The sequence below is a fragment of the Moschus berezovskii genome, chromosome 20 (assembly GCF_049115385.1).
Source record: "Moschus berezovskii isolate FMDL1 chromosome 20, NW_MosBer_1.0, whole genome shotgun sequence".
NCBI lineage: Eukaryota > Metazoa > Chordata > Mammalia > Artiodactyla > Moschidae > Moschus > Moschus berezovskii.
The window spans coordinates 74,138,598-74,375,861 of NC_142479.1; the positions used below are offsets into that span (position 1 = coordinate 74,138,598).

General features: G+C 43.1%; 3 protein-coding genes across 7 annotated transcripts; 1 reads left to right on the top strand and 2 right to left on the bottom strand.

Moving 5' to 3' along the window:
• The first annotated feature begins 1,627 nt into the window (after positions 1–1,627).
• Positions 1,628–9,614, top strand: CACNG1 (calcium voltage-gated channel auxiliary subunit gamma 1). 2 transcript variants are annotated; one of them, XM_088829419.1, is made up of 6 exons: positions 1,628–1,993; position 2,506; positions 2,685–2,750; positions 6,845–6,919; positions 8,828–8,965; positions 9,048–9,614. In XM_088829419.1, the coding sequence occupies exons 1-6, from the start codon at positions 1,757–1,759 to the stop codon at positions 9,272–9,274; spliced, it is 744 nt and encodes a 247-aa protein (XP_088685545.1). In that variant the 5' UTR covers positions 1,628–1,756; the 3' UTR covers positions 9,275–9,614. The 2 variants fall into 2 exon arrangements, with proteins under 2 accessions (XP_088685545.1, XP_055264755.2); XM_055408780.2 differs by lacking the exons at position 2,506; positions 2,685–2,750 and having other exon boundaries at positions 1,640–1,988; positions 9,048–9,607.
• A 14,001-nt stretch (positions 9,615–23,615) lies between these two features.
• Positions 23,616–183,900, bottom strand: HELZ (helicase with zinc finger). 4 transcript variants are annotated; one of them, XM_088829420.1, is made up of 33 exons: positions 183,880–183,900; positions 169,721–169,776; positions 165,816–165,872; positions 148,215–148,442; positions 145,036–145,072; positions 129,048–129,172; positions 127,059–127,115; positions 123,037–123,088; positions 121,595–121,670; positions 119,393–119,591; positions 118,827–118,934; positions 117,500–117,797; positions 112,123–112,390; positions 102,323–102,656; positions 101,211–101,341; positions 94,901–95,080; positions 94,269–94,373; positions 87,476–87,654; positions 84,124–84,242; positions 82,853–82,998; positions 80,533–80,680; positions 76,143–76,326; positions 74,756–74,984; positions 66,548–66,752; positions 60,846–60,897; positions 59,694–59,884; positions 57,817–58,024; positions 49,429–49,508; positions 46,858–47,407; positions 46,244–46,481; positions 44,946–45,459; positions 30,659–30,911; positions 23,616–24,304 (listed from the first exon to the last, which is right to left on the bottom strand). In XM_088829420.1, the coding sequence occupies exons 4-33, from the start codon at positions 148,422–148,424 to the stop codon at positions 23,970–23,972; spliced, it is 5,811 nt and encodes a 1,936-aa protein (XP_088685546.1). In that variant the 5' UTR covers positions 148,425–148,442; positions 165,816–165,872; positions 169,721–169,776; positions 183,880–183,900; the 3' UTR covers positions 23,616–23,969. The 4 variants fall into 4 exon arrangements, with proteins under 4 accessions (XP_088685546.1, XP_055264761.2, XP_055264760.2 ...); XM_055408786.2 differs by lacking the exon at positions 183,880–183,900 and adding an exon at positions 171,058–171,148 and having other exon boundaries at positions 94,269–94,370; XM_055408785.2 differs by lacking the exon at positions 183,880–183,900 and adding an exon at positions 171,058–171,143.
• Positions 183,901–204,985: 21,085 nt separating this feature from the next.
• LOC129538184 (uncharacterized) lies at positions 204,986–206,232 on the bottom strand. Its single transcript, XM_055398241.2, has 2 exons — positions 205,313–206,232; positions 204,986–205,173 (listed from the first exon to the last, which is right to left on the bottom strand). Exon 1 carries the CDS (start codon positions 206,152–206,154, stop codon positions 205,747–205,749), a length of 408 nt encoding a protein of 135 aa, XP_055254216.1. The 5' UTR covers positions 206,155–206,232; the 3' UTR covers positions 204,986–205,173; positions 205,313–205,746.
• Positions 206,233–237,264: the final 31,032 nt, after the last annotated feature.

Here is a 237,264-nt window from a genome sequence, read left to right on the forward strand (position 1 = left end):
TTCCCTTCTCTGGGGGATCATCCCAACCCAGGAATCGAGCCCAGGTCTCCTGCATTGCAGGTGGATTCTTTACCACCTGAGCCACCAGGGAAGCCCAAGAATACTGGGGTGGTTAGCCAATCCCTTCTCCAGCGGATCTTCCTGACCCAGGAGCCAAACCGGGGTCTCGAGTTGCAGGAGGTTCCCTGACCAGCTGAGCCACCAGGGAAGCCAGAGAACTTCCAAGGTAGAGGACAAATACCTGTTTGCTCCTCTAAAGTCACAGTGACCTTGAGAGCTCCTCCCAGCTCCAACCGTCCCCACGTGCTGTGTGACCGTGGATGAGTTACTTCATGTCTCTGAGCCTGTAGTCCTTTATCTGCAATGGTACACAGAGGCTTAGCACAGTGCCTGGTAGACAGCAAGCGCTCACTGAGGCTGAGCTATTACTACGATCAGCGTCATAATTAACTGTCTGAACTCCACGGCTAGACCCCCAAATGGTTCTCCTCACGCAGAGAGTCTCTTTGTAAGCCGTGTCAGCCTGAGGCCAGGACTTCAGAAGTCAAACCCCTACCCGGCTCAGGGGTCTCCTCCTGGCCATGCATCAGCCCCTTGACTACACCCCAAAAGAGGCTCCTGGTGACGAGAAAGGAGGCACAGGCCCGGGAGGGTGTAGGGGTTCCAGCTTGGAGCACCCGCCTGCGGCCGGGGGGTGGGGTGGGTGGACACGAGGGGGAGTCAGGACCCTCGCTTGGTGGTCCCAAACCCCACATGTCCTCTGCTGAATCCATACACCCAGTAGCCACTTAATAGTCACCTGTAAACCAATCTACTTTGGTTCTTCTTCACTGAAGTATAGTTACTTTGGAAAGGACAATATAACCTGAAAATCCTTATTACCTGCCATTAACAGAAGGTAACCCTAAAACTAAAAGCCTGGCGTGCTACAGTCCATGGGGTTGCAAAGAGTTGGACAAGACTTGGCAACGAACAACAACAAAACTAAAACAACAGTGACAACAGCGCTACAGTCAGATTCAGTGGGTTTTGTTCTCCCTTCACTATTCTTTGATTTGCAAGTGTCAGAAACGTGTGAAAGACTTACTAACCCCCAAAACAGCTTTTCTTCTGGACCCAGTTGGAGGAAGGAAAGAGAACTGACAAGGAAACAGTGCAGGAGCGCCCTGGGGTGGCCTGGGGTGTGGGGGTTCTAAAGCGCGCTCCCTTGGGCCATGGGCTCCAGAGGCCCTGGGCGGGGCCCCCCAGGTCCCAGGACAGAGCCCCATTCACCTGGTCCCAGCCGAGGACAGAGGCCTGTGTCCCTGGGTCTGCGCCCTCCCCCAGCAGCTCACTCCTCCTTCAGCCCCAGCAGAAAGAGGCTGGCACGAGTGGCACCAGGCCTGTGCCCCTCTCCCCTCCCAGCTCAGGCTCCCTGAGCCAGGCTCGGGGTGGCCAGGCTGCAGCCCGTCTGAGCCTTCTCTCCTGCCCCACCCTGGTGTGCTCCTGGCCCCGGGGAGGGGAGCCAGCCCTGAAACCCAAGGAGCAGCCTTCCTCGGAGAGGCGCCGGGATGCGCATTAATAGAAGCTTTCTCAGCCCTCTGACACGCCTGGGCAGCTGCTGAGCCCGTCCAGTGGCCTCGCCCACGGCCAGCCCACCCTGGCTCAGCCCGGCACACTAAACTTAGCTTCCACCCCCGGCTGGAGCCACTGCCACCGCCCCAGCCCGGAAGGACACGGCCGAGGGACCTCAGGCGCCCACTGCCCCGGGACCACCATGTCCCTGACCAAAGCCCTGAAGGTCCGCGCGGCCCTCCTCTGCATCCTGGTGGGCGTCGTGCTGGCCCTGGTGGCCGTGGTGACGGACCACTGGGCCGTGCTGAGCCCCCACGTGGAGCGCCACCACAGCACCTGCGAGGCGGCCCACTTCGGCCTCTGGCGGATCTGCACGAAGCGGATCTTCGTGGGCGACGAGGAGAGGAGCTGCGGCCCCATCACCCTGCCCGGGGGTAACGTACCCGCCGCGCACGCCCCTGGGGGAGGACGGGGCTCCCCAGGCCCGAGCAGAGCTGCGCGGGGCGCGGGCTGGGCAGGGGGCAGGGGTCTGGATGGCGGACAGACAGCGGCTCAGGAAAGAGAACGCGAGTCTGCAGACTCAGCCTGGACTCCCGCCCCAAACGCAGGCCTCAGGGGGAAGGGCCGCCTGGGGGGAGTTCTTTCCGGGCTGGGGTGCCGACACACTCCGCTAAAGGAGAATGCAGGACTCCTCCTCCCGATTGTCACGAGTCTGAAGCCCAGTGGGCGTCCCTCCTGGGTGCCGGCCCTGAGCGCCCACACAGGTGACTCGCCTGTGAGGCGGGACCTGCTTTGTGCCAGGACTGTGCTTCCTGCGCCTCCTCCTGAGCCGGGTCCCCTTCAGGCTTAGAAAACGCTTCCTCTCGCTGTGATTTAAATGCCTGCCTCCCTCTCCTAGTGGTGAGCGCACCACACTTGAAGGAGCTCTTTGTGGAGAACACCCGGTGTGAGGGTGGCCAGTCTGCTCTGTAGCTGAGGAGCCTCCACGTTCTCAGTGGACCTGCTCGGAAAGAGCCGCGTGGCGGCATCAGAGTCTGGGCTCTGCGCGGGCCTGCCCACCACCCGCGGAGGACTGGGTGCTGACAAAGCCCATCGCAGGCTTCACGTTTTCCTTTAACACAGGGGCTCAGGCCCAGCAACCCAAAGTCCCCTCCAGCGTTCCTTCCAATGTCACCCCAAGGTGGCTGGCGACCAGGGTGAGTGCAGGGTCCCACCTGGTTTTCAGAATTAGTCTGTTATCAGACTGGGTGTTCCTTGAACCCAGCCCTTCAAGAAAGGCACTGCTAAGTCCCCGAAGACCCTGCGGTCTCTGTGGGGGACAAAGGAGCTCAAACCCCACCCCTCCACCTCTCGCCTTCCTCGCCCTCCCTCCCCCCCCACCAACCCCAGGAAAGCCCTGCCCTGCTCACTCCCACCGGACACCTGGAAGACACAGTGAGTCCCAAGCCTGAGGGCTCTCACAGGCACAGACATGTGCTCGAAGGGTATCAAGTAGCCCAGATGCCCACGCCCTGAGGCCACTGCCGAGCACACCCATAAACGGATGCGCCATCCCGTCAGCCCTCCTAGGCAGGGCAGATTCTCCAGGGACCGTGCATGGGAATGCACTGTTACGGTCCCCCTGTCCTTGGCCTTTTAAAGCCCGGTGAGTTTACAGACCAGATGAGCAGGGTGGTGAGGGCAGTCTATACAAGGAGAGACGGCTGGCGAGATGTGACCGGCCCAGCCACAGGGAACGTGCCAACTCGGCCTGGCCGTGAGCCTGAGTCGAGTCTACCTCCAGGCCGCCTTCTCCTGGTCCAAAGTGAGTTGCACCTTCCGAGCCTGTGAGCACTGCCTTGGCCCGACGAGCTGTCCAAGTGCACTCCTGCCTTCTCCCCTCTCTTTTCTCTGCAAGGGGACGTCATTTTCCTTCCCCACCCATCCTGCCTGTGCTCTACTGGATCACTGTTTCTTGGAGGAATAGAGTTCATATGCCTTCTCTCAGTTAACAACATCTACAAATACAAGTGTAGCACTGTCTGCCAAACATATATATGTTAACTTTGGATGACATCAGAAAAAATGACAGAGTAAGAACCTCCAAAAATTCTTTTCTCCATAAAAATAATGAGAACATTGGCTAACATAGTCAGAATAAACTTTTTCAGGACTCCAGAAGTTAACCAGTCTTGCAGCAATAAGCAAGTGCTTATTCAAGAAAGAGGGGTGAATCTCAGTAGGAACAATGGGGTCTGTGGTGTCTTAAGCTGCTATTCCAGTTCTTTCCTCCCTGACTCTGTCACAACCTCAAAAACCAACAGCCTGCCATCAGGGTGAAGCCAGCTGCCTGGAAGTCACCAGAAGGGACAGACTAGGGCTGGATCCTTTCAAGGCCTCATTCCCAGTGTGCTGTCATTATCTGATCTGTCTGGTGGTTCCCTCGAAGTCCCCACTTGCAAGGCTGTCTTTATTTGACCTGACTCTGAGCTCATCCAGTGGAAACAGTCTTTTACCCAGGAGGCATTTGTCAAAAACAATTAGAGACAGTTGTTTCATACCGTAACTGCCTAAGGGATGGGATAACAGAGCAAACAACAGGCTAACCAGAAAACTGGAGAATAAGGTGGCTTTGAAAAGTGTAACATATTCTTGGGAATTGAGGCGGCCATGTGGGTCCAGTGCAACAAGTGTGCACAGGGAGGATCTGAGAAGGCCAGAAGCGCTCACCTCTGGCGTATGTAGAGCTGTGTGAAGGAGGAAGAGAAGGAGTAGGAAAGGGAGGCGGCAGGGGAGGAAGGGAGGAAAAGGCGAAGGCAGAAGCGCAGGCCGCTTTGCTGAGTGCCTGGCTGTCTGCCGGCACGGAGCTCCTCAACAAAGGCTGGGAGAGGCGTGGCTTCCAAGCGTTCTAGGAAATGTCTGTGAGCTGACCACCAGACTAACTGAGCAGAGATTTCAGTGGCCATACCTGAACACAGACTTCACATATTTAATTCAGAAATGAAATTTAACAAGCAACAATAACAAACAGCCACAGAAACAAACCCTGGGGAAGAGTGGACATCTAATTTCCAAAGTTATATTGTTTAAAATGTCAAGTTTTCAATTTTAAATTAAAAAAGATTACAAGACGCGAAGGGGCTGCGGTCTCTGATGGGCATCCACAGGGCCCTGAAGCGGTGCTTCTTCTGGTTCAGCACAGGGGACACCAGTCATCCACAAGTACTGAGTCAGGAGAGGGGACGGCGGGCGGGCCCATCCGCTGGCCAGAAGACCTGCCATGGGGAAGGGAGCGGGGACCTCCAGACTCCCGGAGCGGGAAAGTGCTTAGTGGGGGGTGCCTGGACCTGTCCCCGCACAGTCTGCAGACTGGCTTCCCCAGAGCCTGGTGCCTGGTCTGGGGGTGCCGACACCCCAACCGCCACCTGAGCAAGAGGACCTCCGGCAACGTGGACGTGCCTGCCTTGGCCGAGTCCCCCACGGGCCTTATGTCCAGGCCACTCGTGCCGAAGGCTTCTAACTCAGGGTCTGCAAATTGTCAGGGAGGCAGCCAATCATAAACCATGCTTGAATTCAATCAATTCCCTTCAGAGGGTTTTCAAAGGCAACCAAAGTTGGCCCTTAAAGAATGAGACAGAAATTATTCCTCTGTCCAGAGGGAGACTCTGGGGGACCCATCACCTCACACGAGCCATTAGAGCAGGGCTGCTACAGCTGATAACCTAACACATACAAGAGAGCTCCGTTATGCTTGAAAATAGCACCAGAAGTGCCTGACATCACCAGCGGCAGCCACACACCCCAGGTAACTCTGCTTAAAAGGAGAGTGATTTAAATATAGAAGCTCAAAGAAAAGGCTGTTTACTTCATGGAACATTTGCTGCTGCTAAACCAGGCTCCATCTCCTGAGCTCATTCTCTTCCTCTGCTGCGGAGCAGCAGTAACCCTGACGTTGGGGGATCGGGGGCCAGAGGTTTCAGTGCGAGATGATGCATCTCAGGCAGACGGAAGCCTGAACCCAGTGAAAGCTATGACTTTGCCAGCAGGTTTTCTTCCAAAAGAAACGAGGAACCAAACACCTGGTGATCATTAAACTGTGGCCTGAAGATAAAAGAAAAAATGAAGGCACAAAGTAGATGCATCTAAACCAGGGGCAGAGAGTTTCCTGTTGATGCTCAAGGACACACAGGAAAAACAACTCAGTGCAGCGCCTCACACAAAAAGCAGCGTAATTTAGTTTTTTAAGAAACAAAATAGTATAAAATAACCCATTCATCTACTTCCTAAATCAGCAGTAAAGAACATTAAATTATGCAATAAGCAATAGTCCTTTAATTTTACAGTATATCCAGTTGTAAGAGAGATTAAAAGAGAAAAACAGAGGAGAAATTATATTGAAAATCAGTGTGAATTTCTTTGTTCTGAGTTCCTCCTCTGCCCCCCTACCAAATTCAGATTTTTGGCCCTGCGGCCAACACATGTCTTCCATGGCTTTCCCGGCGCTGATCAAGTGGGCCAAGCAGCTCATCCAGGAGGTCTCAGCTGCGCTGCCTCTATGCTTACAGGCATGATGAGATGATGGTGGCCCTTCATCCAAGTCCACACAATAGCCCACTCAGCAAAGCCCTTCAGGTGGCATTTTAAGGGGCTTGGAGCCAGGTTTCTAAACCTGACTGAACATCAGAATCTCTTGGAAAGTTCTTGAAAAAGACTTTGTTTCCCAGGTTACACCCAGTGCCTCAGGATGGGCCTGGATGCTGATTGGAAACCAGCCCTGGGTTGTATGTGATCCCGGGTCTGGCAACCCCAGCGCCTCTGGCATCTGAGGGTTGGTAGTTCTGTGCACTGCAGAGTGTTTGGCACATCCCAGGCCACCACCCACCAGGTGCCAGTAGCCGTCTGCCCAGCTGGGACACAGAAACGTCTCCAGATACTGCCCAGGGTCCCCTGGGGACAGAATCAGCCCCAGTTGAGGACCACTGTCTGGCCCTGATTGACCATGTGTCCTGCAGTCCCGAACAGACTTGAACTGTAGGCTTCAGTTACCCCATCTGCCAAATGGGATCAGTACCCAGTGCTCTGTGCCCAGACTGAGTCAGCCTCAGCTCCCTGAAGATCCTCAGGCTCTTATGCAGCCCCTTTCCCACCAAACTTTTGGTCTAAGGGTGGAAGAAAGATGCTTGTTTCAGCAGAGTCAGGGTTTAGAGAGCGGAGAGTAAGCCAGAAGCCCCGGGGGGACTAGCCCGCCCCCTCCTTGCCAGCTCCCGCCCCAGCTGCAGCCCTTTCTCTCAACTGTCTCCCTCCTTTGCAGAGAAAAACTGTTCCTACTTCAGGCATTTTAACCCAGGCGAGAGCTCGGAGATCTTCGAAGTCACCACTCAGAAAGGTGAGCCTGGGCGGAGGGTAGGGAGGGGGCGGAAGGGTGGATTCTACCACTCCCTGCTGAGCCGGGAAATCCCTGGCATGAAAGCCCCAGCCTCCTGCTTGATGACAAGCAGCCCCTCCTGAAGATTGTCAGCGGCAGCCGGCCAACCTCTGCGCCCAGAGACGGCCGCGCCCACCTCCAGCTGTCTCAGGTCTCGCATCAGGGCTCCCACGCACACACATGCATGCCCAGGGACACAAGTGCACACACACGCACGCTCAGACACACATGCACAGATGCACACATGCACGCCTAGACACTGACACACACATGCACATACACTGACACACATGCACATCCAGACACATGTACACACATGCACGCCCAGACACACATGCGCACACATGCACACCCAGACACACATGCACACCCAGACACACATGCATATCCAGACACATGTACACACATGCACGCCCACACATGCACACAGATGCACACAGGCACACCCAGACACAGGCACACACGCACACCCAGACACACATGCATATCCAGACACATGTACACACATGCACGCCCACAGATGCACACAGATGCACACACGCACACCCAGACACAGGCACACACGCACACCCAGGTGCACATGCATGCTGACACACATGCACACCCAGACAAACATGCACATCCAGACACATGTACACACATGCACGCCCAGACACACATGCGCACACATGCACACCCAGACACACATGCACACCCAGACACACATGCATATCCAGACACATGTACACACATGCACGCCCACACATGCACACAGATGCACACAGGCACACCCAGACACACATGCATATCCAGACACATGTACACACATGCACGCCCACAGATGCACACACGCACACCCAGACACAGGCACACACGCACACCCAGACACACATGCATATCCAGACACATGTACACACATGCACGCCCACACATGCACACAGATGCACACAGGCACACCCAGACACAGGCACACACGCACACCCAGACACACATGCATATCCAGACACATGTACACACATACACGCCCACACATGCACACAGATGCACACAGGCACACCCAGACACAGGCACACACGCACACCCAGACACACATGCATATCCAGACACATGTACACACATGCACACAGATGCACACACGCACACCCAGACACAGGCACACACGCACACCCAGGTGCACATGCATGCTGACACACATGCACATCCAGACACATGTACACACATGCACGCCCACAGATGCACACACGCACACCCAGACACAGGCACACACGCACACCCAGGTGCACATGCACCCCCAGACACACATGCACACACACCAACACACACATGCACACCCAGACACACATGCACGCCCAGACACACATGCACATCCACATGTACACACATGCATGCCCAGACACACATGCACACACACCGACACACACATGCAGACCCAGGCGCACACTGGCATACAGATACACCGGCTCTGAGCTCTGTAACAAGTCACACTCTGTCATCCTTCCAGAGGCTGCTTGTCAGTCCCAGGACAGACCACCCTGAGCCTGGGTGTCACCTTCAGCCCTGACTCTGGGAGGGAGGTTTCTGCGCCAGGCAGGTCTCCAGCCACAAATCTCCCACCACCTTCTGAGGCCTCTGCCCCTGGAAGGAGGACCTTCATTTTGGTGCCTGGACGATGACCCGGAGAAGGAATTAGGTCGCGTGGACATCCTGGCCCCATCCCTCACTCATGTGCCACTCGGAAGGAATGATTTCACCTCTGGCTGTCGGTGCCCTCACTTGGGAAATGGGGACGACAGAATGCGGAGCAGCCGCTAACCTGGGGGCAGGCACAGCGGGTGCGGGGACGCTGAGCCCCTCCTGAGGCCCCAGCGTCCCCGCACACTTCTGCCGCAGAGTACAGCATCTCGGCCGCAGCCATCGCCATCTTCAGCCTGGGCTTCATCATCGTGGGCACCCTCTGCGCGCTCCTGTCCTTCTGGAAGAAACGGGACTACCTGCTGAGGCCGGCCTCCATGTTCTACGTCTTCGCGGGTAGGATGGGGCCCCCGCCCTCAGCTCCCCCGGCCCGGGTCTGCCCCTCGAGGCCCGCGGCCTGACCCCGCTGTGCCCGCAGGCCTGTGCCTGGCGGTGTCGGCGGAGGTCACGCGGCAGTCCGTGCAGCGCATGGTCCACAGCGAGCACACGGCCTGGACCGCGCACTCGCTCGCCTGGTCCTTCGTCTGCGCCTGCGTCGCCGCAGCTCTGCTCCTGGTCGGCGGCGGCGCGCTGCTGCTCCTGGCGCTGCCGCGGATGCCCCGCGACCCCTGGGAGTCCTGCATGGACGCCGAGCCCGAGCACTAGCCCTGGGCCCGCCTCGGGAGGCCGAGCCCGGGACGGGCCGGAGGCGGTGGCGTGACTTCTCCGCGTCCCCACTGCGCACACGCGGCGCGCCGCTTCTCCGGGGCCGGCCAGTGGACGCGGCGCGGCCGCTGCGGGGGTCCTCGGGGTCCCGGCCGGCCTCCCCGAGGTTCCTCCGTGGCTCGCCCGCCGCCCCGGGTGCTCAGCTGTGCGAGCCGCCAGCGCCTCTCTGCTTCCTGGTCACCCGACACCCGCTCCTTAGCTTCTGGGAGACCCAACAACCCCTTTTTAACTGGTCTGACTGCGATTTGAAATAAAAACTCTTTGAAACTTGCCTTTCCTTGGCCTTGCCTAGAGATCGCTTGGGTTCCTGATCACACAGCCCAACGGCCCCCTTGACCCAGAGGAGAAATGAAGGCTTAGGCCCCAGGGATGGTGAGGACTTCTGTGGGGACACGGGGACAGAGGGTCTGTTTACCGGCGAGACTTAGAGGCTCTGAATTCCAATTTCTAACTCTGGGCCCTGGATTGTTTTCAGAAGAAACCAGAGGCCATCTGAATTGGCAAGAGCCTGAAAAACAAGGAGTGTTATTTCCAGAGCTCCCGGGGCCAGAGGCATCCCAGTGCTGACACAGGCTCCAGCCGCCTGGCCACGAGGGTCTGGTTTCAGACGCTGGATATTTGTGGCAGAGAACATTAGGTAGCTGGGCTTAGCAGCTAGACACCTTAGTAGGGCCACCTGGAGTGTCACAATTTACACTCTTCTGCCTTTGAATCCCCTGCATTCAGCCAGCCCTTGGGGATGGAAAGCCAGACTCGTGAGCAGAAAGGACCCCGTGCCCCTTACCTTGATCTGTTCCAGAGGCTGAGGCCAGCCCCTCTTGCAGGGACCAGTCAGCAAACTACCAACTGAGGGTCAATCTGGGGCCCGTCTCTTGCTAAGAATGGTTTTTATTGTTTTAAATAGTTAAGAAACTTCAAAGAGGAAAAAGATTTCATGATGTGAAAATCTCATGAAATTCAGATTTCATTGTCCATAAATAAAGTTTTATCAGAACTGCCAGAGATAAGCAAAACCACAGGAATCGTGGTCAGAACAGATTTTAATCAGTAATGCACTATTGCAGCAGGAGCAGAACTCAACTATATGCCCAGAGATGATCTGGAGTTTTCTAGGATGGGTAGGCTCTGTAGAGCTAGAGAAGCAAAGGGCTGCCCAGGGGTGGAAGGGGGTGGACCTGGGAACCCATCTGGGTTGGCTAACAGGAGGTGATCCAGTTAGGTGCTGACTCTCACACAGAGGCTGGGAGACCAGGGACTGTGGCAGGTTTTGGCTGGACAAACAGCAGAGTCTTTAGGCAGCCTTGAATTTTCTCAGGCAAACAGTTTAAGGAGGGCTGGGGTCATCCTAAGGATGTGGCCTTGAGCGGTTAGAAACTATGTCAGTGTTTGTTTGCATCTTCAAGGGTGAGTGCAGAGAGGGCTGGGGGCGCTGGGCTGGAGTCTGGTTCCTGCGACTCTAGTTCCCACTGGACCGGTGTGAACTGAATGGTTGTCAAACCCTGAGCTTCCATAATGTGTTCACTTTCTTAACTTTTAAAATTCATCAGATTCCACGAGGTAAGGGAGGTGGCAGAGCCAGGACTAGCAACTCAGTCAGATAAATAACATTTAAGTGTGAGATCTTTTTTAAAATGTGGTAAAATATACACAGCATGAAATTTACCACCATAATTATTTATGTGTCCAGCTCCGCCATGTTACCCACTGGCCACGGCTCTTTCCATCTTGCCAAACAGAAGCCCTGCCCCCTTTAAACGACCCCCCATCCCCGCCCTCCAACCACACCGCTGCCTCGGTGAGGTTGACTGTTCAGGTACCTCGTGCGAGGGCGAGCGAACAGCACTTGCTCCTCTGTGTCGGCCTCACTTCACGCAGCGCCAGTTTGTCTTCTTGGGGCTTTGCTTCTGACAAGCTTCTGGCCTGCATGTGAAAGCCCAGCCTCCTGGAGATGCTTGCTGATTTGGCTTTAAGCCTGCCTCTGTCTTCGCCCACAGAGCAGTCCTGGTAGAACCAGGGAGAAACAGAGGTGGGGGTGGGGGTGTTTGCAGCCACAACCTGAGGTCTTCAGCTCTGAGCTTGAGGAGCTCAGAACAACACCCAAGTCACTGATGTAAACAGCTGTCCCCGCTGCGTCACGCCCTCGCCCCGTCCCACCCCGAGACAGTCAGAAGCCCATCCATGCTGCGTGTGCATCACGGGCCGAACAACGTCTGGAAAGACAGGGATACAGTCCGGATACGTCCCAGAGGCAGGGAGGTGGCAACGCACAACCTGCTTCACCTAATGGGAAGGAAAAGGAGAAAAGGAGCCGACGCCAAGGCCGCCCCCACCTCAGCAAGAGGCGACCCCCAGTCACTGAGACCAGGAGGTCCTACCTGCCAGCTCCAGAGTCCAGGTGTGAGCCCTTAGCAGAGAGACCGATTCCCGGAACACAGAGCCGCGCTCCGTGGGTGTCGCAGAAGTGAAGTGACGTCTGCAGAGGGCCAGGCCGCCTGGCTGGAAGAAGTGTCGTTTTCCTCCCACCTTCTCCAAGGAGTTGGACAGTGTCTCAAGCCCAAAGTGGCAGCCTTCGGGGTGCGGACAAGCTCGCTCTGGCCCGTGGCCCCAGGACGGCATGAGCTCGGGGGGACACAGTTCGGTCTGGTCCTTTCTTCATCCTGGGCCCATTTCCAGCCCCGGGCGGAACCCCTTAAAATGACATTCCGTTGCTTTTCTTAGGGATGGTCGGGGAAGGTATGAGAGAGGAAGCGGCGTGTGACGAGGGTAAACAGACGAGCTGCAGAGGTGAGGAGGTGCTGCGCGCCCTCACCCATCTCTGCATCCCGCCTCACGGCCCCCTCTTGGAAGGACCTCTGCGCACTCTGCATCCATCCGGACCACCCAATTAAGCCCCCCCCGCCCCCCCCAGTCCCATGTGCAGCGTCCCTTTTCCACACAAAGCATGACTCCCCAGTCAGGATGCGGATGTCTTCGGGGACCGTTGTCCTGTCTCATCCCCTGGCTACAGCATGTGTGCTGAACCAGGACAGGACCTGCTTCTGGACAACAACAGGGAAGGGTTATGGACCTGCCCCTCACGACCTAGAGTTCGATAGTCAGTGACTTTAGAATAAAGCTAAGTGCTATGCGGTTTAGGTTCTCTGGCCGCAGGCGCTCTGCCCCCTTTCAGAAGTTGCTGGAGGCCTCCTTTCTCCCGAGGGCCCAGCGAGGACGTGCCTCTAACCCCTCTGTGCTCTGTGCAAAATCCATGCTTTCTTCCTGGTGTGCCCTTGACACTGGGCTCATATTCCCGGTTCCTGCCCCTTTCTGCATGGTTCCCTGCGCCTGCCTTGCTGGGTGATATTTTCCTGAGTCACCCTGGCAGCTAGAACCTTCCCCACCCAGTCAAACGCTCCTCGCAGTGCCCTGGGCTGCACCGGCTCATCAGACTGGTGTGTGAGCTCGAAGAGGGCAGGGAGGAGAGCGTAGGGTGCTCCAGAGAAGCAGCAGGATGTGCAGGGAGAGGACCCCCAGAGCTCACTGGGGACCCGGGCCAGGCCCTCTGGGGCCCACAGCCCTGTGGCTTGCCCTGTGCTGGGCCTGGGCCCCTGCATCTGCCACAGCAGAGCTCGCGGCTGCGGGCCCGGATGAGATGGGTTTTCTCAGCTGGAACACGTCAGCTGGCAGCCAAGAACAGACAGGTTTCTGCTGAACACCTGAAACTGAAACAGCTTCAATTAAAAGAAAAAAAGGAACAGATAGGTTTCTACAAGGTCTTTGCTGGATGATTCAAAACTACCTTTGATGACACTAGAGCACAATTTTTTTCAAAATGCTGTCTCGTCCACTCTTTAGCACAAGCAGCAGGAACGATCTTGGTCTTCGAAGGCCTATAGCAGGGTCCCCAACCTCCGGGACCTACTGCCTGATGATCTGAGATGGATTTGACGTAATAACAATAAAGTGCGCAATAAATGTGGTGCTCTTGAATCATCCAGGAGCCACCCCCTCCACCCGGTGCTTGGAGGCCAGGAAGGTCCGTGGTGCCCAAAGGTTGGGAGCCGCTGGCCTGCAGGGTCACAGGGAGGAGAGTTGATCTGCCGGTAAAGCCTGATCGCTTACGCAGCTGCCAGCAGTTCCGTTACTTTGGTCCCAGGTCACACCAGTCGCTTTATGCCCAATCACCAAGTTAAAAGAGGACTAACTCCTCAAAACTTTGAAGAGGAGACTCAGCCAAGAGCGCCCACCTCTGCTCAGTTTGTAGAAATACACGCCTGTCCGGATGCCAAGCTGACAGAAGACCTAACAGCAGGTGCATTTGAAGAGCAGGCCCAGGGACAAGCCGCCTACCACCAGACCTCAGGCCCTTCCCTTTTGGCTTTTGCTCATGTCTAGAGGGCTTGTCAGAGATGCCTCAGATTACATTTCTGTCCAACTAGTGGGCAAAACAGCATCAAACCCATTCTCCTCTGGTTTGTTTGCAGGGGAGCCCAGAGGGCAAGCCACATGAGCAGCCAGCCGAGCCCACCGTCCAGAGCCATGGCTGGTTCACCCATTGTCACACTAGTGTCCTCTCTTCTCAGGAGTTAGCCCCATGGTCTCCCAAAACAATGGTTCAAATCAATTTGCAGAGCATCGGCTTTAATGAGCTAAGAGTGGGCTAACACCACAGACTCTGCAAGCTGCAGCTCCCATTCTATTTAATCACCTCCCTCTGTGGATTTAAAATCCACCAGAGCTTCAGACCAAGGGGAATTTCATCACTTTCCCAAAAGTCTGTATGGTAGGTTTATGCCTACAGACCGGGAGATGCTCAAGGTAGGCAGCATCCATCAAAGTTGACGTAACCATGGTGAAGCTGTCAAATCAAGTGTTCCAACAGTGACACCTGGGAAGACAGAAAGCACCGGTGACTGTTAAAGCTGTCATTGCTGGGGGAGTGGAGCGGAGTGGGCGGGGGGTGGCTGCGCCCCGGGCCATTGCTGCCAGTAGCAGCTGGCATCTGGCCGCACTGCACTGGCAAAGGACATCATCGGTGGGGAGGGGAGAGGGTCCTTAAGCTCTTCTCTGAATCCACCCCTCTGAGCTGCTTCCGCTGGCATTTCAGGGTGGGCTCTGCAGAAGGTGCAGAGCCTACGCTGTAGGTCTGGGGCCTCGGGACCCGATCCCTGTCACCCAGAAGCTCACCAGCTCCCAACTCTAACACAAAAGTTGCAGTAACATGAGCATGTAACGCGAGTATAAGGCCCTTAGAGGAGAGGGGAGCTGATTTCAACTGGGAAGTGTGGGAGGTGAGTTCACAGAGGCCTGAGCAATCAGCAGCATTCCCCAGAGCTGGCTGGGTGACTTGGTGCTGAAGGGTGTGCTCCACACTGAGCTGAGAAGCAAGGAAGGACGCGGGTTCATCTAGGGAGGAAGGGGAAGCGGTCTGACTTCGGGGACTGTGTGCAGTGCTCCAGAGTCCAGCTCAGTTGAAGGTGCAACAGGAAACCGCAGAGTGCTTCCCGGTAAGAGTGGCGCCATCAGATCCACTTCAGAAAGGCAAGTCAGCTGCAGTAGTAGGTGAAGTGGAACTGAGTCCATGCGATCAAGATGGGCCCTCACATCTGAAGCGAGGGTCTCCATCCTTGTGGGAAGTGGTTTGGTAGGACAACACCGCTCTGTGCATTGGGCGTCAGAGCCCATTACAGACCCTGCCTCAGCTCCAAGGCACAGGCGCGTCGGCGGGTTCCAGTTTAACCAAGCTCCATTTCAGCACCACCACCCGCCCAGGCCAACTCTCCATTCTCCAGCTCAATCCACACTGCACACAGAATGATCCCGCCTTGCAGTTTTGATGAAATCACATTCTTCTGCTTTCATTCTCAGAAAAGTGCTTCAAAGAGCACCAGTAATGCACAGGAATTAACACCTGAGAGAGTCTTATTTGCATGTTTCCCAATGAAAATTGGTCTTGGTTACTTCCTCTAGAGCAGATAGCAGCCCAAGGGCTTCTTCACAGCCGTTTGATTTATATGTAAAGTGTGTTTCTTTGCAAAACCCAGAGATGATTTATGTTGGATCAGATCAACTCAAAGAAAGCAGGATACCCATCTTGAATATGAGTCACTGCGCTAAGAATTGTAACTTGTCCTTAAGAAAGGCCGACTGTCCCATCTCCCCACATTTGCAAACCTGAAGCACAGTATACTCAAGTTCGATTCATGGTGCCACATTAATGGGAGGTTAAAATAAGACCGCCAGGCATACAAAGCCTCTGTGACCGGCTAATGCTTCTTGAAGTCAAATCATGGCACATGAGAATTATTTCCCCAACGAAAACGAGACCCTAACTCAGGCCAATTTTGTGCCCAGCCAGCATTTGGAGGGGAGGGGAGGGAGTGCGATTAGTGCTTGGCACACCCCCTGTGTTGATGTTGACGTGAACTAGGTTTGCAATGTCTGCAGCAAATCCTGGGCTGCACAAGCCCGGCGTTAACAAGGGACTTGTTAAGAGCGACTTGCGACTGCCTCCTCTCAGCTCAGTCATGTCTCTTTTCAACCCTGTGGACGGCGGCCCTCCAGGCCCCTCTGTCCACGGGACTCTCCAGGCAAGAACACTGGAGTGGGCTGCTGTTTCCTCCTCCAGGGGATCTTCCTGAGCCAGGGATCAAACTTACGTCTCCTGCATTGGCAGGAGGATTCTTTACCACTGAGCCATCTGGGTTACTTTTTTAATTTGAAAAGGGCTGATGATCTTTAAACTTTCAGGTAACTAACAACTGGGCTTCCCTGGTGGCTCAGAGGTTAAAGCGTCTGCCTCCAATGCGGGAGACCCGGGTTTGATCCCTGGGTCGGGAAGATCCCCTGGAGAAGGAAATGGTAACCCACTCAGTATTCTTGCCTGGAGAATCCCATGGACGGAGAAGCCTGGTAGGCTACAGTCCACGGGGTTGCAAAGAGTCGGACACGACTGAGCAACTGAACTGACTGAACTGAACTAACAACTGAAGCCTTCAGGCCTTTACTACCGCTGAAGTTTAGAGATTTAAGTTGCAAATTTCTGAAAACTAGAGTCACAATTATACAAATTAATATTTAGTTCTGTTACTTTAGCTGGTTTTACTGATTAAGATCATGAATAAAATCAAATCTTGAAAGGAAGAAGAGGATAGTGTTTCACAGATAATAAACAGATCTCCAAATTATTAAAAAGGCATTTTATTATAAATACATTTTAGTTGTAGCAGTAAAATACATTTTGTGTTACCACGAATCTTTTAAAACAAAAGAATTTCACTGAGACAGTGATCACAATGTAGGCATTGTACAACTCCGAACTGAAACCTTGTTCTAAGGAACCAATGTGGCCAAAGTAGTTCCAAAACCAAGTTTTAAAAGAAAATGACAAAAAAGAGAAGGAAATAAAAACCCTAGAGAGTGGCTTTGGGGTTATTTTATGGTACAAAGTCATTTTTACTTTTAAGGATAAACTCTTTAGGCATTAGAATTCTCAGATGAGGTATCATTAACCACAAAGAAAAAAATAACAACTTTGCCATAAATTATGATTAGATAGATGGCTGTACAGCTGGTACTTTTTGAATAGATGGAAACGGATCAAATCAGTTTTATGTAACCTGCCTTTGGAAGGCTTGCCAAACTAAGACCCTGTATGAATTTGCTAAATGACTGTATGAAGTTAGCTGAACAAGTTTAGATAAGAACTGTATTCTTGAAGCATTTAAAAAAAAACAGTGTCACTAATGAAGCCTTCAATAAAATGAAAAACCCATTACCTTTATAATTTAGAGGAGAGGTATTTTATTCACCCTATTTACCTAGGATACAACTACCACATTTAACCAGTACCTTCATGGGTTTCAAAGAATCAGACTGGATGACTGGCACGGAAAGCGGATACAGTACTTGTCATGCACACGGCTATGAGAAGCTGGCATGGGCTGGATACATGAAAACCTGACTCGTCCTCTGGTTGGGGGGTGGGGGCTGAGAAACATTCTCAGGTGTAGCTGACCTGTCAGGACTTCAACCTGGACAGAGCCCCCCGACCAACTGAACGACAGAGAAAGGTCTCTGCATCCAAGGCATTGTGCAAAGCAAAGGATAAACTGAAGCTCCCTATGAGCTGCAACTAAATACAGTAACCTGTGCTGAATATATAAACAATCCCACCAAAGATTATCAAGCCTTTCAAGGAGGAAGTACTGTGTTTTAAGAATTCCAAAGCTGTGTGTTCTAGGTTGCTTATCATATGGTCTACATCTAAGTCATTCTATACTCTATTACCTTAAAAATAATTTTTTCTCTCTTTCTAGTCTCAGTAAATTCAAAGCCAAACAAAAAACCAGAGGCAGAGACCAATACCTCCCAAGCTGCACTCCAGGGGGGAGTATTAACGACAATAACACACAAATTTTAAAATATCCATAGACCTGTAGGTTTACTATATCGTAGGCAGTTTCTCTCAAAAATAACTTGCTCATACATGTGCACCTATAGTTTATAAATAACTCATGCTGTGTAGATGGTAGATTCCTCTAGACTGTTTCTTGCAAACATATATAAAATTTTTTTTAAGATAGCAAAGAAATCAGAGACAATTGTCAATTTTCTTCCCTAAACAATACTGCAGGCTCCCCTAACACCTATTGGCAAAGAATCCAAAATAAGTTAACCTGAGAAACACATAATTTGAAAAGCAAATCCTTTGCCCTCACCCCTCTCATCCCCCAAAACATGAAAACCACAAAGACATCATTTGGGGATTATCTATCATTTTCCACGTTCAATGTCACTGCCGTCTTAGTCTGGGGCCTCTGATACTTAGGGCCTTCATAAACGCAAAGGGCATTTCCGTGCCAGTCTGATGGCTTCCTACCACAATGCTCATCTCTGTGTGCGGAACATCAAGACTGAATCTAAGCTCTCCAAACAAATGCTCAGCTTCTAGACAAAAGCCCAGGCTGCAGTGTACAGGAAACCAGACTCACCCTAGAAATGGCAGCATTGCTACCCTGACTTGGAAGAGCAGCACAGACCTCAGCGGGTGAATGCTGGTAGGAAGAAGCGGCGGCCCCCACCCAGAGGGCTCTTGGCTCGAGGTCTTTCTCCATGAACGTCCTGAATTATAAAAATGTCTCAAGAGATCAGTTTTGCGCGCTGAATAAATACATGCCTGATTAAAAAGACACTTGGACTTTCTCTAGACCAGTGGTTCTCAATGTGTGTTGCCTGGACAGCAGCCTGAGCCTTGTCTGAATCTTTTTGGAAATGCAGACGACCAGGCTCCAGCCTGGAGTCAGAGGTGGCGGGAGGGGGTCCAGCAACCTGTACTTGACAAGGCTTCTGGACAATTCTGAGACAATTCAGGCGCTCAACTCTGAGATCCACTGCTCTGTCCTACTCAGTCAGACAGGACAGACGTGTAAACAGATAATCCTTCTATTCTGGGTGGAAACCTATGGAATTCACCCCTTCCCCTCCACTGCTCAGACGTAAAAAAAAAAAAAAATAGAAGCTAATGACAAAATTTATTTCAAAAAATCAAAAAAATTTAATATTGGTTTCCCCTCCTATACATAGTTCTAAGGCAGGCAGTCACATGCTAGTATGTAAAATAAAATACAAAAGACACCTCATATGAGGTGTAGAAAGAGCTAAAAGACTCCCAAAGAATATAATGAAAAATCCATAATATTGTTTAATGAACTTATAGAATTATATAAAACTTACTATGCATTATGCTTAATATTCGTATCAAAATAAAATCTCTCTGTTGAACAAATTGCAAATAAAGTCTGGTCTAATACATTACTGGAACTACAAGTATATGAATGTCTCTGGGTTTTCTCAACACTCCAGTTTTAGAAGCTTTAGACTAACACTGTAAAACCGAGTTTAGGATTTAACCACAGTTCATGTTACTAAGTCTAGACTCTTCTGTTAGCTACCTCCTTTCAAAGAAATTTAGAAACCCCTGTGACTATTTCCTTAACATTTATTCCAAAGTAGATTATTTTCAAACATTTCAAAAAATTTAAATACATTAAAATTTTTGTAATTGTTTAATCTGATATTCTAATTTAAAGGAATAACAATGCCATTTCCTGAATGTGTCTTATAAAAATGTTAGTAAGATTCATTCTTTGTAACAATGGTCATGAAATTGCTTATTAAACAGGTATGAAAGTAGTTAAGTGTGAACTTAGCAGCTTGACAGTGAAATCTCAGCACATAAATATCCAACCTCAAGTAGAGGGAGAATTTGAGAAACCTAATACAAGGAGTACTTGGAAGATTGAAATGCCGCTTTACTATCTCCTGATGTCTTTATAATATGTGACGGACATCACTAAGTGATATTCTGAACAAGAAATCATAGAACATTATCTGTTATTTCTAAGTGCTAAACAGTTGTGGATCAGGTGGCAAAGAGTGGAGCAAACCACCAGATCCACTCAAACATGTACTTTGAGATTTAGCAACACATAGGGTTGTGCTAGAAATTGAGGGTTTAAAGGGATGGTTAGCAAGAAAACAGGTCTGGTAAATTGTGGAGCCAGAAGAAAAACCAGATAGCCTAAGTAAAATTTAAGGTAGCAATTTGTATCTTTCAATATATTTAAAGTTTTAATCTTGTATTTTTATAGGCTTTTTCTGGGTTCTCTTTTTAAAAACAACTCCAGTTTGAAAAAATGCTATCTAAGGATAACAGGTGTCTCTTCTTAAAATGGTGATTTCAGTAAATCGAATCTTCTTTCATAACAGTAGTTGAAATCTAAACTTTATCTTGAAACTGGTTTTCACACCCTGACTCTTAGGCAAAGTGGCTCTCTGTAGTCAACGTGGCCAGAGATAAATTCTTACATGTTTTATAGCTTTGTTCTCAGATGTGTACACATGGAAAATATGAAACATGTAAAATCGACTACATGAGAGCAAGATAACACTATGTATTATTTCAAGTTAGGAAATTCAGTTAACTTTCTCAGCAATTTCAATGCCTCCATAAACACGGAAACTATTTTCACAAATAGGTCTTGGAGACTGCTATGTTTAATTAGGTAATGCTTATTCAGTGGGAATTCTGCTTATTTTACTTATTCTGAAATTCTTTGAATTGAAAAGACCAATTGATGTTTACATCAAACCCAAACTTATTCTAGAATCTTTGACGAATAAAGCCACACAAGGCAGTTTTTTATTTCATACATACAAAATGACCTGGATAGAAAGAAAGCCTACATGTCTGAGGAAAGGAAAATGAAGGTTATGTTGTTTAAATGGTCAATAATTAACTGCTGGTTAATCAAAAACAAAGCTCGGCTACAATAATTTGGCAAAGCACAAGCCAAAATGCCAAAATAGCAACCAAAACCCCCTTTAAAACACACCAGAAATATCCATGTTACGTTCAATGAAGCTCTTCAAATCTTAATAGAAATTCATTTTTAGATCAGGAAAAAAAAATCAGCATGAAAACTCTACAAATTCTATCATCCAAAAGAACTTTAATGTAAAAAAAAAAAAAATCTCAGCACTCAAATTAAAAAGTAAAATGAATAAAAAATAGTTCTGGCAAAAAAAAGGCGACTTCACAGTGATACAGAGAACAAAGCAGCAGAAAGACACCATGTGAACAAGTAACCTCACTTGGAAGAAATGTGTGTTGCAAGAAAAGGAAGTTGGTAACACTTGGTATTATCCCAGAGGTAACATCAAGCTTTAAAAATAAGGAAGTTCCATCTGAACTAAGGTGAACCTTTATATGAAATAAGGTCATCCCTTGGTATCTGCAGGGGCTAGAGTTCAAGTCCCTTCTATATAATGACACAGTATTTGCTTGTAACTCACACACCCTCCCATATACTTTAAATCATTCTCTAGGTTACTTATAATACCTGATACAATATAAATGCTATGTAAATGGTTGCCAGTGCATGGCAAATTCAAGTTCTCCTTTCTGGAACATTCTGGAATCTTTTTTAGAATCTCTCCTCTGCACTTGGTTGACTGTGACTATGGCCCCTGCAGACAAGGGGGCTGACCATCAACTGCTGCATCAGTCTGATCCGTGGGTGCCTGCTCATGCTGCCCAAGTCAGATCCAGGAGCAGGAATGGTACTCAGAAGCCACGCCTCACTGCAAAGGAAACTTGCAAAGATTCTTGCAGTTAAACCTCCTCAAAACTGTCACCAGATACTACGCATACATAATACTCAAAGCACAGCTGGGAACGTGGCGTTAAGGGAAGCTGAGGACTAATCCTGTCAGAGGCTGGAGTGTGCGTGTAAAGCCGAGCCTAAGCGCGCACTGGATGGGAACAGCGCTATGGTTCCTGACTGGCTACAGGAATGACAGAAATGAGGGTCACTCAGACACGCTCAGCATAGCAGTGGACTAGGAAGTAGCTAACATTTTCAGTTTTTCAGAAATAACTGCTTAGCACACTGAAGTCACGACCCAAGCCTCCTTACGCAAAGCTTCCGTCATCAACATACTTATGTAAGGTGGTGGGGTGGGCACATTTAAATAATTTAAAACTCGTATTTTTTTAAAGGCTCAGGTATGGAAAACAGGTCAGTAGGCAATTACTTCATGACACAGGCTTAACTGACAGCCAACACACTTTCGACCACTCACCTAGCTGTGTCGTAGTCCTGGATATTTGTAGGGGAGGAGGGTCCTCACTGACGAGAATGCTGTTTTTCACAGACAACCTCACGTCAGGGGGATCTCATTTTCATTTGGGCTCTATCTTGAGTTTTGTCATCAAGTTGGAAATATGCAGCTATATAGCAAAATTTTTTCTTCTTTTTTCATGACTAAAGTTATGTTGAGTAAAATCCAACACTGCTGAATATGGTGATCTGACATCGTACAGAGAAACCAAGGTGCTGTTCAATTGCTGGCTTCGTTTTCCAACTGTGACTTGGACTAACCGTGACCACCCGTGCAGTCTACACCTGCCACTGCACACAGCACCGTGGCCTCTGCGGTGCAGCCACGCACAAGCCAGCTGTACTCCGGACAGAAGAGGCTCTCCCCGTCGGTCCTGCAGCTCGGCCCTCTCCTCTCCTCTCTCCTCCCAAGCTCCTATGGCTACAGGGGACTGCTGCTGTGGCCGAACTCCTGCTGTACAAGTTTTCCTTTATCCCTCTGCTTTTCAACTGTTTTACAAATGGACTGCGAATATATGATGGCCTACTCAAAAGAAGTCTTCCAAAAAACTATTTCTGAATGGATCATCAGGATCCATTCAGGATTTGCAATGTTTCCCAACCTTATTCTATTATTTTATATTGTAGATTCAAGACACCGCTGAAACATAAAAACAGTACTACCAGGTCAGGAAAACAATACAGACACGTTTCGTTTCAGAAGTGTCACAAGACCACACGCTTGAAGAGGGCCAACGCTTTGCTTTGGATTTTACCAAAGTTCACTCAAAACAATGTCTAGACTGTAGAATATTTAGGAGAGCTGTTTAAATTTTATATTTTTGTACAAGTTCAGTGGGGTTCTTTCAGAAGAATCTAAAGACGAAAGACAAGGGTAGCTTTTGCCCCAGATTTTGATGAATTTTGATACATCTTTGATAAACATTATATTTCTTCTTTAATGATATTCCTCAAACAAAACAGTTAGCAAAATATTTGAATTTGCCATGTATAATGTCACATTTTAATGTAAACATCAAATAAGGTACCAAAATTTTTACTGGAGGGAAAAGAAACCTTAAAGCGGCACAGTTCTTTATACCACTGGAGAGGGGGGAAGCCAGATTACAAACATTTACACATGCACAGTGGGGAAAAAAAGATTTTACTAAATTCACGCATTTTTAAAATAGTTATCAAGTCTACTAAGCACCAACAATCCTAAAAATTTTCAGCTTCATGATTTGTTTAAAAAAAACCACACTATCAAATTAACATTAAAAACAAGCTTGAAGAGTAGCTTGTCCAAAAAATAACTAAGTATGCCCATGTTTTTTTCAGGTTACAAAAAACAGTGGCATAGGAAATACACCTGCAAAGAATGCCTTTAACTCTGTCCTACAGTGGATGGAGAGGACAATAGCGCATCACAGTCTAAAACTATAAAAGTTTTAGAGTGCAGCATCTGGCCACCAAAAAAAGCTGATGAAACTTAAAAGTATTCAGAAGATGCTGCCCCTTTATTTTAAAAAATTTTCAATGAATTTAAGCAAAAATAACATACATTTGTACATCAACTGGCCATTTCTGGTACAGAAACCCAGCATATGGTAATATTATTGAATAAATGTAAATGCTACTTACAATTTTTTTTCTCTTTAAATACATTTTAGACAAACTTTTTTTCTTTTTTTTTAATAGTTGCACAATTAACTTCTTAGCTGCTAGCTTGATGCAAACATATATAACAATACACAAATTTAAAAATATTTTTTTATTCCACATAAAAGCTGTCAAAATTCTGACTCACGTCAAAAATGCAAATAATGGAATATACTTTTAAAAAATTAGTTGCAAGTCTAGCAGCAAAGCAATTAAGTGAGAACATATTTAACATGAAAACAAAGGAAACTGTGCAGCTATAGGTGAAGGCTGGCTACCTTAGTTCTATTGATACAGAAATTAGAACATTCTCCCTGGAGGAAAAAAAGTGATTATTTAAAATAGGAGTAAAAGCCATTGCTGCCAGCTGAGCTCCCCAGGCTGAGTTCTTGAAACAGAGACAGAGGGTCGCTGCTCTTCTTGGCCTGCTCGGGTGGGGGCCTGGGCTTGGGAGGGGCCCGCAGCGCACTGGCGTAGGACATGGCAGGCTTGCCGCCCCCCGAGCTCTGCGGGCTACTGCTGCTGGCCGACTCAGCGATCTGCTTGTTGGGCATGAGCGGGGGGAACTGGCCGAGATGCTGCAGCACGCTGTAATTGAAGGAACTGGACCCCTCAAGACTCTCAGGCTTCAGATGTTCCTCCGGGGCTTTGACCGTCTTGGGCGGAGCTAGAAGCAGAGAACAATAACACCGATTTAGGGGCAAGCCCAGCAACGCCCAGGCACCTCATAAACTCTGTGTTTCTACTGGTTCTCATCTTCAGGAACTCAGGGAAAGACGGCTTCTGCCACAGAACCCTGAAATCACAACATATCTAACCAAACTTCTCCATCTCAGAAACACTTGAAAAAAAATTAACTGTGAGCTGCAATAACTAGACATATTAAAAACTGAAGGTCAAGTCTGAAGGTCTGCTTCAAAAAACTGTTTAATTGTACACTTTGATATTTATTAACTACTCATAGTCTGAAAATGGGAGCAAATATGTTCTTTCTTAAATAAAAATGAGCTCTTCAACCAGTTGTCTGGTTAAGATAGCTTCAATTATTAACCAAAGAACAGTAGCATCAGATTCTGTTTCTTAAAAATGCTACTTTTTCTTGTAATATGTAAGTAAAAATCAAATAAAGTGAGAGAAGAACGGTAAGCTTCACTTCACACTTCCTATAATCTGCTTGATTTTAATATTGACTCCACTCTTCCTCACTCATTTCATGGTCCACTACATCATAACTTGCTTTAAACACTGATTTTGTTTCCAATGTTTTAAAAATTTAACCATTATACTGAGTGATAATCATAATACATATTCATTGAGGATAACCTGAAACTACACAAAAGCCAAAGAAGAAAATAAGCCATTCAGATTTCCAAAAAAAAGGCAGAGGAACCAGAGAACAAATTGCCAACATCCGCTGGATCACAGAAAAAGCAAGAGAGTTCCAAAAAAACATCTATTTCTGCTTCATTGACTATGCCAAAGCCTTCGACTGTGTGGATCACAATAAACTGCAAAATTCTGAAAGAGATGGGAATACCAGACCACCTGACCTGCCTCTTGAGAAACCTGTATGCAGGTCAGGAAGCAACAGTTAGAACTGGACATGGAACAACAGACTGGTTCCAAATAGGAAAAGGTGTATGTCAAGGCTGTATATTGTCACCTTGCTTATTTAACTTCTATGCAGAGTACATCATGAGGAACGCTGGGCTGGACGAAGCACAAGCTGGAATCAAGATTGCTGGGAGAAATATCAATAACCTCAGATATGCAGATGACACCACCCTTATGGCAGAAAGTGAAGAGGAACTAAAATGCCTCTTGATGAAAGTGAAAGAGGAGAGTGAAAAGATTGGCTTGAAGCTCAACATTTAGAAAACAAAGATCATGGCATCTGATCCCATCACTTCATGGGAAATAGATGGGGAAAGAGTGGAAACAGTGTCAGACTTTATTTTTTGGGGGCTCCAAAATCACTGCAGATGCTGACTGCAGCCATGAAATTAAAAGACGCTTACTCCTTGGAAGGAAAGTTATGACCAACCTAGATAGCATATTAAAAAGCAGAGACATTACTTTGCCAACCAAGGTCTGTCTGGTCAAGGCTATGGTTTTTCCCGTGGTCATGTATGGATGTGAGAGTTGGACTGTGAAGAAAGCTGATCGCTGAAGAATTGATGCTTTTGAACTGTGGTGCTGGAGAAGACTCTTGAGAGTCCCTTGGACTGCAAGGAGATCCAACCAGTCCATTCTAAAGGAGATCAGTCCTGGGTGTTCACTGGAAGGACTGATGCTAAAGCTGAAGCTCCAATACTTTGGCCACCTCATGCCAAGAGTTGACTCACTGGAAAGGACTCTGATGCTGGGAGGGATTGGGGGCAGGAGGAGAAGGGGAAGACAGAGAATGAGATGGCTGGATGGCATCACCGACTCGATGGACATGAGTTTGAGTGAACTCCGGGAGTTGGTGATGGACAGGGAGGCCTGGTGTGCTGTGATTCATGGGGTCGCAAAGAGTCAGACACGACTGAGGGACTGAACTGAACTGAACTAAACTGAAGCCTTAACCTATTGGTGCATTTTCCCTAAGGGTGTCAAACAATGCAGACATTTCTTAACTGTTTAAAGAAAGCTCTCATTTTTAGAAATCTGGATAGCAGTCAATTTTTCACTTTTCAAATGTTATGCTGCTGCCTGCTGCTGCTGCCAAGTCACTTCAGTCGTGTCCGACTCTGTGTGACCCCATAGACGGAAGCCCACCAGGCTGCCCCATCCCTGGGATTCTCCAGGCAAGAACACTGGAGTGGGTTGCCATTTCCTTCTCCAATGTGTGAAAGTGAAAAGTGAAAGTGAAGTCGCTCAGTCGTGTCCGACCCCTAGCGACCCCACGGACTGCAGCCCACCAGGCTCCTCCATCCATGGGATTTTCCAGGCAAGAGTACTGGAGTGGCTTGCCATTGCCTTCTCCGTCAAATGTTATAAAAGATAAAATTTCCTAAATATTCATGACTGTTTCCTTGAGATAAATTCCTAAAAGTACCATACAGTGCATGTGTGTGTGAGCGTTGCTCAGTCGTGTCCGACTCTTCATGACAGTCCATGGGATTCTCCGAGCCAGAATACTGGAGTGGACTGCCATTCCCTTCTCCAGGGGATCTTCCCAACCCTTGGATCGAACCCGGATCTCCCGCATTGTAGGCAGACGCTTTACCAGCTGAGCCACCAGGGAAGTCCCATCTAATGAGACCCCACTGAGCAGTTATCAGAACGGCCCACATCGGGACACTGACATCGCCAAATGCTGGTGAAACGTGGAGCAACAGGAACTCTTTTTTCACTGCCGGTGGGAAGGCAGAACGGCGCAGAAGTTTGCTGGTTTCTTACAAAGCTAAACATACCCTAATCATCAGAGTGAAAGTCCAAGTCACTCACTCAGTCGTGTCTGACTCTTTGCGACCCCAGGGACTGTATATTCCATGGAATTCTCTAGGCCAGAATACTGGAGTGGGTAGCTGTTCCCATCCAGGGAATCTTTCCAAACCAGGGATCAAACTCAGGTCTCCCACATTGCAGGTGGATTCTCTACCTACCACCAGGGATACACAGTGCTAACTATGATAACTGTGGCCAAATCACCCTGTGGGAAAACACTGCCCAATTATACTCAGTCAACAAATTTGCCCGTTTCTCTATTACATCACAACACTAGGGTTACTATTTAACTTTAGCTGAGTTTATAAGTAAATAATTATCTTACAGTTCTACTTTGCACGTCTTTGATTACTGATATTTATGGACATTTCCCCCTATGTTTATTACCTATTTGTGGATTGGAAAGTTTAGTTTTAGTATTTCATTGACTCAGTATGCTAACTTCATGTTACTATTTTAAAACTTTAAAAAATTCACAAATTGTTCAAAATTATTTTAAGCAATTTAATAGCTTTCTGGAACATTTATCACCCTTCCTGTCTAAATGTCATTTTGTGAATGAAAACAATTGCTTTTAAGAGCATTAGTTTAACAAACATTTCAATATAAAAGGGTCTTGGCACTGCCTAACACACAAAATAAGTATTTTATTGGTTGTTCAAAACTACTTTTATTTACCAAGTCTTCGGGGCTTCCCTGGTGGCTCAGAGGATAAAGCGTCTGCCTACAATGCAGGAGACCTGGGTTCGATCCCTGGGTTGGGAAGATCCCCTGAAGAAGGAGATGGCAACCCACCCCAGTATTCTTGTCTGGAGAATCCCTTGGACAGAGGAGCCTGGTGGGCTACAGTCCATGGGGTCGCAAAGAGTTGGACACAACTGAGCGACTTCACTTTCACTTCTTACTTAACCACGATCTCATTTTCATGACAATTAGAGTTTAGAATGTTTTTAATTAAATAATACATACAAAATAATATTTTAGAGGCAGTTTAACCTAATGCCTACATGCTTATCTACCATGAAAGTAAAGATCTCTGTCAATCTGATTTACCACATATACTCCAGATAAGGCAAACCATTCTTTAAAACTATGAATTTTACTAATCTGGCAACCAGTACTTTTTTTCAGAATACATTTTTCAACCTAATCTTTAATTTTCATCTGTTTATGAAAAGAAAATGCTTGATAAAGTATGCTCTGTCACCAGGCCAAGAGAACAGAACTGGAACACCCAGTGTCGGGGGATGAACCCCACGCTCACTGCGGGCGCCGTCAGGCACCAGGCCCCACACTGAGACTGATCACTCCCTCGACTGCACAGGATCTGTTTTCACGCTCTCCTTATTCAGCAGTCAGGCGTTCACCAAGAGCCAGAAGTGTGATCAGTGCCAAAATGGGAATCCAAAGTTCAAAAAGCTCAGAAACATGACCTTTGCTCTCAGACTTGCAAATGTGGAGAAATATAGCCATGTCATGACCTCCTTTAAATTCCAAACCAATATAATACCGTTTCCTTCAACTCAAGAAATAAGTCTCAAACTTTAGAAAGAACTTTTCCAAGTGGTGATAATTTTCCTTCTGATTTACTACTGGCAATCGCTACATTCCTCTACGAGTAAAATAAGACAAAATAAAATAAATACATATACACATACATACATACACATACACAGGTGCTGTGAGACTAGAAGGTGTGCTTCAGGATATTAGTGATTTCTGAATTAGTTTTTAAACATTTAGCTGAGTGGGGTGTGTGTGTGTGCTCTGTCACGTCTGACTCTGTGTGGCCCCATGGACTGTAGCCCACCAGGCTCCTCTGTCTATGGGATTCTCCAGGCGGGAATACTGGAGTGTGTAGCCACGTTCTTCTCCAGGGGATTTTCCTGACCCAGGTTTGAATCTCCATCTCTTGCGTCTCCTGCATTGGCAGGCAGATTCTTCACCACTAGTGCCACCTGGGAATCCCTTAGTTAAGTGTTACTTTCAACTAAAGGATACTACTATTTGTCTTCTAGCAATGAAGAAAACAGGCTTCCCCAGTGGCTCAGTGGTAAAGAATCCTCCTGTCAATGCAGGAGACCCAGGTTTGATCCCCGGGTCAGGAAGATCCCCTGGAGAAGGACATGGCAACTCACTCCAGTATTCTCTGCCTAGGAAATCTCATGGACAGAGGAGCCTGGTGGGTTATAGTCCCTGGGGTCACAAAGAGTAAGACACGACTTACTGACCAAACAACAACACATGACTTAGTGACTAAACAACACAATGAAAAGAATAATAATTTTATATTTGTGGAAAAGACACCATAAATGACATATGCTTTGGGCACTTGTTCAGGAAATTTCTACATTATCAACTTTTTATTGATTTTGGCCAAAAGCTATCTTAAAGTTTAGGTTGGGAAAAAAAAGGAGAAATGATGTTGTCTTTAAAATAAATTATAATAAACTAAACAACTAAAAAGGAACAAATTTTCACCACTTATTTGTAATTTAGATGTTTCTCAGGAAACCCAAATATGACGAGTGAGTCTCTGCTAGACCTCGAAAATGACAAAGCAGCCCCAGGTGAGATACAGCGGCTTACACACTGAAGGCACGAATGAGTGTTTGAAGATTGAAGTGACAGTGTCTCTTGCTGGGAATGAAACTAACACCTATTTAATGCTTTCTGATCTTCCATGTCTCCTGTTCCAAAAATATGCTTGTATGCACATTCTCCAAAATGGGTCAGTTACAGAAACAATAGATTCACATTCTAACAAGGAATAAAGTTAACAAAATACAAAGGTTGATGCTACCAAGGCAGAAATTTACCAGCGATTACAGACTTGTTCACAAAGGTTAACATCTACAGCCTACAAAGAAAAGGCTATAGATCAGAGAATCAAATAATATCATTCTTTACATTTAACGTTTCTTTACAGTCAACATAAAAAAAAAAGGAGACAAAGGAAAAACAATGGTCTTCAGACTTCCCACCACACAAGTTCACAGCCACGTCCGTTCCAACGCCTTCCTATGTCTACTTTTTCTCTTTCTTTTCTTTGGGCTTGGATTTCTTACTTCATCAGAATACAAGAAATAAACTCTGGATTTCTAAATCTCAACATATTAGACCCTACTGGTTTTTCTTATGGCCAAACTCTACTCTGTAGGTGACTGTCACAACTTGATTGACAATAAAACTACTGAAAACTGAAACTGACCTAACCAACTCCCACCCTTAACTGGAAAAAAAAAAAAAAAGACAAAAATCCCAAAAGCAAGTTTTTCCCAAGCAAAGGTGATTCTATTTAGAAATGTATTTTAGTTTCCCTTACTTCTTTCACCCATTCACAGGTTACAATCATCAAAATAATCAGTTCCCAAATACTGATAGATTACTTACCTTCCAGATCATATATATGGAACCTATATAGTCCTAAATTAATATGAATCCTGAGGCACAGCTGTAAGCAATGACCATTAACTACTGTTCAAAGACAATCATGCACATGGAAGAAATGGGAGAAGAAAAAACCCCATAAATAGCGGAAGTTGACCAGTTAGCACTGCAGCTGTGGCCACTACCAGTCCTGTCTTACCTGCCAACTCTCTGGGCTGGGCTGGCCTGCTGGATCCATTGCACGGAATGTTCTGATAGGGGGTGGATGAGGTGGCGTTCACCCAGGACTCCGGGGGGGAAAAGGTGAAAGAAGCCTGGTTATTATGGTCCTGAAGCTCTTTACACTGAGCAAGGCTGTCTTGAGGAGTGCGTGCTTCTTCAGAACAAGGCTGCGCTGAGCTAGATGAGATTCTTCTTTGGTACAAGGGCCGACCAGGTCCTCTGGGTTCATACTACACAAAGAACAAGGACATTTCATAAGCCTGTGAAATTCATACCCTACTCTCTTATGTACACAGCAATCTCACTGACTAAGTGGAAAGTCTCAAAACCACTCTCCTCTGTGATATGAAACACCCCAAAGCAGCCTGAGCTGTGGACATGGTGTCTGGAGACCTGCATTCAAACGCAGTGCTGGCCCTTCGCAGGCAGTCCTATCACACGATGCCTCTGATTTCTGACTCCGCTTGATGGCGCTCAAGCACCCGTCTTCAGCTCCGAAGTTCCATCAACATTTTAGGTAACATTAAATTAAGCGTGAAGAAACCTATATGCTCAAGATTAAAAGGGGATATTACAGTCACAATCAACTGAACTACAACGTCTTGAACATACTCATCAATCTGAGACTCATCTTGTGGGCCCTTCACAACCTCCCGGTTTATTGTTCCTTAGACCTGACGGCAAGACAGGGTTCCCCGCCCCGCACGGAGGCGCACCCGATTGGCCCCACTGCAGTCTGCCTTTAGATTGTCTTCAACTAAAACGGAACATGCATTATTCTTCAACCAATCCTTTGTATGTCTGAAACTCAATTAACATTTTCCTCCTCCCTACATTGCACGAAAATTTCTTTAGCCCTCTGTCTGGACGTATTTGCCAGAAATTCCTTAAGTGCCCTCCAAGTTTCCTGGCCTGACTTTTGTGACTACGGTTCAATCTCAGTCCTAACAGCAAGGCAGGATGTAGCAGAGTGAGTTGTCCAGCCTCGGTCTATAGCCAGACTCTCTGGGTAGACTTCAGGCTGCTTTTACTGGGAACATCACACTGGGCAACTGACTTCACCTCTTGGGAACTCCAACTGTACACGTATCTTCACAACCCACAGTATGCAGCTCTTAGGGCTGTGAGAATCGAATGAGTTCAGCACACACAGCCTTTAGAACATTGGAAGGGTCTGTTGTTAACCTAACATAAAAGATAAACTTCCATGCTAGATCTTAAATGACAGGATGGGACTAGCTTTTTATTTCCCCCTCTCCCTCTCCCAATAATAACAGATTTGCTATTCAGTTTCTAGTCATTATTGTTAGGGGAAGCACACTGATTGAAACCACCCACTCTGGCCAGGCACCATAGCAACTATTTGCATGAGTTGTTTTATGACAGGAGGGCCTGGTAAGGAACAAGGAACTAATAAGCTACCATTAACCGGAAGAGTTTGGGAAAGGTCAAAAAGAGACACCACATGTCCAACCACCTCCCAGAATCCTCCTCACAGGCATCCATCTTGGCTGAACAAGGCGTGCACCACCAGGAAGGACTCTTGAGTCAGAATGACTGGCTAAAGACAACCCGGAAACTAATCCCATCACCATAAAAGCCAAGACTGCGAGCCACGTGGCAGAGCTGTTCTCCTGGGTTCTCTTACCCTGCTGCTCTCCCTGGGGCGCCCTTCCCAATAATATCTCTTGCTTTGTCAGCACATGTGTCCTCTCAGACAATTCATTTCTGAGCGTTAGACAAGAGCCCCGTTTTGGGCCCTGGAAGGGATTCCCCCTTCCTGCAACAATTATGACTGGGAGGGAACTTCCTTTTACCTTTGTTGTTACAAATAATTGGAAATCAGGAACTGGAGGTTAGATTACAAAGAAGAGAGAGAGATAAATGGGCACAGAAACAGCAGGATTTGGGGGGGATAAAATATAAGACAGCACAAGCAGATACTGTCAGGTCAATTAAATGGGGAAAATTGCAGGGTGAGCATGTGAGAGTGATCACCACAGATGGAACCACAAGGCTGTCAGCTGGGGGAGGGAAGGGCCTGGACAGGACGCCCTGAGGCAGAAAGGAAGGGAGGGGAGGGAGGAAGGCTCTCACTGTCAAATGAGGGCTGTGCGGCCACTTCTGCATTTCCAAAGTCTTAGCTGCTGGATGAGAAAGGCAAGTGACAACACTTCCGTCTCATCAATTCCTTTCTCGTATATTTTTACTGTTCTTCTGTCTTTATGTATAGTATCTAAATTCAACTTTAGTTTGACTCTGCTTTAAAGGTATTTTTTCTCCGAATGGTTAAGATCATTCTGAATTTCCTATTTTCTAGAATATTAACCATTCTAAGTACTGTCAACTGTGACTTTAATCAGTACATTTGAAATTTCTTTGCTGAAGTTATTGCTTTATGGTATTGGGTAGAACAACCCACCTTCTAAACTACTTTGCTCTCTTTGGCCAGGCGGCGCATGAATGAATGGTCGCAGCAGCTTGTGCAGTGTGCCTTTGTTACCGAGGTTCGTTATGAAGATTAGCTCTCAGAGTCAAAACAGAGTGCTTCTTTTCATTACCACGCCCACAATCAAAAACTGCAGGGGATCACATTCTAAAGGATTTATGTGTGAACGCTGGTTGTTGTTCTACTCAAGTACAAAACTAATGTCTGTTACAGCCTTAGAAGGAAGGGGTAGAAGGAATGATCTTCAAGGCCTCGGCTAATTCCAGTGTTCGAAGTTTTAAAGTCTTCAATAAATCAAAGTCCTAATCAATGACAATGTATTTAAACTTTTCATTATTAAACTATCCAAACATAATCCATCAACTTTAACAATCATCACTTTGATGTATCTGCTAAAGTAAAGCGTTCTGCCCTATGAAGCCTATGTCAGTTCCTTAAATTAAAAACAAACAAACCACCGAGAGCATGCTACCTGACTGCAAGTGTTAGGGTCAGAATAGGAACAAGGAGCTCAAAAGGGCAGTGGCTAAGACAAAGGGAAAGTCCGCGAGATGGGAACAGAGGAAAAATCCACGGACCTGAGTGAGAACCTCAAGTGAAACAAACATGCCCCCTTCCAGGCTAGCCCTAATTTGCATAGGGCAGGCCCTGGAGAAGAGACAAAATCTATAAAAAGAGAACGCCAGGCCCTCAGGCCTCGAGGGTGTACTATCCTCTGCCAAATAAAACTCTGAGGGAGAACTGCACTGGTCTCCCTGGTACCCTGTCGCGAGACAGAACTGAGGAAATGACACTCTCCCAACACAATGAAATCCATTATGTGCAATGAGTTCAAAATTTCAGATACCCCCCACCAATGGAAATTCCTATGAAGTACACTGAAAAAGAAGGACCTGCTAACAAAAATTTGAGAAAAAGATCCCTTGCCTATAAAAAATTTATGTATTTTTGACAGACAATGTCCTTTTACTTCTACCTACACTTAGGACCCTTAGGCTCCTTAAATATATAAGCTGTACTTTTCATCGTTTATTCTGTTTCTTCTTTTCTTGTTTCCCGACCATTTTTGTTTCCTGTTGTTTTTCCCCAGTTCTCACTTTTTCCCTAAAGAGACTACTCTTTCTGCCTACATCTCCTGCCAAGCCGAATACTCTGTTACTTTTAGATGGCAACTCTACCAATGACTGGCATGCAGATTTAAGTTTAGAATCCTCAGGTCTGAAATAATTTCACTGTTTACTCCTTAAAGTCTTATTTTCCACTGTCAGAGATCCTTACACCTGGGTTCAGTGTCAGCTTCACACATATTGTGTGTTTACAAACATTCTTCGTGTTTAAACTGTGAATTCATTATGTTGCTAAACATATGATCATTATTTTCTAAGTCTACTGCTAGTATTTCCTTCTAAAAATCAAAGTATAATGCTAAAGTTCCAAAAGCCGTTTAAGAAGAAAAAGCTAAATGACTAATTTCGTGTATGAATTTCTATTTTTAAAGACTGCTGTCAGTTTAAGTAAAAATTCATAGTCTGCTCCCAACTGTCTTAAAAGGTCCATCTCTAATATATAAGGTTAGCTGGCCATTCATTTCACGTGTATATGTATAAATAAAAACTGGGGGAGACGTTAGCAACTTAATGAATCAGGGCTCTACTTATAATTATACTACCAAAGCTGATCACTAAGGAAGAGCTAAATGCTCTGGTGGAAATTCCAAGTCTCATTAACTACGGTGCCAGAAACCTTAATTAAAATAGAACATCTCATTTAAATGATTAGCTTTGATAATTTAAGCGTGAAGACAGGCCTAATTTATTAATTTGCCCATCACTGTCTCTGTTATATGCATTAGATGTTTGAGAGACGTGCAGTGATGCTCTCTCTGAGAAGATAGCACCACCTGGTTATGCGACATCAATCATGAGCTATCGTCATCCACCTTGAAAGTCAGGACAGGCAGAATACATCAATCAGCCAAGAATATAACCTTCCAGCTTCATTTGTACAGTAATACTGTGTTCCACAGATGGAAACCTGGCTGGAGAGCTGGGGTGGAGGGATGGGAGGATGACCAGACAACAGTACTGAAATCGAGTACTGAAGGACAAGTACTTCCTGAAAACAGCACTGAAAACTAAGCTCAAAACTAGAGCTGATTCAAAGAAAAAATGAAAATAAATAGATAGGTCAAAAGGTGTCTTTGTTCAAAAGCCTACATATACGACAGTATTATTTCAAAGCAGATAACATCATACAGACTTACATGTCATCTCTAAGATGGTGTAAGTAAATGTTGATTTATAGGAAGCTGATCAAAACTGGCGACTTACAAGAATTCTGCTTTCTTTAGCAGGCCACCTACAATACCACCACTGCAGCACAAACATGTGCAGCTTCATAAACATTGGGAGACTTTTACAATGACATTTTAAAAAGAATTTTCCATTTATTACTTAATTGAGCACTATCTCATGGTAAAGTACATCTTAAATGACAAGAACTTGGCTCTGCACCAGTATCAGCAGTGCTGGCTCTATGTTAAACAAAAGTTTTTTTACAGGATAAAACTATTTCCACCTAAGAAGAATGAGGATTTTTCTCTCAAGATAAAATGACTAGAAAGTATAATGGGGGAAAAAAGGTCCTAATCATAACAAACAGCAAGGAAAAACCAATCTAAGGATAAATTCAACCAGAAATGAAAATATTACAGAATTTTACAGAGGAACATTCAGAAAACAAAGAAAAAAGGAAGGGAGGGAGGGAAGAAGCAAAAAAGAATTAAAATATTGAAGACTGTACTAGTTCCTAAATCAGAGGTTTAAAATATTTTTAAAGACAAAATTCCTCCAATGTAAGCTACTCACTCAATGTAACTAAAATTAAAACCTCAGAAAGGTTTTTGTTTCTGTCTCAGGGGGAGGCGTTCATACAGGTATTCTAAGTTTGTAGTACAAAAACCAGAGAATAACCTCCTCTGTCCCGTACTCTTGAATAGTGACTGGAAGAAAAAAAAAGAGGCAATAAGGGAGACACTTCACACCATCCAATCGGAAGACCAGAAAGCCTCAAAAATTAAAACAGTGTAATTCAGGTACAGAAACACATAGACAGATGAGGCAAAAAGCTGAAGTTCAGAAACACTGTGGTATATACTGAAGAACCGCATCTCAGAGATTAGATTCTAAAGTTATCATGCAAAGTGAAAACCTCACTCAGATCAAAATCACCCCTGAAAAAATTCTGAGTCATGCCGAAATACTAGAAACTGAATCCTTGGAAGCTCAGAAGTCAGAGTTAACTTCTATTGTTTCTCTTTGCATTTCAGTGCTGTTATAAATAATTTAACATTTGACAAGAAAGCTACTACCCCATTCAGTGAAAATGCAATAGTTTAATAAAGAGCATGAAGACCACTGGCTAAACATTTGGAGAAAATGGAATCTAACCTCAAGCTCACACTGAAATTTGGAGTCAAACTGGAGCTCACCAGGAACGGTCGGTCTGTGGCCTGGGCAGGCAAGGAAGGCCCTCTGCCCTTGTTCTCCTCACTCTGCCACAGTGGCAAAGAATTAGACGTGGGAGAGGGTGCAGACGCCTCTGCCAGACCCAGAGCCCCAGCCTCATCCAGGCAGCTGAGGGCCCAGTGAAGCAGGGAAGGGAAACCCACGGAGTGACGCTCTGCTGCTGATCAGTCACGTCAGTCGCGTCCGACTCTGTGTGACCCCACAGACGGAAGCCCACCAGGCTCCCCCTTCCCTGGGATTCTCCAGGCAAGAACACTGGAGTGGGCTGCCACTTCCTTAAGCACCTAAAAATACTAAATGTTCTATCAGTTTTAAGTTGCAAAGAGTGTCACAGAATAGGATGAAGGTCACCTTTCGGGATCTTGACCTGGTGGGGAGAAAGGTCTGATGGGGTGACATAACTGAGCACAGCAACTAGGGAAAAAGTTGTTTCATGTCTCCAACAAGCAATCCCCCTCCACTAGTCAGTCGCGTGCTCTCTCCTGTGAGTGCTATGAAGTGCTACCCGTCACTGTAGCAGAACAAAACTGGCCACCCCAAAACCGTCTCTATGGCATGAGGATTCATTTAGGCTGATTGTCTGTAAGGCCTGAAAGACTCAGGAAGAACCTCCCTTCCCCTTAACCGTCTAAAGGAATGCAGCCAGAGGGCCTGAGACAAATACAGTGCAAACGAGGGGTCCAGCCAGGGAGGAAGCAAAGTCTGTCTGTTAAGATTCCTCTCTAGTCCCCTTGCCTCTGCACTGTGGGCAAACACCACCTACACCTCTGCTTTTTCCCTCTCCACGTCAGCTGCCAACACCCAGCTACTACCCCACATCCTTGAGTCTTCAGTGGAAGATGGTACTTAAGCTAAGGGCTTCATCCATTTTGGTGAGTTACTCAGTTTTCTTGGATCTCACCCATGTACAGACAGTTATTAAAGCTAGTTTGATGTTTCTCCTATTCATCTGTTTCATCATGTCAATTTAATTCTTAGGCCAGCCGGAAGAACCGAAAAGGGCAGAGGAAATTTCCTCCTTCTTGGCATTACAGTGGCTATCTTAGCATAACAAAATTATGAATAATGGCTCTAGCTTCCACACTTTCCATGCTGAACAGGTACATCTTTTGTTAAAACAAAACCAAAATTATTATAAAAAAGAAAAAACAAACGAAACACAGTATGAAAAACTGTCTGCTCAAGTTAACTGTTCACATCTAGATATTGTCATCCTGCTGCTGCTGCTGCCGCCAAGTCGCTTCAGTCGTGTCCGACTCTGGGCGACCCCACAGACGGCAGCCCACCAGGCTCCCCTGTCCCTGGGACTCTCCAGGCAAGAACGTGGGAGTGGGCTGCCATTTCCTTCTCCAACGCATGAAAGTGAAAAGTGAAAGTGAAGGCACTCAGTGGTGTCCGACTCTGTGCGACCCCATGGACTGCAGCCCCAGGCTCCTCCATCCATGGGATTTTCCAGGCAAGAGTCCTGGAGTGGCTTGCCACTGCCTTCTCCGTCATCCTGCTTGAGCTTAATCTATCAAGCTTCTAGCAATAAAGGAATTCACAGTAGGTAAGGAAATGAAACATTTTTCTGTTGTTAACGTTCAAGAAATTATTTAAAAAGGTTAGAAATAAACAACAAACACACAAACCATTCATTCTGTGAGATGATTCATGCAAAATCACCTCTACAACATAACACACACAAGTTATCCTAGTGTACTGAAAACATCAAAACCTGCAAATGTGGTAAAAATAATATTTTTCTTTGTCAAGTTATTTTCTTCAGTGTTGCAAGTTAGTCATCATTTGTGAATCGCATGCATCAAAATAAAGATGACCAAACGTTTTTGCAAAAGTAATTTCACTCTGAGAACCCAATGACAATTGAAAGTGCTTTTTCATACCCTCACAGCTAAACAGTAATAACAAATGTTAAGAGCTTGAAGGTATAAAGAACTAAATTCCAAAACTAGGAAACATTTAAATAGATCAATGATTCTAAGTACGTTATTCAGTATTCAGCATTATTTACCAAAGTATGAAACTTCATAGAACCGTATAAGCACTTTGGCATGTTGGTTCCCCCACATTATGAACTCACTTGACTAAAGTGTGACACGTGTCGTCAGTAAAAATGGTGGAATAAGGAACGCCATAAAAGCAATGAAGAAAACTGACGAAAACTGTCACCATCCGCTTTCTTAGAATTCAGAAAACTAAAGCTTGCAGCAACCCAGGGAGCACTTACTCAAGAAAAACCCAGAAAACAGTAATAACAGCAAGATTTGTGGTACTTCAAAACTTACCCTAGTCCCATTCCTCTGGTAACCTTAAAAATAAGACCCTCCATTTTCCAGCACCAGTATCAGAGCAGAAGGGCCTCACTGTCACAGAGCTGTAATTATTTATTTCGGCCTTTCTGGTACAAAACAACACCTTATCTGATCTACCCCAGAACTCAGCCAGTGCCGAAGGGGCCATATTGAAAATACTGACAAGGCAAATGCTGTAGCTGCTGCAGCCTGAAGCAATGGGCAGCAACTGGACTGAGCAACAGACCAGCCAGAAGGGCCGAGGCATAAGATACTTCAGGGAAGAAAGACCTTGACCAACTCTGACCTATTCCTTCCTGGGACTCCAGAAGACCACAAGCATGCTGTGCACGCACTCAGGACAGGCCCTCTGGCTGAGCTAGAGCCTGGAGAGGCAGGAAGTGAAAGCTAAAGCGGACATGTGAACTGACCAGCTCAGTGTGGAAAGTGCACGTGCGTACACACACACACACCCCCTACCTGTGCAAAACTGGACAATGTCTTTGGTCCTGACACACACACACACACACACACACACACACACACCCACCCTACCTGTGCAAAACTGGACAATGTCTTTGGTCCTGACACACACACACACACCCTACCTGTGCAAAACTGGACAATGTCTTTGGTCCTGGTCCTGACACACACACACACACACACACACACAACTGGACAATGTCTTTGGTCCTGACACACACACACACACCCACCCTACCTGTGCAAAACTGGACAATGTCTTTGGTCCTGAGCCTTTAAGGAGATCTCTTGGCGATGACTAACATCAAGAGGCCACACATAACAATTACAGACTTTAAAAAATTACTTCAAAATTTAAAATTAGTTCAGAAATGTCACTAGACAAACAAATGACAACAAAATAAAAAAGCAAAAAGATGAGAAAGACATTCAATGCAAACAATAACCAAAAGTGAGCTGGAGTGGCTATACAAATGTCAACAAAACACACACTCGAAGACAAAAATTGTTAACAGACACAAAGGACATCATATAATGATGAAAGGTTAATCTATCAAGATGATATAACAACTATAAATATATGAACCCTAAGGACAGAACTCCAAAATAACATGATGAAGTATAAACTGACAGAATTAAAAGGAGAAATAGACAATTCAGCAACAACAGCTGGAGACTCCAACATTCTCCTTTCAATAACGGACATAAGACCTGAACAACAGACCCAAGGGAAAGAGAAACCGTGAACAACAGTTTAAACCAAAGAGACCTAACAGGTCCACAGAGCCCTCCCTCCAACCTCAGCACAGCACACACTCTTCTCCAGCACACCAAACAAGTCTCAACATGTTTAAATAATAGAATTATACAAAGTATATTCTCCAACCACACGGGATGTAGTCAGAAGAAAGCAATAACAGCAGGAAATTTGGGAAACAGACCCCAGCAATACCTGTTTTCTCTAACTTTGCCAAATATATACCTTAGACGTTAAACTAGAAGTTCTGGCCAGGGCAATTAAGCAAGAAAAAAGACATAAAAGACATCTACATTAGAAAGAAAGAACAAAATTACATTATCTTCTATATAAAAAATCCAAGTTACCCACAAAAAAATCTATTAGACCTAACGAAGAGTTTTGCAAGTCTGAAGATATACAATCAATACATAGTCAACTGTATTTCTAAACACTAGTAGTGAACAATAAAAAAAAATGAAATTAAGAAAACATTTACAATAGCACAAAAAATGTACTTGGAATAAATTTAACAAAAGAAGTGTAAGAAATAATTGGAAAACTAAAAAACACTACTGAAAGAAATTTTCAAAGACATCTCATGTTCAGGTACCAGAAGACTTTATATTGTTAAGATGTGAATACTTCCCAAGTTAATCTACAAATTTAAAGCAATCCCTTTTAAAATCCCAGCTTGCTCTTTTTTGCAGAAACTGACAAACTAACCCTAAGTTCCATATCGTAATTCAAAGAACCCAGAACAGCCAAAACTATCTTGAAACAGAAGAACAAAGTACAAAGACTCATACTTCCAAACAGGAAACTCTGGACAAAGCTACAGTATACAAGCCAGTGTGGTCAGCATAAGGACATATAGATCAGTGAATAAAAGAACTTAAGAGTCGAGATGTAAACCCAAAGGTCTATGGTCAATTCATTTTTGACAAGGTTGCTAAGACCATAAACTGGAAAAAGAACAGTCTTTTCAACAAACGGTGCAAAGAAAACTAAACAACCACACGCAAAATAAAGAATTAAGACACTTACCTCACAAAATGCACAAAAATTATTTCAGAATGGATCAGAGAATTAAACGTAAGAACTAAAACTAGAAAACTAGGAAAGGTAGATGTAAATCTCTGTGGCCTTGGACTAGGCAACAGTTTCTTAAATATGACACTAAGCATGATGACCAAAGAAAAAACAGATGAATTGGACCTTATCTAAATTAAAGCCTTTGCTGCATCAAAGGTTACTCTCAAGAGGGTGAAAAGACAGTCCACAAAATGGGAGAAAATATTGCAAATTATATGTGATAAGAACCTAGTATCTAAGATATACACAAAAGCTCTTATGGCTCCACAAGACAAAGACAATTGTTTTTCAAAGCAAAGGATCTGAATAGACATTTCTCCAAAGAAGATGTACAAATGGCCAATACGCATATTAGATGACGCTTAGCATCATTAGTTGTTAGGGAAATACAAACCAAAATGAAATACTATTTCACACCCACTAGGATGGCTAGATTTTTTTTAAGAAAGGACAAATTAGAATATAAAATGATGGAAGACACTGTGGAGAGCAGTCTGGCTGCCCCTCGAAAACAGTTACCATATGACCCAAGAATTTCAGGTACAAGAGAAGTGAAAATATACTTTCACACAAAATTTGTTCATGAATGCACATAGATATATTATTCATAATAGCAAAAGAAAAAAAAAGAAACAATCCCAATGTCCATCAAATGATGAACGATAAACAAATGGCAGTATACCCACACAACAGAGCATCACTCAGCCAAGAGACACCATGAGGCGCTGACACGCGCTACAAACTGGATGAGCTTCAAAAGCGTGTTGCTACGCGAAGGAAGACCCAGAAGGCCACACGTGTGACCCCACTGACACCAGAAGTCTCCACAGGGACAGAAATCACATCGTTAGTTGTTGGGGACCGGAGGCAGGGAGGGTTGGGGAGTACCTGCATGATGGTTACGGCATTTCTCTTAGAGTGACAAAAATGTTCTAAAATTAGACGGTGGTGGTTGCTGCATGATATTGTGCATATACGAAAATCTATTAAATTTTACTCTAAAATGGATACTTTCAAATGGATAAAATAGTGAATTGGAACAGATTACCTCCAAAACAGACAAATATATATAGAAATGTCCCTATGAGATGTAACTTTTTAGTCAGCAACTGTAGCAGAAAAAGTGCAAAATATGAATAAATTATTTCTAAAGCCTTTAGAAATCACTAAGGAACCACCAAAATGAAGTCAAAAAAATATTTTTCATATCTCAAAATTCTAAATGTTTACCCTGTTTTAAGACATCTGTGATTGATAATGATCACACGAACTTTACACATTCTTATTTCTAATAACTGAGCTTAAAAGGAATAGCTAGACAACATTTTATAGTCCAAATAGTACCATTTTTGAAGTTTTATAATCCAGAATTACTACGATTTTTATATCAGTGAAGATCCATAAAGATGCTCTTTGGTAACACCAATATATTTTAAGAAAAATTCCATTTACCTTAAAATGCTTAGTTTACCATTGCCAATTTTATGTTAAGCACTGTACATTCTGACATCTGGGAATCAGATGTTAACTGCCCCAGGCTAAGAAAGCACTGGCATGGGCGACAGGAGAAAGCACTGCTGGCTGAGAAAGCCAGCACTGGTCACGGACTCTAATAAGCAAACTGGTAATTAACAAAAATAAAGTATTAAGGTGAGACACTAAAATCCATTTCTCCAGATTAGACAGGACAAAGTTTCTTGAATGAATAGACTCCTCAAGTCAGTCAGATGTTAAATATTCTAAAACAGTTGCAATAAAATGCTCTGACGGGCTTCGTGTTTTAACAATGACCCTTCTACAAGGTCTGAAATAGCACAGTAACAGGGGAAAAATGAAAACAAATTCCAAGAAAATGCAGGTAAATCAATGAAATTAGAACACTCCCTCATCTCACATACAAAAATATATTTACGATAAAGACCTAAATATAAGACACGACAACAAAAAACTTCTAGAAGAGAACACAGCCAACATGTTTGGATGAAGCACAGCAGTATTTTCTTACATCAATCTCTCAAGGCAAAAGAAATAAAAGCAAAAATAAACAAATGGGACCTAATCAAACTTAAAAGCTTTTGCACAGCAAAGGAAACCATCAACAAAATGAAAAGACAACCTAAGGAATGGAAAAAACTATTTGTAAATGATCTCACCATCAAAGGGTTAATTTCTAAAGTACACAAATAACTCATACAACTCAGTATCAAGAAAGCAAACAAACCAATCAAAAAATGGGCAGGAGACCTAAACAGACATTTCTCCAAAGACATACAGACGGCCAAAAAGCACATGAAATGATGCTTAGCATCGCTAAGTATTAGAGAAATACAAATTAAAACCACAATAAGGTAGCACCTCACACTGGTCAGACTGGCTATCATTAAAAAGTCTACAAATAAACGAGGGTGTGGAGAAAAGGGCACCCTCCTACACTGTTTGTGAAATGCAAGGTGGTGCAGCAGTCACCGTGGAAAACAGTACGGAGGTTCCTTAACAACTAAAACTAGAGCTACCCCATGATTTAGCAATTTCACTCCCGGGCATACATCTGGAAAAGACAAAACTTCTAATTTGAAAAGATACATGTACCCCAGTGTTCATAGCAGCACTGTTTAGAATAGCCCCAGACATGGAAACAAACTCAATGTCCATCAACAGATAAATGGATGAAGAAAATGTGTGTGTGTGTATATATGGGCTTTCCTGATGGCTCAGATAGTAAAGAATCTGCCCACAATGAGGAAGACCCAGGCTCGATTCCTGGGTTGGGAAGATCCCCTGGAGAAGGAAATGGCAAAACACTCCAGTACTCTTACCTGGGAAATCCCATGAACAGAGGAGTCTGGTGGGCTACAGTCCGTGGGGTCATAAAGAGTCGGACACGACTGAGCAACTAACACACACACACACACACAGTGGAATGTGTGTGTGTGTGTGTGTAACAGAATACTACTCAGCTACAAAAAAAATGAATTTTTGCCATTTGCAGTGTGTGTGTGTGTAATAGAATACTACTCAGCTACAAAAAAAATGAATTTTTGCCATTTGCAGTGTGTGTATGTGTAATAGACTACTACTCAGCTACAAAAAAAACGAATTTTTGCCATTTGCAGCAACATGGATGTCATCCTAAGTGAAGGCAGACAAACTATTATACGATATCATTTATATGTAGAATCTATAAAATAACACAAATGAATCTATATACAAAACAGAAACAGGCACACAGACGTGGGAAACACGGCTATTAACTTACGGCTATCCAAAGCGGGGGAAGGGGGATAAACTGGGAGTACGGGGTTAACTAATACAAACTGCTGTAAATTAGACAGATAAGCAACACAGATTTGCTGTGTAATACAGGGAATAGTATTCAATATCTCATAATAACCCACAATCAAAAACAGATTAACTAAATCGCTTTGCTGGACACCTGAAACTAACACAATATTGTAAAGCAGCTATGCTTCAATAAAAAACAAACAAATCTTTAAAATGATGCTGAAAAATAAGTTGCAAGAAAAGATTATATTTACACCAGATAATCTTTTAAGTTGCAAGAATTTAAGACTATTAAATTCAATAAGATCTGTCCACTATCATTATCAAACCAATAAATACTGATTTTTTTCCACAACCAACTCATGCTGAAGGGAGACGCGGAGGAGACAGAAACGCACCTCTCCTAAGCTGGGGAGCGAAGAGGGCGACACTGCCCGCGAGCGCAGCGGGTGCAGCGGCTCCTGACCGACAGCAGGGGGGTGGTTCTGCGTCTGCACAAAAGGGTTCTGCGGGGGCCTGTGAGGCAGTGGGGGCAGGCCGTAGGGAAAACCCGGCCCCACCAGGTGATTCTGCTGTAAGTTAGCAAAAGTCCAAGCTCCATCAGGTGCCAGATATTTCAGAGGCGGGGTGAGGTGCTCAGATGGCAACGAGAAAGGAGAGCTAAACGCCGGGGGCGGCAGGCGCTGCGGGAACGCCGGGCTGCTGGCCATGTCGAGGTCTCTGCTGCTGTCAGTGAAGTCTGGAAAGCGGGCGCCGAGGTCTGCGCCGGACGGGGGCGAGGGGGCTGCTGGCGGGCTCCGAGTCTGAGTCTGTCTGTACTGCAGAAGTCTCGACTGAGGCGGCGGCATCTCAGCTAGCTCCCGTGTTTCACTTTGCTCGCGATGAGACAGTTCTCTGAGTAAGTCCTGAAACCTATGTAAGGATGACGAAATATGAGAGCTGAGTCAACTACATGTGTAATTTTTACAAACAAAAGCATAATAACTAGAACTAGCATTAATTCATCTCAAAAGTAAGCATTAATGCTCACAGATGTTGAACTGAAGACACTAAATATACCCAAGTATCTGATTTCTTTCTTCCCCTTGGCTTTAAAAGCAACTGTCCTTGTCTTTCCATGCGTTTGGTAGCTGGCAGTTACAGAAGGTCACCGTAACAGTGGATCTTACTCAGAAGGGATTAGCAAACGCTTCACTGCAGTCAAATGACACACCATAAAAACAAATTTAGAATGAGCACCGAATACTCAAACATCTGACTTAAAAGAGGGTAGAATTTTGTGCAAAAAATATAGTGATAGTAAATTTATAATTTTTAACTTTTAACCTCTAATTTAATTCTGTTCTCTTTGCATTCCTTGCATTTTGACTGAATACGGAAAAAACACCCACAGTGATGGTACATGTCTCTTTCACAGCACACTGCAAAGCTAGAGGCCACATAAATGCATGGTCCACAGCAGACCTTCCATGCCTAGGTTTTCACAAAAGTTACTTCTAAAATGATGTTCTGTATTTTAGAGTCAATCGACAGAATTGTGTAGCAGTTGCCTAGAAGGCTGGCATCCAATTTCTTTGGGACAGTATTCCGGTACGAGGCTAAAAGGACAACATTCAAGAAAGAAAACAGTAAGGAGGTCACATTTCAGGGGCCCTTTTCAGTCTGCTGGAATGACTGTGAGTCAGTTGTTTCTGACCGTGAGTCAGCTGTCTCTGCTTCGTCTTCAGCACTGCTGGGGAGTTTCCAGTCTGCTCTCACTGGGGGCTGAGGCACTCCGACGGGCGGCTGGGGAAGGTGCTGGAGGAGCGGGTGAGGGTGGTGGTGCGGGTGCGGGAGGCCGCCCTGACTGAGATAGGTGTGGTGCTCACTCCAGTGCTGGAGCCGCACGTGCTGCTGCCTCAGGGCTTCCAGAGCCACACTCCCGTGCATACGATCTGCAAACACATTTGTAACACGTTTAAGTTTCCAGCATCTAGGGTATCAAGTTAATTTCTTCAAGAATTTTTACAATCAGATATTCTCCACAAAGACACGGCTACCATGTGAGCCTGGAGAAAGCAGGACTTCTAATTTCGCCAGTAACTAAATCGCAGTAATGATGGGGATTCCTCCTCACCTACAGCATGACGTAACCTGACACCAACTGCATGCTTAGTTCTATAAAGCATTTGGAACTAGCTTCTGATTATTTGGCCAGCGTTATGTGAAGAAATGAATCAATCCTGATTCAAAGGAATACTGTACAGCACATGTCACTGAAGTAAACACTCTCAGACGCTGTCCTGTCCTGCAAGTGACAGGAGAACTCACCCAAAGCCTCCCCGATCGGCAGGCCTGGGGGGCTCTCATCCGGGAAGCTGTTCAGAGGTGAAGGCAGGATGGGGCCGGGCTGCGTGAGGGCCCGCAGGGGACTGTGGCCCTCCTGCAGCACGGGTGGGGGCTGCTGCTCGGGAACCACAGCCTCTGAGGGCGGGGACTGTGGCCGGTGGGGAACCGCGTTATTGAAAAAAGCGCTGCCAGGGCCGGCCGGGTAGGCAGGGGAGAGCTGAGGCGGCGGCGGGCCCAGCTGAGGGGCCACCTGACTGGGCTGGGCTGGCACTGGGCTCGGCTGTTCAGGCAAGTTACTCTGCTGCTGACTCAGCAAGGCGTGCTGCTGCGGAATTGGGAAGGGTGGTCTCGGGAGCTGGGGAAGGGGATGAAAATGACGACCGGGGATGGCGTACTGTGCATGGGGGGCAGGGAGAGGAAGGTTTATGTGTCTTGGGGTGAGATTATCTTTGCGATGAAATTTGGGATTGGGATAAACAATGCCAGGACGTGATTCAGGACTTCTGTTCTGTGGGTTTGGTTCCAAATCAATCTAAAAAAAAGGAGAAATATGTTTTAGCTGCAGAAGATCTAAGTCCTGTGGCTTCCCACCTTTCCTCCCCTCAGCACTTCTAAAGGATATGATCCATTCTTATCAGTAGGAGCAGGAGCACTGTGTGCCTAGTAAATCACTTTCTGACAATCAAATAAGAGAATATTCTTTAAATCAGGAAAGACGAAACAGAAAAAACAGCATATTAAATCTGAGTCATAAGGAGAGATACTACTATTTTATTAGCATATTGATTTTAAAAACATTATTTTTTTTACACTTCCTTCCTTGGAAAGATAACCAATTATTTCCTTCTGATATAAATCATTGAAATGTGTTCTTTCTTTCTGATTTTATTGCTTTTATACATCTCTTCCCTCAAACATATCTACATTAAAATAAAAAACTTGTCTCAACTTAAATAACTTTGAAATGAACAAAAAAATAAGTACTATATCATCTTCGAATAATCAGTTTGGCTGTCAATTTTTGCCATCATTCCTTCAACAAACACTTATTGAGGGCGTACCAAGGACACTGTGCCTGGTGTGAGAGATTAAAGACACAATACGACTGCACCTGTGCCATCAAGACTGTAGAGCGAGGGCCGGCAGACCACGGCCCCCAGGCCACTTCCGGTCCACTATACCTCTGCACACGAAGCTTTACTGGCCACGGCCACACTCATGTGTTCACATGTAGTCTGCGTCTGCTGTCTCACAGTGACGGCAGAGCTGAGGAGCTGCAACAGAAGCCACATGGCCCACAAAGTCTGAAAATTTACTATCTGGCCTCTCACAGAAAGTTTGCTAAAATCTGGCTCAGAGTTCAGTAGAGGACATCAATACGTAAACGGAAAATTAGAGGTATTGTAAGAGGATGTGACATGAGATCCCACAGCCTGAGAAAATCAAAGGTGACTTCACAGACATGACGACACTCGAGTGGAATCTTTACAAGAGACTGGAGTTTCGCAGTGAGGGAAAGACATACTAGATAAAGGTAACAGCTTACACGCTGAGAAGAGGGAAGAGAAAAAGTATGGTGGATCTGAGGGGATAAGTTTTGTGTACAAAGAGCTACAACTAGGCTTGCATGCTAATTTCCTTCTCCTGGACATCAAATAAAACTTCAACAGCCCAATTACACAAGACCCTGAATGATTCAATACTGAATATAAACATTTTTCTTTTAATCTCAAAGACTGTGGTAAGCTACTGAAGGTTTTTAAGCTACGGAGGGCTGTCTTCCTTCTGAAACACAAGAAGGGAAGTGACTGGAAGAGGAGAGATTAGTTTTCACGGAAACTCCCTCTGAGGCTGATGATGAAGAAGTAAGGGTGGCTGAGGACAAAAAGTGTCAAGTCCAAAGTTCTCAGCTAACAGGGTGAAATTCTGAGGGTTTAATCTCTAAGGCGAGGTCATCTTCTGATCATGAGAATAATGGCAGAAGGTACCCCAGTCATCAAAAGAGCTGCAGAGTGAACTGGGCAAAGGGAGCCTGGTACACGTACGAGACACGTGGAGGGCCCCACGGGTGCCCTGAGGTTAGAAAACATGAGTCTCCAGTAGCACCAATTCAACCAGTGCTTTGATTCTTCCCTAACTGGTTCATGAGTACAGACGCAGATGAACAACTGGGTTAAGAGTTAAGGATAGATACAGGAGACATGATGAGAGAGGGACTTGAGAATGTTAAATCTTCCTTCTCCACTATAACAGCTCTTCCCAACCTGAGATCATTTTTAATGACACAACTATAGCTATGTCTTCACTTACTACTTTATCATCAGAAGTCTCTAAATTTGAGTCCATCACTGAGTAACACAATTTGAGAAAAGTACTCTGATAAATAAAGTAGCAAAGAAACAGCAGAGGGAGAGTGCAACGTGCCCACAAGATCCTCATCAAACAACAAAATGTAAAAGGGGAGATAATTTTCTATAAAACACCAGGATTCTAAGATGCTCAATTAAACCAAATCCATGAGAACAATGCATTCACTAAAGGTAAATCACATACCTGTTTCGCTTCTGTAGGTTTTTTCTCTGGTGTTCGAATCCTATTAATTTCAGGGCCAGGATTATTTGTATCACTTTTACCTAAGGAAATATTTTAAAGTTGTTATACACTGTCTCCAGTAGATGTCACAAATTCCAATGACTATTCAATATTAGACGAAAAGTAGGATATTTTAAACATTTTTCACCTATTATTGATTATTACTACTTTGGTTTTGTGCTTAAAATTTTGGAGTTGCAATTTCTCTGCAAGAAAGAAAATTTATAAATGAAGCAAATTTCTTTATGACAAAGCAAAAATTCAGTAAGGAATAACCTTAAAACATCAAATAATCCGAAAGATGACTGCCCATTCTCCAGGGGTTTACAGCCTCATTTTTGTAGACTAGACACAGAAAAGGCCTTGGTCTTCCCGCCTATGTATGGCTTAATACTTTGGCCACTTACAAATGGAATTAAGCAAAAATCCAAATAATCTGTCAATTTTAACTAGTAAAGGAATCTAAGATCCTCTGGAGGAAGGCATGCCAACCCACTCCAGGATTCCTGCCTGAGGAATCCCACGCACAGAGGAGGCTGGTGGGGTACAGTACATGGGGTCACAGAGTTGGAAATGACTGAAGCAAGTCAGCACACGTACACGCAAAGGAATCTAAACTAAATAAAGATATTCTGAAAAAAGTGCAGTTATATTTTCAAAAGTAACAGATATCAAACTAAATATAAGTGGATGATAATAAAGGAAGCAATATTCGGGTTAAAAATCACAATTATAATAGACAAATAACGGTAGTTCATGCATGTGAAAGGCTTTTAATCTATAAGAACTAACTACTGGATACTCTAAATCTCTTGAAAGAATCCTTAATTTGAGTTCTTCCTTGAAAACATTCTTTTAAGAATGCCACTGGAACTCTGTGCCAAAACAGCCTTACTACTACACCTCAGAAATGAAAACTACAATGCCCAAGATGAAAAATACACCAGATGGAGTTAGCAGATTAGACACTGCAGAAGAAAACCAGTGAACCCGAAGGTACTGGCAGCAGAAACAATGCTTGATGAAACACAAAAAGAAAAAAAAGAATTTCTTTTTAAAATGAAAAGGGCGTGCATGAACTGTGGGAAAATTTTAGTTCAATTCAGACGCTCAGTCGTGTCCGACTCTTTGCAACCCCATGAACCGCTGCACGCCAGGCCTCCCTGTCCATCACCAACTCCCGGAGTTTACCCAAACTCATGTCCATCGAGTTGGTGATGCCATCCAGCCATCTCATCCTCTGTCGTCCCCTTCTCCTCCCGCCTTCAATCTTTCTCAGCATCAGGGTCTTTTCAAATGAGTCAGCTCTTCGCATCAGGTGGCCAAATTATTGGAGTTTCAGCTTCAACATCAGTCCCTCAAGAAGCTAATAAATCTATGCCCCAACCAGTAATGCTGAAGAAGCTGAAGTTGAAAGGTTCTATGAAGACCTATAAGACCTTCTAGAACTAAAACCCAAAAAAGATTTCCTTTTCATTATAGTGGACTGGAATGCAAAAGTAGGAAGTCAAGAAATACCTGGAGTAACAGGCAAATTTGGCCTTGGAGTACAGAATGAAGCAGGGCAAAGGTTAATAGAGTTTTGCCAAGAGAACGCACTGGTCATAGCAACCACCCTCTTCCAACAACACAAGAGAAGACTCTACACATGGACATCACCATATGGTCAACACCGAAATCAGATTGATTATATTCTTTGCAGCCAAAGATGGAGAAGCTCTATACAGTCAGCAAAAACAGGACCAGGAGCTAACTGTGGCTCAGATCATGAACTCCTTACTGCCAAATTCAGGCTTAAATTGAAGAAAGTAGGGAAAACCACTAGACCATTCCAAATCAAATCCCTTATGATTATACGGTGGAAGTGACAAACAGATTCAAGGGATTAGATTTGACAGAGTGCTTGAAGAACTATGGACGGAGGTTCATGACATTGTACAGGTGGCAGGGATCAAGACCGTCCCCAAGAAAAAGAAATGTAAAAAGGCAAAATGGCTGTCTGAGGAGGCCTTACAAATAGCTGTGAAAAGAAGAGACGAGAAAGGCAAAGAAGAAAAGGAAAGATATACCCATTTGAATGTAGAGTTTCAAAGAATAGCGAGGAGAGATAAGAAAGCCTTCCTCAGTGATCAATGCAAACAAATAGAGGAAAACAACAGAATGGGAAAGACTAGAGATCTCTTCAAGAAAATCAGGGATACCAAGGGAACATTTCATGCAAAGATGGGCTCAATAAAGGACAAAAATGGTATGGACCTAACAGAAGCAGAAGATATTGAGACGAGGTGGCAAGAATACACAGAAGAACTAAACAAAAAACCCAGATAATCACGATGGTGTGATCACTCACTTAGAGCCAGACACCCTGGAATGCGAAGTCAAGTGGGCCTTAGGAAGCATCACTATGAACAAAGCTAGTGGAGGTGATGGAATTCCAGTTGAGCTATTTCAAATCCTAAAAGATGATGCTGTTAAAGTGCTGTACTCAATATGCCAGCAAATTTGGAAAACTCAGCAGTGGCCACTGGACTGGAAAAGGTCAGTTTTCATTCCAATCCCAAAGGAAGAAATTGCCAAAGAATGCTAAAATTACCTCACAATTGCACTCATCTCATACACTAGCAAAGTAATGCTCAAAATTCTCCAAGCCAGGCTTCAACAGTACGTGAACCGTGAATTTCCAGATGTTCAAGCTGGATTTAGAAAAGGCAGAGGAACCAGAGATCAAATTGCCAACATCCGTCGGATCATCAAAATACCAAGAGAGTTCCAGAAAAACATCTACTTCTGCTTCATTGACTACGCCAAAGCCTTTAACTGTGTGGATCACAACACACTGTAGAAAATTCTTTAAGAGATGTGAACACCAGACCACCTGACTTGCCCCCTAAGAAGTGTGTATGCAGGTCGAGAAGCAACAGAACTGGGCATGGAACAACAGACTGGTTCTAAATCGGGAAAGGAGCGCGTCAAGGCTGTGTATGGTCACCCTGCTTATTTAACTTCTATGCAGAGTACATCATGAGGAACGCTGGACTGGAGGAAGCACAAGTAGGAATCAAGATTGCCGGGAGAAATATCAATAACCTCAGATATGCAGATGACACCACGCTTATGGCAGAAGGCAAAGAACTAAACAGCCTCTTGATGAAAGTGAAAGAGGAGAGTCAAAAGTTGGCTTAAAACTCAACATTCAGAAAACTAAGATCATGGCATCTGGTCCCATCACTTCATCGCAAATAGATGGGGAAACAGTGACAGACTGTATTTTGCGGGGGTGGGGTGGGGGGGCTCCAAAATCACTGCAGATGGTGACTGCAGCCATGAAATTAAAAGACACTTGCTCCTTGGAAGAAAAGTTATGACCAACTTAGACAGCATAATAAAAAGCAGAGATATTATTTGCCGACGAAGTTCTGTCTAGTCAAAGCTATGGTTTTTCTCGTAGTCATGTATGGATGTAAGACTTGGACTATAAAGAAAGCTGAGCGTCAAAGAATTGATGCTTTTGAACTGTGGTGTTGGAGAAGACTCCTGAGAGTCCCTTGGGCTGCAAGGAGCTCCAACCAGTCAATCCTAAAGGAGATCAGTCCTGGGTGTTCATTGGAAGGACTGATGCTGAAGCTGAAACTCCAATACTTTGGCCACCTGATGCGAAGAGCTGACTTATTTGAAAAGACCCTGATACTGGGATCGATTGAAGGAGGGAGAAGAAGGGGACGACAGAGGATGAGATGGTTGGATGGCATCACCGACTCAATCGACATGAGTTGGAGTGAACTCCGGGAGTTGGTGATGGACAGGGAGGCCTGGCGTGCTGCAGTCTATGGGGTCGCAAAGATTCGGACATGACTGATTGGCTGAACTGAACTTAACTAAATAAATGTGTAGCTGAAGTTCCAGAAGAGAAAAAGAGGTGAGACAGAAACAAATTCTAATGAAACAGAAGTCAAAGCTTTCCAAATTTGATGAAAACTGTAAACCCACATATCCAAAAAGCTCAACAAACCCCAATCCCAAGAAGCATGAATAAAACTACTCCAAGGAATATCATCATAATCAAACTACTATACAGAAAAACAAAGATAAAGATGACATCAGATTTCTCACTCGAAACAATGTAAGCAAGAAAACTAAAAGATAAAACCTATCAACCAAGATTCTCTGCCCTGGAAAAAATCTTTCAAAAATGATAGTGAAATAAAACATTTTCAGACATATAAATGCTGAAAGAATTCATCACCAACAGGCTTGAAGTACAAGGAGTGTTAAAAGAAGTCCTTCAGGCAGAAGGAAACTTATTCAAATAGAAACATGAATATCAAGATTATCAGAAATACTAACTACATGGAGATACAAAAGATTATCTCTTATTATTTAAAACACTTTTAAAAGATACTTGGCTATTTCAATGAAAATAATAACAATGTATGGGGCTTATATAACATATGTAAGAGTAAAATGCATGAAAACAACATTTAAAGGCCAGAAAAGGAAAAACTGAAATATTTTAATGTTCTTTTGCTATACCTGAAGTGATAAAACATAAAATGGAAAGTAAACTGTGATAAATTAAAGATGAATGCTATTAACCTAAAGCAAATATTAAAATAATAAAAAGAGCTACAGCTAATAATCCAACAAAGGAGATAAAATGGAAACGTAAAAAATAGGCAACTAATTCAAAAGAAGGCAGAATCAAAGGAAAAAGGGAACAAAACCAGATTGGACAAATTTAAAATGGAAGATGATAAAATAACTTTATCAATAATCACATCAAGTATAAATGTTCTAGATCTCCCAATTAAACAGCAGAGATTGTCACATTAGATTTTCTGTAAACTAAAATAAATACACTTTAAGTATAAAGACACAAACAGATTAAAAATAGAAGTTAGAACAAATACTGTGCTATCACTTGCCAAAAAAAAGCACTGATGTTCAGCAAAGTAGAGCATAGAGCAAAGAATATTATCAGAGATAATAAAGAAGTTCAATCCATAATGAAAAATGAGTTAATTAATCAAGAGTTGTTGTTGTTCAGTTGCTAAGTCGTATCTGACTCTTTGTGACCCCATGAACTGTAGCACGCCAGGCTTTCCTGTCCTTCACTATCTCCCTGAGTTTGCTCAAACTCATGTCCAAGAGTATATAATCCTAAATGTTTATGTACCTAACATCAGAAACTTCAAAAATCATCAAGCAAAAGTCAAAGGAAAAATAGATAAACACCAATGATATTTGGAGAATTCAATATTCCTCTCTCAATATTCGTTTTTTAAAAGGTAGACAGAAAATCGGCCAAGACAAAGCAGACTTGCACAGTCCTATCGAGCGACCTGACCTGCAGCACTCGGATGCTCCACTCTTGTCCAGTGCGCACGGGGCACTGGAATGACAGACCGCATCCCGAGCCGTAAAACAAATCCCAATATGTTCAAAAGGATTCAAGGCATGCAAAGTGTGTTCCCTTATCACAACTGAAGTAAAACTAGAAAGCAGTAAGAGAAAAATACTTAGAAAATCTCTAATAATTCACCTAAATTCACCTTTGTAAATAATCCATGTATCTAATTTTAAGAGAAATCAGAAAGTGTACTGGACTGAATGAAATAAAAGTATAATGCTGGGATTCTGTAGGATGCACTGCTGGGGAGACAACTGTATCAGTCTAGGCCCTCACCTTAACAGAACACGTGCAAGACTTGCAGTTTGAAAAAAAAATTTTTTAAGGCAGAAAGTGAAGACCTTAAAGAAGAGAGAGACACTCTGTTCATATACCAGAAAATTAAATATTAAGATGTCAGTTTTCCCCCAAAACTGACCCACAGATCCAACACAATTCTAATCAAAATCCCAGCAGGCTTTTTAGTAGGAACTGACAAACTGATTCTAAAATGCAGGTGAAAATGCAAAGGACCTGGAATAGATTCTTCCGAAAAAGGAGAATAAAGTTGGAGGACTCATACTACCTGATTTCAAGACTTTCATAAAGCTATAGCACTCAAGACAGCATATTTGGCAAAAACAAGCACATGCACCAGCAGAAGACAACACAGCCTTCACACATGTGGTAAACTGATTTTAACAAAGGCACCAGGTGATTTTAACGGAGGAAAGGAGGCTGTTTTCAAAAAAATGGTGTTAGCTGTTTACAATAGCCAGGACATAGAAGCAACCTAGATGTCCACTGTCAGATGAATGGAGAAGAAAGCTGTGGTACATATACACAATGGAGTTTTACTCAGTTATTAAAAAGAATGCATTTGAATCAGTTCTAATGAGGTGGATGAAATGGGACCCTATTTCCCATTGTGAAGAGTGAAGTAAGTCAGAAAGAACACCAATACAGTACATTAAGGCATATATACAGAATTTAGAAAGATGGTAACGATGACCCTATATGTGAGACAACAAAAGAGACACGGATGAAAAGAACAGACTTTTGGACTCTGTGGGAGAGGGCGAGGGTGGGATGATCTGAGAGAACAGCATCGAAACGTGTATATTATCACATGTGAAACAGATAGCCAGTCCAGGTTCGATGCATGAGACAGGGTGCTCAGGGCTGGTGCTCTGGGATGACCCTGAGGGATGGGATGGGGAGGGAGGTGGGAGGGGGGTTCAGGATGGGGGACACATGTACACCCATGGCTGATTCATGTTAACGTATGGCAAAAACCACTACAATACTGTAAAGTAATTAGCCCCCAATTAAAATAATTAATTTAAAATAAATAAATAAAAACAAAAAACGGTGTTAGAACGACTGAGCATACAATATGCAAAACAAAATGATCATGAAGAAAATTTTCAATTCTTACCTCATAACATATACATAAAAATTAACTCAAAGTAGACCCTAATATAAAAGCTGAAACTATTAAACGTCTAGAACAAAACACAGAAGGCAAAAAAATCTCAGACATAATGCCAAAAACATGATACTTCTATTCTTCGAAGATACTGTTAAGAAAATTAAAAGGCAAGAGACAACCTAGAAGAAAATATTTTCAAAATACACATCTAATTAAAGACTTTTATGCAGAATGTATAAAGAACTCTTCTAACTTAGTAAGACAAGCCAATAAAAAAGTGGACAAAAGACATGAATAGCCACTGCATCAAAGACGCATACATAACAAATAAACCCAACGAAAAAGATACTCAACATCACTGGTCACCAGGAACATGCAAAACAATACAGTAATTGGATACTATCAGATATCCATGAGCAAGGGTAAAATTTAAAAAGCTGATGGCACGAAGAGCTAAGGAGAACTAAGGAGCAACTAGAAATCTCACACATAGTAGAAATTAAAAATGGTTTTGGTCACTTTGGAAAACAGTATGGCAGTTTCTTACAAAGTTAACAAAAGTGCCAACATAACAGTTCAATCCTGGGTATTTACCCAAGAGAAATGAAAATATGTTCGACACATGTTCATAGCAACTTTACTCATGACAGCCAAAAATCAGAAATAATTAAGGACAGATAAAAACAATTAATGGATAGATAAAACCGTGTAGTTCATCCATACAAGGGACTACTAATCAACAGCAGAAAGGAACAAACAACTGATACTGACAACACAAATTAATCTCAAACGTTTAAATTAAGCTAAGTGAATGAGTCCAGACACTATGATTTAATTCACACAACAGACTAGAGACAAAAGTACAGGGACACAAGTCAGAGGAGCAGTCGCCCCGGGCTGGGGCTGGAGGAGGAGACTGACTGCAAAGGGATAAGAGGGTGTCTCTAAGGCAATGTAAAAACCCTGGATCTCAATACTGGTGGTGGTGAACACCTCTATATATGCGTCAAAAAACATTAAACTACATTTTAAAAGGCTGAATTTTACCATGTATAAATTATACCCCAATAAACTAGACTTTAAAAAATATAGAGGGTAATTTTTCCTTATTTATAAATTCTAGTAGACCAGAGACTAGGATTTGCACAAGAAATAACTGCTTTAAATCAATTATTGCCAGAGTAGCCATTCATGTTTTGTATGCTACAAAAATATTTTGCATTAACAAAAATGTTTAACAGGAGAGGGCTTGCTGTCTCAGTTTTAAATGACTATCATTTGAAATAACCTAAATGCTGACATTTTTCAGGAAATGGGTAATTACTTCAATCATAAGTGACAGGCTGCAAATTATGCATATCTGTGCACGCATCTGTCTCCTGGAGAGAGGACCCAGGGTTTCCACATCAGATTCCTTCTCAAAGAGGTCATCTGTGAACGAGGTAACAGTCATCCTGCTAGAGGAACTTGACGCGTGATGCCATGTGGCACGTCATCAACTTATGAGCACGAGAGCAACAAAACAGCTCACCGTTTCGACTTTGCTCATGTTGATCCTTCTCCTGATGCTGGTTCTGTGGCTGCCCTACGCTGACAGGTGGGTGGTGCCCAAGGCCATAAGGAATAGGAGACCCACGTCCATGTGTCTGTAAGAGGTTCATGTTGTAGGCCATTGCTGCCTGGTGTGTAATGATTCGAGGATCAACCGCAAACCTGCCCTGGTATCCTGTCCATGGCACCTAGGTTATTACAAGAAATAAAATAATTGCTTTAAAGACATTTTGGCAGTCAAACTGCTATAGTGCTATTAATTAGGAAAGAGCAAACACACAGAGATGTTAATTCTACCGAACTGAATAACTACAAAACAGATGCTGATAGTAACAATTGGCAGAATGATGGTTGTACTGTCACTGGGGCTCTGTGAATCTTTAGTGTGTGAGGGAAAACTGATCACTTCCTGTACACACTAGGTTAGGAAGAAATCAAGGACTTAAAATAGGTATTAACAATTATTTTTTGAGGCATCAAATCATTTTATAGACCTGAATCATTTTCCTTCAATATGAATGAACATATGTAACTGATTATCACGAAAATGGCCTTTTAAAGTCATATAAATAGACATATGGTTTAATAAACTTGAATAAAAGAACAGGGAAAAAATTTAAGAAAGAATTCAGTCTAAAGAGTCTCAACTCAAAAAAATATGTATGATTACTCTTTTATATGAATAACCAAATCATTTAAGGTTCATTTACTGTCAGCAAAATTCAAACAGGTCACTAATTTAACTAATGCTTCTGATTAATTAAACTACAGAAACAAAATTTCTTTAGATGTGTCTAAATATATAATTGCTGCATATTAAGGTAAAAGGAATAAATACAATGACATCTGAGCTACCATCGCTATTATTTTAATATATCTGTTAAATGGAGACTCTTAGACATCTTATATAACAAAAGCCTCTGTGACCTAGTGAAATGAAATCTAGATCCTAAGCAACTTACTATTTAAAGCAGATGATGTATAATGTTGCCAGGCTGTCTGGGAAGAAATAGCTCAGCTAAAATTGAAAGTCTATGGGGAGTCGACATAAATGAGATACTTCTTATTGACAGTTATCCTCACTGGCTGCCATGATTGTGAACTATCATGACCAATACGGCTGAAAAACGTCAGCAGCTATGCATTTTTGCATTTTGGGCGTGTGGAGAGGGGTGTCCAAGATACTTGACAATGATCACCTCTATCTGAAATTATAGTACTTACCTTAAATGAAATATTTTCTAGGCTAAAAATTCCTGAATTTGGAAATATTTGTATAACAGTAAATTTTTCACTTACCAAAATATTCAAAAATCTTAAAGAAAATAAAAATGAGTTTTACATAAGATGGAAGCCCTCTAAAAGTCTAGGCAGTCTTAGAAATGATTTAATAATGTTTTTAAATACAGGCAGGATTTCACAAGGAAGGCGTGGAATTCCTCAGATATGTTTAGATCCAAGGGAGCTAGACTACTCTATGCCTTTCTGTTTCCTCCTTAGGAAGCATTAGTAAATTATATAAGAATGAAAAAGCAAAAGACAAAATAAAAACATCACTTTACAAAACAAGAGTCCAATTTACTAGCTCTGTTAACTTTTAGCCCAGTTTTTCCCAGTAAAACTATTTAAAACAATACAAAGGCTTCTCAGTCACAACATCCAATCTACAGACTTCGTGACAAGCACTGACAATCCAGTAACAAACTGGAAGCCACACTCGCATTTCTGGGCCACACGAGCGACTTTTAAAGCAGCTCACAGGCACTGAAAAGCCGAAAACAGAGCACTACTTGGGCAATGATTTAGTGAAGCCCACTTTATCTCATTCAATAGAGAGTATCTTAAACAGCTACTCACAGGTAAAGGCACGGACATAACGACATTCCCTCCATAGACAGCAGGTACATAAAGAATACTCGTCCCAGTGTGAGGATCGATTCTCTGAACAGGGCTTGGAGATTTCCCCAAATTTGGATGCGGTCCAAGAGGAGGTGGAGGAGTATATGCTCTGATAGGATTGCCAATAAGCACAGAGGGATTGGGCTGAACTGAAAAACAAATAGAAAAAGGACATAATAGCTCTACATATTCACATAAACAAAAATAATTAAAGTCATCCCACAGCAAAATACATTTCCCAGGTTTGCCATAAAGTATCTTACAAACAAAGAGTTATCAGTGTGGAAGAGTAAAGTATATCAAAAAAACATAGTCATTTTACCACATTCACTGAAATTATTCGACTTGAGAGGTACAATGTATTCCTTTTATAAACTTTCCCACAAGGGAAGTCCAAGAATACTGGAGTGGATAGCCTATCCCTTCTCCAGCGGATCTTCCAGACCCAGGAATCCAACCGGAGTCTCCTGCATTGCAGGTGGATTCTTTACCAACTGATCATCAGGGAAGCCCTTTTATAAACTAGCATAATTTTAAATGTCTTACAAGAAGCTGAAGACATGTCTTTCAAGAGAGACAACCATACATACAACACATAAACATGCACATATAGTAAACATTCTTCGAAGAGTAGAAAACACACAAAATTCTTCAGAATAAAGTTCTGACCTGGAAATGTTACACAGTCATGTACAAAATGGTTAAGCGATTATTGTTTTAAAAGCATAATTCTGAAATTTTTTTTAATTTTTTATGCTTTTTCTTTTATAATTATGCAACATTTTGAATCAAATAAACTTTACCTTAAAATGTATAAACAAACATTTGTAAGATATCAATGATATATCAATATTATATCCAAAACCTTATACTGCACAGGAGGCTTAAATGTTCATCCTCACAACTTCTATATTATGTGCCTTGGTGCCCATAAAACCACCCCTTGACAGATATGACATATGAAAGCATTCACAAGAACAGTTGTGCTAAATAAAAGTTGGCTGAGTTCCAAAGTGTCTTTGTGTGTGTGTGTCCCTCTCCCCTTGAAATTTGGGATAAATGTCTTACATCACAATAACAAGTTTTCATGGGACTAATTCTTCTACTTACCAATTCCATCATTCTGGAAATGATCATTCTGGGTATGATGGAGGCTTTTCCCCTTTACAGAAAAACACAAATGTATAATAATTTAAACATACCTAATATGAAAGAACAATAACCATTTTCCTAGTCCCATGCAAAGTAAATGTATACAACAACAATTCAAATGTAAAGACTGTGAGTCCGTAATTAATAACCATTAGACGCCTCTGAGCTGAGTTTCTGTTTTAAACACCACGTCATGGTGCTAGGCCTCAAGTTTCCTCAACTTCAAATTAAGGGAACTTAAAATTCTTTTTCCTTTTTAAATGAATTTTTATGTTAAAAGAAATATGCACCAATATGACTGATACCTAAATTCTATTCCTTCGCAGCTTCTCTATCAATTCTCTACGAATTAGATGAGGATGTAAAAGCTCTTTTCAAGGGAAACGTATCAGTCTTCAACTCTTGAGGATAAGAACCTTTAAAATACTGATATGGACGTAAACACGCTTTGAGTGTATGCTATTTTGAGTGTGATTCATGGTGGTCTGACACTGTAAAATTTACTGAGTGAACAGGAAAATAAATAGTGTCATAATCTGCCTAAGATAATGTACAAATTTTCTAGAATGTAATGTGGCAGTGCATGTCAAAAGCATCAGAAACATACACTTTAACACAGTAATCGCACTTATAGGAACCTAAATGTCCATCAACAGAAAATTTATTAAAATAAGCAATGGCAGATTCATATAGTGGCATTAAAAATGATGACTCTGGGGCAGAAATAACATTCGAAGAAACAATGTGTGTGTCTAGACTTTAAAACATTTTTTTTTCTCTTTTCATGGGCTGAATTGAACACACCAAGCCACTGTATAGCACAAGTAAGCACACCTGAAAACTCAAGTAGGGGTAATGTCTACAGTAAGAAGGAAAGTTCATTCTTGACCAGAGCAAAGGTCAGTGATGCCTCATTCATCTCCCTATCAGTCAGCACTTTAAATACCAAGATCATCCAGCTGGTTAGAGATGGGTATGCAAGGGCAGTTAAGTTCTAACTCTTAAAAAGTTAAAAAAAAAAAAAAAAAAAAAAAACAACTACCAAAAACAGTCCAGGAAGAATCATAGTTAGCTCATTAACCAGAGAAGGTTCACAGGGACTGTTATTAGCTATAAAAAAACAACCACCAAACACTAGCTTCTGAGGAAGACAGAAGTGAAGAGAAAAGCAGACAGAAGAAAGGAGAGGACGTGAGAAGGAGCGCACGGCAGGGACGGCAGCGCGGTAGGAAGCTGAGAAGCACAAGCAGCTACAAGTGACAACAGGAGCGGCCGCAGGCAGACGCTCGGCAGAAGAAAGCAGAGCCAGCGGCACAGAGACGAGATCGGTCCAAGAGGTTAACGAACTGTTCCAGTTTCTTAACCGGTAAACCCATCAACCGGGGCAACTGTGTAGCACGTGGAGAAAACACAGCGGTGTAGTCAGTGTGCGAGGCAGAACAGCCCCCCGGAGACACGTCCTCCCCAGTCCCTGGCCCCATGATATGTGGCAAAGGGGACGCTGCAGACTTAACTAAAGACAATACAGGAAGATTATCCTGGATTATCTGGGTGGATCCAATCTAATCACATGAGCCCTAAAACCTGAGAAATCTCTCCAGCTGGAGTCAGAGATGCGGTAGAAAAGGCAGTAAGGGATGTGGCAGAAGGGGAAGTCAGAGATTCCAAAAGACAGAAGGCTGCATGCACTGCTGACAGCTCTGAGGTGTGGGGCCACACGGGGGAACTGGAGAGAAGTCAGCAGAGGCTAAAAACGGCTCCCAGGTGACAGCCAGCAAGGAGACAGGGACCCCAGTCCTCACAGCCACAACACCTGGATTCTGCCAACAGCCTGCATGACCTTAGATAAGAGCCCAGCTGACCAACACCTTGATCCTGGCCTCCTGAGACGCAGAGCCAAGAAACCAACCAACACAGCCTGGACATCTGACTCAAAGAACCGTGAGACAGTAACCGTGTGTTGCTTCAAGTCACTCAGTGTGTGCTCACTTGTTACAGCAGCAACAGGGAACTGACACAGACTAACTGTAAAAGTCATTCTATGATGAAAATTCCAAACTTTTGCAAATAAATCTCAGAAAGTACGCATACCTTTGGTAGAAAGCTCATAAGTAAATGCAGTTCGTATCATCTGTTTTTTGAGGATTTTTTTTTAACTCAACCGTTTATCCAGTCAGTTAATTCTTTTTCATTCAGTCATTCTTTCCATTTATTCATCCAACCCACGTCTGTGAGGGCCCACGACACGCCCACCCTGGCGAGGCAGAGGCTAATGTAACACTAAGACACAACACAAGTAGTTGGAGACAGTGAGGGATGACCCACAGACTGCTGCTGCTGCTAAGTCACTTCAGTCGTGTCCGACTCTGTGTGACCCCATAGACGGAAGCCCACCAGGCTCCCCCGTCCCTGGGATTCTCCAGGCAAGAACACTGGAGTGGGTTGCCATTTCCTTCTCCAATGTGTGAAAGTGAAAAGTGAAAGTTAAGTCGCTCAGTCGTGTCTGACCCTTAGCGGCCCCACGGACTGCAGCCCACGAGGCTCCTCCATCCATGGGATTTTCTAGGCAAGAGAACTGGAGTGGCTTGCCATTGCCTTCTCCGGACCCACAGACTACAATCCAGAAAACAATGCCACAGTCTTCTCAAAAGACCCATTTCTGAATACTGTCTACCCTCTGAATCCCTTTCAGAGAGGTGCAAGTGAGCCCTTTCCATTTAGCAGCTTCGCCACACTCACTGCTCCAGCATGGAGCCTGGGACTGAGCACACGAAGACAGGCAAAGCGTGCCCTCACACGCACTCCGTAGGCACCCATGAGACAGATGCTTTCCAATAAATACTTGATGCCTGGAGACAGCGAGGCCACGAAAGCTTAGCTAGGACCACCTGCTGCTCCTCACGTCTGTAATACTTTGCACCTTCACTAAACCACAGGACCGACATCTCAGTGAGGAGAAAAAAGCTACTTGATTGATTAACACCTGGGGGCATGCTTTGCTGCCAACGACAGTCCTGAGGAAGCAGGTCCCAGAGCATGTTCAAGCATCACCCAGCCCTGGATGACTTTATCTACATTAAATCTTGCTGTGATTTTAAGTCTTAGCCCAACATTAACAACACTAAGCTTTAACATTTCTTACGCACAGAATTGTATTAAAAGTTAAACATTAAGGGAACTTGGCGGGGGGAATGACATGGCTTAATGACATTATATGTTTTCAGAGATAGCATTTTTATTGCAGTGAAGTAAATTCCCCTTCATCAAAAGATTCTAGCATATGAAATAAATTATCCAAAATTTGTTTCAAAAGTCCCCAATGTGTATATGTGGTGGTGGTAGAGTGAGAGAAGTGGCCTCTAGGTGAAACAAAATTAAAGATAAATTGACAGTTAAATGAAGCCAAATGATAGGGACTTCCTTATACTATTCTATTTATGTATATATTTGAAATTTTCTACAATAGAAAGCTAGATGTAAAAAAATGATTCCAATACAAATTCAATCCTCAAAACAATAGAAATAAAATAAATTACTGGGGAGTGAAGGGAGAGATGATGACAAAAATAACCTTTGACTCACTATACCTTAGTTATCTAAAGTCACTATTATTATATATGAACAAATAATAACTTTAACAACCAGGTATATAAACAGTGAACCACTGTGTTAATGACAGTAAAATAACAGATGATATCCATTGGATCAATGAAGAAAATTTCCTAAAAACTTAAAAAGAAAAAACTTGGAAAACAGCTACTTATGGCCTTTAACTACACAATCTTCCTGTTGAAAGAAGAAAGCCACATGGCACTCTCCTGGATGCATCACAATCTTTATCTACTTATCAGATCCTCACTGAGCACCCACTCTGGGCAGAGAGGGGACAGGCGCCAGGGGCCATAAAGAGAACACAGACTCGGATTTTGGCTTCAGGGAGCTTATAGTTTTAGAAAAGCAAGTGGATTCAATACATATTTTCTTTACCTTTAAGATAAAAACAAAGGCAAACTTCAGGATCTTGCTTAGGGTCAGTACACATCTAGTATCATGGCTTAAATATAGCTACATCTGTCATACATTGATTAATGCTAACACTGGTCAATTAAAAGAGTTTACTGTAGTTATGGTATTTTAAGAATGTGCAAAAGGTATAATGTCTTTGGAACATTTTGAATAAAAAACAAAAAAGTGTAAGAGTTTCTAACTGGGTTCCCACTCCTCACACACTTTGAGCTACTTGCTGCTCCCTGAGAGCTTGCTCTCTCTCATGCCTCTCACTTTTTGTCTGAGCTCCTTCGTGGACATCACTCACTCATCTTCTAAGCACTGATGATAAGCCAGACGCTGTTCTGGGCAAAGAGGCTGGAGCAGGAACTAATACAGGCAAGCACTTCTGCCCCAAGGGCGCGTCCACTCTAAGCTTCTGACACATCTCCTCACTCCACTCACTTGGAGTCCTCCTAAGCGGTATCTGCACAGTGGAGACTGCCTTGAACTTCCACAGTTGTGGGATGTACTTCCTCGGACCATCATCCCTCCAACATCCACCACAACAAGACTGGAGCTAGTCTGCTTCTCTAGCACACACTGCAATGGCTGTCACACAGAATAAACTTAGCTATTTGATAAATAAGTTGATTATTAGTTTGTTCATAGTTTAAACTTTAGAAATCTAGAGGATTCAGCTGTGCAAAATGCTTAATCTCCTAGCAATCCCAAATCACTGAAGCATTACTGCACATCAGGCCCATTTCTATGAAACTCAGACAACAGTATATTAACACAGGAAAATCAGTTCTCGTCTGTTTAATACCTACGCAGTTAAAAGGTTCAAGATATAAACCAATAATTACTTCTTACACCTTATGTTTTACATTTTTAACATGAAGCCCCAAACTGGCATACTCTCTCAATTCATGTCAGTAAGTTTAATATCATGCTGATGACTATAAATACACCCCAAAAACCAGAATAAATACTAAACAGGTCACTCTCACAGCTTTCTTTTCTAGATGGTAAGTGCAAGCATTTCTTTTTTTTCAGGCAATCTAGCAAATAAACAGCTGTTTCTGCCCAAAATAACTATAGTTCAAAAGTAGAAATGGCCTTGATTCCCATACATCCAATCCCAATACCTGGACTGTTTCTTATAACAAATACTTAACAATAAACAATTCAAGTTATCTTCAGGAAGTTGGACAATTTTCTCACTGTGTCAAATACCACTTGAAACTAGCCGGTCATCAACAAGAGATGAGAACTATTTTCTTTATACAAATATTGTTATAATAATATTATTCCTTGTTAAAAAAAAATGCTGTAAGAGCACGGTTTTAATATGTGTGACAGCCTTTTAAGTTGCTTTGCTTTATTCATGTCTTGCTAAAGTATGTCTGTCAGTAGAGAGGACTGGGAGATTATATTAAACAAAGGACCCAGTCAGGTCCTTGAAAACGTTCTGAGGATGATAATGCCATCAAGTAGCATGGCTGAACAACACACCTTATTTTCACTGACACGCCCACACTGGACAAGCTCCTTGCAGAAACTGCTGGTCGTCACCCCCAATACTTAAAGTAACCTGAGGCCCAAAACAGCTCTGACACCTCAGCACTTTCTCTCCCTTTAACCTCTCCAATTTTACTAACGGGCTTTACCTTGGGGGGTGATTGCTGCAGTTTGTTGGTGTTTCCTGCGTGCTGTACTCTTAGAGCCCGGGGTATAAATTCAGGTGCCAGTGGATTCAATACGTATGTCTTCTTTAGTTCTAAAGCCTCTAGCTGAGCTTTGATCTGTTCAAAAGTGATTCCATGCAGGCTATTGTTTTCATGACATAGGGCAATAAACCGCTCCCAAAATTTCCTACAGAAAAGATTTAGAAGGTCAGCTTGCAATTAAAGTGGACAAGATCACAGAAATGACTGTAAGCAACTAAAGATAATTTAGGATCCCCTCTCCCATTCCAACCCCAAACCTTTAGGTCCAATATGCATCTATGATTCAGGTATAATCTTCCCACCAGATCACAGGACTTTGGAAGTGTGGTTCTGAAGCTCAGTCACGTCTAGTACTGTGGGATATACAAGTTCTCAATTCATCCTGATTGACCACACAGTCAGTGCTCGACTATGCATACAAAAAGGTTTGTTATCCACACAATAAGCAAAGATTTCAGAACTGATAAGAAATAACTAGTTACTACCATACCGTTCTTTTAATTAACTGATGCCTGTCACAGCACAGCTTATTAAATTATGAAAAATACAGGAAGTTGGAATGCTAATTTTAATGATGATCTGCTAATCAAATCAAAAATTAAAAACTACTAACGGAGAAAAATGCATTCAAAACTGTCCCAGTCGTACACTGCTGTTCCTCAGGTTTTGAAAACTGATCTCCAAATAGTAAAAATATTACATACATATTACAAAAGACAACATACAAAAAGTTTAACGATTTTAAATGATTATTATAAATATGCATCAGTTCAGTCGCTCAGTCGTGTTTGACTCCTTGCGACCCCATGGACTGCAGCACGCCAGGCCTCCCTGTCCGTCACTAACTCCCAGAATTTACTCAAATTCATGTCCATTGAGTCAGTGATGCCATCCAACCATCTAGTCCTCTGTCGTCCCCTTCTCCTCCTTCCTTCAATCTTTCCCAGCATCAGGGTCTTTTCAAATGTGTCAGTTCTTTGCATTAGGTGGCCAAAGTACTGGAGTTTCAGCTTCAACATCAGTCCTGCCAATGAATATTCAGGACTGATTTCCTTTAGGATGGACTGGTTGGATCTCCTTGCAGTCCAGGAGACTCTCGAGTCTTCTCCAACACCTCAGTTCAAAAGCATGAATTCTTCAGTGCTCAGCTTTCTTTAAATATGCATACCTATCTTTAATATGAGGTTCAAATAATGTTTTATTATGTTATAAAAGCTATGTGACATGATTTCTTTCCAAGTTGGTATCCTTGTGTCCAGGTGGAAAGCAGGTAATCAAAATGGCTTCAAGAAGCATAAATACAAACCTGTATATTACAAAAGTCAGTATATGAATGGCAGTGGAGTTAAAGTATTTATAAAACTGCAGATATTAATTTCAAACTATGTTTCTCTTACATATGCTTTCTACCATCTTTTCTAATTTTTTAAAGGTGAGTTTAAGAAATAACTACAGAAAAAACCTCAGGCCTCCACATCAACAGGAAAAGTAAAAATGCAACAAGATAATAAATACGTTGAAGAAAACTCTTGAGAACCCTTGGCCTGCAAGGAGGTCAAACCAGTCAGTCCTAAAGGAAAGCAGTCCTGAAGAGTCATTGGAAGGACTGATGCTGAAGTTCCGATCCTTTGGCCACCTGATGTGAAGAGCTGACTCACTGGAAAAGACCCTGATGCTGGGAAAGATGGAGGGCAGGAGCAGAGGGGGACGACACAGGACGAGGTGGTTGGATGGCATCACCATCCAACCATCGATGGACATGAGTTTGAGCAAACTCCGGGATCTGGTGATAGACAGGGAAGCCTGGTGTGCTGCTGTCTACCGGGTCACAAAGAGTTGGACACGACTGAGCAACTGAACTGAACTGAGCTGAGTAAATACGCATTTCTGACAATAAGACATAAAGGCTAACAAGATGGTCACTGAGCCACTTAGTGTGTGTCACTAAGAAATGCTCTTTATTTTTATTCTTAAGGCCCTTTCCACAGGAATCAATTTTTTATTCTCAGAGTCTGACAGCTAAGGAAAGACGGTTGTCAACATAGCACTCAGGATCTAAAAATCCACGAACTCTCTACCCTTTTGATAACACCCCACAATGTTCATACCAACGCATTCCACTACAACAATTTCATAGAGCGACATTTCATATTCCTGTGAACTTAAAGACACAGCAAAACAAGGAGAGAGTAGACTGACTTCACTATAGCCCAGTCTTTGATATTAAATGCTTGTAATGTATTTCATTCCCAGCTTACATGGCCAAAATGCTAGAACTTGCTCTATTTCAAGCTCCTTTTTAAACTCCATACCCTGCCCCTATGCTCCTCTCACCAACCTCAATGCACTGAGTAACGTCAGGTGAAGCAGAATGTGAACCAGCCTCACGCGTCTCAAGAAGCTGGTAGCTTACCGACAAGGCTCTGTCACAGAGGTTCCCAACCTTTTGGGCACCAGGGGCCGGTTTCATGGAAGACAAATTTTCCACAGACAGAGACGGGGGAAGGGGATGGTTTAGGGATGATTCAAACACAGGGCTGAGCTACTTTGAGAATCCAAAGCTGCTGCTGATCTGACAGGATACGGAGCTCAGGGGGTAACGTGAGCACAGGGAAAGGCTGTCCACAGGCACGAAGCTTGCCCGCCTTGCTCTCCTGGGGTGCAGCCCGCTCTGTGGCCCAGGGGCTGAGAAACCCTGGTCTATGCGATCCCAGGGATCTCAAGGAACAGACTTCAAGTTAAAGGACACCATTTCAGAAGTAGCACTGACCACTGGCTATAAGCTCATCAAGCTAAAACAGCTCCAAAAGCATCCTGGAATCTCCCTCTTAAACCTCGCTGTCTCCTGATTGCCCCGGGGAGGTCAAGTACAAGGGTTCCAGATCTAGGCTACCTGGGCCTCAGTCAAGGCTCAGTCAGCTGGGCAAGCTATTTAACCTCTCCTTCTACCTCAGTCCCCTCGTGTGTAAAACAGGGCACCAACAGTATTATACTTTATCACTTAATAAAAATGCTTTATTCCTCCACTTTTAAACCTTGAGAGAAACTTATTTTTTCCTTCAAAAATCCTTACAGCTGGAAAGATTCCTTTCTCTCTCTGTGAAGGCTCTTTCACGGACTATTTCACACTGTTCTTGAACTCAGAACTTTAATGAAATACTACACATGGTATTATGAGGCATTTCAGAACACCTAACTCGAAGATCACTTGAGAATTTCAACACTCAGACTGAAAAATTTACCACTAAGGTTATTTAAACGCTTCATCAATTCTCAGCCGCTCCATTGAATGTTAACATGTTATGTAATGTTGGTTAGAGAACACAAGTGTGTCTCTATGTGGTAATGGAAGTATTACTTTGAGAAAACAAAACCTTACTTTCACTCAGTACATGAACACAAAGTCTGGTTTTACTTTCGTGTCAACCTTGCTTCTAGGATCACGGATAAAACACTGAAAATTCATTTGGTGTCCTTACTTCACACAGAGGCAGGGTGTGTGCACACACACACATGCACACATCTCCACATCTGTGAGACATGTTTGTATCTGACAGAGTAGATGGGATTCACTAATACAGTCACTTCAAAAGAAGATCTTTTCCAAACATGCTTGTTTGGAGAAAATGTATGATTGCCCCCACTGCAACCCCGCCCACTCCCTCCCCCTACCGGCCTCCTCTGCCTCTCCCCTATCAGGGCTTATTTATCCACACACCACTTCCTGGGAGAGGCAAGGTAACTCAGCAAGAAAAGTGTGGGTTTTGAAGTCAATGTGACATCTGTTTGAATGAGTCTCTTAATCGCTATGTGGCCCTGGGCAGAAATTGAAGCTCTACTTCAGGCTGCCCATTTAAAATGCAAATAAAATACCCACATTGCAGGGTTATTGCGATGACTGAAGAGGCTGAGTGTGCAAAGCACTGGACCCAGCACCTGGCACTGAGAAAGCTGTCAATAAACAGCAGTTACTATATTAATACTCGCTGGTTTGGCGAGTAGGAGAAGGGAAAGTTCCCCACGTTCATTTAGGAGTTAACAGGAAAATTCTGTTTAAAAATACAACAAAAAAAGATTATATAACTGGCTGCCTTCTAAACCAATATACTATACACAGTAATTATTCCTAAAAACTTGATCAGTATTTGGAAGTATCATATTAGTTTTGTATAAATATCACATGAGGGACAAGTGAGACAGCCTGACCACCTCAAACCACAAAGAACCCACACCCTCATCACTGCAGCACCCAAGAACCACGATACATCCTCCAGGGTCACTTGTATTTCGAGATTAATTTAATTCCTAATGAAACTGGAAACAGTGAAGCATAAATATCCATATGCCTCAACTATCAGCACTTGGGTTATACAGTTCATTAAATGTTCAAATGACACAGACAATCAGCATTCCCATTCAGCTACAGGGCATGTCATTTTCTCTCCCTACACAGTGTACTGACTTCTTTGAAAATATTTTACCCAGTGTATAAATTAATGTGAGGTCCTTGACACACTCCAACTGAGTATTAAGAAATAAATAACCAGTAGACCTGACTTCAAGTTAAAAATTAGCCTGACAAACATGGCCTCAGGAAGAATTCCTCCACCTCTGGGCTCAGAGAAGGGGTGAACAATGCTAACCCCACATAATTCACAGTATAGTGTGACTCTATGGGAGGCGTAATGGTTTTTAAAAAAATGCATGTTGATAAATATCTGGGGTTATTTATAAAGAACATCCAAAGGTAATGTCACGCAAGACCACTGTTATACCTATTTGTTCCCCCAAAAGTTTTCAGTTGATTTTTAATGAATGTCAACAGTTTTTATTTGTTTTAATCTATTAAATTCTAATCCAATTGTATGTGTTCTCTTATTTATCAAATGATAAATATAAACAAAAATGGTAAACTATCACAGCAATATTCTAACCAAATATATTTTCAATGAACAGTAAAGTAACCAAAGCAAACTTCTCAGAGGGAAGCCAAGTTAATACACTTAACTTTATTCAGTTGTATCTTGTAATTAACATATTACTTTCCCCACTTTTGGTCATTAGTGGCTAAAAATTAATGGATGGAAATTATTTTTCAAATGCGAAATCTAAGATATTTTACAACAGAATCGTTTAGCTATATAAAACAAACCGTGGACCATTCAAATTTTATTTCCTTATACAGCCGAGTTCCTTAAACTCTACCTGACTCCACTGTTAATGGCTTTCCCCTATAAAGTATATTAACTTCTTTTGGAGTCTAATACACACAGCTTACTCTTAAAGGTTCCAAACTGTCTCCCTTCCCAAAGAAAACTTTTCCTGCTGAGACAGGAAAACGGATAATAAACTGCTGCTCTATCTGTCCTCCAACAAAAGACTTGGTCTAGAAAGGCTACTTGCTAACAGCTTTGTCTACTCCAACATATCAAGAAGTAAGTACCCAAGGTGTATCTGAGGTCATTCTACTTTTCTGAACTCACTTTGACAGGTACTAGAATACTTTAAAAAATTTAAGTAATCTCTAGTACATTTTGTTCTTTTTCACTAAGAATTGTCTAAATTTCTGTTCAATTTTTTTTGCTAACACAGTCTTTCAACACTGCATAGGCCAAATCTCACATTACTGGCTTCATACAGTTAAAATTCCTATTAACTAGTATAAAACATAAGTGTACAAAGAGAAACTTTTTATCAGTTCAGTTTAGTCGCTCAGTCCTGTCCAACTCTTTGCAACCCTGTGACTGCAGCACGCCAGGCCTCCCTGTCCATCACTAACTCCCGGAGTTTACCCAAACTCATGTCCATTGAGTCGGTGATGCCATCCAACCATCTCATCCTCCGTCGTCCCCTTCTCCTCCCACCTTCAATCTTTCCCTGCATCAGGGTCTTTTCAAATGAGTCAGCTCTTTGCATCAGGTGGCCAAAGTACTGGAGTTTCCGCTTCAACATCAATCCTTACAAATGAACATTCAGGACTGATTTCCTTTAGGATGGACTGGCTGGATCTCCTTGCAGTCCAAGGGACTCTCAAGAGTCTTCTCCAACAGCACAGTTCAAAAGCATCAGTTCTTCAGCGCTCAGCTTTCTTTATAGTCCAGCTCTCGCATCCATACATGACAACTAGAAAAACCATAGCCTTGACTTAGACGGACCTTTGTTGGCAAAGTAATGTGCTGTCTAGGTTGGTCATAAATTTTCTTCCAAGGCGTAACTGTCTTTTTATTTCATGGCTGCAATCACCATCTGCAGTGATTTTGGAGCCCCCCAAATTTAAGTCTGTTACTGTTTCCACTGTTCCCCTATCTATTTTCCATGAAGTGATGGGACCAGATGCCATGATCTTAGTTTTCTGAATGTTGAGCTTTAAGCCAACCTTTTCACTCTCCTCTTTCACTTTCCTCAAGAGGCTCTTTAGTTCTTCACTTTTTGCCATAAGGGTGGTGTCACCTGCATATCTGAGGTTATTGATAGTTCTCCCCACCAATCTTGATTCCAGCTGGTGCTTCTTCCAGCCCAGCGTTCCTCATGATGTACTCTGCATGTAAGTTAAATAAGCAAGGTGATAATATACAGTCTTGACGCACTCCTTTCCCTATTTGGAACCAATCTGTTGTTCCATGTCCAGTTCTAACTGTTGTTTCCTGACCTTCAAACAGATTTCTCAAGAGGCAGGTCAGGAGGTTTGGTATTCTCTTTCAGAATTTTGCAGTTTATTGTGATCCACACAGTCAAAGGCTTTGGCATAGTCAATGAAGCAGAAATAAGTGTTTTTCTGGAACTCTCTTGCTTTTTCAATGATCCAGCGATGTTGGCAATTAAATCCAGCTTGAACATATGGAAGTTCACGGTTCACGTATTGTTGAAGTCTGGCTTGGAGAATTTTGAGCATTACTTTGCTAGCGTGTGAGATGAGTTCAATTGTGTGGTAGCTTCAGCATTCTTTGGCATTGCCTTTCTTAAGGACTGGAATGAAAACTGACCTTTTCCAGTCATGTGGCCACTGCTGAGTTTTCCAAATTTGCTGGCATATTGAATGTAGCACTTTCACAGCATCATCTTTTAGGATTTGAAATAGCTCAACTGGGATTCCATCACCTCCACTAGCTTTGTTCATAGTGATGCTTCCTAAGGCCCACTCGACTTCACATTCCAGGACGTCTGGCTCTAGGTGAGTGATCACACCATCGTGATTATCTGGGTCATGAAGATCTTTTTTGTACAGTTCTTCTGTGTATTCTTGCCACCTCTTCTTAGTATCTTCTGCTTCTGTTAGGTCCATACCATTTCTGTCCTTTATTGAGCCCATCTTTGTATATATGCTGATATTTTAACACTCCTTATGACTACAATCTAAGGAATATTATCAGTTTTTTCTAAAGCCAAGTATCAACCCCTCTTAACCCCGTAATTTTAAGGTTCTCTGAATTAACCAGACACAAAGAATTATTTGCACTGTGAAGCCTTGAGAAGAAATGAGAAGGAAATTCATCAAAAACAAGCTAAAGCACTACTAGAGGAGAACAAAGGGAAGTAAGTGCATAAAATTCAGTCTCCATCAGAGATAGCGCACGTCCTCAGAGCGACCTTCAGAGCCCCACTAGCTGCCTCCTTGTTCTGCAGCACTTTCACCCCAGACGCCTGCAGAGCACACACCCCACCTCCAAGGTCAGCGTCTCCAAGAGGCCGACTCTAACCACACAGAACAATCACAAGCTGGTCCACCTAACCCCGTCACTTTTAATCCCCCTTCACATTCTATTTCTCTTCCACTGAACTCACCACATAAAATATTACAAAGTGTTTTTATTTTCTTTATTGTCGGTCTTCCTTTCCTCCCCAATAAAATGTTAAGCCCCCAAAAGGCAGACAGTTTTGTCTGTTTTGTTCACTGATGCACCCTTAGTGGCTAGACGAGTGCTTAGAGCACAGCAGGCACTCAGGAAACATCCAGTGAGTGGGATGAACAATGAGTACACAGGTGTATACATACAATGAACACATTCAAAGCAATGTATTTTTGTGCTCCCACTTATCAGGGAAGACTAAACTTGAATTAGCAAAGAGGCCACGTAAATAAACACGGACACAGGGATACAGATCACTACATTTCTCCATTCAATGCCTCCAACACTAACACATAATTACCTGCATCTTCCAATGGAGCACAGAGCAATGGGATCGCCCACCACGGCAACCAGAGATTGTGCTCTTGTGATGGCAGTGTTGAGAAGCTTGTAGTTAGATAAAAAACCATAATCCAAGTCCTCTGTGGAATCTTCTAGCAGCTGCTCTTTCTTTTTAATTGGTGTCTGTTTATGTTTACAAGTATGCCTTGTACGTACTGTGCTAAGAAACAAAACTCTGAATTGCTTTCCTACAACAAAATAAAAGAGGACTGTTATTCTGAACCAGCGATCTAATAAGAGAATTTCATTTTTAAAATGTTACTGATAAATAACAGGTGTAGTTAAGGATGTGGAGAAATTGGAACTCTTATTCACTGTAGGTAGAAATGTAAAATGGTATGTAAAGAGGTACAGAAAATAGTATGGCAGTTTCTGAAAAATTAAACACAGAATTAACATATGATGCAGAAATTCCACTTCTGGAAATAATTTCCAGAATGGCTGAAAGAACTGAGACCAGGAGGGAGCCTTGAGAGCCCAGTTTACACCCTTCACCCCAGACTCTCTCTCACGGTAACACAGCCACCCTTCATTCTGCGACAAGCCTCCACAAATCTGAGTACAGCTTTCGTGTCGATTCTTAGTCCTTTCTTCTCCAGGTCAAACAATCGTAGTTCTTTCAAGCATTTCTGACTCCACATGCAGGTTCTAGACCACTAACTATGCTAGGTCTTCTCTGGATGCTTCCTGGTTTACTAGCAGTATTCTTCCTAAAATGAACACCCAAATTCTGTGTGATCTGAATGCACGGTACAGTGGAGTTATTCCCCCCATCCCCACCATAATTTAGAAAGTATTATTGGATATTCCCATGGAACCTAACACTGTACTTGGCTTCTCTGGCACTCACATTATAATGTTGCTTTACTTACTTAAATGCACAAATTTCATAGCAACTAATCACATGAAAAGTTTTAGAGTTGCTTTACTCACTTAGGAAAATTAGATAAAGGACAAACTATGTCTTTAATAAGCTCTGCCTATTCCTTACTTGACAGGTGCAAGTTTTAAAAAATCTTTATGAACAGATAAAACCTTTAGTTCTTGGATACATTATAATGACAATAAGTGCTGGAGGCCACTATGACCGTAATTACAGCACACATATCCACACAGTTACAGTCACAGAAGAGGTCAATGTGTTCACACTTCTTTTATTTGGATACAGAAAATTAATAAGCATGTAAATGAGCTCAACATATAATTGCTAATGCTGGCATTAAAGAACTTGATGTGAAATGAATACACAAATGTTTGTCCAGAAATCTTGAAACCTAAATATCAGAAGTACACACACTTTGAAATTAAAGCATTTGAATAACCAATTCATTTCAATTCATAGTTACCTTGAACATTGAGCACCCTTTCTACATTAACATCAGATAATCTCTTTTTTCGAAGTTCGGCACGTATCCTGAACACCTGGTCTGCATATGGAGTCACCACACCAATACTGCCCTCATCCAACTTGCCCCACGCTACTGGCCACTTCCTTCTCAGCTCTTCCACACGCTCCACCACTTCAAATACCTTTAAATAAGCACACAAATAGACATATTAAAGGTATCAGAAAAACTTATGGTAACTGAAATAGATGTACAAATGATCCCGTAGCAGCAAATGTCAGTTTAAAACAACCTTGAAATAGGAGTACTGCTGTGCTGATATGAACACAGGGAGAATAAAAAATTTTTATTTACATTTCGAGCAGTAAAGTTCTACAATAGTGCACCCAGTGAAAACATGGAAATCAGAGAAAATGTAACTGGCAGTTGGCCCCCACCCTTTGCCTCACCTCCATTCCTACATGAGGACAGGTTTGAGTTCCTACCTGGAGAGCAGGGCATGAAGCTGGCAACCCCACTGGGGAAACAGGGAAGCATGTTCCCACATCACCAGCATTTCTCAGTCCATCTCTGCAGGTCAAGCCAATGAAACCACCAGACTCCCAGAGTCAGGGCCTCCCATCAGGTCTTGGTAGTACAAGGGCTAACACCACTTCCATCCCCACTGACAACTCAACAGAGCAGCTGAGAGCTGGGGGTGCCAAACCGCAGTTGGGATGAGCACACACCTGGACGAAGCGACTGATGTTCAGCAGTCACTGCCTTCCAGCAGCTCAACTTCACCCAGGCCACTTCAGGACCCGTGCAACCAAGCCATACCACATTTCACCCATTTGAATTCTTCAGACCCCACTAACTGAAACATAACATGGTTTTTAGTGTAGTTCAATCTACTTTAACTCAATGAATTGATCAGTTTCAATGCTTGGCACAACAGGTGATAAAATGATTGGGCTTCCCCAGTGGCTCAGAAGTTAAAGCGTCTGCCTCCAATGTGGGAGACCCGGGTTTGATCCCTGGGTTGGGAAGATCCCCTGGAGAAGGAAATGGTAACCCAGTCCAGTATTCTTGCCTGGAGAATCCCATGGATGGAGAAGCTGGTAAGCTATAGTCCATGGGGTCGCAAAGCATTGAAATTGATCAGTTTCAATGCTTGCCACAATAGGTGATAAAATGATTAATAAAAACAGGTTCCTTGTCTGCTAAAAGATTACCGGATATTTAGAAAATAGTGTCCTAATTTAAAATGGATATATAAGGAAAGCTCAATAGAGGGTCAGGCAAGAGTCTAAGGGCAGAGGAAGGAGACAATTTTTAATATATTTTAAATACATAATTTATTCACTATTTGTCAGTAATATCTATTCAAATTTATAACAGTAACTATACAAAAATCTGATAGTTTTATTCCTTCTAAGAACTTGAGGATTATTAGCCAGGATACAGCTCCCACTTGCAGATGTCAATTCAAATGAATGACAGAGGAATAGACTCCAGTCGTCCTATGGTTACAATGAAACAGCAGCAAGTGAAACAAAGGCTGTCGAAGGGCTCTAGTGAGCCCACTGGACTGAAAACTGTGCGCTCTCACCATAAGCACGAGAAAGGTGGGTCTGAGTCTCCACCACAAGGAACAAGGGCAAGCCACCTTGCCCACTGCGTGAGGTGTGGCGGTGTGTGAGTGGTAGGGCCACATCTTTGCGGACGACCTCTACACACTGCCCCCCACTAAGCAACACAATAATTTCATCTCTCCCCCGCCCTTTACATCATAAACTGCAGAAAACTGTAGTCAAAATACACAGACTTGGAAGCTCTGAGGAGTTCGGGGAGCCTCTCTCCTAGACAGACTCTACCAAGCTCGTCAAGGTTAACAGATAATCATCCAAAGTCTCTGGAGATTAATCAAAGAGTTTAAAAGAAAACTGAGAAGCACTGTTTCAACAAAAGCTACAAGTCAGGGCACAGAGCGGAAGGCTGGGCACTCAGGCCCGGGACTGTACCCACTCTCCACAGCAGAGTCTCAAGAACCACGTCAGCGGCCGAGGGGCAGCCCCATCTGCTCGTGCTCCCTGGGGTGAAAGAGCTACTCCAGGTGTTTGGGCAGCAGCTAAACATCAGAGATCTCCTTTTCCCAGCAACATGCGTCAGAAGGCCTGTGAGCAACTAGCAGCACTTGGGCAGCACCTCCTTCTTCCCTTCCCAAGTCCTGGTCTGCAGCAAGGACCTGAGTGGACAGTGGGTGAGGCCGGTGGCCTTCTCTGCTCAGACAGGATTGTCACAGGAGAGCTGATCGCGTGAGCCTGGCAGCCACCTCCTGCAGCTTCCGAGGACAGAAGACCCACTCTGTAGATTCAGCAGCCAATGGACAACAGCAGACCTCGCCTCCCAGCTCTGGGCTGCAGAGGGTCCACTCTCCAGGGTACAGCATCTTCTGGACAGCAGCACAGATTCTACACACTTGACAGTCAGAGCTCCTTCTGCAGGACAATGCAGTGAGATGGTCGGTGAAGAGCAAGTCCACACCTTCCTGCAGCAACTGTGCCCTGAGTTCTGCCCCAGAGATCAGAGCAAACTTCACAAGGCGGCACTCCTCTTTCCCTACCAAGGGCCCAACTTCAGCTGGACTGCACTGTGGAGTGATTGATGCCTCGGGGGATGAAAAGTGAAATAATGGAGATGAAAAGTTCACCAGAGGGCCCCAGTAACAGATCTGAGCTGGTGGAAAAACAAACTAGCAAACAGAAATATTCAGACAGAGATCATGTGAATTGAAGACAGAGCGGGGATGGAAAGAAAGACAAAGCCTCAGAGAAACGTGGACACCATTAAGCTCACTAACATCCCGGGAGACCCAGAAGAGACAGAAAAGAGCAGAGAACAAATTCAAAGAAATAATGGCTAAATTTTTTTCCAAATTTAATGAAAAACTATAATCAACACATCAAGTTCAATGAACTTCAAGTAAGATAAATGCAAAGAGAGCCACACCCAGATATACCATCGTCAACATGGTGGAAGTCACAGACAAAAACAAGTCCTTGAAAACAGCAACAAAAAAACAACTCGTCATCTACAAAGAACACCAACAAGATTAACAGATGATTTCTCATCAGAAACAATGATGGCAATAAAGCAGCAGGAAAGCATATTTCAGTGTGCTGAAAGAACTCAAACTATAATCCAATATCCAGCAAAACTACTTTCCAAAAATGAAGGCAAAATAAAGACATTCCCAGAAAAACAAAAAATGAAAGATTTCCTTACTAGTAGATTGTGCCCTAAAAGAAACACTAAAATTCTTCAGGCTGAAAGCAAGTGACTCTAGACAGTAATTCGAATCAACACAAACAAAGCATACTACTAAACACAAATACATGGTTAATTATAAAAGATGGTAAAACAGTGTATTTATTCTCCTTTCTCATCTTAACTGACTTTCCAGCCAGCATTTTCCAACCTGAGTGCAAAAGTAATAAAGGAAACCCTTAGAGTTATCTGTCAATATTTCAAACGTAAAGAAAAGTTTACCTTTGCCTAAAATTAATTGTCACAGACTAATTAAAATGCCGAGTTGCTTTGCTTCTGGCTAGGATTTTATCAAATGGGTACTGTCAATTTTCTTGTACTGACTTCTAACTCCAGGCCTCTGATCAATTTTAAAAGGGAAAGATGAATTACTATTACATAATAAAAGCCGTTTCTCTGTAAATAAAATGAGTAAAGCATGGGACTAAAGGGAGGAGAGGAGACAGACATCACAGATCAAGAATCGTTCCCCTAATGACCAACCATGCACACTGCCTCCCCTGGGCTTCCTGAAGTTCAGAACTCCACTCCCATGTGACAGCCAGAAATAAACCTCAGGGTCTCTGGTCTGAGACCCTGAAGACACAAAGATTTTTGTCTGCTGCCTGATCTGACCCCTCATACTATCCACATTTTCTCTAAACTTAAAAAGTCAGAAACTGTAAGACAACCATACAAGTTGTAGCACACAATGGGTCAGCGATGTCGTCATCCGTGTGACCTCTTAGAGCGCAGGACTTTTGTCAAGTCTTACACGTTTCCAGTTGACACCTGATTCAAGCATGCACTGGAAAATGTGATCCAGTCCTTTTTAGATGGCTAACAGTAACAACCTATATGAAAACACCGACTTTTAAATTAAGCTCTGTACTTCGGCATAAGACAGAATGTAAACCAAAATTTTTGTTTCCCACGCGTGATTTATCTTAACAAATCAATGTTACACAAAAAAGAATAAACTTTCATACCATTTTTATGTAAATCAACACATGATAAACTATCAAATTTTAAATAAATGCTTAGTAAGACCAGACTTTCTGATTGCAAAAATGTTGACAATTTGTAAGAAGAACTAAGGTACCTCTGCATTATTATAAAAAGCTGTGCTATTTTTCTCCTGTACATCTTCCCCTCGTGCTGTAAAGAAGGTTAGTGGGTAGAACTCCTTGTGTGCTGGTTGCTTTCCACTGGCCATCAGCTTGCCCTCATAGAAGAGCTCAGAGGTGTAACTGCAGAAAAAGACCAAAATAATAAATATGTAAAAAGTAATTGAGCTCCAAAATTAATTTTACCCATAAGAAACAAAAATTACCAGTCAAATCTAATGCTACTGTATGCCCATGATTAATTTTAATCCAAACATCTAATATCCATGATGCCAAGATTTCCTCCAAAATTAACCACAGTGACACAAATACTGTAGGCTCCTGGTATACCACTGCTATATGAACTGACCTGGGGAAGGCATGAAGTCAGAATATAGAAAGAAAATGAAGAAATAATGATGGTTCAATTCTAAATAAGAATCTTGCTCTATAAGGCAATTTGCTAGCTGTTATGGTTCGAAAAGCAGAGACATTACTTTGCCAACAAAGGTCCGTCTAGTCAAGGCTATGGTTTTTCCCGTGGTCATGTATGGATGTGAGAGGTGGACTGTGAAGAAAGCTGATCGCCGAAGGATTGATGCTTTTGAACTGTGGTGTTGGAGAAGACTCTTGAGAGTCCCTTGGACTGCAAGGAGATCCAACCAGTCCATTCTAAAGGAGATCAATCCTGGGTGCTCATTGGAAAGACTGATGCTAAAACTTGAGAATCTTTTTTAAAGAAAATTCTTCTACTTTCAAGTACCGTGTATAAATTAAACTATAAGGAGATCCAACCAGTCCATTCTAAGGGAGATCGATCCTGGGTGTTCATTGGAAGGACTGATGCGAAAGCCGAAACTGCAATACTCTGGCCACCTCATGCGACAAGTTGACTCACTGGAAAAGACTCTGATGCTGAGAAAGGTTGGGGGCGGGAGGAGAAGGGGACGACAGAGAAAGAGATGGCTGGATGGCATCACCGACTCTGTGGACATGAGTTTGAGTGAACTCCGGGAATTGGTGATGGACAGGGAGGCCTGGCGTGCTGTGATTCATGGGGTCGCAGAGAGTTGGAAACGACTGAGCGACTGAACTGAACTGAACTGATGGTTCTCTACACTAAAATTATTTTAAATGCGTATTTTGATTTATGTGGATCATATACTTTTGTAAACAAAGATCTACAGACACTGAAACAACACACGTAACTGAGGGTCACCCCAGTCTCCAGCTGTAAAATGAACGCTCTTCACTGGGGAAGACACTCCCTAGTACTCAATTCCTCATTGACGGCAGCAAACGACCGGCAACCATAAAAGGAACCGCATGCTGAGATAATGATAAAAGCCATAGTGAAATCTATTTTTCTCTCTCCTGTTGCTTTCACAGAAACCTAAAAATGATTTTCCCACGACCGCCATAATCAATGTTATTAAATTACACTAAATTTGAGAAAGTCCTAAGTTTTGGTGGTGACAATGACTGGGCGCAGCACAAAGGGCTCCCCAGGGCTGGTCTGGATGCGGCTGGAGGGTGCTCTGGCCTGTGGCTATTCAGTGAGCCACCGCTCAAGATACTCCCACTGTCAATGATGCGCACTCCATTTAACAGAGACCTGTTAAAAATTTTATTACTAAATTTCACGGTTTTCCTTCCTTCCTTCCTTCCTCCCATCCTTCCTTTCTTCAAAACAGATTCCTTGCATAACACAACCAAACACATATTCATAAACCATTATGCAGTCTGTCAATATATTTGCTTATTATATCATGTAGTTTTACATACACATTATGTATTCAGTCACAGAAAAAGACGTTATAGCTAGCGGAAACTGAAGATTGGTCTCCAGAACTGCCCGGCTATAGAAAATTACAGCTAATTCTTGCTGCTGCTGCTGCTAAGTCACTTCAGTCGTGTCCCCATAGACGGCAGCCCACCAGGCTCCCCCGTCCCTGGGATTCTCCAGGCAAGAACACTAGAGAGGGTTGCCATTTCCTTCTCCAATGCGTGAAAGCGAAAAGTGAAAGTGAAGTCGCTCAGTCGGGTCCGACTCTGTGCGACCCCACAGATGGAAGCCTACCAGGCTCCTCCGTCCACGGGATTTTCCAGGCAAGAGTATTGCAGTGGGTTGCCACTGCCTTCTCAGAGCTAACCCTTGAGGTGTAACTTTTACAGAAATAAAATTAAACATAATTTGCAACACTAGGGACACCATGTAACTCTGCTGGGAATAATCTGTCCCTGGGAACATTGCTGTGCTCAGTCCCCTCCCACCAGACCACAGACAGCAGGACAGAGCGGGCAGCTCACACCTACTTGATGATAGCTTCATGGGAGCGGTAGTTCTCGCACAGGAGGATCCTACAGGGAAACTCGGCAGGGTAGTGCTCATAGAGCCGATCAAGTAACGACACGTGAAGGTTCCTCTCCCTGGCAAACTCGCTGTAAACAAAAGGACTGAGCTGTAACAGATAAACACACAGGAGAAAATTTAATTAAATGTACAAATAGTATTCTTATTAACACACTTATAAAAAAATCCACCATGCTGGAACTTCTGATGTACTAAATCTCAGCATGCTGAATGTTGCAACAAGCAGAGTCAGACATATATTCTATGAAAAACTTTACTGCTATAAATAATGAGGCTAAGTTTTCCAACTTTTTCTTCCAGTATGTCAACACTAAACTAGAGTTTCTGTATCCAGGTTAATAAAGGACTTCTCTGACCTAATAATAAATAGCTACTACCTTAGTAATTTTAGGAATGTGACCCACTGTATCACTGATGGAGTCAATCGACTGTTTCACTAAAATTAATCAACTATTTCAGATGGTAAGCTGGCAACATATACAGCCTATGGCTTTTTAATAATTAGCAGAAAGCCGTATTTATCTCGTAAAGTGTAATGAACCATTCTTGACTATAACTTAGATGCTAAGAACAAAAACTAAATTATTTCTGGCAAAGCAATAAAAATAGAATTTGTTCCTCTACATTCAACCCTTTCCTAAAGGTCTGGACAACTACAATACTCTATATGTTCGATCATCTGTGACAAAACAGAAAGAACCTTAATTTGCAGCTCTGTAAAACTGATATTTTATTAGAAAAACTGTAATTCTTTTTCATACATAGCTATTAATAAGATCAGACAAGTTCCTTGAGATTTTGACTCATTTTTTATTTTAATTTCCCATGTACTGAAAAATTTAATGCTTCAGGAAAACAAATGTTTGGGGACAGGAACTGGGGAATCATAGGCAGGATAATTTCAATTTATTCAGTAAAGAAAAGAATCAAATATTCCTACTATAGAGAACTGAACTTCAAATTAACAAACATGAAAATGGTAACACTGATAACTTTATTCATTCTACTCTCTATCCAAAGGAAATAAAGTGGTAGGGTAGCAGTTTTCCTTCAGAAATACCACCATTTTTCACTATTAGTACAGAAACATTTAAAGTACTTGAACTGAAGTGCATGGCACAATTTCATAGGATGCTTTAGAAAACAAACAAGATACTAAACATCAAAACATAATACAAGTTCCTTTAGATACGCTGACTCGGAGGGCACCTACCTGCATGTGGTCACCAGCCAGGACAACCCGAGTGTGTTTAGTTGCTAGTGCCAGAGGCATGATGGTTTCACACTCCATGGCCTGGGCAGCCTCGTCTAACAAAATGTGAGTAAAAAACCCTACAAGGCACAGGGCAAACACAGGACAGCACATTACAGCAGTGATAAAGGGAGGAAGTCCTTTGTTCTCTGTTAAGGAAAGAATTCAGAGGCCTAATTTAAGAGTTCTGAATGATTTAATGCCAATCCTCAATTTAGAAGACTGTATGTACATTTCAGTCATTATTTAGAAAATAGAAGTTGAAAAGAGTAACTATTTTACTCAATAATACACAAAAAATGGCACCTGGACCTCCTGGCCTCCAAACTAACAAGTTCCATCAATGCATGTGAAAGAGACTTTAAAGTTCAAGTTAGCACATGCTGCTGCTGCTGAGTCACTTCAGTCGTGTCTGACTCTGTGCAACCCCATAGACAGCAGCCCACCAGGCTCCCCCGTCCCTGGGATTCTCCAGGCAAGAACACTATAGTGGGTTGCCATTTCCTTCTCCAATGCATGAAAGTGAAAAGTGAAAGTGAAGTCGCTCAGTCGTGTCCAATTCTGCGTGACCCCACGGACTGCAGCCCACCAGGCTCCTCCGTCCATGGGATTTTCCAGGCAAGAGTACTGAAGTGGGGTGCCACTGCCTTCTCCGCAAGATAGCAGCTGTCACCAAGAAGAAAAGCTAGCAATGCAACAATGACAGGCCCAAGGTCCTTTCACTGTTTATTTGCTGCTGCTGCTGCTGCTAAGTCATGTCAGTCGTGTCCGACTCTGTGCAACCCCATAGATGGCAGGATTCTCCAGGCAAGAATACTGGAGTGGATTGCCATGTTTATTTGCTAAAACACCAAAAATAAAACAGTGGTAGTTCATGAGTAACTTTAGCTTAAATAATATCATACTCAAAATCTAATATAAAAGTTATAATCTATCTTTGACCAAAAACAAAGGTTATCTATTAGCAAATTCATATTTTGATTATTTAGGTTTATTTTGCATGTGTGTGTGTGTGTGTGTGTGTGTGTGTGTATAGACAGATTATATACAATTTTTTACGCTAAGAACCTATCCTGGTTGGGAAAATAAAAATCACCAGTCTGAAAAAAAAATGATACAACAAGCGTCAAAAATGTACATTATCAAATATTCCCCAGATGCAAACACCCCACATCTGGCTCACTGCTGTCGCTCACACTGCACACAGGAATCTGTGGGCAGGATGAAGAACCTGTGCCCTTTCTTGAGGGGGAACAGAGCGGGACTCTCCCTGCTGTCTCAACGGGCAGGAGTAAATGCTGCCCCAGCTGACAGCTCCCTGAGCTGGGTGGGGGGTGGGGTCTGCTTTCACTCCACAGCAGAGAACACAGTTTCTCAACAGAACGGCTAGCTATAAACTCTATAGGTTATTTAGCTTCCTAGGAGTTGACCCAAGAATCTAACCTCTATTTCTCTGAATAGCAATGAGTTCCAAACAGTCTGTTTATACAGCTTTCTAATGTAACTTGTTTCTAGGTTGGAAACTTTCTAAATCTTACTGACTGACAGTAAGAATAACCATCTGGAATAACCATCACCACTACCTTCATCGTGGTCCACTCAAATAAATGGCTGTGCTGACAGTACAAGTATCAGTAACTGCTGTCTGTTTAATGATAGCGCCCCAAGCATGATGTGGACACATGCAATTTTCTCCCTGTTTGGGAGAACTTGTGCTTTTTGTTCCATAAGAATAATTAGAAGATGACTATATAATTACAGAATCAAATTGGAAAAACTGAAACTAGTGAAAAAAAATCTCCTGTTTCTCTTAGATAATGCTTTAATTAAATACAGTTAGGCTTAAATCAGGAATTGAATAAATCCTGATATTGTTATACTACAGCTTAAGCTAGTAAAAGAAACCTAAATTAGTCAAACTGATTTAGCCTGGGCCTTGGTTGTCTAGACTCTAAAATAACCCTCCATGAGTTGACATGAGAATTAAAGTATATACAATGCCAAAAACAAAGCACGTAGCTGACTTCCAATAAAGGTACTACACTCTTTCTCTTCAAAGCCATTCTTTACTCTTCCTCACAAAACTATACTGTTTAGGAGGTTTGGGTATTTAATTTATGTGGCAAATATGCAGAGTATAATCATAAAGTAATGAGACTGATTGTTAAATAAACATACCAAAATTTACATTGCAAATAAGTGTTGTTCCATCAAAGAAGTCAGTTGAGAGGAAATATAACTCATTCCAATGGATGCAGCCACTGTTCAAAACATTTTTGAAACTCTGCTTTTGTAACTGCCCTCACCAGCCAGCTATGAGCTGCGTGCACAAGAAAAATAAGTCCCATTACATGAGAGGCACGTCTCTCTCTTTTTTTATACCCTTAATGGTATTGCTCAGTTTGATAACCTACCTTATTACCAGACATGTCTCTGAAAGATTCTGAAGCTTTTCTAAAATTAAATCTACCTTCAAAAACAAAAGTTTGGCCATTGTTCATTTTTTAAGATAAACAGAGGTTTATCAAGGGCCTCCAGGTGTCTATGCCCTGGGCCAGGTGCCAGGAATACAAGGTGAAGGGAACTGTCTCTACCTTCCTGAAATGGAAAAGAACTTGGTACTGGCTCTGAAAGCAATTCCAAAAGGAGAGAGCAAAAGTGCGTTGAGCAATGTCAACAATTGTAATATAAGAACAATAAATGAATGTCCTTCCAAACCAACTATCTTAAAGTGACCACATTTTGATGGTTAAGCCTTGCCATATTTTTCAGAACTTTTTGTTACCTTATATCTGTACTTTCTATATTTGACTTTACATAGTTCCTAAAATTAAATATAACAATCGTATGTCAAAAAAACTATCATAATTGTTGTCTCTACACTGTATTAATACACAAGTATTTTAGAATTACATACTTGAAAAAACTGTAAAAAAAAACAACAACTGTCCAACTTTGAATTTCTCACATGATCAATATTAAATACCATCTGATCAATCAGAGAACAAGACAGAGTAACAGTCACTAAAATGTCTAAACTACGGATCGATCATTTTTTCTGTGTGAAGGGCCAAACAGTGACATTTTAGGTTTTTTCTAGCTACACAATCTGTTGCAACTACTCAACTCAGCTGCTGTAGCACAAAAGCATCCATAGAAAATATAGGGAGTAAATGGGCATGATTGTGTTCCATCCAATACAACTTTATTTACAAAGACAGGAGGCCAGATATGGCCCACAGGCCAACGCCTGGTCTAAACTGAACGTAGAAGCCCTGTGCATTCACTTTTTCTGTGCCTTGAGTCAGCATACCAGGTTCAAGGTCCAACTGACAGAGGTACTGGGAAGTGTTCAGTGTAACCACCAGCACTCGGTGCTTAAGAACATCCTCCTTCTGTGGCATCTGAAAGGTGGAATGCGCGCTTGAGATCAGACAGTACTGATGCACAGCTGGGTGGACGGTCTTCACCCAGCGGTTTCTGAAATACACCCTACGAAAGAAGACAGCATGTCCTGTTTATACTTACTAGCGTCTTATTGTATCTGATCAGCAAAACACTGACAGTGTAATTGTAAGACTACAATACCTGGAATTCAACAAATAAATCTGATAACTGTTAGCAGTCTACTGGATTAGAATTTAACATACAATGGTGACTTCCCCCAGAATCAAGCAGAAAGTACATACACTATGATAAGAAAAATATCAAATTATTTTAAGTGTTCATATTAATTTTACAACAGAATGACACAAAAGGTTTTCTTTTTAATTGAAAACATTTCCAATTACTTTTTTCCCTGGAATATCTTACAAAAATAACATTTTAATTATCTATGCTAATAAAAAACAATGAATTGCATACTTACAAGAGATTTCAAAAGTTACTTGCATTTTCACTTTAGAATACAGTCTTACACCTATATTTAAGCAGATCTTTATCTAAAGTTCTGGAGATTTAAAAATAAATTTAAATTCTAGACAACCAGAAAATCTTAAAATCATCTCTTCTATTAATTGCAAAAGAAAAATATAAATAGGACTCATGCAACAGATTACTAAGATGGTATACAAACATTTCATCCACCTTCCTCCCATCTCTAACTCACCCGTCACAAAGATCCACTGGGTACCTATCCACTACAGCTCAGTACAGAGGCAAATCACATGGCTTGTAAGCTTTCATAAAGACTTTGGGTTTACTGTGATTTTAACAGAAAGCCATCGGAGAGTTGTAACAGGGCACGCGTCACGTGACATGACTTATGTTGTTAAAGGACCGGTGTGTTTCTGTACACAGAATACATAGTTCCGGAGGCAGGGAAGACAGCTGGACAGTGGGGTGCTGGTAAATACTGAACAATCAGCTTTCAGGAGCAGAGGGCATGGCCTGATCTGTAGTATTTGCTGGTCTCTGTGCTATAAAACTTGCTATCGTGGCCTGCTTCAAGCTACCAACATGATGTTGCTAAACATGAACCTGGGAAGACATGCACATGATTGGCTCGCACAAACCAGCACAAGCCGCTCCATCACACCACAGGCTATGAGAGGCAGGGGCAGGGACAACAGCAGGGAGACCAGTCAGGAGACCACTGTAAGGATCTGGATAAGAGGAACCGAATGTGTGAAGTGGGCTGGTAACAGCAGAGACGTGAAAGTGGTCAGGTGCACTGTACACTTAGAGAGGAGCACTAACAGGATTTACTGATACACCAGACGTGGGATTTAAGAGAAAGGATGATCCCATGGCTTTGAAACCAGATGAATGGCAGTGGTGGTGACAGGGAAGAACAAGTCTGGGGTGGGAATTGAGAATGCAGTCTTGAATATATTTAGCAGCAGACACCCCAGTAGAGATACCCAGTAAGCAAAGGCATTTGCAAGCGTGGAGAATGACCAAGACGAGAAAATACAATAGAGTTAAACCTGAAGACTAGAAGAGCTCACCTGGAGGACAGTTAGAAAGGAAACTTGCTGGAAGAGTGGTCAAGGGACCACCTCGACACGCAGAGACCAGGCAACGGACAGGCACGGGGCGGGGACCGGGAAACAGCAGTCAATGCAACAGGAGAGAACTCAGGAGAAGGTGGGTCTGGTCAGGGAACGTAAACTGCCACGGCAGTAAAGAGCCCCTCAAGTCACGAGCAGCAGCACCTCACTCTCTGGCTGCGTCCTTCCTGAAATGCCCTCCTCTCCCGGCCACCAGGACTCAGCCTCACCTGTTCTCCTTCCTCCCGCTCCTTGCCAGGGGTTTCTCAAGGCTGAGTCATTAGCGCTCTCCCCTCTCATCCCAGGCCCAAGCCTTCAATGACTACCAATGACCACCCTGACGACTCCTCTCTTCCGCCAAGACCTCACCTCACCTCCAGGATGCATATCCAACTATTTGACAACTCTCTCTTCTAGAATGTTTCAAAGGTAGTTCAAATGTAATATGCATGAATACTAATCTCATGATCTTCTAAAATGTGTTCTAACCTTCCTTGAAACAATTAAAACTGGTTGTCCTTTTTTTTTTAAGCAAAGCAAAAAAGAAAAAAGCATTTAATAAATGTCTCTATAATTATAATAGAGGAAAGTAATATAATGTACTTTAAAAACATTACTATGATAGGAAGGACCGTGAATGTAACCAATACCATTCCTAAAAGATGTAAAAATTTTAAACATACTTCAGGCTTTAATAAAAAATATTTAAGCAGATCAACAAGTCAGAATTTACTTTTAAATATACGAAAAACCTAATTTTACAAATTATCTGAAAAAAAAAAACACTTACAAATTATGATTCCATTAATATTAACTTCAGTGTGTGTATTTAAGCATATAAATTACCAGAAATTAAATTCAAAAATGTTAGTATTTATCTCTGACTGGTAAGATTACAGATAATCTTTATCTTCTTCTTTATGTTTTTCTATACCTTCTTAAATGAACATTTCATTATAAAATTGAAAAAGTAGTTTTCAAATTATTCATCCAATCTAACTCCAGGCACTGCTTCTTCCTCAAAGATAGAACAAAAATAGAAGCTCTGAGCCTCAACACTGATTTCTATAGTTACCCCGGAAAGCTTCCTCAAGCTGAAGCTAGCGAGAATACAAAGTTTGATCATTAGGCCTCTTTCCTGAAAAATACAAGTTAGTCTAGGGCTAACTTCAAAAAGACTTAAATCTTTTCTCAGTACTTTCATTTTGTGAAACATCTAAGGTAGATACCACCTAGAAAATCATTTAAAATACACCCAACAACATTTTTCACCCATTCCAGTATTCTTGCCTGGAGAATCCCAGGGACGGGGGAGCCTGGTGGGCTGCCGTCTATGGGGTCACACAGAGTCAGACACAACTGAAGCGATTTAGCAGCAGCAGCAACATTTTTCAAAACTGGAGAACTGACACTTTCAAGTTCATAGTATAAAATGTAAAAGTGACACCAACTAAGTAATTTACTTATTTCTAGAAACAAACTGTCCGTATATCCCACAAGAATTATAATGAAATTTAAAACAAAAGACTGTCTGATAATATTTCAATTCACTGAAATTTTATTTATGTATTGAATCCATATGTAATGAATACCCCAAAAATATTATTACTTAAGATACTACAGAATCAGAAAGAACTGATCTATTTATTTAAAAATCTTTATAAAATGATATTTTATATCTGTCCAGGAAACACGACACTTTCTCTACAGATAGCCTTTATCTAAATAGGTAAGAACTCGGCCAGAATCAGATACTGACCTTCAGAACCATACGTAGAAAGAAGCTATGTTTTCCTCTCTATTCCATTTTAAAATCTTCTAACAAAGTAGTATGTAAAAACTGAAACTAAATGTCATTAAAGTGGATTCTAAAACCTCCATTCCTAAATAATTTAAGGTCATGCTGCTGCTGCTGCTGCTAAGTCGCTTCAGTCGTGTCCGACTCTGTGCGACCCCATAGAGGCAGCCCACCAGGCTCCCCCGTCCCTGGGATTCTCCAGGCAAGAACACTGGAATGGGCTGCCATTTCCTTCTCCAATGCATGAAAGTGAACAGTGAAAGTTAAGTTGCTCAGTCGTGTCCGACTCTTAGCAACCCCATGGACTGCAGCCTACCAGGCTCCTCTGTCCATGGGATTTTCCAGACGAGAGTACTGAAGTGGGTTGCCATTGCCTTCTCCAATTTAAGGTCGTGAGTGCGTGCTAAGTCATTTCAGTTGTGTCTGACACTGTGACATCATAAACTGTAGTCTGCCAGGCTTCTCTGTCCAGTGGGATTCTCCAGGCAAGAATACTGGAGTAGGTCGCCTTGCCCTCCTCTCGGGCATCTTCCTGACCAAGGGAGCGAACCCGCATGGCTCCTGCATTGACAGGCGGGGTTTTTTACCACTAGCGCCACCTGGGAAGCCCAATCTAAGCTCAACTCCTGATAACTATAGAATTTTATATGTTTTCCCAAGCGTGCATATTGAACTGTAGTGCTAGAGAAGACTCTTGAGAGTCCCTTGGACTGCAAGGAGATCCAACCAGTCCATTCTAAAGGAGATCAATCCTGGGTGTTCATTGGAAGGACTGATGCTAAAGCTGAAACTCCAATACTTTGGCCACCTCATGCGACGAGTTGACTCACTGGAAAAGACTCTGATGTTGGGAGGGATTGGGGGCGGGAGGAGAAGAGGACGACAGAGGATGAGATGGCTGGATGGCATCACCAACTCGATGGACATGAGTCTGAGTGGACTCCGGGAGTTGGTGATGGACAGGGAGGCCTGGCGTGCTGTGATTCATGGGGTCGCGGAGAGTCGGACACGACTGAGCGACTGAACTGAACTGAACTGAACTGTTTTCACTGTTTCTTCTTTATGGCTGTTCTCCTCCTCTATCACATTTGCGAGGGCCCACTCTAAACCGCAGGGTGAGAAGGTAAGTTTGTCACTGTCACTTTTACTCCACGGACAGCAAATCTTCAAGGTCAGATGCGGACAATTAGTGCCCCTGGTGTCCTCCCCCCTGAATCCTGGGACAACTCCGATAAAGCTGATTTCCCCAGAGTGCTCAGCCATTCTAATTCCCTCTATTCCAGCTTCCACACCTCTCATATTTGTTGTCCATTAATATAATCATTGGGCTTCCCAGGAGGCTCAGACAGTAAAGAATCTGCCTGCAACACAGGAGATTGGGTTCGATCCCTGGATCAGGAAGATCCGGAAACAGCAACCAACTCCAATATTCTTGCCTGGAGAATTCCATGGCGGGAACTGAGAATTTCTGGTGGGCTACATTCCACGGAGTAGCAAAGGGTTGGACGTGACTGAGCAACTAACACTCACTATAATAGATGATACTAATAAACTCTAACATTTCAATGCACTAACTTTTCTAGGAAATACATTCACAAGTCAACATCTTTCCTCAACATAAAACTATGGTGAAAATATAGGGCCACATAAAGAAAATAAATGGGGAAGTCAAGCCTTTTCTTATTTTATTCCACTTACTAAATGAAATAACATGAAATTTTTATTTAAATAAATTTAAGTATCTTTTGCCAGAGGGAAAGTGTCTGTACTTGGGCCACCCTACTGGAATATGTCGGATTATAACTCCTCAAACATAATTTTACACAGGAGAAGCCAAACACAATGCTAGTCAATTAATGGATTCCAGTGCTTATCAACAACAGCTGTCATGCCCCCAATGTCAAATGACCTATGGTGGGTCAGCCAAGAGTTGAGGAACCTTCACCCCACTGATTCCAAGCCAAGTATAATAACAAACGAGACTGTCACAGTTCCTACATGACACACACATACAAACACACAAACACAAGCACACACACACACAAACACAAGCACACACACACATACAGACACACAAACACAAGCACACACACATACAGACACACAAACACAAGCACACACACAAGCTCTACCAACAATAAAACATCTTATCTCCACTGAAGTAAGAACATGGATAGCAAAAATGCTATTGCTAACTCAGTTTCACTTATGAGCTAAAAAGGATTAGAATATGAAGCAAACTAGTTATTGATGAATCTATCTACTGGTAAATACCACACTTTCATTTATAGTGATTGTATCCATGTGATATTTTCTTATCAAATAAAACTGGATTCTGCTTAAAATAATCATCTCTTCTCTCATCTGTCTTGAGAGTAGAAACAGTAGCATAAAAACCTGTGCTAACAGGCCATGCCACTTTCTTCTCTTTTGTTCTTTTTCATGGAACTGTTACATCATTCAAATGGCTTTGTTTATGGTCATTAAAGAATTAAATAGTGTAACCTCATTTTTCCACACCTAGGCTCAGCTAGAAATAAAAAGTGAATTATGATTCAAAACTGTGGTTAGAAATTAATTTTTAAACAATAATTGTATTTGAACAACACAGGGCATGACATATTAGTTTGTAAAATGGCAAAACTAAATATTAATTCATATAACAATGAAAGCAAATGGTATAATAAATAACCATTTAATGACTCTTTATTGTTTTCTGAAGAAAAGGATTTTATTCACCCACAATCCTATATTTAAGAACATTTCAAATCCATATACACTTAGAGGACCTACATTAACCTAGAATTTTCTTTGACACTTTATCTCTTAAATGATAGCAAAGAGTTGTAAATACCAGTCAATTACATTTTGTTGTAGAAATCACTTCAATTTCACACTTCGCTAATGTATAGTGCCTATTAAATTACCTGCATGATCACAGTCAAAATTTTATTCCCATCATGACTATTCTGCCATGCAAAATAAACTACAAATTTAATTAAAATTGGTATAATCATAAATTTATTATTTTGTCATAGTAGTTTGTAGAGGAACACATCAAAACTGGCTTAGATTGTAATAACATTTTTTTACATACAAAACTTAAAAAAGGATGTCTTTCTTTTAATGTTTAAGAAATGAATGGTCAAAGATTTTTAAATTTTTCCTTAAATAGTTTCTTCAAAAGGTATAACCTCCAAATGCCAATGCACAGTTAAAGATTTTGGTTTTCTCAATGTTACTGAAATCTTGATAGACACCTTTTCTTAAGAATAATAAAGTATGATACAGATACATAATAAGCCTTAAAAAAATACCTGAGAGGTCTTGCCTGGGGATTGCCTGCTTCTACATATGGATGTAAATAATCCTTTATGTAGAGATCAGCAGCACTATTAGAATGGGTGCAAATGAGAATCCTGCTGAAATAAATGGTGCAAATAAAAAGAATGATACAACACAAAACTATTCAAGCAGTATAACACCAAAAAAAAAGCAGTGGCCATTTTAATACATTTCCCTCAACCTACTCAGTAACCTCTAAGATTCAATTATGTTTTTAGGCAATTATTCTTAAAGCTTAATTACTCTCTAAGCTGTAAAGGAGACAACTTCCCCCAAATTATTTTTTAAATCATATAAAATTATTTTTAAAAAACCCAACCCTTTTGACTCTAATATTTATCACAACTCTTAGCAGACTCAGTGTTTTGATGACAAGTTAAAAGCTACCATTCTCTATGTTACCAATTTTTAAAAACAGTATGTTTTCAGAAAATTCAAATTTTAGTGCTTTGGCGTCTGAGTGTGGGCTCTTTTTACAATTTTATTTTAAAAATTTTCACAAGCAAGATGAAAATTGTCTTGCTAGCCCTTGCTCTGTTTTCAGAACAAGGACACAAGCTGTGCCCTACAGATGAGATCAGAGCACACGCAACCACCATCTCACCTGGTCTCCTGTTGCTGGAGAATGTGCTTGACGGCCTGAGCTAGAGTGAAAGTTTTGCCTGTCCCATATGGGCCGATGATGAGGACAGGAGGCAACTGTATTGAAAGTGGGGTTGTAATGGCCAGAACAGCCTCTTTCTGTTTTGCATTTAGCCGAGGATCCAACTGTTCGTCCCATTGCCTAAAGAAAATTAAAATGTAAGTTATTTTAAACATAACATGACATCATATAGGTATCCTAAATTTCAATGAACCATTAAAAATACTGAAATAATATAGCACCTATAACAACAAATGCTTATTCTAAAACTACATGCTGCTGCTGCTGCTGCTGCTAAGTCACGTCAGTCGTGTCCGACTCTGTGTGACCCCATAGACGGCAGCCCAACAGGCTCCTCTGTCCCTGGGATTCTCCAGGCAAGAACATTGGAGTGGGTTGCCCTTTCCTTCTCCAAGGCATGAAAGTGAAAAGTGAAAGTGAAGTCGGTCAGTCGTGTCCGACTCCTAGTGACCCCATGGACTGTAGCCTACCAGGCTCCTCTGTCCATGGGATTCTAAAAATTCCCAAAATAGAGTCAGTGTAGGGTGTTTTACTATGATGATCAGAATTCACTGTAGTTATCTTGTCCTTTCCAAGTACACAAGACTCTGATAACTAACCTAAAGACATCACAACACACTTCGAGTCGAGCTGCTGCCATGTCTATAAACAGTAATAGCAATGTCTCAAAAATGTAATTTCCCTCTTACATAAAAGCACCAGAAAACTTTTTTTCTGGTAATAATGTATTAGCAGTTTCTTTGCATAGCAAATTAAATGCCAAAGGGAAACTAATTTTCAAATTCTAAACCACTGAAAGATTTCTCAGTAAAATCTAAAACAAAAGAAAAATCAAAACTTCTGTGTGTCACTGATTAAGAGATATCCAACTTTTAAAAAGATCTTAATTTAGAAAATAAGAGGTTTTGTTCATGGTGTTTTTCAGGTCTACCATATCCTTTAACTTTTCTATTCATTTTATTAATTTTTGAGAGTTTGATACTGAAACTCCAACTAAAAATCTTAATTCATCTACCCAAAAAATAATTTAATATATAGTAGACCTTTATGTAACTCTGTTCTGTATTCTCCAAGTTTCCTATAAATGTACTATCATACTTTCATAATTTAAAAAAGAACTCAGTTTAAGGCCAAACAAGATTAACTGTTTTCTAACATTTCCACACACAAGTAAGATAGGTGTGTCATATTCTTCAGGGCAGAGACATCTGTCATGGCAGCACAGATGATTCTGTAAGGAGGTCTATCTTATTAGTGTCACTTCTCGGATTCGGCTAATTTTGAAGATTTAAATGGACAGCAGATGCTGAAAGGGATCAAGCTAAGTGGAGAATCAACAGCATTCTCTCTCACAACTACAATCACAGTACTAAAGATCGCAACAACTACGGTAAAAATGATAGAGGTGTGAGCCAAAATAGGAAGGGCGTGAGCAAAGAGACTCTTAGGAATTTTGCAAAACGCCTACAAAACAACCCTGAAACAGGAGAACACGGTTTAGACAGAACAATTCCCACTCTATGAGGCTACACTGTACTTAAAATAGAAGCTAGTTATTTATGGAAAATTTTCTTAACTCTTTCAGTTTTAAAAAAGTATAACAAATACTATGTATTATGATAGAAAATTTCAAACAAATTCTACTAATGTAAAACCTTAGAAAACAAATTTTAACCATATAAGCATGTCATTACTTATTTTTCTGATATTTACATTTTTTTAAAGTAAAAACCAAAAGGACTCTGATCAGTGCACTAGATTTCCTAGAAGCAATTCACTAAAAATTCAAGGACTCCCTTATCCAGTTTATTTACTCACAATTCTGCCAGTACCCAGCAATACTCCATCTTCTGTAAGTAAGGCAATTGCTTTAGCTGAGTACTGAGTCCAGATCTAATCTATGTGGCAGACACTGTGGAATGGGTCCCCCTCAAACCATCCACAGCACCCTTCTCTACCTCCTCGATTAGTGAACCTAGCCAGTAATAATACTCCTTTTTCCAGTCTCTGGAGACCCAACTCTGGTCTAAGTGGAGAGTAAAGGGAGATCTTGTCCTCACTGGCACTGCTGAGCCCCTGCATCAGCTCTGGACCACTGAGCTCTGGGTCTCAGTTACTACTTGCTTAAGGCACAGTTAGTTCAGCAAACTACTACCTGCATCCATACTGACCACTGTGATTCTATGATGCCTCACCCCAAGAGCTCCCTTATCTGTACGCGGAGACAATCACATTCCATCAGATAGATATTTTAAAAATCAAATAAGATAATGCATGCAAGCTGTTAAGAAATACAGTTGAGCAACAAGTGCAAAATTAACGTTGACTTCTATTACTATAATATTTTCTAAAGATTTCAGAAAAATAAGATATTATTATATTATTTGACCAGGGCACACTTTTGAAAATAAAAGAATGTTCTTAAAATACCCTCTAATCTCTCAAATTTGGGAACTTTAATGAGACAGATATTAGATCATCGATATATACCTAAGTAAAATCTAAGAGATCAATGATAGATTTATAGGTATAATTCTAAAATATGTTTGTATCTCTTTGTTTTATTTATATTTGCCATTCTATTTGTCAACAGTTTCAGTGTAAATAAATGCTTCAGAGTAGATCAGAAACTTTATCATAGTGTTGTCTCTCTAGTTTCTGGTTATGAATAATGAACACTTATAGAAAGCCAGTAAGTAAAATAAACTGTCTTTATTTATTGTGCCACCTGCTTAACAAAGAAGATTTACAGTAAACATGCTGGTAAAACTTCTCTCTGATTTTCACAATTTAAAAAATGTAAAGTCTCTCCATTTACTCTTCATTTAAAGGTTATTTTATTTCCTGAACCAATTTAATATCAAGTTCTTTTTTTTCCTGGTCTAATGCATTGTTGTCATTAATTTATAGTCTACATCTGCAAGAATAATTTCTCAATTTCATTTATCTTTCCATATTTCACCTTATTCCAGAAAAGATTTTTTTTAATATATATTAAAATATATTTATTGGTTAATTTGAATTCCAGCATTTTGTACCTCATTTCCAGCACTCCTGTTATATCTGAAAAGCTTTGAGCTTTAGCATTAAAAACTTACAAATTAAGATACATACAGTACATCTTACAATTATCAGATCAAAACAACTTTCATTGGAGTATAGAATGGCAAATTTAACTTTCTGATAAAATAGAAAATGAAGGTTGTCTGTGTGAAAGAGTTAACTGGATTTCAAAGAATGTTGTCTAGCTGATGGGGGGAGGTCTTTATTGGTCAATGAATACTTGACCTCTTGGTTTTAAGGACAGGTGAGAAGTTTTTATTTTCAGAGGGTTTTGAAGTCCAAAGTTCTTAATAATGTGAGTCTAATTTCTGTGAATATTACTTTGTTCAATTATGATCACAAATTTCTTATAATACTGGTGACCATGTCTTTGAAGCCTGCATAAGTACTGATGAAGCTCTGCTAGTCTGGATTCAGAGTAAGGATGAAGAAAAAGAGAGGTATGTGTCTCCTTTCCCCGTTCCACCACTCTTTCCTGAGACTGCTCTACTTTCACCCTAGACTACACCACAAATACTCATTTGAATTTTATTTGCATTAATAACTTGTACTGTCAAGATATTATTTTAAAAACTCCATTTAGTTATGTGCAAAACTTGTATCAAAACACTATGAATATCTTAACAACAGAAACTAATGAGCATGTTTAATTTTTTCAGAAATAGGTTAAATGACATTTGAGTATGGTAACCATCCTCCCCAACACAGAATGCAATTCTCTTTTTAAAAAATCTGTTTATATTGAAATTTTATGAAACAGCTTGGGAGTGTTCCTTATTTCATCTTTTATAATATGATCTGGAGTTGAAGTTGCTTTTCAAAATAGTGCTTTGAAAACTTTTTTAACACCATGGTGTTGCAAGGCCAGAAAAGAGTTTAAATAGCTAACGGTTTCTTAGAACTCCTAGACTCAGATACATTTTAATTGCTATTTAAATTATAGTGGTATGAAATCTCTTTCTGCTCGAAAGTTTCCTGCTACTTGACATTTCCTTACTGTTGCAGTTAACACCATCAGTGGTATCTGAATATACTGCTATATACAAAATATTTTTCACAAGTGAAAAGGAAACACCTAAAAGTTTACTGGTATGACTTCACATTTAAAACCCTAATTTTCTTCTTTAAACATGATATTCTTATTAACTTACATGTGTCATATATTAATAATGTGCAAGGCCATGCTGGAGATTCAAAGAGAAATAAGATATAGTCTCTTCTAAAAAGCTCAGAGTCTAATGAGAACAGAAATGAATACAACTGAGAAAAATTAACTTTGGAGAAATTATGCTTCAAAGTACAAAACTGACTGAAACAAGCACGCAGTAGGCATCAGGGAGTATCTGCCGAAATAATGACATGGAAAGGTCAGGTTCATTTTCTTTAGGAGAGAGCACTTAAGCTGAACTAAATCTTAAAGGACAGACCGACTCTCCAATAGATCAATACTGGGCAAAGATGGTTTCAGGGAGAAAAAAAACAGAGCTGGAACACAGGGCTGGGGAGGGGGAAATATAGAGTTTAATGGGTATGAAGTTTCAGTTTTACAAGATGAGACAAGTTCTGGAGATTATACAACACTGTGAATATAGTTAGCACTCTTCAACTATACACTTAAAAATGGTTAAGATGGTAAGTCTTACGTAGATTTTACCAGTTTTTTTTTTTTTTTTTAAAGATAAGGAAGCAAGTAAGTGCAGGGCAAATTGAATAAACATGAAGGTAATTCAATATGGCTAGTACATGAGGATTTAGAGGAAGAAAGGAAGAGTAAAGCAGGAAAAACTAAAAGAAATCTGAAAAGATACTGTTGAAAGCACTGTCAATGAGACAAATAGTGACAGTTTTGTATTAGGATGTTCAGATTTTATCTACATATGAAGGAGACATCCTTCAGAGGTTTGTATGCAATGAAATGAAATGATTATTTTAGCAAAACAACTTTGGAAGAAATATGTGGGTTAGCCCACAGAACTAGCGGGACTGACGACCAGCTCTAAGGCTACCAAAACAGTGTAGCCCTAAATATGCACTGGTCCACGGACAGACAGGAGGAAGAACACAGAGAAGCTAGTCAAGTGGGAGCTAGAAAGATAAGCCGTCAGGGGCTTTTACAACTGGAAGATCTCTGACTACTCTCAGGAGAGTGAGAAAGTAGAGAACAGAGATTACAGGACGGGTAAATAAGAATGCCAGAACCAGGCTGATTGTTTCCACTCCAGATATGTTGGCAGTAAAAAGAAAAACAGGGAAGGGGTAGTAGGAGTAAGTGGCAACAGGGAGAAATGACGTGGACTGTTTGCTGTCAGGCACGTTCTGCTTCGTTCTGTTTCTAGGACCAGAAGAGACGAGTGTGAGGGGAAATGGTGTAAGTCACTTCTAGGCCTGGCCCACAGAAACTTCCCCCGTGATCCTCTTTGCTTGTGCTTCCCTGTCTGCCAGCTCCTGTCAACACCGAGGGTTGACCTTGGAAATCACTTATTAAAGATATCAGAGCCTCTGTCAGAGACGGAGCAGGGCTCCCTACCATGGCTGGATTGACACAAGTGATTAAAAAAATAACCCATTTTGTACAGCCACTGAGATTTTAAAGAAAGGTGGAGTGAGCTGAGCCTGGGTGGGGGCTAAGAGAATAAGCCAGTGAGAGAGTGAAAAGAAGGTGCAGGCATAGGGCATCCACTGCAGCCAGTCTGGAGACAAACAGAAGGGTCATATTCAATTACATGTAACGATGTGTAAAGGGAGTTAAGCAGAAAAATACTTATACAATGACTAATTTTATAGCATCTTCTATAATACATCCTCCATTTTTTCTTAAATTACAAAAATGTGTTTCATATTCAAAAATCATTTTAAATTAACTCTTTGAACCACTTTTAAAAAGGCCCTGGATTTTCTATTCAACTTCTACTCAGAAATATTCCTAAACTGCGTGGCATCAATCGATCAAATTACATCTGTTGAGAAAAGCAAAAGAACTCATTCAGACTCTGAGGGGAAGGGAAGAGAACAGATGAGGACCTTCAAACGCTTTATTCTAAGCGTTCCTGCACTCTCTTTTCTCAACTGAGAACATGTCTCTTGAAGAATATATGGCAATTCTCTTACAAACACGCTTGAGTTACCTGATACAGATATTCAGCTTAATATTAACATAACCTCCTGAACGAGGTGTAGCTGTCTGTACCTGTTGGGGCTCCAAGGTATAGTTGGAGCCATAGTGATGTCTGGAAACAAAACCCCATTGTCCTTGACCCTGTCTAGTGCATAATGCATTTCACAGAGGGGTAATCGATTTAACTGAAACTGGAGTTCAACCTGAAAAAAAAAAAAAAAAAAGTTCTTTAAAAAGCATTAAGGTAAACACCGATATTTTTCAGTTTGCTAGAATGCTCTGTGGAGATAGCCTTTTATAGGAGCCAAGTTTAGAGATGCCTTTAAAGTGTAATCATAGTCTAATCATAATTATTTATGTGTAATATTTGCTTTATTTAGTACCAGACACTGTTCTATTCACTTTACATAGCACCAACGACATGTACACTCATGACAAATGATTAACCTCATTTGTCAACTAAAGAAACTGAGGCACTTAATTACTTAATCATTAAATAAAGGTTATCTGATTCCACCATTCCTATGAAGAATATATTTGGTAAAATTAGTAGAACATCTCTGAAATACCATGTCTCAAGGATTAAAACCAAGCCTATGACACTGTATTGATTTACTATGAATGAATGCTGCTGTCACTTCAGTCGTGTCCGACTCTTCGCGACCCCATGGACTGCAGCCTACCAGGCTCCCCCGTCCATGGGATTCTCCAGGCAAGAGCACTGGAGTGGGCTGCCATTGCCTTCTCCACTACGAATGAATAATATTCACCAAATGCTATATTTAGATATTAAAAAAGAGCAGCTTTCCACTTAAATATGGCAGACAGACTGAGCAGAGTGCACCTAAAAATCCATAAAGACACAAAGCACAAGAGCAAATACGATTTCAGATAAGAACAGCCCCAGGACCTAGCTCAGTTTCTTTTTAAGCTGCTTTTCCATTGCTGATTTAAAACAGAAATCAGAAAGCTTGACCATGTATATAAATGGAACATTTTAGATTTTACTTAAAGAGAATCGATTTTCTCTGAAAGTCACCAAAGGTCTGATTCTCCACCCACCAGAATTAATACTCCAAGTCAACTGCACTTCTCGCTGCAGTAGAGAAATGTAAATCAAGCCAGAAGAAGAGCATCAGCTAAGGAGACCAACCACAGCGAAGTCGCCACCCTTTGAAACATACCTGTGTGTCATAATCAGGCCGAAGATTAAGTTCTTCACAGCATTCCCTGGATATCCTTAAAAATATATATTCTTTTGTTTTTTCTTCAATAGTAGCTTCATAAACCTTCTCTTTGGTTCCCTGGGTCTGTACTAACTTCTCTTTAGGGACTGGTAATAAATAAACAGCATTGACTTTGGTCATCACCAGCCGTCCAGCCAAAGTATCTTCAGAAAGTGTTTCAGTAAGCTTAAAGCGACCAAAAAGTTGTCCATTCTGAGCATACTTTGCACCTCCAGAAACTCCAGTGAGCATGAAGCTTGCTAGAATCTGCAACTGCACTTTAAGATTGAACCTAAATCAGAAGTAGAAAAATGAGTTTGAACTTTTTACATTCAAACATTTTTACATTCAAAACATTAAAATTAAATAAAAGAATAACACAAAATAAAAATAAACAGAGAAAAATTAAAACTTAATTATCCATTCCACTTTGCTGAGCTACAAATTATATTCTGTCTTTAATCCAAGCTGGAAACAGCAAAACTTTAAGTGAATGAAGAAACTCGGCATCTTTACAAAAATGCATGCTTAGTTGTATTGAAGAATACATGCGTTTTTAAGTCTGAGCATTTAAAATGAAGCTAAGAATGATTTTTTTTAATAAAATGAAATGTCATGTCCTATTTAATGTGAAAGCCTGTTTGAATACACCAATAAGCCAATCAAGACTTTAAAATCGCCTAAGCCAGAATGAAATGTATGAGTTGAAACTACAACAGACTTTGATTAAACTGATGTTTTCTAAGTAGTTTTTACCAAGAGTCTAACCATCAAATTTCACTTCCAGTACTGTTAGTGAATAATATCCAGAAGACATTTCTGTTCACACCCACACCGAGCCAGACCTCAGGCCCAAATTGCAGAAGGAGTTGTTAAGGGCTGTCTCATCAGACAGTGGCTGTGCCCTCACGCCCACGCCATGCGCAAGCGTGAGCATGGAAGAGAACACGTGTGTGCAGGAAGCACACTGCGTCACAGTAACCCACAGGCAAGAAAGAGGAAGGGGGAGAAAGGCCTGAACTCACTAACAGCTCCTCTCCTTCGCCATTCTGAAGCGATGCTGTGAGAGAAGACAAAGCGGTAACAACAGGAGCATTTTCTCCTTTTTCTTAATAAGGTTTAAAAAGTTCCAAGAAAAAAATCTACTCGTTTTACAATCTATACACCCATTTGCGGAAAGGCTACTTTTTAGTGGTAGTATGGAACTGTTTTCTGTTCAGGTCTTCTTTAGGATACATGATATCCAGAATGTCTTATAAATTCTTAAAGAAAAAGAAAGAAATATCCTTTTCCAAAACATTATACATTTCACTATACAAAAACATCTGTATTGTTTATAATATTAGGAAATCAATTCTAATTAAAATATATTAAAATTCTGAATTTTCATTTATATACTTTAAAGTTAGAAAACTGTAAGGTTAGAGAAGTATTAAACAGCAATAATGAAATATTTAAGAAAAATAACACAGCTATTTATGCACGGAGTAAGTCACAGTATTTATAAGCTCCATTATAAGTTATTTTAAAACACACCTACAATATACTCAAAGCCACAAAAAATACATACAAATGTTTTATTATAAATATAAATTTAATATTTAATAACATGGCTTTCTTGAGGATCAGATGAATTCCAGGAGTACTTGCTGAGTGTGTGTATCATATATACGTAATACATGGAATTACTGAAAGCCATATTCTATTTCTCTCATTCTCCAGGCACCATTCCACTAGATCCAAACTAGAAAAGTAGGATATAATTTAAAGAAACAGACTGCATGTTATCTAGTTACACTTGATTCTTTGAAGACCGGAATGTGCCCTGAAGATTCATATAAAAATAAGTCATATGTACTACCCTGCCCAGTTTACATACAATCTCCGTTCACCTTCCTTTAAAAAACAACAAACAGACAGAACACAAACTTTATAAAAGAACAGGAACCCTTAGGTTATTCAGGTTTTTTCATATAAAGTTAAATTTTTACTTTGCTTTTATCATCCATATAACTGATATGTGTGGTCATTAGAACTTTCTCAGGGAAGAGATTCCTTACAGCCCATTCTTCACTCACAAATGACCTCTATGTTGCCAAAATTGATGAACAGATTTCTGACCTTGTTTTTCATTATTATTACTTTGCAACCACTTTCCATTTCTTTTAAACTCCTTCTCCCACTGGCTTCTGTCCAGTCACACTTTCCAGAGTTCCCTTCCTGCCCTTCCGCCTGATCCTCGATCTCTCAACTAGGCACCACCTACCCTGCCCTCTTCTTGTGTCGGCTGAGGTCACCCTCTCACCAACCCAGGTCACCCTCTCCAAGATGTCTCAGCTTAGGGCTGTAAACCCAACTGCCAAATACGCACCCTGGATTACGTGCTCTGCAAACTCAGTGCAAACAAAAGAGACTCTGCATCCAATCTCCCTGCACGCTCCCATACACCAACCCTCCTGTGTGTCACACAGCCCAGATAAGGGCACTGTTTACCTAGCTGCTGCTGCTAAGTCACTTCAGTCATGTCCAACTCTGTGCGACCCCACAGATGGCAGCCCACCAGGCTCCCCCGTCCCTGGGATTCTCCAGGCAAGAATACTGGAGTGGGTTGCCATTTCCTTTTGCAGTGCATGAAACTGAAAAGTGAAAGTGAAGTTGCTCAGTCGTGTCCGACTCCTAGTGATCCCATGGACTGCAGCCTACCAGGTTCCTCTGTCCACGGGATTCTCCAGGCAAGAGTACTGGAGTGGGTTGCCATTGCCCTCTCCACTTACCTAGGGGTACCAGTCAAAAGTTGTCTCTGACTTTTGTCTCTTTCACCAGCCTTCTTTCCCCACCACATAATCACCAGGCCCTGTTAGTTCCTCTTCTTCCTAATCATCTGCATCTCAGCATTCCTAACCTGGATGACTGTAACAAACTCCTTCCATAACTTCTGGCTTCAAATCTATTCTCTAAACCACCACTGGAGAATCTCTGTAAAATGCAAGTCTGATGACACACAGCACTCTGGGTAAAGTTTAAACAGCTTTCTATCTCACCAACCCCACTCCACCACATAGCACCCTCCATTAAAATTACGATGACCAACTTGCTGTTTCCCCCAAGACTCCATGCTCTAATTCTCATATCCTGTTTCTTCAAACTAAGTACCTTCGTCCTATTTTGCCACCTGACAATTCTGCTTTTCAAAATTCAGCTTAAATGCCAGCTAGTCCAGAAAGCAGACTTGAAAGGCCAGTCAAGCTTTGGGGAGACAAGGAAACATAACCTGTTTACATTAGAATCAGCAAAGACCAGCCTAGAACCTGACAGTTTGAATACTCAGTAATTCTGTTCACTGAATTAATTGTACATGTTTGTAATAATCTGACTTATTCCAAGGCGCCATATTCCCATTTCAACTACTTTATATTATTCCCTAACAAATTCTTACAACCCTATGATATTTTCTCAACTAACTTGGGTAATGGTTAAAGTCTTACTGCTATACCTGTTTTAGAATCTGCCATCCCAAAACACTTGGTCACAACTTAGGCATGAAAAATTAATCTCACAGTTTTAAAGCAGTAAGAGGATACTTTTATGACACTCAGCTGTGTCCTGCAACAAAACTCTTAAGGCAGTAGCACTGGAAAATAAAAGTACTAAGAAATACAGCTTCTCCCACAAAAGATTCACAGTTATGTTCAAGAAGCAAACATCAGAGACCTTCTCGAAGTAACAGTTACCAATATTTAATTTTTCTAAAAGATTAATAGGCTGAAACTAAAAAGACATTAGTAAGTTTTAAGTATTTTAAATAATATGCATTTTTGAGATTTAATAACTCAAATACCTAGAGTATAAAATACATCTTACAATTAGCAAAGATATTTCCATTGTGACATGCCACACTTTGAAATCAACTTTAAAGCTTACAGAATTTCTAACACTTTTGGAAGTGTCAGAATAGCCCATGGAAGTAAATCAACCCAGAATATTCACTGGAAGGACTGATGGTAAAGCTGAAGCTCCAATACTCTGGCCACCTGATAAGAAAAGCCGACTCATTAGAAAAGACCCTAAGGATGGGAAAAACTGAAGGCAAAAGGAGAAGGGGGTGACAGAGGATGAGATGGATGGATGGGATCACTGACTCAATGGACATGAGTTTGAGCAAACTCCAGGAGACAGTGAAGGACAGGGAAGCCTGGTGTGCTGGGGTAGCAAAGAGCTGTCAGACACAATTTAGCGACCAAACAAGAAGATAAAAGATATATGGTTCCATCAGTGTTAAAAATAGTTAAACCTCTTGAAAAAGTCATGTCTGACTCTTTGCGAACCCATGGACTATACAGTCCATGGAATTCTCCAGGCCAGAATACTAGAGTGTGTAGCTGTTCCCTTCTCCAAGGGATCTTCCCAACCCAGGGACTGAATCCAGGTCTACCGCATTTCAGGTGGATTCTTTACTGTCTGAACCATCAGGGAAGCCCTCTTGAGTATAACTTTGAAAAAACTTCAAAGCTATAGTAAATTTCCTTTTGTGCAATTTCTGACTAAATAAATGACAACAAAAGTCAACCAAGGTCATATGCCAAAAAACACCTGGGTCTCCTGAGGCCAACTAGGTTGAACCAGTAGAGGCCTGAGCCGCTGCAACGCAATGCCGCAACGAGCAACCACGCAGCAGGCCTGCTGTGCCAGCTGTCAGCGCCCCGCCCCGATCCTGCAGACCATGACACACTCTGATGTACATGCACACAGCAGACCCATCCAAAACCAATTTCTTCTGAAAGCGTTTATCTTAGAGTGAAACCGACTGCACTTCAAGGTGGAGTCATTATTGAATGCACAGCAATATGTAGCTGAGGACAAGAGAAGTTGAAAAAAAAATCTTGAAAGAACTCAGAAGCATATTTTAAAACTTAAATGAAATTCAGCATTATTCTTATCAACTCCAAACGTCTCACACTAAAACTTAACAGAAAAGGAAATCTTAATATCTGGACTGCTTTGAAAAAAATCATCTCTTAAAAAAATTAAATAAAAAAAAATATATACCTATCAAATTCAGCCTCAAGTCAAAATACATTTTGTCTAATCTTGAGAGGCTTCAATCTATTTTCAAAAAGGGAATTCTAAGGCGATCATGTAGAAGCACAGGCATAGCTCGTTTTATTGCACTTTATGCTCCTTTGCAGATTCTGCTTTTGTTTAGTTTATTTTTAACAAATTGAACATCTATGGCAACCCTAAGTCAAGCAAGGCTATAGGCACCATTTTTTCCAGCAACTATTACACATTTCTGTGTAATATTTTGGTAGCTGTCACAGTATTTCAAGCTTTTCCACTATAACTACATGTGTGGTGGTGATCTTTGATGTTATTACTTTAACTGTTTTGGGATGCCACGAAATGCACCCATTCAAGACAGCAAACAGTCGACAAAGGCATACGTTCCGACCGCTCCACACCTGGCCATTCCCCCATCTCTCTTGCTCTCCTCAGGCCCCCTATTCCCTGACACACAACAATAATGAAATTAGGCCAATTAATAACCCTATAATCAGTCTCAAGTGAAAGGAAGAGTCACGTGTCTCACTTTAAATCAAAAGCTAGAAATGATTCATAAGCTTAATGAAGAAAGTCTGTTGAAGCTAAGACAGGCCAAAAGTTAGGCCTTTTACACCAGTTAGCCAAAGCTGTGAAAGTGGAAGAAAAGTTCTTGAAGGAAATTAGAAGTTATATTTCAGTGAACACACAAATGATAAGAATGAAAAACAGCTTTATTGCTGATGTGGAGAAAATTTTAGTTTTTTGGATACGTGATACCAGCCACAACACTCCCTTCAACCAAAGCCTCATCCAGAATAAGCCCTGGCAATTCTATACAGGATGAGAAAGGGAGTCCCATGGACAGCAAGGAGATCCAACCAGTCCATCCTAAAGGAAATGAGTCCGGAATATTCAGAGGAAGGACTGATGCTGAAGCTGAAACCCCAATACTTTGGCCACCTGATGCAAAGAACTGACTCATTTGAAAAGACCCTGATGCTGGGAAAGACTGAAGGTGGGAGGAGAAGGGGACGACCGAGGATGAGATGGTTGGATGGTATCACCAACTCAATGGACATGAGTTTGAGTAAACTCTGGGAGTTGGTGATGGACAGGGAGGCCTGGCATGCTGCAGTCCGTGGGATAGCAAATAATTAGGCACGACTGAGTAACTGAACTGAATTGAATTGAGAGAGGGAGGAAGCCACAGAAGAAAAAATAAAAGCTACCAGAGTTTGGTTCATGAGGTTTAAGAAAGAAACCATCTCCATAACGTAAAAGTGCAAGGTGAAGCAGCAAACACTGATATAAAGGCTGTGACAAGTCGCCCAGAAGATGGAGCTCAGATAATTAATGAAGGTGGCTGCACTAACCAGCAGACTCTCAGTGTAGACAAAACAGCCTTCTGTCAGAAGAAGACTCTGCCTGGGACTTTAGAGTCAGAGAGAAGTCAATGCCTGGCTTCAAAGAACAGGCTGAATCTCATTATGGGCTAACACATTTGACGGCTTTAAGTGGAAGCCAATGTTCACGTATCATTCCAAAAACCCTAAGGCCCTTAAGAACTATGCTAAATCTACTCCATCTATGCTCTATAAATGGTACAACAAAGCCTGAATGATGGCACATGTGTTTACGATATAGTTTATTAAATATTTTAAGCCCACTGTTGAGATCTGCTCAGCAAACAGGATTCCTTTCAAAACATACTGCTCACTGACAATGCACCTGGTCACCCAAGAGGTCTGATGGAGATGAACAACACGACTAATGCTGATCCATTCTGCCAACACAGATCCATTCTAAAGCTCATGGATCAAGAAGTAATTTCGACTTCCAAGTCTTATTATTTAAGAAATACATTCTGGGAGGTTAAGGCTGCCATCCAACATCCACTGGATCATGGAAAAATCAAGAGTTCCAGAAAAACATCTATTTCTGCTTCATTGACTATGCCAAAGCCTTCGACTGTGTGGATCACAATAAACTGTGGAAAATTCTGAAAGAGATGGGAATACCAGACCACCTGACCTGCCTCTTGAGAAACCTGTATGCAGGTCAGGAAGCAACAGTTAGAACTAGACACGGAACAACAGACTGGTTCCAAATAGGAAAAGGAGCACATCAAGGTTGTATATTGTCACCCTGCCTATTTAACTTATATGCATAGTACATCATGAGGAACGCTGGGCTGGAAGAAGCACAAGCTGGAATCAAGATTGGGGGAGAAATATCAATAACCTCAGATATGCAGATGACACCACCCTTATGGCAGAAAGTGAAGAGGAACTCAAAAGCCTCTTGATGAAAGTGAAAGAGGAGAGTGAAAAGGTTGGCTTGAAGCTCAACATTCAGAAAACTAAGATCATGGCATCTGGTCCCATCACTTCATGGGAAATAGATGGAAAAACAGTGTCAGACTTTATTTTTTTGGGCTCCAAAATCAATGCAGATGGTGACTGCAGCCATGAAATTAAAAGACGCTTATTCCTTGGAAGGAAAGTTATGACCAATCTAGACAGCATATTAAAAAGCAGAGACATCACTTTGCCAGCGAAGGTCCGTCTAAGTCAAGGCTATGGTTTTTCCAGTGGTCATGTATGGATGTGAGAGTTGGACTGTGAAGAAAGCTGATCGCCGAAGAATTGATGCTTTTGAACTGTGGTGTTGGAGAAGACTCTTGAGAGTCCCTTGGACTGCAAGGAGATCCAACCAGTCCATTCTAAAGGAGATCAGTCCTGGGTGTTCATTGGAAGGACTGATGCTAAAGCTGAAACTCCAATACTTTGGCCACCTCATGCGACGAGTTGACTCTCTGGAAAAGACTCTGATGCTGGGAAGGATTGGGGGCGGGAGGAGAAGGGGACGACAGAGAATGAGATGGCTGGATGGCATCACCGACTCGATGGACATGAGTTTGAGTGAACTCCGGGAGCTGGTGATGGACAGGGAGGCCTGGTGTGCTGTGATTCATGGGGTCGCGGAGAGTCGGACACGACTAAGCAACTGAACTGAACTGAAGGCTGCCACAGACAGTGATTCCTCTGACAGATCTCAGCAAAATAAACTGGAAACCTTCTGTCAAGGATTCACCATCCTGGATGCCATTAAGAACATTCATGATTCATGGGAAGAGGTCAAAATATCAACATCAATCACAGTCTTGTTGGAATGATGACTTGGAGGGGTTCAAGACTTCAGTGGAGGGAGGAGCTGCAGATGTGGTAGTGGGAAGTAGAAGTGGAGCCTGAAGACACGACTGAACTGCTGCAAACTGTGATAAAACTTTAACAGCTAGAAGTTGCTTTCTATGGACGAGCAAAGAAAGTGGTTTAAGATGGAATCTACACCTGGTGAAGAGGCTGTGAAGACCTCTGTTGAAATGACAACAGAGGATTCAGAATATGACAAACTCAGCTGTTAAAGCAGAGGCAGGGTTTGAGAGGACTGACTCCAATTTTGAAAGAAGTTCTAACTGTGGATAAAATGCTGTCAAAAAGCACTGCATGCTCCAGAGAAATTGTTCATGAAAGGAAGAGTTGACTGATGCAGCAAACTTCATTGCTGCCTTTTAAGAAATTGCCACAGACATCTCAACGTTCAGCAACTCCCACCCTGATCAGTCAGCAGCCATCAACACTTGACGCAAGACCCTCCAGCAGCAAAAAGATGACGACCTGCCAGATGATGGTCAGCATTTTTTAGCAACAAAGTATTTTTACTTACAATATGTACATTTTTTTAGACATAATGCTATTTCACGTAATAGCCTACAGAATAGTGTAACCCTAAGAATTGATGCTTTTGAACTGTGGTGCTGGAGAAGACTCTTGAGAGTCCCTTGGACTGCGAGGAGAGCCAACCAGTCCATTGTAAAGGAGAGTGATCCTGGGTGTTCATTGGAAGGACTGATGCTAAAGCTGAAACTCCAATGCTTTGGCCACCTCATGCGACGAGTTGACTCACTGGAAAAGAGTCCGATGCTAGGAGGGATTGGGGGTGGGAGGAGACGGGGACGACCGAGAATGAGGTGGCTGGATGGCATCACCGACTCGATGGACATGAGTTTGAGTGAACTCCGGGAGTTGGTGATGGACAGGGAGGCCTGGTGTGCTGTGATTCATGGGGTCGCAAAGAGTCAGACACGACTGAGCGACTGAACTGAACTGAACTCTTATGTGCACTGGGAAACCAACAAATTCACGTGACTTGCATTACTGCAATATTCAGTTTACTGCGGAGGCCTGGAACTGAATCTACACTGTCTCTGAAGTGCTCCTATACAGTCCAATCCTTATCGTTAAAATTTAAGAAACCTGTCCGAATTCCCTCAATACGACTCTCATGACTACTTTTGAAAATATGTGGTCTCTTTCAGCTTTTGTACATTTTTTCAAAAAACAAATCATTGACTGCCTGCTCTACCGCTGAGAGACGTCCTGAAGAGCAAGGAGCGCGTGCATGCTCACACCCCCAGAGCGCGGCAGAGCCCCGGGGGCTGCAGGAGGCACTGAACGGGAGCAACGCCTGGGTGGGCGCCGCGGCGCGTCCCTGCCTGGACGGGCCCACGCACCACGCTGAGGAGCAGCTACCGAGTAGCAACCAGTTCACGACCTGGCTCCACTGAGGCACCCCTCCTTAGTTTAAATATGCCCAATACCATCCAAAGGGGAGGTTTTTAAAAAGAGAGAAAGAAAAGTGCTTCTAAGGTAACTTACTTGCTGACTTCCTTATACTGGGCTATCTCCTCAATATAAAGAAGGTCATGCAACCGTGACTGATAGTTGGTCTTGGTCAGTGACTTGTCTAAAACGGACTGGGTAAACAGCTGGTCAGCAGAGAGAGGAATTTGGTATCTGATGAGAAGGCTCTTCTCCAAATCAGTAGTTTCATTAGGTTCAAAATCTATAATAGTCTTAGAAGAAGAATCCCAACGTTTAGCTGCAGTTACTAGCTGTTGTTTTGCATGCATCAGGTACTCAAGATCTAAATGGAAACAAAAAACACATTTATAAAGGAACACAACATTAAAATTCTCAAGTAATACATTATGCATTTTGGTATGAGAATTTTGTATGCTAGAGCTAAAGTTCTTAAAAATGAAATAGTACAAAACCCCATTTGACAGAGTATTTTTCCAACAGAAATCTTTTTTTTTGTCCAGATTAACAAAATAACATAAATAGGAATACATGTAAAAAATATTCCTCTCTACCTCATGCTGGGACACACCAGAAATAGTTATTAACATTTTAAAAATACAGAACAGAATTTAGAATTTAACTCTTCAGTCAAGAGAAATCTGATCTGCAGAAAGAAAGTATGGTAAATCTTTCATAAGACAAAATTTTATTAGGTGATAATCACTTTTCTCCTCCTACCAGCAATACCTGCCCCATTATAGAAAAAGATTAGAAAACTGTGAGAGGTTAAATCTTGTGGGGTAAAGCACAGTGAAACCCTCTGAAAATCAACCTACAATAAACAAAAACCTTTTGTGTCTTTTTCCCACATTAAACTGCACATTAAAACATGGTACAATGTACTATTCAAATGCCATTTCAGATAAATCCAGTTTAGCCTCAGTTAAATTGCATGGTGAGTAGGGCACAATGGCAAAATGAAAAGCTATTTGAGTCCGCCAGCTCTAGGGAAAATGTGGCACAGGGAAAACTACGTCGCAACATAAACTCGGAGCCTAACAGGATCCCTATGTGTGTGCGTCTCAGCCTTCTGCTGGGTGGAACACAGACACCCTCAATGTGAAACCTGACCAACTCACTGGGCTAAGACCCAGTTTTTATATAAAATAATTGGAAAGATAGTCTTATAACTTATTAAAATTTCAGGAAGAAATAGTAACAAATTTAAACAAAGATTAGTCTCCAAAGTACAAAATTAACCTGTGCTATCTATGAAATGAGAGCGGATGGTATAATTGTCTTGTCTTGCTTAGTGAGAGCTTTTACTATGTTAAAATGCTATGTATAAATTATAAAAATATAAGTATAGTCATCCTCCAAGAGAAATTTCTCAATATTAGACAATAGTTCATCCTAATTATCTTTAAAGATTAAAATAGAAAAGTCCTAATTTAGTCTTTGTTCCTTGAAAAGGAACCAAGTTTTATTACTCATCAAACAGCTATATAAACACTAGTATAACCATCAAGGTACAAAGATGGTTTTCTCATCGAAGTTTTGCATTTTAAAAATACTCTGGAAGAGACAATGATGGTTGGTTTTTGCAATAGCTTCAAAAGCAGAGGTTTCATAAAGTAAACTAACTGCATTTTCATCCTAAATCACTCTAATATTGGACCTTTCCTACTCATTCATTAGAGCACAGCTATAAAAGATATTTAAATTATACAAATGCCAACATTCCTAAAACAAGACTATACCATCACTAAGGATCAGATACTATTAACAAAATAGCAAGAATGTACTTACTTTTCTTCCTTAATGCAAAAGTCAAAAGGAGAAATACAAATGGTACAGTGACAACCCAAATAACTAGCCCTTGAAAAAAAAAAACTAAACTCTGCGTAGTACTGAACAATTTAATATATAATAAAAGGATGTGTATTCTTTGGGCATAGGGAAATTATACTTCATAAATTTATTTTAAATAAGGAATGGATTCAGGCTATGCCTACATCAATATTATATTCCCATTCTTTAAAAAGTCACTAGTTATTCTTGACATTTAAGTAACTGGGATAAAAACAAAACTAAAATGGCACAACTTTCCTCTTAAGAAAACTTTTTGTATTACCTATTTTACATATAAAGCAAATTATACAGAAAATCATTCCACCCTGGGCTAAAAGTATTCAGGCTTTTTGGTAAAAGTGCCATGAGAAATAGTATTTGTTTTTCTCATTTTATCTATTTAGTGCCACGATTTTATGAAATTTTTAAAATGAGTATCTTCAGCAGGAAGCATAAGAATTTCAAAACAAATACAAAACAATGTTAACTTTTATTCCCTCTTTTTACTAACTGTAAATACAATACAGAAGAGAGGAGAGCTAGGGGAGCAGAAAGAACAATCTTGAGAAAATCCTTGCGTGTCGGCATCAGAAAGTCTACAAGCTACAGATCTCAGCCATTAACTCAGGTGTCCAGTATGAGGGGGGCAGCGACTACTGACGAATCTCCTGCAAGAGCCACTTCTGTCTCCCTAGTCATGTTGGTCTTGAAGCAAAATTCTGCCTCCAGTCCTGTCAGCACTAAAAAGCTTCTTTAAATTAAAGCTGTTTAATTCTCATTTAATGACCTTTAAAGGTCATTAGGTCCTAAGAGCTCCTTTTCAAACAGAGGAGGAAGCTGAGGCTCCCCTTGGGGACACTGGACATAAGGACTCTTGGGGCTCATTTCATCATTTCTTCCCCTGTGCACACACATGCACACCTGCCAACCTCTAACCCAGATGTGTGCACCACCCAGGGCGGCCTGAACCAGTTCATTCTCGGTAATTAAGTACCTTTCTTCAATCTAGATTGGGCTAAAAAAAAAAAAAGAAATTCTGGGAAGATGAAGCGTGAACAGGTTAGAATCAGTATTCATAAAATCATTTAGGAAGAGTTTAACGCTGCCTTATTAACCAACTTCTATAATAATAAATCTGAAATCCTGACAAATTATAAACCTATGGAATTTGTTACCCTGAGATATGATGGGTAGAAGCTACACAAGTATTTTAAGAGAAATTCATAAGAAAAACTTAAAGATAGTTAGAACATACCTAATTTCCTGAAGATAACATAAGGGAAGAGCTGCTACTATCAAAAATAGAATTCAAGGCTGGGGTCAACCAGTGGGACACAAGATTTGCTACCCAACTTCCCTCACCCCTCTGATTACTGTGAACAGCAAATGCTCTCATTTCAGCCGTATAGTTACTATTCTAATAAAGTATCCAAAGGGTTGGTCCATTTTCTCTTGAAGTATGTAGTACAGCAGACTTGAAAATTATCCTTAACAAAACCTGGACAGTGGGTAACATAAGGAAGGAGGAAAAAATCCAGTGCTCTTTGCACTCAGCACAAGGGGTGAAGAGGTATGCCATAAATGCATGTTAAACGTGGCATTTATTAAAAACAGGTATATTTATCTCTTTAAGAACGAGATGAAATGATTCCTAATTCCAAAACTGGACACAACACTCTTCCTTAGAAAACATTTGGGTCTGTGGCTTTAATAAAACAAAATCAAAAAGGAAACCCACACTGGGATTTCAGCATCCTTTCAGCATCATTCCTCTCACTAAGACAGCTACACAGAGGGAACACAAGCACCTCTCAGCTTATGCGTGTTGTCTGTTCCCTCAACGAGGCTAATAAAAACGTAAACCAGCAGAGTAACAGCACAGGAGTACCTCACACTGTTTACATGCTTCTACTCAGTTACATTTAGTATTGATTGACAGACTATTTTTTTATTCTAAAATTTTTGTTTAATAAATGGTACAAAGCACAATGCCAAAAACATTAACAGTTAAAATTTCACCAAAAGAAAAAATACTATAGAATACACAGTTGTAAAAAGCTACCTTAAGTTATTTTACAACTGCCTCAGGCTGCAAAAAGAAAAAAAACCCAATGCCATACCTAAGTTATCCCTCTCTCAAAATAATGCCATTTATGTTATAAACCATGAGCACCCCATCAAAAGACGGGAACTGCTTTTGTTAATTCATACATATATATATGACTCTATCATTTTGCTATACACCTGAAACAAACACAACACTGTAAATGAAATATAGTATAATATAAGATAAAAATAAGTAACAGACCGTTGGCAAACTATTTTAAAATCTATTTTTCTATTAATTTTCAGATCATATAATAATAAATATTATATATATATAATTATGTGTGTGTGTCTATATATATAAACATGTCCTTAATTTACCAACAACTTTGACAGCTGGAGATAATTTTTAAGACATACTAACTTTTAATGCTAATGTTAACATATATTGCTAGACCAAAAGTAATGAACAATATCAAGTTTTCAAATATAAGAATTAATTTCCAACATATAGCTTCCAGATGTTCAAAGCAGAATTCCAAATCAATTTTGTCAAGCAAAAATCTTCCATTACTCAAAGTTGAGGTATAAAGTGTACAAAACAGTTTGTGTTCTAAGGGGAAACGTCACTTTCTTTTTCTGTAAATGTCCTTTGCCCCACAAATTTGTGACAGGCACAACTTTAACAGCTCTCCCCCAATTTTTTAAATTCATATGGGGCTTCCCTGGTGGCTCAGCAGTAAAGAATCCACCTGCAATACCAAAGATGTGGGTCCAATCCCTGGGTTAGGAAGATCCCCTGGAGTAGGAAATGGCCACTCACTCCAGTATTCACTCCTGGGAAAACCCCAGACAGAGGAGCCTGGGGGGGCTACAGTCCACAAGATCTCAAAGGGTCGGACACGACTTAGTGACTAAACCACCACCAAGTCCAACCGAGAGCCAAAGAAATGTAGACTAACATGCCCTTCCCTTATCCAGCTGGAGCTTGGCATAAAATTTAAGTTGAGGCAGAAACAGACAATTTACACAGTAATTCATCGTCTCCACAGGTGCCTACATGTTGAAACCACCTCTTCCCAAGACCACGAAGCAGATCCTAGTAAAGGCGCCTTGGTCTCCTTCATACTAGTGAAATCAACATATGAAAGCTGGTCTTTAGGACTTTTCATTCAGAGGTGATGTACTAATATGAACAAAGGTAACTGGACTGTCAGTAGAACATGGAAACAGACACTGTAGGTATACTGAAAGGTTTTACTGTGCTGAGTAAAACCAACCAATAAAGTTGGCAGACCAAAAAGAGACCTGATCACCTACTCATACCAGTCTGGGGAACCTCAAAGCGAGCTTTGCCTGATGACTGTATAAAGTGGCCAGGGTATAATGCAAACATTCTAATTCCATCACACAGTAAATGAGTCAAAAAACTTGGCATCTTTTTCCTTACTATTGCCTCCCTATCCGTGGAATATTTAGGGGCCAATACATATATTTTAATACTGTTATAGTGCCTTTTAATACATTGTATCAGGGGAAAAAGTCTAAATATTACCTTCTGTAGAAGCTGCATCAATCATTACTCTTTGCATGAGTACTGGTTCCAATCCAAAGTCGAAAACTATGGTTTGGCGAAAAGTTCCAAATATTTCTGTGTTAAATGCTATCCCGACTTTATACACGTAATGATCTAATCCATTTGGGGCCATCTTCCCTCCTATCCATTCTTGACAGTTTTCTGGGACTTCTTGTGATACCTGGGTAGTACTATCTCCGGCAGATATTGCAATGATACTAAAATGAGGACGATGAGCATCATAAAGCAATGCTACACGACACAGCATTCTTGCAGGCTACAAGGAAGTTAAAATAATTCATTGAGTACAAGGGGTTGAAAAATCCAGTTGTAATTGGGCTCTTCAATGAAAATATTTCCATAAGGGACTTTTACTTTCCCATGCTTCTAAGACACTATATTAAAAATACAAATTGTACTCATAAGCCATAAGAAAAAAAATCAGAATGGTTAAAAAAAATCATTTGTTAAAATGATATATTTATGATGTCAATTATATCTCAATAAGGTTGCCATTTCCAAAAACGATATATTTACACTGCATTTCTAGCCTCCCTGCTCTTTCTGCAATACGCTCACCTTTCCCTGTGGCAAACGCTTTCACCCTGTACCACCATCACCTCCAACTTCCCTTCCCTTGGCCTCAAGTAGGAAGTCTTCACAGGAGAGCAGTTACTTCTGAAAGCACTGGATTGGGTTCAAGGCTGAAGCCAAATGTTCCCAGATTTTTCATCCCAAGATGCAGATGGTACAGTGGAGGAAACATTACAAAAAAGTACACAAAACTTTTCCACTGCACATATTAACCGAAATTGTTTACTCTGCTTCATTCTTAAAACTTTAAACATTATAATTCAAGATAGGAAGCACTGCAGAAAATGCCTCAAATAAAAAAAATCTGTTATCACAGAATTTATGTTTTCACAAAATCAAAAATAAAAACAAGTTGTTGTTTCAATAGTTTAGAACTGCCAGATTAAACAATTTAACTTTTAAATAGTTAACTATAAGCCATGAACCCCATCCTATGTTTCAAGTTTGGAAGACAACATGTCAAATAAGTCAAATATATCTTCACCAAATAAATAAATAAATAAGCAAGTATCTCAGTATCTACAAAGATTTTATCTCAAAAATCTAAAAAAAAAAAAAAAAACTATACCCTTGATGATCAAAATACAGAAATACACTTTATTATAAAATAGAACCTACATAATTTTCAATGAACCTTTAGATTTAAAGGTCCAATAAAACTCTAAGAAAATGGAAAGAAATTCACATTGTTTAAGTATCACAAAACTCCTACCTTACAGGTGAGAGCGAAGGTCCAGGTCTGGTGGGACTTTTTGGTGTTGACGGTGACGGACAGACCGGGGTCATGCTCCACCTCCACTCCTTCCACACACTCACTGAGCTGAAAACAGACAGCAGGCCACGTTACGCTCTCATTCCTAAGAACACAGACGCTTTGGCACGGTAAATAAAATCAACGGTAAAGATGCTGATGGAACTGTTTACAAAGCAAGGTACTTTATACATTAAATCTCAGTGATTTTTATAAGTACAGAATATAATAAAGCTAAACTAAGAGACATAAGAAAACTAACAATAACAACAACAAAATGGCAGTAAAAACTCCCTGAATGAAGACAAGTTAATATAATTCCTGCAAGTCTCCAAACAAATGGCTTAGTTCTGCTCTTTATTTTAGTAAATGGGTCTACTTTTGCTACCAAAACACTTTATCAAGAATCAAGTGTTTCAGAGAGGATAGGGATATAAACCAAATACAGCACGAAATAAAGTCAAGATTCAAACAAGGTCACTGTTTAAAACAAACAAACAAAAAAAAATGCAGTTTATTTTCCTCACCACTTTCTCAGGAGATAATGAATTCATCCACTTTTCTATCAAGGTTTCCATGTAACTGCCTGAGAGCTGTTTATTCTCATTTTGCTGTTTCAATTTTATCAACCGGGAAGCATATCTTTTCTGCCATTCTGCTAGTTCTTCCTGGGAGTGTGCTGAAGTACACTGTGCACCATACCTACAGACTCCTTGCTCTAAAAATCTAAGTGGAATAGGAAAGACTGTTTATCATACGCTTTGTTGGACCATTTAAAAGATAAACTTCCAGCATTTGCCCTCCATCTCTTCAATAACAAAAACAAAACTTCATCTCCTGAAAGGGTACGTTTATCACAGAGGAGGAAGAAGAGGTTAGAGAACATTCACAACAGTTAATAAAGCAGCAACCCCTCCCCCCACATGCACTGACCTCCTTCTCTGGAATAAGGGGTGACAAAGCAGAACATATTCATAACCATCCCCACCCACAAAAAAGGGCATTGCAAAGGTAGTCTCCTTCATGATAAAACAACTCTCTTAGACAATTCCTCCTAGAGCAGTTTTTCTAAAGCAACACTGACATCAAGTGGATTAGTCCATCAAGCACAGGTATGCCCTACTTCCCAAACTGAAAGGACCTACAGAAAATTTTCCACATCCTAGGAATTTTGTTCTGAAAAAAAATATAATATGTCACTGAATTAACATTTCAAGACTTCTACTTTTCACCTTCAAATGAATGCGTTCACTCTTCTCTACATTACTATTACCTATATTTCATTGAAAATACTGGACTATATTAATTTGCTTTAAGTTTTAAATAAGTTAAGAATAAAAGTTTTATATAAGAATCTTAATTATTTCAATAGATTAAGTCCTTAAATGGGTAAATTCACAAATGTTCATTTTAAAGGATATATAGTTAATGATTTCTTAACATTTATGACTCAGATAATTCAACTGACAATTTGATGGTCAAAACATAAAAATGCAAGACTGATCAGTAACTTTAAGTTTTAAAAACTCTATGAAATAAGAGATCCAGCCAGTTTTTAAACAATTGAAACATTAAACAATTAATGAAAGATCTTCTGAGAGAAAAAAAATGGAAATCAGTTATAAACAGCAAATGGATTAAAAAGGATGCTATGTTTTAAATAATTTTTCAATTGGAAAAATATGGACAATAAGAAATACAAAATGAACCATCAAGTGGTTCATCCTACTTGAAAACACAGTGTGTTTAAAGCTTTTTTTTGATGATACACAAAGTATTTGAACTTAAATTATGCTATTAAGTTCTCATATGCTTCATATAAGACATTTAAAATCATGCATTTTTTTTCTCTTTAGCATATCTTAATGATCCAAATATTTGTTTTCCTATTGCTTTAAATTATTTCCCTAAAAATGGAAGGCTTGATATTCTATCTGGACTACAAACTTTCTTATATGTCCTTTGCATAAAATCGCATCCTACCTCTCCGCCACCAGAATCTTCAAATTTACCTCTCAGTTTCTTTATTTCTACTATAAAATCAAAACTGACCTCTTGACAATTCAATCAAAACTACATATCAAATTTCCTTCATTATCAAAAGCAATCTAGAGTAATTAGAACTTGTATCTAAAAAAACACTAGTTACTAGTTCTTATAAAAAGAACCTTCTGATGTGACTTTAATAATTCTTTCTACCTTAACATATAATCACTAAATTTTGAAAGGTTAGCCCTTCAAATATAAACTACTCATAAATTCTATATAAGATTATGTGAAGGTAATAGATTTTCTTTTTTCTTAGAAAAGTTATCAAAATAATTCAACATTTTTTTTAATCTATTTTATGCTCTATTTCAGTTTATATAAGGTAACTTCAGTTTAAATAATCGTAATTTAGGTTAGGCAAATTTCACATAAACAAGAGATCAGTAATTAAGTCATGTTATTCCAACTGGTATGACAAAAGTCTTAACAATTTCCATTTAGATCATTGTTCTTTATAATTAAAAGGATCATCAATATGGTTTTGATTTTTATTATTTAATGATAATGACCACTATGGTTTCTGTTTCAAACTGAAAATAAACCATTTTACTCAATCATTATACTTCTTCCTTCACTTCCTTTATCTTCTTTAAATTTGAATTATTTTCAAAAAGTGAAGGAAAATTAACTATCCTTTGAATAAAGATATGTCATTGGTTTAAAAAAAAAATCCACGTTACCTTTTACACAAAGTATATTCCTCGCTGCTTGTGACTCCCCTAGGTGGCGGGCGGAAATGCCAACCATTACAAGATCCTAGAGAGTAATCAGGATATAATCTTATCATTTGAGGCTTGCTGATAATTCTGATACTTAATGTGTAAGAAATACTATTAACCCTCCATACACATCATCTCAGATGATGTAAAATGAGCATGACATGCTTGTCTCTACCAAAAAAAGTAATTCACCAATCAAATGGATTAAATCAGTTAGCCACATGAAACTTAGAAATCACTGAAGGAACAGTTACGCAACCGCTAAAACAAGCCAACGACCTTTACTCTATCCCAGCAACTGGTGGACATACTCCAAGTGCAGTCTCTCCCCTGGCACCTAAAGGGGGACATGTTGGCATGCTTGTCACGTCTTAGGTATGAACTGCATCTCTATTAGGAACTATTTCCAGAATCAGAAAATTATGGTCTCCTGGGAAGAGGAAATTTTGTAAAACAAATTCCAGTCCTGTATATGCAGCAAGTTCCACATTACCATCTATGTTCCTTAGGGGGTGTCTGACACATGTCCCTGCATAAAGTAATCCTTTTTTCTTTAACAATTAAAGTTCATAAAGGTGAATTCTGAGATAGGAGCTAAAAATAACATGTGTTTACTTCTGAATACAGTGAATTTTGATGCAGTCAGATAAAAGGTTCCAAATAATCCAAGGGAAACAAAGTGTCCAAGAAAAAAGGCTGGAGCCATCAAGGCTCAACAGCAGCAAGCCTCCAGGACCTTGAGGCCATTTCCTGCCTCCTCACAAGTCACTGTGCCCAGCCCACACCTCCTGACAAAATCCACTGAACCAGATTGAGTTTAAAGCTATGATTCATCCCTTTACTGTACGTGTGACTGGGAAATTACTGAACCTTAACAAACATCAGTTTCATCACCTATCAAAAAGATGGAGAAGGGCTCCAAGAACTCAGTACTTATTTTGTGAAAGCCACTGAACGGCAGACGTCACTGAGCAAACACTCAGTGAGTGCTGGTCTCTCCACCTTCCTCTGGGAAGCGAACAGGAGCTCACAGACCTCAATACTGGCAGGACGATTTCCAAAAAGTAGTAACTGCACCAGCGTGTGACAGAGCGTGAGAAAGGAGAAAAGATCTCCCTCCATGGATTGCTAAGAATGAGGTTTAAATTCAGAACTACATATATGGAGGTCTGATGAAACAGATGACTTCTGCAATTACCTCCCACCTCCATTCCTCTATTATTCTATGAATAGGGGCTAGGGAAAAAATTGCTTTCCTCCACACTTCTTAAATGAAATTTTTATATTCTCTTCTATGCTTCCACTAACCTGTTTTATAACTCAGAAATTCCCTCCCATTAATCAACAAAAAGCAATGCCCAAATGTAATTACAGCTACAGAAGTTGCACAGTTTAGTACTTACCCTCCTCTAAGTCTTCCACATGATATCCAGAGAGGACGTTACTAGTTGCTGTCTGCAATTTTTCAAATGAAAGAAATTTTTATATAAGAAATAACTAGCTGATATGAATTAAACTTGGAAAATTTCAACTTTTAAAAAGCTTGAGATGGAATATTTAAAAACGTAATAAACACTAATATTGCAAGTGGTACTTTTTGCTCTTTGCTCTACGGTTCCATATTTAAATATGGAAAAGAAGTAATTGTGTGGCCTCACTAAAGAAACTGATAACAATTCCCTACATAAAAATTCCCTATAGGCAAAAACAGTCTCAGTCCCCAGCCCTGAGCCCCAGGAAGCAGCACCCTCCCCCGTTGTGTGTATGGCTCTCTCTTCTAACATCTGGAGCAGGGCCAGCTGGGGCGGCATCACCCCCACCCCCACCCCCCCTCCGCTGAGTGCAGCACCACCGCTCACTGCCTGGGATCAGTCGTTCTCCCACAGCGGAGGCTGTGGCTGAGGACCCACTCACTCTGACTTCCTCTAATGCAGACAAGTCCTCCATCTGCCCCTTTGACTTTTACTTTACTCTAAGTAAGCTCCACATCCCCAGTTTCAACTGAGTGCCAGCTAGAGCATTTTCACTTAATGACTCTATAGCATTTTACCTGCTGGATCCCTGTCAGCCACACACAGATCCCCTGTTAACAGCCTACAACTAACTGCCTCTCTGTGTTGCTGTGCCTCAGAGGATCTGGCACATAATGAACGCCTAGTAAATCTGGATGGATGGGTGGGTGGGTGGGGAGGTGGGTGGATGGGTGGATGGGTGAATGGATGGCTGGCTGGCTGGCTGGATGTGTGTATGGTGGGTGGGTGGGTGGATAAATACCCAAGTACTTCAAACTGTAGTATGTCTAAAATAAAATTCATCAACTTTAGTTCCAAATCTCATCATCCTTCAGTGCCCCTGCTCTCAAGTTAATGGATTCACCTTCCCCAAAAAGAGCCGGACTGAAATCCTGAAAGACATCCTGAGCCTTCCCTTTTCTGTTCTGCTCTGAGTAGTCTCCAAATCTTGCCCAGCGAGGTCCAGAGTGTCTCTCATGTCTACCTCATCCTCAACCCCACTGCCACTACCCTGAAAGCACCTCATTCTACTTGTCTCATCTGCCCCAGAGCCAACTGACTGCCAGCTTACTGTACCAAGTCACTTCTGGGTCTGCCCTCAGCTGCGTCCATCCTTTAACCGCAACTGTCACGCTCTAGGCTCCCTGGTTTCCTACAGCTGTCTATCTCCCCTCTCCCTGCTTCTCTACTGCTACAGCACTTATGGCCACAGGCAGCCCTGTGGGTACATTAGCTGTGCACATCTCGGGTTGGCCCTTCAGCCTGTTTTCCATGGTTCTCTCAGCTTTCCAAAACCCACAGACCCGTGAACAGCACAGCACTCAGTAAATGCTGAGCTGAATCACAGGGAGGAAACAGTACCCCAAGACGAAATTTGGAATGTTCTGTACCATAGAAAGAACGTTGTAAATGCTAATTGGATACAACTGAAACAATATCACCATAATTTACATGTCACTGATTAAATTGGACCCTTTTGAGGTTGGGCTGGAACTAAACCAGGAAAAGGCTTTCTGATTCTCAAACCACTTACTAAATAGTTTTTGAAGACAACTCAATTTTTTTTTGTAAAACGAGGACCAAGTTTAAGACTATGTAGAAGCAAATAAATCAGGACCTAACTATTCACATTATGAAGACTCTATACCCACCAAAAAGATGTATGAAACGATCTTGTAAAATTCTATAAGCAAGATCTAAATGGTATAGTCCCACACTAGACCTTAAAATGTGATTCCAATTACACAGAATTTATAAGTATAAGAGCTAAAAATTCACTTCAAGTATGAATTGAAAGTATCTCCTCTAAAAAAATTTATCAAAATAAATTTACCATATATGCAAGAAAAAATGGGGGAAGATGTTTTAGTGATGAAATAAAGCTTAGAGCATTTGTAACTGCTAAAAGGGAAAGACACATGGTGTATTTTTGAGTCTGCATCTACAACAATCTGCAGTGGCAGGGTATGTCTGTGCTGACACTGCAGTTCTCAGCTTGGAGCGGGTAGCAGGGGGTGGCGCTGGTGAACTGCACACCCTCATCAGAAGAGCTGGTAAGAAAAAGAAAATTGGCCACTGTGGCTTTTAGGTTCCAACGTATTGTATTTTTTAAAACACCCTTTTTGACAGAAAGGCAACATCAATAAGCTTCTGGCCTTTACTGGGACCTTCAGGGAAGGCAGACACATTTCACATTGCTAGAATTCTTATAAACTTATAATCAAATATTGATTTGGTATTGAAATTTCTCTGAAGAATATGTATTGTCTCTCTGTTTTCATTAGTCAATCTTTAGTTTCATGTCTTTATTCTAATCTACTAGCATTTACAGGTTAAACATCAGCTTAGCCCAATCTTTAAAAAACAAATTGTTGCTATTTTTAAGTACATCAAGTATAATTGTCTGTTAGCTTTTTATAGATGGATTTTTTTATTAGTACCAGTTCACTAACCAAAAATACTACTACTCTGGTTACACAGAAATTATAAACGAAACTTAAGTCACTTATTCCAAAAGTATGGTAACAAAATCAGAGTCAAGTGATATTTGTAACCTCATACAGAACAGGATTTAAATATCAAAAATAAAACTTTACATATATTTGTGTATGATTCTCAGACGTAAAGCTGCTAATTCAACTAAGGTAACAGGAGAGAAGAACACGGCCAAGAACTTTAAAACGAAAATCATCTTATTTTATGTTTTCATTTTAAAAGTCTAAAACATTTATAACTGTCTTCTCTTACTTCTTAGAAATTAAAAAGACTACATATATACCAGAAGGAAATGGCTCTGAAGCTAGAGCTTACTGATTTTCAGTTAATTCATAGTAAGACTAAGAAAATAATATATTTTAAAAGCCTATTGAATTGTAGCAAAACAGTACCTTTATCCAGCTTATGTAACTCATGCTAACTGTCTTCTCTGCATGCTTGTTTGTTGCTATGCACTGTAACGCATCATGAGATCTGAAGTGTGAATGTAGCCTACAGGAGGCCAAGATTTGCCCCTGGGTGCTCTTCTCACCCTCCTGGCCTGACGGGAACACCTTCACCTCACTCTCCATGACACAGCACCGTCTCATCCCCTCACCACCATTCCAGGCATTTTTCCATCACAGAGAGTTCATCCCATGGACCGCAATGTGAACTACACCCGTACCTGTGTTTAATTAATTAATTTACTGTCTATTTCCTCCCCAAGACTAACCTCCCCAAGGACAAGGGCCATGAGTATCTTGTTCAGGGTTGTATCCACAGCACCAAGCATAATACCTGGCATATAGTAGGCGCCAGTGTTTAAATAAATAAGCCAGTCAGTCAGTCAGTTCACATGGATTTCCATTTATGATAAAAGCTGACAAAAACAGCTATTTCTAAAATAAGACAAAAAATAAAATGAGACAGCTAAGTAAAAATACATTTGCATGAGTGTATGAGGAACAGGAATTTGAGACTTACAAATCCATGGGCCTTTTACATGCCCTGCTGTCCCTGGCCTTCAACTCATCACCAGAGCATATTTTTGTTCACCATTTACCCTGTTACACATTATTTCCATCACCTAAACTCATTCCATAAAAACACCACAGACTTTTATTAGTTACTTAGAAAATATCTTCTAATAGCCAGATGGAGTTAAAAACCGAAATTCCCCAATCACCCTTCCATTTATTGGACAGAGACAGCTAAAAAGAATTGGGGACAAAACAGAAGGCCTGGGATGCACAGGCACCTCGAGAGGAAGCAAAGCTCTTAGGATGGGAGCAAGCCTGGCGACAGAAAGTCTAGCAGCTTCCCTACCCACTGTTAAAGCCTCTGATGCCCAGTGACCATCTGCATCTTAATACTGAACACGTGCCACTCAGAATAAGTCAAACTCTGCCCAAGGAGATTGGTTTAAATAGTCTTACCTCTGTTTCCGTGAGAAGTGTTTTTAGCCTTGTCAAATCTTTTGTTACCATCCCATTCTGAAAGGGCAAATGAAAAAGGGGGAAACCAAGCGGCATATTAGTTTTTTACTCTGAACTTGACTCTATGGCTACTTCTAAGGTTTACCCATAAAAAGAAAACTAATGCTATGCTCCTCTCCTAGCCTCATTACCATTAAAAGTGATAACAAAGCCAACCTTCTATGTGGGAACTTAAGAAGATGAACCGGACAAAATATACAGTATGCCCTAAAACACTGTATTCATCTTGTAAGAATTTAAGATTAATTCAATGACATAGTCACAATGAGTATCACTCAAAGTAGGATAAATAAAAAGGAAAATAAAATTCAACTTTTTAAAACCCCTTCTCTGAAAACAAATAGGTGAACTCAGTGACTTATGATTGAGATTCACATACAATGGTCACACTACCTAAAGACGGTTCATTAAAGCTGTTGAAGGAAAACACAAAAATTAGCTCTTGAGAAATTCAAATTTTACTTGAGATTTTAAAGCAAATTGCTTCTTAATTTTAATTTAAAAATCCAACAGGTAAAACTGTGTAATATGCTCAATTTAAGTAGAAAAGATCCTTAAAGATAGAATTATCTAAATAATAAAGGAGAGAAATATTCTTTATCACCTATTTAGAACTAAATACCCATACAAGACTCTTGAGAGTCCCTTGGACTGCAAGGAGATCCAACCAGTCCATCCTAGAGATCAGTCCTGGGTGTTCATTGGAAGGACTGATGCTAAAGCTGAAACTCCAATACTTCATGGAGTTTTGCCACCTCATGCAAAGAGTTGACTCATTGGAAAAGACCCTGATGCTGGGAGGGATTGGGGGCAGGAGGAGAAGGGGACGACAGGGGATGAGATGGCCGGATGGCATCACCAACTTGATGGACATGAGTTTGAGTGAACTCCGGGAGTTGGTGATGGACAGGGAGGCCTGGTGTGCTGCGATTCATGGGGTCGCAAAGAGGTGGACACGACTGAGCGACTGAACTGAACTAACCCATACAATTTTGGTATATTAATAAGATACCTTAGCTTTTATATTCATTTGTTAAGATGGTGAAATAAAAAGACACTATTAAACCAACTAAACAATTAGCTGCACAATAATTCCTTAGAAAATAACTAAATTACCCTCTGAGATGGGTCATTATATTACACTCAACAATATACAAAGTACTTTCCTAATTTCCTTCTTTTTCACCAGATATATACTTATTTGCAGTGAAAACACAACTTTGCTCCAGCTTTCCACAGTTTATGATAACTCAGAAATATAGAGAACTGAGGTTGTATAACAAAGATGTATAACATCTTCCATTATGACTCAAAAAGTATCAGTTCTGTAACAGTTACCAACTGGTGAAAAAACGTTGTATTATCTCTTTCTTCCAATTTCCATAGATTGCCAACTCTAAAGTTCAAAAAAGGAAGTCTTTCCATTAAGTCATCCAGAAACAAACAGACAAAAACTCTAGAAAACTAAATAGTGTATACAAAAATTTATTCTTGGTCTGAATAGAACGAGATAACTTCATCAGAGCAATAACGAATATTAACATCGTCAGAAAGAAAAGTATTTATTACTTAGTTTAGATAAATTTAAGCATTTTACACAATAAATGACTAAATTTAAGAAACCTATAAGATCATATATCCACAGAAGCATTTAAAAACTCAAAAATACCTTCAGGTTCTGTTAAATTATACCTTTAAAGAAAATCACTTAGTTATTCTATACATTCAAAGTTTTAAAAATTATCTCTTAATCATAAACTACATTAATACAAGAATCCAATGCTTAAATATGAGTATGTTGAAAAGAAGTAAGTAGCTACTCATAAACTTTGATTTCTGACAGAACCTACAGGACGCAGGTAATACACCTAAGAAGTCCAATGGGCGAATCCATTTTCGGATATTCAAATTTAGAACCAGTCAACATACCAGGGACTCTCCTGTCAGTGACTTGGCAAGAATGTGGGATACAGGCTGGAGCTTTCCTTTAAGCTGCATGCAGCAAAGCACTGCCTGAAAGGCACCATCTCCCTTGGCCAGTCCTTCTCCCAGCACTGTCATGAAAGAATAGCCATCATTAACCATGTGACATTCAAAACACATTTTGCTTCATTTTATTATTAGCACACTATCCTAGTGCTAAAAGACTTCTTTTTTTTTTTTTTTTTAATTTACTCTGCTGTGTCAGTTTCTGCTCTACAGTGAAGTAAACCAGCCATACACCAATATATACCCACTTTTTTGGACTCCCCCTCATTTAGGTCACCACAGAGTAGCCAGTAGTCTCCTGTGCTGTGGAGCAGGCTCTCATCAGTCACCTGTTTTATGCACAGCGATGCACACGTCAAATTCCACTCTCCCAGTTCCCCCCTCCGTTTCCCTCCTGGGATCCATTACATTTGTTCTCTACATCTGTGCCTTCATTTCTGTTTTGCAATAATATCATTTTTACTATTTTTCTAGATTCCACAAATATGTGTTAACACGTATTTTTCTCTGACTCACTTCACTCTGAATTGACAGACACTAGGTCCATCCACATCTCTACAAATGACACAGTTTTGTTCCTTTTTATGACTGAGTAACATTTTTATTTGTGGGCTTCCTTCATAGCTCAGTGGTAAAGAACTTGCCTGCCAATACAGGAGATACAGATTTGATCCCTGGGTTGGGAAGATCTCCTGGAGAAGGAAACGGCAACCCACTCCAGGATGCTTGCCTGGGAAATCCCATGGACAGAGAAGCCTGGCAAGCTATACTCTATGGGACCGCAAAGAGTCGGGACACAACCTGGCAATTAAACAACAAATATCCCACTGCAATATGTACCACACATCCATTCCTGTGTTGGTTTACGTTGCTTCCATGTCCCGGCTACTGTAAATAGAGCTGAAATAAACACTGGGGTTCGTGTAACTTTTCAATTATGCTTTTCACTGGGCACACGCTCAGTCATATGGCCATTCTGTTCTTAGCTTTTTAAGGAACCTCCGTACTGTTCTTCTCAGTGGCAGCACCAACCTACATTCCCACCAACAGTGGAAGAGGGCTCCCTTTCCTCCATGCTCTCTCCAGCATTTACTGTTTGTAAATTTTTGACGGTGGCCGTTCAGACCTGTGTGAGGTGATACCTCACTGCAGTTTTTATTTGCATTTCTCTAAAAATTAGTGGTGTTGAGCATCTTTTCATGTTTGTTGGCAGTCTGTATGTCTTCTCTGAGAAATGTGTGTTTAGGTCTTATAGTCATTTTTTTATTGCGTTGCTTGCTTTCTAAGAATCTGTCCATTTCTTCCAGGTTTTCCATTTTATTGGCATATAGTTGCTTGTAGTAGTCTTTATGATCCTTTGTATTTCTGCGGTGTCAGTTGTAAGTTCTTGTTTTTCATTTCTAACTTTATTGAGTGCTCCTCCCTTTTTTCATGAGTTTGGCTAAAGGTTTATGCATTGTTAATCTTTCTCAAAAAAATCAGCTTTTAGTTTCACTGATCTTTTCTATTGTTTTTTTTTTGGTTTCTATTTCTTTTATTTCTGCTCTGATTTTAATGATTTCTTTTCTTCCACTAAACTTGGAGGTGTTTTTTGTTGACTCTAGTTGCTTTAGGTGTAGGTTAGGTTGTTTATCTGAAATTGCTTGTTTCTTGGGGTGGATTGTACTGCCATAAACTTCCCTCTTAGAACTGCTTTTGCTGCATCCCATAGATTCTGGGTCATCGTATTTTCGTTGTCTTCTGTTTCTGGATATTTTTTTTATTTCTTCTTGGATTTCTTCAGTGATCTCTTGGTTATGAAGTAGCATACTGTGTAGCGTCCATGTGTTTGCATTTTTTACAACTTTTCTTCCCATAACTGATTTCTAATCTCATAGTATTGTGGTCAGAGAAGATACCTGATATGATTTCAAGTTTCTTAAATTTACCAAGGTTTCATTTGTGACCCAAGATGTGCTCTATCCTGGAGAATGTTCCATGTGCACTTGAGAAGAAAGTATATTCTGGTGTTTTAGGATGGATGTTTTAATATCTTTATACTATAAATATAAATATCAATTAAATCTATTTGATCCAATGGGTCATTTAAGGCCTGTGTTTCTTTATTTTCAGTGTGGATGATCTGTCCATTGGTGTAAGTGGAGTGTTGAAGTCCTCCACTATTACTGTGTTACTTTCAATTTCCTCTTTTATGACTTAGCGTTTAACTTTTGTATTGAGATGCTCCTATGCTGGGTCCATAAATATGTACAATTGTTGTATTTTCTTCAATTGATCCCTTGATTGTTATGTAATGCCCTTCCTTATCCCATGTTGTTGTTTTTGTCCAGTCGCTCAGTCATGTCCAACTCTTTGCAACCCAATGGACAGCAGCACACCAGCCTTGCCTGTCCTTTACTGTCTCCCAGAGTTTGCTCAAACTCACATCTATTGAGTCAGAGATGCCACCATCTCTCACCTCCTTCTCCTCCTGCCCTCAATCTTTCCCAGCATCAGGGTCTTTTCCAATGAGTCAGCTCTTCACATCAGGTGACCAAAGTATGGAAACTTCAGCTTCAGCATCAGTCCTTCCAATGAACATTCAGGGTTGATTTTCTTTAGGATTGACTGATTCGATTGCCTTGCTGTCCAAGAGACTCTCAAGAGTCTTCTCCAGCACCACAGTTTGAAAGCATCAATTCTTCAGCAATCAGCCTTCTTTACGGAGCAACATTCAGGCATGACTACTGGAAAAACCATAGCTTTGACTATACAGACCTTTGTTGGCAAAGTGATGTCTGCTTTTTAATACAGTCTAGGTTTGTCATAGCTTTTCTTCCAAGGAGCAAGCATCTTATAATTGCATGGCTGCAGTCATAATCCATAATGATTTTGCAGCCCACAAAAATAAAGTCTACCCGTTTCCATTTTCTCCCCATCTATTTGCCATGAAGTGATGGGACAAGATGCCATGATCTTATTTTTTTGAATGCTGAGTTTCACTTTATTGAATCAGTTTTACTAAAAACTGATTTTTCCAACTGCAACTGATTTGAAAGTTGTAGTCTCTACATTCCGGAGAAGGCAATGGCAAGCCACTCCAGTTCTCTTGCCTAGAAAATTCCATGGATGGAAGAGCCTGGTAGGCTGCAGTCCGTGGGGTCGCTAAGGGTCGGACACAACTGAGCGACTTCACTTTCACTTTTCACTTTCACACACTGGAGAAGGAAATGGCAACCCACTCCAGTGTTCTTGCCTGGAGAATCCCAGGGACGGAGGAGCCTGGTGGGCTTCCGTCTATGGGGTCACACAGAGTCGGACACGACTGAAGTGACTTAGCAGCAGCAGCAGCAGCAGCAGTCTCTACATTCAAGGTTTTGTTCAACTATTTAGACCAACCTGCTCTCACTCCATCCATGTTACAGATCACTCATGTCCTCAACTGACAATTCCAATACATGAGTAACATACCCTCGGGAATGTCCTGAGCACCTTAGAAAATTCCACAGCAAGCCCACATCTCCGTCAGATCTTACTATTCCTGAAACTATTCAAATATGACCTTTGGCAAGTCACTTTATCTCTCTGGCCCTCAGCATGGTCCTTTGTAGAACTGAAACATGAAAACTGTGTTGCAAGAATCAAACAACAGAATGCCAGCAGAATGTTTTAAAGAAAAACAGTAGTTCTGCCAAGGTCTGGATCATTCACATTCTCTAAGCCTGCTTCCTTCCCTGTAATATGGAGGTGACAACAGCTACCTAATAAGGCTGTGGTAAAGATTAACTATATGAAATATCTAGCACAATCTCCTCATAAGAGTTCCCGAGATGTTACCCAACCCTCTAAAAATTATAAAATAGTATTGAAAACTTCCCTGGTGGCTCAGACGGTAAAGCATCTGTCTACAATGCGGGAGACCCAGGTTCGATCCCTGGGTCGGGAAGATCCTCTGGAGAAGGAAATGGCAATCCACTCCAGTACTACTGCCTGGAAAATATCATGGACAGAGGAGCCTGGTAGGCTACAGTCCATGGGGTCGCAAAGAGTTGGACACGACTGAGCGACTTCACTTAGTGAAAACTTGAGGAAACATCTGAGCTCCTTTTGAGTAACTGGGATATTAAGAAACTAGTTATCAAGAGCTGAGGAATGTTTCAGGGAAATGAAAAAAAAAAGCAAGAATATTTCAGTCTCAGATGATTATGTCACTTTGTTTAAAAAGTATTAAACAACATATTTTACAAACACTTTTCAAAGGTCTTCGATTTTGTACAAAGTACTAGCTGAATTTTATTTTACATAAGTTCTGCCATTCTATTGGCGTTTGCATGTCTCCATATTAGTCTTTTCCTTTTCCTCTCTCTAAACATTTCAGACAAGAAACACTACTGATGTACTTTCTTCTAATTGTTGTCTTAAAGTGCAATTCAGTTTATGTCTTGTAGGATCCCACATGAAGAACTGTGGCAAAGAAACTGTCAACTATTATAGCTAAAAAGCTATCCTGTTATTGTGTCATATGATAAAATCAAATTGCAATGCTGCCACTCTGGTACTGTATTATCTTTAACATTTTGAAAAAGCCTGAAAGTATGGCCTAGTGTGTAATAAAATTTGCCTCAGTTATTGAACCTGCCAAAAGAGATGCCATTAAAACATAATCTAATCTTGGGCAACTGTAAAAGAGTTATGTTTCCTTACAAATAAATTCTCTCCCCACCAGCTATCTGTGGAACTTTGTGAGCACAGAACTCCTTCCTGCCCCCTGAGTTACAAAGGAGAAATCTGAGCACCTTAGCTGTGATGTGAAATTCACGGTTCTATCCCTTTTCATTCTTAAGTTTTTGTAAGATTTGCTAAGACCTAAAATATCTCTTACTTGGAATGTTCTGGACCAGAAAATGAGTAATATTAAAGTATTCATTCAACTGGGCTTCCCTGGTAGCTCAGCTGGTAAAGAATCCACCTGCAATACAGGAGAACCTGGTTTGATTCCTGGGTTGGGAAGATCCTCTGCAGAAGGAATAGTCTACCCACTCCAGTATTCTTGGGCTTCCCTCACGGCTCAGATAGTAAAGAATCCGCCTGCAATGCAGGAGACCTGGGTTCAATCCCTGATGGGAAGATCCCCTGGAGGAGGGCATGGCAACCCACTCTAGTATTTTTGCCTGGAGAATCCCATGGACAGAGGAGCCTGGCAGGCTGCAGTCTATGAGGGCATGGCAACCCACTCCAGTATTCTTGCCTGGAGAATCCCCATGGACAGAGAAGCCTGGCAGGCTGCAGTCCATGGGGTGGCAAAGAGCTGGACACAACTGAATAACTAAGCACACACGCATGCATTCATTCAACTGCTTCGACCAAAACAGTCTCTGTAAGGTAGCCCTTGGCTACAAAAAAGAGAGGATGAAAAATTAAAATATAATTCCCCTTGCCTGTAAAGTATTGCCTGCCATGAGTAAGATCACTTAAAACAAGTTTCAAGTCCAGTAAATGCTGAGTATTAGTCCGCTTTTTCAGTAACATGACCATTTTACATTATTTCTCTTATCAAGTCCTTAGTTATTTCTAAAATCTTGTACTGAAGACCATAGCCTAATCAAGGTGATATTTTTCCAATATTCTCAAAAGAAATTTTTAAATTACCACTAACTAAATCTTTGAGCCATTAACAAAATGAACTTACCCACCACTTGGATATGATCACATTCTCTGAACCAACACATCAGGAACTGAATCAAAAATAAAAACGATGGGGTAGTGGGGAGAGTGGTGGGAGGGAGGCTCAAGAGGAAGGGGATATATATATATATATATATATATATACTTAAGGCTGATTCACGCTGTTGTAAGGCAGAAATGAACACAACACTGTAAAGCAATTATCCTCCAATTTAAAATAAATTTTAAAAAATAAAAATAGATCCATTTAATAAATACATTAAACATTTGTAATTTATAAATAAATTCCTTCCTAAATATCAGCCATTTAATCTCTGGCCATAAACTTGTAGCTGAATATATCCTAGGGATGGGGGAGGAGTATACAAACAGACTCCAAATGGTGGAAGACTTAAGTCACCTCAAAATGTCCATTTATAGCAAGTATCAGAAAACATGACATAAATCAAAATCACAGTTCTGTGGCAGATCTCTCCCCAGTGTCCATATTACCATTTTTTATTTTTTTCCACTACCCTACTCCTGTCTCCACCTTTCTTACCCTTGCTCTTTCTCTTCTTCCGATTGTAATACATAATACTTTAAGGCAAGTGGGCTGCAGCTTTAGTGGCACTTTATGTCCTTCCTACCAAAGTCTTTTGCAGACAAAATACTTCCTTAATAAAATGCTTTTGGTAAATGAAAAGCCCTAACAAAATTCAATGCATGGGATCATCAGATCTCTTCTAAATATTTCACCTCTAGGTTTAAATTCTATAATATACTTTCTCTTATTCTCTTGCTTTCTCGTTTTGCTCCACATCCCTGCTACCTTGTTCTTACTGCTTTCAGTATTTGGTCCTTCAACTCAATCACAACAATCTTTGTTATCTCTTTCACAACCCCTTGTGTATACAGTAAACTTTAAAGCTGAGATCTTATTGTATATTCTTGAAAGTACACTCTCCTTCAACTGCAGTTTAGTGTAAAGGCTCCTGGACTACTTTCCTCTGGATGTTTTCATACTATAGAAAAACAGGTTATTTTTCCTGGCTTATTTTCAGTGTTCCAGCTTAAATTTTAGAGCTAATTCAATAACATGGGGCTTCCCAGGTGGCACGAGTGGTTAAGAACCCGCCTGCCAAAGCAGAAGCAAGGGGGTTCGATCCCTGGGTTGAGAAGATCCTCTGGAGCAGAGCATGGCTATACACCGCAGTATTCTTGCCTAAAGAATCCCATGGACAGAGGAGCCTGGTGGGCTACAGTCCATGGGGTTGCGAAGAGTTGGACATTACTGAGGCAACTTCAGTTCAGTTCAGTTGCTCAGTCATGTCCAACTCTTTGTGACCCCACGAACTGCAGCAAGCCAGGTGTCCCTGTCCATCACCAACTCCTGGAGCTTGCTCAAACTCATGTCCATCGAGTCAGTGATGCCATCCATCCATCTCATCCTCTGTCATCCCCTTCTCCTCCCTCCTTCAATCTTTCCCAGCATCAGGGTCTTTTCCAATGAGTCAGTTCTTCCCATCAAGTGGCCAAAGAATTGGAGTTTCAGCTTCAGCATCAGTCCTTCCAATGAATATTCAGGACTGATTTCCTTTAGGATGGACTGGTTGGATCTCCTCACAGTCCAAGGAACTCTTAAGTCTCAAGAGTCTTCTCCAACACCACAGTTCAAAAGCATCAATTCTTCGGGGCTCAGCTTTCTTTATAGTCCAAGCCTCACATCTGTACATGACTATTGGTAAAACCATAGCTTTGACTAGATGGAACTTTGTTGGCAAAGTAATGTCTCTGCTTTTTAATATGCTGTCTAGGTTGGTCATAACTTTTCTTCCAAGGAGCAAGCGACACACAATGAATATACCTCAACTTCCTCATCACTATACAAATATAAAATTATACACAGTAAAAACTGACAACACACATAAGCATAAAAACAAACCTGAAACTTCGTTCCCCAGCATATCATAAAAGGTTTTTATTTCATCTACATGCTTGAATGAACTTTTCACATAAGGCACTGTTAAAACAGTATTTGCAAAAGTACTTGTCATACTCTGCGTGCATTCAGTTCAGTTCAGTTCAGTCGCTCAGTCGTGTCTGACTCTCTGCGACCCCATGAATCACAGCACGCCAGGCCTCCCTATCCATCACCAACTCCCGGAGTTCACTCAAACTCATGTCCACAGAGTCGGTGATGCCATCCAGCCATCTCATTCTCGGTCATCCCCTTCTCCTCCCGCCCCCAACCTTTCCCAGCATCAGAGTCTTTTCCAGTGAGTCAACTCGTCGCATGAGGTGGTCAAAGTATTGCAGTTTCAGCCTCAGCATCAGTCCTTCCAATGAACACCCAGGATCGATCTCCCTTAGAATGGACTGGTTGGATCTCCTTGCGGTACAAGGGACTCTCAAGAGTCTTCTCCAGCACCACAGTTCAAAAGCATCAATTCTTCGGCGATCAGCTTTCTTCACAGTCCAACTCTCACATCCATACATGACCACAGGAAAGACCATAGCCTTGACTAGACGGACCTTTGTTGGCAAAGTAATGTCTCTGCTTTTTAATATATTATCAAGGTTGGTCATAACTTTCCTTCCAAGGAGTAAGCGTCTTTTAATTTCATGGCTGCAATCAGCATCTGCAGTGATTTTGGAGCCCCAGAAAATAAAGTCTGACACTGTTTCCACTGTTTTTCCATCTATTTCCCATGAAGTGATGGGACTAGATGCCATGATCTTTGTTTTCTGAATGTTGAGCTTCAAGCCAACCTTTTCACTCTCCTCTTTCACTTTCATCAAGAGGCTTTTGAGTTCCTCTTCACTTTCTGCCATAAGGGTGGTGTCATCTGCATATCTGAGGTTATTGATATTTCTCCCGGCAATCTTGATTCCAGCTTGTGCTTCTTCCAGCCCAGCGTTCCTCATGATGTACTCTGCATATAAGTTAAATAAGCAAGGTGACAATATACAGCCTTGACGCACTCCTTTTCCTATTTGGAACCAGTCGGTTGTTCCATGTACAGTTCCGACTGTTGCTTCCTGACCTGCATACAGGTTTCTCAAGAGGCAGGACAGGTGGTCTGGTATTCCCATCTCTTTAAGAATTTTCCACAGTTTATTGTGATCCACACAGTCAAAGGCTGTGCATTAGAGAGAGAGAATATGATGCTTGCAGAGACTTCAACCTCTTCTTCATAAAGAATTCTAATTTCCACGATGCATTTGCTATAAAGTTACTGGAAAGTTCATCTGCGTTAACTGTCAAAAAACTGGAAGAAGCTTTTTCTACTTAAAAGGATCAATTTCACTGCGTTTTTGTTAAATCTAACCTCTTTCACGGCCTTCATTTCAATGTCAAAAGCCAACATCTGGCCGTCTCCACTGTTAAGCACTCTGAGGAAATCCTGACTGTGGCAAGTTCTGTGCTAAGACCCTCCCTTACTTACTGTTTCCATGGCTTATTTGCTTGCTTAAGGAGAAACACTGGCGTTTTGCTGCTCTTTTGCCTTCCTTGCCCTGGGGGAGAGCGCGGTGTTCAGGTGTTCACAGCCATCTTGACTTCAGCGCCCTCTTCTGGTATAGTTTTAACTGAGATTTTTAAAGGGCAAGCTACCACCCATTTTAAATCTTTTGAAGTATAAATATAATTTCAACTAATATAAAATTAATGCCAGTGGTTATCCCATGAGTGAAAAACAACATGAAATAAATTTATATTGTCACTTCTGACTATAACTGACACCCTGCATAAATAAGAAAAGGCACAGAACAGTCATACGACCATGATGAGCCTCTTCCAACTGAGTTCAGAGGACCTAAGTTCAGAGACTATTGCTTTCTCAAACATCTACACATAGAAAAAAGGGAGTCTGCACACTTGAAAGATAACAGTCCTCAAACTTAACTCAAATACTAAATAGTCACTCACTTTCCTGATTTTCATTCTATTCCAAAATTAGCATTTTATAATTTAACTTTCTAATCCCCATCAACTTAAACATAAGAAGTTTACTTAAAACAGTTGACAGGCATTAAGGGCAATGAAAAGTGAGAGTGGAGATCCTATTCCACAAAGCCTTAGGCTCCTGCTGGAGAACCAACTGTGGTTCAGCCATGCTGTGGGACACTTTGTTACCGTTTTCAGTCACTAAGTCTTGTCTGACTCTTCGTGACCCCATAAACTGCAACACACCAGGCTCCTCTGTCCTCCACTACCTCCCAGAGTTTGCTCAAATTCATGTCCGTTGAGTCAGTGATGAACTATCTCATCCTCTGCTGTCCCCTTCTCCTTTTGCCTTCAAGTTTTCCAAGCATCGGGGTCATTCCAAAGAGTCAACTCTTCGCAGTAGGTGGCCAAAGTATTGGAGCTTTAGCTTCACCATCACTCTATCCAATGAATATTTGGAATTGATTTCCTTTTGATCTCCTTGCTGTCCAAGTGACTCTCACCACAATTTGAAAGAACGTAATCTGATTTTGGTATTGACCATCTGGTGATGCCCACGTGTAGGGTCGTCTCTTGGGTTGTTGGAAAAGGGTGTTTGGTGTGACCAGTGTGTTCTCTTGACAAAACTCTGTTGGCTCTGCTTTATTTTGTACTCCAAGGGCAAATGTGCCTGTTATTCTGGGTATCTCCTAACTTTCCACTTTTGCATTCCAATTCCCTGTGACGAAAAGAACATCTTTTGGTGTCAGTTCTCAAAGGTGCTGTAGGTCTTCACAGAACTGGTCAACTTCAGCTTCTTCAGCATCAGTGGCTGGGGCATAGATTTATTTGGATCACTGTAATGTGGAATAGTTTGCCTTGGAAAAGAATCAAGATCATTCTGTCATTTTCATTTCAGACTCTCTTGTTGACTACAAGGGCTATTCCATTTCTTCTATGGGATTCTTGCCCACAGTAGATATAATGGTCCTCGGAATTAAATTCACTCATTCCCATCCATTCTAGTTCACTGATTCCTAACATGTCAATATTCACTGTTGCCATTTCCAGATTGGCCATGTCCAATGATTTATGGACCTAATATTCAAAGTTCTTATATAATACTGTTCTTTACAGCATCTAGCTTTACTTTCACCACCAGACACATCCACAACTGAGCATCATTTCCACTTTCGCTCAACTGCTTTGTTCTTTCTAGAGCTATTGCCCTCCACTCTTCCCCAGTAGCAGAATGGACAACTTATCGACCTAGGGGGCTTACCTTCCAGTGTCATATCTTTTTGCCTTTTCATACTGTTCATGGGATTCTCATGGGAAGAATACTGGAGTGGGTTGCCATTTCCTCCTCCGTAGACCACATTTTGTAACAACTCTTCACCATGACCCGTCTGTCTTGGGTGGCTCATAGACTCACTGGGTTACACAAGCCCCTTCACCACAACAAGGCTATGATCAATGAAGGGGCTGTGGAATACTACTTAGCCATAAAAATGGATGGACTATTCATACACTCAAAAACTTGGATGGATCTCAAATACATGGTGAGAGGGAAAAAGCTATCTTAAAAAGGTCACAAACAATATGGTTCTATTGTGTGTTATTTTCAAAAGGACAAATTACAGAGCTGGAGAACAGACTAGTGGTTTCCAGGGTTACACAGGGAGGCACGACCATAAGTGTAACTATACAGGGCAGCACAAAAAAAGGTCTTCACGCAATGGAACAGCTCTGTATCTCGACTGTGCTGGTGGTTCCATGAATCCACACATAGTAAAATGACACAGAATTACACATAGTCATTGAACCAAAGTCAACTTCCTAGTTTTGATATTGTACTATGGTTACGTAAGATGTAACCAGTGGGGGAAACAGTACATGGGATGGACCACTATGCACTATCTTTGCAACTTCCAATGACTCTGCAGCGACTGGATCTAAAGAACAAGAAATATTACTGGAACTGCTCCACTATTTAAAAGTCTGGGCAATAGGAAAACCTGGCTTAAAGATCCAAATTCTTGTCCAACTCTACTAATGATTATCAATGTCACCCTGAGCCTCAGTTTGTTTGTTTTTAATCCTTTCTAGAATATAAAATACCCATATACCTTTCCTCCCCCAAATTTATTACACTAAACAGAATAATGTCTATGAAACTCCAAAGAACACAGAGATTATAGCCTAGGACAGACAAAAGAGAAGCAGCACGGCCTTCCAGATCAAAAAGACTTCACTTCAAACAAACCACAGTCCAGTTCTGGACAGTCTCTGTGCACCTAAGAAGTTACTTAATCTCACTCAGCACCGGTAAAACTGGAATGGCGTTACAATGCGATTAAACAGACCATTTCAGAGGGTCTGGCACAGAGAACATTCTGAATAAATATTATTACCCTTATTAACTATTTTTCCAGAAAACTGTTTAATTACCATAAAATCTATTTAATGAAAACTCTTCAGAGAAAAAGGAAAGTGTAGAAGGTTCAATCAATCATGTATCAATTTGCCTTTTTTAGGACAGTTTTAGGACAGTGAGCACCTATTCAACAGGGCTTTTTGGTTACTGAATCACTTCACAGGGGAAGTATTAATATAATAAATATCAATAGATGCCCCAAACTCCTGTTTGTATTAATTTCTTAAATTAATGACACTCTCGGCGAGGGCTTAAGAATCTTGCAGCTGTAAGCAAAGCACCCGCCGTTATAAGGACTGAGTCTGACCCACGCGTCGCACGCAGCGCAGGCCTCTTTCAGTCGCTAAGACGGCCGTGTGAGCTCACCCTCTCCATCTACCTCACTCCACTGTGTTGGTGTAAAAAACGTGAGTCTCCTATATGATGAGTATCTCAAAAGCACAAGAAAAACCTTTATTTTATGGAAGTTCTCCTTATGTTCAAGTAATGAAACAGACTTATCAGACGTACTCACTGCCACTGGCTTGACAATCCTCACTATCCAGAACACAACACCAAACTCAGAACTAAACTCTCTGAACTTAAAGTCTGTGTAGCTTATTTTCAAGATGCCCTTGAGTCCTCACTCAGAATCTATTTATTTGAACAGAACTCCAACTTTCAAATCTTATGACTCTGATTAGTTCCTGGCTTAAACAAATCAGACATTAAAAAAAACACACATTTTGGGGACAACCAGGTAAATCTGACTATGCATTGGGTTTTGGATATTAGGGAATTACGGTCACCTTTGTTAGGCTAATAATAATGCTGTGGTTACACAGGTATGATCTTATTTATTACAGACGCATCCTGAAGTGTTTAGGAATAAATATCATGGCATCTACAATTATTTCTAAATAGTTCAGGAAACAATTAATGAGGCGAGCGTGGCCAAAGGTGGCGGCCTGAGCTCCAAGGGTGTGAGCACTTGTCCTATTTCCCCTAGTTTCTCCCTGTAGCTTTTTCATAATGAAAAAGAACTTAAAGTTTGTAACTCCATGACAAAGACTTCCTGTCTGGCTTCCCATCCCCGTGTGAGAAAGTGAAATCAGGGACAGAAGCAGTAAGTGGAGGGAGAAGCGGGGAGGGGAGCTGCAATGAGGCCTGCTGAGAGCTGCAAGGAACGCAAGCTGACACTGAGAGCAAGGGACCCTGCAGTGTATCAGATGCAAACAAGGTCTGGGGCCTGCAGAGGGCGCTGCTCCGGTACCCAGCATACAAACCAGTATAATAATTAACAAAGACCGAGACTCTGGTCTTGTTTTTTATTACTAACTGACTGCCTAACCATGGTATTTTATCTTATATAAAAATAACCTTGCTGTACACCTGAAATTAAAGCAACACTGTAAATCAACCATACTTCAAAAAAAAAAGTTACCAAAAGGGAAGAGGAAAAAATTATATATAAAAGCAGAACTCCACGACAAGCAATATAAACACATAAACTTTTGACAATATTTCCAAATGTCTACTTCAAATGAACAACTTTACATTAAATAAGCATTTCCATGTTCTTACTTATCACATAAATGGTAACAAGGAATGCATGGAATGTAATCATTGAACCATCATTGCAAGCTAACCAATTTCCCCCTTTTCACACAGCACTGCAATGAACACCATTCCACAATTTTTTCCTTCTTTTGAAATATTTACTTGGGACAGTCTCCCAGAACTGAGATTAGTGGGTCAAAGGTATGAACAGATTACCAAGCTGTATTCTGCTTCGTACTACCCCCTCCACCACCACAAGCATACACTCATTTCACTACAACTTTATCTGAGACAGTGGTTTTCTCCCCACATTATAGAAGCAGAATCAGTACACAAAAACTGCCCATAACTAATGTATACAATCTGGTGAGTTTGGACATACATATACTTTCATGTTACTATGATCACAATCCAGGTAACAGACCTCGCCTTCATCTTCAAGGTTTCCAGGTTAAATTTTTATATTGTTAATTCAGCAGTCGTAAAATAATACCTAACTTGACAACGCCAAGTAAAACAATGAACAAAAACCCAACACTCTCCCATGTGCTCCTGCACCAACAACATTTACTCTTTCACAACATTTTACAAGTCATTTAATCTACTGGGACTTTGTATGTCTCCAAAAAACGAAAAGTATCAACCTCATTAGTACTCAAGGAAGCGAAAATTAAAGAAAGAGGTCATTTCTCACACATGAGATTGTCACAATGTCAAGACTGAGAGGTTCCAGTTAGTGAGATCACAGGAAACAGGCATTCTCACACATTGCTGATATGTGAGACTGTGAAATGAGATATGAGAATTTTTCATAATTTTCTAAATTATGAAAAATTTAGAATGAGAAACTAAGGGAAATAGTATAAACATTCATATCCTTGAAACTTAGGTCGTCACCTTCTGCCACGTTTACTTCATTAATTTTTCTCTGAACTATTTAAAAATGCATGCATTTGAAACTAATCTGAAAGTGTCTATTAAAATTATATGTATATTTTAACCAAGACATTCAACTTTTAAAACTCCTTCATGCAGGCATCTAACTTTTAAGACTACCACACAGAAACAAAGGCATCAGTGAGAAACAATGCATGGTTATTACATGGTGAATTGTAACAAACTAGAAAACTGGAACCATGCGGATGCCCACCCCTGTGGGAACAGCTGAATAAATGATGACTATCTGCATCGTGGACTATGGTGCAGGAGCTGGAGCGTTACTAACTCAGTAAGATATCCGTGATCTATATTGCTACGGAAGAAAGCAAGCAATTTTGTTATGATCACATAATTCTTTTTTAATTTTTGAAGAAAAAACCCTATGTATGTATGCATGTTATTACACGCCTTTGTGCTCACTATGGAGAGAGGTGAAGCAGACGCAGCAAACCAACGGCATGGCCTCTTCACAAGGGGAGAAGGGGCAGTGGGCCTCCACGTTACTTGACTTGTTTTCTGGCTTGTTAGTAACTTTTAAACGTCTATAGGTAGCAAAGATTATACTCAGTATCTCTCAAACGCCAGTCATCTCCCAAAGTGCACAACTCTATGAAGCAAGGTTTACAGAGAGGTCACTGAATGGTTCAATGTGTCCAATATGTCACAGGAGTAGGTAAGATTTACATTCTGTAAGGTTTACAACAAAAATAGCTAGGACTTTGAAAAAGTTTTGACACAAAAGAGCAAACAGGAAAAGAACTTTAATTTATGTTAAACACCTCAGCCCTCCTCCCCATTTAGATAACTGAAGCATTCCATTATCCAAATCACTGAGCTGTGCAAAACTCTCACCAAGAGTGTGTGAGAGCGCACAGAACCCTTCTCCCGCTCACTCCTAGACTCACTCGAGAGCACGGCAGCAATCTCGGAGAGAAGGATTTCCAGTCTACGAGCACCCAGAGAGCAAGAATCTTATTAATCAATTTCCTGACCAAAAGAAAACAGGAAAAAGCACCAAAGAGCATTCTAGTCAGTCTCTTCTAAAGAAAATCTTCGAATGAAGGGGAAAAAAACATTGTAGGAGACAGAGGTCCAGCGTTCCAATTTATCCAAGCTTAACATTTTAATCAATGTGTGTTATGTGTTATAGTTCTTAAAAGATAGCTGTTTGTTGACTGAAGATACTCACAAACTTTCAAAGGGCATTATCAGTGTTCCCAAGGGAGTGACAGCAATGCCACCACTCGTGAGTGGGAACCATGTTCACGTGCACACCCATCACACCAGGAAAGCCACCCTGATCAGTCATCGCCACAAAGTGGGGTTTTATCATGTTAAAATCACCACTGAAATCAGTATATGAAAAAATCAAATTTTAGACATTGCTCAATGAAAGAAACCAAAATCTTCAAAGCAGAAGAGAATCTTGTTTTTAAACATACCATGCCTACAATCTTCATCAGCTTGCCCATAGTTTTTCTGCAAAATAAAAGATACAAGATAAAGTTAAGTAGTTCAAGGCCTCTTAAAACAGAGATTTTATCAAAAGGCTGCAGCTTTGTTTCAAAGTTTAATCATTAATGTTGCAAATTTACTACTCACAGACCAAGGCTAACTCATGTACTGAGGATCACACAATCCTCTCCAAGGAAACCTCACCGCATACTTCCCTAGCCATTTACTCCCTCCTTCTCACCTCCTCTAACCTCAAGTCAGCAGAGCCCCCTACCCCATCCTCATTCTCAGCTACTCACTTTGCTGAGACAACAGCTATCCTGCAAAGAGATTGTCCATGAGGGTCACCACCCTGACTGCCTACTCCCTGCCCACCTCCTGCCTCCCACCTGTCCCAGGCAGAGCCAAGTCCTACCACCTGTGCAGATATGCCCCATGGCCTACTCAAGAACATCACTCTGGCAAGCCTCTTCTATTTCTCATACATCATTAATTTTTTTGTTTTCTTTCAGTTTAGTCCTATAAACAAACAAGTTCTTATTTCTCTCATCTGGAAAAATCCTTTTCTTGACTTCACTTCTCCCACTAGTTTCCATTCCTTTGTGTGTATGTGTGTGTGCGCGCGCTTCAATGGGGCAAAGTTCCTCAAGAATTGTATCACGTATTCAAATTCCTTCCATCTGACTTTCTTTTTTCAAACTTTCTCTTACCAGGCTTTCACTCCCCACTCCATGTTAATCACCAGTGGCTGCCACCAGTCAGATATATTTACATGCACCCATTTAGATACACTGTCATTTTTTGTCGATTTTCAATTCTCCACGTTTATTCCAGCAATGGACATGCTGAACATCTGCTCATTTGGACAGGTTCTCCTCCTTTGGCTCCCAGGACACCCTGCTCTCATGGTTTTCCTTAGCTTCATGGGTTGCTCTTCAGGATGCTTTGCTTCTTCTCCCCAAATCTTAAACCAGTGCCGTAAGACCAAGTCCTCAGTCATCTCCTCCTCTCTGCCTACACTCACTCCCTAGTGATCTAACCCAGGCCTGAGGCTCTTATCATCCACAGACCACAGACTCTGAAAGTAACACCTGCAGCCCAGACTTCACACAGGCACACCCAGCTGCTTACTCTGCATCTCTGGCTGGGTATCTAAGTGTCATCTCAAACTCAGTGCGTCCAAAATGAACTCTTTCCCATAAAACCTGCTCCCCATCCACAGATCCTCATCTCAGTGGAAGGCAACTCCACTCTTCCAACCACTCAGACATAAAAAGTCAAAGTCAGTGAACTACGACTGCTCTAGATCTCTCACTCTCTGCCTTCCATACACGAGGAAATCTGCTTCATCCTACCTCCAAATTATAGCCAGAACCAAACCACTTCTCACCACCTCCATGGTTACCATTTTGAATAAGCCACTTCATCTCTGGCCTCAGTTCAGTTCAGTTCAGTCGCTCAGTCATGTCTGACTCTTTGCGACTCCATGAACCGCAGCACGCCAGGCCTCCCTGTCCATCACCAACTCCCAGAGTTCACTCAAACCCATGTCCATTGAGTTGGTGATGCCATCCAGCCATCTCACCCTCTGCCATCCCCTTCTCCTCCTGCCCTCAATCTTTCCCAGCATCAGGGTCTTTCAAATGAATCAGCTCTTCGCAGCAGGTAGCCAAAATGTTGGAGTTCCAGCCTCAACATCAGTCCTTCCAATGAACACCCAGGATTGATCTCCTTTAGGATGGACTGATTGGATCTCCTTGCAGTCCAAGGGACTCTCAAGAGTCTTCTCCAACACCACAGTTCAAAAGCATCAATTCTTCGGCAATCAGCTTTCTTTATAGTCTAACTCTCACATCCATAAATGACCACTGGAAAAACCATAGCCTTGACTAGATGGACCTTTGTTGACAAAGTAATGTCTCTGCTTTTTAATATACTATCTAGGTTAGTCATAACTTTCCTTCTAAGGAGTAAGCGTCTTTTAGTCTCTGGCCTGTGGTGTTGGAGAAGACTCTTGAGAGTTCCTTGGACTGCAAGGAGATCCAACCAGTCCATTCTAAAGGAGATCAATCCTGGGTGTTCATTGGAAGGACTGATGCTAAAGCTGAAGCTCCAATACTTTGGCCACCTCATGCGAAGAGTTGACTCACTGGAAAAGACTCTGATGCTGGGAAAGGTTGGGGGCGGGAGGAGAAGGGGACGACCGAGAATGAGATGGCTGGATGGCATCACCGACTCTGTGGACATGAGTTTGAGTGAACTCTGGGAGTTGGTGATGGACAGGGAGGCCTGGAGTGCTGTGATTCATGGGGTCGCGGAGAGTCGGACACGACTGAGCGACTGAACTGAACTGAACTGAACTGAATCTCTGGCCTAGATTATTCTAATAGCTTCCAAACTAGTCTCTTTGCGTCTACTCTTAACCCTTATACTTTAAACTCTATTCTCAACACAGAGACCAAATAATTGCTATTATATTAGATCACGCCACTGCCCCGCTCAAAATCCCACAAGAGTGCTCTGCCTCAAGCAGAACAGAAACCAGACCTCACAGGGGCCTGGAGACCCCACAGGATGTAGTCACGCTGCATTGCCTCATCGTGTGCTTTACTCCCACACAGCGGACTCCAGAGCTGTCCCTCCAATGAGGTAGGCATGCCCCTGCCTGAGGAAGTCGGCACTGACAGCTCCCTCTGCCTGGAACTTAAAAATTGCAGCCCTATCATAGCCTAACCCTAACCCTCTACTTTATGTCTTTTTTCATGCAAACTGTTACCTTCTAACCATCCCAAGTGTTTACTTACAATGCGCATTCTTTCTTGCCTGCCCCTCCACAGTACTAGGAAAAGTACTATGAAGGAGGGATCTTTCTTTTTCACCAACGTAAAACGAATACCTAGAACAGTGTCCACCACATAGTCTGCACTCAATAAATACTTGCTGAATTGAGTAGATAGCCAAAAACGCTATACAGCACTAAAACTTCGAGGTCTTAAAAACACAGCTGCTTGCCGTCAAAGATATTCGGCGATCCCCAGCCCCTTCACATAACCGCCCAGCCCAGAATTTGGCGGTCTGCAGAGGGGAGGGCCAGCAGCAGTGCCCAACCAAAGAGAAAGGCCACTTAACACAGTGCTCCATTGGCTCAGTGACGCTGTCCACTCACCAGCTGCAAAAAGGAGGCAATTCTATACAGGAGACTCTCGATCTTGATGCTCTCCATCTCCAGCGGACACGGCCCTGTGCAGTCCGCCACGGAGCACTGGCCGAGACAGAGCAGGGCCTCTGTGCAGTGCTGCAGGGCCATCTCATAGTCCTGCTGCTTCAGGGACTCACATGCTCGTTCACATGACTGCTCAGCTCTTCTGTCTTCCATGACTCAGGGACAAAAATCCTAAGGACATGGAGAAAGAACAAGAGAAGGTCTCAAACACCTATTAATTATAAATTCTAGCCCCATTCCTATCTCAGCTGGCCTCATTATTTATCTGAATAGTTACTCTCAACCAGCTTTTTGATCAAGGTCACAGCTGAGCAGCAGCTACTGATGCTACAAAATCTATACTTTTCAAGTCAGGATCACACCACCAACAATACATCAAATTTATAAATGAGACAAATTTATAAATGAAACATGAGGCTGAGTATTACAAAACATAGCAAGCCATGAGGCTTCTCTTTTCTTTTATAACCAGAAGGTGAAGAAATGCTTCCCATACAACCTCCAACTTTCAGTCTAATAACTCTGCAACCAAGGCTACAGAGAATCAAAGTCCGTATCGCGTGGGATTTTTTTCCCACCAATACCAAAAACTTCACAAACAAAAAAGCTGGAATCAGAAACCAAAATTCTAATCCAAATCCACTGACTCCTGTGATCTGCTTCATATCTAAAAAAGAGCCTAATGTCACATTAAGCTGTTTGACCACCCAGTATCCATCCATCCCCTTTCCTGGTAATAAAAGCCCATGATTCCACTCTGAGTCATTACCTCTCCCCCACTCTGAGGAAATGTGGCCCCTGAAGAGAGGGCTCCACCAAAAAAGAAAAGAAAAGAAAATCAAGGGGTGTCATGTGACCAGAACTGGCCAATCTGAGTCTCATAGCCCCAACCTCAGGGACTGATTGGCTCAAGGTCAGATATGTGACCCCATAAGAACCAATGAGATATCATGAGACTTTTGCTGAGGCTTCTGGGAAAGAGGCTGGTGCTCTGTCCCTCTGAATCTAAACTCTGAGAGGCTACAGGGGGTGGATATGCTGCAGTCATTTTTCTATAAGCAAGGCCAACAACAGAAGTCCATCCAGGAAAAGGCAGAGCTGAGTCATGGGGAGAACCTGAGCCCCGACAACTTCACCTGAGTCCTGAGTCCAGCTTGCTGTGCCTGGACTTTGTAGTTAGGTGAGCCGAATTCAAATTTCTTTCTGGCCTAAGCCAGTTTTGGTGCTATTTCAGGCAGCGGGAAGCTAATTGATGTGTATGTACCTATCTGATTAGTACCTCACAGGATGTGAAAAACAACTGATAGTTCTCTTACAAAACAGTGTATATATACATGATAATTAGGCCACAATTACTGATTAATAATAAACAGTATAAAGAGAAAAATGTGGACATTTTAATAATAACAAGTATAAAGAGAAAAAAATGGAAGAAAAATGATTTAGTGTGATAAGTGGTTATCTTGACTATTGAAAATATTCCAAAACATTTGTTTAAATAATTTGATCATAAAGCTATTTCAGCAATAATAATAAAAGCAATAGCAAGAGCCATTTGCTGAATGTATACTGTGCCAGACGCCGCTGATATAATGTATACTGTGTCATCTCATTTCCTCATAATGACCTTACAAGGTGGGTGTCATTATCATTTCCACTTACAGATAAGGAAACTGAAGCACAGAGAAGTTGCTCACCCACAGTTATAATGGCAGGATTCAAATCCAGACATTCTGATGTAGCTCACACTTTTAGCTGGGACACTGACTGTGAGTTCTAATGATGTTCCAGTGGAGCAGAAACTGAAGACACTCCCAAAAGCATCAATTGTGAATATAATGTATCACTACTTTAACCCTGGAATAGTCTTAAGGACTAATTCCTACATAGTTCTGCATTATGAAAGTATACCTACCTGCTGCTGCTGCTGCTAAGTCGCTTCAGTCGTGTCCGACTCAGTGCGACCCCATAGACGGCAGCCCACCAGGCTCCCCCATCGCTGGGATTCTCCAGGCAAGAATACTGGAGTGGTTGCCATTTCCTTCTCCTGACCAGCTAGTAATTACCATTTTTTATAAAAAAAGTGTGAAGACCCCACCAACCTAAACCAATCGCATCCTTTTGTTAAGCAAACGTTCTAGATGGTCCCAAAACTAAGAAGTATATTAATTAGCACCACTTTCCCAGAAAATGATAAAATTCACACCTTCCCCAAAAGTCAACTTTATGAGAACATTCCCATCACTAAGTTGCGTTTTACCACTTTTATAGAATAGAAATTTATTTAAAAAATTTTCCATCTCAGTATAATACAAAAAAAGAAAAAAGCATGGAATCGACTTTATCAAAATTAAACATTTTTGCTCTCTGAAAAATGCTATTAGAAGAATGAAAAACAAAGGTAAAGACTGAGAGAAAACCAACTGCAAATACCTGAAAAGGGCGTGCACCCAGACACACGAAGTGCCCCAAAACTCAAGAGTGAGAAAACAACCCAGTGAAAAGCTGAGCAAAAGACTTCAGAAGATACTCCACTAAGAAGATATAATGATGGCAAGTAAGCACATGAAAAGATGCTCAATGGCGTCAGCCATCAGAGAAACACAAATTAAAACCATGATTAGATATTACTATATGCCTATTAGAATGCTGCTGCTGCTAAGTTGCTTCAGTCGTGTCCGACTCTGTGCGACCCCATAGACGGCAGCCCACCAGGCTCCCCCGTCCCTGGGATTCTCCAGGCAAGAACACTGGAGTGGGTTGCCGTTTCCTTCTCCAATGCAGGAAAGTGAAAAGTGAAAGTGAAGTCGCTCAGTCGTGTTGGACTCTTAGCAACCCCACGGACTGCAGCCTACATGCAGGCTCCTCCGTCCATGGGATTTTCCAGACGAGAGTACTGGAGTGGGTTGCCATTGCCTTCTCCAACCTATTAGAATGGCTAAATGAAAAATAATGGTAATGTCAGTGATGCAGAATAGCTGGAATTCTCATACACTGCTAGTAGGAATATAAAATGGTACAGCCACTCTGGGAAGAGGGTTGACAGTTTCTTATAAAATTAAAAATACACTCAGTATATCATCCAGCAATCCCCTCTCCCCACAGGCAGCTACCTTAAAGAAATGAAATCTATGTCTGCACAAAAATCTGTACACAAATGTTTACAGCAGCTCTATTCAAAAACGTTAAAAAAAACTGGAAGCCCAAATGTCCTTTAATTAGTGACAATAGAAAACTACTCAGTAATAAAAAGGAGCAAGCTTTCAACACATGCCATAACTTAGATGGAGCACAAAGAGGAAAAGAACCCGGTCTAGAAGTTTACATACTGCCCAATTCTATTTATATGACACCCTCAGAAAGACAAAACTAAAGGGGTGGAGAAAACATCAGTGGTTGCCGAGATTACAGGATGGGGACAGTTAACTAAAAGGACAGCATTAGGGAATTTTAGGGGGTGATAATATTCTGTATTCTGATTATACTGATGGCTGCACAATTACACATGTTACATTAATAGAACTGTATTACTAAAGGAAAAACTCCATTTTACTGTTTGATTATTTTAAGAAAAAAATGTTAATCATTTTAAAAATATGAGTATCAATGTCACAATGGACGTGGATTTTAAAAACTGCAAAGAGATAAAGAAGGGTAAGTTCGTTAATAAATGGAAAACCTGTACTTTTCCCTTCCAGTGAATGTACATTTCAGAGGCAAGAGTGTGGCCTCAGAAAGAATTTCTCCAAACAGATCAATGAGTAGTTCACTACATAAAAAACTTATGATACTTTTGAAGAATTCCATCAGAGCTAGAAAACTGGTCCAGGACCAAAAGTAAATACTGGAAGAAAACTGAAATCAACTGAGGTGGCAGGCAGACTGGCCTGGACTACGACACGTTCGGTGACAGCTGATAAGAAGGGCAGTGGTTTATAAGCGTCATTCTCATACCAACGTGGACTTCCTTCTGTGACAGTACAAGGAAAACCAACAGGTCACCTTGAAATCAAGTCACGAAATGTATTGATACCGTTATATTTTTAAAAATATTCTATTATTATCCTTAAACTGACTTTTCTTATTGTCATCGTCCTCTTTCATTTCTAAAAAATTAAATCTTACTTGATTAGAGACAGACTTCAAAAAACAAAAATGAACTATGATCAAACAGCAGGAACCAAAAGCAGTAACTAAAATTTCTTCAACCTAAATTGAAGATTATTTCTGTATCTCTGTCTTTTACATTTGTCTCCATTAGGGGAAAATAATTATCTACCTCATAATTAACTTGGCTGGAATGAATCAGACTGCATTTGTAAAAGTTTTAGAAGACCGATGAGTTGTACTAAAAGTTACCATTGTTTCCACCTGAACAGAAATGACTAACATCCATGGTGCTGGAGAAGACTCTTGAGAGTCCCTTGGACTGTAAGGAGATCCAACCAGTCCATTCTAAAGGAGATCAATCCTGGGTGTTCACTGGAAGGGCTGATGCTAAAGCTGAAACTCCAATACTTTGGCCACCTCATGCGACAAGTTGACTCACTGGAAAAGACTCTGATGCTGGGAGGGGTTGGAGGCAGGAGGAGAAGGGGACGACAGAGAATGAGATGGCTGGATGGCATCACCCACTCGATGGACATGAGTTTGAGTGAACTCTGGGAGTTGGTGATGGACAGGGAGGCCTGGCGTGCTGTGATTCATGGGGTCGCAAAGAGTTGGACACGACTAAGCAACTGAACTGAACTGAACTGACTGATGATCAGTCCTTCTTTAGAACCCACCTTCTCTTTAATTATTAAACTATATAAATAATAAAAACCATATGAAACCTGAAGAAAAATACAATAAAATACATAAGTTTTTTACATAACAAAACAAAGTTTAAACAAAAGAAATACTATAAAAAAAGTAGAGATTCATTTTTTTAAGTCAGTAATTTGCGTCTTGTCTGCCTCACACATTATTATTTTCCTTGTGGAAACCCAATTATTATTCTGAAAACAAGACGATTTTAGAAAGTACTGTACTGTGATGAAAGAAAAGCCAGACTGATACGGTATTAAGGAACCCACTGCAGAACGAGACTCCTCCTCCCTGCTGGACAGCACAGCTGTGGGAGACCCTGCAGCCAGTAAAGTGTGTACTGCTTCCTCAGGGATGAGACAGTCAGGACTCACGCTAGAGATAGCATCCTATAAAATAATACCCAAGCTTATCACCAAATAACCAGGCCACCCACAGTCTGACTACAACAGAACCTTCCCACCGTTCTCCACACAGGCCCCAAGCACAGTCCGGCCTGAGTCTCTGCCAATGCCTTTGGTCTACACAAACACCCTTCCCTCCTCTCTGTGGACCTAAATCCTGCCCAGCTTTAAATGCACACTTCAAGGTCTATTTCCCTACGGATGCTCCTCCCAAAACCAAAATTACTTCCTATAGGATAGTCTTCCTAAAAGGAGTACATCAAGGCTGTATATTGTCACCCTGCTTATTTAACTTATATGCAGAGTACATCATGAGAAACGCTGGGCTGGATGAAGCACAAGCTGGAATGAAGATTGCTGGGAGAAATATCAATAACCTCAGACATGCAGATGACATCACCCTTATGGCAGAAAGTGAAGAACTAAAGAGCCTCTTGATGAAAGTGAAAGAGGAGAGTCAAAAAGTTGGCTTAAAGCTCAACATTCAGAAAACAAAGATCATGGCATCCGGTCCCATTACCATGGCAAATTGATGGGGAAACAGTGACAGACTTTATTTTTTTTGGCTCCAGATGGTGACTGCAGCCATGAAATTAAAAGACGCTTACTCCTTGGGAGAAAAGTTATGACCAACCTAGACAGCATATTAAAAAGCAGAGACATTGTTTTGCCAACAAAGTTCTGTCTAGTAGAGGCTATGGTTTTTCCAGTAGTCATTCCTATATGGATGTGAGAGTTGGACTATAAAGAAAGTTGAGTGCCGAAGAATTGATGCTTTTGAACTGTGGTGTTGGAGAAGACTCTTGAGAGTCTCTTGGACTGCGAGGAGATCCAACCAGTCAATCCTAAAGGAAATCAATCCTGAATATTCATTGGAAGGACCGATGTTGAAGCTGAAACTCCAATTCTTTGGCCACCTAATGCGAAGAGTTGACTCACTTGAAAAGACACTGATGCTGGGAAAGATTGAAGGTGGGAGGAGAAGGGGATGACAGAGGATGAGATGGCTGGATGGCATCACCGACTCAATGGACACGAGTTTGAGCAAACTCCGAGAGTTGGTGATGGACAGGGAGGCCTGGCAAGATGCAGTCCATGGAGTTGCAAAGAGTCAGACATGACTGAGCGACTGAACTGAGCTGACAGGGTGGTCTACCTCTTACTCATCATTATCTTGGATGCCTTATGTGACCAACACAACTATCTTAGAAATAGGAGTCCTGTTTTATATCATCTATATTCCCATGACAACCATCCCATTCACTAAAACTATTCAATAAATAATTGAATTTCCTAAAGAGTTGACCTGCTGCTGCTAAGCTGTCATGTCTTCAGTCGTGTCTGACTCTGTGCGACCCCATAGACGGAAGCCCACCAGGCTCCGCCATCCCTGGGATTCTCCAGGCAAGAACACTGGAGTGGGTTGCCATTTCCTTTTCCAATGCATGAAAGTGAACAGTGAAAGTGAAGGCGCTCAGTCGTGTCTGACTCTTAGCAACCCCATGGACTGCAGCCCACCAGGCTCCTCTGTCCATGGGATTTTCCAGGCAAGAGTACTGGAGTGGGGTGCCATTGACTTCTCCAAAGAGTTGACCTAAGGTAACCTAAATGCCAAGCATTCCAAGAACTGTCCTGAACCAACTCAATTCTCATTCAAATGGCAATGTCATAGAGAGGGATGTTGTATTCTCTTTAAGTGCATTTGCTTTTATCCAAAACTAGAATCTGTGATGAATCTATGGGATACACAGAATATTCTGTGAAGTGAAAAAGCTTTATTTATTGTACTGTCCTTAATATTCGGCCAGACTTGCAATTTTTCTCTAAAACTCATAAAATCACTGAGTAAAGTATTAGAAGACAGAGTACACCTACTGAGAAGAAAACTAAAAGCTAAGATCATCAATCATATTCTACTTTGAATAATCTCTTTCATAAAGAGGTAAATTCTCCTAATTTCGAGAATGAATGAAATTCAATATAGCAAAGCAAAATGCTTTAAATACATAAAATAATATCCTGATGGACCGTCTACTATCTGTTTTAGTAACTTAAATTATGAAAAAAGAAACTCTAAATTTAAGAAGTTACATCATGAGCTAAAATGAAGACTTTTTTCCATCCATCACTTCAACTTTTCCTAACCCATTTGTGAGGACGGTCAGCAGTTCTGCATCAGTAATTCCAAATTATTTCTTGAAGACTCTGAGCCTCCTCCCAAATCATTTAACATGCTTACTAATCAATAAAGATATGAAAAAACAAAAACTCATATTTATAAAGCAAGCAAATTATATTAAAAGGCTGACTTTGCGAAAAGGTTGCTGCTTGCCAAGAGAATTTTATTATAAAACATTTTCTGTCATTTGTATTTCTTCATTTTCCCTTCCAGATTATCTGTGTAGCCTTGCAAACACATAATGATCCAAAACAGCTGAGCTTTAGTAATAAGACACAAACCAAGAGAGCCAACTGCACAATTAAAACAAAAGGGTACCACAACAATGGCCACCATCATCCCTCTTAAAGGCTGTCTTCAAATTACCAACAGTCTGTGTTCCACTATATTTTCAAATCAGATGTTTGAAATTCAGAACAGTGTTTTACAGAAACTAAGACCAGGGAGGGGTTACTTGAAAGACGTGAAATAACAAAAGCAGGTTATAAAATAATATCTACAGTGCAATTCCACTTTATAAGTAAAAAACAAATAGATTATAAAGTAATAGTCTATATTCCGGGCCTGGATACCTGTATATCTATATATAGAGAGATAAAATATATATAGAGAATATATATCTCTATATATAGAGAGATATCTATCTATCTATATCATTTTATCCATATATAGAGAGAATATTTTATATAAAAAGTCCAGAGAGAGATTAAACAAAATATTAAAAGTAAATATCTCCTTCCTCAAAGTCTTAACTCCAGCCTAATCATGGGGAGAACATCAGATAAATCCAAATTGAGGGACATTTTATGAAATACCTGAACCAGGACTCTTCAAAATTGTCATTAAAAAAAAAGAAAAATTTGAGAAACTGTCAGAGCCCAGAGGACATGACAACAACATCCAATGTGGATCCTAAGCAGGAAACGGACTGTTTGGAAAAATGAGAAATTCAAATAAAATCTGGAAATTAGCTAATACTAATTTTCCAATGATGATTTCTTAGATTTGACAAATGTATCTTAAAAACATAAGATATTAACAATGGCAGATTAAGAAAATATGAGAACTCTGACCTACATTAACAACTTTCTCTAAGTCTACAATTATTCCAGTATTAAAAGTAGGTATCTCTGAGTGGTAAATGACAGAGTTTTAAAAATTCTTTTGCATTTTCTAATTTTTTAACAAGCAACATGCTTAACTCCCTGATAGCTCAGTTGGTAAATCCACCTGCAATGCAGGAGATCCTGGTTCAATTCCTGGGTCAGGAAGATCCACTGGAGAAGGGATAGGCTACCCACTTCAGTATTCTTAGGCTTCCCTTGTGGCTCAGCTGGTAAAGAATCCACCCACAATGCAGGAGACCTGGGTTCGATCCCTAGGTTGGGAAGATCCCCTGGAGAAGGGAATGGCTACCCACTCCAGTATTCTGGCCTGGAGAATTCCATGGACTATACAGTCCATGGGGTCACAAAGACTCTGACACAACTAAACGACTTTCACCTTCAATGCTTAATTATGTGAAAAACAAAAAGGGGAGAAGATAACTATTCTAGGTCAAAAGAAATTAAAGAGGTAAAAATTTAAAAATAAAATATATTTGGGGAAAATGGGAAAAATTATGTATGGACTTGATATCTGGCAGTATAACTATTAGTATTACTGAATTATTTTCTTAGGTGTGATAATGGTATTATATCTATAAAGAAAAATGTCCTCCTTCTTAGGAGCCACGTGTTGAAGTATGAATGAAATGCCATCTAAGATGTCTGCCACTTATCTCAGCTGGCTCAGAAAAAAAAAATTCTATTCGACAAAGAAAGAGAGAAGGCAAATCTTGATATAAGGCAAAGAATTGAGTATTGATTATACTATTCTTACAACTTTGCTCTAGGCCTAAAGATTGTCATAATATAAATTAAGCTAAATTTTCTTTAACTTAAAAAAATGATCCAAAACCCAAACTATGCCAGAAGTTATAATTTTCTCATAAATATAAAATACACTGTATTTTATGCTGTTTAATTCATCTTTTCCAAATTAAAAAAAAAGATTGAAAAGGGATGGCTTATTTTACATATTAAGAAATTATAGCTAACATCCAGGAATAATATTTACGTTTCCTTCCAATTAATACTGAATATAGTCTTTTTGTCATAGGAGCAGTTTATATTAATCTTGGGCTCATTAATTTCTAACTTACCTAGTTTTTTTTTAAATAAATCTGTTTATTTGTTACCTCATCCCTTAAAGAAGCTGGAAAGATGATGAAATACCTCAGAAGACACAGTTGGAAACTATAAAGAAGCCTAAGAAATAGGCACTGGCTGAACAGAAGACCAGATCTCTCACAAAGCTGTATTCCATGAACCTTGGGTCACACATAGTTCATTTTGGCCCTAAGATCCAGTATAGACCCATCTGCCCAAAATGCCTTTCTCAAATGGTAAAGAGGTGGGAATGCTAAGACGCAGGAGAACATTCTTTCCTGTCCACAGCTAGCTGGATTAGAGATCTTTAACACCACTTCTAGTCCTGAAATTCTGCAATTCTACGTGTTGCTGTTGTTCAGTTGCTCAGTCTAAACTCTTGTGTTCAACTCTTTGCGACCCCAGGGACTGCAGCCTGCCAGGCTCCTCTGGCCATGGGATTTCTCAGGCAAGAATACTGGAGTGGGGTGCCATTTTCTACTCCAGGGGACCCTCAGGGACCCAACCCATGTCTCTTGTGTCTACTGCATTGGCACACGGATTCTTTTACCACTGAGCCACGAGGGAAGCCCATAATTCTACATAAAACACCTTTAAAACAAGAATATGTTATCATTGCACATCCATTAGGAAGGCTACTATCAAAAAAACAGAAAGCAAGTACTGACAAGCAAGTGGAGAAATTACAACGCTTGCACACTGCTGGTGGACATAAAATGGTGTTGCTGCTGCTGCTAAGTTGCTTCAGTCGTGTCTGACTCTGTGCAACCCCATAGATGGCAGCCCACCAGGCTCCCCCGTCCCTGGGATTCTCCAGGCAAAAACACTGGAGTGGGTAAATGGTGTTACTGCTATAGAAAACAGTAAGGGGGGGGGGGTTCCCTCAAAACATTAAACACAGAATTACCAACTCCACTTCTGGGTATTTCCCAAAGAACTGAAAGCAGGGATTTGAACAGATATGCATATAACCCAAGTTCACAGCAGCATTATTCACAATAAGCCAAAAGATGGAAGCAACCCAAGTGTCTATCAAAAGTTGGATGGATTTTTAAAAATGTATTTACATACAATAGCCACTCTAGTACTATTGCCTAGAAAATCCCATGGATGGAGGAGCCTGGTGGGCTGCAGTCTGTGGGGTCGCTAAGGGTCGGACACGACTGAGCGACTTCACTTTCACTTTTCACTTTCACACATTGGAGAAGGAAATGGCAACCCACTCCAGTGTTCTTGCCTGGAGAATCCCAGGGACGTGGAGCCTGGTGGGCTTCTATCTGTGGGGTCACACAGAGTCGGACACGACTGAAGTGACTCAGCAGCAGCAGCAGCAGTATTGCATGTGTGCATGCTAAGTCACTTCAGTCATGTCTGACTCTATGCAACCCTATGGACCATAGCCCACAAGGCTCCCCTGTCCCTGGGATTCTCCAGGCAAGAATACCAGAGCGTAGGTTGCTATGTCTTCTTCCAGGGGATCTTTCCAACCCAAGGATTGAACCCACATCTCTTAGGTCTCCTGCATTGGCAGGTGGGTTCTTTACCACCAGCGCCACCTGGGAAGCAAGTAATACAATAGTATTCAGTTCAGTTCAGTTCAGTTCAGTCGCTCAGTCGTGTCCGACTCTCCGCGACCCCATGAATCACAGCACGCCAGGCCTCCCTGTCCATCACCAACTCCCGGAGTACACTCAAACTCATGTCCACAGAGTCGGTGATGCCATCCAGCCATCTCATTCTCCGTCGTCCCCTTCTCCTCCCGCCCCCAACCTTTCCCAGCATCAGAGTCTTTTCCAGTGAGTCAACTCGTCTCATGAGGTGGCCAAAGTATTGGAGTTTCAGCTTTAGCATCAGTCCCTTCAATGAACATCCAGGATTGATCTCCTTTAGAATGGACTGGTTGGATCTCCTTGCAGTATAAGGGACTCTCAAGAGTCTTCTCCAACACCACAGTTCAAAAGCATCGATTCTTCGGCGATCAGCCTTCTTCACAGTCCAACTCTCACATCCATACATGACCACGGGAAAAACCATTGCCTTGACTAGACGGACCTTGGTCGGCAAAGTAATGTCTCTGCTTTTTAATATACTATCAAGGTTGGTCATAACTTTCCTTCCAAGGAGCAAGCGTCTTTTAATTTCATGGCTGCAATCAGCATCTGCAGTGATTTTGGAGCCCAAAAAAACAAAGTCTGACACTGTTTCCACTGTTTTTCCATCTATTTCCCATGAAGTGATGGGACCAGATGCCATGATCTTTGTTTTCTGAATGTTGAGCTTCAAGCCAACCTTTTCACTCTCCTCTTTCACTTTCATCAAGAGGCTTTTGAGTTCCTCTTCACTTTCTGCCATAAGGGTAGTGTCATCTGCATATCTGAGGTTATTGATATTTCTCCCAGCAATCTTGATTCCAGCTTGTGCTTCTTCCAGCCCAGCGTTCCTCATGATGTACTCTGCATATAAGTTAAATAAGCAAGGTGACAATATACAACCTTGACGCACTCCTTTTCCTATTTGGAACCAGTCTGTTGTTCCATGACCGGTTCTAACTGTTGCTTCCTGACCTGCATACAGGTTTCTCAAGAGGCAGGTCAGGTGGTCTGGGATTCCCATCTCTTTCAGAATGTTCCACAGTTTATTGTGATCCACACAGTCAAAGGCTTTGGCATAGTCAATGAAGCAGAAATAGATGTTTTTCTGAAACTCTCTTGCTTTCTCCATGATCCAGCGGATGTTGGCAATTTGATCTCTGGTGCCTCTGCCTTTTCTAAAACCTGCTTGAACATCTGGGAGTTCACGGTTTACATACTGCTGAAGCCTGGCTTGGAGAATTTTGAGCATGACTTTACTAGCGTGTGAGATGAGTGCAATTGTGCGGTAGTTTGAGCATTCTTTGGCATTGCCTTTCTTTGGGTTACTTAGTCTTAAAAAGTAAGGAAGTCCTGCCACATGCTACAACATGGATGAACCCTGAAGATGTGCTAAGTGAAATAAGCCAGTCACAAGAAGACAGACACTATATGAGTGCACTTACAGGAAATACCTATGGTATGAATGGACCTTGCCTAAATTCATCACAGAGACAGAAAGTAGGATGATGTCTGCCAGGAGGCAGCGAGGAATGGAGAGTCAGCGTTCAATGAGTCCAGAACTTCAAGCCAGGACGACGACAAAGTTCTGAGATGGAATGGATGGTGGTGATGGTTGCACAACAAGGTGAAAGCACTTAATGCCACTGAATTGCATGCTAAAATGGTCTAAAATAAATGTTATGTTTTGTATATTTTACCAGAATTAAAAAAAAAAACACCCTCAAGTATACAAGTCATAATGCCCTCCTACCCTCCTTAAAAGCAGTGAGGCCCATGTCCTAATCCTGGTGCAAACGGAAGGAACGTGCACTGCCCATTTCCCAACCTCCCTTGCCCACAGAGGAGAACTGAGAGCTGGCAGAGCCATGGCCAGAGACGGGAAACAGGTCCTGATATTAGTCCCACTGAACAAACTCAGGAAAGTCAAAGCACTGCAAGGCCCAGGATGGCTGATAGAGGCAGACTAGCGAGAGAAGGCAAAGGCAGAAGGCAGGAAATCCTTCAGAATGTGGGCAGCTGACAAGACTGGGAAGGGAGACGGTGAGGAAAAGGAGGGTCAGAGAACAGGGCAAGTCAGAGAAGGGAATCTCCTCAAGATAAGCAAAGAGAGAGGAGTGAGAGAAAAAAGGAAGAAGAACCATAAACAAGGGGATTCATTCAAGAAGAGAGCCTCCCCGAGCACCAGCAGAAAAACGACTTCCTTCCACTGACCTGGCCATCTGTATCTAAAGAGTCCAAGAAAGCTGGTGAAGCCTATAAAAAGTTAGGGAGAAAACAACTTCCCTATGTAAGAGTACTAATATACCCCCATCCACAGAGAACTAGGTACTGCCATTTTTTTCACCTGTGTTTGTGTTTTCATTTCAATTTCAATCTGGGCCTACCTTTTTTATTTGCATCAAACAATAGTATGCTGTGAATGAGCTGAAGAGTTCTAAAGCACCGGGGTAAGAGTAAAGGCTTGAGGCCAGGATCTGCCAGCATTTGAATCATGGCACTGTGACCTGAGGCTATCTGCCTAAAAATCTGCTTCCATCTCCAAATCTGCAAAATGGGAATAATAACAGCGTACACCTCACAGTTGCTGCAAGAATAAAATTGGGTGAAATATGAAAGACCTTAGAACAGTGTCGAGCCCACACTAAGCACTATTAAGGTATGAGCTTCCTATCATCCTCCAGACCGAGGACATGAGCTCCAGGAGAGCTGCAATTTTGTCTGTTTTGGTCACTGCTGAAGCCTCAGGTGCTTCACACAAGTGTTTGCTGAACACAAACGTATTGAATAATATAAATTTCATGTCAGCAACATAGAAACCCAAAGGAATAGCACTACCTTTTTGTTACTATGGACAACTAAATCTGTATCACACTTGAGCCTCAAAGTTCACAGATGGTTTTTATATATCTCAAGTGATTCTGTGAGCTGGCAGTATTATTTCCATCTCACAGAGAAAGTAAAACTCAGAAGATGTAAGTGATTTACCCAAGGAATTCTGGCAATTAATCCCACTTCTGTTGACTACAGACCCCCACCCAGAAAGCTCAGCACATACCCTACTAAACTGTAGATAAAAAATGCTCTTTACTCCCAACATAAACTCTGCCACTTCTAACTTTCTATTGAGCATCCCACAGCAAAGAACCTTCTCTGTATGAGGCAATGGAGAGAAAGCCAGACTGGGCGTCAGGACACTTCATTCTCCACTCTGCTTTCTTTCACTATGAGGCCTCACTGAGTCCTCTAACTCCTCTGGGCCCTAAACTTATCTGTTCCTTCCAGGGTTAAAATACTCATTTCGGCTTCCTGCTGCTGCCAAGTCACTTCAGTCGTGTCCGACTCTGTGTGACCCCATAGGCGGAAGCCCACCAGGCTCCCCCGTCCCTGGGATTCTCCAGGCAAGAACACTGGAGTGGGTTGCCATTTCCTTTCGGCTTCCTACTAGTTCCTTAAACTCAACACACAAAATGAAACTTGTCCTTTCTCTATTCTGAACCCCTAAGATCCATTCTTCCATATACCTGACGTCTTCCAGCTATCCAGCCATAAAAAACCTCAGCCTCATCTCTGACTTGAGACACAGAACTGATGGTTCCCTTCCCTCCTACCTAACCAGCACCACACCTCTCTGCTTAACCTCCAAGATCTGTCTCGACTCCATCACCCCTTTTCATTCTCAGGGCCACCAACTCAGGCAGTCACCACGTGGGCTATCACCACGGACCCAACTAAAAGCCCCATGTCGCGTCTCTCCTCACTGCCAATCGCTCACGTTCATTCTGCTAAACGCAGTCACGACCTCTCAACAGCCTCCCCTTCCACATACTCCTTCAGGTACCCAGAGTCCAGGACACCGGGATAGCGCGGTTTCCGGGCACGGCCGGCTCCCCCGGGCTCAGGCTGTCCGTCCTCCGGCATGCGCTCCCCTCTCCGCTGCATCTCGTGGTCACGCGGGCGCAGTTTACAGGCCCCTCTGCAGCGGACGTGCTCCCCGACAGCCCCAGCGGGCAGTGTCAGCCCTCCACTGAGCCCCGCTTACGGCAGCCTACAAACTCCTATTAGTCCTTTCCGGTGCCCCCAACTCTCTCCACTAGGGGATTCGTTCCTTGTCAGGGGCAATGATGCTTGGTTCATGTTTGCGACCCTCTGAACGGAGCTGCCGAGGCACAGCGGCATGCCGCCACGAGCGCTGCCCTCAGCCCTGCAGAGCGACTTCGGCAGCCAGCGCCCCCAGCCGCCTCTCCACCGGGATGTGCCCTGATAGCCTGAGCCGGCCGTGCGGCCCTTGCGTGGTCACAGCGGACGCCTAAGGGTAACTGAGGAGCTGAACCTTGAAATAATAACTCAACTGTTCCCCTTCACCACTCCTCTCAAGAAAACTCACCATCCAGACCGAGCCCTCTCTGAATATTCTCACTGAACTTGTTCCGATCATGTTTTTAACGACTACCTATTTATTAGCTGGTTATATTTGCCTTACCGACCAAAGCCCCACATCAATAGTGTATTGATTAAAACTGCAAAGGATATGAACAAACAATTCGCCATGAAGAGACTCAAAGAGAAAAATTCAACATTCTAGAACTAAGAAGTGCAAGTGCCACTTTACACTATGAAACAAGGAAAGACTTATAAAGAAAAAATGTATTTCTAACCAGTTTTGGTGAAAGACATAAATCTGTGTATCTGTTAATAGTACAAACTGGTATAACACTCTTGAAAAACAGTACCACGATATATACTGGGTTGGCCAAAACGTTTGCTTGGGTTTTTCCGTAGCATCCAAAACGAACTTTATTGCCAACCCAATATCAAAAGCCATAAAATCATTCATATCATTTAACACAACAATACATTCTGAAATTTATCCTAGAGATATAATTAGCTAGAAAAAAATACAATATCTACAACAATGTAGATTGAAGTATTAATTGAAAACCAGTGAGCAAAACAAATATCAGAAAAAGATTAACGTAAATTATTGAAAGCATGACTTGATAAAATGTTTTGCAGCCTCTCAAAGTGTAATCATGTAAATTAAAATTGTGACACCTATAATATGGAAATGTTTTATCATCTAGGATATGGGAAAAATACAAGTTATGTGCATCATAATTAAAAACGAGTCCAGTAAATATATACATTTTAATGGAATGCCAAAAGGAAAATCAACTGTTTGAGGGTGGTAACTCAAATATTTAACAATTTACTTAATATCAATTTTTAAATTACTTCATAATATAAGACAAAATTTTACCATACTGAGGAAACAAGGGGTTCCAGGATACAAATTTGACACGGTCTCAAGAAGAGGTCCACGCCTGTCTTCCACTACTCATTTTGGCCTTAACTGAGAGCCCTCATGTACTTGTTTTATCACAACAACAACCCAGACTCCAGCTTTCCAAGGACTAACAAACTAGCTCAACTAGTCTTCTGATCATCCCCAGGAACCTGTGGACGATGAATTGTGCAAAACTACCGCAATTCAGGAAACAAAGAATCCTACAACTATGTTTCACTTTAGCCATCAACGAGCAGCCAAGCCAGAGTTTAATTACAAACCTTAAAAATATATAGCACTGTCACATTAAAGTCTCTGCAGCTAGCATTGAAAATATATCAAAAACTAATTTTAGCACTGATGTTCCAGAAGGACAATATTAAAGCAGTCTTCTAATTGTTTTTCTGTAGTACAAACATTTTCTAAGTTTACTACTGAATGGCCAAAATACTATAACAGACTAAGAATACTAATTACTGTGAAATAATACTCGACTAAATTGTCTTTCTTAGGGCATTTCAGCAAAAAATAAATAATCTGAAAGACTAAAACCACCATTGTATGGAGGGAACACAACCATTAGAAAAAAAGTTGAATCTCCGTTCCACTGATCTGTTCTCAGTACCTAGATCCTCAAAAATGCAGACATGTACAGTCATTCATGACAACACGCACATAGCAGATAACAGGAAAAACAAACAATTTAATACTTAACCAGTTCATCAGAGCACAGGGTGATCACCGCTCAAGAATGTTGACACGAAATCTGAAGCACCTCTTAAGATCCAATCTTATGCAGATATGTTGAACTCCTGTGCGGTTACTCATTTAAAACAGAAGTGGAAGATTAACCTACCCTCACTTCTCTTCAAACACACTGATGAAGTGTCAGGCGGTCTGTTCATCAGGACCCGAAGCTCCAGGTCCAACTGCTGCGCCAGAGTCCTGCTCACTCCACCCAGTCCCACCTCACTCCTCCTGAGCAGACACTCCTCTAGGTTAAGATTCTTCTCACGCACCACCAAGTTCTTTCTTTCTAAACAAGGTTCTCCCAAGCCTTACTCACCTGCAGTTCACTGCACTGGGTATTACCCAAATAGCCCATCAGAGCTCTTTATAATTTCTGAAAGAGAGAGAAGGAATCTTTTAATACAGAGTAGAAAACAGGATTGCGGACGTATCAGTTCTGAAGCATTTGTATCCAGTAGTCACAGAAGATGGTCTTTTGGTCCATAGTATTTCAGTAAAATGTAGCATAACCAGCCAGGACCAAAAGTCCTGAGATAAAGGTCCAGAGATAAAAGCTTGGTTGAATGTTGCTACTGATTCGCTGTGTGACCTTGGGCAAGTCACTTGCCTCCTCCAGGCCTAAATTTCCTCAGGTGGAAAACCAGAGAGACCAGACACAAACAGCAGAGCACATCACACGGAAAGAGCACGCCCCTGCAAGGCACAACGCCAGCTCCACTACTTACTAGTCTTGTGACATTACGTGAGTAAATTCACATTTAGCCTAAATTTCCTCTGCAAAGCGGAAATAACAACTATCTTGAAATTGTTCTGAAAACTAAAGGAAAGATAATGAGTTATAACAAGTCTATAGTAAATATACTGTGCGTCTCACCATAAAATTCCACAGATGGTAATTACCAACATTACTCCCAGCCCTAAGGTTACATGAATTCAATTTCCAAATATTTATTTTCTTAGAAGATCAACAAATCAAAACTGTACCAACCTGACAATGCAATTAACAGTTTCAGTGTTTGACTAACAATCCAATGACGCTTACAGTGATGGAAGCTTAAGATGATCAATATTACTTAACATCACAGGAAATAAGGGCGGGATCGTCCCTGCACGACACGTAAGGGGGCTCAGTGGCCGTGCCCCCCTCACCCTCTCCCTCTGTCTCACTGCTGCCAGGGCACCTCAGCAAAGAGCTCCTCCAGAAGCCCAGTGACACCAGCTATTTCTGCATCAGATCAGGGGAGCAGGACTGCAGGTGGAGGAAAGAGAAGCAGCTTTTTTCTTCATCTTTTTTACTTTATACACTTAAGCATGGCTCAGATTCGTTTACCATGGCATGCATCAGTTTTACACAAAAATAAGTAATTTTTTAAACCTATATTATTTACACATATTGCTCACTGATAGGAAGCTTGCCTCACAGGAATATTTTCATACAAGGAGAATATCCAGAGAAGAAAGCAAAAAGGCAAATTCAGATGTGCAGAGAAAACGTAAAATATGGCATAGAAATGACAAAAATCACAAACATTCACACTTCAGAATGGTTCAAAAAATATGCCATGCATTCTTTGAAGAACCTAATGATGAATCAGGGGTTTCTGGGGTCAAAACAAGCTGAACACACCAACTCTGGTTTTACCAGACAACTTCCTCCTCTTGGGAAACTGACCCAGTACCACTTACATGAGCAAACCAGTTAGTGTGATTGTTTAGTAGTATGTTGAAAAGCTTTCAGTGTGCTTTAGACAACTGGTAGCTTAAAAAAAAAAAAAAAGATATATGCACACATATGTATACATATATAGATATATAGAAATTAAAAATCTTCATGTTACATCTCCTATTTATTACTGAAAGAGGAATATTAACTCTGTTAAATTCAGGTTAACTCAGAGGTATTATCCTAGCCACCTCAGAGGTGACAGACCACTAAGTTTTATGCTGCTCCTAGCCAGCGTTATAGAAATCACCCTGACTACACCCAGTAACTTAAATGAATGTAAGCTGGTGGAGCCACACTCTCCACACATATCATAGTTCCCTCCTAGAAAACATTTCAAAATACTACTCAGAAATCAAATATTTGCATGTACTCTTATCTAAGTTGATGGAAATAAACAACCATAACTATCTGTTTATAATTTTTAAGTAGCTCCTCCACCTCTCTTGTTTGCCAAGTTGATAAACTTGGCCCCAAATTTTCTATGCATTTAAAACAATAGGCAAAGGACCTTATTTCTTGTGCTGGGCGTGTATTTGGAGCCTTAAAAATAGAGTCTGACAGATAATGAGAGGCTTATTTGCGTTTGATATCAATGCCATGCCTGCTTCTTAACCAGAGAACAAAACTGCATGTGTAAGGTCTGGTCTATCTATTTGTAGGGCCCTCCTCAACATTCTTAGCCTTTCATGAGTATGCTCTATATTCTTAAACTCCACAAGGCACTTTGCAAGTAGGAATGATTTCTCCTGTTATTTTGGCGTCACTCCCTTTTCCAGTAAAACACTGGACTGTCCATAAATTGTATACAGACTTTAAAACAATCCAGACTGAGTATTTATGGTATCAGAAATGAAACTTCTTGGTAACAATCGCAAAATCCAAGCGTACCAGCTGATAGAGAGGTACTTACTGACTCCCAAAAACTACAGCCTTCCCTGAAATAGTGTCCTACTCCCCAGCCAAAAGGACAGACTAAAAACGGTGTGTCTTTATTCATGTCAAAGACACAGACTCTCACTTCACCCAAACTTCTACACTATGGCACTTCCCATTTGAGAATGCTTTGTGTAAAAACCTGCTTGGTGGCCAAACACCAGCTTCACTTTGAAGTGAATACTAACACTTCACAGGATCTACAGGTGTGAAAATTGTGGAAAATGTCTTAACACAGTTCAGGCCAAACAACAGTAGCCATATAAGATTACCTATTTCTAAATATTCCCTTTTGGATTATAAACAAACATCTCCATAGGTCAAAAAGTAGTGATTCTTTCCAAAAAGTAATATGTAAATTTAAAAAAAGGTACAGATTGGGAGATCTAAGCCATGAATATGCCTCCATCAGTAATCTGAAAATAAATTTTTAAACCCATATTTGCTCTAAGAATAAAAATAAAAAATATACGTGATACACACAAGCACTACTGAGTGGTGTGCGCCCTTACAAAAGGGTCTCAGTTTATGTCCACCTTCCGTGCCCAAGCTTTTCTTTTTTTAAGGCAAAAATGTCAATTCTATGTCTCAATCTGGAAAAAAATAAAGCACAGCTTATTCTTCTAGATATGTGACAGAGAGGATTTCAAAATACAAAGGCTATCCAGATGTATTAAAGGAAAAAAAAAAAACTGCAGTAACCAATCTACCAAAACTTACATGTTCTCAATAAACCATAGTAAAGTATTTTTATAGACATACACATTTACACACACTGTATAGTACATTTATAATGCCTAAAATTTTTTAAAAAAAGACAGATTTTTCAAGTTGAGGAAACTGCTTGTGAAGAATGTAAAATTGGCAAACCACTCTCCTTCTCCCTAGTACTGCTCATTGACACTGTATCAGTGCTGTTCTATAAATCCAAAGGCTTACAAGTTGGCTTAAATAAAGCAACACTTTGACTTCACGTATTACCTGTGACCGAAAATAATGAAAAGCCAGTCTTCTCCATAATAAGTTAACCAAAACTCAACACTATCATAATTCAAAATAATTATGAAAGAGACCAGCATTATTCCATTTTTCAGAAAATAAAAGCAGAATTTGCCTAAAATAATTCTTTCCAATGGAAAGGGTGTACTTGACACAAAACACACAAAATCCACACACACAATCACTGACCCTCAATGTACAGTGAGTGATAAACACCAAGACACAGATAAAATTAAGACATTCAATTAAGGTTACACAAGGAAATTTAAATAGGCAAACTATAATTACCCCTGGAAAAGACACTCATCAAGGATGGCTGCAAATAACATTTGGCTCTGGATAAGCTCCACTACCGTTGTGTGTGCTGGAGTCCCTGAAAAGTCTGAAAAGACTTCACACAGTCTTCTTTTCCAAATCCAGCCCAGCCTCTACACCCATCTGACAGAGGGACTCATTTGGAAATAAAGATAGTCCCAGCCAATTACTTAGCTTCAGTCTCACCCTTATGACTTGATTAAAACAAAGAAGGAAAAAAGGTAAATCATTTTTAACTGCAGTCTCACCTTACACATCTCACCAGCAGTGTAGTTCTTTAGTGATCAATTACTTCATCCAATCCCTGAAGCAAACAGAAAAGCAAAATGTGTCTATACAACACCAGTAAGAAACAAGATCAGTAGTAGCAAACGTTCTATCAGCATGAAGTGAAAGGGCACCTAAATTTCAGATGGAAAAAGCTACCAAAATGGTACAGTATGCAGCTTTGTAAATCAGTCTGTTTGTTTTACTTTAAAATAAAAACATTTCCTCTCTGTGTGATAAAAGAATAGATTATAAAACGCTCTTAAAATCCAAAACATAAAAAAAGTCATCTCTTACATACTGGACTTTTCAAAAAGAATTAAAAAGAAGAGATGAAGGGGACGAAATCCTTTCATATGAGTTTAAGGGAGTGCATAATTCACAACAAGCGAGCCAGGAGAACTCTTTACTCCCCAACCCCCTCCCCCACACCCAACTCTAGGAATCCACTGTGTCTGGAGTTATATATTATTATATTAATGATTTGCCTGAAAAGTGTAAGTGGCGAGGGAGAAGGAACAACAATTTTGAATTTCAAACAAAACCTGAGGATCTCAATCCAAGAAGAATCCTAAAACCCTGATTTCCAACCCGGGCTGGCGGATCCTCAGCAAAGGAGAGGGTGCAGAAAGCTCAAATAATTTGGGAAGAGAGGAATCAAAGTTCTTTAGGTGAAACCGCAGTCCACTAGCTCTAGACAAGGGGAGTCTTAGAGGAATCTCCGGAAGGGACGGTCTTTTTATTTTTGTTGATGTGGTCGTGGCCAATGAGAATTCCCGAGGAGGGGGCGGAGAAGCGGGGGGAAGAACGTGAAGCTCAGGAGACAGCCCCCGGCCGGGCAGGGGGGCCCCGGCCCACTTTTCCCGGCCGCGCCCCCGGCCCCGGGCCCCGCGGGCAGAGGTCCGGGCCCCGCGGGGCCGTCGAGCGGGGCGCCCGAGGCCCGCGCGCTCCCCGCCCCCAGCGGCGACCCCGCCGAGGGGCGCGGGCCTCCCGGGCGCCCGGCGCGGACGAGGCTGCCGCGGGCGCGCGGCGGGGTCCGCGAGGCCGGCGCCGAGGCCTGGGCGGAGGGCGGCGCGGCCCCCGGCGGCGGGGAAGGGGATCGGGAGGGAGGCGGCGGTAAACAGCCCCAGCGTCCGGGCCTCGCCTCGACGAGCCCCGCTGCCCAGGCCCCGCCGCGGGCCGCGCGGGTCCCCGGCCCGCGCCGGGGCCGCCGCTGCCGGGGCCCGAGGGCCCGGAGAGGAGCCCAGCGCCGCCGCGGAGGGCGCCGGCGGCCGGCGGAGCGGCCCCGGCGGCGGCGAAAGGGGAAGTCAGGACTTACCTGTCATTACTTTCTACGCCATCTTGGATCCACTTGTCAACGTCCCCACAAAGCATTGTGGGTAGGAAAGCGCCTTTAAAGTGAGTCCCGCGGCCCCCGACTCCCGCCTCCGCCGGCGCCGCCCCGCGGCCGCACCTCCGGCGCCCGAGGCCGCCCGCCGCCCGCCCCTCCCCGCCGCCGGCGCCTGCGTTCAGCGTCCGCCCCATCTGCCTGCGGGCTCCGGGGCTCCGCGGCCGCCGTCGCTGCCGGCCTCCCTCCCCGCGCCTGGCGTCCGCGCGGGCCCGGCGCCCCCGGGGCGGGCGGACACCCCGGTCCGCGTCTGCTGGGCCGGCCGCTCGGAGTCGTCCGCGCGCCGCCGCGTCGCTCTCGGCCCGGACCCTCGGCGCCCGCCGGCGGGCTTCTGCTCCCCGGGCCGGGGCCCGAGCGCCGGCGCTGGGCCGCCGCGTCCGCGGACGGGAGGTGTGTCCGGCCACCCCGCGGCCCGGGGCGCTGCAGAGGCCGGCTTCGCGGCAGGGGCGGGGGGCACGAGGCGAAAAGCAACTTTTACCCGCTCGCCGCTTCCCTCCGCGGGCTCCTCCCGGGCCGGCACCGCGATCGGCGCCCCTCAGACGGAGACCCCTCCCCTAGGAATGCGGCCTCGCTCGGCCGAGCCCGCCCTTCTGCAGCCCGCGCCGCGCGCGAGCCGGGACTTCCCCGGGCAGGTAACGGGGGCGCCGCCTGCGCGCTCGGGCCGGGCCGCAGGGGCGCGAAGGGCTCGGGGGAGGGTCCCGGCGCCGGGCCGGGGCGAGAGGGGGAGCGCGCCGCCGTCCACCTGCCGGGCCCCGGGGGCGCGGGGGGCGCTCTGAGTCGTCCGGGCGAGACCCGGGCGAGGACCCCGCCGCCCACGCCCGCACCCCGTTGCTGCCCGAGGGCCCCCCGCAGGGCGGCGGGGCTGTCCCCCGCGCCCTCCGCCCGCGTTCCGTGGCGCGGGTGGGCCAAGCCCCGGCCGGCGCCCTCGCGCAGCGGGCCCCTTGCCCCGGGGAGTGTAGGTCAGTCTGCGGAGCTCTCACCCGGTGCCTCTAGGCTGTGCTTTGCAGACTTTGGGGACTCAGATTTCTCCTCCCCACCCCCAAGCAGATTTTTACAAAGAGGTGTCCAAGGGAAAATCCTCCAGGACATCGAGACTTGCGAAATTGTATTCTGTGTGAATGCTGTTGAAAGGCTCTGAAATTAGAAGAATGCAAAGGCATTAAACGCCCTGTCCGGTGCACGGGGTGGGCCTGGGGCCTTGGGGTCCACCCAACTTTTCCTCTCCTCCAGACCCTAGGAGAAGCCGCTCTCGAGGAACCTGGACGGTTGCTGACGTAAGCCCTGCCCCCAGGGAGTTAAAAACTCCACTAGGCAATCGTCCCGGCCAAAAGAGAAGAGTGGGGTGTAGACTCATAAAGAGATTGGCCCGGGGTCAGCAGTGAGGGAGGGAGCGAGGTAATGAGTCACTCCAGGCCGGCCTCCCCTGAGTCACCGCTTCTCTGAGCTCCGAAAGAGTTGGGAAACTGGAGCCTGGAGCCAGGTTCTTAGACAATCCAACCCCCACCGTCCCTGCTACCGCGCTGCTCGAGACCCTCTAGCCCCATGCCGCTGGGAAATGGACCATCTCTGGGCTAGAGAAGGCTCCAAAGACTCCTCTCCACAGGGTAGCCAGTCACTCTGTTTCCCGTCCCACTTCTGCACCTGGCTACCCACTCCTATGCACTGATTTATTGCTTGCCCTGTGTTTACCCGGGACGTTTATATGTGTGGTCTGAGTTTCCTATAATTCAACACTCAGTAAGCCAAGGGCAACAACTATGCCTGGACCAACATCTCTTTAGTAGGTACTTTTCTTGGCCCTGTGGGCCTGGACCCAGAGAAGAGCTTGATGTTGGCGACTATTGCACCCATTCATCCAATCCAAGGTGCATCCGGCCGGTCCTCCTCCAAGACTGTGACCTGAACTAGAAAACCCTACAAACTCCTCTCCCTGCCTCTACTTTGCCCTGACAGTCTCCTCTCCATCTGACCAACCAACCCACTGACGTCTGTGCAATGTTAATTGTATCACCTGACTCCGCAGCTGCAGGGAAGATGTCCCCAACACCTTGGAATAAAATCAGATTTCTAACAGTAGCCTGCGAGCTCCTGGGACTGCCCCCTCACCATGATGGGAGGCTGTCCTTCTGTGTCCCCCGCAAGCCGCCCTCCAGCCGGATCCTCGTCCCCCAGACGGGACAACCATCATCTGTTCAGCCCTCAGGGCACAGCTCAGTTGGCACCTCCTAGAAGAGACTTTTCATGACCCTCTTACCCAGAGCAGGGTTAGAAATGTTCTTGTCTGTCTGTCTGTTGATTGATTGTTAATCTGCCTCACGGCCTTGGAGGATGAGCTGCACAGGGGCCTGGAGCATACCAAAACATTTCAGCAAACGTTTGTTGAGTGAATGACCAAGCCTTCATGAGAGTGAGGGGTGGTGGTGAGAGCGCAGAAGCATGGCATGAGCAGCTGAAGGTGGGGCACACCAGAACACTGAGATTATACACAGCTGGAGGCAGGCAGGCAGGATTGGAGTTGAAGAACACAGACTCCTTGACCATCATTAATGGGACTCCATTCTTATTCTAATCTGATGAACTACAGCTTCAAATAATTCCCCAGTCACCCCCTCTTTGCTTCCTACGTGTTTTTAGCCACACCCCTGCAAAATCCTGCAGCTCAGCCCTTGGGTCTCTCTTAGCTACACTGCCTCCCCTTTTCTTCCAGCCTGTGCTGTGCTAAGTTGCTTCAGTCGTGTCTGACTCTTTGCGGACTATACCCTTGAGGCTTCTCTGCCCATGGAATTCTCCAGGCAAGAATACTGGAGTGGGTCGCCATGCCCTCCTCCAGAGGATATTCCTGACCCAGGGATCAAACCCATGTCTTTTAGGTCTACCTGCATTGGCAGATGGGTTCTTTACTGTTAGCTCCACCTGGGAAGCCCTTCTTCCAGGCTTGAGGCTTTAAATACCATCTTTACCCTGAGAAAGAACTCTCAACCTGTAGCTCAAGTCCACAGCTTTCTCCTGAGCTTCAGACTCTTAGCCAACAACTTCTTAGCATCCCCACTTGAATCTCTGATAGACTGACACTCAACGTCCAGAGGGGGATTCTTGACCTCCCCCCACAAATGTGCTCCACCATGGTCTTCCCCAGCTCCACTATTGTAACTCCATCCTTTAGTTGTTCAGGCCACAATCACTCCTGTCTTTCAAACTCCATCTTTAATCAGCCTTCTTTATGGTCCAACTTTCACATCCATACATGACTACTGGAGAAACCATGCATTTGAGTAGACAGACCTTTGTTGGTAAAGTGATGTCTCAGCTTTTTAATACACTGTCTAGATTTGCCATACCCTTGGAGGAGGGCATGGCAACCCACTCCAGTATTCTTTCCAGGAGAATCCCCATGGACCGAGAAATCTGGCAAGCTACAGTCCATGGGGTTGCAAAGAGTTGGACATGACTAAACGACTAAAGCACAGAACAGATTTGCCATAGCTTTTTTTCCAAGGAGCAAGGGTCTTTTAATTTATTATCACTTAGAAATAATTTTTATTTTAAATTCTGTTTTGTCTGATGTGAGTACTGCTTCTCCAGCTTTCTTTTGATTTCCATTCGCATAGAATATTTTTTCCAGCCCCTCACTTTCAGTCTGTATGTGCGCTGGGAAAGATTGAAGGCAGGAGGAGAAGGGGATGACACAGGATGAGCTGGTCGGATGGCATGAGTTTGAGCAAACTCCAGGAGATAGTGAAGGACAGAGAAGCCTAATGTGCTGCAGTCTGCTGCTGCTGCTGCTGCTAAGTCACTTCAATCATGTCCGACTCTGTGTGACCCCATGACGGAAGCCCACCAGGCTCCCCCGTCCCTGGGATTCTCCAGGCAAGAACACTGGAGTGGGTTGCCATTCTAGGAGGTCACAAAGAGTTGGACACACTTAGTGTCTGAACAGCAACAACCTGTCAGATTCTTAAACAAAGCAGAAGGGTGATTGCCAAGGGGTAAGGGGAAGGAAGAATGGGGATTTGTTAACTGGATATACAGTAGAGTTTTCAGTTTGGTGAGACGAAAAGACATCTGGAGATTACAGAACAATGTAAATTTACTTAACATTCCTGAACTGTACAACTGGAAAATGGTAAATTTGTTATGTAGTGTTTAGCACAACTTATAAAATTTTGGATGGTTAAGATGGTAAATTCTCTGGGCATTTTACCACAATTTTTAAAAGAAAAACAAAAATGTAAAAAGACAAACCATGCAACAACTACCAAAAGAAAGTAGGCTTTATGGCAAAAAAAAAACACAACAAAACATTGCTAGAAGTGAGGAGGGACATTCCACGATAAAGGTATTCATTCACCAAGAAGACCTAGCAGTTTCGTATTTGTGTGTGCCAATGGCAAGCCACTCCAGTACTCTTGCCTAGATAATCCCATGGATGGAGGAGCCTGGTAGGCTGCAGTCTGTGGGGTCGCTAAGAGTCGGACACGACTGAGCAACTTCACTTTCACTTTTCACTTTCACACATTGGAAAAGGAAATTGCAACCCACTCCAGTGTTCTTGCCTGGAGAATCCCAGGGACGGGGGAGCCTGGTGGGCTTCCGTCTATGGGGTCACACAGAGTCGGACACGACTGAATTGACTTAGCAGCAGCAGCACACATAGCCTCACCACATATGAGACAAAGGAAAAAGCATGGGCAGAGTTACAAGGAGGTAGAGACAAACCTACAAATATGTGCAAGATGTGAATATCAGTAACTGTTCAAAGGAGCAGATGGAGAATGGCAAGAAGCAGATTTGAACAATTGGATAAGCAGACTTGACCGAAATGATACATATTATAGGTAGACACAGAATACTACAGCCGTAACCACAGATCAGAGTTTTCCTGAATATTCATAGAATGTTTATGAATACGCTGGGCCACATAGCGAGTCTCGACGAATTTCAGATGCTCTGAGTCACAGAGTCCATTCTCAGTGATGCAATGAAGCCAGAAAGCAAGAGAAGTAAGTAGAAAATATCTACATATTTGACGTCTATATATACTCCTGAATAACTGATGGATTAGGTAAATCACAGTGGGAACTAGAAAATATGCTGAAGGTTTTGAAATTTACATCCTGTAATTAAGATGTGGTGGAGGAGTCTGTGGGGTCGCTAAGACGCCACGACTGAGCGACTTCACTTTCCCTGTTTACTTTCACGCATTGGAGAAGGAAATGGCAACCCACTCCAGTGTTCTTGCCTGGAGAATCCCAGGGACGGGGGAGCCTGGTGGGCTGCTGTCTCTGGGGTTGCAGAGTCAGACACAACTGAAGCGACTTAGCAGCAGCAGCAGGGCCATGCTAACCTGGAAAGTTTTTTAAAGCACATATTAAAAAATAAGCTTGAAATACAAATAAAGTATTTTTCATGAGAAGTTAGAAAAACTGATAATTAAGCACAAAGAAGGTGCAAATAAATGGAAATAGTCAAAAGTTAATTGAAAAGTGATAAAATGAATAAACCCCTCATGGGGGACTAATTAAAGCACAAATAACAGCAAAAAAATGAAAACATTTCTACAGATTTTTCAATCATTAAAAAGATAATGATAATATTATGAACAGCTTTATGACAATAAATATGAAAATTTGATTGAAATAAATTTCTTGAAAATACAGTTTTTCGAAACCAGCACAATCAGTCCTATATCTGACTGGTCTTAAATCCTCTATTTTAAGTCTATAATTTAAAATCTTCCTACAAAGAGAACTCCAGGCCCAGACAGCTTCATCAGTGAGTTCAGTGAGTTATGTTTAAAGAAAATATAGCACCAATCTTGTTTTCAAAGAATAGAAAAAGGAAATAATCCCTAACCACTCTATGACAGCCACACTGCCTTGATACTGCTGCTGCTGCTGCTAAGTCACTTCAGTCGTGTCCGACTCTGTGTGACCCCATAGACGGAAGCCCACCAGGCTCCCCCGTCCCTGGGATTCTGGAGTGGGTTGCCATTTCCTTCTCCAGTGTGTGAAAGTGAAAAGTGAAAGTGAAGTCGCTCAGTCGTGTCCGACCCTTGATACTAAAACCTTGCAAAGATATTACAAGAATATAACAAGTTAATCTCACTCATAAACTTTAAGCAAATGATCAGCAGAATGAATCCAGCAATGTGTAAAGCTGATGTACATCACAACCAAGGTGGAGTTTTCGATGAATGTTAGTTTAGTTTGACATTGAAGAATCAGAAAAAGATGTTGAATAAAGTTCAGCACTACTTATGATTTTTTTGATGTAAGTACTAGCAAAGTAGGAATAAAGAGGAATTTTCTGAACTTGATAAACAGCGCACACACTCTTCAACAAACACACTAAGTAGTGTACAGACGCATAAGTATCTTACCAAGTAGTGAAATGCTAAACGCTGTCCCTTTGGCTTGACAGCAAGGATGCCTGCCCTGACCACTTCCATTCACTATCACAATGGAGCACCAAGCCTGTGCAATAAATAATCCCCCCCCCGCAAAAAAAAAAAAAAACCTGAAAGGTGTAGGTCTGAAAAGAAAGAAATGCTGTTTACAAGATAACCTGATATATGTGTTTAAAAATCCACAAATGCACAATTAGAATTAACAAGTGAGGTTAGCAAGGTTGTTAATATCCATATTAAAATGTATTTCTACATACTAGTAAATCATATATAAAGCAATAATCAGGTAGAATATAAAAAGTTTAAAAAGAAATCTCATACATGTACAGCAATGTTTGTAGCAGCACTGTTTGCAATAACTAAGGCATGGAAGATTACTCAGTCATTAAAAACAATGAAATGTTGCCATTTGCAGCAACACGGATGGACCTAGAGCTGATCATGTGAGGTAAGTCAGATAAAATTAGTATGTGATACAACTTACATGTGGAGTCTAAAAAAAAATAACACAAATGAACTTATTTACAAAACAAATAGATTCACAGTCATAGAAAACAAACTTGCGCTTACCAAAGGGAAAAGTGGGGAGGGATAAATTAGGGGTGTGGGATTAATAGATACACACCTCTGTATGTAAAACTTAAATAGGTATTTACTGTATAGTGCAGGGAATTGTATTTAATACCTTCTAATAACCTGTAGTGGAAAAGAGTCTGAAAAAGTGTGTGTGTGTGTGTATATATATATATATATATGCATGCATATATACTTTGATGTATATATACTTTGATGTACCCCTAAAATGATACTGTAAATCATCTATAGTTCAATTTTTTTAATTTAAAGGTGATCACACACAAAAAGATAGCCTACAACAGTGGCAAAATATTGGCTACGTAAGAATGTATCTGTTGAAACATATACCAGAATTCTATGCAAAACTAACCATTCTGTAAGGGAATGAAGGAAAGCCTAAATAAATGAGAGGGCACCATGTGTGTCAGACAGGGAACTGTCCTCTAGCTGCCCTTCAGGAAGGAAATTTCTGTTCAGCTGTGCAGGTGTGGCCTGCATGAAACCTCCAGCTGCAAAGAGCTCCCTTCCCTGAGGTGACAGAGGTCCCAGAGCTGCAAACAACCAGTGAGAAGTGAGACAGGGACATACTTGGGGCCATTTCTACCAAATGCAGGACATCCCAAAATCCTGGCCAACTCCCTGCTGCCTTGACTGGAGTTCTGTGGGGCCAGCATTGCTGTCTGGCCCCTTCCTAAGCCTGATCTTGCTGCCTTCACTTCCTCCCATGAGTGTCGATCCCTCATAAACATCGTGCACCTCAATGCAGCCTCTGAAGACTAACCTATGACAGCTGACTCAGGAGAGGTCTCAGAGGAGGCCCTCACCATGGTGGAGGCAGGTAGGTCTCAGGCAGCTCTGCACAGGGGCTGGTTCAGTTCACACTCTGTTGGTACCTAAGGGGGGTGTGCTGGTCAAAGTGAAAGCACTGGCAGATGTAGTGGAGGAAGTAGTTGCTATAGAAATGATTGGTTTGGATGGTCGTGATGTGCATCGTCAGTGTTCTACGGAAAGATGCCAAAGAGCTGAGAGCAATGAGCAACTGAAAGCCAGGTGTGAAAGCTCGAGGCCTTCCTGGTCACACGAAGGTCTCACCTCCAGCGACGAGGCAGAGGAAGCGGGGGACCTAGACCTCGAGGGTTAGAAACCCAGCAAAGCGGGTCTCTCGCCATGGCCAGGCCCTGGTGGGACGGAGGCAGATGGGCGACGATGGAGATTGTGACTCCCCAGCTTCCTGTGGGCCTTCCGAGCCTGGAGAAGTGGCCCATCCCCAAACCCACTGGAAAAGCCAACACTCCCAACCTTCTGGAACACCATGCAGAAGCCTGCCCCTGAGAAGAGCATGGGTTCCCTCCTGGGTCGCTAGGCCTATCACTGGCTGAACTCTCAGTACATAGGGTTAGCAACAGTAAGAGATTACATCCCACAGAAGACCTGTAGGCCCTCGCCAGCATTCAGGAACTCAGCTCTAAGCGTGCTTGATCAAGGGGCCAGAATATAAAACTGGGTGAAGAAGAGTCTGTTGGCTTGGGAGGGCTCTCTTGAAATGCAGGATCTAACATCTTGGGGATCCCAGGTCAAACTCACTATTAGAAGTGGAAGTTCGAGGATCACCAGGATAGGAGGTGGGGAAGCAAAAGGCTTTAGGATGAACTGTGCAGGCCTGGAAATAGCAGATACATCCCACCTCTTTTGGGGAGAGATACTTCCCAGCCGTGGGGAGTGACAGCTTCGAGTTGGCAGCGCCTTGGGGCCTGGCTGGGCTGCCGGGTGCTGCTTTGCCTGGGGTCATTCTCTGCCTGCCCTGCCTAGGGAAACCTGTGCTGTGACTCAGCATGGACAAGCAGCCCAGCACAGGACACTGACAACAGTAAATGCCCCAAAGCAACACACTGGGGCAGCCAGCGCTCTGTCGGGTCTGGGCCAGACTGCTTCCTCTGCTCAGTGCTGGTGCTTGCCTTGTCCCTCGTAAACTCTTGCCATCCAAATTCCACTCAGCATCTCTTTCTGCACTGTGACCTGCATACCACACTCCCGGTTTATAAAGACTTGGAATGTTCAAGAGGTCAGTTCATTGCTCAGTGCTCTCTAGATTGTATGCAACCATATCAAAATCTCCAAATATTGATCTTTATGCGATATTTTTTGCACATATGACACATTTATTTCCAAAGAGTATTTCCCACAGCAAGTTTTTGAAAGTAAGAAGTTAACAAATGTTCTGTGGGGCTGTATTCAAAAATTGACACATTTGGAGGAGAAACGCTTTATATACTATGCAGTATGTGTGTGTGTATATATATATATTTTTTTTTCAGGCCAAATGCAATCATTATTTGAAAAAGAATAAAATAGACAAAAAGATACAACACCATAGAATAGTAAAGCAAGTCTGAATTTATTAGGAAATGCAGAGGGTGAGGGATTATCAAGACACTCTTGAAGAAACAGGAGGTAGGTGCGCTTGCTCTACCAGATATGAAAACTTAGTGTAAAGCTACAGAAATGAAGACAATTGTGGCTTGGATACAAATACATAGAATAGAGAACACAGACACAGTTCCTCTGCTTGATTTCCATGAGAAGTGAAACTTCAGATCTGTGGAGGACGTCTTTGTCATTACATGGTGCTATGACAGTTGGATATCCCACTCCAGTACTCTTGCCTGGAAAATCCCATGGACGGAGGAGCCTGGTGGGCTACAGTCCATGGAGTCGCTAAGGGTCGGACACGATTGAGCGACTTCACTTTCACTTTTCACTTTCATGCATTGGAGAAGGAAATGGCAACCCACTCCAGTGTTCTTGCCTGGAGAATCCCAGGGACGGGGGAGCCTGGTGGGCTGCTGTCCATGGGGTTGCACAGAGTTGGACACGACTGAAGAGACTTAGCAGCAGCAGCAGGACAGTTGGATATCCTTACAGAAAATGGAACCTGTCCACCCCCCACAATAAACAAATTAGCATCAGGTGATTTTAGATCTAACTGTGAAAGACAAAATCTAAAAGCTTCTAGAACAGTGCAGATGAAGAGAAAATGGAGATATTCTATGACCTGTACTGTCCAGTACAGCCAACTGAAGGACTGAATTTTATTTCATTTTAATTAATTTTCATTTAAATAGCCCCAAGTGGCTGCCAACAGTTCAGAATTAGAAGATAATATTGAAGACTGTCTTCATGACCTGAGGATATGAAAGACTTCTTCAACGGGATACAAAGACCACTAACCAAAAAGAAAAAACAATTGCATTAAAATTAAGAATTTCTATGCATTTAAAGATACCATGATATACTTCCAATAGAAAGAGGCACAAAGGCACATTACAGTAGAAAGAGAGATTTGCAACACAAAGGGCTCATCTCCAGAGTATATAAACAACTCTCAGATCAAAAAAAAAACCCCGAAGAAAACTAGGTAAAAGACTTCAACAGGCATAGAGAATATCCAAATGACCAAATATCCAACACCAAAGAGGATATCCAAATGACCAATTAACACGTTTAAAAGTGTTCAACCTCACCAATAATCAGGGATAGACAAACTGAAATTGTAGTGAATTATTAGAACACACCCAGCAGAATGGCTAAAATCCAATAAAAACTGACAAGACTAGTGATAAGACTGGAATAAGAGAATCTCTCAAATGGAGTTAGAGTTTAAATTGATAGGACCACTTTGAAAATCTGGAATGGAGTTAGGGTTTAAATTGATAGGACCACTTTGAAAATCTGGAATGGAGTTAGAGTTTAAATTGATAGGACCACTTTGAAAATCTGGCAGCATCTGCTAAATGAACCTGCACTATAATCCACCATCTCACATTAGGAATATGCTTAACAGAAATATGCGAACTTGTACTCAAAAGACATGTACAAGAGTGCTCATAGTAGCATTATTTGTAACAACCAGCAGTTGGGTAAAACCTGTTAGCCACAGCAGGAAAATAATCAAATCATAGTATTGTACAACTTAAATATACAGTTTTATCTGTCAATTATAACTATAAAAGCTGGGGAAAAGAAGCTCCGTGAAAGTGTATCTGTACGAAAATGAGCAAATAAATTACTGTAACATTCAACAGCATGAACAAATCTCACAAAGGATGCCAAGCCTAGCACACTTCGTTACAAAGAGTCCGTGCCTTGTAAATCCACTCATACAAAGTTCAAAATGCAAGTAAAGTTAAGCTATAGTGTTGAAAGACACACATTTAGCAAGGCGATGATTGCCATAAAATTCAGGCTTGAGATCACCTTCGCAAGGAGGCAGAAAGCACATGTGAACGTTCTGAGTTGCCTGAGGTGACGATTTATAACATGGATCTATAATATGGACTGTTGTCTTCGTTTTTTTAAGCCTCCGTGATGGTGGCGCTAGTGGTAAAGAACCTGCCTGCCAAAGGAGGAGACGTAAAAGATGCGTGCTTGATCCCTGGGTCAGGAAGATTTCCTTGGAGGAGGAAGTAACAGCCCACTCCAGTACTCTTGCCTGGAGAATCCCATGGACAGAGGAGCCTGGCAGGCTACAGTTCAAGGGGTTGCAAAGAGTCAGACACAACTGAGGCCACTTAGCACACGCACAGGATGCTCTGTGAAGGGCCCTAACATTTACCTGCTGGTCCCTGGCCAGACTATTTGGTATCAAGGACAATAATCTGGGGTGAGTAGTGTCTGGGGGACGAGAGACAGAGTGGGCACAGAGCGCCAGTCTGCCCAGGGGCAGCAGAAGCATCCGTGTAACACAAGCAGCTCTGGGCTTTTCCTTCCAGCCCCTGTGAAGGCAGATGGAAGGCGCGGTCCTTTACTCTAGTTTCATGGTCCGGTTAGGGGAAGCACAATGATTGAAACCACCCACCCTGGCCAGGCACCATAATAACCATTTGCATAAGTGGTTTTATGACAGGGGGTCCTGGTAAAGAACACGGAACTAATAAGCCTCCACCAACCAGAAGAGTTCGGGAAAGGTCAAAAGGAGACACCACATGTCCAACCACCTCCCAGAATCCTCCGCGCTGGCATCCATCTTGGCTGAACAAGGCGTGCACCACCAGGAAGGACTCTGAGTCAGAATGATTGGCTAAAGACGACCCGGAAACTAATCCCATCACCTTAAAACCGGAGACTGCAAGCCAGGTGACACAGCTGTTCTCCTGGGTTCCCCTACCCTGCTGCTCTCCCCGGGGCGCCCTTCCCAATAGAATCTCTTGCTTTGTCAGCTCATGTGTCTCCTCGGACAATTTATTTCCGACTATTAGACAAGAGCCCCATTTCAGGCCCTGGAAGGGGTCCCCCTTCCTGCAACAGTCCTGTCACTCTTCCCAGCCTTTTGTGGGTGCAGCCCCTCAGCTCATGAAGCAGCTGTGTAAGTAGGGGCTGGGGCAGGAAGGAGGGGAGTGACTGGTGGGTATGGAGTTTTCTTTTGGAGTGCCGGGAATGTTTGAAACCAGACTTGGGGGCTGCACATCACAAAGGCATACTAAATTTGAACAATTTTATGTGAGTTTCATCCCAATTTAAAAACAAATAATTTAACACTCATTGGATAGATTTAACAAAAGACTATATTTTTCTCCTTCCTAACAAAGGCATATATTTCTTTCTGAAAAGAAATAGATTTTTAAAGAATTTCTGGCATCCTCAAACTTGCCTATTGGCTTTTCTCAGTTGTTTTTTTAGGTTGTACAAAGCAGGTTTTTTAAGGTGTACCACATGATGACTTAACATGCATACACATTGTGAAATGATTACAGTTAATAAGTTCATCACCTTACCTTTTGGGGGAGGAGTGAGTAGTGAGAACGCTGAAGATCCACTCTTTTAGCCGATTTCGAGTGCTCAATGCAGTGTTGTTAACTGGAGTTAACATGCTGTAGTTAGATCTTTACAACTTCATCATCTTATAACTGAAAGTTTGTGCCCTTTGACCAACCTCTCCCCATTTCCCCCACTCCCCAGCCCCTGACAACCACCATTCCACTCTCTGGTTCAAGGAGTTTGACTTCTTTAGATTCCACATGTAAGTGAGATCACAGCGTGCTTGTCTTTCCGTGTCCAGCTAGTTTCTCTTCGTGTCGTGTCCTCTGGGTGCATCCGTGTCGTCTTGCCTTTCAGCCCTTTCTCACATCTGCCCTTCCCATCTCCCCGTCTGATTATGCATATGAGCTGTGCACAGGCACTCTGAGGGTCTGCCTTTGCCTCTGGCTTTCTGACCTCCTGCAGCCTCTCCCGGAGGGCAAGCGCTGCTTTGCTGAGTCTGCATCTCTGCTGGCGGTCCTCACACTGATCTTAACAGGAAGCTAGGCTTCCTGGGTCCTGAGTCAGCAGAGTGGAAAGGAAATGAAGGCCACAGAGCAGTCAGGGAGGAAGCTGCCAACCTACAGGCAGAATCGACACTTCTCTGTAGGTCTGGAGGAGAGTCCAGTCCTCTGATTCCAGAACACGGCTCCCGAAACACTGGCTCCTGGGTCAGCCAATCCTAAGCGAGTCTTCTGCCTCTCTCTGCAGTCATTCTCCCAGATACAAAGTGGGAATGGCTGTGTGAGGATCACAGGCGTCAACGGCCATGGCCTGGATAGGAAAAGTCTGCACAAGGGCTAGCGCCAACTCCTTTCAAAGATTTCTAAGTGGGGAGTTTAAAAAATACCCATCTATTTTCTTCCTGCCTTTCCTCTCCCATGTTCCAGTTAAGAACTGATAACAAAAGAGCAAACAAAACAAACCTGAAATACCCTGCTGCTGCTGCTGCTAAGTCACTTCAGTCGTGTCTGACTCTGTGTGACCCCATAGACAGAAGCCCACCAGGCTCCCCCATCCCTGGGATTCTCCAGGCAAGAACACTGGAGTGGGTTGCCATTTCCTTCTCCAACGTGTGAAAGTGAAGTCGCTCAGTCGTGTCCGACCCTTAGCGACCCCACGGACTGCAGCCTACCAGGCTCCTCCATCCATGGGATTTTCTAGGCAAGAGTACTGGAGTGACTTGCCATTGCCTGCTCCATAGTAACCTATATTTTGGCATTTTGCAGTTGAACCCAGATTTCTTTCACGGGAAAGTGGCACTTAAATAGGATAAAGTGTTTAAGGACATTTTCTTCCTAGACCTGATTGTAACTGGCAATTGTATTTAGGGCCCACAAGTCTAACTCCCCTATTTCTAGTCATTGAAGGTTTAAAGTGGAGCTTTTTCATATGCACAGATAGCAGGAAGTACCCAGTTCAGTGATGAATTTCATGTGGCAACCTGGTCTTTAGAAGCATTGGGATGTACTGGGAAAAGCTTGAACTCAAAGGTGGGTGACCCAGGGTTCAGTTTGGATGAGACCCTGGGCTGATTACTTCACTTTCCTGGGCTTTCCTGCCTGTTAGATAGGGGCATCAGATTAAATGGTGTTTAAAGTTCCTTCAGTTCAATAATTAAGGATTCCTAATGTCAGCCCCCCGCCGAAGAATTGATGCTTTTGAGCTGTGGTGCTGGAGAAGACTCTTGAGAGTCCCTTGGACTGCAAGAAGATCCAACCAGTCCATACTAAAGGAGATTATCCTGGGTGCTCATTGGAAGGACTGATGCTAAAGCTGAAACACCAATACTTTGGCCACCTCATGCGACGAGTTGACTCACTGGAAAAGACTCTGATGCTGGGAAGGATTGGGGGCGGGAGAAGAAGGGGACACGACAAAGAATGAGATGGCTGGATGGTATCACCGACTCGATGGGCATGAGTTTGAGTGAACTCCAGGAGTTGGTGATGGACAGGGATGCCTGGCGTGCTGTGATTCATGGGGTCGTAAAGAGTCGGACACGACTGAGCGACTGAACTGAACTGAATGTCAGCCCCCCAAAATAAAAAGGAGTCATGAGGGTTTGGGCTAAGAACCAGCTGAGGGAAAAAATAGGCCCCTAAGTTCCTTTTTTTTTTTTTTTTAAAGTGTGTTTTAATTACACGTCAAATTTCACTTTCAGGGGGAAAAAACAACCCTTAGGCATTTTCTGGTCTGTTTAGTTTAATCTTTCTCCCCAGCAGATAGCTCTTCAGTCGAAGGGCTTGGGGGAGGTTTCTCACACTTTCCACCTACAGGCCAGTTTACCTACCAAAGGGACTCCCTGAATTTTACCGAAGGTTGCTGCCGAGAGAGAAGGCATCACTTTAAAGGGACTTGTGTGGATCCCTGGCGCCACTTCTGACACCGCGGGGCTGGTCCAGCATGACGATGGTGACAGGCGCAGGGCTGAAATGGGTTCCACACTCATGACCAAGGACTTGGCCTCCTGCCCTGTCATATGTTACGAAACAAGCATGTGTTGCTTTCAGTGTGTTTGTATTAGTCCAGGCTGTCTGCAGTGCTTGGGTCTTGACTCAGAGACCCTGGGACCCTCCCGCTGCCTTGTCACTTCTCTGATTGGTATCTTGCCCACATCCCACCCCCCACTGTGTTTCTAGATAACAGATGAGGCCACACGGGTGTGATGTTCTGGGAGCAGGCGAGGCCCTCGACTGTGGCCTAAACTCTTCAAAGGGCTTCGAGTTTGGATCTAACTGGTGTTGTGCCAAACCTGCACACATGCGCCGGTTTTAGATTTGGGGATTATCGGCACAGGCAAGGCCCTCCATCGTGAACTTCTCCGGACTAGGGTGGAGCAGACTTCCAGAAAGCAAACTCCAGTCTCCCCAGCCTTCTGTGAAAACATTTGTACCCAAAGAGGAGTCCCTTCCAGCTCTTGGATGTGGTAATAGAACCATTTTTCTCTAAATGAAGTGCTTTGTCAACCAGCTTGCTTATACCGTTGGAAACTTCAAGTGCGTAATTTGACCTCAGTTCATCTTTTTGCACCATAGGCTTGGTCGAAAGGTCAATATCCCCGCTGATTCTCCTCACAAGGAAGAAGCCTTCTAGTTCATTGTGGTGTCCCTGGAGATGGTGGCACAGCCATGGATCAAGTTATCAGGAGCTGTTAAAATTCCTACTTGCACAGAGTTGGATTTCTTTTCAGTGCAGCCTGTTTTATTTTTCTGGCCCTTGTGCTGTGTTCGCTCACACAATTTAGTTGTATAAAGGCTTCTTTGAAGTCAGGCGTGCCTCCAGCACTACCGATGACCCCTGGAGGTGGATGATGGCTCCTGACCCCAGACCCAGCTCTGCTTCCCGGAACTCTGCTCACAGATGAGGAAGAGGCCTCGGCCCCAGGGACTGTGGAGCCAGTGGCTCCACAGTTGGACATCACCCTCCTGCTTTCCCTGCCTCCCCCGCCCTTGTCTGGTCTGTTTAGTTTAATCTTTCTCCCCAGCAGATAGCTCTTCAGTCGAAGGGCTTGGGGGAGGTTTCCCACACTTGTCCTTTCCGCCCCGTCTTTCCCTTCCCTTCTCCCTATTCAGATGCAGTTGTACTCAATTAAGCAGAGGCCGTGGCCGTATTTCCTCTCGTGTCCTGGCGCCCATGTGGTCATTTTCATTTTCTTCTCTTTGCCAGCAGCACTTGTCTCCACTTCTACGTCCTCGACCACCTACCCAAACGGACTGCCCTTTATGCCACCGGGCGGCACCAGCACTGTCATTGGAGTTATGGTTGCAGGACTTTCCTTACAGAGGACATATCTCACCTGAGAACAGGCTTGTTACATGTCCCGATTACCATTCTCTTCCTCCCTAATTTTTGGATGAAACTTGACGGCCCAGACTGCAATGCACAGCCTCTCCTGAACCTAGAAGTTGCCTTGGAACAAAGGATGTCACTGAAACTGTTGTGCAGTGTACAGAAAGTGTCCTTAAAAGGGGGGTCATGGATGCCCTTCTTTGTCCCTTCCCAGTTTCTGCTGATTAGAATGGAGATGTGCTGTGTGGAGCTTGAGTTCCCAGCTTGGATCTTGAGACCCCAGGCTTCACACATGGGAGGGGTGTAGCAAGACTCGTTCAGAACCTCCCTGCAGACCAGCCCTGGACTGACCGCCTGCCCAGTTCTGTTACTCGAGGGAGAAACTAAACTATCACATTTGAGCCACTATTTTTTTTTTAAAGACACATATCCAGAGGTACATTCTAACATACGGAATTTATAAATTCATATTGCACATGTCACATTTATCTGTACACAGCAGAGGATGGGCCTTGCCAAGAGAACAAGTAGAAAGGTAAGAAATTCTAATGACTCCAAGTCATTTTGACAAGTTTTCATCTTTACTCCTTTGGAGCCACAAATGACATTCAATAATGGCTTTAATGATGAAAGACAGAAGATATTTTAACTTTCCTAATCTTTTTTGGGGGGCTGGGGGGCGGCTGGTAATTACAGACTCAGCAGCAAATTGCAAGCATAGTACAAGGACTTCCATCTAACCTTTATCCACATTCCCCAGATGTTAACACCAGCACATCCATGCTGTCGGTGTTTGTATATCAATTCTTGTCTGAAACGTTTAAGAGTGAGTTGCAGAGACACTGCCCCTCTACCCATGAACGCTTTAAGTGGGTATTTCCTAAAAACAAGGGCTTATGTGCAAAGAAACCACAGGAAGATAAGCAAAATCAGAAAATTCACCCTCATACAATACTATTAGCTAACCTATAGGCTTTCTTCAGATTTTACCAATTGGCCCAATAATGTCCTTTAATACCCCAAAAGACAGACAAGAGAAAACCCCAAATTATATGTTGCAGTCAGTTCTAGTGTCTTCCTAGTCCTTTTCAACCTGCAGAAATTTCTGCCTTGCCCTGTTTTGCCTAGCCTTGACATTTTTGAGGAGTCGGTTATTTTATGAAACGTCCCTCCATTTGGGTACTTCTGATGAGAGTCCCTTGTACTGCAAGGAGATCCAACCAGTCCTTTCTAAAGGAGATCAATCCTGGGTGTTCATTGGAAGGACTGATCCTAAAGCTGAAACTCCAGTACTTTGGCCACCCCATGCAACGAGTTGACTCACTGGAAAAGACTCTGATGCTGGGAAAGGTTGGGGGCGGGAGGAGAAGGGGACGACAGAGAATGAGATGGCTGGATGGCATCACCGAGTCTGTGGACATGAGTTTGAGTGAACTCCGGGAGTTGGTGATGGACAGGGAGGCCTGGCGTGCTGTGATTCATGGGGTCGCAGAGAGTCAGACACGACTGAGCGACTGAACTGAACTGAACTGATGCTTTTCTCACAATTAGATTCGTTTTTTGTATTTTTGCGCCAGAATCTTCCAGAAGTACTGCTGTGTGTCTCAGCGCGTCGTCTCAGGTATATATGGAGACCATCCATTATTGGGGATGCTGACGGTGATTGTGGGTTGGAACGGTGTCTGCTCTGAAAAGTTATTCTCTTTGTAAAATTAATAAGTACCTTTGAAAAAGGGCCCTTGGACCCAATTCCAGTATGTGTGTGTGTGTTTAGGTTTCCCACACCAACAGGCAATTCTTAGACACCAGTGTCCAAGAATTCAACTCAACTCTGACACTTACTTGGGAATAGAATCTGGCTCATCCCACAAGACAGGCCTCCACTTCAGATGCCAGTCACAAGCCCAGGTTATTTTTACCTGTGCTTCTGACCAACTGACGACAAATCAGAGGCTCCCACAACCCCTCCTTGGGTTTGATTAAGTTTTTAGAATGGCTTACAGAACTCAGGAAAACTTGTTTGCTCACCAGACTACAAAAAGGGTATTAAAGGATATGAACTGGCCACTAGATGAGATACACAGCATGAAGTATAGGAAGGGGTCCCTCCATTCTCACACATCTCCCTGTGTTCACCAGCCCAGAAGCTCCCCAAACCCTCTTCTGTGGGGGTTTTTGGAGGCTTCTTTAGACATGATTGATTAAATTGTTGGCCATTGGTGATTCATTCCACCTGCAGCCCCCTACCACTGAGACAGACAGGGGTGATACTGAAGTTCCAACCCTCTAATATCATGGTTGGTTTTCCTGGCAACTGATGCCCACTCTTGGATGGGATCCAAGAATCACTTTCCCCAAAGTGTTCTCAGGAGCTGAGGAAAGACCAGACATCATTCCACTGCTCTTATAGCTCAAGAAATCCCAAGTATTTGGGGAGTGGGGAGCCAGAACTGTAGATGAAGTCCAGATATATGAGAAATAAATATTTTAGCCATCTGAATGATCACATACCTATCTCTTTTAAATCATGATGTCACAGTCTTGTGGAAAGACACTTTGAGACTGTGTAGCTGTTGTGACCCCGTGGACTGTAGCGTGCCAAGCTCCTCTGTCTGTGGAATTCTCCAGACTAGAATACTGGAGTGGGTTGCCATTCCTTTCACCAGGGGATCTTCCTGGCCCAGGGTTAAACCTGTGTCTCCTGCACTGCAGGTGGATTCCTTACCATTGAGCCACCTGGGAAACCCGAGATTGGGTAGATATCCTGCTAATTCTTCAACTTTCACCCACTAATTTGAGCTTCCAAGCTTCCATTCCTTGCGTGAAGAAAACATTAATGACTGCCCAATAGTGATATGATAACACTTTTTCTCTCATATTCTTTCCCAAAGAGGATTGAAATTATTTATTTTAAACAAATTTAGTTTATTTAACATGGGTTTGATTCCTGGGTCAGAAGGACCCCCTGAAGAAGGGCATGGCAACCCAGTCCTGTATTCTTGCCTGGAGAATCCCATGGACAGAGGAACATGGCGGGCTATAGTCCACCTGATCGCAAAGAGTTGGACACGACTGAAACAACTTAGCAGGAGCTTCTTTATTGGCATGTGAGGGTTGAAATTTATAAGATGAAAGCAAGAACCCAGGTCACTGCCACAGTGAACACTATAGATAAAAATAACTTAAGTCTCTTTGGGGGCCTAGAGCACGTGTGTGGCGCCATGCCGGGCCATGGATTCAAAAGTGAATGAGGGGCACCCGGATCCTCAGGGAGCACGCTGTTTTCGGCGTAGGGGCAGAAATGTGAGCATGTATTTTCTGTAGCGCAGCGAGGGCCGTTGCAGCTGTAGAAGCAGGTACCCTATGCTATGTGGCAGGGCTGGGTTCCTCCTGAGGAACTTGGAGTGGAATGAGAGCACTTGATTTGCTGTCAGAAAGCCACGTTGCACACACTGATTTTTCTGTAGGATAACAAACTCCCTGGAAGGCAAAACGTGAGCCCTCTCTACCACTGTTCTGACTGAGGAGCGAAGACAGGGCGAGACTGCCGCTGACGATTATGGGAGCCGCAGGGAAGGAAGAACCAGCTCCCTGAAGCGGCCTCCCTGTCCTAAGACCCTCGTAGTCCTAACCCCCTCCCTGCTCGTGGGCGTCTCAAGCCTTTGCATGTCAAACGTGAATACACCCACATTCCCATAGTCCATGAGTTGGTGTGTATGCATGTTAGTTTCAGGTGAGTTGGTTTTCATTGTCTCGTTGACATAATAGTGTATTTTGTCAGCTTTTGATTTCAAATCTTTACAGTTTAAAGCCAATACATTTTTTTTTAGGTCTCAAAAAAACTTTTTGTAGATTCTCACAAAGCTCCTAGGCCCTAGGAACTGCATATGAAGTAACTGGTGAATTATTTTTAAGTTGCAAGTTTTATTTGTCTCAGAGACAGATATCTCTGAATTAATCAAACTTCTTTTCAAAAAAACTTTATCAAGATATAGTTTACATACATAAGATTCATCCATTTAAAGTATACGATTCAGTGGTCTTCCGAACATTCAGAGAGTTGTGTAACCAACAGCACTATCTAATTTTAGAGCCTTTCATCACTGCAGAAAGAAACCTTGTAGCCACTTAAAGTCACTCCCCACCCTTCCCCTGGTCCCTGGACTTTGTGTCTGCAGCTTTGCCCCTTGTGGACACTCCGTGTCGATGGCAAACGTGTCACGCATGGTCTTCCCTGGCCGCCTTCTTTCCGCTTCGCCCAGTGCTCTTCGGGCTCCTCCGTGCTGCAGCCCGTGTCAGAGCTCCATCCCTTTCCACTGTGATCCGTGCCTCAGACTGTGTGGAAATAGCCCCGCTTGTTTATCCATTCACAGTTGACAGGCAGTTGGGTTGTGCCCAGTTTTTGGTTACTGTGAACAACACTGCTATGAACATTTTGTGCAAGTCTTTGTATGGACATTTATTTTTGTTTCCTTAAGAGTGAAATCACTGGGTCATGTGGGAACATGATGAGAAGTTGCCAAACTGTCCCGTGGTTGCACCATTTTACATTCCAGTAATGAATGAGGGACTCCATTTCTCTACATCCTCACCAACACTTGCTATTGTCTTTTCTATTCTAGCCCTCCTGGTAGATATAAACTGGTATTTCATTTTGGCTTTATTTGCATTTCCCTAATGACTGATGATGTTGAACATCTTTTCATGTGATTACTGACCATTTGTATGTCTTCATTGAGAACTGTTTCTTCAAATCCTTTGCCCATTTTTAAAAATGGAAATAGTTTTCTTCTTAGGCTGTAAGAGTTCTTTCTTTATATATTCTGGATAAAAGTCCCTTATCAGTTATATAATATGCTAGCTTTTTCCGTTCTGTGAGTTATCTTTTCACTTTCTGGATGATGTCACTTGAAGTGTAAAATTTTTAATTTTGATAAAGTCCAATTTGTGAATTTTTGCTTATATCATTTGTGCATTTGATGTCATATCTAAGAAATTGTTGTGTAACCCTAGGTCATGTTTATTCCCCTTTTCCTCTAAGACTTTATAACTTTAGCTCTCACATTTAACTTTATTGCCATTTTGAGTTAATGTTTGTGTATGGTATAAGATACGAATTCAACTTAATTCTTTTTAAATAAATTTTTAAAAATATTTGTTTATTTGACTACACCAAATCTTAGTTGCAGCACATGGAGTCTTTGCTGCAGCATATGGGGTCCAGTACTCCCACCAGGGATGGGAACTGGGCCCACTGCATGGGGAGCACAGAGTCCAGCTGCTGAGCCACCAAGGAAGTCCCTCAGCTTAACTCTTTTAAATGTGGATGTTCAGTTGTCCCAGCAACGTTTGTTGGAAAGACTACGTTTTCCCCCATTGACTTCTCTTAGCACCTTAACTTTACAATAGTCCTGAGACCTTGCTGTTGTCCAATTGCTAGGTCCTGTCCAACTCTTTGCAACCCCATGAACTACAGCACGGCAGGCTTCCCTGTCCTTCACCATCTCCTGGATCTTGCTCAAACTCACGTCCATTGAGTCGGTGATGCCATCCAATCCTTTGTACATCTCATCCTTTGTCACCATTTTATCCTGTGTCACCCCCTTCTCCTCCTGCCCTCAATCTCTCCCAGCATCAGGGTCTTTTCCAATGGGTTGCCTCTTTGCATCAGGTGGCCAGACTATTGGAGCTTCAGCTTCAGCATCAGTTCTTCCAATCAAGATGCAGAGTTGATTTCCTTAGGATTGACTTGTTGGATCTCCTTGTAGTCCAAGGGACTCTCAAGAGTCTTCTCCAACACCACAGTTCAAAAGCATCAATTATTTGGTACTCAACCTTCTTTATGGTTGAACTCTCACATCCATGCATGATACTGGAAAAGCCATAGCTTTGACTATAGGGACCTTTGTTGACAAAGTAACGTCTCTGCTTTTTAATATGCTGTCTAGGTTGGTCACAGCTTTTCTCCCAATGAGCAAGCATCTTAATTTCGTGGCTGCAGTCACCATCTGCAGTGATTTTGGAGCCCAAGAAAATAAAGTCTGTCACTGTTTCCATTGTTTCCCCATCTATTTGCCATGAAGTGATGGGACCGGATGCCATGATCTTTTTTTAAAAAACATTGAGTTTTAAGCCAGATTTTTCACTCTGCTCTTTCACCTTCATCAAGAGGCTCTTTAGTTCCTCTTTGCTTTCTGTTATAAGGGTGGTATCATCTGTATATCTGAAGTTATTGATATTTCTCCTGGCAGTTTTGATTCCAGCTTGTGCTCCATCCAACTGGACATTTCACACAATGTACTCTGCGTATAAGTTAAATAAGCAGGGTGACAATATACAGCCTTGATGTACTCCTTTCCCACTTTGGAACCAGTCCATTGTTCCATTTTTGGTCCTAACAGTTGCTTTTTGACCTGCATACAGGTTTCTCAGGAGGCAGATAAGGTGGTCTGGGATTCCCATCTCTTGAAGAATTTTCCACAATTTGTTGTGATCCAAACAGTCAAAAGCTTTAGTGTAGCCAATGAAGCAGAAGTAGATGTTTTTGTGGAATTCTCTCACTTTTTCTGTCATCCAGGGGATGTTGGCAATTTGATCTCTGTTTCCTCTGCTTTTTCTAAATCCAGCTTGAACATCTGGAAGTTCTCGATTCACATACTGTTGAAACCTGGCTTGGAGAATTTTGAGTATTACTTTCCTAGTGTGTGAAATGAGGCAGTGATCAAAATCATTCCCAAGAAAAAGAAAACAGGCAAAATGGTTGTCTGAGGAGGGCTTACAAATAGCTGAGAAAAGAAGAGAAGCAAAAGGCAAAGGAGAAAAGGAAAGTTATATCCTTCTTAATGCAAAGTTCCAAAGAATAGCAAGGAGAGATAAGAAAACCTTCCTAATTGATCAATGCAGAGAAATAGAGGAAAACAATAGAATGGGAAAGACTAGAGATCTCTTCAAGAAAACTAGAGATACCAAGGGGATATTTTGTACAAAGATGGGCACAATAAAGGACAGAAATGGTATGGACTTAACAGAAGCAGAAGATATTAAGAAGAGGTGGCAAGAATACATAGAAGAACTATACAAAAAAGATCTTAACGACCTAGATAACCATGATTGTGTGATCACTCACCTAGAGTCAGACATCCTGGAGTGCTAAGTCAAGTGGGCCTTAGGAAGCATCACTAAGAACAAAACTAGTGGAGGTGATGGAATTCCAGCTGAGTTATTTCAAATCCTAAAAGATGATGCTGTTAAAGTGCTGCACTCAATATGCCAGCAAATTTGGAAAACTCAGCAGTGGCCACAGGACTGGAAAATTCTGTTTTAATTCTAATCCTGAAAAAAGGCAATGCCAAAGAATGTTCAAACTACCACACAATTGCACTCATTTCACACGCTAGCAAAAGTAGGAAAGGCTACTATAAAAGATTGGAAAGGTGACAGCTCAGAGCAAGTAAGATTTGGGCATTCACTCAGATGAGGCTTCATCTGTACTCATTGACTTGTAAAACTATGCACAATGCACAGTGGGAGCCCCTGCACTCTCCCTGGTGATGCAGTTTGTCAGGATCCAGCAGGGGCCTAGGAATGGGGGGAATTATCTGTGGATTCCCAGGCAAGGAGTTTGGAGCAGGGACTTCAGGCCAAAGAGATAGGTGGGCCAAAACCGCACTGAAATAGAGAGACACCCTGTGTAGTTGCTAAGTCGTGTCCAACTCTTTGTGGGCCCACGGACCATAGCCTACCAGGATCCTCTTGTCCATGGGATTCTCCAGGGAAGAATACCGGATGGAGAGATGCATCAGGAACCCAAAGTCAGGACTTAGAAAGGCAGGATAAAACAGAGACATTAAAACCAGGAGGGTAATAGCACATGAGAGAAACCGGAGACGACATGATTGGGAGCCTGGGAAACCTTATAGTTGGATTTAGAGACAAATGGGTGTTTTCCCCACTGTCCACTGTCCAGCCTTTTAGAAAGTCCAGGCATTCTCCTTAAAACACTCGTTTCTGTGTCTCACAGGTGGGTTCAAGGCACAGCTCGTCTCAAACTTGGTGCTTACAGGACTGTGCTCCTGACACAAGGCATTCATACACTGAACGCCTAGGCTGTGTCCCTCACATCTGTGGAGTTGAAGGGAGCATCACAGCACGAGACAAGAGTCTGTTCTCAGGAGGCTGAGGGGACAGCTGGCTGAGAGCACGTCCAGGGTTGACATGGGTCCTGGCATGGTGAGGTCTCTGCTCAGCTTAACCACAGCGGTGATCAACATCCAGCCCCAATTCATAGGCACGTGTCCAGTCAACATAGCTAATAGATGAAAAAGCCAGGATTAAAAATCTGGTGCCTTTACTCACATCTGCAACTTTTCCTTCTACACCAGCTTCAGAGGCACAGCTGAAAGAGAATAAATAGGACTGAAGCTTCATTATTTCTGTGAGAAAGAATGATTCAGTTCAGTTCATTTGCTCAGTTGTGTCTGACTCTTTGCGACCCCATGGACTGCAGCACACCAGGCCTCCCTGTCCATCACCAACTCCCAGAGCTTACTCCCATTCATGTCCCTCGAGTCGGTGATGCCACCCAACCATCTCATCCTCTGTCGTCCCCTTCTCCTCCCACCTTCAATCTTTCCCAGCATCAGGGTCTTTTCCATTGAGTCAGTTCTTCACATCAGGTGGCCAAAGTATTGGAGTCTCAGCTTCAGCATCAGTCCTACTAATGAATGTTCAGGACTGATTTCCTTTAGGATTGACTGGTTTAATCTCCTTGCAGTCCAAGGGACTCTGAAGAGTCTTCTCCAACACCACACTTCAAAAGAATCAATTGTTTGGCGTTCAGCTTTCTTTATAGTCCAACTTTCACATCCATGACTACTGGAAAAACCATAGCTTCGACTAGATGGACCTTTGTTGGTATAAGGAAGAAGAAAGAGCAGGGGAGGGGAGGGACACTGGAAGGAAAATCGGTCACACAGGAGAAGCAGTAAGAACAAAGGGGAGGGACTTGCCTGGTGGTCAAATGTTAAGAATCCACTGGCCAATGCAGGAGGCACGGGTTCGATCCCTGGTCCATGTGGAAGATCCCATGTGCCTTGCAACAACTCAGCCTGTCCACCCCAGCTACTAAAGACTGCATGCTCTAGAGCCTGTGCTCTGTAACATGAGAAGCCACGGCAATGAGGAGCCTGCACACCGCAGCTTGAAAGAAGCCCCCACTCACTGCAACTAGAGAAATCTTGCCCAGAACAGTGAAGACCCAGGTCAGCCATAAATAAATAAATAAAAATGTTTTAAATATTAAAAAGAACAAAGGTAGAGAGGGTATCAGTGAGGGTTCTGTAGGGAAACAGGACCAGGAAGATATAGATACACAGAATATACAGATTCCCGTATCTCCTCTGTGTGTGTGTATGCAGGAGAGAGACAGTCTAAGGAAGTGGCTCATACAACGCTGGAGGATGAGAAGACTCAAGATCTGCAGAGCAGGCAAAGGGGACCTCTTTTGCCCAAGATCCCCTGCAGGCATCAGTAACTCCCTCTTCATGGATCACTGGCAGCAAAGAACACTTACCTGCGTGACTGCACATCAGAGAAACCTGTCCAATTACTGGCTCCACAAAGAAGAGCTAGAGACACCGTGTAGATCAAAAAGGTCGGGGCCTGGGGAGGAATGCTGGGAGAGAAGGCTTCCTGGACGCAAACAGACTCTGCCCTCCCCTGGGAAGAATCCCATACGATTTGCCCTTTCTTTTTGGCAGCCATTCTGGTTTTCCAAGGGCCTGAGCAAGTTCTAATTTCCACAGCCCTCATGCTGCTTCCCAACAGTTCTGTCCATTCCACTCCATATTTCTTGCCTACATAGATATTCTTCGGGGATTTTTCAGAGGTCATTCTCCCAGCCTCACCTTGTTCCCAGTTCAGGGCTAGCAATCTACTCCTTCAAATCCTGGTTTCAAATTTATTCCCTTGTTGGCCCCTTCCCAAGATGCAACACCAGTTTCCACATTACGCTGTGACCCAGAACCCAGGTGTGACCCACTCTTGCTTGGGACCCAGTTTCACTTTTGTTCCATTGCCATATAACTGCTGACCAAGCACATGCTCCCTCAAGCCAGGCATTAACGGTGCTCCTGGCCTGGGCTGGAATCCAAGGCCAGGTTTGCCAGGGAGAAGAAGTTGGATAGAGTCTTCCAGTGTGCCTTTGTAGAAACTAGAGCCACCTACCCTGACCTCATCTGCCTCAGAGTTGCCACTACTCTTCTCTTGGACATGAGGATGGGCTCTGTTACCACCGGTGTTACATCTCTGTTTCATCTTCAAAAAATAAATTAAGGGCAACTAGTGTCCAGCATTTACACCCAAGAGGAGCAGGCCTGATGCAGAAGCCAAAATCGTTCATGGAGGCAGGTTCAGTTTCTCATCCTTCAAAGTTCTCTTTGCCATTTCTCTTAGGGAATGTCTTGAGTTTGTATTGAATCTCCAAACCCTAGTCACAAACACCTAGCCATTTGCTACACGTTGTTGGTCTTGTTTTACCAAGTCATGTCTGACTCTTTGTGACCCCATGGACTGAGGCCCACCAGCCTCCTATCTTCCCAAGCAAGAATACTGGAGTGGACTGCCATTTCCTTTTCCAGGGGATCTTCCCGACTCAGGAACTGAACCCATGTCTCCTGCATTGCAAGCAGATTCTTTACCACACAGCCACCACAGGTAGATTTATTACACTTTACTTTGCTACTTGTAAAGTATACTAAATCTATCGAATCCAGAATACAATTCAACCTTTTTCTTTTGCTAATTTAGAAATAGCATATTTTGCGTTGTATTAGATAATATTTTTTGAAATCTCCCCATTCCCTGTCTGCAGGCAGCTCTTGCTGGTAAACACCCTCCTTTTCCCAGACTCCCTACTCTGTCCCCCATCCATCACCCTCCTTTACAGGAAGGATGAAGCCTCAATTCCCTCTTTCTCCTTCTCTTATCTTGTAAATTTCAGAAGCCTCCGGTGTCAAAAGGAGGTTGCCGCCTTTCTCCTCTGCCAGGTTATTGGTGCCTCTGCAGCTCGGCCAGTGGGCTGCAGGAACTCAGTGCTTCCCAGGGAGAGGGGAAGAGTCAGCTCTGATTTCAAAGATGGGGGAGTTCCACTTAAACAGCAGCTGGTTTCTCTTTGCCTATTTAAAACCAAACATCTCTTGCCTTGACCAGGATTTATTTTCTCCTCAAACCCCCTCCTTTCTAGGCTCCATAGGAAATTTGCATTCCTTCTATTAACACAGCTTTGACTGGTCCCATAACTCATCTGCTAAAATCTGCGCTTCGTAAACCTGTGCCTTTTCCTTGGTCTCCGACACAAGACAAGGCACCCTACCTCAGGTGGCAGTGCTAGCAGTGCAAATTACAAGCAAGTTTCTCTCTGACCACAGGCCTGGTGCCTTGGGGATGCTCCCAGCCTCATTACAACTGCAATTAGCATTCATGCCTCTGCTCTACACCCCTCTGGCTGGGGGAGCCCAAGGAAGCACTGTTTGCAAATTCTTAAAAAACTGAATCAGCAAATGTCTGACCTAAATATAAATCTCTAATAACTAGAACATTGATTACAAACCAACCTCAATAACAGCAACAAATCTGTACTTTTTTAGGCTTGATTTTATTATCTGTGTTAGGCCAGGCAATCAGGTTTACCGTACAGACTTTACTGTGTTCTGCCTTTGAAATCGGAGAAGGCAATGGCAAGCCACTCCAGTACTCTTGCCTAGAAAATCCCATGGATGGAGGAGCCTGGTAGGCTGCAGTCCATGGGGTCGCTAAGAGTCGGACACGACTGAGCTACTTCACTTTCACTTTTCACTTTCACACATTGGAGAAGGAAATGGCAACCCACTCCAGTGTTCTTGCCTGGAGAATCCCAGGGAGGGGGAGCCTGGTGGGCTTCCATCTATGGGGTCACACAGAGTCGGACACGACTGAAGTGACTTAGCAGCAGCAGCAGCAGCAGCCTTTGAAATATATACATATTATTGACACCCTGACATTCCCATGTTCAGGTCATCAATTTCAAAGTCAGAATTCCCATCATAAAACCCCATGACTGCCCTTTTGAGGGTTTTTGTAAAATTAAGCAAAGTACATTCTAACAGAGTTATTTAGATATAGAGCCATTTTGACTAAAGGAAATCAAGCAACACTATATCTAAAAACCTATTTTTTAAGGCCATGAAATTTTTCCACTTGGAGATTTCTTGAGCTTATGACACTTGATCAAGTCTATTTTTGTGTCAAGGGTCAATTAACCAGGATTTAGAAGATTATCAATAAACATTTGACTGAACGTTTAAAAAAAAAAGATCATTGATATAAAATGGTAATACAAAAGACAAGCAAAATTGTGATCCATCTGACTTGGATTTGTTTGGGTATTTTTTTGGAGTCCACTCTGGAAACAACTGCCATATTAATATCTCCTGCCACATTAATAAACAAGAAATGTCAGAGTCATCAGAGATTTCTGGCCTCCAAATGTGAATGAGGGCTCCCCAAACTGCGGTCCAGAGAATGCTGCCACCCCCATGGTGATTGCTGAGGAGCTAGGGGAATGCGAGAAGCAGGGTGAACTAGGAAACAGGATTGGCCCCAGATAGCTGAGGTGCATAAGAAAGGAATGAATTCAGTGAGCCCAGAGGCTTACATCTTCTCATAGAATGCTAATTCCTTAACTGGATATCTGATCTTTACTGTTCAGACAGCCTGTGTTGCAAACTTGTATATACCCTGACTCCCCCTCCTGCCTCCTTGGAGCAGTTTTCTAAGAGCTACTGAGATGCTGTCTCCTGGGGTCAGAGTCCTAAACATTCCCACCAAATAAAATCACTCTCTACTTGCAGCTTGTGACTATGGTTTTTAGTTTACAAGTCTCATTAGCAAAGAGCACAGAGGAAAACTGTCTTCAGGGGTCACACACTTCTGCCCTTTGCCTGGGGACGTTGCAGGCCAAGTCCAAGATGCAGGCACAGCCGGCTAGCCCAGACTTTCCAGGTGAAAAGCCTGGTCCTCCTGCATAGTTACAAAATGTCTTTCCCACCCTTCTTCCAATCCTTCCTGCCCCACCTCCCTTCATCAGATCACCTTTTTTTTTTTTTTAAAGAAAATTGAGGTATAGTACAATATTCCTCGGGCAAACTCCAAGAGAGGGGGTGAGGGACCGGGAGGCCTGGTGTGCTGCAGTCCATGGGGTTGAAGAGTCAGAGATGACCTGGTGACTGAACAACAACACTGTACAATATTATGTGAGTTTCGGTGTACAGCATAGTGCTTCATAACTTCAAATATTATATTCCCTTCATAGTTATTTTATAAAATATTATCTATATTCCCTGTGCTGTGTGATATATACTTATAGCTTATTTATCTAATACATAGTTTGTATCTCTTAATCCCTTAGTCCTACCTTGCCCCTCCCCACTGGTAACTGCTAGTTTTCTCTGTATATCTGTGAGACTGTTTTTTTGGTGGTTGCTATTGTTGCAGGACGGAGAAGGCAATGACAAGCCACTCCAGTACTCCTGCCTAGAAAATCTCATGTACAGAGTAGCCTGGTGGGCTACAGTCCATGGGGTCGCTACTAGTCGGACACAACTGAGCGACTTCATTTTCACTTTTCACTTTCACACATTTGAGAGGGAAACGGCAACCCACTCCAGTGTTCTTGCCTGGAGAATCCCAGGGATGGCGGAGCCTGGTGGGCTGCCGTCTATGGGGTCACACAAAGTCGGACACGACTAAAGTGACTTAGCAGCAGCAGCAGTAGCATTGTTGCAGGAAGGAGGACCCCTTCCAGGGCCAGAAACCGGGCTCTTGTCTAACACTAGGAAATGAATTGTCCGAGGAGACACATGAGGTGACAAAGCAAGAGATTTTATTGGAAAGTGCGCCCCGGGGGAGAGCAGGAGGGTAAGGGAACCCAGGAGAACAGTTGTGTCACCTGGCTTGCAGTCTCGGGTTTTATGGTGATGGGATTAGTTTCCGGGTTGTCTTTAGCCAATCATTCTGACTCAGAGTCCTTCCTGGTGGTGCACGCCTTGTTCAGCCAAGATGGATGCCAGAGCGGAGGATTCTGGGAGGTGGTTGGACATGTGGTGTCTCCTTTTGACCTTTCCCGAACTCTTCTGGTTGGTGAAGGCTTATTAGTTACCTGTTCTTTACCAGGACCCCCTGTCATAAAACCACTCATGCAAATAGTTACTATGGTGCCTGGCCAGGGTGGGCAGTTTCAATCAGAGTGCTTCCCCTAACATTATTATATTCACTAGTTTGTTGTATATTTTATAAGTGATGTCATACAGTATTTGTCTTTTGTTTTTCTCTGACTTGTTTAATTTAGCACAATGCCCTCCAAGTCAATCCATGTTTCTGCAAATCATAAAATTTCATTCTTTTGTATGGCTGACAACTATATATGTGTGTGTGTATACACACACACACACACACATATGGCTTCCTAGGTGGTACTGTTGGTTGAGAATCCACCTACCAATACAGGAGACACAAGAGATGCAGTTTCAACCCCTGGGTCAGGAAGATCCCCTAGAGTAGAAAATGGCACCCCGCTCCAGTATTCTTGCCTGGAAAATTCCAAAATTCCAGGGCTGAGGAACCTGGTGGGCTACAGTCCATGGAGCCTCAAAGAGTTAAACATGATTGAGCTACTGAACACACACACACACACACACGCCACATCTTCTTTCTTAAATTTTTTAAAAAAATATTTATTTATTTGGTTGCACTGATCTTAGTTACAGCATGTGGAGTCTCTTCATTGTGTGTGCCACATCTTTATCCATTCATCTGTTGATGGGTACTTAGGTTGCTTCCATATCTTGGCTACTGTAAATCAGACTACCTTTTAATAATAATTTAAATTAGTAATTTAATAGTTGTTACTTAAATAACTTTAATTAAATACATTAGTTATTTAATAGTTAAATTAAATGTTAATTTAAAAGTCAAGTGAAGAAATTAAAATACACCACAAAAAGTCCAATGCATTAAGGAATTTAGGGTTGTTGTGATTGTTTAGTCGCTAAGTCGTGTCTGTCCTTTGTGACCCCATGGACTGTGGCCAACCATGCTCCTCTGCTCATGGGATTCTCCAGCAAGAATACTGGAGTGGATTGCCATGTCCTCCTCCAGGGGATCTTCCTCACCCAGGGATTGAACCCGCATCTCCTGCATTGCAGGTGGATTTTTTTTTTTTTTTAATTTTACCACTGAGACACCTGGGAAGCCCCTGAGGAATTCAGGATAATGGATTCTAACTTTGTATCAAGTTTTCATCCAGCAAATCAGCTGGACCTCATTCTTGCTGTTGACTGAACCTTGTTAAAAAGTACCTAGGACGCATGTCAACTTCAGACCCAGGTATAACAACATTTTCTAAGCTAGAGTAGTAGAGCTTACCCTTCTCCCCACTTTTCTTTGTATGTGTCACCAACAGTATTCCCCTGCTCCTGGTCAGATGGTTTGCTGCTTCTCTAACAGGACAAGCTGTTCCAATGGCCCAGTCCCACAGTATCCTTCCCCACCACCTTTCTTGTCACAGAAGCTAAAAATGCCAAGACTCGCCTCTCAGACTCTGCAGGGCTGGAGTATGGGCGTGTGGCCTGATCCTGGCCAACAGTTTCTGTGGGAAAGCATTTAGGCACGATTTTTCCCCTCCTGCAGATTCAAGAGAGGAAATTCCTTTCTTGGCTAGACACCTGCAGTGTCTATAAATGCTCAACCTTGTCTTTTGACCATAAGGAAGAGATGCTGCTGACAAGCTGAGAGTGGACAAATGGAAAGTCAGAAAGATGGAAAGCACCCTTGTTCTCAGAGTTGTGGTTGAACCACTGTCTCTACCCCAGGGCCCACCACTGACCCTTTGAACCTCTGATCATGTGAGATAATAAATATCCCTGTTGGCTATGCTAGTGGTTTCAGGGCCCCTTTCAGGTCTTTGAAAATTACCAAGGACCCCAAAGAGCTTCTGTCTGAGTGTGCTACGGATCAGTATTTACCATATTAGAAACTGAGACAAAGTTTGTATATTTATAGGCAAAGATAAACTCATTTGATGTTCATATAAACAACATGGATTTATGAAAACATAATGATATTTTCTAAAAGAAAAAGAACTAGTACGAAGAGTGGTTATTCTGCCTTTCTGCAAATCCCTTTAATGTCTGAGGGAACAGGAGGCGGCCGGATTCTAGCAATAACTGTCCCGCACTTGCTCTCTGTGCTGTCACACATCACACAGCTGCTGGAACACCTCCACTTCAGGCTGCTGGAAGAATGAAGGGGTCTCAGTCTTACCGTGAAAATGCTTTAGCTCCATGGATGCCTTAAAAGTGTCGTAGGAATCCTTGGGAATTCCCCCAATCTCACTTTGAGAAGTGGTGGTCTAAGCAGTTCTTTTTGGCTGTACCAGGGGCTTGCAGGATCTTAGTTCCCTGACCAGGGATCAAACCCAGAAGTGGAAGTGCAGAATCCTGACCACTGGAGTTCCCATAAACCCTTCTTGATTGGGTTTACTACCTGGAGTGAAAATCCTGTAATTGATAATATCTCCTCAGGGTGGATGCATCTGTTCCTTCCAGGCCTCCTCCCCTTCCAGAACCTCCCCCACATTCTCCTCCATTAGGTCCTCGCTTGACTCCTTCTCACTTCACTGAAGGCTCCAGCAACAATTTCATATGCTGAGAAACCCTCTTGCACCACCTGGCAACTGTTGCCTTCAGTTCAGTTCAGTCGGTCAGTCGTGTCCGACTCCTTGCGGCCCCATGAATCACAGGACGCCAGGCCTCCCTAGGTAGCATTTATTACCATTCTACACTTATTTTTATTTTTTAGATCAGTTTGCCATTTAAGAATGTAAGCTTCACATGGGCAGGTGTTTTGTTCTATTTACCAGCACAGGCATTCAATAAATACTTGTGAAATGAATACACGAGAGGATGAATGTGAGTGACGATATAAGGTACTCCAGAATATACTTAACTGATATGAAAATGAGTCATTTTCCAGAAAGTATAAGAATGGTAGCTGGAGGCTGGGGTAGGGGGTAAGGGGGAGTTATATCTTATTCGATACAGAATTTCAGTTGGGAAAAATGAAAAAGTTCTGGAGATGGATATGTGGTGACGATTGTACAACAATGTGAATGGACTTAATGCCACAGAACTGTTCACTTGGTTAAAATGGTAAGTCTTTTATCACAAGTAAAAAAATAAGCTATTTCACAAGCACTGGTATTTTATTACAAAAGGCAAATTATCTGTAATATAGTCACACACGAGGGAGGACCTATACATTTACTAAAACGATATTTTCATCATCAGCAAAGCCCTGGCTCAGCCGTTGGTTGGGTTCATTTGCAAAAATTTTCATTCACAGTCACTTATTCTTCACAACTGAGTCAGCGGGGGAGGGTAGATCATCTATTTGAATGAAAGCAGGGGGAAAACGGCATTAAACAGCTTCATACTATGACAGATATGAAATCACAGTTTGGGGCCTTACACACACGCAGGCATGCACACACACGTAGGCGCGCACACACACACACACACAACTCACGGAGGGTTAGGAAACAGCCAGTCCATTTTGGGCTTCAGCGCTGTGCTTGGAGCAGGGCCATCAGGAGAAACTGAGCAAGTCCGGGGGTCCATCGACCTTGGGCTGGATCCATTAAGGACACAAAAAACAGCCTGCCCAGCCCTCTCCCCCTGGGTGCGCAGACAAAAGTGTCGTTGACACTGAAGCTGCGAAGGCTTCAGAAGGTCCCAGGTGGAGCAGACTTGGCTTGGGCGGCGAGGCGCTCTGAGCGACACTGGACGCGAGCGCCGGTGGGCGCGGTCCAGGCCCGCGCGCTGCCCCGGGGGCGACAGGGGCAGCCGGCCCGCAGGCTCTGCGCTGCAGGCCCCGGCGTCCGGGGATCCCTCGGAAGGGCGCCGCCTGTGTGCGTGTGTGAAAGCAGAAGCCGAGGTACCCATGCATACATAACAGCTGCATCACCAGTGTCTTAAGCCGCGCGTGACGCGCAAGGCCGGGGAGAAACCGGCGAGCCGCGGCAGGGCGCTCCCCGGCCGGCTGGCTGCGCCGTCGCCCCGGCGGTCAGTCCCGGCCCTCGGCGACGCCCTCCACCGCCCCCCGGCGCCGGCCGACGGGGAGCGGTGCCTGTCCCCCGTCACGTTTCCCCGACGACCGCGGGCGTGCTCCGCAGGCGCGCGTGGCTGGCGGGGCGGGAAGCCGGCCGCCGAGCGGAAGGGCGGCGTCAGGGAGGCTCCCGCGGGCCCTCTGCCTCCGGGACGGCGCGCCCAGGCGGCGAGCACCGCAGCCGCGGGGGCTCCTCCCCGGGGAGCGCCAGCGCGCGGGGGCCTCTCCACGGACGCCTCCCGGGCGGCCCTCCTCGGGCCCATCCGGCGCTCAGCCCGCGGCCCGCGTTGCCGGCGGGGCCTCCGTTTCCTGCTTCTGCGCAAACCGCCCCTCCCGCCGCCTCCCCGAGTGGGCGCCGTGCTGCTCACGCCAGCACCGCTGTGCACAGCGGCCAGGACAGGCAGGTTCCTTAGGAAAAGCGGCGCTCATCCCGAGAAACAGGGCAGAGCTGGGGCTGCTACAGTCATCTCTAGGTTCCACAGAAATCCATTGCTTGGCTTTTTTTATTATTATTATTAAGACTTTAAACAAAAGACTTTTGGACCGTTTTTAAAGTTTTTATTGAATTTGTTACAATATTGTTTCTGTTTTTTGTTTCGGCTTTTTGGTTCCAAGGCATGTGGGTTTTTAGCTCCCTGACCAGGGATCGAACCCACATCCCCTGCATGGGACAGGGAAGTCTCAAGCCCTGGACCGCCAGGGAAGTCAGCATCTATCGTTAGACTTTTCTCTGTAGCCCCTAATTTCCTAAAGAATGAATTTTCTTCACGTAAACTATGCTGAACAGAGGAGTCGTGGCCTCTTCACGACTTAGTTTCGAGTTGCTTCCTCAGAACTCTCAACTCATGGTGGGGGTCCGTGGGGTGGCCTGGAGGGAGCCCCAGAATGTGATAGTGAGAGACTTCCAGTTGCTCTGGAGGATGGTCTAATAGCAAAGCATACCGCGGGGAGATGCTGGTGAGACTGAAGCCCAGCAGAAAAGTGTGTGCGGGGAGGGCGTGCTGCCTCTGCTGCAGGTGCAGCACCTCCAGGGGTGACACGCACACACACCCACAGGCGGGCTGTCGCCTGCAGGCCTGTACGCCCAGTACTTGCCCAGACACAAAGAGCCTGGAGTCAGCGACAGAGATATCAGTGGTTTTCAGAGCTTACTCAGGGGTCCTGGTGAACACCCTACCGTGGGCTGCAGATGGCAGGTGGGACATGGGAGCAGCCTTTGCTACCTGGGGGAGAGGGCAGTGACCAGTTAAGAGGGGACTGATGTCAGGTTGGCTCAGCAGTTAGCAAAGAAAACAGCAAAGGAGGCCCCCTGCCCCGCCCCATTGCCCCTCTGATGGGCTGCCGTGGTGGAGGTAGTTCTGATCTGAAGACCCAGCCCGTCACTAGCAGCAGCAGGGGGCAAAGATGTAGGCATTTATGGAGTACGCTCTTCAGTTAAGAGGCGTGGTCGGCCAGCTGAGCAGGGCACACATGAGCCAGGGAACGGCCGAGCAGGAATGGAGAGAGCAGGAAAACAGCTGTCTCGGTGGCCTGATCTCTCTCACACACACTACTGCAGATGGGAGGAGGGGGCATCTGCAGAGCATCGTGTCTCCAGCTATGATCTCTCGAGGTGTTACTCCAGGAATGGGAATGAAGGAGAGAGGGAAGGAGGAGGGCTTAAATGTCAAGGCAGGTCCTGGTTTTCCCCCACCCCTGCCTATCAGGTATGGGCCCTTTAACATTCTTCCTGGGCTTCTGGTGAGCCCCCTTGGCCTGAACGGGACCCTGAGTGTGTTTTTTGCTCCCTTTCCTTCCCCTGACACACAGGGCTTCACCCTGGGAAGGTAAGACTAAGAAGCACATCAGAATTCCCCGCAAGGGACCAGGTAGCCACTGCAGGAGGTGCCTTCTTGCGCCATGTCCTGGGTCTCTCTGCAGGGCCTGACTCTTGTCACAGTGCAGGAAGGACAGCCCCAGCTCTGCCCCCCAACAGCGGGGCACTGACCACACGAGGTTGGCACAATTCACAGCATCCTCTGCCCCCTCCCTCCCCCCAGCACCTTCACAATCCTCCATAGCCTTCCCACTGCCCACCTCTCAGCCTCCCCAGCCCCCGCACCAGTGCCCTTCACAGTCCCTTTCGCCTTCCCGCTGGCCAAAGCCACCCCTGTCCTCGGGAGAGTTCCCCACCCTGCCTCCCCTCCTTGCCTCTGTCATCTCAGTCAGAGCATGTGAACTTTCTGGTGGACCTTTAAGCTGTTCTTGACGTTGAAGAGAACCGAGCCCCTGAGTCACAGTCTATTAACAGGATGAATTGTGTTCCCAGGTTCAATGAAGCCCAACCCCCAGTACCTCAGAGTGTAGCCTATTTGGAGAAGAAGTTGGTAAAGAGGTGGTTAGTTTAAATGAGGTCCTAATCCAACATGCCTGGTGTCTTTCAAACAGAGGGAGGGCCTCCTGGGTCAGAGGCATACCTGTGTGAAGCGGCAGCAAGAGGCCTCAGAGGAAACCGACCCTGCAGTCACCATGACCTTGGACTTCACCCTCCAGACCTGTGAGAAGATGGATTTCTGTTCAAATACCACCGAGTCTGGTATTTTCTGATTGCACCCTGAGCAAACTAGTACAAAAACAGTCCTCACTGGGCCCAGGGGCCTCTGGACTTCAGCTCGGGGCAACATATACACCTGTGCACACACGTACATACACACACATTGGGTGGGCAAGAAGTTGTCTATTGAGGTGTGGGGGGGCTGATAAACGAACTGTGGAAGCAGTACCCTTCCGTCCACTGTCCATGAAACATCCAGACAGCGAGCTGAGCCCTCTGATTTCCTGCTGAGAATGGGGACATCCACCCCAACCCTGGTCTGGGGCCCACCTTGAAGCTGAGCCGACCTTGTGGGTCCGTCCTTCTGCCTCCTTTCCTCCTGTTCTCCAGCTGGTTCCCTCCCGTTGTCCCTCCAGGTCACAAAGGGAAATTCCCCAGGGCCCAGCTCTGCCTCTTTGGGGACCCTGCTTCATTCCTGGGGCAGCCCTGACACAGGGGACTGGCCCCAAAGCTCTGGGCAACTCAACCTCTCTGCGCTGGGCCCCAGCGACCACAGAAGGAGAAAACAGCGGTTTCCTGCAGCTGTGAGAGGGATCAGAGAGCTTGCTCAGCGCCCATCCCGCTTTTCCTAGCCTGTTTGCTCAGTCCCTCAGTGGCATTTGACTCTTCGTGACTCCGTGGACTGTAGCCTGCCAGGCTTCTCTGTCCATGGGATTTTCCAGGCAAGAATACTGGAGTGGGTTGCCATTTTCTATTCCAGGGGATCTTCCCAACCCAGGGGTTGAACCCACGTCTATTTGCATCTCCTGCAGTGGCAGGCGGATTCTTGACCACTGCGCCACTTGGGAAGCCCTTTTCCTTGGGAGAACGGATTTGATCTTACAGCGAAGGTGATAGGAGAGCTTGCTGGGACCAGAGCGCAGAGCTGCCCTCTAGTGGCTCCTCAGGGCCAGGCCGGCTTCTCCGGAAAGTCGTGGCTCGTGTGCGTGGGTGCTAAGCCCCCTCAGTCATGTCCGACTCTTCGTGACCCTTGGACTGTAGACTGCCAGATTCCTCTATCCATGGGATTGTCCAGGCAGGAATGCTGGAGTGGATTGCCATGCCCTCCTCCAGGGGATCTTCCCAACCCAGGGATCAAACCCACATCTGCATTTTCTGCATTGGTAAGCGAATTATTTACCACTAGCTCCACTTGGGAAGCCCAAGTCATGTTTTAAGAGTTTCTTAAAAAATAAATAAAAACTTTAAAAAAATTAACTATTGGAGAGAATATTTATTTCTCTCTTTTCTTCCTCTTTCCACCTATGCTGCTGCTGCTAAGTCACTTCAGTCGTGTCAGACTCTGTGTGACCCCATAGACGGAAGCCCACCAGGCTCCCCTGTCCCTGGGATTCTCCAGGCAAGAACACTGGAGTGGGTTGCCATTTCCTTCTCCAATGTGTGAAAGTGAAAGTGAAGTCGCTCAGTCGTGCCCGACCCTTAGCGACCCCATGGACTGCAGCCTACCAGGCTCCTCCATCCATGGGGTTTTCTAGGCAAGAGTACTGGAGTGGCTTGCCATTGCCTTCTCCGGGGAGGGGTATACTGCATGTTAAACAGAGGCAAAGTCAAACATTCCCTTAAAAGAATCACTAGTTTACTTGTTCTGTGACACTTCAAGTTTGGCGCCTTTTAGCAAACTAGCTAGAAATTCAGCTTGGTAACTGTGTCAAGTATTATTTTACTGGGATAGGTTATTTTACTTAATTCTTATATAAAACCTAGACAGAGGCGTTTTTATTTTTAATCATCATCATCATCATCCCCATAGAAATGAGGAAACTGGAGTAAGGAGAGGTAACCCGACTTACTTGGGGTTGCCGAGCTATTGAGTCTGAAGTTGGGATCCTGTCCAAGTTTTGGGCACAGGACCACATGTTAACCCCTCTGTTGAGTCAACCAGCAGGGAAACTTAGGGTTCTCAGGACCCTCCTGTCATCTGGGCTTACCAACATTCCCTCATCTGTGTCTCGGGTCCCTCCTCCAAGCTCTGACATTCTCCACACCCATCAGACGTGGAGGGAGGCACGGGTGATTTTTACTCCCCACAATCCAATAGCGTCTGTGACCCTAGGTCACTGGACCAAATTATAATAATTGTAAAGAAATGAAGGTCAGGGAAATTTTTCTCTGGCAGAAAAGACAGTTATTTCCAAAGATTGCAAACCACCCTCTGATCTCCTTTGTTTCAAGTCATTTAAAACAGCCTGCCAAAGGGAACTAACCAACTCAGAATGGTACCACACACACACACACATTAATTCCACAAATATATATTTTGTATCCAAAGAACAGAGATCCGATTGTGTTTCCAGGCACTGTTCTGAACTCCAGGGACATCGTAGGGAGCAGCAGCAGCAAGGACAGAGGACGGAGGACAGTTGGTACTTAGATAAAGAAGGGGGCATGCAGTCACTTCAGATAGTGACAGATGACACGACTGGAATAAATCTAGGAAGTGGGACAGAGAGGCTCTCAGGACCACCTTAACCAGAGAGGCCAGGAAAGTCCTTTGAGACATGGCATTTGACAGAGACCCAAGTGGGAAGAAAGAGCCCAAGGAGAGCCAGCCAGGCCAAGATCTGGGGAACAGTCTCAGAAGAGAGACATTAGCACACGAGAGATGCTGACCCAAGAGGAGCCAACATGTTAGAGATGCGCAAGGAAAAATGAGTTGATGCCTGGAGTCTGAGGTTCAAGAGAGAAGCTTGAACAACCTTGAAGCAAGGTAGAAGAGAGTGACTTGAAAGTCATCAGCCTAGTCATACTGTCTAACGCCATGGGATTGGATGAGAGCCTCTAGGGAGAGAGTCTGGGTGCAGAAGTGGAGACGGCTGCGGAGAGACCTGGACCCTCCACTCAGAGCCACTGGTTTGATGACGTCGCTGGAGAAACAGCCGCTGAGGGAGAGTGTGACGGTCACTCTGGCAGAGAAGCCAAGAGGAGGTGTCAACAAGGCAGCTGAGCCAAATGCTCCTGAGAAGCCAAGTAAGATGGGAGCAGGACACCTGGCCATCGGGTACGACATGCTAGAGGGCATGGATGTCCTCCAAAAGGCCTCTTTGGAAACTGGCAGAGATGAAGGACAGGTCACAGGGCACACAGGAGAGAGAAGGGGGAGAAGCTAACACAGCGAACAGACTAGAGGAAATGTTTGTGTCCGAGTCTCCGCCACTTCCTGGACCCCGCATCCTCTTGTTCAGTCGCTCGGTCGCGTCTGACTCTGACTCCTCTGCCCCTGGGATTTTCCAGGCAAGAGCACTAGAGTGGGGTGCCATTTCCTCCTCCAGGAGATCTTCCGGACCCAGTGATGGAACCTGTGTCTCTTGTGTCTCCTACTTTGGCGGGCAGATTCTTTACCACTAGCGCCACCTGGGAAGACCCCCTCATCCTGTTACACCTCTCAGATCCTGAAGAGCAGGGAGGGGTCTGCATTTGCTATTTACCATCCTTTACAATCCCAAGAACTCAGTATTTTATTACAAATAAAATATGTTGACCACTAGGAAGATTTACTAATGGCTTAAAAAGAGTGTAATCATGTGGAAAGTACCAATTGTCTTAACCTGGATTCTCTAGAAAACACAGCCTGAGGCAGAAGCTTTGTACTACCAGTGTTAGGGAGTAGGACTTCAGGGGCGGGAGTGAGGGACCAGGGCAGCGAGGCTCAAAAGCAGGGGAAAGCACTCCCAGGAGGAAGATGCAATACCAACCCCGTCGCTGCTCACTGTGTCTGTTGCAGTCCTGGAGTGTGACACCAGAAGGACCACTTGCTCATCGCCAAAGAGCCTTTACCTGTCATCCACATGATTAGCCCTTCCTCCCCTGGCGGGCAGACATATACAGTATCAGAGAAAGCACTGTATGTATGTGCGTATGTATTATTTCTTATTTGATTTCTCATTAGAGTAAAATGTAATAGCATAAAATGTACCATTTAAACAACTTTTAAGCATAGGAAAAGTATTTAAAATTTGGAAATAGGTAAAAGAGATTGCTGAGTTTTCTTTCTGGGCAGTACTGATCCTGATTTTGTGCTATTTTGAAATTTGGTTGGTGCAGAGATTAATACATATTTCTGCCCACTAGTGATGGAAATAATACCTGTCCTGGATGTGTGTATTTTATGTACACAGGAATTGTGATCCTATCTTCTTATTAAAAAAAACCCCAAAAACCTAAAGGTGAAATTCACATAAAATGAACCATTTTAAAGTAAAAAATTCAGTGGAAAATAATACATTCACAATGTTGTACAAACATCACATAAGTCTAGATCCATAACATTTTATCACCCCAAAATGAAACCCCATATATACATTCAACAGTCATTTTCATTCTCTCCTTGTTCTTGTCACTGGTAACTACCAATCTGGTTTTTTCTCTTGAAATTCACCAAAGCATGTTCAGTCTATACTTTCCTGAAAACTCTAATAGTATCAGGGACGGGGGAGCCTGGTGGGCTGCCGTCTATGGGGTCGCACAGAGTTGGACACGACTGAAGCGACTTAGCAGCAGCAGCAGCATCTAATGCGATCATTTAGATCTTTATACTGTTTGGAGTTTATTCTGGTGTATGGTGTTCTGTCCAGTCCAGTTCTGTCGCTCAGTCGTGTCTGACTCTCTGCAACCCCGTGGACCGCAGCATGCCAGGCCTCCCTGTCCATCACCAACTCCCAGAGCTCGCTCAAACTCTGTCCATCGAGTCGGTGATGCCATCCAAGCATCTCATCCTCTGTCGTCCCCTTCTCCTCCCACTTTCAACCTCTCCCAGCATCAGAGTCTTTTCCAGTGAGTCAGCTCTTCGCATCAGGTGGCCAAAGTATTGGAGTTTCAGCTTCAGCATCACTCCTTCCAATGAACATTCAGGACTGATTTCCTTTAGAATGAACTGGTTGGATCTCCTAGATGTCCAAGGGACTCTCAAGAGTCTTCTCCAACATCACAGTTCAAAAGCATCAATTATTTGATGCTCAACTTTCCTTATTGTCCAACTCTCACATCCATATATGACTACAAGCAAAACCATAGCTTTCACTAGACAGGCCTTTGTCGGCAAAGTAATGTCTCTGCTTTTTAATATGCTGGCTAGGTTGGTCATAACTTTTCTTCCAAGGAGCAAGCGTCTTTTAATTTCATGGCTTAGGGAGTCTTCTGATTTCATGCTGGCTGTCATTATTTAAGGAACCTCCACACTGTCCTCCATAGTGGCTGCAACCAATTTACATTCCCAGCATCGGTTCCCTTTACTCCACACCCTCTCCAGCATTTATTGTTTCCAGAGTTTTGACAATGGCCATTTCAACCAGAGTGAAGTGATACCGTGTTGGAGTTTTCATTTGCATTCCTAAATATTATTTAGGGCATCTTTACATGTGATTTTTTTTTAAGGATGTGAGTTAACTTTACTTCTTGAAATTAGCCTCTCCAATGACTTCCCAGTTTTGAATTCTTTTTCGATGACCACACCTAAGATATTTCTTGAGGGCAGGTGTTTTTTAATTATAGCCATACAGGACTTGGTAGCGCCTCTCAGCACAGCTTTAAAGTTGTTGTTATAGGAAATGGCCACAGGTGGCAGCATTTCTTCATGTGCCACACTTTGGAATTTCATTTTTATTTTATATTAGAGTTGAAATCTGATGTTGTGGGGTTTTTCTCTGTGTGCAGATAGAGGAACTTAATTCAGGATACATATATGTATATCTATAATTTTCAGGGTTCTTTTCCCCATAAAGTTTTTTTTTTACAGTGTGTTCAGTAGACTTCCCTGTGCCTTTTAGTAGGTTTTTTGCTTATCTATAGGATACATACTAATATGTATATGTTAATTGCAAATTCTTCATGTGTCCCTCTGCTCTGACACTTTTTTTGGGATAATCATAAGTAGGTTTTCTAAGTTAGTGAGTCTATTTTTCTTCTGTAAATGAGTTCGTTTGTATAAATTTATAGATTCCACTTGTCAGTGATATGTCATGATATTTGTCTTTCTCTGGTTTCCTTCACTTAGTATGATAATCACTTGCTCTATGCATGCTGCTGCCAATGGCATTATTTTGTTATGTTTTATGGATGAGTAGTATTCCTGTGTAGAGGTATAGACTTAGTCTTATTTTTCTGTGGATGGACATTTTGGCTGATCCTATGTATTGACTATTGTAAATTGTGCTGCCCTGAAAACAGGTTGTCAACTTAAAATAACAGTCACAACCTAGAAGTTGAGGGTCAGTTCTCCAGGGTTACTTGAGATGCTGTCTCCCAGGTGTGAGGTCCTAAAAATTCCCACCAAATAAAACATAAACACAAATTCTAGATTGTAGCTATTTTTTAAGTCAAGAGGTGCATGCTTCATTTTGAATTATGATTATTTCCAGATCTAAGCCCAGAAGTGGGGTTGCCAGGTCATATGGTTCCTCTTCTTTTGTTTTGTAAGGAACCTCCATGCAGTTTTCCATAGTTCCTGCAGCCATTTACATCCCCACCAAGTGTGTAGAAGGATTCCCTTTTCCTTATGCTCTCTTCAGCACTTATTCTGGGTAGATCTTTTTGATGATTGCCATTCTGACCAGTATGAGTTGATGCCTCCTTGTAGTACTGATTTCCATTGATTTACTATTTAGTGAATTGGAGTATTTTTCCAGGTATTTTTGACCTTATGTAAGTGCAATTTATCTCTTGAAATCGGCTTCTTGAAAGTCTGCCCTATTTTGAATTCCATTCTGATGATTTACCCCAGGACGTTACTTGAGGGCAGGTGTCATTTAGAGCCCCAAAGGTCTTGTGAATGTCAAAAGCCCATCAGCACCGATTTTAAAGTTAAGGGAAGCAGTAACAAGGAGACAGCATTTCTTCCTGCCTTGTTGCTTCGGCAACCAGAGCCTTGCTGCTGCTGCTGCTAAGTCGCTTCAGTCGTGTCCGGCTCTGTGCGACCCCATAGATGGAAGCTCACCAGGCGCCCCCATCCCTGGGATTCTCCAGGCAAGAACACTGGAGTTGGTTGCCATTTCCTTCTCTAATGCATGAAAGTGAAAAGTGAAAGTGAAGGCGCTCAGTCGTGTCCGACTCTTCGCGACCACATGGACTGCAGCCTACTACGCTCCTCCGTCCATGGAATTTTCCAGGCAAGAGTACTGGAGTGCAGTGTCATTACCTTCTCCGAACCAGAGCCTTAGGCAAATCCCATTCCTGCATTGTCAGTTAGAAGTGTAATGTGCCAGAAGAAACACCCAAGGCTGGTGTTAAGGAACTTCTTCCCCCTTACCCTTTATTCCCAGGACACATCCCAATTTCTGCAAGACTACTGTGTCGAGGGTGCAGTCATCTGCAGTTGGGGTGACCCTGAGGCTGGAGGCTGGAAGTGGGAACCCCCCTAGCAGGAGACTTGGAGCCCAGGGAACTTTTCAAAGCTCTTCCATCCCAGAGGCTCTGCTGTACTTTGGGTGCAGCAGGCTTGATTTCTCTGCAGTAAGGCCCGCCGCTGTTTAAAGAATGCAGACTCAGAAAGAGGGCAACAGTCGCACCAGGTACATCGGAGGCACCTGCCTGGCACAAATCTCTCAGGTTTATAAAAAAATCTTTTAAAATTTATTTTTTAATTGAAGGATAATTGCTTTACACAGTTTTGCTGTTTCCTGTCAGACATCAACATGAATCAGACATAGGTGTGCATTTCCCGCCCATCTCCCTCCGCACCCCACCCCTCTGGGCTGATACAGAGCCCTGCTCGAGTTGCCTGAGACGCAGCAAGTTCCCGCCTTAGGCGCGGTGATGAGTCTTCGCGTCACTATCTCCTCCCCGCTCCGTGTCCGTGAGTCTGTTCTCCGTTTCCCCATCGCTGCCTTGCAAGTAAACTCATCGGTACAATCTTTCTGGATTCCGTATGTATGCGTTAGTATATGATATGTTCGCTGCCTTGCAAGTAAACTCATCGGTACAATCTTTCTGGATTCCGTATGTATGCGTTAGTATATGATATGTTCGCTGCCTTGCAAGTAAACTCATCGGTACTTTCTTTCTGGATTCCGTATGTATGCGTTAGTATATGATATGTTCGCTGCCTTGCAAGTAAACTCATCGGTACAATCTTTCTGGATTCCGTATGTATGCGTTAGTATATGATATGTATCTTTCTTCTTCTGACTTACTTCATTCTGTATAATAGGCTCTAGGTTCATCCATCTCATTAGAATTGATTCCCAGCTTTTTTAGTGAGATGACTACGTAGCCTCAGGATGCAAGCCTGCTTAGGTTCCAGGGATGTGACAAAGCTCAGGTCATCATGGCAAGAGAGGAATGGAGTCAGCATTTTTCCTCTTTTCATTTTCTCCTTATTATATAACTTGCATTGTCCTGTATGGATGAAGTTCAGTGTTTTGGGTTTTTTTTTTCCTTTTCGATATACAACAATATGATTCAATAGTACATCGGTATATATGTTCTTTTTTGGGTTCTTTTCCAATATAGGTTATTACAGAGTATCAAATAAGGTTTCTTGTAATCCCTGTGGATTGCTTTTTATAAATAGTAGTGTGCATATGTCAGTTTGAACAGGCTCCTTTCTCCCTGCCACCCTTTGTCTTTACTGGTAATGTTGTAGCCACACATTTTGGGAAACAAACTCACTCAGAAGGACAATGCAGATAGTGGAGTGCAGTTTATTACACCAGCAGAGTCTCCAGTTTTTGTGAAAATCTTACATACCCTAAGCGTACGTGCCCAAACCCACCTCCCCAAAATTCCCTGAAACTAGTCTGAACAAAGGAAAAAGAAAGTTACAATCAAAGTTAACCCGTGATTCATAAGCCTTAAGCCTAGGTAGTTAACAGTGGACAATTATCAATAGGCTTGTGGTCATACCCCAATAAGCATAATAGAATGTATGATTCTATTCAGTTACACAGATAATTAGGGTATTCTTTTAGGCAATGAAGAGTCCTGGGGCTCTTCCTTCCGGGGGTCTGGTTTTCCAGTTGGTATGTCGTTTCCATGGATACTGGGCACAGTCCGGCCCAAGATGGAGTCCTGCTTTCAAGATACAGCCTGTTCTGTTTCCTCCTTCAGTAACATGATGTTTACTTTCTAAGCCAGGTGAGGCTATTTAAGAAGTTCATCTGTTACATTGTTAGATCTCACCCAGCGGTGAGGTCATAGAACAGTAACCTCCTTGACTCCTTTAGTACACTCAGTATGATCACCTCTACTTTCATCCGTGGCCATGCGGCTGGGCCTGGATCTCCTCCTTCTTAATGGTTCGGTCGTATTGCACTGTGTATCTGTCTCTCTTTCTCCTTTGCCTTTCGCTTCTCTTCTTTACTCCGCTATTTGTAAGACCTCCAGAGACAACCATTTTGCTTCTTGCGTTTCTGTTTCTTTGGAAAGGTTTTTGAATTGCGGTGTTGGAGAAGACTCTTGGGAGTCCCCTGGACAGAAAGGAGATCAAAGAAGTCAATCCTAAAGGAAACAAACCCTGAATAACCATTCGAAGTTCCAACATTTTGGCCCCTGATTCGAAGAGCCAACTCATTGGAAAAGACCCTGATGCTGAGAAAGACTGAGGGCAGGAGAAGTGGGCAGCAGAGGATGAGATGGCTGGATGGCATCCGTGACTCGATGGACGTGAGTCTGAGCAGCTCCGGGAGACAGTGAAGGGCAGGGAGGCCTGGCGTGCTGCAGTCCCTGGGGTCACAGAGGGCCAGACGCGGCTGACAGTGAAGGGCAGGGAGGCCTGGCGTGCTGCAGTCCCTGGGGTCACAGAGGGCCAGACGCGGCTGACAGTGAAGGGCAGGGAGGCCTGGCGTGCTGCAGTCCCTGGGGTCACAGACGCGGCTGAGCGACTGAGCAGCAGCAACATGCGTCCCCTGTCTTCTTCGTCTTTTCGTCCGTCCTCCTTCATTTAGGTTGTTTCTGTGTCTTGGCTTTGGTCCCTGGCGCAGCGGGGATCCCAAAGGTGCCAGGATCTCTTTAAATGTTGGTTTTCTTTGGATTTATGCCTAGGCATGGGAGTCCTGGACACTGCTGCTGCCGCTAAGTCACTTCAGTCGTGTCCGATTCTGTGCGACCCCGTAGAGCCACCGGGCTCCCCTGTCCCTGGGATTCTCCAGGCAAGAACACTGGAGTGGGTTGCCATTATCCAATGCATGAAAGTAAAAAGTGAAAGTGAAGTCACTCAGTTGTGTCGGACTCTTTGCGACCCCATGGACTGCAGCCCACCAGGCTCCTCCGTCCATGGGAGTTTCCAGGCAAGAGCACTGGAGTGGGGTGCCATTGCCTTCTCCGGTCCTGGACAATATAGTAGTTCTAAGGTTTTTTTTTTTTTTTTTGAAACCTCCATACTGTTCTTTCCAGCCAATTACCAATTTACAGTCCCAAGGACTGTAGGAGGAGTCCCTTCTCCCCACAGCAGCTCCAGCTTAATTGTTGGAGAATTTCTGAGATGGCCATTCTAATGGACATGAGGTGATACCTCACTGGACATCTAATTTGCAATTTTGTAACAAGCAGTGGCGCTGAGGATCTTTTCACTTGCTTCACTGAAGAAGGAATTCATAGGGCCTGCACTCCATCTTAGGCCTGTTCATGCTGATCATGCTCGGCCACCTCTCCAGTGGATTCTTAGTGCCTGTGGAAACTACACCAGAAGGATAAGACCCCCTCTGGACAGGGGAATCTTGAAGATCATATCCAGGTTACTGATCGCCTAAGAGAAAACATACTCTAATCACGCCTGCCTCCGGACAGGTCATAAATTTTTTCTGTATCTATCGGAATGTAACCGCAGGTTTATCGATTATTAACTGCTTGGAATGTAACCGCGGGCTACATTGATTATTGACTGTTTGAACACATAACACATGGATGATGGGGTTGCTGTGACTGTATTTACCCTTCCTTGGTTTATGTAAGTCTCAAGGAATTTGGGGTGGTGGGTTTGGACACGTACACATGGGGTATAAAAGATTTTCAATGCTGGTTGGGGTCCTCGGCTAAGAGGAGACTCTGCCTTGGGCCTGCCGGTGTAATGAACTGCACTCCACTATCTGCATTGTCCTTTTGAGTGAGTTTGTTTCTTGGAACACGTGGCTATAACATCATGGCCATTTGTATGTTTTCTACATGAAAATGTCCATTTCGAACTGTGGCCCATTTTGTGTGTGTGTGGTTGGATTTTTGTTGTTTAATATTTAGCTGTGTGTGTATGTTTTGGAGATGGATTCTTTGTGGGTATCTTCGTTTTCAAAGATTGTAATTTCCCATTCCGAGTCTTATGTTTTTCCTTCAGGGTTTCCTAGCTGTTCAAATGCTTTTCAGGTTAATTCAATCTCAGTTTATATTAGGTTTAGTTTATAGTATTCTAAGATGTGTATCCAAAAGAACTCGCTGTGATTTACATCAAAGCATGTTCTGCCTGTATTTCCCTCAAGCTTTTCATAGTATCCATCCTGATGTTTAGATATTTATACTATTTGGAGTTTATTTTAGGTATGGTGGTAGGAGTATTCTAATTCCATGCTAGCTCTCATTGTTTAAGGAACCTCCACCTTATCCCCATAGTGGGTGCGAACAGTTGACATGCCCTGTATCCATGGAGGAGGGTTCCCTGTTCTTAACACCCTCCGTAGCACTTACTGCTTGCAGCTCTTTGTAGCTTTGATTAGCATTTTTCAAATATTTAGTGCCGTTGGCCTCAATATATTCATCTGCTTTTTCTTCAAAAGGTATAAGTTAAACGTACCTTTTGACCTTGGCTTCCTGAAGGATTGCCCAATTTTCAATTCTTTTTTGGTGACTCCGCCTATGACATTATTTGAGGGCAGATGTTTTTTACTTCGAGCCCCACAGGCCTTGTGAATCTTCAGTGCCCATCAGCACAGCTTTTAAAGTTGTTGTTTTGGGAAATGGCCACAAGGTGGCAGCATTTCTTCATGTCCCATAGTTTTGTTTTGTTTTTGGTTATTTCATTGTCATTTTATATTAGACTTGATTTCCTTGTGTTTTTTGGAGGCGGGTGTACAGGGGCCTGCTTCATTATCCATAGACATATATCTATTCTTTTTCAGTTTCTTTTTCCCACAGAGGTTTTTACAGTGCATTCAGTAGACTTCCCTGTGCTACTCAGTGGGTTCTTTTTCATTATCTTTTGGATATATGTTAATGTGTATATATTAATTCCAAAGCCCTCGTGTATCCCTCCTCCTTAATACTCAGATGGTAAAGAGTCTGCCTGCAATGCTGGAGACCCGGGTTCAATCTCTGGGTCAGGAAGATCACCTGGAGACAGAAATGGCAATGACTCCAATATTCTTGCCTGGAAAATTCCATGGTCAGAGAAGCCTGGCGGGCTACAGTCCATGGTGTTGCAAAGAGTTGGACGGAGTGAGCGAGTTACACACACACAATACTTTTTTGAATAAACCTAAGTTGGTTTTCTAACTTTGTGAGTCTGTTTCTGCTGTGTAAAATGAGTTCACTTGTATGAATTTATAAATTCCAGTTTTCAGTGATATGTCATGATATTTGTCTTTCTCTCTCTGACTGACTTCACTTGCTATGCTGAGGAGATGAGTGGCTGACTTTCATCTCCATGAGGGGCTCCAGCAGAGCCAGACTGTGGGTCATCCTCCTTGTAACAATGATGTTTCCCCAAACACAGAAAGTTCCATGGGACCCCTCCTGACAGCTGGCCCTCAGTGAAACCAGGTCCTCTACTGTGGAATAGATTCTACTGAAAAATTGATATAATACCCAATGCTCCAAATCATATGGTTGGGCTTTTCTTATTGTAGAATGAGAACTGGCCCAGGGTACAGGCAGTGGGAGGGTGACCAGTTTTGGGGGCCCAGCAGGGAGGGGAGCAGGGCTGGAGCAGGTCAGGAAGCATGGGGGTTGAGTCAGGGTGGGAGCATCCATCTGCTGGAGTCATCAAGGTGTTCGTGCAGAGCTGGACACGCCCTGCAGGTCCTGGGTGGCATCTTCCCTCCCTCCCAGCTCAGTATCATCTCACAGGCTCCACAGGAGCTGCATCATCCAGGAAACCACACACTGACTGGCCTGTGCAGGCTGAGGGCAGTCCCCAGAAGGACAGGCGAGGGTTGCTCCGCCCCAGGTACCAAGCCGTTTCTGTTAAACTTCCAACTGGCCCTTTGGCACTCTGGCCCGTGTGGACAGCCTGCTACCTGGGTCTCCTGATTGAGCTCACACATGTCAGGTCCCCTTTGGGGGGTGGGCTTTCTCCCCGGCTCCTAGCCTCTCCCCTCAGGGCCCTCCCTGGACCCCAGTCCTCTCCTGAGAACCCCCTCCTCCTCCCAAGCCAGGCCCTGCCCCCCCCAGTGTCCCCTGCATGTCACCCCTCAGAGAGGCCCCTGCACCTCCAGACCGGCCCTTCTCCTGTGACACCCCATTGGCCCTGCCTCCCAGCAGGTGTTCGAGTTCCCACTGGCAAGTGTGCCCTTCTGGGTGATGGTGTCCGTGGGGAGCTGAGGAGCTGAGGAGAAAAAGGAGGAGGAAGCATAGCAGAGCTCAGTGAGCTCCGCCCTTAGCAGAGCAGCTGTTGCTGTGTATCATCGCTCCGCACCGTTAGGGCAGGTCCTGCTCAGCCTTTGGTTGGTGTCTGGGTGGCGCCCATTGGCAGCGAGCCCCGCCACAAGCAACGTGGGTTAAGTGGTGACAGTTAGAGGAGTCAGTGGAGTGGTGGTCCCGAGGTGGAGGAGGGTGAGGTGAGAGGAGGATCCCGGCCTTCTCCCCGAAGCCCTCCAGCTCACCTGGCCTTGCGGGCCCCAGAGAACAGGCTGGGGACTGTGTCCTACAGGACTCCAGAGGCCTCGTCTAGACCACCCCCTAGCCGAGGCCCGGGCCGTGAGGAGTGCTAAAGCTCGCCCCCGTGCTGGTCTCTGTGACCCAGTAGCAGTGGCCGTCTGCCTGGGTCGCAGCCTGAGAGACCTGGTCTCTCCCACTTTGGGTGGCTGAGTGCGGGGAGCCGGCCTGAACAAGGCCCCAAATGTTGGCCCTGGGAATGCCTTGAAAGTGCTGTTCCCTGTCCCGCCACCCCTTAAGAGAGTCATAAAACGTTTGTTTACCAGGCCTTATTTGTTCTTCCTTGAGAAAAAAGAGCAAATAATCCTTTGCTAGGTTTCTTGTTTATTCCCCAGATTTATGTAGGTATGTTTTCCTTATCTCTTAAAATGGATTAAGAATGTACCCCCTAATCTTTATAGCCTGCTGACTAGTTTTTCTTATCTTGTGAGCATTAGTCTAAATGCGAAGCTTGTCTTAGAAAGCAAACAAGCCTTTGTAATCTTCTATAGATGCAATAACTAACCTGGTAAAAGACTTGGTATTTTTATGTACCCTGTTCCCTGTCTCACTTTGTATAAAAACCCTGGCCCTTTTCAATAAAGTCGCTGATTTGCCTCACGAGCATTCAGTCCTCTCGACCCCATTCTTTACTCCTTAATTCTTTTCTCAGGCTTCTACGTTGTTGCGGTCCAGACCTGTTCTCTTTGCCGGCTGGCACCGGCAGCTGAGGGCCAGCTGGGTTGGGTACCTGGCTGCCTCAGGGATGACAGCTGGGCAGGCTATGGGGACTAGCTCTGAGGGAGCCGCGAGCTGAGCTCTGCCTCCTCTTAGCCAGGGCCGGGACCCTGGAGGGTGACAGCTGTGCTCTGGGACCTTGCCCTTTCTTGTCAGGACAGAGAATAACATTGTTTGGTAGCAATTTACAGGAACACCATTAGCAGACCATGATCTGACCTCAGGAACAAAGGATCTAACAGCAAGAAATCTGCAACAACTACCACTCCCCTCTCTCACCTTTTGTTTTTAAAGAGGCTGAAAACTTTTAGTAACTTTGGGGTTATGGGCATGAGCTACCCATCTCCTTGCATGGCCCTGTAACAGACCTTTCTCTGCTCCAGACGCCGATGTTTTAGTATTGTTTGGCCTTCCTGCGCTTTAAAGTAAGATGATGCTGTGGAAGTGCTCCAGACGCCGATGTTTTAGTATTGTTTGGCCTTCCTGCGCTTTAAAGTAAGATGATGCTGTGGAAGTGCTGCACTCATTATGCCAGCAAATCTGGAAAACTCAACAGTGGCCACAGGACTGGAAAAGGTCAGTTTTCATTCCATTCCCAAAGAAAGGCAATGCCAAAAAATGTTCAAACTACCGCACAATTGCACTCATATCACACGCTAGCAAAGATATGCTCAAAATCCTCCAAGCCAGGCTTCAACAGTATGTGAACCATGAACTTCCAGATGTTTAAGCTGGTTTTAGAAAAGGCAGAGGCACCAGAGATCAAATTGCCAACATCCACCGGATCATAGAAAAAGCAAGAGAGTTCCAGAAAAACATCTACGTCTGCTTTAGTGACTATGCCAAAGCCTTTGACTGTGTGGATCACAACAAATTGTGGAAAATTCTTAAAGAGAAGGGACTACCAGATCACTTGACCTGCCTCCTGAGAAACCTATATGCAGGTCAGGAAGCTACAGTTAGAACTGTACATGGAACAACAGACTGGTTCCTAATAGGAAAAGGAGTACGTCAAGGCTGTATATTGCCACCCTGCTTATTTAACTTCTATGCACAGTACATCACGAGGAACGCTGGGCTGGAAGAAGCACAAGCTGGATTCAAGATTGCTGGGAGAAATATCAATAACCTCAGATATGCAGATGACACCACCCTTATGGCAGAAAGTGAAGAGGAACTAAAAAGCCTCTTGAGGAAAGTGAAAGAGGGGAGTGAAAAAGCTGGCTTAAAACTCAACATTCAGAAAACTAAGATCATGACATCTGGTCCCATCACTTCATGGCAAATAGATGGGGAAACAGTGGAAACAGTGACAGACTTTTTTTTTTGGGGGGGGGGGCTCCAAAATCACTGCAGATGGTGATTGCAGCCATGAAATTAAAAGACGCTTGCTCCTTGGAAGAAAAGCTATGACTAACCTAGACAGCATATAAAAAGCAGAGACATTACTTTGCTGACCGACAAAGGTTGGTCTAGTCAAAGCTATGGTTTTTCCAGTAGTCATGTATGGATGTGAGAATTGGACTATAAAGAAAGCTGAGCATCAACGAACTGATGCTTTTGAACTGTGGTGCTGGAGAAGACTCTTGAGAGTCCCTTGGAATGCAAGGAGAGCCAACCAGTCCATCCTAAAGGAAATCAATCCTGAATATTCATTGGAAGGAGTGATGCTGAAGCTGAAACTCCAATACTTTGGCCACCTAATGTGAAGAACTGACCCACTGGAAAAGATCCTGATGCTGTGAAAGATTGCAGGCGCGAGGAGAAGGAGACAACAGAGGATGAGATGGCTGGATGGCATCACTGACTCGATGGACATGAGTTTGAGTAAACTCCAGGAGTTGGTGATGAACAGGGAAGCCTGGCGTGCTGCAGTCCATGGGGTTGCAGAGTCAGACACGACTGAGTGACTGACTGAACTGAACTGAAATGTGCTTTAGGCTCAGGGACTTGCATTATTCAGTAACAGAAGGAGGGAGATGGAGGAGAGTGGGGGGGCATGCTGGTGTCAGGGAGAGGCCCAGGAAGAAAGGGAAATGGACCAAAAGGGGCTCCCCAGAGGGAGGAAGGCGGGCAGTGTGGGCAGCCAGGGAGTGGACCCACACTGCAGAGTTCAGTGCTGAGATGGTTGCTTGACTGGGCTAAGGGATGCCCAGAAGGCTGGAAAAACTATTCTGGGTGTGTCTGTGGGGTTGTTCCCATAAGAGATTCGCGTTTGAATTCAGAGACTCTGGAAAGGGTCACGGTCATCAGTGAGGGTTTTGCTCAGTCCTCTGAGGGCCTGGAGACAGCAAAAAGGCAGGGTCGGGGGAAGGAACATTGGAGGGTTAGGGGGGTGACAGGGTGGAGGATGGAGCTTGTTTTCTGAGCCTGGACTTCTGTCTCCTCAAATTGCCTTTGGCTCTGGTTCTCAGGCCTTCAGGCTCAGAACGGGACTTATGCTGCTACTGCCCTCGTTCTCCTGCCTTCAGGTTTGGAGAGGAACCACACCACTGGCTTTCCCAGGCCTCCAGCTTGCAGATGGCAAGGCAGCTTCTGGGACTTCTCAGCCTCCATCATCATGTGAGCCAATCCCACCTAAAAAATCTCCTTCTATCCATCTAGTATGTGTAACCTACTGGTTCATTTTCTCTGGAGCGTCTGACTCTTTGCAACCTCATGAACCCAGGCTCCTCTGCCTATGGAATTCTCCAGGCCAGAATACTGGAGTGGGCTGCCATTTCTTCTCCAGGGGATCTTCCTGACCCAGGGATTGAATCTGGGTCCCTTGCATTGCAGGCAGATTCTTTGCTGTCTGAGCCACCAGAGAGGCCCTTTCTTTCTGGAGGACACTGACTTAATAAAGATGCTTTTTATTTAAGTTTATTTCTGCTGCTGCTGCTGCTAAGTTGCTTCAGTCGTGTCTGACTCTGTGCGACCCCATAGACAGCAGCCCACCAGGCTCCCCCATCCCTGGGATTCTCAAGGCAAGGACACTGGAGTGGGTTGCCATTTCCTTCTCCAATGCATGAAAGTGAAAAGTGAAAGTGAAGTCGCTCAGTCGTGTCCGACTCTTAGCAACCCCATGGACTGCAGCCCACCAGGCTCCTCCATCCATGGGATTCTCCAGGCAAGAAGACTGGAGTGGGGAGCCATTGCCTTCTCTGTAATTTATTTCTAATTGGAGGTAATTGCTTTACAATACTGAGATGGTTTCTGCCATACCTCAACATGAATCAGCCCTAGGTATACACATGTCCCCTCCCTTTGACCTTCCTCCCACCTCCAATCCCATCCCATCCTGGGGTTGTCTCAGAGCACCAAGTTAGAGCTCCCTGCATCTTACAGCAAATTCCCATTGGCTATCTATGTTACACATACTGATGTGTATGTTTCAATGTTACTCTCTGAATTACCCCTCCCTCTCCTGCCCTCATGGTGTCCACAAGTCTTGTTCTCTGTGTGTGCATCTCCATTGTTGCCCTGCAGATAGGTTCATCAGTACCGTCTTTCTAGATTCCATATATAAGCATTAATTTATGATATTTGTTTTTCTCTTTCTGACTTCATTCTGTGTAATAGGCTCTAGGTTCATCTACCTCATTAGAACTGACTCCCATGTGTTCTTTTTTATGACTGAGAAAAGGCACAGGAACCAGAGATCAAATTGCCAACATACGCTGGATCATGGAGAAAGCAAGAGAGTTCCAGAAAAACATCTATTTCTGCTTCATTGACTAAGCCAAAGCCTTTGACTGTGTCGATCACAGTAAACTGTGGAAAATTCTGAAAGAGATGGGAATACCAGACCACCTGACCTGCCTCTTGAGAAATCTGTATGCAGGTCAGGAAGCAACAGTTAGAACTGGCCATGGAACAACAGACTGGTTCCAAATAGGAAAAGGAGTACGTCAAGGTTGTATATTGTCACCTTGCTTATTTAACTTATATGCAGAGTACATCATGAGGAACGCTGGGCTGGAAGAAGCACAAGCTGGAATCAAGATTGCTGGGAGAAACATCAATAACCTCAGATATGCAGATGACACCACCCTTATGGCAGAAAGTGAAGAGGAACTAAAATGCCTCTTGATGAAAGTGAAAGAGGAGAGTGAAAAGGTTGGCTTGAAGCTCAACATTCAGAAAACGAAGATCATGGCATCTGGTCCCATCACTTCATGGGAAATAGATGGGTAAACAGTGGAAGCAGTGTCAGACTTTATTTTTTGGGGCTCCAAAATCACTGCAGATGCTGATTGTAGCCAGGAAACTAAAAGACGCTTACTCCTTGGAAGGAAAGTTATGACCAACCTAGATAGCCTATTAAAAAGCAGAGACATTACTTTGCCAACTAAGGTCCGTCTAGTCAAGGCTATGGTTTTTCCCGTGGTCATGTATGGATGTGAGAGTTGGACTGTGAAGAAAGCTGATCACCGAAGAATTGATGCTTTTGAACTGTGGTGCTGGAGAAGACTCTTGAGAGTCCCTTGGACTGAAAGGAGATCCAACCAGTCCATTCTAAAGGAGATCGATCCTGGGTTTTCATTGGAAGGACTGATGCTAAAGCTGAAACTGCAAGACTTTGGCCACCTCATGCGATGAGTTGACTCACTGGAAAAGAGTCTGATGCTGGGAAGGATTGGGGGCAGGAGGAGATGGGGACGACAGAGAATGAGATGGCTGGATGGCATCACCGACTCGATGGACATGAGTTTGAGTGAACTCCGGGAGTTGGTGATGGACAGGGAGGCCTGGTGTACTGTGATTCATGGGGTCGCGGAGAGTTGGACATGACTGAGCGATTGAATTGAACTGAATATTCCACTGTGTATAGTACCACAACTTCTTTATCCATTCATCTGTTCATGAATATCTAGGTTGCTTCCATGCTAGCCATGCTTCTTGGCTATTGTAAATAATGGTGCAATGAACATTGGGGTACATTTGTCTTTTTCAATTATGGTTTTCTCAGGGTACATGTCCAGTAGTGGGATTATCAGATCATATGATAATTTATGGGGCTTCCCAGGTGGTGCTAGTGGTAAAGAACCTGCCTGCCAATGCAGGAGACATAAGAGGTGCAGGTTCAATCCCTGGGTTGGAAAGATTCCCTGGAGAAGGGTATGGCAACCCACTCCAGAATTCTTACCTGGAGAATCCCATGGACAGAGAAACCTGCCAGGCCATGGTCCATGGGGGTCACAAAGAGTCGGACACAACTGAAGTGACTTAGCATGCATGCATCATTTTATCAGAGGCTCAGTTACATATTTGGTAATATCAGAAACAGTTTTCTGAAGCAAGTGACATAGAAAATATAGCTATCAGTTGTTAGTAAGGTCATAAGTAAGAATTTAAGTCAAGAAGTTCCATTAACCGTAGCCCAGTATATCCCCAGGTCATCTGACTTCTTTGTAACCCCATGGATGGTAGCCTTCCAGGTTCCTCTGTCCATGGGATTTCCCAGGCAAGGATACTGGAGTGGGTTTTTACTGAGAAGTGCCATTCCCCTCTCCAGGGGATCTTCCTGGATCAGGGATTGAATCCATGTTTCCTGCTTTGACAGGCAGGTTCTTTACCATTGAGCCACCAGGCTTACATAAATCATCTTACAGATATGTCTATTTCATGCTGATTAATTTTGATTGTATATTAAAACTCTACCTCCCCCCTCATGTTTTGGATGCCACAATTTACCTCTTTTTATATCACGTATTCACTAACAAATTTTATAGCTGTAGTTACTTTTACTACCTTTGTCCTTTAATATTTATATTAGAGTTAAATGATTAACACACAACCATATTCAGCATTCAGTTCAGTTCAGTTGCTCAGTCATGTCTGACTCCTTGCCACCCCATGAACCGCAGCACGCCAGGCCTCCCTGTCCATCACCAACTCCCAGAGCCCACCCAAACCCATGTCCATTGAGTCAGTGATGCCATCCAACCATATTATCCTCTGTCATCCCCTTCTCCTCCTGCCTTCAATCTTTCCCAGCATCAGGGTCTTTTCAAATGAGTCAGCTCTTTGCATCAGGTGGCCAAAGTATTAGAGTTTCAGCTTCAACATCATATGCTGAATTTGGCTACATGCTTATCTTTATCTTCTTTATCTACTTGCATCCTCTGTTTTCATATGAGTATCATGTCCTTTCAAGGCAACTTGAAGAACTCCTTTCAGCTTTTAGTGGTAATGAACTCCCTCTGCTTTTGTTTGTTCGGAAAAGCCTCTACCTTATTTCGGAAAGAACACTTTACCAGGTAAAGTATTCTTTGTTGGCAGTTTTTCTTCTTTTAGAATGTTTATTAATATTATATCATCCCACTTTCTTGGCCTGAAAGCTTCCTGCTGAGAACTCTGCTAATAGCATTCTAGGGGTTCCCTTGTATGAGATAGACTTTTTTCTGTGCTGTTGCTTTTAAAGTCTATCTTCATCTTTTATTTTAGACAGTATTGTTAAAAAATAGGGACAAGATTGTTGCGTACTGAAATTTTCAGATGACCTATTAGCTCTGTAAACTCAGATATCAAAATTTCTCCCCAGATTGGGAAGCTTCAGCCATTATTTCTTTAAGTTTATTTTCTGGCCTTTTGTCTCTCTCTTCTTCTGAGACTCCAGTACTTCTTAGATTGTTCACAGGATTCACAAGATTTTTTTTTTTCAGTCTTCATTCGTTTATCTTCTCCTTTGGCTGAATAATTTCAAGGTCCCATCTACTACTTCACAAGTTCTTTCTCTCAATCCATTTTGCTGTGGGTCTTGTCCATTGCATTTTTAATTTCATCCATTGTATTCTTCAGTCTAAGAATGTCTACATAATTCTTTTTTCAAATGGTTTCTTTCTTCCTGCAGAACTGCTCATTTGTTCATGTATTGTTTTCTGAATTTTGATGAATTGTCCTCTGGTTTTTAGCTTACTGAGATTCCTTATAAGTTATTTTGAATTATTTATTGGGTAAATTGCAGATTTCCATTTCTTTGTGGTCAGTTATTAGACAGTTACTGTGTTCCACTGAGGGTGTCATGTTTCCTTAAATTTTATTTCTTTAAAGATTTTTTACTGGAGTATAGTTGACATACAATTTGGTTTGGGGTGTACAGCATAGTGAGTCAACATTTTTATATATTATGAATTGATCACAATGATAAGTCCAGGAGCCTTCTGTCATCATAAAAAGTGCAATTTTATGGACTGTATTCCCTATGCTGTACACTATCTCCCTGTGACTTATTTATATTATACCCCCATCTCCATTTTTCATATTCCTTGAAACCCATCTGAAGAGAAATGACCTCTTCCAGTCCTACTGGCTGACTTCAGGAGAGAAACACCCTCTGTGGGCTGTGCTAGGAGTTCTCACATCGTTACTGTGGGGACGCCTGCTCCACACATCTTGTGGCAAACGCTGAAGCTCAGGTGCCCTCTCTGGATCCTGCAGAGCCTGGCTGACAGTACCCCTTTGCTTTCCCTAGGGGCCTGCTCGGTGGTCCATTCTGTGGTTTCTCCTAGGCCTGCCAACTCAGTTTTCTGCTCAGGCTCCCTGACTGCCTGAGTGCATTCTCACGGCTGTCAGCGCATCCACAGGGAAGGGTGTGGAGGCGGGGGTGGGGGGTGTCAGGTGGGTGCTTACCACGGTGGTTCTTCAGACCAGGAAAGTCTAGTTTAGTCCTGAATTGTCCCCTTGGGGGAGGGGCAACATGAGAAAACTCAGGCCGTTTCTCTCACCCTTCTGAACGCACCCAGTATCTGACTGTTTTCATCCAGCCTTGTGCTGGTACCCACTCCTGGACTCTGGGCCTCTCACAAAGGCTGTCTGGCCTGTGGGTGGCCACCCAAATGGTTTTCTTTAGGGGAAGGTGGTATAAATCTCCTGTTCCACCATTTTGATGTTGCCCCTCTTCCTTGTGGTATTTTTTGATGAAAATAGACTTTTGAGTGCAGTAATGTGGTAACTCTGGAAATAAGATTCCCTCTCTTCCCCAGGGTTTGCTGTTTGTGAAAGTTACTGATGTTTTTGTGCTTCGAATTGTTGTGGGCAGTCTCTGAGCTGAGGACCAGCCTGAGATGTAAACTTAAGATCTCACATCGTTTCTGAATCTTTCTTTTGGCTTGTGGGTTACTTCCTATTTTCCCCTTATACACACTTGTTTTTGAGTTACTGTCCAGTGTCCTCTATGCAAAACAGGCCTGGTGCTAAAGAACTCTCTGGTTTGCCAGCCACAGGATCCTTGGTTGACATATTTTTCCCTTCAGTGCTTTCAATAAGTCAACCCACTGTCTGCTGATCTCCCAAGCTTTCTAATGATGAATTTGCTGATGACCTTATTGAGGTAAATATGATGAGGGTGGTCTTCTTTTCAGGAAGGCCACTAACAAGAGTCAGAAGAACTCCTTCAGCCTTCAGAGACTTTTCTTGCAAAGTCCAGAGCATCAGGGTCTTGAAAGCTCCTCCAGGTGATTGACACTGAATAAATGTTACTCCTTGTCACGGAGTATGTGAGTGGACGAGACGTGATTGACTGTTTACTGGATGGTGGCTGCCGGGCAGATGAGGCGGCCAAGGCCCATCCCAGCAGCTGGTGGCTGCCGGGCAGTGCTGCCACCAGAAGGTGTCGCCCGCAGAAGAGACCTGATGCCAGAGACCCTACTTCTTGAGGCTGAGCTGAGTGTAAGAATCACAGACTTTCCCACTCAGTCAGCACCTTCTGTGACGGCCACTCACCTGGACACGTGGAGCCTGGGCATGGTTCTGTACTCGTGGGGCCTGGGTCCCTGCCCTTCATGGGACCGGACTTCTGGGAGCTGCAGCAGCGGATCCTGAGTGGGCAACACCATGTTCCCAACTTATCCCTCTCTTGAGATAGAAAAATCTCTCTGAAACAATGATAACCATTGACCCCAACAACAAAGGGGTCACTTAAGTGACCCATGAGGCATCCGTGAGTGAACATGGACCAGGAGGAGCCACTCAGGCCATCCAGTGAGCTGCCTTGTGACAAGGACTCCCTGGGTGACAGGTGATGACCATGGGCTTGGGGTGGGGCCATATGAAGGACTCTGCATGTGTCCTGCATGCAGGATATACACCCCCCAGGTGGGGCTGTCCTGTCACCCTGAGGCCCTGCCCTTCTGCTGACCTCAGCACAGGTTGAGTCTCTTGGGCCCTAAGGTGGGCGCCCAGGATGAAACGCTTATCCCCGCACAGTTCTGTGAGGGGGAGGGGCAGCAACCTGGAGGGTCAGAGGTCCACACCCCCAGCCCCGGTGAGGCCCCGGGGCTCCCCCTCCACCAGCAGGACTAGGGCCCCAGAGGAACCGGCTGCCCTGGGTGTGTCGCCCTCCAGAAGCTCCCCCAATGCTGGGCAGCCCAAGAGTGTCCCAGCCCCCCTCCAGCCACAGCCAGAGACAGTAGGGGTGGCTGGGAGATTCTAAAACTTTACTTTAAAGCACTTACGTTGCAGACTGCCCAGCCAGAATCCTCACCACAAAGTGAGCCCAGGGTAATTCCCCATGGCCAGGGAGGCAGGAAGGTCAGGCCACACCCCCTGCGTTGAAGTGGACATCAGGAAGATGCTGAACCCTGGGCCCCTGGAGGCCAGGGCTGGGTGCACACAGCCCAGTTCTGTGTGCACCCTGGGGACGGTGTAGGCAGTGCACGCTGTGTGTACCCTGATGCCTGGGGAGAGAGAACAGGGTCCAGGAGAACATGGGGGTTCTCTGCCCCAGATTCAAATCAGGAGGATGTCCCACACCACTGCGGCCTTCAGAAGCATCGTATTCAAAATACTCGGCCAGCTTGGAGGATGGCCTGGCACTGCCTGGGGACAAGAGGAGAGGCCGCCCTGACGCAAGCCCACCCCTTGGTCCCATCTGGGTGGAGGCTGGACTGTCAGAGGCTGGACGGCCTTTCCTGCGGCACTTCTCCCCTCCCCACCTCTTCCCTGTCTTTTCTTCCAAGTGAGTGGGGGAGGGGACGGTCCTTCTAAAGCACCGGGAATAAACATGATGCCCCAGGAAGCTGTGTCACAGACACTCCGTTTTGTGTCCCCCGTGCCTGGAACTGGGGCCGGGCATGCTCCAGTTAGAGATGTGTGTGGTCTTTGGAGTTAATCAGAGCAACTAAACGGAAAAGCGATCTAAGAAAATTCTCACAGTGACTCCCGACACTGCCAGTGTGGTCGTGAAGGGGAAAGGCTTGAGCCACATTGCAGGACCGGAATAGTGTGCTAGCTTCCTGCACTCGCGTTCCAGAACACTTCCAGAAGGACCGAGGGGATCTCTGAGACCCTTACTCGGAGAACAGAGTCCGTGAAGCCTGCGGCGTGGGCAGGCGGAGAGGGCAGTGTGGGCGTGGCGGTCCCTGAGCGTCTGTCTCCTGACCGTGGCGCAGGGGGCCTTTCCACGGCGAGTTCCCCTGTTTACAACGGGCGGTGGATCAGCCCCTCTGAGAGGCTGGACCACAGTGGGAGCTGCTGAGCAGCTCAGGTCCTGGGGATGCTCCTGTGAGCCACACGTCTCAGGGGGAGGAGTCAGGAGCAGACACAGCAGCTCAGAAGGGCAAGGGTCAAGGAAAGGGCCTTTAAAAATCTAAGTTCCAGAGTCCCAGGAACCAGGTGTTTCCACTTTAGGTGGTGAGTCTGCGTGTCAGATGTCTGTCCCGGTGCTTGCACGTGGGCTCCTGGAAGCCCTGGGTGGCTGCATGTGGCCCAGGGGCCCTGTGTGCCCGGCTATCACCACGCAGTGACGCTGCCCATGGGTCCACACCTGACCAGTCGGAGAGGACCCTCCTCCAGGCCCAGAGAGCGGCCTGGGAAGCAAGAGGACTGGGGCGGGGTGGGGGCCCTGCTGTACCCCTTTATCTTCCCAGTTTCGCTTTCTTTGCGCTGAGATCCTCAGGCCCTGCTGGTGCTTCAGCTTCCGTCAGCCCCTACCGCCAACAAAGTGGGTTTTTTCCACGCGTTTCTAAGTCGTCAGACGCTGCTGCTCTGTGTCCACTCTGTGACTCTCATGCCCTAAATGACCGAATTTGAACAGATTATGATTTACTAATTGAGGTCTACAGATCTGTGGGTTCATACAAATGCACAGTGGTAGATACTCATCTGTAATGTCAGTTCAGTTCAGTCGTGTCTGACTCTTTGCGACCCCACGGACTGCAGCAAGCCAAGCTTCCCTGTCCATCACCAACTCCCGGAGCTTACTCAAACTCACCTCCATCGAGTCGGTGATGCCATCCAACCATCTCATCTGGAATGTATCAGATGGAATATTGAAACTCCTACCTCATAATCTTTTTCTAAGTCTGTTTTGCCTTTTTCAGAATGTCGTATAAATGGGGTCATTAGTGTGTAGACTGGATTCTTTCACTTAGCAGTATACAGGTAAGATTCATCCATGGTTTTTGCTTGGTTTGATGGCTCATTCCATTATATTTCTGAATACTATTCCATTGCATGTGTATTGGAGGAAAAATAATGTTCCCTTTATATTTCTCTTTTCCTCATTGAGACTTTCCCCTGCAATGAAAGGCAGATGAACTGGAGGAAAACAGAAGCTTATTACCATGCATACCCCCTATATGCTTGTAAGGTACCTAGGAAAACATGAAATAGCCCAAGCCTGTAACTTATGTGCTATCTTTAGCTAAGAACAAAAGAAAGATATTGTGGGGGGGGGCACGGTGGAATGATTTGGGAGGTTTGGAGGCAAAGCACAGTAAACAAGGGTCTGGATATTATGCAGATTTACATCCAGGCCATCTCCATGGACTAGCTTCTCTTAAGACTTAGTTATCCTTCAATTTCTGGTACACAGGTGGAGACAGCCTTACAAGTGGAGATTTCCTTAATAAATGTAAATTTAATTCCTAAAAGTGCATTTTCAAACATTCTCCTGGATCTGCTGTTTTTTAAATGTCAGTCCAGAATTATCCTGATGTAAAAAAGACACAACTTGGGGTGGCATATTCTGCTCCCCTTGATGTATATGTGCCCTAATTTGCTTATTAATTCATTTACAGAAGAACATTCTGATGTCTTTCAGTTTTTAACCAATTTTTAACCCAGAATAGAGCTACTGTGCATTATTTTATGCTAGTTTTTGTTTGAACAGTTTTTCAAAGCTGTTGTCTAAATACAAGAGGTGTAGTATTGCATCCTAGATGAGTCTGTTTAGCTTTGGAAAAAATGTCAGACTGTCTTTCAAAGGTGGCTGTGCATGCATCCCACCAGGATCTTGAGTATGGTTTTTTATGGTTAGTGAACTCCGGGAGTTGGTGATGGACAGGGAGGCCTGGCGTGCTGTGATTCACGGGGTCGCGGAGAGTCGGACACGACTAAGCGACTGAACTGAACTGAATATATCAGTGTACCTTCTGTGGCCAGGTATCTGTTTCAGTCTTTACCGATTATTAACGGGTTTGTTTGCTCTAGAGTTCTTGGTATAATTTGAGTACAAATTCTTTATCAGATATGCGTTTTTTTTTAAAATTATTAATGTTTGGCTGTGCTGGATCTTTGCTGTGTGGGCTTTAGTTTAGTTATGGTATAATTTGAGGACAAATTCTTTATCAGATATATGTTTTTTTAAAAAATATTAATGTTTGGCTGTGCTGGGTCTTTGCTGTGTGGGTTTTAGTTTAGTTATGGCAAGCAGGGGCTATGCTGGTTGTGGTGTGTGGGCTTCTCACTGTGTGGCTGTTCTTCAGTGTAGGTGGCCAGTTTTCCTGTCACTGTTTCTTGAGAGGACTGTCCTTTCCTCTTCGCTCGTTCCTGGTTTGATTTTCATGAACTGACCACGTACATGTGGGTTCATTCCTGGGCTCTCTGTTCTTTCCTCGAGTCCATGTGTCTGTGTTCGTGCCAGTTCCTGACTGCTGTGGTTACTACAGCTCCGTGATGTGGTTTGAAGTCGGAGAGGAAGATGCCTCCAGCTGTGTTCTTTCTCAGAGTCTTTTTGGTTGTTGAGGGTCCTTAGTTGTTTCAGAATATTATTAGGAATATTTCTATTTCTATGAAAAATGCCATTGGATATTAAATTTTGAGTGCAGTGCACTTGCTGGTGGCTTTGGTTGGAATGGACATTTTAATAACTCATTCTTCCAGTGCATGAGCATGGAATATTTTTCTGTTTATTTGTGTTTTCTTTGGTTTATCAGTGCTTTCTAGTTTTCTGACTACTGGTCTTTTATGTCCTTGGTTAAGTTTTTTCTTAATTTTTGTTTCTGATTGTTATTAGTGTATAGAAACACAACTGATTTTCATATATTGATTCAGATTGTAAATTGTATACGATTGTAAATTGTTCCCAAATTATTCAACTTTACTGAATGTGTTCTAACAACTTTTTGTGAAGTTATGTGGGAAATTTTATTTGTAAATTCCATGTGGACTCCTACAAGGATAATCAGCATCACAACTTCCCTTGAACTTGAACTGTAAGTCTTGGCCTTTCTAAGAAAGTTTTCAAGCCTGTCTGATCTGATTTTCTTTCATGATATTGACATGGTTGTTTTGAAAAATAATTTACTTTTCAGTAATTTAAAATGCAGAGACATTACTTTGCCAACAAAGGTCCGTCTAGTCAAAGCTATGGTTTTTCCCGTGGTCATGTATGGATGTGAGAGTTGGACTGTGAAGAAAGCTGATTGCCGAAGAATTGATGCTTTTGAACTGTGGTGTTGGAGAAGACTCTTGAGAGTCCCTTGTACCGCAAGGAGATCCAACCAGTCCATTCTAAGGGAGATCGATCCTGGGTGTTCATTGGAAGGACCGATGCTGAAGCTGAAACTGCAATACTTTGGCCACCTCATGCGATGAGTTGACTCACTGGAAAAGACTCTGATGCTGGGAAAGTTTGGGGGCGGGAGGAGAAGGGGATGACAGAGAATGAGATGGCTGGATGGCATCACCAACTCTGTGGACATGAGTTTGAGTGAACTCCGGGAGTTGGTGATGGACAGGGAGGCCTGGCGTGCTGTGATTCATGGGGTCGTGGAGAGTCGGACACGACTGAGCGACTGAACTGAACTGAACTTAAAATGTGCAGAAAACTCTTAATAATGGTAAAAAAGTACTCACATTTGCCACATCACCTAAAATACTCCATGTGTTTTATACAAAATGGGCACATTCTCCTGTGGAACCAGCGCATAATCTCCAAAATCAGGAAATCATATAGTTTCTACATTGTAATGTAATCCACAGCCCCACTTCCACTTTCAGCAATTGTCCAATTGTATGAATATATCTTTTTTCCCATCATCCAATTTTTTTTAGAGTGTTACTGAGATTT

Excerpts from the sequence above, each read along its gene's own strand:
- CACNG1 (XM_088829419.1), top strand. The coding sequence starts at position 1,757 with ATGTCCCTGACCAAAGCCCTGAAGGTCCGCGCGGCCCTCCTCTGCATC. Across the intron at positions 6,920-8,827 it reads CGAAGTCACCACTCAGAAAG|AGTACAGCATCTCGGCCGCA; the intron begins GTGAGCCTGGGC and ends CTTCTGCCGCAG. Across the intron at positions 8,966-9,047 it reads CATGTTCTACGTCTTCGCGG|GCCTGTGCCTGGCGGTGTCG; the intron begins GTAGGATGGGGC and ends CTGTGCCCGCAG.
- HELZ (XM_088829420.1), bottom strand. The coding sequence starts at position 148,424 with ATGGAAGACAGAAGAGCTGAGCAGTCATGTGAACGAGCATGTGAGTCC. Across the intron at positions 121,671-123,036 it reads TGTGGAAGACTTAGAGGAGG|GATCTTGTAATGGTTGGCAT; the intron begins GTAAGTACTAAA and ends ATTACTCTCTAG. Across the intron at positions 87,655-94,268 it reads CCCCAGGCAAGACCTCTCAG|GGTGTATTTCAGAAACCGCT; the intron begins GTATTTTTTTAA and ends CTTCTTTCGTAG.
- LOC129538184 (XM_055398241.2), bottom strand. The coding sequence starts at position 206,154 with ATGGGCCCGAGGAGGGCCGCCCGGGAGGCGTCCGTGGAGAGGCCCCCG.